The sequence below is a fragment of the Physella acuta genome, unplaced genomic scaffold (genome assembly GCF_028476545.2).
Source record: "Physella acuta isolate Inbredline_101_S28 unplaced genomic scaffold, ASM2847654v3 ptg000549l, whole genome shotgun sequence".
Taxonomy (NCBI): Eukaryota; Metazoa; Mollusca; class Gastropoda; family Physidae; genus Physella; species Physella acuta.
This window is the reverse complement of record NW_026732068.1, coordinates 133,291-371,813: the sequence shown is the minus strand read 5'-3', so window position 1 is coordinate 371,813 and position 238,523 is coordinate 133,291. Positions and strand designations below refer to the sequence as shown.

General features: G+C 37.7%; 5 protein-coding genes and 6 long non-coding RNA genes across 27 annotated transcripts; 3 read left to right on the top strand and 8 right to left on the bottom strand.

The window, feature by feature from the left end:
• Window positions 1–2,236: 2,236 nt before the first annotated feature.
• LOC131946268 (uncharacterized) lies at window positions 2,237–4,252 on the bottom strand. The gene is made up of 3 exons (XR_009387685.1): window positions 4,080–4,252; window positions 3,054–3,115; window positions 2,237–2,386 (listed from the first exon to the last, which is right to left on the bottom strand). It is a non-coding gene; the product is annotated as an uncharacterized LOC131946268 (long non-coding RNA).
• Window positions 4,253–5,731: 1,479 nt separating this feature from the next.
• LOC131946272 (uncharacterized) lies at window positions 5,732–7,758 on the bottom strand. Its single transcript, XR_009387689.1, has 3 exons — window positions 7,636–7,758; window positions 6,896–6,969; window positions 5,732–5,786 (listed from the first exon to the last, which is right to left on the bottom strand). It is a non-coding gene; the product is annotated as an uncharacterized LOC131946272 (long non-coding RNA).
• Window positions 7,759–15,057: 7,299 nt separating this feature from the next.
• On the bottom strand, window positions 15,058–16,549 carry LOC131946270 (uncharacterized). Its single transcript, XR_009387686.1, has 3 exons — window positions 16,413–16,549; window positions 15,819–15,882; window positions 15,058–15,204 (listed from the first exon to the last, which is right to left on the bottom strand). It is a non-coding gene; the product is annotated as an uncharacterized LOC131946270 (long non-coding RNA).
• Window positions 16,550–18,818: 2,269 nt separating this feature from the next.
• Window positions 18,819–22,510, bottom strand: LOC131946256 (uncharacterized). The gene is made up of 5 exons (XM_059306960.1): window positions 22,225–22,510; window positions 21,286–21,664; window positions 20,626–20,731; window positions 20,207–20,295; window positions 18,819–19,140 (listed from the first exon to the last, which is right to left on the bottom strand). The coding sequence occupies exons 2-5, from the start codon at window positions 21,656–21,658 to the stop codon at window positions 19,055–19,057; spliced, it is 654 nt and encodes a 217-aa protein (XP_059162943.1). The 5' UTR covers window positions 21,659–21,664; window positions 22,225–22,510; the 3' UTR covers window positions 18,819–19,054.
• A 1,125-nt stretch (window positions 22,511–23,635) lies between these two features.
• LOC131946260 (uncharacterized) lies at window positions 23,636–24,550 on the bottom strand. Its single transcript, XR_009387677.1, has 3 exons — window positions 24,390–24,550; window positions 24,087–24,156; window positions 23,636–23,802 (listed from the first exon to the last, which is right to left on the bottom strand). It is a non-coding gene; the product is annotated as an uncharacterized LOC131946260 (long non-coding RNA).
• A 1,111-nt stretch (window positions 24,551–25,661) lies between these two features.
• LOC131946262 (uncharacterized) lies at window positions 25,662–28,384 on the bottom strand. The gene is made up of 3 exons (XR_009387679.1): window positions 28,187–28,384; window positions 26,609–26,678; window positions 25,662–25,864 (listed from the first exon to the last, which is right to left on the bottom strand). It is a non-coding gene; the product is annotated as an uncharacterized LOC131946262 (long non-coding RNA).
• A 1,798-nt stretch (window positions 28,385–30,182) lies between these two features.
• On the top strand, window positions 30,183–35,540 carry LOC131946266 (uncharacterized). The gene is made up of 4 exons (XR_009387683.1): window positions 30,183–30,284; window positions 33,776–33,912; window positions 34,220–34,244; window positions 35,310–35,540. It is a non-coding gene; the product is annotated as an uncharacterized LOC131946266 (long non-coding RNA).
• Window positions 35,541–35,753: 213 nt separating this feature from the next.
• LOC131946250 (centriole and centriolar satellite protein OFD1) lies at window positions 35,754–48,275 on the bottom strand. The gene is made up of 29 exons (XM_059306953.1): window positions 48,023–48,275; window positions 46,516–46,716; window positions 45,321–45,389; window positions 44,962–44,992; window positions 44,746–44,853; window positions 44,446–44,588; window positions 44,154–44,243; window positions 43,840–43,923; window positions 43,558–43,664; window positions 42,770–42,889; window positions 42,378–42,451; window positions 41,974–42,065; window positions 41,709–41,786; window positions 41,313–41,380; window positions 40,887–40,930; window positions 40,614–40,765; window positions 40,248–40,359; window positions 39,941–39,986; window positions 39,392–39,662; window positions 39,118–39,217; window positions 38,599–38,703; window positions 37,984–38,101; window positions 37,376–37,488; window positions 37,044–37,217; window positions 36,587–36,732; window positions 36,339–36,431; window positions 36,175–36,213; window positions 35,950–36,008; window positions 35,754–35,859 (listed from the first exon to the last, which is right to left on the bottom strand). Exons 1-29 carry the CDS (start codon window positions 48,116–48,118, stop codon window positions 35,835–35,837), a joined length of 2,958 nt encoding a protein of 985 aa, XP_059162936.1. The 5' UTR covers window positions 48,119–48,275; the 3' UTR covers window positions 35,754–35,834.
• A 4,327-nt stretch (window positions 48,276–52,602) lies between these two features.
• On the top strand, window positions 52,603–61,383 carry LOC131946251 (cystine/glutamate transporter). Of its 2 annotated transcripts, none has more exons than XM_059306956.1 (12): window positions 52,603–52,620; window positions 54,355–55,067; window positions 55,972–56,262; window positions 56,749–56,874; window positions 57,000–57,099; window positions 57,541–57,585; window positions 57,880–58,003; window positions 58,330–58,433; window positions 59,347–59,443; window positions 59,601–59,750; window positions 60,535–60,709; window positions 60,951–61,383. In XM_059306956.1, the coding sequence occupies exons 2-12, from the start codon at window positions 54,866–54,868 to the stop codon at window positions 61,031–61,033; spliced, it is 1,497 nt and encodes a 498-aa protein (XP_059162939.1). In that variant the 5' UTR covers window positions 52,603–52,620; window positions 54,355–54,865; the 3' UTR covers window positions 61,034–61,383. The 2 variants fall into 2 exon arrangements, with proteins under 2 accessions (XP_059162939.1, XP_059162937.1); XM_059306954.1 differs by lacking the exon at window positions 52,603–52,620 and adding an exon at window positions 52,658–52,979.
• A 126-nt stretch (window positions 61,384–61,509) lies between these two features.
• Window positions 61,510–236,569, bottom strand: LOC131946249 (neurobeachin). 16 transcript variants are annotated; one of them, XM_059306935.1, is made up of 64 exons: window positions 236,227–236,569; window positions 220,487–220,591; window positions 193,144–193,270; window positions 191,023–191,052; window positions 179,878–179,978; window positions 179,337–179,432; window positions 178,803–178,924; window positions 178,208–178,334; window positions 177,239–177,358; window positions 175,914–176,060; window positions 175,416–175,472; window positions 174,045–174,110; window positions 172,213–172,353; window positions 171,233–171,378; window positions 170,987–171,095; window positions 170,393–170,545; window positions 169,756–169,924; window positions 169,349–169,491; window positions 168,998–169,095; window positions 168,736–168,828; window positions 168,460–168,568; window positions 168,045–168,126; window positions 167,677–167,800; window positions 166,730–166,922; window positions 165,641–166,101; window positions 165,138–165,398; window positions 164,572–164,725; window positions 163,793–163,973; window positions 163,321–163,472; window positions 162,678–162,785; window positions 162,004–162,154; window positions 160,534–161,385; window positions 158,734–158,850; window positions 157,862–158,157; window positions 157,089–157,290; window positions 156,894–156,934; window positions 156,460–156,526; window positions 156,014–156,247; window positions 154,720–154,846; window positions 153,982–154,090; window positions 152,076–152,245; window positions 151,760–151,881; window positions 151,133–151,276; window positions 150,464–150,600; window positions 85,112–85,229; window positions 83,284–83,386; window positions 82,563–82,678; window positions 80,749–80,861; window positions 80,346–80,486; window positions 79,329–79,448; window positions 78,760–78,912; window positions 73,118–73,190; window positions 72,578–72,672; window positions 72,234–72,323; window positions 71,403–71,432; window positions 70,370–70,411; window positions 68,260–68,437; window positions 67,980–68,066; window positions 67,514–67,669; window positions 67,070–67,243; window positions 65,619–65,723; window positions 65,231–65,427; window positions 64,684–64,835; window positions 61,510–64,466 (listed from the first exon to the last, which is right to left on the bottom strand). In XM_059306935.1, exons 1-64 carry the CDS (start codon window positions 236,383–236,385, stop codon window positions 64,373–64,375), a joined length of 9,240 nt encoding a protein of 3,079 aa, XP_059162918.1. In that variant the 5' UTR covers window positions 236,386–236,569; the 3' UTR covers window positions 61,510–64,372. The 16 variants fall into 16 exon arrangements, with proteins under 16 accessions (XP_059162918.1, XP_059162920.1, XP_059162919.1 ...); XM_059306937.1 differs by having other exon boundaries at window positions 67,076–67,243; XM_059306936.1 differs by having other exon boundaries at window positions 156,020–156,247.
• Window positions 114,334–118,808, top strand: LOC131946252 (protein mab-21-like 2). Its single transcript, XM_059306957.1, has 2 exons — window positions 114,334–115,542; window positions 117,004–118,808. Exons 1-2 carry the CDS (start codon window positions 115,298–115,300, stop codon window positions 117,920–117,922), a joined length of 1,164 nt encoding a protein of 387 aa, XP_059162940.1. The 5' UTR covers window positions 114,334–115,297; the 3' UTR covers window positions 117,923–118,808.
• Window positions 236,570–238,523: the final 1,954 nt, after the last annotated feature.

Below are 238,523 nucleotides of genomic sequence, written 5' to 3'. Positions count from 1 at the left end.
ATAGAGGCCCCCCCCATACATACACCATCTTCTCACCTATTGTGTGAGGTCCCCCCCCATACATACACCATCTTCTCACCTATTGTTGAGCCCCCCCCCCCCCCCATACATACACCATCTTCTCACCTATTGTGTGAGGCCCCCCCCCCATACATACACCATCTTCTCGCCTATTGTGTGAGGTCCCCCCCCCATACATACACCATCTTCTCACCTATTGATAGAGGCCCCCCATACTTACACCATCTTCTCACCTATTGATAGAGGCCCCCCCCTCCCATACATACACCATCTTCTCATCTATTGTGTGAGGTCCCCCCCCCATACATACACCATCTTCTCACCTATTGTGTGAGGTCCCCCCTCCATACATACACCATCTTCTCACCTATTGATAGAGATTCCCCCCCCCATACATACACTATCTTCTCACCTATTGATAGAGATCCCCCATACATACACCATCTTCTCACCTATTGTGTGAGCCCCCCCCCATACATACACCATCTTCTCACCTATTGTGTGAGCCCCCCCCCCCATACATACACCATCTTCTCACCTATTGATAGAGGCCCCTCCCCCATACATACACTATCTTCTCACCTATTGTGTGAGCCCCCCCCCCCATACATACACCATCTTCTCACCTATTGATAGAGGCCCCTCCCCCATACATACACCATCTTCTCACCTATTGTGTGAGCCCCCCCCCCCATACATACACTATCTTCTCACCTATTGATAGAGATCCCCCATACATACACCATCTTCTCACCTATTGATAGAGGCCCCCCCCCATACATACACCATCTTCTCACCTATTGTGTGAGGTCCCCCCCCCATACATACACCATCTTCTCACCTATTGTTGAGCCCCCCCCCATACATACACCATCTTCTCACCTATTGTGTGAGGCCCCCCCCCATACATACACCATCTTCTCGCCTATTGTGTGAGGTCCCCCCCCCATACATACACCATCTTCTCACCTATTGTTGAGCCCCCCCCCCCCATACATACACCATCTTCTCACCTATTGATAGAGGCCCCTCCCCCATACATACACCATCTTCTCGCCTATTGTGTGAGCCCCCCCCCCATACATACACCATCTTCTCATCTATTGTGTGAGGACCCCCCCCCCCATACATACACCATCTTCTCACCTATTGATAGAGGCCCCTCCCCCATACATACACCATCTTCTCGCCTATTGTGTGAGCCCCCCCCCCCCCCATACATACACCATCTTCTCATCTATTGTGTGAGGACCCCCCCCCATACATACACCATCTTCTCACCTATTGTGTGAGGTGTCCCCCCCCCATACATACACTATCTTCTCATCTATTGTGTGATGGCCCATGAAGAACATAATGGACATTTTGTAACATATGTTGCCCGTGTTAAAGATCGTCAGATAGCTAACTACTCGTGATGGCGATCTGGTTCTTATTGTCTCTCTTTTCTTATTAAAACTTTTTTTTTATGTTTTGATCTGTGGATTTTTTTTTTCAATTTCCTCTTTAAGCTAAGTTTTATTAAAAGCTGTAGCTCAACTCTGTCATGACATTCATGGGCGGAGAAGGAGGGGTGGATGTATACTTACAAATCAAAAAGTGCTTTTTTTAAAAATGAAAATTAACGGTTATTTTGTTCTTTTAAAGAATTATTTTAATATGAGTAGAGTTAGTGTTTGAACTTTTAATTTGTTCATTTGTTTTTGTTTTCACTTTAGTATGGACATGGCTAAAACAAACAAAAAATTGAAAATATAAAAGATTATGATATCCTGATTCTAACTTAGTTATAAATATCAGCTGTCGTACGCATACAGACAACTTTCATTTTTTTTTAATTTCTAAATATGGAAAAACAAATGTAAGACAAGTTCACGATCACAGGTAAATAACGGATCACTAATACAGGTAAATAACAGATTACATGCTAATTATGGTAAACTATCAATTAAATTTATTTTTACACTGCTTTCGTAATGTTGTTTACTAATTTTGCTGACTTTTAATTGGTATTTAAATAAAGTAAAATTGTTACGCTCTATTCTACCCCACAAAAATTTTCCCAAAGTATTTATAAACTACGTTTGTATTACAGTATCCTCAAATATAAAATATGTTCACTAATATTGATTAATGAGTGGCTATGTAAAGGGGATTCATAAAAGTTATAAACAGTCCAAAGTTAATATAAACAAACGTGTACAAAGTTAAATTAGTTTCCTTTATTTCGCAACGACACAATCATATACTAGCAAACGAGTGACACACTACCATGCGCATTGTATTTGTACAGATACATAACACAATTGTTGTCACACTTTGAGGACCTTTGATACAGTTTTCCTACATTATCTTTCACGTGACTCTGTGGATTAAGAAAAAAATAATGTATGATTTCAACTTATTACATATTTCAAATAGTTTAAACAGTACTCGACGCCATTTTAAACTATCTTAATAACGTGCTACTTAATATCTATAATAAAGTTGTGAAAAAGCTACTTAATTTATATAAATGTATACACTATCTTGAATACACTGTTGTACATTAAAAGCAACACATTCATAGACCATGCAGCCCAACAAAATGCTATTTCTATCACTTTGAAAATTTATTTCGCTTTTCGTTGTTTAAAAACATACACTGTAGTGTAGCTTAGTAAACTATTTTACGAAAATATTTTAGTCATGAGCTCTTTAATGAGTGAGGCAGGCGCTAAACATACCCAACCGTCTACAGTACTCTACAGCATACAGATGTGTAAAGGCGTTCTATTTTCATCATATAGGCCTACATAAATATATGCTCGAAACATGTTATTTATCTTTTGAATTGCTTTTAATATACAGTTTCACATTATCAATAGTTACTGTTGTATTTTATAGGATATATTCTGTTTTGTAAATAAGATGAACATTCATTCAACGTGAGTTTTAATGTTTCTTTAAAACTCAACCCAAATACCTTGAAACACAGGAACAAGAAAAAGTAACAACACAAACGCTACAAAAGTAAAGTTTGGACAACAAACCTGGTGAATATATTATGCGCATGGGCAAGGCGCCGTGATACACATACATCCGATTGGGTTGGCTGTGGGATAAGGATTAAAAATGTTTGGTTAGAGGGTATTGTCGTCTGTTGGTAAATGTACACGTGAAATGTATACGACGGACAAATAATACTAAATGTTCTCTGAGAAAGCAGTTTCAGTCATTGTTAAGCTTTTAATAATATAATCCAGGGACGGGGGTACGGAACGCACCGTAACACCCTACCTAGTGACGCCATTTGTCGTTGTTCTTCTTTAAAATGTATGCAACCAAGAGATATGTTAAAATCATATTTATGCAGCGAAACAAAAGAATATAAAGAGGTAAGCATATTATAACTGCAAGTTCTTTATATAAATGAGCATGGTAAGCTGAATTTATTAACCCGCTGTTACGGACATTTACATTTGTACACATATCTATTGATCGTGTCGCAATATCGTGTATAGTTATACTTTCTATTGAAATATCAAAATGTAACTATAACAATACTTAGTCTATGGCTACTACAAAGCCACAACTTCTTAATGTTAGAGTATTTAATCTTGGACCAGTAAAGCTGGTAGTCTCCAAACATACAAGAGTTACCCGTAGGGCTGGTCCGAGAATTTTTTAAAAACTCCCTCACGTATACATATAAAATGACAGGTCAAAATGAATTAAGTTAAAATATTACAGCGTCTGGTATAGAAGCAATATGATTAGATAAACTGAGCCCAAAACTTTAACTAGATCAAATAACATTTCCCTTTCGTGCCCAAGACACGTGTGGCAGATGAAGTAGAATTCAACTGCTTCAGAGATCTGAGCATAAGAAGGGATAGCGTGGTCAGCACTATGGATCCCAGTAAATATAGATCTAATCCTTAATAGAACTTTGAAGTAACTCATAATTGATTTTAAAAATTGCAAGTACTCTGGCATATAATAATTATTTTAATTTAATAGGAGGCTGTTGTTGTTGTTTTACTTATATTATCTTTTATTGTAAAAAACCAACTTACCACTAGCTGTAACAATAAAATAGCAAACGGTAACGACAACAACGACAGCGGCGATAATGGCTTTCATCTTCAGTGTGTAGATCGTAATGTTCTAGCAACGATTTTCTCAATGATTGAAAAACCTTATACGTGCAGCGTCTATTTTATATCGGAGTCTGAAACCACGCAGCTGTTTAAGACTGCTCTCTAGGCTGAAGGTTAAGTTTGTTCTTATCTGAAGATGTCAGTGGATTATCGTGATACAAAAATTGCTTTGTAGAACATATTACAATTTTCTTGAACACTGACTTTATACGTCAAGAAAATCTAATTTTTCAAGATGCAAATAGCCTATAGTGAGAATATGATGCTGACTTGTCCACGGCATTATACCATTGGTAGACTGTAGGTTCTTTGTTGTTAAATTGACGCCATGTGCTTAGATAGATAAAAATGCTGGCAGTACTACATATGTATGTGCGTGTATTTTCGCTTTAATCATTATTGGCGTTATGCACTTTTGCCGAGATTTTGAAATTAGTTAAATAAATAAATAATTAAACAATAATTCCCCTATCACTCATTTTATGAGTAATAATATTAAAATCTATTAATATTGCATTTATCAGAAAAAGAGAATTTAACGAAATAGACGCACTGAACTTGATATATAAAATAAAAATTTAACGTATGCGAACGAACTGTTTTTACATTAACTACATCGAAAAATCATAAATATTACAATTAAAAGAAAAACTTTTACACGTTCTATAATACATTTACATAAACTAGTCCAAAAACTAGTCCAAATTCTCATTATACAAAAGGTAACAGATGCAACAGACCCTTTTAAGAACCTCCTCTAAGTGTTGTTGTGGGTCTTGATTTTTTTTTTAAACATGCCGTTCTGTTATAGTCTGATTCAAGTGGTAGTGCCATACCAAAGCTTACTGGTATAGACGAATGTTTTAGGAAGCTTACTTTATTATCTTTTAGGCTTTTAATTGTAAGGGCAATAATTGCCATTATCGTTGTATTTTCTTAAACATGAATAGCTTCCCTTTCAGAACTGAACAACCTTCTTTACAAATTCCATATACAAAATAGATCACTAAATGCCATAATGTATTAAATATAGCGGCTAACGTGTAAAGTTATATTTGTTCTCAACATCAGATTATTGAATTTTTCTATATAAAAAAAAAAGCTGGAGAAAAATATTTATTCTGCTCATTCAAGGGACATAATGTACTTTTAAAAAAAAAACATTTTACCACGTGGAGTTGTCCCTAAATGACGCCACACTTTCAGATGACGAGTTACTGGCGATGACGTGGGGGGGGGGGGGGTCTGACTTCTGTGACAATTTGTGTCGCATTGGATTAAGGGGTTTCAGGAAGGGTGACCTCATATTTTTTACATACATTTTTAGAAAAGCATTTTTTTTTTTTTAAACTGAATTGAAGAAGTTTTTTTTAAAAATATACATCCAATCTGGGGTGCATTGCAACTGAGCAAAATAAAATTGTTTTATAATAAAATCAGCAAGTGTTCAGCATAATAAAAACGTATCAAATTGTAAATGACCATACAATTCTTGCCTTTATTTGATTAGTGTACAACTGCGGGAACAACATAATAGCGAATAATCAGCATTTCTCGACAGATTTCACACTCCTTAAAGGTTCTTGGTAGTCGGAGGCACATTACATTATTTTACGATGGTCTCTGTGAATGAGGAAACATCAACTATAATTACATATGTTTTAATATTTAAAAAAAAATTATAATTACACTTGTTAAATATTTGAAATAATAAGTCATATTAAGAATAAAGATTCCTCTTTAGACCTATCGATCCATTGGGCAGATGAAGTGGAGTTTATATGTTTCTTGACCTCTGCATACTATGGATGGTGTGGGCAACTCTTTGCCCAACATAAGTCAGGTACCCATCAAGCTGGGTGGGCAAATCCTAACAGAGATCCGAACTCGAGACCTTGCAGCTAATCGCTCTACCATTCGATTACGTGTTTTAAATGCATCTAGGGAAACATTTCTTTGAGTAAATCCAATACAACTAGAACATGACGGTGGCTGTCGCAAATTTCATACCACAAAGCTGATATTCGCTAACTGTAGTGGCGATACCCCATCTGAGACGTAGCCATCCATTCCGGCGTCCGGGGCGAATTATTAACTTTTCACACCCCGTGTATAAAGTTATTTACATTGACAAAACAGCACCCCCCACCCCTCTTTACCAGTCAATGTCCCTTAACGGTTTTTATGTTGGTATAAAACAATTGAGGTTGAAAACAGTTAAATAAGCCTGTGAAGTTAAGTAACAAAATACTTTCTTAACTTCCATTGTGTTTAGGTAATGCAGCTCTAAAGGTCCTACCCCGTTCGGCATCCTAGACTCGTCGCCCGGAGTGGTCGCCCAACCTGACCTCCCCTAGCTACGCCTCTGCACCCCATCTATAAATATTTTATTTAGCTTAAAGATGGGTACCTGACTCACGTTAGGCAAACAACAGCTGCCGAGGTCACTGAAACAGGTGAACTCTACTTCACCTGCCCGATATGTCTTGTGCACGAACGGGAAAAGAGGATGAGCTGATGGGGCCTTTAACAAATATTTAGTAACGGGAAATGTAAAACGATTCTCAGATAGCATAAGGCCGTGGTTTAAATGACGTTAGTGCATGGGCTAGGGATAAGGTCAGGATCAGGTTTATGAAAAAAAGTTAGAGTTACAATTGCAGTAACGAAACTAGCAACAGTATCCTGCCGAAGTTATCTTAAGTTTCCTCAAAAGTAAAATGAGCACCTACCCATGACCATCCGCAGGGGCAGGGGGCCCGTACACACTTACAGTTGGGGGGAATATTGTCGAAGAAGTCGACGCCTGTAATAAGGAAAAAATCTGTTACAAATTGTCTGACATGGGATGGCGTGATCAGATAGTAGAGCATACGACTGCTAACCCGAAGGTTCGAGTTCGTATCTCGTAGAACATCACTGAGTCCACCCAGCTCTGATGGGTACCTGGCTCACGTTAGCGGTTGGGCATAGTACTGCAGAGGCGTAGCGAGGGGGGGGGGGGGGGGGCGGGGGGAACATATGTCCCCGGGCGCTGACCTTAGGGGGGGGCGCCAAAATCGGTTGGAAAAACAAATTGAAGGTTTGAGGGGGGTGTGTAAATCAAAAGTTCGAGGGGGGTGGGAGTGCAAATCGAAACTTTGAGGGGGGTGCAAGTCGAAATTTAGGGAGGGGGGTGCAAATCGAAAGTTTGTCCCCGGGCGCCGGGAAGGGTCGCTACGCCTCTGTAGTACTGACCACACTATTAAACTGGTCCCGCATAAAGTATTCACTTCAGTATTTATTTTTTTTACGTTAATCTGTTTATTGTTGTAATGAAAAATATTGAAATATGTATTAAACTTGACGTCTTAAAATGTTGTTATCAATAATAAATTACGTATATTTATTTATCAATTAATTAACATTTTAATTATGATTTAATTAAGCTGAAAATAAAAATAAAAATTTCAAATTTTGTAAAATATCGTACCTTGTGTGGCTACTATGAAATAGCAAACAATGAGTGCAACCACGATCGCGGTTATTATGACTTTCATCTTCGATCCGTGTTTGGTAAATGAACATGTGAGCTGTTTTCTTGATGAGGCCACTAATTAACATGTGTGTGTCGCAACTCGCTGTTACTTTGTTGAATAAAGCAGGGAGGTAACCATGGACGTCTTAAGCACTTAATGGGAAATAACTCTATCATTAAAGATCACATTTTTGTAATGTTAAGATGTTAGTTATTTAATTATATAATTCTTTAAATTACCTAATGGACACAAACGAGTTGTTAAGAATCCTTTCATCATATTGTTGGTTTGGATACAAAACGTGTTTTATTTTTAGATTTTGCAATCAAAGCGGCCAGAAAAACAACAAAAAATGAAAACGTAAGCCAAAAATAATTAAGAAATTAATTAAAATTAGGCTCATTGAGTTAAAGTTGATATTCGACAAAACTTGGAAATAATACTAACCAAAGCACTCGTAGCCAAATTAGAACCACACCTACCAAAACTAATACATACAGACCAACAATGCAGCGTCACAGGCAGAAACATACAGAACCACAACCATCTAATTAGGGACATTATACAATACACACACGAGAAAAACACGCAAGCCTGCATTTTAACATTAGACCAAGAAAAAGCATTTGACAGAGTCTCACATAAATACCTACACAAAGCACTCAAGACATATAATTTAGGCAGTTATTTCAACACTTGGATCAAAATAATTTACACAAATGCAAAAAGCCACCTCCTTATAAACAGTAACATAACCAGACCGTTCAGTATAGACAAATCAGTTAGACAAGGATGCCCCCTATCACCCATATTATATATTTTAACCCTAGAACCTTTATTAGAAAACATCAGACGAGACGCAGACATTAAAGGAATAGACATACCGAACTTGACGAATAAAAAGATATTAGCATATGCCGACGACACCGCCTTTACTTTGCAGACGGAAAACTCAATAAAATTAGTGGTAGGAAAATTCATTGACTATGGACAGGCTAGTGGAACAAAAATTAACTTAGACAAGACAGAAATTATGGGACTAGGACGTTGGAAAAACAGACAAACATATCCACTAAACATGACAGCTAAAAACGAATTACACATATACGGCATAACACACCAGAACAATCCCTCGCTGGAAAATAACAAAAGATGGAAAGAAATTATAAACAAAATTAAGAAAACTATAGACTTCTACAAGTACAGCACAACAACAATTTTTACAAGAGCCGCAATCACAAACAGATACATTATACCCCAAATAACATACACCGCCACAGCCCAAACAGTCCCAAAACCAACAATCAAGGAAATAAACAAGCTCATTAGGAGATATATCTTCCAACACACTATAGGCAACATCAGTCACAACACACTAGTCCAAAGCAAAATACACGGGGGAATAAATCTACACGACATACAAACTAAAATAAATACATTTAGGCTAACACATGTAAACAGAATAATTAGCGAACCACACCACCACCCATTAGCACATTATTACATAGGGATTAATCTAAATAAACATATAAAAATTAACAACAACTCCCCACATTTCATAGGACAAAAATTAAACAACTTCTATACAGAATGTATACAAATCTTTAAAACTAACGAAAACCTTTTAAAAAAGAAATCTCAACAGATTTATAGGAAATTAGTACAGAAGCTTGCCACCCCTCTTTACAATAGAATATCCTGGTGCAGGACATTCGCTTTAACAGACACGACGGACACTTTTAAAAACCTTCATTTCAAAACAATAACACCTAAGGAAAGGGAAATAACATACAGACTGATTTACAACACAACACCACTGAGACACGGACACCAACACAAGACCAACACACCACTAGCGACACGCAAACAAAAATCCCTATGCTATCTATGCAAACAAGACACCCCAGAAACAGAAACACACATCTACCTAGACTGCCCAACCATCCAGACCATGAAGAAAACGTTAGAAACCAAAATAAGAAATAAGAACGAGACCTTCAATGTTGATATAGGAATAACGCTTAACAAAGTACCAAAACAACAAGACCGGACTATACTGGAAAAAAAAATAAGAACAGTAGCAATATACAGACAAATAATTTGGAACTGCAGAAATAGGGCAAAATACAACGAGACAGAGTTTAACAGACAGACTTTGGACTTGATTTTTAACAGACGACTTGACAGGGAAAACACACACACTATAAATATGATACCACAGCCGTTAGGTCACGCAACACCGCTCCCAGTACATGGCCCGCCACACCCAACCAACTTCCCCCCTCCCCTCACTCAAACCTACCCTTGAATAAATTATTGTTTACTTTACTTATAAATAATCTTTGCAACCCCTCTTTACCCCAACCACTTAGCAAGAGTAAAAATCTGTTACTTGAAATCTTTGAAACTATACTACCCTTTTACTTTGCCATACATGGAAATCCCCCCACTGGTAATGTTTCACTGTGAATGTTTAAGTAAAAAGTTACTAGTTTTACACTCTTATCGTGAGACTGGGAGATTTTATCTCCCCCTTGTACCCTTACCACGCAACATGACGCTATAAATGTAACACCACAGCGTTCATTTCACGCAACAACGCTCCCAGCGCCTGGCCTGCCACAGCCAACCAACCCCCTCCCCCCCCCCCCCCCCACCCCCAACCAAACTTCCCAGTGAACGATTTTTGTTTACTAAGCGTAGCAAAAACGATCACGCTATCTAGGTCGCCTTACCCAACCAACCCCCACCCACCACCCACCCCCCTCACTGACCCACCACCGCTCCCCTCTTATAAATTTGTCCTTTTATGTAATTCAAATACGTTCAAGATATTTGATTTAACGATCATCTCTGTACATTACCTACTCAAATTAATTAATAAGTTTGTTTTGAAGTTTAATTATTTTAAAATTTTGATTAAAAAAAAAAAATAAAATAAAATAAAATAAAAAAATTTAAAAAAAAAAAAAAAAATGAAGACTGTTTGCAGATAATAGGCACAAATGGAAAGTGTGAATGCAAATGACTACCTATTGTACATAATATATCATGTTTTTTTTTTTATACTTCAGACATAACTATGTGTACTTCTCCCCTCTTTTAGGAAGCCTAGACAAACCTTTGAAGCCAATGTTGTTAATATAAAGTTTACTACAACTCACCACTTTTATTTATCATAGACAAATATTGTCCCCTTTTCAACTTTATTATTTAGAAATAGCAACTACCTATTGTACATAACATATCATGTTTTCCTGTATACTTCATATATAACTATTTGTACCCCCCCCCCCTTTAGGAAGCCTAGACCAACCTTCGAAGCCAAATTTTGTTAATATAAAGTTTACCATAACTCAGCACTTTTATTTATTATAGCCAAATATTGCCCCAATTATAACTTTAATTTTCAGAAACAGCAAATTGCTTTTGGCCCATGAAATAACCCCCCCCCCCCCCTCCCTATAAAATACATATTTTATTCTGTAAATAACATGTAAAAAATTTTGAGAATGAAAGTTTCAGGAATAGTTTATATTGTAAATCTGCATCAGTCTTCTTATGTCGCATGATGAACGTAGTAAAAAATCAGCTACTGCCACCACTCATTGGCTGGGCTCGCTGAAAGTAAAATCTACAACACTGAGACGTAAAAAAGAAAAAAAAAAAAAAAAAAAAAAAAAAAAAAAAAAAAAAAAAAAAAAAATGTTTTTTAGTGCTGTCATTGTCGTCAACGTTAGTCTACGTTAAATCAAGTCTAGTACGTGAGTACGTGTCCTGTGAACTGTACCTTGTCGTGTTTTGCTTATATTCTACTGTTCCAAATAGTCCGTCTATAGATAGATGCCTTCCTTACCTTTGCTCTAGGACACTCTAGGTCCGTCCTGTTTCTTTGTTTAGGGATTGTGTTTAGAGTTATGACTATATCGAACACGTATACCATAATTAGCAACACCACAACGTAGAGAACAAATTACACTGCATTGGTACCTGGCCCGCCTAATCTAACCGACACACCCCTCATCACACCCTCCCCGCCCCCGCCCTAAACCTCATGATGCCAACATCATGTTGCCCCCATAACTGCATCCCCGTCGTCACCACGACCCTACCCCTGTGTTGAAATACTATGTTAAATACTAAAGATGATGTATTATCCAAATACATTTCTAACAACATTAATTTGACTCCCACCCCCACAACCCCCATGCCCCCACCTTGTTTCGCATCATTTATCATTTGTCATTTAGTTTCCTATTGTTGCTTATTTGTGTATTGTTTTATTTATACAGCTTTCAAACAAACATTGTAAAACCATCATTTGACACTATTTTACTATTATCATATATGTACAGTACTTTGGTCCACAACGTACACAATGACCCCAATGACCCCTCCTCCCTTTGTATTCATGTTATTATCCCTAAATTAATACTTACAGTTGTTTTGTTAACTTAATAACATGAACGGCCTTATTTGAACTCTTTTATGAGAACACTGTTAACCAATGTTTTACCTTTAAAACTCCACTGTATCCCCACACCCCGTGATAGCTACACGCCTACTCACCCCTAACCTGTCTGTACTAAACATCCAATAAACATAAACACCGACTTGAACATACCAACCTTTCACCCTCCCGCTAAATCGCTCACACAGCAACCTGTTCCTCAAACCCTCCCCCCACCCACACACACACTATAAATAGTAACACCTCAGTAGTTAGATCACACAGCACAGAATTTGACGCTTGGCTTGCCTTAAACACACACAGACACCCTCTCCACGCCTCGTCAGACACATCTACCCCACCACCCACCCCAACATCAAATTCGAATATCTATTCATTTACTTATTTGAAGTTCGAAATTTTGCTTCTTTCCCCTCATCTTTCACACAGCAACCTTTTGAAAACTCAACGCGACCAGTATATAAATATTTTTTCAACTGGTCAACTTAATTTGTTTCTCTACATAGAAAATGCTTCACTGTCCCATTGACTCTCCGCAACCACCCCCCCCCCCCCACCCCCAGTCTTCGAACCATTTCCTTTCCACTCCCCACCCGGACTCCTGAAACTTTCATTTGACCTTCACCCCTTTTACTGTTATCCCTTTCAATTTTGTATAATCACATACATGACATCATGTAAAATATTCATTATGTACATTTGCAAAACCTTTCGTTTTCATTTGGTGTTCGAAATTATGTAAAGAATTTGATGTTGATGTATTTGTTTTAAATTGCAAATAAAAGTAAAATAAATAAATAAATAAATCTATCAAACGAAAGAAAATATTGTGGAAAATTGTATACAGATATAGCCTACATAGACTAGATCTAGTCGCGTTATCCTAACAAAGGTTTTAGTTACTTTCTGCGCAGTGTCCGAGTTGATAGTTTTGCTTTTTCGATTTTCTATTGTTTTTCCTTTTCTGCTTGTATTTACTAATGTACAAACAATGCACATCAATTATGTATTGAATATTCTACTATGTAAATATGTCACTACATATATGTTTGATGTTAATTGTTTTAATTGCAAATAAAAGTATTTTAAAAATTTTTTAAAAATTTAGTTTCAATAAACCTTTGGATGATAAAGTTTATGCTAGCGGCTAGCCCAGGAGTCGGCAACCTTTCAAGACGGAAGAGCAAAAAGTTTCAATTTACAAAATTTCCCAGATTTTAAAGAGCCACTACAATTTATATTTCAATACTTTGTTATTTGATTAGAATTAGTTTAATAAATTTAATTTTTTATTTAAAAAAAAAATTGCCTTAAATATTATGCAATAATGTTTATTCATATGAATAAATACATAAAAACGTTTATAATTACAAGCTTTTATAAATGCACTAAAAAGAAGAAAATAATACCATTTTTATTAAATATAAAATAATTATTTAAAATATAATAAATCTGCGGTTATTTTATACTATATAAAAAATTACTTTCTTTAAATATATTAATGCACTACCATTTATATCACTATAATTAAAAGCGTGGGCCGCTTGTTTAAATACTTATTATTATAGCGGCCCACGCTTTTAAGCCTATTGACAAGCAAAATGTCTTCGTTTATGTCGCCATTACCTCGTGAAAACCAAATTGCTTTTGACATTTTAAAAAAAATTGTTTAATCACCGAAAATACTAAAACGTCAAATACATACACTATTTTTAAAAGTCAGAAAAGATCAAATAGTCAGGATTCTGTAAGCATATTAATTTTAATTACACCGTGCATTATTTCTTAAAATATTTAATGGGCTTCTCGAATAATTTCGAGGCTATTTTTGGTAGGGTCCAGTTATGGTGTTATTTAAATTCAAATTAAATTAACAGTCCAATAATGAAACGTGTTTGCAAAAAAAAAAAAACACCCCCCCCCCCACCCCTATCCTGCTAACCTTTCTGCCCTACTGTGTGAGTCACCATTTAAAAAAGTAATTGCTCAAGATAACATCTGGTGCACGTGATGGCAATAATCAGATAGTCAATAACGAGTCTCTAACTCAGGGGTTCCCAACCTTTTTATACTCTAGAGCACATTCTAAAATATCGGTAGGGTGGCGGGCACCACATATTTTAAATCGACAAACTCCTTCCATAACTTGTCATTTTCCCATAATTTATTTTCTTATTTTCTTATAGTCATAATGTATTAATAAGTAATAAAAAAAATGTTTCAAAATAATAAAAGTATTTGGCATTTTTTCAAATTGCATACACACAGAGAAATGTAGTTACAAAAAGTAAAGAAAGGTTTTCTGCGTGTACAAGGTGTGATGTGCAAATGGCACTAGCCGTTCCAGGCTAGCGTAAATAGTGCAGTCTGGCTCGCCGCTAGACCAGTTGGGACAATTATCGAACAAATTTAATAAACCTAGGCAGTCAAAAAACAAATTAAAACTGTAACAAATAATTGAAAATAAATCATATTTTAAAATAATATTTATGAAAAAAAATCTGTCTGTCGAATAGTGAGAAGCGAGCACATACGAATCGTTCAGCGGGCGCCATGGCGCCGCGGGCACAGGGTTGGGAACCCCTGCTCTAACTTAATGTACTGTACCAGTCCTCTCAAGTCGATGGTGAAAACTAGTGTACTACTAATGCGAACATGGAATATCAGAGACAACTAAAATAAAAACTGTACTACTAAAGCGAACATGGCGTATCAGAGACAACTAAAATAATCTGTATTACTAATTCGAACATGGCATATCATCAGTTTTCTTTTTCCTATTTCGTATTACATTTCAACATTTCGATTAATTATTGTATGTTCATTGGGTAGTTGTCACTGATAATAAAATGGGTAGAAAAAAAACATCTCGGTAAAAACGAAAAGAATTGCATACAAATTTAAATTAATAAGCTTTGTATTTTTATTTCAACTGGATACAACTATATCATGACATTAAAGTATCACTAGCATTATCATGCCATATGTCACAGATACAAGCCTCTTTTTGAAGATCTTTGAAAAAATTCATAATTGTATCCTCCACCGGGCTCTGTGGAATGAATTAATTAAATCAGCTTTAAATTATGGGTAAGTTTTGGAAAAACACATTAACAAACGGCCCAACTCTTATAAATAGGTTCAAGTTTTGTCAAAAGTTTTACGTTCCAAATGTCTTTAATAAGTTCCAGTCCATATTAGTCAGTAAAGTAAAAATCCCTTTCAAACCTGACGGTCTATAGGGCAAGTGAAGTAGAGTTCACTTGTTTCTGTTACCTCGGCATATGAAGAGATAGTGTGGTCATCACTATGCCCAGCCGCCTTTACTTTCCCTAACGTGAGTTAGGTACCCATCAGAGTTGGGTGGACTCAGGTCGGTCTACTGACTCGAACCCGGATTCGAACTCGGGACTTACGGGTTAGCAGTCCAACTCCCAGTCCATATTGGAACTTGCAAAATGTAACGATTCGTCACACATCATGAGTCCGCCCGAACTCCCAGTCCATATTGGAGCTCGCAAAATGTAACGATTCGTCACACATCATGAGTCCGCTCGAACGTAACAAATCGTCACAAACTTGTGAACATCCACGCTCCACTAGGCGTGTGATGTTAGTCGGGGATCTCTAAAATTTAGTCAAAGGATAACGAATCAATATGTTTACCTCTATGCGCATGGGCAAGGTGTCCGGTCACACATGCATCCATATACACCCCCGAGCGGGTTAGCTGTGGGTGGAGGAAAACTTTAGGTTAGAGGAGTCAAACTTGTATCAGAAAATTAACACTTGGAGCAAACTTTAGGTTAGAGGAGTCAAACTTGTATCAGAAAATTAACACTGGAGCAAATTTTAGGTTAGAGGAATCAGAAAATTAACATTTGTCTCTTTGAAGAAATAAACATTTCAATATGTACGCATTATGCTTCCTTTTGGGTCTCCAAAGATTTTAATCTTTGACCAAACTTACAAGAGATACTCGTGGATTGGTCTACCTTACATTTCAACTACTTCAACAATGAACTTTACGTCCATTCATATTTGTAATTATTGCCTTTATAATCTGTTTTACACAAAAATAAAAGTGCATTTCAATAGGTTTTTTTTCCTGTTACTCAAAGCTTCAAATAAGTAGAGGAAAACGCACTCTATTAAGAAAACTTTTAACAAAACTCTTCTTTCGTATTCAACGACGGATTAATATTTCAAAACTGAATGAAATTGTCATTTAAAATAGAATAAAAGTTTGTGTCATCTTACCGCTGGCCGCGGCGATGAAATAGCAAACAGTGACGACAGCAACGATAACGGAGATGATGACTTTCATCTTGTCGGTGTAAGATGTCTCGTATAATCAACACTCAAATGGTTGCTCTAGGAGGAAATCTTCACTTATGCGAGGCACGGTTTGAGATTTTTTTTTAAATAATTAGCAAACTACGCAGCTGTTGTTCGAAAGGTAGGTTAAATCACTTCTTATCCTAAGCCTTTCAGCGTATCGTGACAAGAAATTAAACTTTAGGACGAATTATAATTGTCTGCATAGAATACCTTACAAGAAAAAAGTTCCAGGTACTAACATCAGTCATGACGTAATACTGATTCTGTCTACAGTAATAGTAATTTAAAATGCCAAAGGTACGCAAATATAAAATTTCAATTAGTTAATTATTTATTGGTAATTTAATTTGTTCAAGAATCTTTAAGCATCTTATCACTGTAGCTGGCCACAAAGGTTTAAAGGTTTCGTAGTGAGGTTTTAGGGTTCTGATAGTGTGGTTTTATGGATGGTGTAGTGATGTTTTAGTGTTCTGATAGTGTGGTTTTATGGATGGTGTAGTGATGTTTTAGGGTTCTGATAGTGTGGTTTTATGGATGGTGTAGTGATGTTTTAGTGTTCTGATAGTGTGGTTTTATGGATGGTGTAGTGATGTTTTAGTGTTCTGATAGTATGATTTTATGGATGGTGTAGTGATGTTTTAGTGTTCTGATAGTGTGGTTTTATGGATGGTGTAGTGATGTTTTAGTGTTCTGATAGTGTGGTTTTATGGATGGTGTAGTGATGTTTTAGTGTTCTGATAGTGTGGTTTTATGGATGGTGTAGTGAGGTTTCAGGGATCCTGTGGTGAGGTTTTAGGGCTCGTGTTGTAAAGTTTCAGGAGCTGTGATGTAAGCTAAGGGTCCAGGGTTCGTATATGGATAGATGTGTCCCCACACACCACTGATGTATAGAGATGGATGTGTCCCCACACACCACTGATGTATAGGGATGGATGTGTCCCCACACACCACTGATGTATAGGGATGGATGTGTCCCCACACACCACTGATGTATAGGGATGGATGTGTCCCCACACACCACTGATGTATAGGGATGGATGTGTCCCCACACACCACTGATGTATAGGGATGGATGTGTCCCCACACACCACTGATGTATAGGGATGGATGTGTCCCCCACACACCACTGATGTATAGAGATGGATGTGTCCCCATACACCACTGATGTATAGGGATGGATGTGTCCCCCACACACCACTGATGTATAGAGATGGATGTGTCCCCACACACCACTGATGTATAGGGATGGATGTGTCCCCCACACACCACTGATGTATAGGGATGGATGTGTCCCCCACACACCACTGATGTATAGGGATGGATGTGTCCCAACACACCACTGATGTATAGGGATGGATGTGTCCCCACACACAACTGATGTATAGGGATGGATGTGTCCCCCACACACCACTGATGTATAGGGATGGATGTGTCCCCCACACACCACTGATGTATAGGGATGGATGTGTCCCCACACACAACTGATGTATAGGGATGGATGTGTCCCCACACACCACTGATGTATAGGGATGGATGTGTCCCCACACACCACTGATGTATAGGGATGGATGTGTCCCCCACACACCATTGATGTATAGGGATGGATGTGTCCCAACACACCACTGATGTATAGGGATGGATGTGTCCCAACACACCACTGATGTATAGGGATGGATGTGTCCCCACACACCACTGATGTATAGGGATGGATGTGTCCCCCACACACCACTGATGTATAGGGATGGATGTGTCCCAACACACCACTGATGTATAGGGATGGATGTGTCCCCCACACACCACTGATGTATAGGGATGGATGTGTCCCCACACACCACTGATGATCCCACACGTTACAGGTGGGAAATGTCAGAACGTGACTGGGAGCAAACGTTGCATGTACCTCCATACACGTCAACTCCCCCTATGCACGTCTTCTCCCAATGCACGTCTACCCCCTCAATACACGTTTACCCCCCCCCCCCCCCCATACATGTCTAGCCCCCCCCCCCCCCACACCCAAATCAGAATATACTTATAGAATATATAAGATATATTTAAAAAATGCTAGAGTCTAGTGCACCCCCGCCCCGGAGAAAAAAGTCTGACAGGTACTGTACCGATGTTTTGAAAGATTAGACGAACAACCTGTTCCATGAGGGCCATTAATCGAACCAACGGCTGGACGTAAGGTGTCATTGGCTATCTACGTTTGCATCATCAAAATACACACACACGCAAAACAAAGATACATATGAAACTGGTGAAAATCATAAAATGAGGGTAATTCATTTATAAATAATAAACATCTTACAGTTACCAGGCATATATTTTTAATAACTGAATTTATAAAACAATTTTTTTTTAAAATTAAAAATAATTTAATCAAAGATTGAATTATGTTTATGACATTATGAATTATAAATGTAAATAATCGGATTTTTTTTTAACAAAAAACAACAAAATTTGTAAGTTAAAAAAAAGTTGCGGTGGTTCTCATAGCTGATGATTGACGCCAAAATTTTAACCCGTACACCTGGGATGTCCGTCTGTATGTCTGGCACCTACATCCGAAGTCTCGGCGGTTGAGGTGCTGGCACGGGGGGCGGCACCTGTACTGGACCTGGCCTTCGTGTCACTTCCTCAAGAACTGGAATAAACAGGTATGATGTAGGTGGATGCATGTTTTAAGGTCTAGTTAAGTAGGTATAATAGTCGTCTCAGTTTTTAGTGGGGTAAGTAGTGGGGTAAGTAGTGGGGTAAGTAGTAAGGTAAGTAGTGGGGTATGTAGTGGGTAGTGGGGTAAGTGATGGGGTAAGTAGTGAGGTAAGTAGTGGGGTAAGTAGTGAGGTAAGTAGTGGGGTAAGTAATGGAGTAAGTAGTGGGGTAAGTAGTGAGGTTAGGGGTGAATTAAGTGAGGTAAGTGGTGAGGTAAGTAGTGGGGTAAGTAATGGAGTAACTAGTGGGGTTAGTAGTGAGGTAAGTAGTGGGGTAAGTATTGAGGTGAGTAGTAAGGTTAGTGGTGAGGTAAGTGGTGAGGTAAGTAATTGGGTAAGCAGCGGGGTAAATAGTGGGGTAAGTAGTGGAGTAAGTAGTGGGGTAAGTGGTGAGTTAAGTGAGGTATGTAGTGGGGTGAGGTAAGTATCGAGGTAAGTAGTAAGGTAAGTAGTGAGGTTAGTGGTGAGGTAAGTAGTTTGGTAAGTAGTGGGGTAAGTACTGAGGTAAGTACTGAGGTTAGTGGTGAGATACGAAGTGGGGTTAGTAGTGGGGTAAGTAGTAAGGTAAGTCGTGAGGTTTGTTGTAGGCTAAGTAGCGAGGTAAATGAGGTAAGTAGTGGGGTAAATAATGAGTCTAACAGCTATAGCGGCCCAGTCTATGGTCCATGTGATGTTGGTCAGCTATAGCGGCCCAGTCAATGACTCACGTGAAGTCACCATGTTTGAGCAAGATTTTGTGTGCATCCACCGCCAGCTACATGGTATCAGCGAGTCAAAGTCTTCCTACCCAAACATGCCGAGTTAGCAGTAACTCAGCCAACATAACTTTCAACGATTTAACTTCCGCGAATTATAACAAAATTCAACAAACCACAGTTGCACAAGAGTTAGCAACAATAATGAACATCCTATTTAAATGACGGGCATTTTCGAGTTTTGAACGTAAACAATGAAACAAATGACTGTGATTGGCTGTATACATGAACTAAGCTGACTCACCAATTCCCATCAGTAGAGGCAGGATGACCAAAAAGAAGAGTTCGTAGCATAATGTATTGTCGTTACTTACACCGTGGGTAGCACTGAAACTGTGAGGAGTATATAGCTTTTAATGTGTGGATGGATGGATAAGTAGGTGGATGGATGGGTGGGTGAATGGATTAAGGGGTGAACGGGTGAATGAATGGATGGATGGTGGATGAAGACGGTGGATGAAATTAAGGGAGGTTGGATGGATGCGTGGATGGGTGGATGGATAGATGGAAGGATGGGTTGATTGGAGGATAGAAGGATTGGTGGGTGGATATAAAGATAGATGGGTGGATGAATGGAAGGTAGGGTGGGTGGACGGACGTATAGGTACTGTGGAAGTTCTATGCGATAAGATAATACATTTCCATAATTTTAAAAAAACCTACATTGTGTCATTAGTTTTTTCCTGGCATTCATCTCCTAGCTGGAACCTTAACATGAGATGAAAGAAAGGAATGTCCACACGGCTACAGCTGGGTGTGGCACACACACCTGAAAACATCGATTGGTGGTTCCCTTAGGGCCATCCGTCTGTGACAATGTCCATGTCTAATGTCCATGTTCATCGTCCATGTTCAATGTCCATGTTCAATGTCCATGTTCATTGTCCATGTTCAATGTCCATGTTCAATGTCCATGTTCAATGTCCATGTCCAATGTCCATGCTCAATGTCCATATTCATTTTCCATGTTCAATGTCCATGTTCAATGTCCATGCTCAATGTCCATATTCATTGTCCATGTTCAATGTCCATATTCAATGTCTATGTCTAATGTCCATGCTCAATGTCCATTTCTAATGTCCATGCTCAATGTCTATGTCTAATGTCCATGCTCAATGTCCATGTTCAAGTGAATGTCCAATATTCAATACCTTATGCCTTATACATGTGAATATTGTGTAACCAAGGTCTACTCCGATTTTTATTTTAAATATCTTTATTTATCCAAGGTTATACATTCCTTACCACCATTCCCCATCTTTCCATCAGCGTTTTGTCCCTCCCCTATGCTGTGAGGCTTACAACTAAGTGACCTTTACTTACTGGTGAAGCCCATGTACAAAAAGAGCAGGAAAAGCCATTTCCGCAGTCCGCGTCTTGTCTGGCCATAGTTCGAACTCGGGTTCTCGGCGTGGGATTCATCACCAGGCGATGCTGTCTTCGTCATGGTCACGTGATTACCTTCACAGTTGACCTCCCTCTCCACGTCCCCTGCCCCCAGGGGAACCTCATCTGTGGCCTGTGCGAGACGCGCCTTTTCCTGCGGGGTCAGTGTCCATGCCTTGACCTCTGGCGTATTCCAAAACTCTACCTCACCACAGGGTGACGACTTCTTGCCATTTCGGACCAGCTCTCCCGGTAACAGTGACGTCATTTCTTCAGATAGATGACAAGACTTGGTCTCTGATCTGACCATTTCAACCTGAATATACATATATATATATATATATATATATATATATATATATATATATATATATATATATATATATATATATATATATATATATATACCAGTATGGGGGATTGTGTTTAATACATTACTACACGTTTCATCCATCACCTCTAGTCATTAGACACAGTAGATGGAGACGGTTGGGTGAGGTGCTAAGAATAAGAGCAGATGCATTGGCCAGGATTTCACTCAGATGGACACCACAGGGCCAGAGAAAATCAGGGGGGGGGGGGGCCAATAGATACATGGAGAAGATGAATGGAGAAAGTGTTGAAGGAGAGAGACCCAGCATTCCAACAGGCAGAGTTCATAGCTAGAGACAGGACTAGTCGCTAGATGGCGCTCACATGTTGATGCCTAGTACGTTGATGGCATTGAGAGATGATTTTTTAAATTTCTACAGGTACTATAAAGTACTTTGTGAAAAATATTGAATTATTTAAACTGAGAGAACAGCGAAAAATTATTCTATTATTAAAACTGTTATCTTAATAAAACTTGTTGTAGGCCTATCTCTTTGCACTTACGCAAATTACTGGTAGAAAATCCCCAGACTGTAGATTATCTGCTTTAATTAAAATGTCACTAATTTACATAAACCCCAAGCGATCGTAGAATACTAAATATTTCAACGTACTAAAAACATTTCTCAGACGAAATTATTGATTTCAATTTTTATAAATTAAATATTTTTGTTTCAATCTATCAAACCCTAAAACACTGATATCTTTGTTTACGTTTTAGCTTGACTTATGTGACGAAGTTGCACTGATTTAGACAGAGCGCGGTGCTGTTCAGTGACCGGGAAATCCCGTTAGTCCACGATCGTGCAGAAGAAAAGGTATTCGATTATCTTTGATCTTCTTAAATTTACGATTATCTTTCCTCGTGTCAAGTATTTGTCCCACTGTAATTGTGTTTCAAGTAATCGCGTTTCTTGGCTTAAAAGACTAAATCGATTTCCTATTAACCTTCGCCAGCTGATAATAGATATTTGTATACAGCTTTATAATTTTTCAATAACAAAACCATTTTTGAAGATGCTGCAATAGAGCATGTCGGAACTTAAGGAACTCAATGCATTTTTAATTGTATTATTGGAGGATATTTCCTCCAATTCAATTGAGTATAAAGTTTTTCTTCCATAGCCTTTTCAGTAGTAATCGGTATAGGAATGTTATCGTCTAGTTGGGTTTCTGTTCCCTGCTAACACACTCTGGGGTTCGAACTCGGGACTTTTGGGGTCAGAAACCATGAGCTACCCCACCCCACCACGCCGTTTCTTCACCGTAATCAACTTATATTGATTAAGTTGAAAACAATTTTGTTGAGATAATTTTCGTGTGTTTAATACTTTGGATGAATCATTCTAGCCAATGTGCTTGAAAATTACTTTTTATATAATTTAACAATTTTCGATATGCCGAAACGGAATCAATGGGGATTAATTAACACATAATGGTCATTGTCAAGATTAAACTGTCACACACATACTCTTAAAAATACACACACACACACTAACGTACCACTATTACACACACGCACAAAAGCAATCACAAATAGTCATTTCAGACTCACGCATGTAACACACAGGCTCTCTCTCACACATTTACACACATTCACACATACCACACACAATCCCCACCATAGACACACAGATTCACATACACATATGTGCACACAATCACACACACCGCACACAACCTCCCCGTAGACACACATACACAGATTCACACACAGACACGTGTACACACATTCACATACACCACATACCCTCCCATTTACACACATACACAGATTCACACACATACACACACAGAGACGTCGATGTATCATGTCAGGTTTGTCAGGAATTGCCTTAAGCACCAGCAGTCCCTTCAGCAAAAAAAAAAAAAAAAAAAAAAAAAAACTACAATAAAAGGTAAGACAACTTTCAAGACGTGTTGACCTTTGAACTTTATTTGGTCTCAGTACAACCTCTATAAATGTAAACAATGACACGATATGTATGACATAGCCATGTCGCTTGTTATAGAAAACATACAAAAAGTATGACAGGAACAACCACTGGTCAGTCGCCTTGACGACATGTCAACAAAACTCTTCTGTAGAGGAAAGAAATAAAACAAAAACTGTACAAGTGTGTTAGAATTAATTATAATTTATTTTTCTTCAGCTTTTAAATTAATAGTAGATCTAAAGTGCATGATTTTTTTTTATTTTACGAAAAATTATTTTTTAACTAAAGAAATTATATATTAAAAATAACGGAATGTTTACATTCAGAAAGTGGGGGGGGGGGGGGGGGGGGCGGCGGGAGAGTTACTTTTAAAAAAATAGTGGGTTATTTTATAACAGTCACTCAAATGAATTCGAATACTCCACTTACCACGATTAGCAAATGCATGGTGCCATAATACACTGACATATGACGTTACCCAACAGGCCTACTGGGTTGGCTGTATAACAGATAGAAAATGGTATAATTAAACGATATGTTGACAAGGTATACTAATCTAAATACTGTCGCTAACTAACCATATATCAGTTTTATATAAATGTATCATTTTTCTAGAGGACGGGACGAAAACAAACATAAAATCTTTGCGTGTTTGCAATATTGTCAAATATATCGATACAATCTTTACGTATGTTCCATGTTGTCAGTTAAAAATATGAATCAGGATCTTACCGTTGGCAGCAACGAAGAAATAGCAAGCAGCAGCGACAACAACGACAGTTCTGACGATTGCTTTCATTTTTTTTTCTTTGTGTGTAGTATCAGAAAATTGAATTTCTTCAATAAATAATAACGTTAAGAAGACTTCACGGACTTTTATACTAGGTTTTTCAAAGCAAAAATAGATACACCTGAGAAAATATGCACATGTTGATTAAAATCTCCTTAATTAATTTTTTTATGTGGGTCAATTATAATCTACACCGTTAATCGTGACATCACAGAATAATAAATGATAAGTATTTTTTCTAGTGACGACAGTGAATGTAATCAGCACTGGAAAGGTTCTTCATGAAAACAGTCTGTCCAAAATATAGTAGCCGGACTAAACAAAAGTTTTAAGACTACGGCTTTAGCTTATTCATCTTTTATATGTTAATCAATTCGACTATAGTTTAATATATGATAAAATGTAAAACAAAAAAAGTTGCTTTCTTTAAATAAACGAATACTTTTTTTTTAAATTAGTTTTTGACTATTTCAAATCATTTGCATTTGTCGAAACTTGACAAATTCATTGACAGTTGGGTAGGTGGTAGAATTGCAATTATACTGCGAGTTTCGCTGATCAGTTATAAGTGAATGAACCAGTGGCGTAGCTACCGTAAAGCTAGCGTAAGCAAGGCATAGGGGCCCAAGGCAAATAGGGGCCCTTTTTCGAAAGTTTGAGGGGGGGGAGGTGCAAATCGAAAGTTTGTCCCCGGTCGCCGGGAAGGGTCGCTACGCCTCTGAGGGGCCCACTAACACTTTTTGCATAGGGGCCCAAAAATCCTAGCTACGCCACTGGAATGAACTAAATAAATCGTGTATTTACTATCCAAAAGCATTAAATGAACTAAATAAATCGTGTATTTACTATCCAACAAAGGCAGTAACAAAAACACTTTTACAGCCGGTCGGTGGTCAGATGAAGTAGAGTTGATCTAATTTTGTATAAAAGCAGGTGCACCGCTGGGTAGGGTGGACCATCCAGGTAAACTAATCAAGGGACGTTGATTCAGGTAAGTTAACCAAGGGAGGTGTATCCAGGTAAGTTAACTAAAGAACTTCTATCCAGGTAAATTCTATTTTTATAAATAGACTAGACAACGTCAAACAAACATCAGGACTCACTTGACCAAGTGACATCCAACCAACTCAAACCTGGCGAATTAACACTCAATAGTGTTCTTATAAAAGTCAATGACAAGAACAAACTATTTATTGATACAAAACAAAACAAAATAGTTTTCAAAATGACCACATAGTCCGAACTTTATTTGATTTGAGTGCAATAACAACAATGTCAAAAAGTGACATTAATTGATTGAAGATTGTGTCCTACATTGTCACAATATAACTGACAGCGTCATGTAATGGGGACATCAACTCTTAGAAAATAAAGAACAGCTAATCGGGGCTCTTGATAATATCTTGTTTAATGTGTTCTGTAGAGAAAAGATATAAACATTATAGGAAAATTGCGTTACAGTTGATTAAAAAAATTATCTATCCTCTTGATTAGTAAAACAAAAATCCACAGATACGACTATGATAAGTTTGTTACCTATGGGTAGAAAGACAAGTTTAGGATAAGTTTGTTAACTTGTTGTGGAACTAAGATAAGTCTAGGATAAGTTTGTTAACGTGTTGTGGAACTAAGATAAGTCTAGGATAAGTTTGCTAACGTGTTGTGGAAATAAAATAAGTCTAGGATAAGTTTGTTAGCTATGGGTAAAAACTAAGATAAGTGTAGGATAAGTTTGTTAACTTCTGGTGGAACTTAGATATGCCTAAAGTTAAGTTATTTAACGTGTTGTGGAACTAAGATAAGTCTATGATAAGTTTGTTAACGTGTTGTGGAACTGAGATAAGTCTATGATAAGTTTGTTAACGTGTTGTGGAACTGAGATAAGTCTAGGATAAGTTTGTTAACTTCTGGTGGAACTAATATAACTCTAGGATAAGTTTGTTAACGTGTTGTGGAACTGAGATAAGTCTAGGAAAAGTTTGTTAACTTCTGGAGGAACTAATATAACTCTAGGATAAGTTTGTTAACGTGTTGTGGAACTAAGATAAGTCTAGTAAAAGTTTGTTAGCTATGGGTAAAAACTAAGATAAGTGTAGGATAAGTTTTATTAACGTGTTGTGGAACTAAGATAAGTCTATGATAAGTTCCCACCGTCACTTACCAGCCAGAGCTACACGGACAAGGGGCGACAAAACACTCACAGATGATGTTGTCAAGGAAGAGAGGGTTGGCTGTGGGTAGATCAAAAACATACATCACAACTGGTGGTGTGTAAACAATGTATACTCTACTGACTCTACTGTATACTCTACTGTATACTCTACTGTAAACTCTACTGTATACTCTACTGTAAACTCTACTGTATACTCTACTGTATACTCTACTGTATACTCTACTGTAAACTCTACTGTATACTCTACTGTAAACTCTACTGTATACTCTACTGTAAACTCTACTGTATACTCTACTGTAAACTCTACTGTATACTCTACTGTATACTCTACTGTAAACTCTACTGTATACTCTACTGTAAACTCTACTGTATACTCTACTGTATACTCTACTGTATACTCTACTGTAAACTCTACTGTATACTCTACTGTAAACTCTACTGTATACTCTACTGTAAACTCTACTGTATACTCTACTGTATACTCTACTGTATACTCTACTGTAAACTCTACTGTATACTCTACTGTAAACTCTACTGTAAACTCTACTGTATACTCTACTGTATACTCTACTGTATACTCTACTGTATACTCTACTGTATACTCTACTGTATACTCTACTGTAAACTCTACTGTATACTCTACTGTAAACTCTACTGTATACTCTACTGTAAACTCTACTGTATACTCTACTGTAAACTCTACTGTATACTCTACTGTAAACTCTATTGTATACTCTACTGTAGGCCTATACTCTACTGTATACTCTACTGTATACTCTACTGTATACTCTACTGTAGGCCTATACTCTACTGTATACTCTACTGTATACTCTTACTGTACTTACTGTCAACTTTTCACAAAGAGCAACATACAAAACATGAACAATAAAACACCTTGTGTTACAGATAGGGCAGGCGAAGTAGAGCTCACCTATCGTAGGCTGTAAGTATCATCATTTCAACTCTTGAGTTCCGATTATCTACGTATACATTCATTAGGAAAGTTCCCTTTTCGAACTTGACTGTCCATGGGGCAGGTGAAGTAGAGCTTACCTGTTTTTGTGACCTTGGCATACGAAGGGATGGTGGGGTCAGCTCTATGCCCAGCCTCCTTTACTTTCACCAAAGTGAGTTATGTACTCATTAGAGCTGGGTGGACTCAGGGGCGTTCTACTGAATTGAACCCGGATTCGAACTCGAGCTTTCGAGTTAGCATTCTAACGACATTTATTAGTCGTTTCCTAAAGTACACTAAAATTGTTGTCGTATTTAACCTGTACAGGAGTCACGTTATGTTCTTAGCTAAGCCCCACGTCCTGAACTAGATAACGAACTCAATGACCGATTTTATGAACTAATTTAACTTTAATTAAACTTTGAAATCTTGCACAAGAAACGCTAACAATATTAATATTATACAAGCAGTATAGATGTAGCCCACCTCTAGTTATGAAACTGACTTTTATTATTGAAAACAAAATATTGGTTTACTTTTTATTAAAATACTTTAAGTCTCGAATCGTTGTTTACTGCCCTGTAAAATAACAAAACAAAAAAAAATCTTACCATTTGCCGCTACAAAGAAATAACAAACAGTAGCAACTACCACGATGGCGCTTATAATAGCTCTCATCTTGGTTGATTGTTTTGTAGAAGAGACTAGATTAAAGTTATTTTAGCAGTGTCAATTTTATGTTGGTGAATTCCCCTTTTTATTGTGGTGTTTCTAATTAGTAATCAGAGTACCAGAAGGAACTTTCGCATCTGTTGAAAGAGATCTTATCAGATAAAGAACTGTTTCAGTCACTGTTTTTTATCCGCAGTTTCTATACGATAGGTTTATCTAATAGTGTACCTAGTTGTAGTGATCTTATCAAAAAAATTAAATCCTAACAAGTTCAAACACGCTAAAATACAAACAAGCTAAAACACAAATTGACACATTTTTTCATTAAGATTTTAAATTAAAAATTTACATTTTACATAGAGTGTTTCTATGAATCATCCACAATCCACAAATGATTGAAAATAAGCTCCTAATTTTACTCATGTCTATAACATCCATCAGATTAAAAACTACTGTTTATTAAAAAAAACAGTAGAAGATGTTAAATGGGAAGAAATAAATTATCTACACATATATGGCATTACGGTTAAGCATGTAGCTCTAAAACGAAAGAATATAAGCTTACAGCAACAAATGAAATTTAATTAGCCTAAAAAAGGGGTCTCCAAACTACGGCCCGCGGGCCCTCTCATCCGGCCGGTGGAGATCTTTTTGTCTACGAAAAAACAAATCGGAAATTTCCGTGTATCCTGCAAGATCAGCCGCCGCTTACTTAAACGTTATGTTTTTACATAAGAGGGGCGCAGTAGTGTGTTATGTTTTTCAACCGGTCACTACAGTTTCAGCAGCGGTTTTTCGACTCGGATTCAAAGGCAGAGGAAGTGAGACTGTTTCAAAACCCATTTGAAGCAGATGTGGCCAGTTGCCCAGATGAACTGGAGGTCATTGAATTGCAAGCAAATGACCTCCTTAGGGACAAGTTCCAAGAAAGAATCGTGGGGTTTTTTTTTACAAGTTTTTGCCTAAGGAAGACTTAGGCTTCTCGGCCCTCGAGCTGCTATTTGATAGTTAATGCGGCCCTCGGGCTGATTCGGGCTGAAAAGTTTGGAGACACTTTGCCTAAAGCTGTTTAAATTTTTTTAGTTTTCAATGTAAGGGCAGCTACTCATTTACTATTTTGTACGAAATAAACATTGGAATGATTATGTCCCCATTAAAGAAGAGAAACAGTTCAATTAAAATTTTATTAAAATAAACGGGCTAAGTTGGAGAAGTAGAGGCAGAGCTTCTTTCAGGCATCTCTTCAGCAGTGTTTCTTTCAGACTTCCCCCCCCCCTGGGGCACTTGATTTTTACGGGGCGGGACGGGGACGATGACCGCCGACTAAACTTTCCGGGGGGGGGGGGGGGGGGGGAAGAGAGGAGGATACTGGTCAAACTATAAATTTTCTAAATAAATTCCATTTCCTTCCCGGGGAGAGGAGGGGTGCGGTAGACCCCAAATGAGAATGAATATATATAGAATATATATATATATATAGGCCTATATATATATATATATATATATATATATATATATATATATATATACGCGGAAAATTCCGCCCCTCCACTCGAGAATATCAAGCGCTTCCCGGAGAAAAAAGTATGAAAGAAACACTGGGTAAAGGGGCGATGAATTTTAACCTCAGTTTAAAGAGTTTGCCTTTTGACTTTATTTGACGATGTGGGAAGGGAAATTGGAAAAAAATATGTATAATTTATTTAATCTTTATGGATGACTCCTTTTAAAATATAGCTTATGGTTAAGAACGAATAGTTTTAAAAAGCAAAAAAATTTTTGCTTTCTTTAGTAGGAATAAGTAGATCTATATTCTTTCACATTGAATTGAACTTTTTCAAATAAATAAAGAATTGGGTTTCCTTTGTACCATAATTTTTAGGTTCTAACCTTATTGATACTCTATTGCCAAGGGTCGTTACTTTATAACTTCCGTTGCATTCTCTCCCACTGAAGGTGCCCTCGCATACATTTTTTAGAAACAACATTCTAAAAATCTTTAAAAATGACCGCCTTCTGGAGACAAGTTGGACTAAAGTATGTTAAAACGGTATCAATATACCGTGGTTTATGATTTGTTTTCGTTGATAAACATACAAGATCTAGGTCTATTTCTTAGCATACACGTATTCGGCGGGTGTTGGGAGATTGCGAGACGCGAAAAGCGAAATGGCGATGCGGGAAAATGCGAGAAGATAATGCGAGACATACCTGCGGAATTAAGGGTAAATAGCGAGACACTTTTTGCGAAAAAAAAAGTTTTTTTCATGCTTTTTTCATCTTTATTTATTTAAATTATTTTTTTTTTGTTTTAAAATAAACAAGCATTTAGCCATACCCTTTAACACGAGTGTTGTATGTTGTTATTTTTTTTATCTAGATTTTATTATATAGATAGATAGATACTAAGAAGATAGATCTATATCTAGATCTATCTATTTAAAATCCTAACATCGTTGCTGTGCTACTGTCATCGCCCGCTCTCGTTAGCGAGAGGAAAATCCCGTCTCAGTCGGCATTAATTTTAAAAATCTAGCTCGCTCATGTTTATACAAACGTGAGCTGTGTCATTGTGAATTGGTTTAATCTTGTCAGCAGGAGAGATATTCTGCAACATGTATTTATGGATTTTTGTACTTGTAAAAAGTGTAAAAGTATAAACAATTCTAAAAAGTGCAATTTATATTTATATGATAAAAAAAGCTAGAAAAAAATCGTAGGCGGCGGCTATAATACAAAATTTCTATGTAACAATAGAAAATATGTTTGCGACGGCAGCGGATCCGGGCACGGTGATCTTCAAAGACGGTAAATCAGGCGGCCTCGGCGTTCCACACAAAAGAAAGAAGTTGATCTATCGTCGGCGGTATTTCCGTCTGTTTCGAACAAGGTGGTATTCTAAGTCAACACAAAAGATGGGGGGAGTTGACAAATCATCAATATGTCTAGCGACGGAAAAATCGGAAGTTTTAACAATGTAAAAGAAACGTCTTTGAAGTCTGGAGCAAATACCAAAGAAAATCGGGTGCGGTAAATTTTTCGCAGAAATCTTCGCATTTCAACACCAACCAGCATAAGTATCGGGTTGTGGTAAAATGCGAGACAAAAAGTCACGTGATCGAGCGTTTTCGCGCCCTTCTCGCATTTTCCCGCCTCGCCATTTCGCTTTTCGCGTCTCGCAGTTTCCCCACACCCGTATTCGGCTGATTCAAGCCTATCCTGCAACAGTTACGTTACGTTACACTACCTACACTACAGTCTACAGTCAGTACAGTAGTACAGTACAGACGACTCAAAGAAAACAACAGAAAATATATTTCATATTCTACATCTAAAAAGTATTATTGTGTAGCCTAACTAAATGTTAACAAATTTAATGCCGGGTCTAAATAGATGCAGCCTTTTTAAATTTTGGTGACCAACAGTCTAGGCCGTTCGGTTCAACGCTTCCGGGTTTGTCCTTTTCGTGGCATCTCACGGCTCATGCGCTTACTAAAAATGGCGACCAGTTTCGCTTTCACTAAACGGTAGAGGGATAAAACTAATAATTACGAGGCCATCGTTAATTTTAGACATCGGAACTATCCGTTTCTATTTCAGTCTGTTATTTAAGAATTCCCAGATCTACTTTTGACCTAATTTTTTTGTTTGTCTCGCAGGCGACGCGTTAGTGAAAATAGCTCTATGAATTCTTGTCTTTTATATCAAATAACTCTTACATATCGCTTCACGACGCAAACCAGCTTATGTCAAATGTAAACTTTAAAGTATTAATTTTACACATATTACAATTAACTGGTAATAATTTATTGTGTTAATGATATATGTGCGTGGGAAAACGATCACCCCCCCCCCCCCCCCCCAATAATGCCATTTTATTATAATCTTGTTTAGTGAAAACGAGGCGCGGGAAAATGTGTGCTGCGCAAGAATCCAATCATTTGGCTAGATTTATGACTGTTTTTTTATGTCACACCTAAAAATAGAATGTTTACCCTTTCTTCATTGATGATCGTTTTTATTATTTTTTAAATTGAAAGTATGTTAGATTGCAGGTTTTGTAACTTGGTATACTTACCATTTATCAATTTTAAAAGCATAGCATCCTGATTGTGAACAAATATAGTCATAAAACACAGAAACATTAAGTTATAATTGCGATGTGCCACACCCCCTCAAGAAAACACGTGTTTATTAAGCTGTTTATCTCACTTTACAACAGTAATTAAGATTCAATTTTCAAATTTTTATCACTTATTGGGTAAGATTAAGCACATGTTTACTAAAAATAAAAAAAAAGACAAGCAAATTTTGTTTTAATGAAGGTCACGGGTAAAGTTTTTTTTCCTTCTGTCAAGTTCAGTGGAGGGTGCCACAGACTGACCTGACTTTGGAATTTTTTTTCAGTAATAATGACTTTACACAGAAAGTTAAAATATGCTAAATTAGCTTAGTTTACTAGTGTTCTAGCTATTATTGATACATTTTAAATAAAAAAATCATTCTGTAATTCTAATCAAAAAGCCTACCAACAGTCTAGCCAAGAATTTACCATGACAACTCGTTGACAGGCTGTAGAACACAAGCAGGAGAATTTCTGATATCTAAATTTAGATACAGTTTCAACATCCCCCTCTCCATAGACTTGTCTTTTAATCTTAATGTTACTATAATGTACCAAGCTTTTCTAAATTCTTAATTTCACTCGTCAAGTAACCTGTGTTGTGCAGTGTTCTACAGCCTGTCAACGAGTTCACCTGCCTGAAAACATTGAGTAAGCCTATGTTATAGTTGTCAGTACTTTCTGCTGATACAAATAGGGTTATGGATAGGAAAAGTTGGTGTTAAATTAATAGTTACAAAGTGACAACTCTGAAGAAGCTTCCCCCTTAGTCTGGTTGGCTGGCAGAAGTCGCAAAACTCAATGACCTCAATAGATGCCCAATGAGATCAATTTTCCATTTTAATCTTATTCTTCTGACAAAACTATCTGTACCTTGTGTTCGAGCAGTTGCGCTTCTGGCAGGGTGCAGGGGATGAGGATTCATAGTATAGTGATAGTATATCATCTCGGAGTTCTAGTTAATAAGTTAGGTAAAAAATATGTTTTAAAAAATCTATTTTAATAGCCTGTTTAAATCTGCTTTTTAAGTATTTATCGAGTTGATCACTCTCTCGTCAAGACAATACTACACACTTAGGCCTAAACAATAAACATTTAGATGATGAGAAACCCAGATCATTGTAGTACATGCGCATCTTCTTCGGACTAGAATCGGCCTAATAGTTATGTAGTAATGCCTGCAAAAAAAAAATGGGGGAAAAAACATGTATTTTCATGTTATTACTGTCAACCCTAAATTTTATTTATTAGCCTAATTTATTGCTTGCAGTTGCAGCAATTTAAATTCAAAGCTAATACTAATATTGAGCATGACAAATGTCAGAAGCTAACTAGGAAAATGTTTGTTTTTTATGTAAATATAATGATACAAGTTTTGTAAAATGTGCTTGTCTTTGTTTTTCAGTTACATAAATTACTCTCAGATATGTGCAAAAGTTGTAAGGAGGGTCCTTAAAGAGCCTCACAAGACAAATGTGTTTGGAAGAGATGACAGTGTCATTAAAACAGCCAAATGGGAAAATGGAAAAATAGTTAAAACAGGTATTTTCTCCTTTCATGTTTACTTCTAAAGCTATTTAATGTCCTGAAAATACTGTATAGCTTTTAAAAAATGTATTCGGCAAAACAATGAATTAAAAACAGTGTGGTAAAACTAATTAGATTATCAGTGGATAGCAAGTTATTTATAATATAAATTGCATCATTGATGCTAGCATGACGAAAGATGGCTCCTAACCTAAAGAGCCAACTGTTTTAAATGACTACTGTCATTCAAGCAACCCTGATGCAAGAACACTGTCAATTTGATTAATTTAACCTTTTTATGTGTAAAATAATTCTTTTTCAGATGGCAAGCTAGTGTCTTAATAAGGGTATGCAATATATCATGCATGGTGTGATATATAAAATTCCCTGATAAATTTAAGTTATTATTGCTTGAAATATCCTGGTAGAATGCTATTTGCTATCAAAAAATAATTACCCATATTACTAACACTGTATGCTTTTCATATTGGTAGAGTTGATTTTTTTTTCTATAAAATTTAACATTTAAAATTTTAAGCATTTTGTAAAAATTTAAATGTGAATCTTGTGTTGTTGGAAGAAAGGCGTGTATCCAGTTTCTACTTCTTATGTGTAGCTTTAGAGTTTTTTAACTTTGTTTTGCCAGCATTTCCCATGGCTATTGTTGCTTGTCTCCAGCTTTATATGATGTATAACCTGGGTGGATGTTTTAAGTTTCTCTTGGTTGAATTAGGAAGGTCATACTGTTTTGGGGAAAATACAGATGAGTTGAATGGACATAAAAACTACCACTAAAGTATTTGCAACTAAGTTAATTAAACAACTTTGAAAGCTATTGTGTGTAATGTTCCATGCCCTTGTGAATTTGTTTAGCTAGCTACATACATCTGGTATAGGGTTCTTTTAGTTGATCATTTCTTGCTGTACTTCTGGCACATTACCCTGCTCAATTGTCTAAAAAAAATTTTTACAAACCTTTGCATTTATCTACATTTTACTTTTTTGTTTGCTACAATAGCAAAGAAAAGATATTGCATGCTGCACTGTGATTTTTTATTTTTTTTTGTTAATTAATCACTAGTTTTGTTTTATACAAAAATGTGAATTAAATAACCAACTGATTTTGCAAATTTTAGGATATTGTTATGTTGCTTAAATCCTAGAGATGTTGCCATGGTTCCCATTAAAATTCTAGATTATAAACATGATGCACTAACCCTTAAAAGTTAAATGTCACTTGTTTTTGTAACCATGGTTGTGTGTCATATCAATTTATAGGCTTTAATATAGTTTTTTTTAAGTCATTCTCATAGCAAATAGCTTTTGATAAAAGTATTAAAAGGCTATCATGCAATGTGAGTTTACTTGTTTAAATGTTTCAAAATTATCTTTTTTTTATTTTACAATTTCAGCACAAGGAAAAGAATAGACTTTTTAGGACAAATTTATATATGGATGTTGAATGGTCGCCACCTTGGATTGCTTGTCGTCATGAATGGGACTTTTTCTTATAGCTAGCTCTGTAAACAATTTTACTGCAAACTTCCTGTTTTCTATTATGTTATTCAATGGAAATTTGTCAGTGTTCTTATGAATGAATGTTTTATTCATATGAATAACAAAATAAAATTATTTAAACAAACCTTTAGGTGTTATTTCAGTCTTGTAATTTTAAGTACAAATTTAAAGAAAAACAAGTAAACATTACTTTTATGTACCATAGGTTTTAATATCTAAAATATAAATAGGACAACTTTAAATTAAATATTAATAAATAACAAGGTTATAATTATTCATATTAGTTGTAATTAGTATAAACATTTTAAAGTTGACAATAAAAAAGCTATTCGATCTCAGATTTTTACAAACATTTAATATATACAAAGATATTTGAAACAAATCTGTTAAAACTATTGTTTATGAGTCCGGGAAGCTTTTTACCATGAGAAGTCATCTTTGTCGCTGAAAGTCAAAATAAAAAGCATTTAGTACAGGCACAACTTCACACATAAAAGAGGTGTATTAGTTAGTCTAAATATAAATGAACAACACCTTTTATCAGGTACTGCCACTGAGAGCTCCTCAGAGTCTGAATGAGAAGGGGTTTCGTCCTGAAATGTATGATACAAATATGAATAAGGCCCAACTTTTCTTTTAATAGATTAAAGAACAAAATTATGATGGCTTAGATTCATTGGCTATACTTGCATTGCAAACAAGTAGCCTACAAATACTTTCCTAATTAGCTATATCTACTTGTCATTTTAAAAAACATACCTTTTTCTTCTCGTAAGACCAGAGGTCATCTTTAGCTTGCTGTGGTGAGAGAAAAGTATTGTAAGTGTTAAAAAAATGTGAGAATATTTTCAAGATTTCACAAAATTCACACAGAGAAAATTAACATTGTTACTTGTTAGAATTTTTGATTAATCAAACTGTACCTCTTTTTCTTCCTCTTTTTTCTGTTTAACCTTGGCCATAAACGCCTTCATGACTGGGTCAATGTTTTCATCCTCTTCTTCCTGTCCACTTGCCTGTTATAACAAAACAAATAAGTACAAGACATTATCTATAACAATCTTATATATTCTATGGAAAATTTTGTATTTTAAAGATTATTTGTGTTGGAAATTTGAGAGGGGAAATCAGACTTGAAAAATAGCTGTCATAGTGAAGTAAATATTCTTACATTTTTAGCTGCGTCTTCTCTTGATCTTTCCTCACTTTGGCTCTCTTCCCTCTCTAGTTCTTCTTGCCTCCTCTCTTCTTCCAATCTTTCTTCCTCTAGCCTTTCTTCTATTTCTCTTTGCCTTTTTTCAGTTTCTCTTTCAATTTCTACGACAGAAAACATGAAACCAGCTAAAGGATAATTAAATGTCCGAAATTATGTAAAATGCATGCAGCACAACTTGAATACTCTATTCTTCAGTAAAGGACGGCATCTGTAAAGCCATTCTTTCTTTATTACCCCGATTTTGATTGTTAATTTATATTATTGAATTTAATTATACATAATTTATTTTATATTTATATTTAATGTTTGCTTTAATATTTAATATTTCTTTATCTGGGTGTGTTCAGAGGACAAAAACCTACCTGTTCAGACATGTTTTAACTGGGAAAAACAATTTCTTCTGATGACTTACCAGCATCTTCATCTTGGAACTGTGACCTCCAGGCCGAGTCTAGAGAGACTGGATGAAATGGTAATGAAGCTGCAACATCATGATAGGCTGGAGCCTCCATCTGGTGTGGGGGGGATGTTGCCTGGGTAAAAAAATCTCCACCTCTTGTGTCTGGCTCAGTGTTTGATCTCTTTTCTGAAAAAAAAAATATGATTAATTAAGGTCAAAGCCCAAGAAAAATAAATAATAGTTGTAACTTAACAAAACTGGCCATTGCATTTGGAAAATAAAATAGGTAGTAGATTTATTATTTGAAATGTTAGGGCATTATTCCATTTGCTAGATATACTTACCTTCTTCACTGGAGAGTGAACCACCAATGACCATAATTGCTGGAGATCCTGGTCTCAGTTCAAGGTCTTCCACTGTAATAATCTTTGCATGAGCAGTTTTCTTCTGGCTTACTCTGGTGATATTTTACTTCATTTATAATACTGACTTCAACTTAAAGTTCATTTAGGATTTTATTTTAAAGTTTCAATAATATACAAATTATGCCATTGTTTTGTGTATGTTTTATATTTTAGTTTTTAAAATTAAAGTAAAAAATGTATTGCAGAAAATTCATAACAATCTACTCAAGCCAATCAGGTTTATTCAAAAAAAAAAAAAATCCAACAGTGTCACCTTCTGACACTATGACTCTAAATTATAGATACTATGAAGCCTGCAAGTTAAAAAATGCATCAACACTCAACTGCAATGTCTAACATAAGATTTTATGTCTGTCTTCTAGCCTATATGTCAAGCTTTAATAACAATATAAACATTTCACTAAATCACTCCTGAATGATGCCACACAACTGAGTTCACAAGCTTGCTAAACCAACCACAAACTGAATCTACACTAAAATCTTGAACAAGTATACTGTCATGGTTAAACATTGACAAATAAACTCACGACTGCAGTTCCTCTGTATCTCTGCCAGATATTTTCTCAGTCAATGGTAGATCCACATGTCTGGATGCTGTGCCATTTTTTGTCCTCTGTGACTGGGTACCCAGCTGGTTGAAGCTGTCTGTTTACATTGAAACATGGCCAATTTAAAACATGAGTTGTTTTATTATTATAGTGAATTAAATATTCATAAGCCTGGTCTTGCACTGCTCTTTTCAAATATTAAAAAAATTCAGATTTTAACATATTTTATGCAACTAAACAAAATTAGTTTCAGCACAGATTTTTTAAAAATAATAAAGCCGTCAATATAACTAACAATTATCTGCTAGTTCAATCAACAATAGTGATAAGTAATCTCACATGGCTATCAAAACCATTTTTAAAAATATGGAAAGAACAGAGCAAATAAACTTTAAACTTGTGGCAAAAGCACAAAATAAAATTAAGTCAACTGACATCAGATTTTATATGTAAAGTGCTTTATTTACCAAAAACAGGGCTTTTTTTAAATAACTAAATCAATGTTTTTTTAATGACTTTATATTCAAGGTTGTGGGTTTTTCAATAAACAAAATGTATATTTTTTTCAAAACTGGTAACTATTATTAAACCAACCGGTGAATTCCTGAGGTTTTCTTGGTTGTTTGTATGGGGTTGATGACATGGGGTTGTCAAATGGTATAGGACTTGGTCTAGGTGATGCCACATCCTGTAGCTGACCTATATGTTACAACACCAACCAAAAGACCAGATAGAAACAGTGAATTATCTACATCAGTTAAAACACTAATTTCTTCTAATCCAACTATGTCAACAGAACACTGATATTTGCTACAGATCTGCTTTCAAATTTCATTCAAGCAAGTGAAAATTTTATTTCAATTTATGATGTACTAAATTCTTCTTATAAAACACTTAATTGTGATTTTGCAGACGTGATTAACTCACAGCAATTGTGTAAAAAGTAGACTTTTAATACAAACAAGCTGCGTGAAAGAAATTAATAAAATAATATTTTCTGAAAATAATTATAAAAAGTAAGAAGTAAAACAAAGTTACCAAAATATTGTCTTACACAGAAAGTTAAGTGTAGGAATATTTTAATTCACTAGAGAATAAAATGACAAAACTAACCAGACTTTCTTGCTTTCGGTGAACCAATTGGTCCACTTAACGGCAGAGCATTGATGTTAGTTAATCGACAGTGAAAGTCATGATAAGCTCTCTCCAAATTCTGGTTTTGAATCAATTAAAAAATGCTTTTAATCTTTCAGTTTATTATAATATCTGTACTTAAAATGTAATTTTAATTGAGGTTAAAAACAATTTTAGCATTATAAAAAGAACAAAAAAAGAAAATGTTATTTAATCATATATATATATGATACACTAAATAAATAATTCTTACATGGGCCTCCTTGTCCAAATTTTTAAGCCTGTATTTAGCTTGCGCAATGATGTCAGCGGAATCAGTAGATGAGACGTCATCATCCTCATCATAGTAAACCCCATCTCTGGCTTGTGGGCGTGGCCTCACGTCAAAGTCAACATCGTGGTAGACATCCTTGGCGTCGGCTTCAAACCTCAGGGACATCCTGGGGCCTGGGTCATCTAGGTCAAACTGCACTGAATTTTTACTGGTGTCATTCTGTAACCTTCTTGAATCACTTTGAGCACCACTTCAAACAGAAAACATTGACAAACATTCAGATATATAATTATTCACCCTAAAAATGTAGGATTATTTTAGATTTTACTAAAAATGCATTAAAGTTATAAGGTGGAAAATAAGCTGAAAAGGAAAAGTACTAAAGAAGAACTAAATTGTCATTTATATAATGCAATGAAAATATAATAGACCTGTATGGCAAGTGATATACTATGTTGCTAAAAAGATCAAACTAATAACCCCCCCTCCCCATTATCCACCCTAAGTGTCTATCTAAGTAGTACTTACTTTTCTTGCTTCTCATTTGGCTTTCTATACACTTCATTGCTCAGAGCTTTAGGGATTAGAAGAAAATTGTGTTACAACAGTCACACATGTCAGTATCTAGAGATATGAAATAACGTTGCCATGGGCAAAGTTAAATGGGGATAATCTGATTGTCAAATACAATAAATAACAGTGACTGGGGTTTTTATTCTATCAAAATAGAAACATAATAGTTAAATTGATCATTTTAATTTATCATATACTAAAAAAAAGAAAAATGTACTAGTTTATCTTGGTAAAAAAAAATGTATAAGCAAGTGTATCAAACCTTTGGTGGTCATGTGTAAGTGCTGCCTCAAATCAACAATTTCCCTGTTCATTTCTTTCATCTGGAGAGTTTGTTCCTCAAACCTTTGTATCAGATCCTTGTTGCGATCAAGCTATCAACCAAAACATGTAACATATTTTTACAAATTCTGACATGATTAGTCAAGTTTATGTCAAAACTAAACCTTTGTATCAGATCCTGGTTGTGATAAAGATACCAAACAAAACATGACTTTGTAATACAGTTAACTCAACTATTACATTTTATTAATGGAAAATATTTGAAATAAATTTATAAAGATTAAAAAAATGTGAATGCAAGGGAGAGAAATATATATTTTAAAAAATAGACTTTTGACAAGGTTACCTCCTCCTTGAGTCGAGCCTCCAGCAACTGTTTCTGTTGGTTGAAAACTACTTGCTCTTGTCTCAGATTCTCTTTTGCCCTTTCAAGATCTCGCTGAAGCATTAATGACTCAGGTGAAGGCCTTCGTAACTCTCGCAGAAGTTCCTCTTGCCCTTAGAAAATTCACAAACATAAAATTAGAGGCTTTGAGTAAGCGAAGAATAAATTCATACTGAAAAATCAATGTACACTGTCAGAATTTTTAGTAAATACTAAAAAAACGATTTAACTTACGGCCTCTCTCCCTTTCATTCATTGATAAAACTTCAGCCAAGCGCCTGCAATGAAAAGAACATAATAATTTATTGATTTAAGAAGCTTCAAAGTAAGGTTATATTAATGTAGGTAAATTTTTTAAATAACTGATTTAATACATGACATTACTAACCAAGTATGTCAATAAAATCTTCACTTTTGTGAGTAAATTATTTTAATGTTGATTTTAATATGTATTCAGTAAAATGTGCATTAAAATTTCAGATCATGAAAAAATAAAATTAGCTGATGTTTAATGTTGAAGATTTGCATATGTGGACAAGTGTCATACAGGTTATCAAGGATTAAAAAAGTAGATCTAATGTCATTTTAATATCTTATAATTAAAGTTTTATTCTAATACACTAACTGACATTTTTCCATCAACAAAAAAAGTTTACTAACGTTCTTAGAGTCTCCAGCTCACTCCTATACAGCACAACTTGTTCTTTCAATGTGGGGTAATCACTCATCTGTTGTTTTTAAACATCACAAAATAATTAAGTAATTTATAACAATGAAGGTGAGCGTGTGATACTCTAAGAGTTTGAACCCTTGGTAGATGGTGCTCATCTAGCAGAGGAAACCCCAAAATGAAACAATTGCTACAGAAAGATGAGCAGGGTAATGTAAGGTCAATGAGCTTATGGCATATAGCATGTTGATAAATAATACTTAATTCTGTTGGATGAAATCTCATCTATCAATTTAATTAAGAATGAAGATGAAGAAGAAGAACAATAAAAACGTTTTATTTTCATACTTAACACTAGTCATTACATTAAAAAATATAAAACTCACATCTCTCAGCTTAGCATTCAAGTATTCATTGTTCTTGTTGGCATTTACTTCACTGTACTTGGCCTCAGATAATTTGGTCTGTCAATTTTAGGTTTTAGTTATGGTATTATATACAATATACACTTGAAACATAAATCATAAAACTGTGTTTACTAAAAACGTATTTATATGATTAAAAAAAAGGTGCATAATTAATTATTTGATTAAAGAAGTGTTTGATGACCTCTGTGTATCATAAGTTTTGAGATGCCAACTGCGCACTTACTTCCAGTTCGTTCACTCTATGGGTTTTGTCCCTGAGTTCATCTTTTACTTGCTGTAGCCTTGCCTTCTCTTCTGAAATTATTCTCTCTTGCTCTGTAACATTCAAATGATAAACTAGAGGCACAAGTTTATTAGTATACAGCAGGTATATGAATGTACGTACAAAAAATACTGTAGCTTGTTAATAGTATTAGTGAATCTCTATTTTGGAATAACATTTTGAATAATAAAATGGAAAAATAATAAATAAATAAAAATAATTCATAAAATATCTATACACCTCAATCGTCTTTAAAATTGCATGTCTTAAGGAAAACATAAATTTGAATAATAGTCATTTAATTGAGACTAAGAAATCAAACAGGCAAACTGTCTTACCATAGTTAGTGTAATCAATTCACTTACCTTTTAGAGTTGCCTCCCTTACTTCAACATTTTGCATTCTATCTATAAACCTTGCTTGCTGGTCAAGTTTAAACCTACATTAGGGTGTTAATTACTTCATTAGGTTTAAGCCTATTTTAAACATTATGTCAAGTGGAAGCTAATAACTAGGTTTCTTCTATTGTTTTAAATGCAGATTTTTAAACATAGAGCTTAACTAGACTTTGTTTAATTTTGTTAATAATTTATTTAAATATAGATAAGAAATTAATTTTAAAATACAAAAAAGAATTTTTACATGTGTATTCACAACAAAATTTATTTTGAATTTTTTTGGTGATTAATATTTTTAATGAATGAAAACTAAATATATGATGATATTTTTTTTTCTATAAATCTGAATAATTTCTTACTGTGCCATTTCATTCTGCAGTCGCTGTTCAAATGAAGATTCCTTCTGCTTAATCTCCAGCTCCCTGCGCCTGAGTTCTGTCTCTTTATCTTTCATTCTATCTTCAACAAGTTTCCTCTCTCTGTGTAAAACAAAATACCACAAATTTATTTAACATTAAAATATACACATAATTTTTTCAAAATATATTTTTAAAAATGTAGTTTGGCTACTTATTAATGTCATGGGATGGTGTGGTAGAGAATATGACTGTTAACCAGAAAGTCTTTAGTTCAAAACGTGTTCAAGTTCATAGAATATCCCTGAGTCAACCTAGATCAGAAGGGTATCTAACTCACATTAGGGAGAATAAAGGCATCTGTGCATAATATTAACCACTTAATCCCTTCATATGCCGAGGAGGTGACAGAAACATGGACCGTCAAGTTCAATAAGAGCTTAAATTAATGTCTGTCAGACATATTTGAGGCTGCTTTTTGCTATTATTCTTACTCTAATCTTAACTCTAACTTTACCTACCCTTACCTTGACTTTAACCCTATCCTGATCCAAACAACGATATAAACAGAAAAATATTCTATTTTAAATACATGTTATTTTATTCCAACAAATAGTTACAGCAATGATAGAAGCAATCAGCAATGTTGGTAAGGAAACCACATCTCTTGTAACCAATTGACCATGCCAATAGTCTGCCAAGTTAGTACAGCAAGGTGACTAACATAAATGTTGATAAGAAGTGTGGAGCCCAATAACTTTAAGCCATTACATAATGAAGTCTACACCCACCTCTTGTTAACCTCGGCTTCCCTCTTCACTTCAGCTTCTTTCTGTCTCACTGTTTCGATCTCTTCCAAAATTGTTTGACGCTGAGCGTACGTCTCCCTCTCTTGGATCTGTCAGTGAACGTATAACATTTGAATTATTTCATTCAATAGCAAATGTCATTAAAAATCCACACCTCATATCTTCTAATCTGAAAATATATACAGGTGCAATAAACTATGTGATTTGAAAAATTGATGATTATTTAAATGAATATTCAATGAAGTTGCTGTGGGATCTAAAGACCTCAGTTTGCTGTTGTAGCCGTTCCAAGGCATTTCTCTCCCTGATCACCAGAGCATCATACTTGTCCTTGTACACTCTCTCAAGCTGTGAAATTAATAAATGCATTGAAAACACCGTGTAAAATACACACCCACATTCAAAATGTAAATATTTTACTGAAGTCTATAATTCTTCACCTACTTATTAAATTATCTTATGATACAACAGATACTATAAGTAATTTTTTTTAAAGTAATGATTCGACTTAAGAGAAAATAACTTACGCTATAGATTGGTAACTTCAGTCAAATGAAATTTTGTAATAATTTTATTACCTCTCTTCTAGATTGTTCTAAAATTCGTCTACTATTTTCTTTCTCTTCCACTTTAATAGTAGCTATCTCAGCATCTCTCATTCGGGCAAGCTGCCATTTTAAGTTGAAAATTTCAATTCATATAAAATATAAATTTCTTATAATTAACCCAAATTTAACTACAAAAGCTTCATGAGGTTTAAATTGTGATTAGTGCGAAACATATTTTTATTTGAAAACTATTCATATCTAAATCAATTTCTAAACAATACAAATCACTAAAATAATGCCAATTAAAAAGCTAGAGGCTGACCTCCATTTTTAACTGTGTGTTATATCTATCCTCTAATTGTCGCTGAAAGCTCAAAATCCTTTCCTCTGCGCCAGCCCTTCCAGTGCGAATAAAATCTTCTCGCCTCGATTCATACAGTTCATCAACTCCTGACATTTTTTCATCTAATGAAGAACATTTCATTCAATATCACATTAGACAGATCATTCAATATAGTATTAGAATAACAATAACATACACCAATAAAGTAGAGATTATTATTATTCAATCACAATAAATGTTTTAATCAGCTGGAGTAAAGAGTTACTTTAAATAGGCTACCTAGTGGTGTTATAGGTCCAACTTTGATTAAATCAGTCTGGCATCCAACAGTGCTGATTGAGTTTGCATGGAGAGCAGAGACCTCTGATAAAAGCTGCCACAAAAACCCTTTCAAAGAAAAAAAAAATTATTTTTTTGATATTCTTGTGGATAGAAATTCTAAACAATTTCCTACTACTTTCCATTAGCATAACAAACGCTCTGTTTTAACACTACCTTTTTTAAGATCCTGCTGTGACTGAGAACTCTGAAAGTAAAGAGAGTTGGTCTGAACATACAAATGTGTAATAAACACAAAGAATTGAAAAATAAGTTAACGCATTTCACAACAAATATAAAAACTGTATTCTTTAGACAGCTAATTAGGATTGTTTGTCTTGAAAATATAAACAAAACGTATGGGAGAAAAATAAAACACAAAAAACAATTTATGCTTTTAACCCTTTTGAATATTTTTATACACAAGTAATTTCCATGTAATGTAATTTTAGAATTATAGCATTCTAAGTCACAAGCAACAAAGAGTAAATTGCTATTAAGTTCAAAATTAAAATAAATATTATTTTCACACTTACGAGTCTTTGATAAAGTCTTGAATGTGGGCTAATATTCAAAAGTTTCACTAAATCTGCTGTTTCAAATGTCTATTTGGAAAAAAAAATTAGTTAAATAAAACAAAAAGCTAGATATTTTTTAAAACTAACTAAAATTTTATGACTTGGTTTAATACACAAAGTAATGAAATAAGTTATCATAATGTTTAACAAAACATTAACAAAAGATATTTATAGTTTTGGTTTGCTATAAAGTCGTAAAATAATGTGACTGCTGATATTTGATTTGTTAGGTAATACAATCTCTTATAAGTGGGACTGAGTGGTCAAATGGTAGAGCGTTAGGCTGCTAACCTAAAGGTCTCGCATTCAGATCTTGTTTCGGACTTATGACTGTAGAACGTCCCTGAGTCCACCCAGTAAAGGCAGCTGAGCATGGTGCTGACCACAACATCCCTTCATATGTCGAGGTCAAGAAAAATATTAACTGTACTTCATCTGCCCAAAGAATCGATAGGTCTAAAGAGGAACTTTACTATCTCTTATTTGCAAGTGTGGTCCTTGTATTGATGTATAGAGAAATGGTTGTATCAAAAGTGGGATTTAAATTAAATTTTAAAGGGTGTTGATGTGGGAGAGTGGGAGACATGGGGGACGGCGTGAGGGGGAGCTCATGGTCGCCAACTCCAAAAGTCTAGAGTTTGTATCCCTGGGCAGATGAGGCTCATTAGGGGGGGGGGGGGGGGGGGGCTGCAAGCCATCTATGAGAGAAAACTCTAAAAGCAAACAACTGCTGCCTTGTAGTTAGTTATTGGGTAGACAAATGTAAAGGAGGAAATCCAGAAATGTAAGTAGGCAAGAATCAGAGTCAAAGGCACATAACATGTTGTAATATAATCCTTAATTGTGTTAGAGAAAATTCCCTTCAATCTTACATTAAACAAAGAAGAAGGGGTGGGAGACAAAATGTATTTTTAAAATGTACTAGATGACCCAGTTTCCAGTTTCAAATAGAGTTTATGCAGAGTATGTACTTTTATCAGTATATAAGCACCCCCCTCTTCAAGTTTCAAGTGCGCACCCCCTGGAGAAAAAAGTCTGAAAGAAACACTGCACTTCAACATGGCCACAACTATTTCACCATCTCAGTCCTCTAAAGTAATACCAAAAACATAAAGTAATTTAATGGTAACATTAGTAACAAATTATTTCATACCTTATCTTGACTAAGTCCAGATTCAGGTAGAAAAACACTGAGGGTGTAATCATACTGACAAGACCGTAGATGATTGGCTACAAGACTGTTGGATGCACGGTGTAACAGAGTCCCACCCTCTGGAACTTTCAAGTCTTTCAACGTCAGCGGTCCCTGAACTGTCTGCTGTAGCTCTGTTACTAAACTATTCCTTAACTGAGACTGAAGTAAATAAAATATAAGCTTGGTAATGTCTTGCAGCATAAACTGGTTATAATAACTGTTAACTGATTAACAAAAAACAAAAACTATCATAAAAAAAACCTTGTAAAACATACAGTGTATTGGTCAGCATCTAGTTTCTGTTTTTCACTTAAAGGAAGACAATATCCCCAGCTAACGAAACTCAACTACAAATATCTATTTGATTTTGACTATTTAATTGTATGTAAATTTATTTTCAGTTTTTTACAGGCTTTTATTTTCATGTAAACATTACATTGAGATAAAAATATGAATGCAACTTGTTCTTAAGAGGAAACCTAAAGAGATATTTTTTGTGTGGTAATGAGTGAGAAATGAAAAGAGTGGTTATTCGCCTGAGAAAGGGCTATTATTTTTTATATTTTAGCTGGCTATTTGTCATATTTTATTAACATTATGCCTGGATCTAAACTAATATTATTAAAAGTATTTCTGAGACTTGCTTGAATATTGATACCTCACAAACATGGTTGGAGGCGAGAATGGGTTGTAAAGGGGGCAACTTTGTAGTCCATCTCACTAAATTTTAAAACCGCAAAAATTTAGGGCCTGAAATAATTCAGTTAACAAAAACCGAATATCTCATGTCATGGGCCCCAAAGATTGTGAAAAAAAGAGGAACTGTACATCTCTTGCATGCAGGTAAATGGTATATGGCCTATAGAAGTGTCAAGTTTGTTATTACTTTCTTTTGGTCATAATTTTTATTCAGATTTATAATATTTATTACAAATAAATTCTTTTTTAAAACTACGACATTGTTTCATATGCATTTTAAAAATAATAATTAAAGAACCAATTTTTTTTTTATTTGCTTTTTTTTAAATTTAATTTACAGGATTTCTTTTTAAATGTCCTACATTTTTTATATATTATAAAATCAGTAGCTTTGTGCTTAGATGGTCATTTATGTGTCTTGCATTCAAACAATATTTAGAGCTAGATGAGCAGTGTTTTCATTTAAGGCAAAGACCCTAAAAAACTAAAACTAAGCAGTAAACCAGAGCTTGCACCTTTGAGCTTAGAAATTGTTACCACTTTGCGGCCAGACAACAGACTACTATTTTCAGTATTTTGGAATAGTGAATATTCACAGAATATGAATAGGACAATATCAGATAATATAGAAATGTAGCCTTAAACTCAACAAATTATTTTCAAGTTCTCTGGATTGGCTGATTAAATTCACAAGTAAAATGTATTTCTAGTCTAGTAAGTACAAGTAAATCTAGAATCTAGTAGAATCTAAAGTCTAGTCTCCAACCTTAATTGAGTCAACAAGCCCGCGACTTCGAAGGCTGTGATATAACCTATTCCTTAATTCTTCTGCAGAAAGATACTCTGGTACTCGATCGCCCATTTTCTATTAGACTCTACTTAGAACATTTACTTATTAACACTTTTTTGGTTATAAAACTGAGCAATTATTTAAGAACTGTTTAGGCAACATGATTTTCATAAATAATCTGCTGCTACAAAAATTCATGTCTAGTCAAGCGTCCATGACAATGGTTAGTTTAAAAACCTTCCATATGTAATTAAAAAAGTAAGATTTAAATTTCGAAGAGAGAAAACAAATATTTTAATTTTTAAAATTTAAAATAAATCATTTTAAATATTTATAGTAAGTTGTTAGGCCTATATGTGCACTAAAAATGGAAGAAAAGTAATATGACTAAAAACCATTGCGCGCCCAGCTACCGAACGTGACGTCGCAGCCATTGAACGTGATGGCGCAGCTATTGAACGTGATGACGCGTGTGGTGTGGTTGCATAAAATGCCTACTAATTCGGTCCAAATTTTAATTAATTCAACATTTTTTTTGTGACCAAACGAAAGGATATTTTTGAAAACTTTCTTCGGCAATATTGTTCTAAATTATGGCAGAAATCGATTGGTACATGTTTTAAGTCGCTAAGTGGTCTGGTTGCCGAGATATGGGCCAAAAACTGCATTTTTTTCGAGTTTTTTTGGCTTTTTCGGGAAATCCATGAAAGAAACCCGGAATTTTTATGGCCTATGTTCATCCTCGTAACTTGCTTAACATAATTGCTTTTGGAACTAGTCCTCGATATTGCTTCGTTGAGGAGGAGATACGACTTAAAGCTGCGGACACACATCCATCCATCCATTCATCCATCCATTCATTCCCAGAAAAGACGAGTTAATAAACGCAATTCTCCAGAATGGAAATTGCGCTAAAAAGTAGACAATAAATTATAGACTACTATTAAAATAACTATAAAGAAAAGCGTGGGTCACTTTAGTATCTATTGGATACCTTTACTAATATTTAGGAAGCGACCCACTCTTTTCTTTATAGTTATTTAAATAGTAGTCTATAATTTATTTTCTACTTTTTAGTGCATTATTACATAAAAGCTTGATATTAAAACGTTTTTTTTTTTGTGAAATTTTTTTTAATACTTTACATGTTTTATTTACACTAGAGTTGCGTGACCAAAAACCATTGCGCAGCTATTGAACGTGATGACACGCTATTGAACGTGATGACGCGTGCAAAGAAGTTGGATAAGACTGCCTACTAATTTTGTCAAAATTTTAATTAATTAAAAAAATAATTAGGCAACCAATTAAGTCAAATTTATTGAATGTCATGTTGCGTTGTCTTCATGTCTTGACCCACGTACCAACACTTGCAGCGATTTGTTGTGCACTAGGTTGTGCAATTGCAGTAAATGTAGTCTTGGCCGCCGGTCAGTGATTGTGAAGATGCAATGGTTCGTAGTGATTTTCCTCAGGCGACAATGAGGGCCGTTTTTTGTGAAGAATTGAAAACTCGCGTCTAGCTTATAGTTCCTAGCTTGTAGAAAGCGCCCTCGACGCTCATGCCAACTGCAATGACGCTTCGGGGATCACCGCGACCTCTATCAACATCTGGTATACGAATGCGACCAGTATCTTTCACTTCAGCTTGTTTAAATTTTGTTAGCATCTTAGCACTTTGAGTTTGCAAGGTATTATGAGCTGCTGACCTGTTGTCCGTGGCTTCTTGTTTATTGTGACATATTCTGCGAGCACTGTTCCCTCCATACCATTCGTCTGCTTCATTTGCTATTCCGCATATTGCATGGACATCGTTGCCACAGGATCCACAAGAATGGGCTGCACTACCATATTTTTCACAAACTACACAGAGTCTGTTGGCCTTATTATTGTCACGCAACTGGTCTGGATGTTGTGCCACAGCAGCAGATGTGTTAGCTGAGGATGTCGTTGCATTTAAGGCAACCTCCATTTCTTGTTCAATGTTTTAAAGATCTTCCTCAGTAGCTAACTTATCGGGAGCCTCTCTTTGTAGATTTGAAGTGCTAAGTCCCACTTTTGCTTTGCATCCAAACAAGGCTTCGTATGGTGATTGTTGGATTCATTGATTCTTCTTCTTCTTCTTCGTTCTTAATTATTAGTGTTGAAGGGGATCGAGATTTATCTGCCAGTGGGTTTGAACTCGAGACTTTGTTCGAATTTATCAACCATGAGCTTTTTGCCGACTCGACCACGCCTCCAACACAATTAAGCGTTACGTGTCAACTGGTTATGAGCCATTGTGGCCATTGACTCCGATTTCAGCCTGCTTTTCTTTTTGGATTTGCTTCCATAGCTTTTGTCCAACCAAGAACAAACTACAAGGCAGCAGTTGTTTTAATTTTGGAGTTGTCTCTCCTAGAAGAGTGGCTGTCCCCAGCTAACGAGCCTCATCTGCCCGATAGTTTGAACTCGAGACTTTTCGGTTTAGCAACCATGAGCTTTACCGACTCGACAACGCCGAACCCCTGGATTCCTTGATGAAAATTACGGTTTTTCATAAGACTCTCAGGCCAATGAGCTGATTCATCTGTCTGCATCCATGCATGTCATCATCATGCTTTGAACATCTTAGTTGGCACGTTCTACTGAACATTGGCTTTGGCTTTGGCTATGCCTTGCTTCTCTGTGACCTAGTTTAAGTTCAGGCCACATGTTCTTTAGTTCAGAAATAACTTGATTCACAAATTCTCTTCCATTAGGATTTGGATTATTTATTTTGGCAGCCATCTGGTATGTCTATCGCTTGGTCTGACGGCCCTTTTGGTCCATGTCGCATTGCATAAAGAATGTTATACAAACAGAATAATGAAAACGAGATCACAACTTAGTCTAGATAGAACATTGGCCAGGACATCCCGGCCAGTGCGTGCATTGGCCGGCCAATGTACAAAATACGATGTCAAGTTTAAGCGCTTCGGACTTTGGCCAGTACATCCCGGCCAGTGCACGCATTGGCTGGCCAATGTACGACACACGTTCTCAGTGCTAAGTTGTGGTCAACGAAAGCTTCTATACAATTTTATTTTCGGTCGGATTTTGGCCCCTTATAGGGGTTATATATTATAATAGTTTATTGCGAAAGGATTACATTGTTTAAAAAATATGTGCTCGATTAATATATGTTTAAATGATGATATGTGTTTAAATAATATGTGCACTATTCCTTTTATCTCTCTTATGTTGGTTGTCGCATGCCAAGAATCAAGATACTGTTATGTTGGCTCACATAAACGATTTTATATGGGCCTACAATGAAACGTGTAGTTTTTTTCTATATCTTCCGCTCCTTGCTGTGGCTCTGATGGGACTTTGGTCGAGACGACGGGCCCCATTGAGTCAGTCTAGCTCTGATGGGCCTTGGCTTGTGACGAACACATTCAGAGGGCTAATGACAATGCCCTTTAAGATTGACAAGAGGGATTTCCGACTAACAGAAAACAGAAAAAAAAAAGGTTACGATAAACTGACCCCAGACAAACTGACAAACCGAAAATTTGACACTCGACATTTGGCTCCCGACAATATGGATCATAAAAAAGTAACTCGTAAATAAGACAAGTGATACGAGAGCAACAGGAGCCCTGGTACGGCGGGACATGGTTTCTTTCAGACTTTTTTCTCCGGGGGAACATTTAAAACTTCCGGGGGGTATAGGTATAGAGTTTTTTCCCCCTATAAATCCTGAGGAAGGGAGCGATCACGGTGGACCTGGGGAGGAGTTAATTTATCTCCCCTTTATCCAATTTGCACTTCCTTCCCCTTAAAATATAATGCTACACTCCTTTTTTTTTTCCATTTTTACCCCCATTTATTCGCAATTTCGGCTGTCAAATGAGACGGTTTCGTTTAATGGAGCAGTTTCGCGATCATTGTACTGAAGGTTGTCTCTACTAATGCCAATTAGTTTAGAATGTATTCAGTGGTTGTTTTTTTTTTTCAGATTTTATTCTCGGGAAAGGGGGGGGGGGGGGGGGGGGGAGGGCACTTGATACTTTTGGGGAGCGGACTAAATTTTCCTGACTGGCGGACATTGGTAAAAGTACATATTTTCCATATAAATTCCATTTCTTGTGGGATGGGGGGAGGCTGGATGAAAATCTGATGAATATATTAGGCTAGTCAGTGGCGTAGCGAGGTCGGGTGTCACCCGGTGCTGCACTTAATGGTGTCACCCCCCAGAGGCGTTGCGACCCTTCGCGGGGACAAACTTTTGCTACCCCCCCTCAAGTTTTTGATTTGCACCCCCCGCTCAAGTTTTTTATTTGACCCCCCCCCCCTCAAACTTTTGATTTGCACCCCCCCCCCCTCAAGTTTTTCTCTATATATTTTGCTATTTTTTGCCTTGGTGACATCCCCCTAAATGGTGTCACCCGGTGCGGTCCGCACCCCCCCCCCCCTCGCTACGCCCCTGAGGCTAGTTAGTCTATTACCCAAGTTACCCTCCCTTGCATCACTCTGCGCATTAGCATTAGAGGTTTAAGCCAACCGGAAATAAGTTAGCAATTCCCAAATTCTTGGAAAACCATTTTCCTGTAAGACTTATTTATAGATCTAGATCTAGATCTAGATTAGATTGTTCCTTGTTGCTATTTGGCGCTGTACTGTTAGCGATTTTGTGTGTGCCGTAGATCACAACTTCAGTAGGCTACAGGGTAACACTAACAGGATCTAGAATCTAGAGCAGTTGCTAAGTTCTAAAGAAGGCTAAGACTAAAAACTATACAAACAACTGAAAAGAGTTTTAGAAAATCTATTTTTTTAAAGCGTTTGATTGAGCCGCCTCTCTGCATTTTCCTAGATTAGTATACTAATAGTAATAGTAATAGTCTACTAAGTAATAGATATAGTTAAATATAGTAGAGAATCTACATTCAGTTTATTTGCAAAGAAGGTAAGCCTAGCCTATCTAATCTACTAACTATAGAATAGAATATAGATTGGTAATCTATCGTTTTAGGTACGTAAAAGCGTCCGCGACTAGTCATGTGAAAAACAGGTGATTCCTTATATTTTAATAATTATTTCACATTTTCAGGAGGAATTATGTTTTGAAAAATACAAAAATATTTCCTTGTTTCATTTATGTACCTGTTTTTAAACAATTGAATTAAAACTTTTCAGTAATAAATGAAGACTAGCGATGTTTCCAACAGATGCAACCATGCTCATTTACTATAGCAGCCATCTTATTTATTTTTTTTATATTGTAAACTTATAGCCCAAGATTCAGGGGAAGCCACTCTAACTTACACTTACAGATGGCCGCTTTTTATATAGCAAATCCTGCTCGCAAACACTGCTGTTTAAAGTTAATTTCTCGCCTATATTGTTATATTTTGCCATTGATTTAGGTTTATTATTCATTTATCTATAATATTTGACACAAATATATCACAATATACTTCTATTAAAGCCTTGAAAATGAGGTAACTTTTTCGTACATTACTAGCCGCGGGCGATTTTACGTACCTAACGCGATAGATTACCTATAGATTGATAGATCTAGTTTGTAAAAAATATAAAAGAGCACAGAAATTAAGACCAAAAATGTACAAAACAGTATTAGACTGTAATTACCCGCTTAGAGGTCAAATTAGTTATTTAAGCCTACCACTGGTGAGGCTAACAGTTTTTCTTTCAGACGCTTTTCATGGGGGGATGGGGCAGACACTGGTAAAAGTATATAATATAGATTCTATATATATTATATAATATATATATAAATTCTATTTCGTTCGGGGGGAGGGGGGGGGGGGCTGTAGACCTGGAAGAAACTCTGGAGACTAATACTAATACTGTAATACAGGCTCTTAACTTTTATGAAGGTACCAAATGCCCACCAGTTTCAAATGCACATTCACTGAACCCTACTTTATAGTTCTATCGTCTACACCAGGGGTCTCCAAACTTTTCAGTCAGAGGGCCGCATTAACTATCAAATTTCAGTTCGGGGGCCAGTTTCTTCCAGCCATGTCTTTGATTTTTCTGGGCAAACTTCCTCAGCCAACACCAACAAATGATTTTTCCTTGGACAAAAAGATCTCCGCGGGCCGGATGAGAGGACTTCGTGGGCCGCATCCGGCCCGCGGACCGTAGTTTGGAGACCCCTGATCTACACTGATAAAATTCGAACCCCTGAGACTGACTCACAGAACAACTGGGGTTCAATTAAACACAGGTTAAGAACTACTGGGCTAATAAGTACCAAAGTGTATACATGTAGGCCTTTTTATGTTTTAATACATTTTTGATTTCTCTATTTTCAGATTTATTTTTAAAGGATATACGGGAAACACCTCAAGTTCCTGGTCAACATATTGGACAGTTTCCACCTATACATAACTCTACTTATTTTAAAATTTATAAAAATTCACCATGGCCCTCTGGAGCATCTGGCTTAACTGGTCAATTATCAACATGAACGGATGTGAAAATATTGTGAACGGACAAGATTTTAATAATATGTGCTTACCTAATTCATCCTTTAAATCGATAAGACACTGTTATAAAAACAAACTAAAACTAGACTCTAACCGGCCTCAGAAAGATATTTAGTGTTCTCAATGGAGTACAACACTTATGAATTTGCGTGTGAAATACAGTGAATTTATAATGACAAGTAAAAGCTAAATAAATATTTCATAATCAATTTCTTTATTAATTAATACAATTAACTGTAGAAAAGTGTAAAGAGTTATTTTAATTTTAGATGTGTGATTTAATTCGTTATTGTAAAACTGTGATTTCATTAAAAGTGAATTTGATCATCCAATAATCATGGCAATAATGGATGTTATAGCAGAGAAAAGTGATAAACTCATGCCTGAGATATCGGCAGACATCATTATTGAAAAGCCAAAGGTTTTTTTGAAGAAGCGGATCAGCCTTTTCCAGTGTGTTAGTATAATAGTTGGGATCATTGTTGGTTCTGGGATTTTTGTCTCCCCTGTTGGGATAACAGCTCAAGTGCAGTCAGTGGGTGAGAAATTGTTTACAAATGTTCATCGCTTACCTCCCTTTACTCCCCCCTTGTCACACAGTGTCACTTGTCAGGTTTTCATCCACCTGCTCTGTTACCATCACTCTTATGACCCCACCATCCCCATAAAATATGACTGGGCAGTAGGACTTACATCTGCCAAACTGAGAGACTCAGGTTTTGATTCCTGGATTTAGATCTAGAATGTCTTTGAGCTAACCCAGCTCTGATGGGCTCATGTTAGAGAAAGTAACATGAATTTGGGCATAGAACTGAACATTCTTTCATATGCAGCGCCATAGATACAGGTGAACTCTACTTCATCTGCTCTGTCACACTCAAATCTGAAAGGTTGACTTAACTTTTACAAATAAGCTGCATTAAGTAGTAATGAAAATCAGTTATTAAATAATGAAGAGGAGAACAATACAAAATATTTTTTTAAATTCTCAATACAAATAAAATAACAAACATCACAGACATAAAGTTAACAAACATTAGAAATAAAATGTTAACAGACATTATAGACATAAAAATTAACAAATAAAATGTTAACAGACATTATAGACATAAAAATTAACAAATATCATAAATGTTAACAAACATTACAAATATGTAAAAAAAAAAGGTTACAAATAAAATGTTAAAAAACATTACAAATAAAATGTTAACAAACATTACAAATAAAATGTTAACAAACATTACATATAAAATTGTTGACTAACATTACAGACATAAAGTTAACAAACATTAGAAATAAAATGTTAACAGACATTATAGACATAAAAAATTAACAAACATTATAAAATGTTAACAAACATTACAGATGAAATGTTAACAAACATTATTTTAAAAAAATTAACCAGTAATTAGACTAAAAAGTTCTTCTCAATTTCATGTTCAGGTATGTCACTGGTGATGTGGGGCGTGGTTGGATTATACTCAACACTGTGCGCCCTCTGCTATGCGGAGCTGGGTGCCAGCCTGCCAGAGTCTGGGGGAGAGTACGTTTACATCAGACACGCCTGGGGGGACTTTGCTGCTTTCCTGTGTCTGTGGATGAACATGGTTATCATCAGCCCTGCCTGTGTCGCAGCAGCCAGCCTCATTTTTGCCTCGTATATTCTCAAGATGGTATTCATTAACTGTGAGCCCCCTGAACAGCCTGTTAAATTAATTGCGTTCTTAATCATTGGTGAGTAGGCAAGAAGATGTTTGCATATTTTAAAGGGACAGTTTATTACTTAATTGTAGTTTTAACAACCTGGAATTTGGTGAAATTAGATCTTTTATTTGTTTAAAATAATAATTTCTGAAGGTATTTAATTTACAATATTGAGATTTTTAAATGTCGAAATTAAGTATGAGCTAATTTCTATTAGCTATCAAAAATCATAATTTTTAAAAATGGTTAGGTATATTTCTAACATAAAATATAGCCAGTATAGTTAGAAAAAAAAGTATTCACTTAAAATCAGAAAGTTGTTATATTTCATTATCAAATTAGCAATTTTTTTTTAAAAACAAATGTGCAGTGTGGCAAACTATAATTTTATTCAGTTTTAAATTTTCTTTTTGTTTTGAAATGTTTAAAAACAACACTGCATTTTTTTTTCTTTATAAAAGTTACATGATTAACCTTAAAAACACAGTTAACTACATTTGAATTCTCTGTCTCTAGCTTTAGTAATTGTTGTCAACTGGTACAATGTAAACTGGGCCACCAAACTGCAAGTGGTCATCACTTCCTGCAAACTGCTGGCCCTACTTACAATAGTAATCATTGGGTTTTATACCCTGGGTCAAGGTCAGTAGTATTTTAAATTTAAAACTTAAAACCTAACCTGAAATCAACTCAGTATTATTGTTGTAAACTGTTACCAGTAAAAGGTTAATGTTGTTGTATTTATGGTGAACTTTTATATTTTACAGGCAACACTGAAAACTTTAAAGATGCTTTTGAAGGTAGCGACTACAGTGCTGGTGCCATTTCCATTGCATTTTATTGTGGTTTTTGGGCTTACGGTGGATGGTAAGAGCTGTCTCTCTTTTATTTCATCTATTTTTGATCTTGGACTTGGAATTAGTTAAATTGTTTTGTTTTGAAGACTATAAAAAATATCAGCTCATTAGAACTGGATAATTACAAAAGGAATTATATGCTGATATGTTTATGTTTAATGTCACCCTTGTTATTATCTTGTTTACAAAACTAGCCCATCTCCTAGTCACATCAACACAAAGATAAAAACTATATTATTAGTTATATTCATAATATCTATTTGTTTCCTTTTTTAAAAATATCATAAATGCAATGTGCCATTTTATCATTTACTTTATTTTCCTATTGGTTAATCATTTAACTCAGCTACTATCTATTTTAGTAAACAACAAAGTAATAAAATGATCTTGCTGACATTATTACATTTAAAAAAAAAATGAAAATGTTAATTGATATTTTTTTATTATTCAGGAACTACTTAAACTTTTTAACGGAAGAAGTTATCAAACCTCATCGGTGAGTTATTTTTTCAAAATTGAATTCGTAGGTTAAAAATTCTACCTGATTACCATTAGGTAGCACAGTGGATGAAAATCTAAAAAAAAATTTATTTTTAATTGGAAGAAATTAGTCATCGTTACAATTAAATGATATAGCCGTACTGTATTCAAATTATATTTGAAGATTACATTTGTGACAGATATTTGTTACAATTTTTTAAAATGTATCCTAACACACACTGTTTTGCTTCTATTTATTTTAAAGATCTTTGAAACTAAAAATTCCATTCAAGAAATTTTTTATTTTCAGCAATCTTCCTTTGGGCGTTATAATATCTATACCTATTGTAACTGTGATTTACATAACTGTGAACGTGGCTTATTTTTCTGTCCTTACACCTATGGAGATGCTGCAGTCCTCTGCAGTTGCTGTGGTCAGTGTTTTTTTTTTTTCACTTTTACAATAATGACAATGTTGCTAGATTATGGTATTTTTTTTACTTATCTTGCTATAAGAATGTTGCCAAATTTTAATATTCTTACTTACTGATTGTAATGTTGCCAGATTTTAGTATTCTTTACTTACTAAATGATTGTAATGTTGCCAGATTTTGGTGTTGTTTACTTATCTAACTTTAAGAGCATTGTCAAATTTTATTATTATTTTTACTTAATTAACTATAGCAATGTTTCCAGATATTTGTGTTTTTTTTTACTTATTTAACTATATGTGATATAACCATCTTTGTGTAATTTTCAGACTTTCCTTGAGAGAACTGTACGTTCTTTATCCTATGTGATTCCTGTCATGATTTCTATTTCTGTTGTTGGCAGCATTAATGGCGCTGTACTTGGTATGTCAAGGTCAGTCACTAATTCAGCTGTTTTTTTACTTTCTCGTATATACGAAGTATAGAGAAAGTATTGTAATCGTGCAAAAAAATCTCTTGAAATTTTAACAATTTTCACCGTATTACACCTCAGTCCTTCATCACATCCGAAGTATAGAGGACTTATTTTAATGGGGCAAAAATTATCAATCCAGATTTCTCAAAATTAAGAGGTTTTATGCGTAATCCATTCTGAAAAACTGGGCTTTGCAATCCTGTCCGTATGTCTGTGTGTCTGTGTGTGTGTAAACACGATTACTTGAGTACCGTTACAGCTAGGTTGATGAAATTTCATATATAAGTATTTTATCAAAATCGTAGATCCGTATCAACTTTTGAGCGATAACCGGAAGTGGTACTTTTTCAACTTTGAATTTTTCAAAAGCCTATAACTTGAGTACTATTTCAGATAGATAAATGAAATTTCACATGTGAGTAAAAGATCTAATTTTCTATCTTCTGTTAAATTTTGAGTAATTTCCGTTGACCGGAAGTAGTAATTTACGCTACTTCTGATTTCTCAAAAAACTAATGTAAATTTTTAAAGTACTAATATTATTGCGCACTATTATGCACTTTTTTATTTGGCGTTCACTTGGTGTGCAATTCTTTTGTCTACGAGATTTTATTCTATTTTTAAAACTAAGTATTTAAAATGGATTAAAAATCATGTCTATAGCCAGAGTTCCCATCCCCTGTTGTTTTATATAAGAATATTCGAGAAAGTTTAGGGGAGATCACTCCCGGTTTATTTTTAAGTTGTTCCGTGTTAATTTATTTAATTAGGCATGTATCATATTTACAGAAATAAGCAATATACCTGTTAAATGTAATTTAAAAATATTTGTTTTTAAAAAAAATGCAATGTATCTACTTTTTTTTTTCAGATTGTTTTGTGTGGCTGCAAGAAATAATCACTTGCCCCTCATTTTTTCAATGGTCCACATACACACCTCTATACCTAGACCTTCCTTTTTGATTATGGTGAGTAAAAAAAAAATATTTTACACCAAGTAAAGACTCAGATAGTTAACTTTGCCGATGTCATTTTATTTGTTTAAATGGCTTCAAAGCATATAAGTTTTATTATTTTATTACTAAAAAAAAACACTTGTTTCTTATGTTTCTCTTTATTCTTCAGTTCATCTTTGTGGTTCTGATGCAGATGTTTGGGGATATTTTTTTACTAATTGAAATGATGGGATTCTGCCTATCAATTGTTCTTACCTTGGTATTCAGTGGGCAGGTCTTGATGCGTAGGACAAAACCTAATCTCTCAAGGCCTATTAAGGTAAATGTTAACTTAGTTTATTTGTTGAGTTGTGTGAATAATTCTATCTGTAACGTGGAAATAATTTGGGAGGGAAGGTTAATATTTCATCTAAATTTAGTTTAAAACTGCACATTTTAAAAATAAATTTTATGTAATTATTAAAATATATTAAACGAGCCGACCCGCGGCATATCATACGCCGCTATTTACTTGTTTTATTTTCTACTTTTCAGTAATTCATAATTTGTGAATTCGACAGTACCAATGCTGCCACTGAAAATATTTGCTTTAAAACACTATCAGTAGGTCGTTGAGGACGATACTACCCCCACCCTCCTTTCCCCCAACCCCTACCCTACACCTCCCCCCTCCGTGAAAGCAGCCTCCTCTTAGTTACCTCCCCTAAGTTTAAAATCGTTTCAAACTAAATTATCTGCCCCTGTTAGCCGTCACTAAACCCAGCTCTACCATTAATGTAAACATTTAGCATGAACCACAGCTCACCAGACCATGTAGGGGTGGGGTGATAGGGAGTGCGCTTACAGCTTGTTTTCTAGCGTCTCCCAGAAGAGAATTATATATATAGATATATATAGGCCTATAATTATAATATATTAAAATAATTTTTTTTTATTCAGTGGTACAGTAAAATGGTTCATGTATTGTATTTAATATTAATACACAAGCTTGGAATTGCTTAAATATGGTTTTATTCACTTAACTAATGATTGTGTTGATTCAGTTTTTAACAAAACACAATATTACATTATTTTAGTTTTATTTTACTTTTATTTGAACTCAGCTACCATGGATACTGCCAGTAGTGTTGTGTTTATCAAGCCTGGCTATTCTAATAACAACAGTATATCAAAAGCCAAGTGAGAGTTGTCTGGCCCTGATGGTGGTAGCGTGTGGGTTACCAGCCTATCTGCTGGGTTCCAAATGTAGGAAGCCACAGTACATTCAGCGTGTCATAGGTGATTTACTGTTAATCTTATGTTGTCTACACTTTATCTATCTAGTACTTCTGTTAGCTTAACGATACCACATCACAGCATCTGGTTATAAAGATAGTAATAGAAGTAGCAAATATTAGTTATTATATAGCTAGTTGACTAATCCAGTCAATAATACCAGACTAGATAACTAAACATACATTTAAAATTTGTAAAAATTTTACCACCATGTTTTTAATGATGTTTATCAAATTTCTGTCAGACCAAGCTACAAGAATTCTGCAAATTCTGATGCAAGTTTACCCACCTGACAAACAAGGCTCTAAAGAAACCACAAGAAATTAGTAGGTCTTTACACTGGTTTCTTCACACCGAAGTCACAGCAGAGTTAACTGCACTATACATTTAACCTAAAACAGTTTGTAGTCCAGACATGGAACAAGTCTTTGAAAAATGTGGTGAAGCCGACCAAAGTCCTACATGGGCTGTTCAGCCAAAAGGATGGGTGGATGGATTTTACTTTTGTCATATTAAAAATACTTATCGAAATATGTATAACATTCATATTATTTGGAAAGAAATATACTTCATTTTTATTAAGATACTTAACATAGCATTGTTTTTTTAGCATATACTAATTGCACAGTTTCTCTATGAAAGCTTTTATTGTGTTTGTATGCTTACATATTATTTAATAAACTCTCAAAATATAAATACTGAAGTCCCTCTGTTCTATTATTAAAAAGGTTCTGTTCAGCATTGGATATTTACACAAAAAATTTTGTAAAGAAAAGAAAACTCCGAACAAAGTGTGACTTGATGTCAAAGTTTTAATGGTAAAATAGTATCACATAATTGTGAATGAATAGAAATATTGGTTTTTCTATAATGTAAAAAGCTTTTCAAATTTTAATGAATAGGGAAAAATAATTTATAATTAATTAACAACAATAAATAAACTGTAAATATTACCTTCTAGATGGGAGAAGGGAGACTATCCCATTAACTGTTCAATAGTCTGTAAATAAATGGGGCGAGAGGAGTGGCTACACTATGAGGTTAATTCACCAACTGGAAATGTTAACATCACCAACCAATAAAACTGAGTCATTAAGAAAAATAAAACATTTATTTGAAAACAATAGGCAATTGCATATAGTTTATCAAAGTATTTAGACAGGAAACAATTCTAGTTGATCAAATTATTTAGACAAGAAACAGTTCGAATTCATGTTTCAGCTTAACCACTATCGAGTCATTCCTACAGAACAATTTTTTTAATGTAGTTTTAAAAATGGTGATAAATCCATTTGAATGAATTATCATTTAAAGATGTCACAAGCTTGTTAACAATATTTATCTTTAAAATTAAAATACAACTTCTAAACTTAAATGATCTAAAAAGGTATAAGAAAAAAAGGGAATGTACTTATACAAGATTGTCTTTTCATGTTGACCATTATAATTTCCAGCAAAATAATTTCTTGTGTGCATTTTAAACTTACATTTAAATAAATCCACAGAAATGATCCCCACTCTGTCATAAAATAGTAGCCTGCCTTTAAACATTTGCTGAAAGCTAAACTAAGACCCTGTGTAAATCTCCATTCTCATGTAGCAGCCCTACATTCATGATTTATTCACAGACACAGCATTGACAAATAAACAGACCAGCCCAAAGATAAACTGATTCACAACTTCAGCCATCTTAGTGTTGTAAGATAATTAATCACAATCTCCAAGCTTTTTCTTATCATGATGCAGGACCCATATAGGAGAGAATTTTTAACAAGAGCCATTTGACAAAAGGTTCAACTTATTACAGTACCACACACAAAATTTAACAATTTTATAAGGGCAGTTATCATGACTAGCAATTTTATCAGTTGTGGGCAGTCATAAACTACTAACAGAAATTTTAATAGTAACAGATCATTTTCTGCACATATTAAAAAAGAATATCACACAAATGTTGACAAAAAATTCCTTGTTATGCGGCTACTTCAGTTATAAAATTATTTCTTCAATATGGAATGACAGCATTAATTTGTGAAGCAGCACTGTCTGAATAAAATATGGAATGTAGTATTTCTATGAGAACACAGTACAACATTGATTACAAAAAAATTATCGTGCATAATATTGTTTGATATATTAATATTCTTCATGTACAAGAACAGTGACATAGGTAACCATGTGAACCACTCTTAAGCTGAATTCACTTGCTGACAGTCCAAAAAGCTGATGTGAGGGCTAACTATTCACACAAATAAAGCTGTCTTTAAATAAAATAAATAAGTGTTATGAAAGCACAGTCACGACATTCAGTTTAGGTTAAAAGATATGGGCAACACAACCATCAGACATTCCTTGATTTAATAAACAAGCTCTCTTATTTTGTTCAGCCTCTCTAAATACTTACACCTCTATTTAGTGCTAATATTTTAAATCAATCTTGATTAGACAAATAGCATTCAATCTCAAAACATTTAATACACAATCAATGTGACATTGAAAAAAAATAATTCATTTTTAAATCTGATTATACCCTAAAAGTCAATTAATAGCAATTTAAAAAATTGTTTTGTAACATCAATGTTAGGGGCCTATCAAACAGTTTTTGTAAACAGCAATTACATGTAAAAATAATATATTAAAAAAATCACAAAGATAACTAACAAAGATGTAAACAAGGCAATGTTTATAAAATATAAATGGTATGATAAATATTTGTCCACTCAGGTGAAATCATGGTGATCACAACATCCAACTCTTTGACGAGATTCATTGAAACTTTATTGTAAACAGTAAACACAATCGTATTATCAAAACAAGTTCAAAATAAAATTATTTAATAATTCCTTCTTTAAATCAAGCACAACAATGACACCAGGATAGCAATCAACTTACTCTTTTATCTCTAGTTGACCACGGTTCTATGATATTAACTAATATTTATTGATTATCACTTTTGACTATTTTTTTCATGAAATAGTAAAGATACATCTTGGGTAAAAAGGACGCAACATTTTTTCATAAGATGGAACAATACTGAAAGCTTTAGGCAGGGATTAGGTGGCATCAATCATATTCATTTGAAATTTCTTTTTACCATAGCATTTAAAAATCGTTCATATTTCATTCAGTCATTTATTTTTCTGGCGTTAATTTACTTCTAGCCACAAGCTACATGAATGTCACAAACCAACAAGAAACCCACAATCACTGTATTAGTTCTATGTACAAGTGAGTCAACAACAGAAAGGAGAAACCTCAACCAGTGAATAAGTATAGAATAATCAAACATCAGCTAAATATGACATGTGATTACAAAGTTGGATAAACCTACGGTGTAGAACAATGCACAGACAAACACAAAAAGGCATTTGGACAGGTCAATTCAGTTCTATACAGTTCTGTTATATGTAACTAGTTAAACTGTTTCAACTATCATTAGCAGACTTCTAATATGCCAGATAAATTTCTAGATTTAAAACCAAACAGTTGATATTAAAAAAAACCTGTTGATGTCAAAAACTATAATTTATCATAACTTTAGTACACTCCTAAAGTCTGTTTCTTATATCAGTTGGTCTTTGATATGGTGCGTGTGTCGCTAGTCCTCTATACACCCAACTAAGCAAACAAAGCACTCATCCTTGCAGACAGCCAGACTTGATTATTTTATGTATATCTTTCTTGAAACTCATGGTGCCACTTGTTGAAATCAATGTTAAACACCAGTAAACAACCAGTTGCTAAACCAGCAATCAAGAACCTGTGGGTGAATAGGTTAACATTGTGGTGTTTTTTGGGAGAATACATTTTACATAGTAACTTGGATTCAATTTGAACATGGATTAAATTTCATTAAAGTATTATCTGTAGGCCTAAATGATGTGATTATTGCCAATCCTCCCTCTCCTATACATAATTCTAACACAAAATGTTTTACTTTAAAAAGTAAGAAATGTATACAAAGTAACTTTTCTAACCTGTGATCATGGGTCAAGGCCAGAGAGCGTATGGCACTATCACATACAGGGTAGGCGTAGAGATGACTGAAGTCATGTGCCCGCCACACCTCCACCACACCGCCATTACCACCCAGGATCATGTATTGACCATCACGACTCAATATGACAGACTGATAAGGAAAATTTTAAAAATTAACAAAAGCCAAAAAAAATTTTTCTCTACCAGATGTACTTTCTTCTGTTCAGAGAATATATTCACCAAATAAAAGTGAATTTTAAACAAACAATAAGAAAGAGTTTTCTTAATTGCGTAAATGAATAAACAATTCTTTTGTTTTTATAAGTAAAAGTTATGTTACCCTGTGATACTTGGCAATCATTATGGCAGATGAAATAGAATTTATCTTTTTCTAACGGACCACATAATGCATTCAAGGTACCGGAACAGGCGAAAGAGGTGACAAAAAACTTTTATAACTACCTTAAATCCACTGACCAATAAGAGGTTACAATGAACTGACCAATATGAGATTACAATGAACTGACCAACGCTCGTAGCACTGACCTGTAACATGTCCTTATGCTCCATGAAGTGCAGCAACTTTCCGTTGATGCTAAACATGCAGATGCTGCCCCGGTCGTAGGTCAGCAGGATGTAGGCCTCTCGTGAGATGGTGATCAGACGAGGTGACACGCAGGTCGAGGGGGGCTCCAAGGAGTGCAAGAGGTCACCAGTTAGGGAATGTACCAAGCTTGGACCATCTAACACAGAAGACAGAGAATAATGTATTAAAGCATTTAGTCTGGAAGTGACATATATATATATATATATATATATATACACACATACTTACATACATATAGGATTTTTCCCCCACCTAGAGGATATGTTTACATAAACACACACCTAAACCTAATTGAGGTAACTCAATTAGGGAGAAATGTGTACTCACCTTTAGAGCCACTGACAACAAGACCTAGCTCAGCAATGGTGGCAACACAGGTGATTTCAGACTGATGGCCTGTGAGGACTGTCCTAGGTGTGGGCATGTCTACACCTGCACAGGGTAAAATAAAGAATATAGTATCTCACTGATACAAGACAAACACACACCAACAAATAAAATGAGATTATTTAAAAAATTGTAGTTCTCCTTGTCATAATGTAACCAGAATAGCTGGTCTACACACAGAATTAACCCTCAGTCTACCACATTAGCTGATCCACACACAGCATTAACCTATGTCGATCCCATTAGCTGATTCAAACAAAACATTAACCCTATACCAGCTGATTCACAACAGTGAATTAACCCCATATCTGCAATATCAGCTGATATCCACACACCATTAACCCTATATTAGCCAGATGTCCACAGAATGAAAACAAAACCAACAATACCCTTACTGTTGTCCCCCAATGAAATCAAAACCAACAATACCCTTACTGTTGTTGTCCCCAATGAAAACAAAACCAACAATACCCTTACTGTTGTTGTCCCCAGAACAACAACAAAACCATCAATACCCTTACTGTTGTTATCCCCAATGAAAACAAAACCAACAATACCCTTACTGTTGTCCCCAATGAAAACAAAACCAACAATACCCTTACTGTTGTCCCCAATGAAAACAAAACCAACAATACCCTTACTGTTATCCCCAATGAAAACAAAACCAACAATACCCTTACTGTTATCCCCAATGAAAACAAAACCAACAATACCCTTACTGTTATCCCCAATGAAAACAAAACCAACAATACCCTTACTGTTATCCCCAATGAAAACAAAACCAACAATACCCTTACTGTTATCCCCAATGAAAACAAAACCAACAATACCCTTACTGTTGTTATCCCCAATGAAAACCAAACCAACAATACCCTTACTGTTGTCCCCAATAAAAACAAAACCAACAATACCCTTACTGTTGTTATCCCCAATGAAAACAAAACCAACAATACCCTTACTGTTGTCCCCAATAAAAACAAAACCAACAATACCCTTACTGTTGTTATCCCCAATGAAAACCAAACCAACAATACCCTTACTGTTGTCCCCAATAAAAACAAAACCAACAATACCCTTACTGTTGTCCCCAATAAAAACAAAACCAACAATACCCTTACTGTTGTTGTCCCCAATGAAAACAAAACCAACAATACCCTTACTGTTGTCCCCAATAAAAACAAAACCAACAATACCCTTACTGTTGTCCCCAATAAAAACAAAACCAACAATACCCTTACTGTTGTTGTCCCCAATGAAAACAAAACCAACAATACCCTTACTGTTGTACCCAATGAAAACAAAACCAACAATACCCTTACTGTTGTACCCAATGAAAACAAAACCAACAATACCCTTACTGTTGTCCCCAATGAAAACAAAACCAACAATACCCTTACTGTTGTTGTCCCCCAGGACGGCCTGAGACTTGGCACTGAACATCCAAACCATGACCGTACAATCCTTTGATCCAGTTATTACATAACAGTCCTGACTAACGTTACACTCTGACCGAGCTACACAAGTCACAACATCAAAGTGGCCAAAAATTACTTGGACAATGCGAGCTGAAATGGACATTGGCAAACAAGTTTTAGATGAGATTTTTGTACTAAACAAATTAGAATTATTTAAGTCTATACATAAACAAACAAATAGTATGTATTTATTTAGTCAAATACATTAATAAATGAAATTACTCTGTCATAAAATTTAAAAAATTATTTTAGATAAAACTTCATCAAATAGAAAAAAATAATTTTATCATACAAATGAATACTAGTTAAAAATACTATTGTAATGTTAAAATTAAAATACCGAGTCTTCATTCAATATACCTGTGTCAAGATGGTAGATTCTAAAACTCTTGTCCCAAAACCCACAGGCAAACAGGAAACGGTTGTCCGCGGTTGTCACAAAACTGTGGTGGTTGACAGGCAATCTTTGATCAAAGTTGTCACCCAAAGTTCTTTTCTGGAGACCAGTGTTCATAACTGGTGGAAAACAGAGAGAGATTGTAGGTTTTTCATGTACAGATCACATTCAGTGGTCTGTCACGTGCATCGACTAACCAGTCCTGCTGTATGTGATCTGTCACAAGCATCAACTGTCACAAGCATCAACTGTCACAAGCATCAACTGTCACAAGCATCAACTGTCAAAAGCATCAACTGTCACAATCATCAACTAACCAGTCCTGCTGTATGTGATCTGTCACAAGCATCAACTGTCACAATCATCAACTGACCAGTCCTGCTGCATGTAAACTGTCACAAGCATCAACTGTCACAAGCATCAACTCACCTAACAACTGGTCCATTGCTAGAGGCAGGTTAGGAGGGGCTGCTGGATCTGCCTTGTCTGAAGAAAAACTTGCGGCATTTCCTTGAGCTGAAGTAGTTGTAGGGCACAGTTAACAGTTGAGAATTAGATGAGAAATATAAATCTAATGTGACAAACTCAAGAAAATCAAAATTTGTATGTGTTACTACCTTCTCATTGATAAAAGCATTTCTCAAACCACCATGTAAAAACAACACAGATATTTCCCTTGAATGAAGTATATTGTATGTTGATGTCTTACGTGTGTAGTTGTTGTTCCATCTATTAATAGCATAGTTGTGATTGCAGGAGATGCTTGTCACGGCAGGTACTGGCACGGCAGGGTGTGTGTTGGCAGCCACATGAGTGACAGGTGAGTTGGACAGGAACTTCATGATCATACACACGTCCTCTTGGTTCTTGGAGAACATCATTGGACTCTGAGACAAACACAAGCACAACTTATTCAACAGCAAAACACAACGTATTCGTGTAGAACAGACCCATATAAAAAACAATAAACAAAGGGATTAAATTAAAAAAAAAAACATGTTTGTGTTCACAATGTATTTGGTTATACAAACCATTCACAATCTACATTTAAAAAATTAGTTTTAGAACTCCAGCAACTGACCAAAGATACCATCAGTATGATGTTTAGTCTTTCAATAAAATTTGTTTTACATTTGAGGTATGATGCATCAAAATATAAAACCAACATGCATCAAACAATTGATCCAAGCATCAATCAAAATTAAAAATGTTCATGAAAATGAAGGTAGGAATTGAGGTGAAAACCCATAACAAATGCCAGTTACTCATACAAAATTAGATTTTCACATAAAGAAAATTGTCTGTGTATATGATGCTAAATTTAATTAAAAAAGAAAATTCTTATGCTTAAAATTCAATTCTGAAACAAACTAAATATGAGTAATGAATTGTTTCCTTAAAATGAAGGTAAGCTTTAAAGAATAAAGGGTGATATTTTCATGTTAAATAAAGAATGTGTACAATTGCCAAATGTGTTCCTGCCCCAAACACAAACACTTCAAATTAAAAAGTTAACAAGACCATCTGTATTGAACTAAATATAATGCTTGAGAAAATATATTTTCATGCAGTTCTAATTTCCTATGTTAGGTTATCTTTTGTTGTTTAAAATGTTTCATTCTAAAAAGAAAGATGTCAATACAACAAACCAAAAAGTAGTAATCTGAATGTAAGAGTTTTTGCTTGGCCTTAACTAATAAATCTGTCAGGTGGTTGGTTAGTTGACAAGTGTAAGAATTTTTACTTGGTTGGTTAGCTTACAACTTCAAAATCACTAGACAAAAATGTCACGCCTAGCTAAATTTTAATGTATAGTAAGTAATGTATGCAATTAAATGCCAGACCAACACATTAAAAAAATTTTTTGTTGTTAAGTATGATGTGTCTTAAACAATAACTGATCTATGATAATTTGCTAGAATATAGTTATGATATGGTATTATATTCACTCTCATAATACATTGATTTAGGCTTATAGATCCTTGAAACTCCACAGAGACTTGCAGAAATATGTATGTGCTTATGTTGGTGCTAGCTGGATTCTTTACACAAACAGAGTTGGGTTAGTACAGGAGAGAAACACATTAGTATTGAAAACTATTTTAGTAATGGTATAGGAACACACTAGTAGTAAAAACTATCTTTCATGATGAGTTTGTATCAGAGAATCTATGATTGTAAAGGAACTTTGACGGCCAAATTTTCATAACAGTAGATCTGTAGAAGGCCATTTGTTTACAATATGAAGCAACAGGTTTCCCTGGCTCTAGCTGTCAAAGATAAATAATACTTTGACATTATTTACTAAAAAAATGGTTTGTGTGTGTAATTATAATTACAAGCTAGCTTATAATAATATTGCTGCCTATCATTGAACAGGTTTAAGTTTTTTTAAGTTTGAAATAATTCAGCAGGCTTATCTACATATTAGATTTTATCTTTTGATAGCCTGGAACGTAAAATATCTTGATTGAATATAACAGTTAATAAAAATAGACAGATCACTGTGATGAGCATATGGCCTTCAATACGGCAGCAACAAACCTAGCTATATACAGGATTTACATAATTTAAAAGTATGCAAGTCTGGATGTAACTTAATTACAAATTAATTCTTTTTTCAGACTATATTTAAAAAAAGAAAATCTTGTAAATTTGGTTTGTTGGAGAGTTTAAACAAAAAATTAAAAATAAAAAAGTAAACCTATATTTTATTCCAATCCAAAAATCATAAGGGAAAAAAAATGAAAAGAGCAAGAAATAATAATGTTTAAAATAGAAGCTGCCAAGCAGATAAAGCTAGGGTATGATGAAATAACCTTGTTGATGATGCTTCTACGGTCCTGATTTTTTTCTATTAACTGCAACAAAATAAAAATACTCATCAAATAAACATTAAAGGACACAAGTTTTTCCATTTCACAGGAATGTTAAGTAATGGACTGGTAACAACTGACTTCTATCACTGAAATATTAAACTAGCTGCCAAATATTTCCTCCAAGAGAATGGTTAGTAGAGGCCTATAAATGCAGTCATTTGTATTACACTTAAAAACAATTCTATGAACTAAAATACAGGACCATATAATTTTCCTTTCAAAATTCATGTTTCACAGTTTTTATAAAAATTAATCAAAATGATTTTTATCATTACTTTTGGATTAATTTGACTAGACAACAGATGAATTTCTTGAATGAGAAAAATAAATTAGAAATAATTAGCATTTCTTTAATTCTTAAGATTAGAGAATGAATCATTAAAGCTTTAGACTTATAAACAGATCTACTCAAATTAATTCTTTGAAAAAATCTAAGATCGTCAAGTTGGATAGTTAGTGCATATGATGAATGAGGACATGACGGTTATTACAAGAAGACATTGATGAGATGATTAGAGAAGGTTTCCTCTGGAGCTCAGGACACTTACCAACCATTGATTCCACACACAGAATCACACTTTCATTGTTAAACATTTTTCTTATAACAAAATTGTTGTGTAGAAAAAATAAATCTAAGTTATGTATAACGAATTGTATAATTTTAATTTAAAAAAAAACTATTGTTACATTATAAGAATAAAAAAATTTTGTATAGAAAATGAAGCTAATTTATAAATTACAAATAAGAATTTCTAAAAAAAAATAGTTTAAATTTTTTTTTCTCTACTGCATAAAAGAAAATAATAAAGATTTAAAAATCCATAAAAAATTCCTATAGTTCAAGACTTGAGTATCTATCTTGGTTATAACAGCATAGTAGGTTAACAAGCAAGTTATCTTTGTATACCAGAAGAATAGTTCTACAAACACAAAAGAAAACTCATTTCTAAGATGAAAAAAAAAAAAGATTCACCAGGTTTACAGACTCAGGGGGATAGCACACCTGTAGTAGAAAGGTAGCAACTACATGGCATTGTGACTAGGTTATGGGGCTTTTGTACTGCTTCAATAGGTTAAAGGTCAATAGCCACAGCACATAACAATCATTCAATAATTATATAAGCTGTGTACATGTATGGGTGCACATGCATGTGTGTATTATATATGTTGTCTTGATCCTGTCAAACACAAGGCCTATACAATACTGGTCACTTAAATAAAAATATGAACATGAACCTGTGGCTAATTCTATTTTATGAAGATTAATTCTAATTCTATTATTTTCACAAATTCCACCAAGAATTCACTAACTACACTTATAAAACCTAAGATAGCATACAATAAAGCATATTAAGTGGTTATGTTAAGATGTAACAAGAATCTACATTAGGGCTACCTTCCATGCTGTAAGCCTCTAACCAAACCATCAGCTATTTTTGTTTAGGAACAACTACTTTGATGAGAAACTTTGTTCTTTTGCTTGAAACAAATACTTTGGTAAAAAAAAAATTTCTTTTGTTTTATTTACATCCACTGGAGTGATGTAAAAGAATTTCTCTCTTCAAAAGAAAATGTATTTCAGGTTGTTTTTTTTGCTAGACTTAAATGAAAAAAATAATTCACCCTTCCTTCTCTGAATTAGTATAAACAAAACAAAATAAACTAAATTCTAACCAAAACCATTTAGCTGCAGGAGAAACTAATGGATTATTTTTTTAATGAAGTAATGAATAATACTGTTGAAAAAAAAAGACAAATGAAACTGTAACATAGTGGACCATAAAATTTTGGCCTGTGTACTTACAAGGTGCATCACAGAGCTTCTAGGTGGGTGTGGCTCTGTCAACAGCTGGGTGGGTGTCTGACCAAAACTGCGGATCTGGTTCTCAATGGCCTGGTGAAGAGTGAGGCAAACAATGGAAATTAATTAGAGTTACATACAGGAATCTTTTTGTTAATCTACAAATAGACACACTGGTAGACTGATGGTGACACAGGGAGGAGGCTGAATGTATAGGACAGAAATGGGAAAAGCTGAAGAGTGATAGGAGACAGTGGAGAGCTTTAACAGAGACCTTATGTTCATTAGGTACCAAAAGTGAATAAAGATGTAGAATGCAACTAAAATGTAAGGAAGTGTGTACATACCTCTTTCATGACAGGGTCAGTCATAGTCTCTAGGTTGACACTGCCCTCATAGGTCAGGTAGTAGAAGACATTGGTGGCTCGCACTGCTTCAGGTCCTGTGGTGTCAGGTAGTTTTAGTGGTCATTTACAGTAGTGGTGAGACATACATAGACATACAGTGCAAACTAATTAAAGCATACATAGACATACAGCACAAACTAATTACAGAATACATAGACATACAGCACAAACTAATTACAGAATACATAGACATACAGCACAAACTAGTTACAGCATACATAGACATACAGTACAAACTAATTACAGCTGTGTTGTCACTTTGGTTAAAAAATGGAATGGTTAAACCATCACAAGACTATATCTCAAGCATGATTATACTAGATTCTACCGGAGAACCTCACCTACTTTAGAACATTAAACTTGTTTCTTAAAATAGTTATATAGTATTTAAAGGTATTCAAATTGAAATATGTAGTCAAATATGCATAATGTCAAGATTTATACTTGTAAAAGCAAGATGGTGTGTAAGAAGAAACCAACCTCTCTGTTTGTACCCAAATATCAGGTCGATCCAGTTGTGTATTTGGCAGGACACAAATTCAGACTCCAGAGCCTTGGTTGATAAAGAAATATACACATGTAAACACTACTACATGTAAAAAATAAACATTGAAACATAATAATGGTGAGAAAACTAATTTCAGCTACATCAGGATGGATAGTTTCTCTTTTGGTATTGTTCTACATTGTATTCTCTTGTAAGTATATATATATATATATATATATATATGTGACGAGCGAACATTTATCCTGCCGACAACGCCAATTGTAACGAGCCAACAGTTACCATGCTCGCAACGCCACATGTAATGAGACCTAATTGCCTGTAGTGCCACGTGTTAACGAGTTTAACCACTCATTCTAGACAACATTGACCACAGTATAGATACTCAAGATGCAGGTTCGCTATTGATCCTTTATTACATGAATCAAGAAATGCTTCATAATAACACAATAAATCAACAGGAATGCTTCTCAATAATAGTCTGAATCAACTGACCCCTAACAGTCCTTCACTAGGCTTTATATAACTGAATCCACATGTCTATAATCCTCCTTAGCACAATACGGCTAACCCGTTCTATAACCGACTTGACATAGTCACACAGACTGACTGATCTAAGCGAGCGATGAAGATGGAAGAGAGCTCGCTGAAACGGGAAGAGAGAGAACGAGTCCTGCCGTGCCCTCCTATTTATGCCTTGTATCCGTACTCGTCCCCGTACTTGTATTCCTCCGTAATCGATACTTGTACTCGATCTCCGACCACCAGTTGCGTAGTTCAAACGTACAGACCGTAAAATAACATCTGCGTCCTATCCATCAAAGCCGACAGGCCGTCTGAATACCGTTTCCCAAAATAGCACGCGCCGGCTTTGAGGTTGTTATCAGCCCGACCCAATAAGCCACCTGTTATCGGTTGCATCAGACCAACACTGTGTCTCGGCTTCTCGTTCGTTATCATTTGTAACTGGTAGTTAGGCCTACCCCAGTTACATCCACCCCTGCTTTTTTTGTGTGTTTTCAACCACAAACAACGCCTGGCAGGTGCACTCCTCCAAAGTCAATCGCACAGTCGTAAAAAAAAAATCTATTGTTCCACTCACTGTCCACGACGTTCCATTCGTATACGATTGACAGTTCTACCTATTTCACATATCAACTGTGTCTACATCATCTTTCTGAGACACAAAACAGTTCTAGAATTCACATCCACCCTTTCCATTTGGTGCCTTCACCAGTTCACTTCTATAGCTCTTTGAACAGTCTGTTTTCATACCAGCGCGACCATGAAAGAATTGATGGTTGCTGACAAAAAATTTCGTATTCCTTCTGTTCCTTAAACTTCTCCGCGGACCACTTATCTGATGGTCTACTGTCTCTCTGCTTCTGGAGGGACCGGGATCCTCATTGTTGCCGGTATCCTCCCCTTGCGTATCGCTGTTGTTCTGTTGATGGTGATATGGTTCCGGAATGGGTATGTGAATTTCCGTTATAACTTCCGGTTCCCTAATTGTCTTGGGTTTCTCTGTGTGTAACTGCTCTTTTTGCCTATTCCAATATTTCTTTAATTGAGCAATATTCGCCCACCGATCCGGTTTGGCGTGATCGATGGGTCTTATCTTAAAGGGGCCACCTGCTACTTTAGGCATCTCCACGACTTGCCATATCTCCTGTCCCCAGAGATCGTGGATTTTGTTTCTGCCTAACGGGTGGCTACGCAGTAATACCCTGTCATTCAGTTTGAGTGGCGGGTCCTTCGTCTGTATCGGCGGTTCCCTTCGCCGAGATTCATGTTCTAGTCTTTCCTGTACTACCCTGTACATTTCTCTAATTCTTCTCATATGTTCATTCACATATTCCAGTGCGGTGTATGAGCCAGTCATACTCTCCCTTTTTCCTAGGAACAAATCAAGAGGGAGTCGAGCCTCTCGTCCGAACAGCAACATGTATGGCGAAAAGCCGGTTGTGGCATGTGGTGTGCAGTTGTATAGATATACCAACTCTGGGAGAAAATCAGGCCAACGTTTTTTCTGTTCAGGTTCTAGCGTACGCAGCAAATCATGCATGCTGCGGTTGAACCGTTCGCACTGTCCGTTTCCTTTCGGATTAAATGTGGTTGTTCTAGATTTGTTGATCCCGTAGTGGTTGCACAGTTGGTTAATTACTTCTGACTCGAAAGCCCTTCCTTGGTCAGAGTGTAATTGTCTTGGTATGCCATATTTGATGAACCAATGTTGTAATAAGACCTTTGCCACTGTTTTGGCGGTCTGATCTCGTGTGGGCACCGCCACAGTCCATTTGGTGAATACATCAGTCATTACCAACACATGTTCCGTCCCATCCGATGATTGCTCCAACGACGTAAAGTCCATAGCCACAATCTCTAGTGGTTTTGTCGCTAGTAGGTGTCCTGATGGCTGTCTCATTTTGACAACTGGCATTTTCGCATGCTGACACCTCACACAAGCCTCACAATGGCGTTTGACCTCCATTTCCATATTGGGCCAGTAACACCTCCGTCGTAATATTTTGTGGGTTCTGTCCTGACCCTGGTGTCCTGCCCTGTCATGTGCCAACCTTAGCACTTCTCCTCGTAATTGTCCCGGCACCACCACCTGGTGTATTGTGCCATCAATTTGGTCATGAATTCTCCGCATGAGAACACCATCCTTTATACTGAGACGGTTCCACTGACTCAGTATTTTCTTTGTTTCTCGACCAAATTGTTCTCTTTCCCTTCTTCCTGGGAATTTTTGTTCCTGGACGTGTTTCAATAGCGGTTGTAAGCCACTATCCGTTCTCTGGGCATCTCTTATCTTTTGGTGATTAAGGTAATTAAAATCACTACTGTCCATATGTTCGGGTTCCGTGGATATGTGCTCCACCCCGGTCTGCCCGTTTTGCATCACTTGTACCCCATGAGGGATATCTGTTGACGCTCTGACCTCACATATTCCTGTCAGTGTTTCTTCCTCATCACCCGGTCTCTCGTAAGGATTCCTTGATAAGGCGTCCGCATTGCCATTGGACCGCCCCGGGCGATGTTTTCTCTCTAGGTCAACGAGTGCCAATTCTGCTGCCCATCGCTGTTCGATGGATCCCAGCCTTGCTGTAATTTGAAGTTCTTTTTCAATATCTGATAATTTTTCTTCAAGTCTTGTTTGAGACTCTTTCATTCCTTCTAGTTTGCCAACACTGTTCTGTTGTCTAATATTTTTATTTACTTCTTCCGATAACAGACACTTTAAAGATGAACATTTCTCCTGTGCTTTTGATTTGCATGAACTTTTCCTATCCAGTTTCCTGGTTAGACTTTGAATTCCTTTATTAAGTCTACCAATTTTCTTCTTATCATCATTTTTCTCTACCAACAAATTTTTCACTTGACACTTTTCAACATTCAAGTTCATTTCACAGTTCATTTTTTCCATTAGTTGTGTTTTGCCTTTCTTTTTCTCCTTACTGTGTTTCTTTGTCATTTTGTTTACTAAGTCATTACCTCGCCGCTCTGTAGCCTTGACCTGCCGTACAGAGGGCGATCGTTTCACCGGACAGTACCGTGCCATATGTCCGGGTTGTGAACAAGACAAACAAATTGGTCGACCGTCTGCCGTCCATTGGAGTGATGGCTTGGCAGGACACGGCCGTCCAACCCGTCCCTGTTTTGTACCGTTCTTTTCCTGATTCTCAGCTGTTGACCTGCTTTCCAACCACTTCAAGCGTTGGTCAACCTTCTCTAGGTGGGCCAACAGTTGAGCCATCATGGTCTCCATCGTGTCGGCCCCTGTGGGTGGGGATTGTCTCTGTTCAGGCACAGAGACTTTGTCCACCGAACAGTTCGATTGGTCCTCATCCTCGGACCTGCGGATCGCTGAGTTCCTGACCTGAAGGAAGGTCAACTGCTGGTCTCTGTGGACCTCCTCTTTCAACTCTCTCCTTAAGATCGGGGTTGCTAGCCCCTCGATGAAATGGTCCCTCAGTAGGCGTACATCAATGTCCGGTGATTTGCCCTTTACCAAATCAAAGGCCCTGTTCATCCTGTGTGAGTACTCCATCACACTCTCCGCCATTCTCTGCTTTAAGCCCACGAATCCCGATAGCAGTTGCACTCCCGACCGTCTCTCCCCAAAGGTCTCCATAATCAGATCCAGCACCTTATCTGGATCTGATTGGACGGTCCTATCGTGGCACTTAACCTCTGCCCTAACCGTTTCACCTATACTGCCCATCAGCAGTCTTAATCTTTCCTCTGGTGACATATGTCTCGAGGCCCAGGCCGCTTTGACCTCTTCACTGAACCTGTTGGTTAAAGTTGGGTCTCCGTCCCCGTAAAATTTGTTAATATGGGACTCTCTGGGTAGGACCACTATATGGGTCTGCTTCTCGTCCAGAGTAGACATTTTCTTCCTTAAGTACTAAAAAAAAGAGTTCTTTCTTACCGTGTGTGTATGAAAAATTTTTCCTCGTTCCTCAATTTTCACAGTTCCTGAATGTCCGAATTCACACACACACTAAACACAGTTATGCACAAGGTTGACTATAGGTGCCTTAAACGGCAAGTCTAGTTGAATTCATCCTGCTCGCAGCGCCAATTGTGACGAGCGAACATTTATCCTGCCGACAACGCCAATTGTAACGAGCCAACAGTTACCATGCTCGCAACGCCACATGTAATGAGACCTAATTGCCTGTAGTGCCACGTGTTAACGAGTTTAACCACTCATTCTAGACAACATTGACCACAGTATAGATACTCAAGATGCAGGTTCGCTATTGATCCTTTATTACATGAATCAAGAAATGCTTCATAATAACACAATAAATCAACAGGAATGCTTCTCAATAATAGTCTGAATCAACTGACCCCTAACAGTCCTTCACTAGGCTTTATATAACTGAATCCACATGTCTATAATCCTCCTTAGCACAATACGGCTAACCCGTTCTATAACCGACTTGACATAGTCACACAGACTGACTGATCTAAGCGAGCGATGAAGATGGAAGAGAGCTCGCTGAAACGGGAAGAGAGAGAACGAGTCCTGCCGTGCCCTCCTATTTATGCCTTGTATCCGTACTCGTCCCCGTACTTGTATTCCTCCGTAATCGATACTTGTACTCGATCTCCGACCACCAGTTGCGTAGTTCAAACGTACAGACCGTAAAATAACATCTGCGTCCTATCCATCAAAGCCGACAGGCCGTCTGAATACCGTTTCCCAAAATAGCACGCGCCGGCTTTGAGGTTGTTATCAGCCCGACCCAATAAGCCACCTGTTATCGGTTGCATCAGACCAACACTGTGTCTCGGCTTCTCGTTCGTTATCATTTGTAACTGGTAGTTAGGCCTACCCCAGTTACATATATATATATATATATATATATATATATATATATATATATATATATAAAAACTTTAACAATAACACTATCCATCATAACCCAAAGGTATAGCATAGGCCAACAGAACTATTCTTAATACAAAAAGATTAATTAATTTAATTTAATTAAATTTCATGTTAGCTATGAGAAATAGTTCACTTTAAAAGCCTATTTTAGCCAAGTTCAACCAAAGCAAAAACAAAAGTATTGGTGGTATTGTTGAAACTGTGACCAACCATTTTGTTGATCCGAACAAACTCCTCAGCTGTTTTAGCCCAGGGTGGAAGTTCCACATCCCCGACCACAGAGCCGTCCTCTTGCTTGCCCAGGCTGTACTTGTTGCTGTTAGAGAACATCTCAGGCAGGCAGAAAAACTCTGGGATCAGTTCCTGTGTGGACCACATATGGGTTAGTTACAATACAGATACAACTTTTAACAGACACAGAAACACTCTGGGATCAGTTCCTGTGTGGACCACATATGGGTTAGTTACAATACAGATAAAACTTTTAACAGACACAGAAACACTCTGGGATCAGTTCCTGTGTGGACCACATATGGGTTAGTTACAATACAGATACAACTTTTAACAGACATAGAAACACTCTGGGATCAGTTCCTGTGTGGACCAGTTATAGCTTAGTTACAATAAAATTAGATACAACTTTTATTGCACCAACAACCAAAGAAACTGAAATAATTTGTGTTGGGTTAAGATTAAGCTTGATTACCATCAATGTTAAGATGTCTAAATTAACTATGTAACTTTATTTCTTTCAACAGATAATATATGATAGCCCATACCTTAACATCTGATGTATCCCTCTGACAATTTTTCCAAGCTTGGCTGATAGAGTTAAAGATTCTGTTAGGATGATCAAATTTACCACCTTGCAGGTTCAAGAACATGGTGGTAAATGGTTCCTATAAAGTGAGGTACAGTCATATAAAAACATGAAATAATAAATTATCATTAATATTCATCTCCATAAAAATACATTAGGTTGATGCAGAAGTTATGATAAATTTAAATAAACCGGGAGTGATCTCCCCTAAACTTTCTCGAATATTTTTATATAAAATAACAAGGGATGGGAACTCAGGCTATAGACATGATTTTTAATCCATTTTAAATACTTAAAGTTTTAAAAATAGAATAAAATCTCGTAGACAAATTAATTGCACACCAAGTGAACGCGAAATAAAAAAGCGCATAATAGTGCGCAATATTATTAGTACTTTTAAAATTTACATTAGTTTTTTGAGAAATCGGAAGTAGCGTAAATTACTACTTCCGGTCAACGGAAATTACTCAAAATTTAACAGAAGGTAGAGAATTAGATCTTTTACTTACATGTGAAATTTCATTTATCTATCTGAAATAGTACTCAAGTTATAGGCTTTTGAAAAATTCAAAGTAGAAAAAGTACCACTTCCGGTTATCGGAAATTGCTCAAAAGTTGATACGGATCTACGATTTTGATAAAATACTTATATATGAAATTTCATCAACCTAGCAGTAACGGTACTCAAGTTATCGTGTTTACACACGGACACACAGACAGACACACACACAGACATACGGACAAGATTGCAAAATTATGTTTTTCCGTATCAGTGAGGTGTAAAACGTCGAGATTTGTAAAAATCTCGATTTTTTTTTTTTGCACGATTACAATACTTTCTCTATACTACGTATATACGAGAAAGTAAAAAAGGATAGCATTGTTTAAATGTAAGAATTTTTTTGCTCGGGTTATTCAGGACTATTTTCAATGCATTTATTGCCAATAAAGTAAAGAAGAAGTTAAGGATGTTTACCACACGGATGAGCCAGTTGAGTGTGAAGGCAGATGTTGAGTAGTGGGTACCATAGTGGAATGGAGGGATCTGGTCATGTTCCCAGGATGAGAACCTCTCTTCAAAGTAAGCTTTTCTTGTTTCATTCAAGGCTCCAATAGGCTGAGGAGGAATTTGAGAGTTATCTCATTTAATACTTCAGCCATACATACAATTCATTAAAAAAATTAAATTAAATATAATAATTTTTTTTGTTTTCATGGATCCATATTTTTTTAAAGAACAGCAATAAGAGTTAGTTAACAATTTATTCAAAATTATTTGAAATTGCAATTTGGTAAACTATTTATAAAAGTTTACATAATTTTCAACTGTTTAATTGAACTAAATAAACTAGCTTTAAATGTGTTGCTTCAACAGTTACCTTAGATAAATCTCTGTAAGAGTTGGCACTGCTCAAGTCTAGCTGCTCACTGTCATAGTTGACCAGCACCCAAGGAAACACTGGATATTGGTTCAGGTCATTGTATGTCCGGCCTAGAGATTTACATGCAAAAAAGATAAATATATATTGCTTAACAGTAATTATATATATAAAATATTTTATTAAATTAATAAAGAATAATAACTTGTAATCTTGAGGTTTTCCCCCAAAGTTTCTATTTATAAGCTCCTTTCAGCAGTTTTAATAACCCAGTTGTCTCCCATGTCTAACAAGTAAACACAAGTAGTCCCCCTTTCAACAGTAATATCTCTCAAACTGATGTCACTCTCAATTCAACCATCTTGAAATCTAGTAAAGCATAGACTGAACCCATCAGATGATATCTAAAACAATTTTTTTTTTTTTACAATCATGTTTAATCTGCCCTGCTCAGTTAAACCTGCCAGTGGTATTGTATCAGAGTGGTGAAGGTCCCAGCGGTATCAGGCAGTTAGATCTCTCATCCCATGTGTTGATTTACCAAACTGATCCAGCTCTGATACAGAGTCTTCCCCCTGTCAGCCACTATAAAGATTGTGTTACTTATTAAACTGAGGCAACAATGTCTGGCCTTTATCTGCCTTCAGAGTGTGAGCTGAAACTGCTCCCTTCACACAACCAGATATTTTATCATATTTTCTAGAACATTTTGACGTTATCAGTCTACAACTGACAAGGGTGGCTGTTAGGAAAGTCAGGATTCCAATTTTTTTGAATGAAATTTAAATGTCAGGAGTAAACTAAAGTGTCACTTCAATTTTCTTTCACTGACATCTCTGTGACATTTTATGACAAAATAAAATTTCTACATCATTGTAAACATTCCAATAGCAGAAAACATTTAATAGCCTGTTGTGAAACCATATCATATATTTTGTTGATAGTGGTTTAAATAATTTATTTCATATTCCACTCCAACTTTAACTTAAACATGTTAAAAATCAAAATATGGGAATGCCAATAGAAAATAAAATCCCAAATTATTATTAATAATATTAATTAAACATATTAAATATGTGTGAACTAAGGACAATGCTAGTATTTGGTAGCTTGAAATAAATGTAAACTGCTATTACAGTGCTCTTTTGTTTTACTCCATACAAAGAATACCTTGGGTGGGACTAGCCATGGAATTCAACATGGGAGGTAACTGCCTATATAATTTTATCTTTCATCTGATGGCTAAACAAGACTTACCCAGATCTGAATTGTAGTAGTGTGTGGCATTTCTAGGACCATTCAGGTTAACAAGTGATAAAAAAATAAAAATGTTCTCAAGATATTATATAAAAAATATTTTCCAGGAGAGATTTTTTTTTAAATAACAATATTAAGATTAGATTACTTTTAGTTATAACAAAGAAGAAAGAATTTATCATTGCAGTTTCTTGTTTTAGATGACTTAAAGCAGTGGAATATATAAATTTTAATATCATGGACTACCAATTTTATTACAGCATTAAAAAAAAAATGGACTACCAAAGTAGCATTGAAACTAGTTGATACAAGGTATGTAAAAAACAGAAAACACACATGCCTGTAACCATCCTCATCCCACCATGATACCCCCCCTCTTCTTCACACAAGCACACCTCACATCTCTTGCCATCTACTCCACACCTTCCTCCCACAATCTATTCCTCTACACCTAATCACCCAGCTTACCCCACAATCTCCACCTCCCACCCTATCCTCTTACCCCACCTACCACCAATTTTTCCTCTACTGGCACCACCCCTACTCCTATCACCCACCTGCAATAGTGTTGAGGTACATGATGTAATCAAAATTGGATATTTCCCTCTTCTGCCACTTCTGTGTCATGTTGGATAGTTTAAACAGTTGTTTGCCTGATGCCATTGATACACGCCTGACAATAGAATGTTGGACAGTTTAATCATTTGATACACGCCTGACAATAGAATGTTGGACCATTTAAACATTTGATACACGCCTGACAATAGAATGTTGGACCATTTAAACATTTGATACACGCCTGACAATAGAATGTTGGACCTTTTAAACATTTGATAGAATGTTGGATAGTTTAAACAGTTGTTTGCCTGACGCCATTGATACACGCCTGACAAAAGAATTTTGGGCAGTTTATAATATATTGATACATTCTTGTCAAAAATATACATTGTACCAAAGACAAAGAATTAATTTTTATTCATGCAAAAAACACATGTAAAAGTAACTTTCATAGTGAACTTATTAATTAATTAAAATGAATTTAATTAAACTGAAAGACAGAAGCTTCCCTCTCTAATTAATGTTAAACAAAATAAACTAAAAGTACCAAGTACCGTACATATAACTTTCATTTTTATTAAATTGTTCATATAAAATAAACACATAACTTGCAACATTCTTTTTCGCATAAAAAAAGGCACAAAAACCCCACCAACTTTAGTGTATTGTAGAAACTAATTATTCAATCTTTTTAAAACCAAGCACCAGTCAGAAACCTACCTGGCTTGCTGTAGACCATACTTGATTCCCACACCAACCCTGGGTAGGGCATTGATCACTTTCTTTACAGTCACGTGGTCAGGGAAGGCAAACATAACAGCCGCTGGGGTTAATACAAGACAATAACATTAGCATAGGGTTAAGCCTATTTACAACACTATATAAAGTACAAAATGTAAAAATAAAACAACATTACAAAATATATCTGTGTAAACAGATTAATAAAAGCATTAGAAAAGCAATTAAACCAGATTTTGTAATTAATTTTTGTTTCCCTCTTTATTAGCTAATGTCTCATCAGTGTTTCAAAAGAGGACCTGATAGTTATATATTTAAACTCTATAAAATGTAATTCAAAACGCCATGAATTCCCCTTACACATCTAACAAAAAAAAGTTGAGCCATCTGTAACCTTAACCTCCACCTTACAATATCTAATCGTAGATCTCGCCACTAAACATCAACTGGCCTTCCGTCTTAGATTGGAAACTATAAGTTGATACTTATTATACATTGGCATTATCTCCCCTTACACTAGACAGTTAAGACATTATTTAAACTTAGCATACACCCAACACAACCTAAAACACAACTCTTGAACTCAGTGCAACTTATTTGTTATACCAGCACCTCATTTGTTCAAATAGACTTTCATTTTTAGACGGCCTAAAGCAGGTAAATTAAAGCTAGCAAAAAGTACTGCTGCATCACACTCAAGGAGACAACCGCGTTTAATGATGTTCCGCATCAAAGTTATCTTCCCCTTCCATGTACATTTATCTCTCCCGGCACATCAATGCCCAAACCAGTTTCAGCTTCACGTAAAAACAACCGGATGTGACGAGATTTTTTTTTACGCGTTCAGGCATTTTTTTTAACCGCTCGAGTCGTTTATTTTTGTAATTAAAAAAAATAATTTTAAATGATCAATCTATGTCCACGGGAGAAGAGTGGGAGAGTAGTGCTGCGTACATTAATATAAAATAATTTGTAATCACTGAACAAGTGCAGAAGTCCTTTTTTAATACCCTTGGCACTATCCCTAACACTAGCACTAACATCAATATTGACTTTGATTCATGGCCCTAACCATAAACCTGACTAGCAACTAAGGCAGGAAAAAAAAGCTAAGTAGGAAACATTCCATTGTCATGAACTCTTAAGCAATAAGAAATATCAATTATACATATAGATTATACATGATTAAACAGTGACAGAAATGAAAACGATGCATGAAATAAAACGTTAGTTTTAACGTTTTAAAAAGGGGTGGAAAACACTATGCTTTAAAAATACAAATTAAAAAAAAAGGTGAAAAAATATGGCTAAGATATAGGCCTATATAAACACACGTGTGGTTACATCCGTCGTTTAATTCAACCGTATCTAAAGAGCAACATTTAAAAAGCCTCACTTTCTATCTGGAAACGTTTGATAAACGAAATAAATGTGCTGATGCTTAAGTTTCATGGCCAGAGAAGAGAGAAATTCACAGGAAGATGGTTGGCCCTCTTTGTGAAATCTGGATAAAACCTTAGAGGAGTGGGGTGGGGGAGGGGGGGGGGGCAATACCTCGCCTTATATAAGAAATAAAGTTTACTCCTCACTTAATAACCATTAAACGTGTAGAGAAAAGCTTCAACATCTAAACAATAACATCGATGTTGAGCAACATTAACATGTAGCTTTTATACCATGGGAAAATGGGGAATCTTGCAACCAACAAAGTACTTAGTACTAGTCCCAGTGTGCAACTTACCAAAAAAATGTAATTACAACCCACTACCAATAGCAAAGGGCTGGCATTAACAGACGAAGTGGCACTTACTTCTGTTGGCCATAAAGATCTCGATGGCCACATTCTGTAGAAGGTAGCGCCGGGAAAATATTGCTCGGATCTCAGAAAAGTTCCATTTTCCATGCAGAAAATCGATGTAGGCCAAAACCTGAAAACAATAGAGATGGAACAAAACTTAAGAACATTTATAATAGATCATAGGCATAAATAGAGGTCTACCTTACAGCAACCCCCCCCCCTACTCCGAAGACTACATATTCTACATCCGCATTAAATTTATCCCTGTGTCACCTCACACCGACAGCTCGTGAATTTCACCTCAATGATAGGAATAAATCTAATTTCTCTCTCGCACAATTAAAACAAAAAATTGATAAATGGATGACCACACAGCTTTGTCATATTACGGCCGTTAACCCGCTTAGCCGCTCGTGCGTCTGGCCGTGATCTATTCCCCGTGTCCAGCGCGCGACGTGGCACATATTTTACAGCGTGACAACACGATGGCTCTGCAGCCATTCATATCCGCATGCCCATCCATTGCGGCCAGTCGCTCAAGTTGACTCCATCAAAACGCTGCCCACACGGGCAACTTTTACTTACAACTACCTTACAAGCTTGGTGCCTAATGTAATGGCAATAGGGATATTACGATGGTACAAAAAATAATATAAATGAAAATGACGCAAAAAAACAACAAGAAAACAGAATCTTGAAAGGGAGGGGGGGATATGGTAGACCGAGTATATATTTTAATCAATTTAAATCTATTTCACTTTCATCAAATGTAGCCCTATGTCATTAAGGTCTATTACAAACCAGACTAAATTGTGTTTTCTCACCAATGGCATATTTTTATCTTAGCATGATTCATTCAAATGAGCAATGATTGATTTAAGTGTGACAGTTCAGTCTATCGATCACTGTAGATAATCGTGTTTAACGGATGATAAAATCGAAAAGGTATGTATAAATTCCGACCAGTTCTTACTGTTGTGTCAGCTTCTTTTGATTCGATTCCTTCACACAAGGAAATAACACCAGAATCATCTCACATCAAATATCACTATCTCTCCCAGCAAATATCACTTAGGCCATCTCTAACAGCAAATACAACCATCGCCATCCCGGCTATCAAATACCACCAAGCCATATCTCCCATCAAATACCACCAAGCCGTATCTCCCATCAAATACCACCAAGCCGTATCTCCCATCAAATACCACCAAGCCATATTTCCCATCAAATACCACCAAGCCATATCTCCCATCAAATACCACCAAGCCATATCTCCCATCAAATACCACCAAGCCATGTCTCCCATCAAATACCACCAACATCACCACACCCCCTCCCCTCCTATCAAAGACCACCAGCCCCACCCCTCCCCAGAACCCAGTAGCGCCGTCCCCATCCAGTAATCGAATCAAACGGCCATAACCCGATTGCCTTACGATCGCCTTCCGGGTAAATTTTTAATGGACGGGACGGCGGCGGGGACAAATCTCGTCTTTTCCCCATTAGTCCAGCCCCGGTCCATTTTGTTAATCAAATATTTACACACGGGTGTGGCTGGGTGCCCTCCCATTTCGGGCCGGTTCTCCAGGCCCCAGCCCAGCTGTCGGGGTGTGACTGCTGACATGGGATGACCTAAACATCCCCCACGGACTGGGGATCTGCCGTCAGCCCTATCATTTTTACAGTTATTTCATACGGTAATCCAATTACCCGGGCCCCGGTATTGTGGCGAGTTAGTTGCTTGAAAAAAAGAGGGGGCGGGAGTGTAGAACCATCGAGTAAATACCATACAAAGCAGGGGTTACTAACTTGTTTCAAGCTAATGAAATATATCACAGTCATAGACCCATGAGTTAAAATTAAAAAAGTTTAAACTGAGACAATAAAAAGGAACATTTTCTAAATAAAATTTGGGAGACCCTCTATGACCCCCAACATGAGAACCCCTGAGCCCTAGTTATGTAAATTTAGGCGAGGGTCCTAGTTATGGGTCACACCAGGAGACCCATAGGCATGTTACCCTGGGGGAGACCCCTGGTTATAGACCTCTTGGTGGGTGATTTGGTTGTAAAACTACTTTAAACAACTGTTTTGAGATAAAAACAAGTACAACTCCGTAGTCAATACACTGTTTAGTTGTTTTTTAATTACTATACTATTAAACAGATGTAGGGGGTGTGATAGTGAAGGAGGCATGTGTAATAAATTAACCAGAATCATAAAGTAAAGCCTAATTTAATGAGAAAAATTAATCAGAAAACTGATTCCGATAATTGATCAATTTTTCATATTAATTTTCCAGACAAACCAACGCACACCCTCCCCAAAAAAAAAAAAAAAGAATAGGATCGGTTCTGTTCTGCTAAAGTTTCTTTGAGGGCAAAAGTTCCCTGCAGGGCTAAACGCCGGCCAAATTGGTCCCAGCGCGGACCAGACTCACACCTGTCCTGGTCCCACACTGCTCGTCCTCAGTGACCAGTCGGGTGACTTTGATGGAATCATTTTATTCACACTAGCTTCAAACGACAAAATACATCGTTTCACTCAACTTTTTTTAAATGAACTAAAAACAGAGGCATCAAATAAGTAAAATTATTGAAGATGTGTTCAATTATATTTAATGAACTAGTATAAACAAAATTATAAAATTATATTTTATTGTCAGTGTTGTTAAATTCATCATTTAAAATCTCACAGTATACCCAAATATACATATGTCGGCATCGCACAAACATAAAGAAAACATACATGTATCCACGCATATAATGACAACGTCGGTAGCCTACATGCTTAAGCCCCCTATGTGCCACTAACAACTACACTCGTTAGTTAAGATTTATCCCTTAAAGCCGCCGACCATTATATCTGAATAAATTAGGATGACACAAAAAAAAAAAACTGCACAAAAGGGAGTTGGGTGTTGACACCCCAAGTGAAAAGATGAAGCAAATCACGGCAAATGATGGAACGAATTCGCTCTAGATAGCCAGAGATGGGAGATAACCTACAGAGACAATGACTTGTATGGCACTAATCTTCTTCTCCGTCCACCGATGAGACACTGCGAGCAGAGATACCGATCGAAAGCCCTCTAACACCGCCGCCATGCCAAATACCAAACCCCCCGGGCGACAACCCCCCCCCCCCCCTCCCACCGCCCTGATGGACAGGCGACAACCCCCCGCCCTGACGGGCAGGCGACAGGTCTAGAAATGATGACTACATTAGCTTCAGACGAAATGGGACACCTTCAAATTACTCCAGTAAAAATAGCAGTCATTCACAGTGGCAGGGAATTATTGTTAAAAAAGTGGGGACCGGTGAAAGGGTTGGTTTTAGATGGATGCTCTCTTAGATAATGTCCCCTTAGAGCAAACAACAATACGGTAATTACAGACCGATTACACAGTTTCAGGTGAAAATATAGCCACACAGAATGCGGCGCTCATCTTAACTCAAATCAGGAGCAAGCAATATTCTTCTATTTGTATTACTCAAGTAACCAGTCTATGTAATATGTGATATTGTCCTAATTCGTGAGCTTTAACAATTTTAAAATTAAATTCTAAAAAAAAAAATGTTTAAAAAAAAACGCAATAATGCCTAAGTATTAGAACTAAGGCTAGCAATGCCTTATAAAAATCGGGAATTCCCTGCTTATTATTCCTCACGCTCTTCTGGGCTGTCAACAGTTATAAAGTAACGCTTGTCTGCCCACCATGCCCCTTCCCCAGGTCTGTATATCCCAAATTCACCTGCAGATATGCCCCCCCCCCCTCCCCTCCCAGCCCAAACTCACATGCCCACTGGCGGGGGTGCTGGAGGGTTGTCTGTCACGTGGCAATTTATTCCTTTCTCTCATTCCTTCCACTCCACAATTTATTTCTCATTACTTCCACCACAATTTATTCCCCCCCCCCTCCACTAGACTAAGTTTGTCTTTCTCTCCAGTAATGACCATAGATGTCGGAGTCTTCCACCCTAGCTAGTAAGTTCCCGCCTGTACAGGCTGCCTACTCCTGTGGACATAGAGGGAGTGTCAACCAAGATTATGGTATCCATTCAAGATGCCCCCACTTTACCTAAAGATCCACTGGGCAGATGGGAGGCGTTCATGTTTCTTGACCTTAACATATGAAGGGATGGTGTGGTCACTTAGTAATATTGCCCAGCCGCCTTTACTTTCATCAGCGTGAGTTATGTAACCAAGGGAGAAATCAGAGACATTCTAAAGTCCTAAGACCGGACCGAGATCCGAACTCCAGACCTTCAGGCTAGTAACCAAACGCTCTACCATTCGAGCACTTCACACACAATATAACACTATTTTATTAAAAGAAAATACTGAAATTTTGTTATGAGTTCTAAAAGACGGGAGAGAATGTAAAACTGGCGTGGTTTTTACCAGAAGGCGATTGGCTAGACATGGCTGTCACGTGACCGAACCCAGCAGCGACTCTATAAATTGTTGCCGACGTCACGAGCGATTGGTTCTACTCTCCATCAAAGTGGCAAAACTTGGGCCAGATACATATCACGGAGAGGGGGAAGAAAACAGAAAGGGGGAAGTGATGCATAGGGGTGAGTGAGCAGAATAAATCGTGAAATAAATTAACATGAGAGTAGGTATCAGTTCGCCGCCATGGCGGAATATCGAATTAGTAGACAACCTCTCCCACCCCCGCATACGCCGCCACAGCCCAAATGAATCCATAGCATCAGGTCGTATAACTAGTAAAGCTCAAGCATGTTTAAAGGGAGATATCGCCGCTCTTAAAACTTAGATTTATTGTTTCAAGGAAATTGGTGTAATCAAACCATGCAACCAATCAAGTTAATAAACAACAGCTACTTCATTGTTTACTCATGTTTGTTGCTTCCATTAGCTCCCTATACGGCTGTAGACCAGAGTGTAAATGTAAAGACCTCCAGCTATCAGCCCATCTAATAGACCACTGCATAGAAAACCTGGCACGTAGGTAGCAGATAGTGGCTCACGGCTAACGACGTGTTGTACGGGACCGCACGGACTGTCTCAGCATTAAATGATTGGCTTGCACCCGTGGTTTAGCCCTCCTTATCACCGGCCCTGCTCAATGTTTTAACACACGGGGACAAAAGCTGATCCTACTATATTTTAAAATGGTGGTGTAAGCGATAAGAGGCCGATATTACGTGAATTAAGAAGCTATACATATCTCTTATCTTACAGGAACATTCTTCTTTTTTCTCTATCTCTGGGCTCAAGGTAACTGCGAGTTTACGTCATAAGATTTGTCCTTCGCAAGAGGTAACTGAGTGCCATGTCGTTACGTCGTTTGTTAAAGGTAATTTCCAGCTAGTGTCAAGCCTTCATGTTACTAACTAAAGGTAACTTTATGTACCGTTATGTCTTCAATCATTTCTTATAATACAATATATACCTATTATATAACAACATTACTGAGCTAACTCTATTATGTTTACTTCCCCTTATAAAAAGTGTGATGACTTATCAGAACCTCTCTTGATATTTTTTGGTACCAAGATGCGCCACAGTTCTCAGTTTCCAGAAAACTATAATCTCAGAAGGTCGTGTAGTGATACGACCATTGGCTTGCTGCAGGAATTAAACTTTCACCTACACCAGACCCGCATCCCCAGCCAAATCAAAGAGCCATTTATCATAATTAACTCGGGAGAAGCGAGCCAATAAAAGGCCCACGTAACTGTGTCTACTGCACAGAACGGCCATCGGTCTAAATTAACTTTACGGCCATGTTACGGCAGGCGGGGCAGGCATGGGTGGGGTGCCGGGGGTAGGGGTAGGGTTAACGGTCGGATGAAAGGAAACTTGCTTTTATTTGGCTCCATGTTAAATTGATTGGCTGTTCTGCTTTACGTACAAATTCGAAGAAATCGAATAGTTCTTCATATTAGGTCAAAACAAAACTACACACCTTGATTTTAAAACAACATTGTCTATATATGTTGGAACTAAAACATGATGTCCACAAAATGTGAGTACAATCGACTCCCTGTATAGCTAACTGTATCAGCATGCAATTCTTACTGTTCATGTACCCTCAGGACCGACTCACACTACTCCCAGAATGGTACCTTCAGGTGACGTGAGGGAACCAACAGGTGTTGCTTACCACCTGCACGAGACACAAGTGAGGATTTAAACCCATCACGTGCAGCGGGTAGTGAAATGCACGTGTTTAAATCCGCATTATTTGACGCTGTAAAAGTCGTGTGTTGGAGATGATAAACTTTGAGACCAGCAGCATAAGGTCTCACACTTCGTGACACGTATTCATGAGATCTACGGTACAACACACACGGCAAGACTGGCACAAAACGCTGTATTGTTGGTAGTTCAAATCAAGGGCACATGTCGTAAAAAGATAGTTCCAGAGCTATGTTAGGCGAAATATTGGTGGTTTTCATGTCAAGGAGTAGCGGTGTCACAATATATTGGTGATGTCGCGTTAAAACATCAGCGATGTCACGTTAAAAATCTGTGGTTTTATGTCAATACATTTGTCTTGTCTCGTCAAATAACGGTGGGTTTTTGTTTTGTTTGGTCAAATAGCGATAATGTCACGGCGTTGTCACGTCAAAACTTCGATGGTGCTACATCAAAAACATCCAGTGTGTTCCGTAAACACCAGTATTGCCCCACCGCTAGTTAAAACACCACCGACACCAGTATTGCCCCACCGCTACTGTAGCAGAACCACACCCAACACCGTAAGTCCCAGCACGAGTGAGGTGCACTGAGCGATTGATGCCCCCAATCCCCCCGTGACCTGCATGCAGCTTTAACTGCCCACCAAGACCGGCAGACACGGGGCGCGGCATGGCATCGCTGTCCAGCAAGAATTCAAATGTTGCCACAAGCTCGCGATGGCTCGCTTTGATGTCCAGCGATCTAATGATTATGTACCGGCCGAGAAAGATAGTGGTTTAAATGAAGAGCAGATGGCGGCTCCTGTTACTGGGAGGGACGGAGATGAAATCCACTCATTGACTCCAAAGAGATAAATACAGCTACCGTTACACTGACGTGGAGAATGCTAAAAGTGTATAAACGATCAGCCGTATACATAACTCACATAGCTGAGTTCGACCATAACGATACTTTACGTGTTAAACTTAAGTTTCAAATATTGTTAAAGGCGATACTAACTATATATTCAGGTAAATATTGCTTATAACGAAAATATTCAAATATTGTTTCACCAGTGTTGAAATTATTATAATCCAATTAAATCTCACAAGCTCCAGCCATAAATGAATTAAAATTGTATATTTTAACTGAATAAAACAAGCAAATTAATTAAATTTTAATTGTCAAGAAAATGAAAAAAGTAATATCTCAGCCCGGCATCTAATTGAAGCCTCGCCTTACGTCTCGTGTGTGAGACGGTAACTGAAGACGAGAGAGCCAGACGGCATGTTTACTGTCTCTCTCAGACGACCAGCGCCGTAGCCAGGTCTCATCAAGCAGACGGTACATCACTGATGTTGGGCTGTGGGGGGAGATGGGACTAGCGTTTGGTCACTGTAAAACTGGGGGTGTTAGCTCATGCTGTAACTGCTTGAGTATGCTGGTAACCATGCAAGAACTTTAGGGTATTCGGTAAATATGCAACCACCGGGGGTACTTAGCAACAACCGTTTGGGGCATTTGACGACTGTGCAACCCTGGGGTAGTCGGTCATGGTTCAACCACTTCGGGCATTTGGTAAAGACGATGACAACAGGCTTTAAACGTTTGATGTTAACCACCAAATACGTCATTTTTTACAGTTTCAGATGAAATTAAAACATTTCTTTAACCCAGAAAGTAGATCTAGTAGTAGTTCTGCTAAAAGAAACATGGACGAAAGTAATTCGCTAATAGAGATAACGTAAACATCAATTAATAATAATTCTTACAGCGTAGGAGGGGAGAGAATATCACCTATGTGCCACCTTAAATTCATTAACAGTTCTAAAACGCTTAAAGTAGTTGCAAATTATAAATAAAGTTTATTTATATGTGTGTTTTTTAATTTTTTTTATTTAAAGAAAAAACAAATGGTTGAAATGCATTGTGAAAACTAGAAATTTCCTCTAGTTGTCGCCCCTACGTTTCCCCTTCTTGTGTAGAAGGAAACGAGCCAGGGTCGAATGGCGGTCTGCTGGCATTAGTATCACGTCCTGTAATTGCTGGAATGAGAATAGACGTCCAAGACGTCTGAAAGCCGGCAGAGACCGTGTACAGGCTAATAGGTAATGAAAGTGTGGCCCGAGGTGGTTCGTGGTTTTCATTACATTTGTACATGGAGCCCGGGTCATGGGTGCAGGGCCGTTCAGTGCAGCAAACATTTCAATGGTCGGGATAAACTGGCTGAGTACGTTTTTACTGCTTCAATAATAGGGACAAAATTGTCGGGGGGTTGTGGTAGGGGAGGGGGATGAGTCAAGTGGTGGGGATTGTGATGTGACTGGGTGTAGATTTTAGTCTCGTATTAAGGCGTAGGGGGGGGGTGTGAGAGGAGCGTACTTGTATTGAATGTATTGAAGCTCTGTTTCCCCAGTTGTTGTAAGGGGTTTGTTGTAACTTGACATCTTTCCTTAGTCTAAAGATTTAATGAACGAACTCGTCGGTCAACAATTACATGGTCTTACAGTTCAACCCCGACTGGTTGTCCAAAGCTCGGCTCCTTACAGTCCAACCCCGACTGGTAGTCTATAGCTCGGCTCCTTACAGTCCAACCCCGACTGGTAGTCTATAGCTCGGCTCCTTACAGTCCAACCCCGACTGGTAGTCTATAGCTCGGCTCCTTACAGTCCAACCCCGACTGGTTGTCCAAAGCTCGGCTCCTTACAGTCCAACCCCGACTGGTTGTCCAAAGCTTGGTTCCTTACAGTCCAACCCCGACTGGTAGTCTATAGCTCGGCTCCTTACAGTCCAACCCCGACTGGTAGTCTATAGCTCGGCTCCTTACAGTCCAACCCCGACTGGTTGTCCAAAGCTCGGCTCCTTACAGTCCAACCCCGACTGGTTGTCCAAAGCTTGGTTCCTTACAGTCCAACCCCGACTGGTAGTCTATAGCTCGGCTCCTTACAGTCCAACCCCTACTGGTAGTCTATAGCTCGGCTCCTTACAGTCCAACCCCGACTGGTTGTCCAAAGCTCGGTTCCTTACAGTCCAACCCCGACTGGTAGTCTATAGCTCGGCTCTTTACAGTCCAACCCCGACTGGTAGTCTATAGCTCGGTTCCTTACAGTCCAACCCCGACTGGTAGTCTATAGCTCGGCTCCTTACAGTCCAACCCCGACTGGTTGTCTAAAGCTCGGCTCCTTACAGTCCAACCCCGACTGGTAGTCTATAGCTCGGTTCCTTACAGTCCAACACCGACTGGTTGTCTAAAGCTCGGCTCACTACAGTCCAACCCCGACTGGTTGCATACATACGAGAATCCCTGGAGAGATGATATCTTCTAATGAAATAACGACAAGTGGAAACTTTTATTTGCCATCTGTTTCTGGCCAGGGGCGTACACGCGTGATTTATGTGGATTTATGTCGGATCCTTAGGTCGACCCACCCCTCCACCCCAGCCCCGAAAAAATAGGCGAGTAGGGGTCGTGTCGCAGGACTGTTAAAACTGGCATTATGTGTGCGATCATTGGACCCCAGCAGATAGTGGGTGGCAGTTGTGTGATTTAATCCTTTCTGTTTTATCCACAAACCGGATGTGTTCATTATTTCTTAATTAACTATCTTAGACCGGCGTCGTTAGTGGTCCCGTACATCCGCTCGACAGTCTGGCTTTATTACGCTGTATGCCTTTTACACAGATTCGAAAGCGTCAAGATACAGTATCAAGGCTAGTTTTGAAAATCAGACAAAACAACTAAATAAAATCAGAGCTTCTAATACAACAAAACATTTCTCTTGATAACAACAGAATAGTTGGGGTTTTTTTCCAACTTCTTTGGAAAGTGATCAGAAAACAATTGAATAATATTTTACAGCTATTTGCATAATAAATTATGTTTAATGCTACTGTGTGTATTCAACATGGGAAACTTTAGCGTCAATTTTAAAACATTTCAAAAAGTTATTTAAACCCCCCACCCCCGCATGTAACCAAGTTTACCCCCCCCCCCACCCCCCCAGTATGTAACAAAGTTTCCCCCCTCCATAGCCGGCACCCAACACCGCAAGCTGACGACCCAGGCAACAAGTGAGTCTACAGAGTCTGGCACCAACGGCAGGCAAAATAAACACGGCGGCTGCTTGTCTTCGGCTCATCAGAAACACAACGCCCGCGTCTTGGTGGGTAGACTGGAGCCCGGGGCCATGGGATCGTCCAGGGGACGGAAGCGCGTGGCAGGGGATAATTGAAACGAAACGAACAAAATTACGAAACAAATCCACCCCCATCCGACCTGAGTGGCAGGCGAGGGTTTCAGTTTCCCCCTAAGTCTCGGGCTCCGACTAGCTTTTCTATTAGTGCCATTGCCCGTCTGCTACCAGACATACGCTGGCTTGTTGGGAAAACTCACGAGTCGGTCTAAGAGAAGGAGGGGGGAAAAAGTATTACATCTGTATTCGATTACGATTTACACCGTTTAGTTTCATTAGCAATGTCGATTCGCGTTGTTGATCAGTGATTTGAATTTAAACGTCAAAATCGTTTAATTATGTTGGGTATATAAAAAAATGTAAAGAAGAAAATGTCAAGAAAATGTTTTGGAAACGAAAAAAAAAACGCAAGTAAAAAAGCTAGAATAGGATACCATTAGGCAGGAGGTTTGGCATGTGGTTCACGCGGCAGCATGGCGGAAGGAAGCTTAGCCGGGGATGCTAACTCATTAAGTTGTTTTGGCTACGGGAGGGCGGAGGTCTAGGGGCGACAGTCAGGCGGATTTGTTGATTTAAGCACCGCTAACTTTTCATGCGTTTTTAACGCAATGTTTTGTTTACACATAACAAATATTTAGCGGGACAGTCGATTCAAAAGTTACTTGAAACGTTCATGTAAAAAGCATGCAACAGATGAACTTTTTTTTTTCGTGATATTTAAGTTTATTAAAAAAAAACTTGATTGCAATCGTATATATGGATAAAACTTCATATGTATTATTTTTTTAAATAATCTTGCTATTGGTATTCAGAGCTGTGGTTAACATATACGTGATTTTAAAGCAAAGCTGAACAGATTGCTCAAAACTTACAGCTTTGATCATTTAAATTGCTACTGTTAAAAAAACCCATCAGAACATAAAGACCATTGGGGTACCTTAAGAGAATAATGGCTTATTAGGCTCGCGTTTAGTACAAAAAAAAAAGCGAAATCATTATAAAGTAACTGATGCAGCTAACCAGAGAGGTACCACAAAAAGTACAAACTCGCATCAGCGTCTTGCATTGAAGTGTCCTCCCTTCTCCTTCTCCACCCCCCCCCCCCCCCCCCCCCCGCATCATCACGTAAAGTTACTCCGCACAACATCGGTGCTAACCGGTGCAGCCCTAGCATTAAACTATGCCAAACATGCAAGCTTTCAACCTTTACGGTCCAAACACATACCCGGCTAATGAAACCTCACCAATAAACGCCGCACAAGACCTCCATTTAGTCGACCATAGCCTCTTTTTTAATAGCCGACACCGGTCTGGGTTATGCCATCCTCCCAAGTGGCCGCCCCTGCCTCTCTCCTGTCACTTGCTTTAAACAGGACTCCCTTGTTTATTACAGGGTTCAAAACTCCACACTAAAAACTTCACGCCCGCCCTCAGCCGCCTTACACCGGGGAGACGTTTCCCCAGCCGTCCAGCCCGGGGGCGTCGTCCCTGGAGCCAGCACTATCACACGGCGGCTCGGCCTTTGATTTTTATTACAGAACTTGTGTTTTTAGCACGGGTCCTATCAGGGTCCCGTCACCACATCTCCTCTCAAATCTAGCCTTAACATATCCATCACGCCTAGGCTGGGAGGGAAACCCTAGCATCTCCCTATCACAATACGCGTTGAGATTCCACAACAATACCATGACTTTTACTTACGAGTAGAACTTATAGAAGACAAAACTATTGTATTTATCTTCGTTTGAGATGTATATGTTAATACTGCGCTTAATAAACTCATTATTGCTTATTCCCTAGATAATCAAAGTATAGAAAAAGGCGCAGTGTGTGAAGAGTGGCAACAATTTTATGATCATGTGAAATGCTCATTAGGTAAGGTATCCCGTTTTGCGAGCAATGATTCAATGTTTTTACTGCCTCACATTTCGCCCACCCATGGCGTTTCAACATCAAACCTCGCAGCGCCATCTTGTTGTAAGGGCTTATCATATAGCTGTGTGTCTTGTTGGCTGTATCAAACGTCATTACCCCCGTCTTCAATTACAGAGGCTGGTACTAACTTGATGTAGGGGTTGAGACTACAGTTAAAACCGTTTAGAAAAGGCCCACGTTTTCAGTGCTAGGGGGTCGTATCGACCTCATGTAGGAACTAAAACAACAAATGCTCTGGAGTCTCGCTGATAAAAACAATTTTCAGTCCCAATTTTTTTTTTTAACTGCGAACACGTAAATTTTTAAACTCAAATTTTGCGAATACGGAAAATGAAAAAATAACGGTTCTTGAATCCGGAAATCCGGGGTATCCCGGAAAAGTGGCACCCCTGCTGATGTAGGAACTAAAACAATAGATGTTTGGAGAAAGCCCATATTTATTTAGTTTCGGGTGCTGTATCACTTGATGTAGGAGCTGAAACAATAGAGGTTTAGAGAAAGCCCATAATTATCATGGGTCGAATCAACCTGACGTGGGAGCTTAAGGATAGACGTTTAGAGAAAGCCCATATTTATAGTATCGTGGGCTGTATCACCTGATGTAGAAGCTGATACAATAGACCTTACAAGATGTTAAAACAAAGTTTAGAAAACGCCCATATTTATAGTGAAGACAACAAGAGAACGTCTCGCCAAGCAGTGCTGGTGCCCCACAAATCACGTGTAGCCAAACACTGGAGGTCTGTGTGTGAGCGCTAAACACAACTCACGCTCATGCATGGGGAGGACTGTGCTGTCACACAGGCACAAGCCCATGAAATTAAGACCTCCATCATGGCGGCTTCAAGACATGAGCAGGGAAAAATTGGATCGAACTAGAGCACAGCATTTAAAACATTCCAAGAAATTTTTATTTTACTTTTTTTTAAAGGAAAGGTATAATGGCTAAGTGAATTCATGCAATTAAAAAAAGAAAAAAGAAAAACCCACGAATAACGATTTTGAAACAGAAACAAACGGAAGACAGCAAATAATTACGCGAAAATGGAGGAAACACAGGGGGGGGGGGGGGGGGTGGCTCGAAAGCTAGCGGGGCTGAGGAGAAACGTTGTAGTAAATGGAGTGTAATAAAACAAAAGTAAAAGCTGGCCGAGTTGCGCACGTGCAATAAGAATGAGCCGTAGAGCGTAGTGACACTGACAACTGTGACAATCCACAATGGTTTATGGCGCTCTGCTTCACGTGAGCGGTCAAATAGGTAGCTGGTTAACACACGGACATGTGGGGGGGGGGGGGGGGGTATTAACCCACGGACGTGTGTGGAGTAAGGGGGGCTTAACACATGGACATGTGAGGGGGGGTATTAACACACTGATTTGTGGGGAGTGCGGGGGGGGGGGATTACTTGTGAAGAGAGGGGGGGGTTATTATACGGACATGTGAGTAGGGGGTCAACACACAGACTTGTGAGTAGGGGGCATTAACACACAGATCTGTTGTGGATGGTTAACACACAGGCTTGCAAAAATGAGGGGGGGGGGAGGTTAACTTACATGTTTTGGGGGAGGGAGTTTTAACTCAAGCTTGTGGTTTGGGGAGATAATACGCTGTTAAAATTGTATTTGTGATGTCAATATGCACACGCAAACAAACAAAGCAAACAATCTCGCAACAGTTAATACCACAGACATTCATAGTTAATTAACGTCAATGGATTTGAAAAAAATTAATTCTTCTTCTCTGAAACAATACTTAAAATTCTACATCTCTAGCAGTTGATCGTTGCTGTGCGCGATGTACTATCAAAATATGATTCATTCTCCTTCCTTAAATGCTAATAATGGATAACTACAGCCAGGAATAACTATTGATTAGGTCACAGAAATACGGGTGTAGGGGTGGGGAGGGGAGGCTGGCAGCAGCCAGGATCGTGCCGCTTTGGAGGTAATAATGGGAATCCAAGGATCAAAAGCTTTGTTGAATATCATGAAAACACGGACAGGCGGCACGCAAACTCCCTGTACATCAACAGACAAGCAGTAATTACGATAAAAGTGGCGTGACATCAGACCAAAGCAGGCCGCCAGAATTTTGGGGGCCCAGTGATAGATCAGGGGGTGGAGGATCTGAGGGGAGAGCGTGGCTTATCTACAGCCGGGGATAAGATCAAGTCCAAGAGAAGGGAAAAAAGGGGGATAGAAAGTAGACTTTAAAAGTCTGAGCCAAAGAGATGGGGCTGGGGAGAAATAAGAACAGAGAAGGTAGACTAAAAGAGATAGATCGCAGACTTAAGTTTGAGTAAGTCATAGAAATAAAAAGGTATGAAGCGGATTTAAACGAAATAAAAACACTTCCTATTTCAGCAAGTTAGTAGAACGTAGACTTCTAGAACGTCAAAATAATGTACTCGGAGAAATGATCGGTAGATGCTAGAAGATAATCATCACTTAGATGGACCAACAGAATGATATTCAAAAATATATTTTGTCACTAGATATTGAACAAATTAAAAGGAATGACAGCCGTGAAGATTGAAGCAAGGCTTCAAGTCACTTTCGGTGCTAAGTACGTACGTCAAAACAAATACACACATCATACATAAATTAACAAACATCATTAACAAACAAACATCTTCAACACAGAACATCCGAAAATGTAAATTATACAAAAGAAAACGCACAATGAAGTCATAACATTTCTAGCCAGTAAACAGCTTATGAAGAGAACGTATCGGTAGAGAAGGAATGAGTAAAAAGATTAGCGCGAAGAAAGGGGAGATTATGCACAATGTAAAACGGTGCGCTGTGAAGAGCTCGACTCATCCTTGTGGATTACAAAACTCATCGGAAAGACATTTCGTGGAGCGACGGGAAGTCGCGGGCATGAAGTGCGCACTGCGCATGACAAGCAGGCGAGGGAATGAACGTTTCCGGTGGATGGTTCCAGGCCGTCAGGTCTGGTTAGTGTCGCAATGTCTCAGGGGAGTGAACAAAGATAGCCATCGACGTCTGCCTAGAAAGTGGCTCAGAAATAAAAGGGGAAAAGAGAAGAGGGCGGGAATATTTTGGTGACATTGGCCCTCAATAGGAACGCGAGCAATGCAGTGCCTTAATAAGGTGAACGAGAGCTGTTGGATTGGGGAAGGTGCGTCCGTTTGATGGGATCAAGCAAGGTGCAGACAAGTCTTTCATTTAGAAATCTGATCTTCAGTAGGGTCTACATCACAGCGGCTCTAGTGCAAGTCTTTCATTTAGAAATCTGATCTTCAGTAGGGTCTACATCACAGCGGTCAGTTTATGAAACACGACCGTGAAAGTGAACAACACGGACATACTTTGAAGGGACAGTATAGTTAGAGAATCTTCACTGAAATGAGTAATCACAGTTTTAGAAATAGGCAGGCCACTGTTAATTCCTATAATTGAAGGACAACTATTTTTTTTTAATTTTGTCTTTCAAACACAGCGGTTTTTTTTACAGGCATTCTCGTCCCCCCCCCCCCCCCCTCCACCTCTCCATTTGGTGAAAAATATCTGAAACAACCCCAGTTCTTAAAGGCTCGGGCATATTTTGCAAACACATTTCTCAACCAACCAAAAGAAGAAAAGTAATCCTGATTACCGATACCATTAGAAGCAAACTCCTGACTACCAAGACTAACTTTCCTCGGATAATGAACTGACACTGAATCTATCATGTAATTACCGAGTCCAGCATTTCTCAGGTACCAACCACGTGACACTAACACCAGTGGACCAGCAGGAACTAATGCCAGGGTTGTCTGCTAGCCTGTTCTCTATTCACACAACTCAGGAGATCCGACAACGGTGGTGACGTAAATCAATGGTTCTCATGTTATTTACAGTGACCACGGGAGAGTAACTATTCACTTTTCTGTAGTCGTTACACAACTACCCGACACTAGTGTATTAAATCTAATTTATAAAAACACCAACCCGTTATTTTTCTATCCAGACGGTAGCATTACGGTAATTAAAAAGTCCGGTCCTATTTTGTGGGTCATTAAATTAGTACCACAAACAATTCTAATTAATCAACAGTACTATTTTTTTTAAAACATTACAACTATAATATTGGTCACGAATACATTTTAAAGGCTTAAAACGATAACTTATTAAGTGTCCCATTTATTTTATAAGGTTAAAAATGCCCGTAAAGTTAGAATTTTAAAAAAAAAGGGTTTAGTCAAGCATTGACGTCCTATTCTGATATCATACGACGTTTTTGTGCCCATGACACGAACACAGTAGCATCAAACAGATCTACATACGCAAAAAAACATCAGTAGGGCCTATTATGTTCTTTCCTCAAATCCTGAAGAGCTATACGTTTTGTTTGATTCACTATGCTAAAGCTGCTCAAAACAAATCCTATTTAAGGGTGACACTAGAATTTACTAAAGCTAGAAGTAGCTAGAGTAGCTTAACATATCTTTATAGAGTAGCTAAACATGTCTTTATAATTTTGAAAGCATCTAAGTAGCTAGACAAAGCTATAGCAGTTAAAATCATCTTAAGTAGCTAGATATAGCAGATGAAATCACCTAGGAGTAGCTAGACATAGCTACAGCAGAGAAATAAATCTCAGCTGACAAAATGAGCGTGTCTTTACATCACCTCACCCTGTAACATTAGAGTAAACTGGTGCCGCCTTTGTAATGATAGACATCTCTTGGCTGGCACTCGCTGAGCACAGAAAAAATGTTAAGGAAAATGTCAAGGAAAAAACCGCATGAGTAAGAGGACACTTTCGATACCAGTACTAGTTTATATTATTCTTCCCAAAGCGGTCGTTCTTGAGTCGACACTCACATTTTACAAGGTTGGAAAAGTTAGCTTTACACAGTATCAACATAATGCCTCGAATATTCTCTTACAAAAATAACTCTAGTTTTGTTATCTGCTCCTAAATATCTTGTCTATAAAAATGTGTAAACATTCGTCATGAAGAATAGATTACCTGAGGTATTACCTAGCGAACTCATTGTGTTTTTAAAAATAATAACATCTGAATTAATTTTATTAAATAAATTAATATCTAACTAGAATGGGGTTGAACGTATTGTGTGAGGTCATCGGAAATTAATTTAGGTGGAAAGAAATCGCTGCATTAGAACAGGATCAAAATAGAGTTACAACAATAACCACTAACACACACATAACATACGGAAACGATGGTCATATAAAAACTTACAAGCATGAGAGAAATGTTGGGCGAGAAAAGCCACCAACAATTTCAGAAATTCGATGAGTTTTTGTTTACATGGAGTGTTGTCTTAGCCACGGAAAATAGCGCCCCGGTTTACTAAAACAATAAACTTTGAAAGTCAACCACAGCTCACACTTTCAGATTTAAACCATGTAGGGCCTATTTTCAAAAAAAGATGTTAGGGTAAAAGCCCGACCGACAAAAGACTGATTCGACAAAGTAGACTGTACACATAACGACAGCTTAAAAAAACACCCAAGAACATGAGGAAATCCTTTAAAAATGCAATATTTGTTAACAACAATTCGGGGTCTCTAATACATCTTCGAGAAAATAACGGTTTTTATGTATTTTTTTAAATTTTTATTCTTATACCTTTTAAAATTTATTAATGTGACAAACAGCACACACACACACAAGTTAGTCAATCGAAATGACTGCAGTTCATCTCTATCGAAATTATAAAAAAAATGAGCGCTGTTTAAAACAAACATCCGAACATTCACATATTTACGTCAATGCCTCTAATTGCAACACATGCACGTACATACTCAAGCGGCGTCTTACATTGGGAACACTGTTACATCATAGCTTAGAAAAGACTGTGATTATAACATAGTTACATCATAGCTTAGACGAGCATTGTGATTGTAGCATTGTTACATCATAGCTTAGACGAGACTGGTTGTAACATTGTTACATCATAGCTTAGACGAGCATTGTGATTGTAGCATTGTTACATCATAGCTTAGACGAGACTGGTTGTAACATTGTTACATCATAGCTTAGACGAGCATTGTGATTGTAGCATTGTTACATCATAGCTTAGACGAGACTGGTTGTAACATTGTTACATCATAGCTTAGACGAGCATTGTGATTGTAGCATTGTTACATCATAGCTTAGACGAGCATTGTGATTGTAACATTGTTACAGTGTTACATACTTGACAAGAAATGGAACAATGTCCTCAGACCATCCCTCCCCTCACCCCGCTGTGTGCAGCATCCTATGATTTGCTAATGTTAGATGGTTGCTGGTCATTTGTGGGTGCTGGCAAAAATTACATCTCTCTCGAGCAAAGATGCCATTAGAATAATGGGGCTCTATCAAATTAGCTGGCGCACTCAGGAACGGGATTACACCACGCTGGTCGATAGGGAAGCTGTGTATTGTTTTAACAACCATCATCACACAGCCTAGCCTGCCGGAGGAGGAACTCGTTTAGGACGAGAGAACAATAAGTCAACACTCGTCTTTTATATTCAACTGAAACAAGTGTTCGAAGACTTTTGATAATTGATTTGTTCAAGGCATATATCAACACATCCGTTGTTTCTATTGTAGATAGAAGAGCAAAAGTACTAAATCCTTTATTATTAAAAAATACAACAACTCACACACATAAAAAACACGAGGTTTAAAGGCACACATATCGATGGTGAGAAGCCACGCCAGTCCACTCCTCCACCCCACCCCCCCCCTTCACCCCCAAATCATCATTACACGGTGGGTCTCCCATTTCTCGATCAGGCTGATCGTTTCGATGTTATTTTCTTGGTGACCGGTCCAGGAACTTTGGATTGCTTGATTTTCTGTCTGGCTGCACCGGTGAAACATGAGACGTCCATCTGACAAGCCGCTCACGCGGGCCCCGGCCTGTGGTGTGCGGGTGCGTAGTGGGTAGTAGTGTGGGTAGTAGTGTGGGTCCGTAGTGGGTAGTAGTGTGGGTCCGTAGTGGGTAGTAGTGTGGGGCCGTAGTGGGTAGTAGTGTGGGTCCGTAGTGGGTAGTAGTGTGGGTCCGTAGTGGGTAGTAGTGTGGGTCCGTAGTGGGTAGTAGTGTGGGTCCGTAGTGGGTAGTAGTGTGGGTCCGTAGTGGGTAGTAGTGTGGGTCCGTAGTGGGTAGTAGTGTGGGGCCGTAGTGGGTAGTAGTGTGGGTCTGTAGTGGGTAGTAGTGTGGGTCTGTAGTGGGGAAGTAGTGTGGGTCCGTAGTGGGTAGTAGTGTGGGTCCGTAGTGGGTAGTAGTGTGGGTCCGTAGTGGGTAGTAGTGTGGGTCCGTAGTGGGTAGTAGTGTGGGTCCGTAGTGGGTAGTAGTGTGGGGCCGTAGTGGGTAGTAGTGTGGGTCTGTAGTGGGTAGTAGTGTGGGTCTGTAGTGGGTAGTAGTGTGGGTCTGTAGTGGGTAGTAGTGTGGGGCCGTAGTGGGTAGTAGTGTGGGTCCGTAGTGGGTAGTAGTGTGGGTCTGTAGTGGGTAGTAGTGTGGGTCCGTAGTGGGTAGTAGTGTGGGTAGTAGTGTGGGTAGTAGTGTGGGTCCGTAGTGTGGAGCCGTAGTGGGTAATAGTGTGGGTCCGTAGTGTGGAGCCGTAGTGGGTAATAGTGTGGGTCCGTAGTGTGGAGCCGTAGTGGGTAATAGTGTGGGTCCGTAGTGTGGAGCCGGAGTGGGATAGTAGTGTGGGTCCGTAGTGGGTAGTAGTGTGGGTAGTAGTGTGGGTCCGTAGTGTGGAGCCGGAGTGGGATAGTAGTGTGGGTCCGTAGTGTGGAGCCTTAGTGTGACAACAGTGGGGAGCCGTAGTGTGACTTTAGAGTAGGCTCGTCCTTTAGACATTCAGCAAGATTTTTAAAAATAAAACTCCAATAACATCAACTGACGCCAAGGTTAATGATTTATATAGCTCGTACCAGCAATAAACTCAGCCATATTATCTCCCATTTTATGTATTATGTCTTTCAATCCCAAGGTTTTACTGCCATCAGGAATAAAAACACAACTTGAACGGAAGACGAGTCTACAATGGGTGTTAAAATGAGATTTTTTTTTTAATTCACAACGAACGAAAGGGATGTATAGATAGGTATTTTTTTTTTGTGTGTTTAATGTGTGGGATTTCTGTCTTGACAATGCAACATAACGCAAACATAAGAAACTCCACCAGCTCCTTGATTAGCTGGTGGAAATCAGCCCCGGGGCGAGGTAATGTTGTCGATAGGAAGATAACACGCAAAGGGCCCGGGGGACATTCCCGTGGGACAGAACCAGTCTTTAGATTTTATTTCAAGTCGTCTCGCCCTCCACTCCGGCACGCCATGATGACCAGTAGCAGGGAGGCTGCCAGACCATTTGTCGTCTCTCTCTGTCAGCTTCAATTTACACGATGGCCTCTATCCACCCAACCCCACCCATCCTTCCCAGCAACCACTGGTCTCGACGTTTCAGGGGAGATTAGTGCTTATGGGGCTGATGCTGGAGGGTCTATTTCCTGTATAATAGTAGAGGAGGGTGGTGGTACGAACCATGTCGAAGCGTTTACGAATTTCGGATGGGGTTTAAAACATTTGTTTCGTTGTTACAATAACACACTACAGTAATACACATTACCATACACTAGGATTAATTTTTTTTAAAAACTTCATTTTGATAATCTTTGCTCCTGTAGACATTTGTACGCATTAAATTTACTGATCATAAATTCTTACACAGTTGTATTTTTTATTATTATAATAAGTGGACGCCATAGTTAATTGATTGTATTCTATGAATTAATTAGTCTATGGATCAAAATGACCCACGCCAGTGTGTCACTTTTATTGAGGCAGGTATGTCATAATGGTCAGTTTAAGAGGCAGAGCTCCAGTCATCCATGACGGTCACACGTTAGGCCTGAGTGATCCATCACTTACCTGGCCATTAGCCGGGACAGTTGAAATGTTTATGTCGCCGCTCTACCGTCACATAGCGCGCGCGGATTGCTCAGCTCCGTGGGCCCAACACCACGCGACGGTCGGGGTGAGATCATCTCATTAATTAAATAATTTACTTTATAATTAGAGCCCAACACTGGCGCGGCATCAATATCTCGTGTGGCGTGGCTGACAGATGATAGATAGATGTATATTGTATGACAGATGATAGATAGATGTATATTGTATGACAGATGATAGATAGATGTATGTTGTATCTGTCAGCTCAATCGCCCAAGATCATTTGAAATCTGTCGCAAGGAGTGAAATGATTAAAACATCATGACAAATATAACGCCCTTTACGACAAGGTCTCTATATTATATTACTGGGCCCAGTCTAATGCATTACCCCAGACTGAATATTTGAACTCCACATTTCTAATCCCCAGAACTTTCTAAAATACCAAACTACGCGTCGCTACAATGTACATTATGTACAATATCAAGATCAGACAGTACGTAGAACAGATGAAGCAGAGTCCATCTGCTTATGCCGACACTGTATACACTTGCTGTACAGTCTGAAAGTAAGCCAAATTACAGCTAAAATATGACACGCTAACCAGTAATAGGAACCATTTCTCCGTTCTGTCGGTCCCCCTATATTTAACAGCACGGGGGACAATGGCGAGAGGAAAAAATAACATCCCCGACTAGACTCGCGTCAAATGCTGACATGTCTTCTAAAGATATTCGCCGTCTCCGAAAAAAAAAACCCAGAACACCGGCAGGATGAAATGTCAATATTATTTCAACCTTCTACAAGCAGACGTCAACCAAACGTATTGTTACAACACTTCCAGGTCCTAACAGGACAAACACGGTCTAAAACAATTAAGTTAAAATCCTTTTATAAATGCCGCATTTCGGAGAGCGATTATGAGATTTGGCTTATCGCAGTAGTCCGTCCATTTGTAGTCTGGTGGTTATACGATAAAAAAATTTTACAAGAGGGGGGGGGGGGGAAGAGACAGACGCCAGGCATACCCCTGGCGGTGTATTGTAAGCTCGCGAGACAGATACGTGTCGGCTGGCGACAAATCACCGCGACATTTCGCGAACACGGGCATTAGCCGCCTGAGTGTGACGGTGCGGCGATTTCACGAGATGGCGCACATCCTGAAGGAAACGGACCAACCCGGGGGTCGACGTCGCGGGGGCGCCGCGGTCCGTTATACAAAGATCTCCAAATGGACGTCAAGAAACCTTGTCAGGGCCGAGAGCTGAACAGAAGAAAGTCCCGTGCGGGGATCGATGGTGAAGGGAACCCCCGCTGTGCTGCTGGATATAATAGAGTCATTATGAAGATGGGGACACAATGATAATAGGCCCTTGGTGACGTAGCTCCAACGGCGACCAAACAAGATCATAATCTGGCAAGGAGGTGGGTGTGCTGAACAGAGAGGGGGTGAGGGGGGAGAGTGATTGGGGTGTTTTTTTAAGAGGAGCTGGGCGCTGCATGCTAAGATGGGAGTTGCTCGGGCAGATGTTCTAAAAGTTAATATTCATTAGGCATGGAGATAATTGCCAAGATGAAAATGGCCTAGGGAGGAAAAAGAACTTCGAGTGCTAGTAGGTGGAAAAAAAATATCTGCAAATATTAAACTAGTTGTTTGTATATTCAGTCAACCCAAAGTCATCGCCACACCCACTTGCTATGCACAAAGACCAGCTCACAGTTATCGTTTAGGTTGTAAGAAGCCACCCTAGTTACAGTAGTTACGTGCCAATTGTTTCTTGTTTTATATACTGGTAATGCAAGTTGATATGAAAAAGGTGTGGACACTATTTTTAGTTAAGGAATCAGTTAAAACCGACAGTGAAATAAAGAAAGAAAAATCATACGAAAACAAAGCGATGTAATTCCTTAAGACGGATGACACCGACAGATCTACCTTCATAACCAGTTAACAGTTTCACCAGCTGTATGTTTTTGAAAGAGAAATATTACGAGGACACCGAGAGTGTCTAGATCGGCGAGCGACAAGGAGGAGGAGAAAAATCCTCGTCATGATGGAGCATGACACTGGTGGCGAAACACGGGCACCCGCGGCCAGACTTGAGCCAAATCAACAGCGATGCTTTGTTTGGTGGCGGGCAGATTATCGGTGACAATTTATGAAATAGATTCCGGGTGTTGACTTACCGGGGGCCGGCGCTAGTTATCATCTCTATCAGCAGGTGCCCGCTGCGCTCGTTTGTCTTGGTGGAGTTACCCCCCTCCCGCACTTTCAAGCTGACGGGGGTTGTGTCCCCCTTTTCTACCTGACACTGCGGTTATCTTCCCCTCTCGGTGCCAGCACCTCACCAGACGTTTCTGGGACGGACGGCAGTTTGTGCGTTGGTTCTGTCACTCCAAGATTCCATAATGTCCAGACAATGCCAACCCTGGAGATTTTTATCTCCAAGTCTGATTCTTCAAAAAGATTTGTATTTGATCACATCAACATCTTTAATAGGAATCTCAGCTCCAACTATAAAAAAAATAATAATTTTGGAACAATTTCTTAAAATAGTTTCCACCTTCTCCCCACCCTTTACCCCCACTGTCCAAAAAGCAACGAACACAGAAACACAGCCTCATTAGTTCCCGCCCTAGATAGACGCCCGTAAACTCATTTTCCCAGCCATTGCTCTTGGTGTCCTCAGATAAAGCCTGCTCATTTACCGCCCATCTCACTAGTTAGTTATCTCCCCCGCTTGGCTTCTCTTACATTTACTCCGGGCTCGCTACAAAAACAACTTTTAAATGTTAACGCAAGGAACAATTTTATCATCAGTTCAGTGATTTTAAACTTTCATCATTTATGTTTATATGATTAATTTGTTGATTAATTAAAAGAAAAGCTCTCATTACAGAAAACATTTAAATGGCTGGACCTCGGTCATTTTACCTATAGATCAAAATGTTAAAGACTTAATGGGGCCTATTTTTGTCAAAATAAAAGACTGTTCTACGATCCCCAGAAAATTTATTGCGATAAGGCTTGTAGGAAAAAAAGTTTTTTTTTTTTTTTTTTTTTTTTTTAAATTCCTATTCAATAGTCGGTTATTCATAATTCACCAACTACATCGTAAAACACATCAGTCATTGGCCTAAGCTTAGATTTCTTATCTAAATCTTTTGAAAAGAGTTTTGAAAGAAAATTTTAGGACATCAATAACAAATTTATTAGTTGATGAATTAACAGGATACGAAGTTATCAAATTATTATTTGTATTATAATTATGTCCCTCCACTCGACTAAACCCAGATGTGTTCCTCTGCCAACAATCACCCATGAAAACTAGCTGGTACAACCCGATCTCTTGAGCCCGTCTCCATACAATCACCTATTAAACCAAACTTCTACAACCCCCACCCAGATGAGCACCTCTACCTACAATCCCCCATTACTAGCTACCTACAATCCCCCATTACTAGCTACCTACAATCCCCCATCACTAGCTACCTATCTCCACTTACGGCGATCAGGTGGGAGGGCAGGCCAACAGCGGCGCTTAATTGGCAGGGCTGGGGCCCGGGTCCAACTTTAATAGCCGTTACGATGCCATTCTCTCTGTCGGCACTGGTCAGCGGTTAAGATAGGGCACGGCCCTGCTGTTGTGAATGCTTTCTTTCAAACCCATCCTGGCACGATTCGGGTAATTAACAACGATAGCCCGTACCGATAAGGGACGGAATTATAAGGGTTTAGAGTTTCAAGAGGTAGGTTCCTGCCCTCAGCTTGAGAGACAATAGCAGGTCAAATACAGGACACGATCACTTGGTATTGGCCAAACAGAGCTGCATCTGGGCATTAGCAATGATGGTTACATCAGCTGAAACTGATGTTCTTAAGACAACTAATGACTTTAGTTATTACAATATTTTTATTGTATAACAAAGTATGCAAAAGCCTAATTTTTTAGAAAAAAATTATTTAACAGGAACATTTTCAGCTCTTGAGTTGGTCATGAGGTTGTAAAACAGCACACTTTATTTCGACTCAACAACACCTAGGTCTAGATATATTTAAAAGCTATATGCAGCAAACTGCGTGACGAGCAATGAAATCAATGGTGACCGGAATGATGCACAACGGATAACTGCGCAAGGGAATTTTTGTTTTCTTAAATCGACACAAAGAGTGAATACATGAACAAGGTAGCATATGAAACATATTTCCTCGAAATAGGTCAAAAATTAAAGTGTAATAGTATAATTAGTTTGTATTTGCGCATTACTCTGCGCAGTCTTCCGTTGCGCAGTTTTCCAATTGCGCATTTTTCTGGGAACCGAAATCGATTCAGCGCCTAACGCCACATTCATATACTTATCTTCTCTATTTCTATTTTGCCGTTTGAGTTCAAATCCGGGCGTATTTTACTAAATGATGGTCCCCTTATTTACACTATACAGCATACAGACTCATTAAAAACACACACTATTTTAATGATTTTGTTAATTGTATAAGCCCTACTGCCATTCCAAGTCCCAGACTGCTACACAAACTAGTTTTGATCTAAAATATGAATCCTATTACTACACCGAGTCCCCATGTCTGGGAACCACTGGCCTAGCGGAACTCTTTAATCACCGTAAATAATGGCAACTACTTGAGAACCGTCACCGCCACAAGTACCCCCTGTCTAAGGGGAGAGAAGCCGGTGGAGTAACCTCATTTGGGTTCTCTTCTGGCCCGGCTTGTAGCGGCACTCGAGCAGCACCGGCCCCGTGCTCGGCTCGAGTGTGTGGTAAACTAGAGGAGGCGCTGACGAGGATGGAGTGGACTACACCCTGCTCGTTTGTGTTGATTACTGCCTGATGGGAGGGGGCTCGCTGACGCCACACATAATCAAGTGCTTCCCCCCCACAAGATTGATACACGGATATTGCTGATCTGACGCGGTGTTCACAATCAATTACAGAATGCTATTGTAGGCCTACAATTACAATTAATGAGGGAATCAAATAACATTTCTAGAAAATAAAGTGATGCAACAACTCACACATAAGGGGCGTCACACTCCAGGAAGAGGGGGTATAAGACGTTTGTGACGATGTGTGACGAGGAGATGGGGTTTTTACACGGTTATTTTGTTAATATTCCTAATCGTGCCAAACGTAATATTTCAGCGAGGAATTTCTACTTTAAAAAGAGAATTACAGTATAAGGAGCGGGTAAGACCAAAGTGTTACGTCATTTTAGGATGGGGGAGGGGTGCTGACATTTTGTGAACATGAGGAGGTGGAGGTTCTGTAAAAAATGAGTGACGACATTTATGGACGACGCCCACAACTATATAGCGCAAGTTTGCTTTCTATTCTCTGGGGGGGGGGGGGGGGGGGATGGAAGAGAGCTTCCCATGTTGGCATGGATTTCAACTATCTCTAAAACAATTTTAAAATAATCAAATTTAATTTTTTCCAATTGTTTTCTGATAAAACCTAGAGGAAAAAAATAGAATTATGTAAGACGCCATAACAAAACAATAATTAACACGCTACCAGGTCATCAAGAAACCACAAAAGACCCGATCGCGCTACTGTTCATTAATTAGTAATTAATTGAAGAAGAATGCTTGAAAAAAGAGGGGGGGGGGAGCGAATGCAAAGTCAAGAGATTCAGGATACCACACAAGTCCGGCCATCTGCGTCAAGACATTGCATTGACAAACGGAGTGTCCGAGTAAATGAACTCTGAGGTCGGGAGGATAGCGCTGCTGCCCACGACCTGCGCTCGTTAATATGCGTCTGTTAACGGCAGTGGAACACAATCCTCTGGCTGTCACCATGCGCGGCTCTTGGCAGTTGTCACCGCCTGATGACGTGCCACCATTAACCACTGTCCGGAGGTAGCTCTCGCCAGTCCGTCACACGTGCTGTACACGTCAGGGTAACGTCATGTCACTTTCTACCGGCCGGGAGGTGGGTCAGAGGGGTGGGCTAGAGGGGTGGGTCAGAGGTGTGGGTCAGAGGGGTGGGTTAGAGAGGAGGGTCAGAGAGGTGGGTCAGAGGGGCGGGCTAGAGGTGTAGGTCAGAGGGGCGGGCTAGAGGGGTCAGAGGTGTGGGTCAGAGGGGTGGGTTAGAGAGGAGGGTCAGAGAGGTGGGTCAGAGGGGTGGGTTAGAGAGGAGGGTCAGAGGTGTAGGTCAGAGGGGCGGGCTAGAGGGGTCAGAGGTGTGGGTCAGAGGGGTGGGCTAGAGGGGTGGGTCAGAGGTGTGGGTCAGAGGGGTGGGTTAGAGAGGAGGGTCAGAGAGGTGGGCTAGAGAGGTGGGTCAGAGAGGTGGGTCAGAGGGGTGGGTTAGAGAGGAGGGTCAGAGGTGTAGGTCAGAGGGGCGGGCTAGAGGGGTCAGAGGTGTGGGTCAGAGGGGTGGGTTAGAGAGGAGGGTCAGAGAGGTGGGTCAGAGGGGTGGGTTAGAGAGGAGGGTCAGAGAGGTGGGCTAGAGAGGTGGGTCAGAGGTGTGCGTCAGAGGGGTGGGCTAGAGAGGTGGGTCAGAGGGTGGGTCGGGGGGCAGTGTTTCTTTCAGACATTTTTTTCTCCCGGGGAAGGGGTGGACACTAATATTTCCGGAAAGGGGGGCGGGGGGGGGGGGGGGAAGGCGGGGCAGAAACCACTGGTTAAAGTAATTCTATGTATTTTCTTAATACATTATTTCTGGACAAAAAAAAAAACTCTTGTGGCGAAGGTTCAGAGAATTGAGTTTGATAGCTGTTTTATTGTTAGGGCGGCTGAGTGTAGGGAACGTTGGTCCAATGTGTGGTTCAGTGAGATGTGTCCCAAAGGGGAGGTTCGGGGGTGGATTAGGGCAGCTGTGCTAGACCTGGCAAGGGTGTTGGTTCAGAGAACTCGGGACTTTTCGGTTTAACAACCACGAGCTTTACTGGCCCAACCACGCTGACTTCACACACATAAACAATACCTCTCTGAGTGACCTTGTAAAGCAATGCCAGATTTTTCACCAATTAAAGGATTAAAATATCAGATTTTGTTGTATGTCTTTTACCAGTGTCCAATAATGCCACAGTAATGGAATCCTCTTGGTTGTAAGATTACTTGTATATACGCATATGATTTGCTAATATCTTATCTATCCCTAGCCTAAGTCCTACAATAGCCTAAACAGTCTAGCCCTATTTACGAAAGGGTCTTGTGTCGGACACAGTAATACCAATACTCACAGATGTGTATATATTGAGGTGTATTTAGTTTTTGATACAACTTCTGGGGGTGGGGATCCTTTTATCAAAATACAAGAAAAGCTCGGGAACAAATCATCAAACAGAATCGACATCTGTAAAATTATTAATTTTAAATTTTTCATATCGTATTTTGTTGGGCTTTTTGTATATAAAGTTCTTCCTTTAGTTTTGTCATTGTATATGCTGATATTAAAAGTTACGCTATATTAAAGTTTATTTTTAAAAAGCATAATAAAGTTAGAAAAACAGGTAACAGTATGTGATTATGGAATTACTCATTTGTTGCTCAAAACAGTATATCTACAACCGTAACGGAAAAGTTGTTGATATAAATATTTCGAAAGCTTGCTTTATAGACTTCCTTACAATGGTAGTATTTAACATTGGATGAAGCGCAGTAGTAGATCTAACTAGATCTAGTACACTTTACCTTTATAAAAAAAAACAACCGTGTCGTATCCTGCGGTTCAACCAAGGTACGCAATAACAAGCGCGACTATTTTTTTCTCAACCTCCCCTAGTGGCGCTACGGGTATTTTTTTTTTTTTTTCAGCACGACAAGAGTCTAGGTTTACTCAAATGTGAAAATGTTGACTTAAGAGATACGACTTATTATGTCTGCGGTATGCAGAGGTGGAGCCAAGCCAAGCATGTGGCAGTAATTTATATTCAATTTCCCTCCGGGCTAGCACGCATTGTCCGCGCTCATGCGCCGAGCCGCTCCACGGACGCTGATGATTGGCTGGCGAAATGTGACGTGGGAACGAAGGAAAGCCCCGCCCCTTAGCGCGCACCGCTGAGGTGAGTGACAGAGCTGTTGGCTTGCCGAGGGTGTGGAGAAGACACTTGGCGATTTGTGTTGAGGCCGTGGAGGCCCCGGTGCCAGCAGACGGATTATCATAATATCGAACTGTTTCCTGCAGGGGGATGGCCAGTCGCTGATCAACTGGACAAGGCACATCCGGCAGTCAGCGGTTGCAACTCGTGGATTTAACTACCGCACCGTTTACAGGATTAGACACTCACTAAATCACTACACATTTCATCTTCAACTGGATTAGACGTTCATACCTCACAACTACTACACATCTTCAACACACCGTGTGTTATAAGAGTATCAAACATTGCTTTAGTAGGGTACCTTCACAAGTAGTGTTGTGATTTCAAGAGGATTTGAACCACGGGTTTCGAGGCTACCGCCCGTGGGTTAGTGTACAACTGGTTGACAGCGAACCACCGGGACACCTAGACCGTGTATTAGACCTGGCTTAACCAGACTAGTTGGTCTTGTCATCAACTCGAGGTTGGCCGCTGGGAGGGGAAATCTCGAACAAGACCTCCCCAGGTCACACAGGTGGATTGGTTTTAAAGTCAGGGTCAAAGTTCATTCCAATTTCACTTTGCTAAGGAGAAATCTAAACCAACAGGAAATTCAGTAATATTTCATAATAATCGTCTTTTTGTTTTCAAAGTGCTAGCGCCATTGTATTCAACACATCCCACTCAAGTGCTTCCAGTCGTTGTTGCATCATTCCGTGTTTGGCTGACATCCACTGGTCGTATTCTAAACGTAAACACACCAGGCGCGAACAACGGATACTAGTGACCGCCGTCACCTGCGCTGTCACAACAAAACCTCACATCAACCTAACGAAAACAATGCCCCGCATTGAGTAACACACAGTTTCCATCAACCCGCTCCACAGCAATACCAACCCCAACACATTTAACGGTGCCAGGAGAGTTGACACGACGAGCGTGCATTGATGAAGTGTGAGTACAGCAGCCCCGATAAACTCGAGCCCAGCCCCTACCTCAACAACATGCTGCTGGAGGGGACGTCCCCCGACATGATGTCCGCCCAGTCCAAGCTCCTGTTCCAGATCAACAAGTACTACAACGAGCGGGTCCACTCGAGGAAGGCCAACATCAACAAGACGACCCGGGAGGTCTGTAAGGTGGTGCAGGATGTCCTCAAGGAGGTCGAGGTGCAGGAGCCGAGGTTCATCAGGTAACCCACACTCACCTATACTTCCATAGGCTTTGTTTTATTTACATAGTAGAGCGGTTATGTTAAGGACATAGTCAAATATGTTAGATGTAAGGTTTACAGAAACCAAAGTTATATGTAGCTGTAGTTACATTACAGAAACAGTCATATATAGCACTTGTCATGTTACTGACACACAGTCACATACAGTAATTAAAATTACAAATACATTCGCATATAATAGCTGTTAGATTACAGATACAGTCACATATAGCAGTTGTTATGTACCTGACACAGCCTCAGTCCCTGTTAGATCTTATCTTTTCCAATCTTACGGCCTAATTAGTAGCAGTTAAATTACCAACTTAGTTACCTAACGAAAATACAGGTAAGTAGCATACATACATATCAACGGCTAACAGTACATACATTGTCAGTTAAGTAACTAGTACACAACTTCATATAGAAGCAGTTTGGTCACTAATAAAGAATTATTTTACAAATTGAGAATCTGACATGCAATCACACATTAGAACTAAGGTTAGAGACACAAAGTAACAAATACTTGAGTAGCTGACATAAAATCATCACACAAACAGTAGGCAACAACATATATCTACCGCAAAAAAAGCTGACATATTTACAATTTCATTACTATTAAATCAATAAAATAACAGTTACAAATTATAAGGAAGATTTTACTAATAATGTATTCAATATCTTTATTCACTCTGGTACACTAAATACTGATAGCCAACAATTTTACTATGATCCCATTTTTTTAGGCACAAAAATAGAATATAATTTACTTTTAGTTTCAAGCTGCTACTAAAACCGCGATGTTTATGTAATAATAAACATCACATACATACTGAAATCAGCCTAAAGAGAATTTAATATAGCTGTTGTTGTCACATAATATGTAAAATAAAAGTGATAACTTCTTGAGCTTAACAAAAACATTATACAGCCGTTATTTGTTTGTATTTTTGTGTTTGGTTTGCTTGAACATCTTTTGGAGATAACTGTTTTCTTAAAATTAACAAGTCAAGTTAGTAAAACTTCATTATATTTCAATAAGGACCTAACCGTTCAAATGACGGGTCCCACTAACCCCCCTCCCTAACAAGTCCCAGTTACAACTTGGGACGTTGTAAGGGGCAGATGTTTTGAAGCAAGAAAAAAACCCACAACCTACCTACATACATACATCGTGACATTTTAATGACCACAAGGGAGGGACAGGTTAGACGCCTGTAGCGTGAAGGATTTTAATACAATCTAGCTTGCCGTTTTCAGGCGAAACAGTTAGCCCTACACGGGTCTTCGTTTTCATCTCTAATCCTGACATTAATTTCTCATTAACACGCGCGATTTCTATAATATTTTCAAAAAGACGCAGGCGTACTAAGCAGTACTTTTGATCTAATGATTAATTTACAGAGTATGCAACTATTGAAACTGTTAATTATGTCTCCACAGTTCACTGACAGAGGTCAACATGCGATATGAAGGGGTCGAGGTCATATCAGCCACAGAGTTCGAGGTCGTCCTCTACCTCAACCAGATGGGCGTCTTCAACTTTGTGGACGACGGAACGATCCCTGGGTGCGCCGTGCTCAAGTTGTCGGACGGGAGGAAGCGGTCCATGTCCCTGTGGGTGGAGTTCATCACGGCCTCGGGGTACCTCAGCGCCAGGAAGATCCGCTCTCGCTTCCAGACCCTGGTGGCGCAGGCCGTGGACAAGTGCAGCTACAGGGACGTGGTCAAGATGATCCCCGACACCACGGAGGTCAAGCTCAGGATTAAGGAGCGGTACGTCGTCCAGATCACGCCGGCGTTTCGCTGCGGCGGCATCTGGTGCCGGTCCGCCGCCCACTGGCCGGTTCCTCACGTGTCCTGGCCTAACCCGAACCTGGTGGCCGAGGTGAAGACGGAAGGGTTCGACCTCCTCTCTAAGGAGAGCATCTACATGAAAGACAAGCAATCCGCCGCGGAGGGAGACGCCTGGGTCATGTCGTTCCGCTACGCCGAGGACCGTCTTCTGTACGGCGGGTGCCGACGGCGCTGTTTGAGCATACTGAAAACCCTACGAGACCGTCACCTCGACATACCGGGCCAGCCCATCCTCAACTACCACATGAAGACCCTGCTGCTGTACGAGTGCGAGAAGCACCCGCGGGAGATCGAGTGGGATGACACGTGCATCGGGGACCGGATCAACGGCATCCTGCTCCAGCTCATCTCCTGCCTGCAGAACAGACGCTGCCCGCAGTACTTCCTGCCCACGGTGGACCTCTTTAAGGGAAAATCTCCCGCCGCCATGGACAACGTGGCCAAGCAGGTCTGGAGGCTGGTCCGCGAGCTGCTCACAAATCCTCGAAGTTTCGAGGCACTTTAACACAACCAATCAACCATTGCGCTTGGTCCAATAGAAAACTCGTCATTTCCAAAGAATTTTCATACTTAATATTGTAAAAATATTTTTTTGGGATCCTTTACTGTGGTTTGGACATCAACAACGGCCAACAACACAATCGAAGTCAATCATGACTTTGAGCGGGATGTATAGATGTGAGAGGAAAGTTTCTGTGGCGGTGTCTGTACCTGCAGCCATGGAGCTACTCTCCACATGTTTGTGTGTTGTGAACCTTTCATACCGGTAACACAGACATGCACACTAGCACGTGTTATCAACTGTAAGTTATCACTGTGGCTGTATACATTCGTGTCAGTTAAAATGGACAATGTTTACCGATCTACACAGTGATCTGATCGGATATTGGCAAGACTGTAAGCCTTCGCCTATTTATTGTCTACAATCACAGGTAAATATTGTGTCAGTCAAGTTGTATCATTCTAATTGACAAAAGTCACTTTTGTACATAAAATTAAAACAGTATAGATTAATTGTATGATCATACTTTTTCGAACAAAATCTCTTTTAAAATGTATGGGGTAATTATTATTAATGATTTTTTAGCTTTTGTATAATGGGCTTATTCAATATTGCTTTTGTTTCTCATTTTTTTTTAAAAAGTGTCCCAGTATGATAGACATAATGCTGAAATCGTGGTTTTTATATTTTGTATTTTCAATAACCTGGTGCGACACGCTAGATATATCGGTCCATTTCTTCGTTCTTCCAGTTGATGTTCCATTGGTTTACCCTGGTGTTGTAGATATGAGAACATTTCGTTCAGCGGTGCTAAAACATTGTCCTTAGCTTATTAGTTCAACATATTTGTCTTCTATGCTTGGTTATTTATTAAATTATTAATGCTATACTGAAGTGATTGGCTGATTTATTTGTTGTAAGAACATGTCTGTCTTTAAATTTTCAAAAATCAAATATTTATATGGGGGTCTTAATAGATCGGTGTGCCTTAAGAAATCTAACCATCTTAATTAAGACGTATTTGTGACGTTATAATAACCTTTAACCTAAGCCAGCGACACTATAGCGGCAATAAAGTGTGGATGTGGCGAACAAGTACATAAAAAACAAACCACAGGCTGTAGTTAATTTAGGATGTAATGTAAATTATATGAACCTAACGGAGATTCCGGCAAACACTGCGTCAAACGGCTTAAAAACAAAACCACTAATCGAAACCTTAATGATACTATAAATACAACTATAAATACAACTATAAATACAAGCAAACCATGTCCAAGAAATCAAAATAAACTAATTAATATCTATCAGAACTTAGCACGGAGTGACCCTTATCCCAAAGCAAAAATTGTGTTACAATACTGCATTATCATGGTTGTATACAGCAAAACGTGTGTACATTTACATTTGAAAACAAACTGTAGCACATTACACATGACATTTGTTTTCAGCCACCAGCCATCAAGGAAAACAAAACAGAATTGTTGTAAATAATTAGATGTTATTGCAGTCATTAATTAAAGGAGAAATCGGGATGTAAATTAATTATCATAAATACTTTCAAGTTAAAGGTGTATTTAAATCAGAATGACAATTAAATATTTTAAAGAAGAAATATCGGCAACCATAATAAAACAACGAATTAACACGGTAGAACATTGCAAAAAGAACAAAGCTTTTTAAAAAATATAACCATGCTAAATGAGGATTATTTAAGAAGGAAAGTATGAGTTTGGCCAGTACCATAGGCCAGTACAACAGATTTTTTTAAAAATATACACATACTAAATGAGACAGGCCATTACAACAAGGGGAGATATACATTGGACTCTGGCATTAACACACACAACACATTCCTGTAAATTACAGGACTCTACGACTAAATACTGATAGATATTACATAGGCATATGTTACTTTAGTGAAGCCTGATGTTAAGCATTTGAAGTTTGTATAGATTCTATATTTAGCCATAGGCCGAGTAAAATCAATAAATAAATATTCATACTTGTGAATATTTTAAAAAGATTAATTTTTAAATTTTCATTTGTTGAAAATAAACTAACTATTAATTGTACTTTAAACTCTAAAATGACTAACTGTATTACACTGAAAACATATATAAGCAAATTATAAGTCGATTATTTTAGAGCTTAATGAAACTACATGTGTTAGACGAACATAAATGTGTGATTGGAGGTAGTCTAAAATAAAATTTAAATTCTAATGAGATTACAGGTATTTAAAAGTTTAGTTTTTAACTAATTCAAAAGGTACGTTTCTAAGAAATACAAAAGTTTAGTTTTAAACAAATTTAAAAGTTTAGTTTGTAACATAACACAATAGATAAACAATGCTATGTATACCATCGGGCGGTACATTAAAGTCAAGGCCCCTATTTCGTGCGCCTGTGTGCCCTTACATCAAATGAGATTAGACGGCCATGTGTTGTGACTGCCCTCTGGCCATCATATCCTACCAGCAAGGCCATGTTTCCGTTGGATCAACTATCGATTCGGTAAACCTCGTATCGGTGTGGTCGATGTGTAGGTAACCTACAGGTGTATGTGTGTGTCACATCTCTTTGATCTATGATTGATTGATCCGTTCATCGTTACCACACCTTTACTAAGTCACGTTAAGAAATCAGTAAAACTTTAACAGAGTGAAGTAGAGAGTGGTCAATGTGAATCCCCGTATAATACAAGTAAAAATTTAACTTAGAGTGAAGTAGAGAGTGAAGTCAATGTGAATCCCCGTATAATACAAGTAAAACTTTAACTTAGAGTGAAGTAGAGAGTGATCAATGCGAATATATGTATAATACAAGTAAAACTTTAACTTAGAGTGAAGTATAGAGAGTGGTCAATGTGAATATCCGTATAATACAAGTAAAACTTATCTTAGAGTGAAGTAGAGTGTGGTCAATTTGACTCCCCGTACAATACAAGCGTTGTATAGGCGGTTTGACTGTGTGTGATGGGGGGGGGGGGGGTGATAGCTTTAGCATGATGGTATTTTTTTAATGCTTCTCATGTTCTGCGCGGTTCAAGTATTACACCGGCTGTTGTGTGTTTGCTACTTGCTAATATTTGAATACTATCAATACAACTGGTTAAAGATTAAAAAATAAACAACTGAAATTTCGATAGAAACATTTTTTTCACTAAGTATTCACAGATTTCATAATTTAAAAAAATAAGTGAGCTAAGATACTTGAGTTAAGATTTTTGAGCTAAGATTGAACTAATATTGTGGTAAAAGATAGTTGATAAAATTGCAATAGCCTCTCACTTTCTGATCAAATAAGAATATGTTTTTATAGTCAATTTATTTGTGCTGCGGTTTTCACAGGAGTCGGAGAAATTTTAAAAATAAAATTTAAAACAATTTTTAAAAATTCTAAGGGATCCGAATTGATTAAAATGGATTAGTTTATCTCATTATCGCCAATGTTTCACCCATTACTGATAATGAAATATGAAATCTAGCAACAACAATAAAAATGAGCATATTGTCCTTACTGACCCCCTTTTAATTTGTTATAATAAAGTGGTGGTAACGCCCCATCAACAATGGCGTAAACTACATTATTTTCTTAATGGGCGAGACTAGTTGTACGTCCTTGACCTTAAGTACATAGCAGGCCCTATAACAGTTTTAATTAAATAAACACATTGTTTTCGTCTTGGTTACAATTGGAAACAAAAATTCTTCAAAGCTCTTGACGAATGATGTTTTTTTAATACACAATTGGTAAAGGTTGCCGAATTGAATCATGATTGCTAACCCGATGGTTAACACTTTCTTGTCCATATATTTTCGATATATATCTAGATCTAGTAAATGAGTGGCAGTTAATGCTTGCGTTCTTAATGGATGTTTTTTTTTTTCAATTTATTTTCAAGATGTCTAAAAAATTGGATATTCATTATAAATAAAATATCGTGTAGAAATAGCAATTTTAAAGGAAAAAAAATAATTCAGAAATCGCGCGTACAAAAAATATAAGTACAACACCACAATATTTTTTTCCTCGTGTTAAAGGCCTACTAAAACTTTATTTTTTACGCATAAATAAAATATGATAAAGAAAAATAATTATTTACACGATAGTTTGTTTTTAGAAAAAAAAAAATCTGCAATCTATAGTTTGATGACCTATTTTTCAAAGCCTGTTTTCAAGAAACTGGCCGTGTGATTTATGTTACGTAACGGAGGTCGCCATTGATTTCTCTCACCCTGCTTTAGTTTTTTTTATTAACCACGACAACGCAGGTGACTTCGATTACTTTCAAAACTGGCTGTTATATACTTTACTGCTGTGGTTTACTAGCGTGCTGTCAAACAGGCTGTCGCATTACGGTAGCCGTATGGTGGCTGCACGGTTTCATTACGGAGGTTTTTGTTTCGCCGTGCTCTCTATGTATTGTATCAGTTGAAGGCACTTGCCGATTTGCCTACCGGGTAGGCCCTACCCTATTATTGAATAATATCACACATTATAATATATAGATCTATACCAAAAATGTTTTACCATAATTCTCAGACTAACACCAACAGAAGCCATACCATAATAATAGCAGTAAACATAAAATTAATAGACATCGAGATTACGCGAAAGTATTTATTCTGCTGTATTTAATTAAGACTTCCGTAACTTGGAACCTTAGAGCAATGTTTATATTTTGTAAAATATCAAATCGGCTTAACCCATTAAAAAGAACAGGGAGCCATTTAAAACAAGACCCCCAAACCAGTGGCCGAAGCATCAGCAGTAAGCTGTCATGGGCGCTCGAGTTTTCATGGCTAGGCTGCCACGAGTGTGGTCTGGGTGTGAGCGAGACCTGTCGCAGGCCCAGGGTAGGTGTCACCCGCCACACAAAGTCCGTGGGACGGGGCCAAAAAAGCTCGTCAAGTCCCGGGGATGGGGGGCAAAAAGCAAAGGCAAAAAAAAAAAAAAAAAAAAAAAAAAAAAACAATAAAATCCACATAACGTGGCTGAGGGGGTGGGGGGTGAAATAACGGTGAGGTGGTTTCAACAAAAGCCTAGAGTTGAGGGAATGACAACACGGAGAGGTAACTTTAAAAAGATAGGATATTTTTTCCCAGCATACCCCAGGAGCATGCAAATGAGCTGTTCGTTTATGCCCGCGCCCAGAGCAGCAGAGAAATAGAATACCGCCCACATGAGAGAGAGACTGCAAGTATCGATTTTAAAGCTTTGGACTGGTAGTACTGGTTGGTTCTGTTACACGGTGAATGAGAACAAATCAGGCAGCCTAAGACATTGTGCTAGTTCTTACAGTCATTCATGCTTGATTTTGCGGACACTTTCTAGTGTTGGGTTTCAGCATCGTCGCTACATATAATCATGGCGCAGTTAAGAACAGTTAATAACGGTGATCACCCCCCCCCCCTCCAGCCCGTGTTTCACCAGACTGACCGTTATCAGCCCCAGCATGCAATGTTGCGATAGTTAACCCCGCGGTGACCTACAGCAAGCCGTGAGCCACACACCCACATCAAAGGCCCGTGGGGCTGCTGCTATCTGAGCCGGGGACCACCACTGGTGTGCCATTTTACCGTCTTCATCTGGCCACAACAGCTGATCGCTTCTCACTAATTTTAGCAGAGTTTAGATACTGTATGAGGCACTTGCACTGCATACCCTATCGCTGTATGCCCTGGGTGGCATGTATGATTATAACAAATATTGCAAATGTATTTAAAAAATAAAATAAAACAGTACCCAAATACAAGTGCCTTGAATAACATTGTGTGACTCGTTAATTATCTAAATACCAGTAGAGCTTGTTATTATATATTACTATGCACCTTACAAAACTAATCCCCAATCCATATTTTTTGCCCTAACCCAAAGAAAAAAACCAAACACTAAAAATTAAAGTATGACTATGAACAATTTTCGTCATATAAAAATGTGGGTACGGCTAATTGACAAGAACACATATTGTTTGTGTCAGATATCAAACCTATACAGCACAACAGTTTTACATTGAAAAAGTGCATTAGACCAAAGGTTTCCAACACTAGGGGTGCGCCTCCCTGTGGAGACACAAATAGTGCTAGGACATGCGTGAATATTTTCGCAGTAACATATCAATATTTAAAAACAGGAACAGCTATAAGTTGGTAAATACTTATATAATGAAATCTAAACCAAGTGGTTGATAAAGGTACAAGAACTCGTCAATGTGAAGAAAGAACAGTGTAGCCAGATAGAAGCCAAGCCCAGCATTCTGGCTTAACTATTCCGTATTTACAATGTTTCCTCCATTAATTCGACCAGTCAGTTCCCTGCGTTGTTATTTAGTCCAATGAGGCTTAATGTTGAATCAATAACTATAAGCTTTTGAATAAAAAAAAATACATATTTTATGAGACGAGAAGGGGTGGGGGAAGGGCCAAGCTCTTTTTTTTTTCAAGGGAATAAGTTTGGATACTGTACTAGACTTTGTAGTTCTACGCACAGTGGATATTACAGTAACAGTACATAACTACATGCGTACAAGATAACTGCTAGCCACCGTGCCCTATCATGGGCAGTGCGTACATAATAGCAGTTATCCCACTACGCTACCACGGGCAGTTATCCACACTACGCTACCACGGGCAGTTATCCACACTGCGCTACCACGGGCAGTTATCCACACTACGCTACCACGGGCAGTTATCCACACTACGCTACCACGGACTTCTGGTTCTAGAACAAACACGACAAGCGGCAACGGAAGAACCCCCCAGGGTAATTAAGGGGGGCTTCTGTCAAACGCCACGCTCCCTGCGCGATCGATGAGACTAGGGGCCCTGATTTCTACAATCATACCATTATCAGGCCGTGGATCTTTGTAACAGCATCAACCCGAAGGCCCTGTGTCATTAGACGCTAGTTAAAAGTGAGAGCGAAATTTGTGTATGGGTTATACGGTGTCCTGGGCAGTCTGTACAGAGCAGCAACAGCTCGACCAACCACACCGTTCATTAAGTTAGCTCATTAAAGCCCGCACAAAGTCCCCGCCTCAGTCTTTATCTGCCCACACGCCCGTGAAGACAATCATTGGCCCGATTCTACTGTCACGTGACTAGGGTTGTGACGTAGTGAATCTCTGCCTGTGTGGGCAGCGCAACTTGGAAAAATAAACATGCTGGCATATTGTGCCACTAGACTAGACTTAGTGTAGAATGTCTTTGTTTTTGTGCGTGTTATTGCGGCTGGCTAAGCATGTAAAAGAGTCAACGTGTGTCTGTAGTTTGTTATTGTGGATATGCATTCCTGGACAACATCATCTTACCACACACACACACACACACACACACACACACACATCACCGTAGGTATCACCATTTAAGTTTTAAAATGATTCTGTCAACCTGCCTTTATCACCACCTGATTATAGAATCACCCACAGGCAATGCTCCCTCTAAACTGTGCGGCGCAGTGATTTTGTAAAAAAAAAAATATATATCCTTGTGTAAGACTTTTAGAACACCGCACACAGAAAATACATTGTGCACACTAGCCTTTCCCCCTTATAGGGAACATTACCTACAGGTATCACCACCCTAGTCTTACAGTCCTCCACAAGCCTGTATCATTACCATCTCCCCAGCACGCGACAGTTCCCATCTCCCTCATCCTGCGACTGTATCCCCCAGCCTGCCATCGCTAGGGGAGTCTCGAATGCTGGTCTCCCGGCTGGCGAGGTGACAACGTGGACCACCCTGGGACGGGCTGGAGAACGTCACATCCCTATCGGTCTTCATTAGCACAACTGACCAAAGACAGCCCAGAGACCCCCTTAGCCCCTTGCTTCCCCACCACGGCGGTTAATAATGGGGAAAATTATAGATTTTTTTAAACCCTCAAAAAAAAAAAAAAAAAAAAAAAAAGAAAAAGAACGCAATATCGTTTGTAACAAACGTTCTCTCTAAGGAGAAAAAGATAGGGTGCAAAGTGTATATTGTGTGAGGGGTGTTTTTAAAGTCTTGTACAAGGATATATGGATTTTACAAAATGATTACGCGGCAGGTTCAAAACTACTGCGAAGCCCAGCGATCCCGCAGCTCAGGAAGAACCGTGTTCATAACCCTGTTTCTAAACCTATACCCCATCACAACATTGTTTTTTAAGCCTTTGTTTCTAAGCTTACATCCCATAGCAATATCGTTTGTCTTTGTTTCTAAGCTTACATCCCATAGCAATATCGTTTGTAACCATCTGTTTCTAAACTTACTGCCTCAGTTAACAAACAACCTTACTACACCGTCACACATACAAACCCCCATGACACAACAGGTTTTAAACCCAACTCCTCTCCCTCCGTCCACATTACTAGCATACACAGACGACAAACCACGTAGCATCTTCACCTTGAGTGGCAGTGCTGGAAGCGTCCAGCGGCCAGGGGAAGGAAACAACAACATACCAGACATTACCACTAGACAGGCAGGAGAGGGAAGGTGGGGGCTTGAAGTATGTGTAGAAAGATTGGACCACAATAATACAATGGTTTAAAATAGATCTCCTACAGTGGAATCAAGCTAGACTAAAACTTAAAGAATTCTATCTTTTAAAATAAATGTTTTAAAAACATCTAGTAAAGAAACAAAAGCAATCCGATATTTTAAAATTAATTCACAGCGTTGTAAAATACATGTTCCAAGTGAGGTTTCGCTATATTAACATGAGGAAAAATATTCCAATAGGTTAGTTCTACTCCAACGAAGCAAACAACAGCTATTAAAATACAATTGAGTGTACTGAATGATAGAAGCCGTGCACCACACAAAGGTATTTTATGTGACACGATTGAAATCTATCGATCGCTTTGATAATGAATCATTAATACACAGTACATGTTTTTTGAAAACTAAGCAATGTAAGAGTTTTTTGTTGTTGTTTTGTACAATTATAAGTAGTTCAGTTTGATTTTTTTTTTTAGATTGTCCTTGTGAGGTAATTAAAAACAAATAATGCAACACTCAGTATGAAGTTTTAAAGGCTGTCGACCTACATAATTTTTTTTTTCAATTACTAAGGAATCAGCATAAAAAATGCATACAAATGTTTTAATAACAATCTTTTATGAAATAATGCACTAAAAAGGAGAGAGAAAAAATTATTTTCTTTAAATATATAATAAAACACTACTATTTAAATAACAATGAAGAAAAGAGTGGGTCACTATATTATTTATTTATGAAGGTCACTCAAAAATTTAAAATAACCTAAGTAAATTTCTTATATTATGTGAAATTTCTTTTACCTAACTGAAACAGTACTCAAGCTGATGTGTTCACACACAAATAAAGTACCACACCCGGTTAACGGAAATCGTTCAAAAGTTGATAGAATACTGCATATACAATTTAATATATATATATATATATATATATATATATATATATATATATATATATATATATATATATATATATATATATATATATATATATATATATATATATATATATATATATATATGAAATTTCGTCTACCTAACTTAAGCGGTGCTCTAGTTATTGGCCTTTGAGATACCGGTACAACTTACGGTTATTGGAAATACAGATCTAAATTTGATACAATACTTATATATGAAATTTCGTCAACATAACTGAATTAGTACTCAAATTATCGTGTTCAAAAACACAGACAAAATTGCAAAATTAAGTTTTTCTGTTAGGAAGGATGTAAAACGTCAAAGTTTGTCAAAATCTCTGTTAAAATTTGTTGCACGATTACGATGCATCCTTTTGTTTCGTAAATGATAAAGTAGGGAGGTGCAAAACGGCGAGAACTGTCAAAATATCTGTTAATTATTCAGCCAGCACGATTGCAATACTTCCTCTATCCTCTGTATACGAGAAAGTATAAAAAGAAGCTGTACGGTCAGCTAAACTACAGGAATCACACAAATAATTAATCACATTGTTTTGTCTTTTATTCAGTACAATATTTTTGCTCCCCACTTACAATAATTTAAATTGTAAAACAGGCGAGACATGAAAAAAAAATTCGCATGTTAATATATTAGGAGGCAACAACCTGCCTTGTGACTTCCACACCTGCGGACCGTGTTCTACCCCCAGCCAGTCGGGCACCCCCTCCCCTGTCGTTCACAAATAGGGATGAGCTATCGCCGATCCCCACCGTAACCCAGAGCAGCTTGTCTATCCCGTAACAAGACAGTAACTGATGGCGCTGTCTCGGAGCTGGCCAGTGAATGATGATGGCGTCGCTAGAACCGCTGGCCTTCGTCAAACCGGGACCTCATGTGGGATACACTATTTATCCTCTGCAGTGGAAGCAACGTTTTTTTTTAAAATATATAATAATTCAACCTTTGAACTTTAATGGTTTCAAAGATGCCACGCTATTTATCATTTAAAACATCTGCTTACCTGAACCATTGTGGTGGTGGTGGTGGTAGGGGGGGGGGGTGCTGATATGCAGAACAATAAATAAAACGGTCGCGTAACAACTTTGACTAGGTTGAAACAGCGTCGCTACATCAAGCTACAAAGCATGCCGAAAAAAATGTCTTTGTAAATCAAATATTTATTGGAATAAAAAAAAATGGAGAAAATACAGCAAATCAGTCGAATGGATAATTGGTTTGAATATTTATAGGAATAAAAAGAAAATTGAGTAAATACAGCAAATCAGTCGAATGGATGCTTGGTTTGTTATGGTAATGTGGGTAGGCGTGCATTCCTCCTGGTGACCATTAGCACAGGAAGTCGGGTGATGCGTCTGCGCAGACGCAACTTTCAGCTGACTTCCTCTTGTCAAAGCGATGTGCACGCATCACGTGGTAACAGCAAATAATTGACCACGGCTATCCTAACAGAAAGCGGGGATTTGTCTGAATTCTTGTTAAAGCCTTTATTTTTTAGTACGATTCTTTTTCTTAAATTCTACTTGTACTATTTTTGTAGACTAAGTTTTAAATATTAAAAAAACCACATTGACGTAATGCGTTCATTTTACAAAGCTTGCGATAAGATTTGTATTTTGTAGTTGTTGTTTTTTAAATATTATATGTAATCTAGTTCTTGATATATTTGGTTTTTTTTTATCTAATGTATCAAAAGACAAAAAGACACAACATTGTATTATTTAAAAAATTGAAAAATTGAAGACGAATGACAATATAAAACTGACTTCTGACCAATTTATATAGCCTACAGACAATACATATCCTCGAAATACACTTATTGTTCTGAAATTATTTTTTTTTAAATATAGTTTTTTTTTTTTTTTTTTTTTTAAAACCAGCTCTTTTAAATACCTGAAGTGTATCCCAGATGACGAATGGGAGGATAAAATTAGCATTGACGACCAAAAGACAGTTATGTATAATTGACACAAAAATATGCCGCCGTCCTGAGATTTATGATAAAACTATGGTAATGCTAACTATGGCTGCAACGTGTCTATTCGCTGCCGTCTGATGCCTTACTGGAATACAATGATAAGACTGTAGGGTCAAATTAATTGGGTGCCAATTAGTAGATACCTCCATGATGACTTAAGTCTTGGAACCAGTAGGAAATCTGCACGTTTGTCTTATAACCAGTAGGATATCTAAGTAGCTTAAATTCTTAAAACTAGTAGAATATCTAGATGACTTAAGTCAATATCCACGCGCTTGTCTTATAACCAGCAGGATATCTAAGTAACTTAAAGTCTTAAAACTAGTAGAATATCTAGATGACTTAAGTCAATATCTACACGCTAGTCTTATAACCAGTAAGATATCTAAGTAACTTAATGTCTTAAAACTAGTAGAATATCTAGATGACTTAAGTCAATATCTACACGCTAGTCTTATAACCAGTAAGATATCTAAGTAACTTAATGTCTTAAAACTAGTAGAATATCTAGATGACTTAAGTCAATATCTACACGCTAGTCTTATAACCAGTAAGATATCTAAGTAACTTAATGTCTTAAAACTAGTAGAATATCTAGATGACTTAAGTCAATATCTACACGCTAGTCTTATAACCAGTAGGATATCTAAGTAACTTAAAGTCTTAAAACTAGTAGAATATCTAGATAACTTAAGTCAATATCTACACGCTTGTCTTATAACCAGCAGGATATCTAAGTAACTTAATGTTTTAAAAGTAGTAAAATATCTAGATAACTTAAGTCAATATCCACACGCTTGTCTTATAACCAGCAGGATATCTAAGTAACTTAATGTCTTAAAACTAGTAAAATATCTAGATGACTTAAGTCAATATCTACACGGCTTGTCTTTGAGCCACTAGAATGTCTTCAAGACTAAGATACCAATCTGTCTGAGAACATACACTGTGTTTTTCTTGACCATTTGGACACCAGTGTGTCCTGGTCAGCACACCTTTACCATCGTTAACGTCCAAAAATAGCCATCTCGTACAGAAATAACGTCCCTGACAGACGTACTTAACATTAACCACTGAGGGCAGACTGGCTGAGGTTTTACCTGGTTACACTAATCCACGGGGCAGGTGAGAGGATTATTCAAATTTTACAATATCTGCCGGCCTATGAGGGCTTATAACAAAAAATAATGAACGAAAGTAGCGACAGTTTGTGCTCAATTTTTTTTTTCATTTTTTATATAGTTATTCTAGACAAAGAACTTTCTATCCCGTTTTTCCCGGCTCATACATTTAGTTATTTCGTCCCTATAACTGTCATCTCTCCAACTTCTCAAATAACCACTGAACACGGATAACCCTGCAACAACGACAGCTGTAAACCTCTCTCATGCCCTAATATCCCGCGTACATTCAGCTCTAGGTAAAATCTACTCTATGACACAACATCATGTTTTTGTGTGACTGTCGGTGTAAGAAAACATTTAAGGCTTAGATTAGCTTCCGCGTCCGTAGACAGAGCCGGCAAGGTATTACTCCAGTGAAGACCGTAAGACCCGCTCATCCGAGAGCGAAAACTGTCAAGCTGGTCTGGGTGAGCAGCGCGGGGCCGAGGTTGTGGGGACGGGGGTAGTGGGGTGGAAGGACGGCGCCAGCTTCACATTCACACGCGCCCCTGTTATGAAATACGAACTGAGGTTCGGCGCCCAGACTCGAGTCACTAATGTAAAGCAAATCCACTGGCTTTGACAGTCTGACACCTCCTCCCCCCCCTCAACCTCTTTTAAAAATAAAAAAGTTGGTGATGTGGAGTAGTTTCAAATTAGCTAACAAGAAAATTATTTACTTTTAAGCTGTTGTTCAATTTAAATGAAGGATAATGCGGTCTGATTGCAATTTAGCTTACATAGACTAAAATAAGAAACAGCGAATAAGTGACAGAGAATTATATAGGATGTAATCAAAACATAAAGGCAGTTAAAACAATCAATAATAGTTGATTTGAAAAAAAAAATTCTGATTTTACGGACTACATTGACTGGCCAGTACAAAGTTGCGAGCTAAAGGGAAAAAATTGGAATTGTGGTGTAAATCAGTTGCGTAGGTGACATTCATCAAAACAAATATTTTTATTTACAACGCTTAACTCTAAACACTCTAACACACTCATTAATGTATCATTTAACAGCGTTTGTAGCAGGTTTTTGTTTCACACTGAAGAACATTCCCATCAAATAATTAACTACGCTATCGCCTAACCACCTGCCCCTTGCGATAATGAAGCCGTACCGATGCCTAACCAGTCTCCGTCACTCCCCTGTCCGGCAGATAGTATCTCGCCTGTCGCGACACGGGTCGGTGGACTAATCTCTATTGTCCAGGTCCGGCCAGGTCAGAAATTCTTCCAGTCCTGGACCCCGTCATTAAACATTGGGGAGAGTGGACAGTGGGGAGACTGGACAGTGGTTTCCCGTCACTAAGTTGTGGTGAGAGTTGACCCCGTCACTAAGTAGTGGGGAGAGTTGACCCAGTCACTAAGTAGTGGGGAGAGTTGACCCAGTCACTAAGTAGTGGGGAGAGTTGACTCCAATACAAAGTAGTGGGGAGATTCGACCCCCCCCGTCACTAAGTAGTGGGGAGAGTTGACCCCGTCACTCAGTAGTGGGGAGAGTTGACCCCAATACAAAGTAGTGGGGAGATTCGACCACCCCCCCCCCCCCCGTCACTAAGTAGTGGGGAGAGTTGACCCCGTCACTCAGTAGTGGGGAGAGTTGACCCCAATACAAAGTAGTGGGGAGATTCGACCACCCCCCCCCCCGTCACTAAGTAGTGGTGAGAGTTGACCCCGTCACTCAATAGTGGGGAGAGTTGACCCCAATACAAAGTAGTGGGGAGATTCGACCCCCCCCCCCCCGTCACTAAGTAGTGGTGAGAGTTGACCCCGTCACTCAGTAGTGGGGAGAGTTGACCCCAATACAAAGTAGTGGGGAGATTCGACGACACCCCCCCCCCCCCGTCACTAAGTAGTGGTGAGAGTTGACCCCGTCACTCAGTAGTGGGGAGAGTTGACCCCAATACAAAGTAGTGGGGAGATTCGACCACCCCCCCCCCCCCCGTCACTAAGTAGTGGTGAGAGTTGCCCCCCCACCTCCCGTCACCAAGTAGTGGGGAGAGGACAGCGTCACTAAGTAGTGGGGAGATGCGACCTCCGTCATTATGTAGTGGGGGAGAAAGGACAGAGGTAACGAGTAGGGGAGGGGGGCATGCTCCACCGCCACCACCACAATGTCCGTATATCAAATAGGGATGTCAGGTTTTTTTCTATGCCCTTTTTCTCTAGGATAACGAGAGGGGCGAGGCCTTGAAATGTCAATCAATTCAGTAACTTAAGCGAAAACGAAAGTGAGGAGGAGGGAGGGGGGGGGGGGGGGTCTGGAACGAAAATGATCTACAAAGCAAGTAACGAAGATAGAGTAAATTGTGTTTACCTTTAAAAATCTCTTTGCATAATACTAATTAGTATTCAATTTCCCAATTTTCCCGCGTTTTTAGTATACATATTTCTTAATATTGCAAAATACTACTCGACCATGTTAAGATTGCCAGTAAATGGAGCAAATAGCTACATTAAGTATCAACAGTAGGGATGCGCGTAGCATAGAGAGAACAGACCTCTACCCTCCGTGCCAGAGCAACTAACCAACCCAGTAACATCATGATGAAAATCCTATTGTAGCTCACAGCGTGAGTGCTGTAAGTACTCACGATTCCAGGTACAAGACTCTCACAAGTTCATTACACCGTTGATTGCTCGTATTGCCCTGGTCTGCGTGCGAGGGGGTGTAGGGGTGAACAAATAGAAAGGGGAAAAAAAAAGAACCATCTGAATGATAAATGACGCCATTCATCAAGTCGAGGCCCGCAATAACTTTAATAATTTATACAGCGAATTATGGGCCAAGTGGAAAAATGGAAAGGGACAGCACACTGCTCATAAATAAAACGTAGATGCCCTAGGGGGCGTCCCAGCCAACTGGACGACTCACTCCATGTGGGGGTGGTTTGTGTACTGGGGAGGGGGGGAAATGTGGGTGGTGTTAGTTTTCTCTGGGTGGGGGTGATTTGGTGTACTGGGGGGAGGGCTATGTGGGTGGTGTTAGTTTACTCTGGGTGGGGGTGGTTTGGTGTACTGGGGGGAGGGCTATGTGGGTGGTGTTAGTTTACTCTGGGTGGGGGTGGTTTGTGTACTGGGGAGGTGGGGAGGGGCAATGTGGGTGGTGTTAGTTTACTCTGGGTGGGGGTGGTTTGTGTACTGGGGAGGTGGGGAGGGGCAATGTGGGTGGTGTTAGTTTACTTTGGGTGGGGTGGTTTGGTGTACTGGGGGGGGGGGGGGCAATGTGGGTGGTGTTAGTTTTCTCTGGGTGGGGGGTTGTTTGGTGTACTCCGGGGGTGTGGAACGTTGGTGGTGGTCAGGAGGTGAGGTGGTAATAGTGTACTCAGTGTGGGGGAGCAGTGTGTGTTCTCAGGGGTGGGGTAGTGTAATACTCACGGGTGAGTTATGTAGATGAAGTGTGCGGGTGTTGTTGCTGGTGTACTTAGGGATGGGGGAGGTATTAGTCTAAATTTTTAAAATGCTGTTTTAATACAGCAAACACTACAACAGTTATTCCGCCTGAGATTGATAATCAAAGACAGTAAAAGAAGAGATAATGACAAAATGGCAATGTGGTACAGTACAGATTGTAAGACAATGAAACAAAACAACGCTTATTATATACTCTAGAACAATACAATAGATGTATAAGGATAACTACCAGCCATTGTTTAACACGGGGATAGTGCTATTGATTACCACTAAACAACAACGTCTAGTGGTCGTTAAAACAGTGAAAGGTGTATAGAGCTCAAGGCCCGACGTGTAACAGATGTTTTCACCAGCTTAAGGCCCACAATGCAGAAACGGTCCAGGTTTTTCCATAAACTATTTATTTACAGATGAAACAGTGTATATAATCTTTCTTTTTTAATTTTTTTTCAAAGTAATTTATATGACTGCTTACAACGCTAAAATGAAATAATAATTACAATAATTATAGATTGGAATATTGTAAATGGACTTTTTTTTTCTTGAATAAAAATATACCAACAATTGTCATACTAAATGTGGGAATCCGTGTAACTTTAAACAAAAGGCAGACAAGTTTTAAAATCCAAGTCTCAGCAGACTAGTTTTAATAGCCACATGCCCTAGCTGGTAATCCAGCACACGACAGAGATACCATAACGTCAGCAGCAACAACTGATCCTCAGAGCGCCATAGAGAAGTCCTTACACACGTCAGGACGCCACAAGACGCCCAACTTATCTCGCCGGGTGCACGTTCTACGAGGGAGTCACCGAGGGCACCATCACACGCAAGTGCCGGTAAACAGGGCATAAATCAGCCAACACCACCATCGACGTGCCGATGCTGCCTTCAAACAGCCGGAACAAGTAAACACGGAAATATTACCGCGCGTTCTCTGCATTTACCGAGTGCCATCCTCACCCCTTCTCTGTATTCTATTGTCTTACTGACGCCGATACTAGACTGCTATAACAATAGTCACATCGATACAGTCCATAGCCAAGCACACAAAAGCAAACAATTCTTTCTGGCACATGTGTATTAGACGAGTATTTTTTTTTACTTAGGTTACGATGTCAGGATTTACGTGGCTGGGTTGTAACTAACTTTCTAACTCAATTTTAACCTGTCTTATGCGGCGATTTATTTCAAACTTTAAGATAGTTCGTTTCTGATGGCAACGCAAAAATATCTCATTTTCAATAAAATTAGATATTAGATCTTGTTTAAGTCATTAAAAGTTACTATATTTTTAAAGGGAAAAAAAAGGGGGGGGGGGGAGTGGGGTGCTTCACGAAAACTGTTTACAAATAATATTAATAAGGGGCAGATAATCCAAACGGAAAATATTTTTTATAAGGGAATTTTGGCGATAGTATGATCGCAAAATGTTTATTTAAGTTTTGGAACGATCAATGTTTTATTTTAAGTATTATAAAAAATGTAAAAGTGTTTTATTCTTACTGAAATCACGCACCTCCAGTTATAATTCAGCCTGAGAAATAATTACCAAAATTTTATTACGTTATTAATTTTTGTAAAAACGTAATTTGGGTTCAGTGAACTATCACCGCAGAAAGCTTTAGCTCGAATATACGAACCATCACCAAAGTATGGACAAGAACCATGTATTTACTGTAATATTGGTAACAAGAGGCAGATTAATTACAACACAACTGACTCTATTGGGCCAATCTGTATTAGCCGAGTGATTTTTAAAAAATTGTAACCCCCCAGGTAATATATAACCCTCTAAAAAATAACCATTAAAATAGTAATTACCCAGCTCTGTGTATAGCCCCATGCCTTAATGAAGGCGAAACCCCAATTCCCAAAGTTCGCAACCTGATTGTATCAAAGCTCGTCTACACGTCCACCCCCATCAACTAAATACATCATTACACAGGAACATGCGCCTCTTTGAAAAACTCCCCTCACCCCCAACACACACGAGAGGCGGGTGAGCCGCGCCAGGCTCAAGTCAGTGCAGACACCGTGTTCAGCTCGTAAACTTGTCCACGGTTAGTTAGCGCCCGTTGATGGAGCTATGACGGTTTGAAAAGGCACTTGATGCACAGCTCTTTTACCCAGCGGCTCTTTATTGGCTTAAAACAGTTGCCGTACCCCCGGCACCACCGGGGGGAAGACAACTTTAGGGCGGTATTGATACACAAAGTCCTCGATGAACCCCAGGTTAATGGTGTGCGCTGATGAAGACAATTAATGGAATGCGTCGCTTGTTGACGGATAGATGGGTGATGATACAAGTCTTTGTAATGGAATAGGCATAATTATCTTTTAACCTGGAATTGCGGCGTACCTGTTTACACTATATATATATATATATATATATATATATATATATATATATATATATATATATATATATATATATATATATATATATATAATTGTATAGATTTTTAAATATGTTTAGTCCTACGTTATTTCTTATGGAGAAACAAACACATACATATACACATTTATTATTACTATTTAAGTTAAGAATATGATAATCTGAAATCAATGTTTTATGAACAAGGAGGGAAGTTAATATAATGAACTCCCAGGGGAGGACCCCCCTCTTAACTTATAATACAATTATTAAAATAAACAGACGAGGCTATAGTGTCCCTAATGGGATTTCATAACCCAACAACAAAAGGGAAGAAAAAAATGCTCTCGTGTTTTTCTTCTACCCCAACATCTGTCAACCCGAGACAGCGATACCTCACAGTATTGGTTGAATCAAGGACTCGATACCACCTAGTATTAAGAAAACCAAGTTCAAATTCTAGTTGAAACGAGTATTCGATACCACCCAGTATTATATGGTATCCATTACCAAAAGACGATCGCACACATTAACCATTTGACAGGCTGAAGGGTGGGTGGGGCGGAAGGTGGTAGAAAGAAATTGCACCGATTAAAAACTACCCGAAATGTTGGGTTCCCCAAGGATGTAAAAAAATCAGCATCGGAGGCTTTCGATTAAATTAAGCCGAGCCCCAACAAAACCGGAGACCACGCCATCATTACACTGCCTAACCGAGAAAATGGGAGTCCTGCTAGAAGGAAGCGGATCGTTCGGTCGTTTCCGGGCCCGGGTGGTAACTGTAATCAAATAAAGATAATTGCCAGAGTAGCGCCGCTTGAAGGGTGGGCTTCATTGTACAAAAAGGTGCCCAGTTTCTCATTCCCACCTTATGTTTCTCCAAAATTCTTAACTCGCGAATCTTTTTTTTTTTTTTGTATGTGTTTCAAATAGTGCAAGGAGAATGAGGACATTCAATCTGAAAGTAATAAATAAATAAATAACCAAACTATATTCGATCCGAGATCAAACATGTCTGACTCGATGCGATGTATCACTCGACCACGCAACCATCTCTAGATAGCTGTAGGAAATGATAAAAATATTTCGATTTCAATTCTGAAAAAAAAACCACAATTTAAAATATTACTTAGAACTCTATCGCCCACCCATGGATATCCCTCATTATAAGAAAGCTATACAGTTAAACCTAGATAGATACATAATACCACGTTTAACCCTAACCCCCATGATAAAAAAAAATAGCGTACGTCTAGCCGTGAATACCCCCGGGTATCCCCCCTCCCCCTATCTATTATTTTTCTATTTTTAACTGGATAAAACATTGTTTTGACAGTTAATTTTACTATTAAAATTAACCAAATCATTAGTGTCATCCAGTGCGCCCCCCCCCCCTTTCCCCCATCTGCCACCGACTTGTGACGCTACAGAGATACATTATAACAAGTCAAACACCTCCCCACCCCCTGCCTATGATAACCCACGCCATAAGAACAGCGTACGTCTAGCCGTGGATACAGCCCCCACCCACCCATGGATAACCCACATCATTAACTATCCGCGGATAGCGGCCTGCAGCAAGGGCAGACAATTAATCTAGAGGGCGACACGAGACAAAACAATGGGGAGAAGCTAATCAACGCGCCCCGGGGTCGGCGCTAGGTAAACACGAGGTGGCCACAGCACGAGCAGAGTGTGGCGCCAGGGTGCTCATGACACAAGTCGTGACATGCTTTCCTTACGTCGTCCTTTTTGTGTGGAATAGGCCGTCGTTTTTTCTTAACGCCGTCTTTTTTATCTTAAAAGTTTAAACCAAAAAAACAAACCTAGTAATTAACTTAAAGTAAGTTCAAGATACACAACAGATGATTCATAAAGTAGATTAACTCTAATCTTAGGCACCCGCAGTAAAAGATAAGGATCAGTCGTTATTATTTAATTAAAAGTGATTTAGACGAGTTTCCTAGTATTCAGTTACATTGAGTGTATACTGCACATCTTATTGTGGCCAATGAAAGTCGTAGTAGTCTCTAGTATAAAACACCATGTCTGTGGGAGCCATAGACCTATGGTAGTGGGGAGGTTAAGACTAAATTACCTAATTTACCAAACAAAAAAAACGAGAAACTCGAATCTTAAATTTGAAGAATACTTGAATCAGATATCAGTAAAACATTGAACTTGATAGTATGTTTACAACAGTGAGAATTCCCCGCTCAGCCAATGGGATTCAAACAACTTTTAAAGCGGATGAGAAGAGAATAATATTAAAACAAAAGCTCTTGGCCAGCCGAAGAAATGGAGATAAAACCATCGAGTTAAAACAAGGGCTAGGGTCAGTAGAACAATGGGGGCCGGTGGTCACCCTTCTCGTGACGAGAAGCAGAGCTGTGCCAACAATTGTGTTGTTCTAAGACGTGGCAGGCAGACGACAAGACTGGGCCTTAGATATGTCACTGGCACTATCACAATAGACGGGATACAACGGGGAGGGAGGGGTGCAGGCAATCATATTATGGAATTCATTATCTCGCTAGTGGCAAGCATTTCGGCAAGGTGGAAACGGTTAATTAAATTTACCACTCAGTAATTAGCTAAATTGGCGTGCCCAAAAAAATGTTAAGAAAGCCGAAAAAAATTGATTGTTAATGATTTAAAAAAAAAACGTATAGCCATATTAATTAGTTGTAAGATGGCGAATATTAATGTGTACACAAACTAGTAAGGATTTCCAGTACAGTTTAATCGACCTTTATTCTGGTTTCTTAGTCGTATGGGCAATTGGAGTACAAAGAAATTTGGTTTGCCCGCCATTGAAAACATTCTGGTTGAACTGGTTTTCTTATGTCCCCATTACACCAATATGCCCCGAAATCTTGAGGTTTTAACTTAAGTTTCGGATTTCCTAACATGTTGCCCAACAGTAACAAATTTATAAATTTATTAGCTAGGCGTTACCGCCTCTGTGTGTCATTATTCTACTTGAGCTATTACGATTATGATAATTGTTCGTACTATTCTGACTTCCCCTCTTCACCCTATGCACACTAACGGCATGTGTTCTACACTTAAACCATTCTTTAGCAAGGAATGGTTTGAAAGATGACACTGACATACACGTCATGCCAAAGTGACGTCAAAACTCCACCATTATCGGAATGCACTTCCACCCCCATCTTCCATTGCGCACGCTTTTATCGGTTGGTGAGTCCCATTGTTTAATAGAACAAACATCCTACAATAATTCCAGCGAGATATAGATAGTGTACGTAAAACAACAATCTGCTCTAGTAATAATGTATCTGTACAATACAAATTAAGCTGGTTATTACCAACACAAGCAGCTAACTTAGAGCAACTCTATAATGTACGTAAAACAACCATCTGCTCTAGTAATATTGTGTCTGTACACCACAATCAAGCTGGTTATTACCAACACAAGCAGCTAACTTAGAGCAACTCTATAATGTACGTAAAACAACCATCTGCTCTAGTAATATTGTGTCTGTACAATACAATCAAGCTGGTTATTACCAGTGCGGGCAGCTAACTTAGAGCAACTCTATAATGTACATAAAACAACCATCTGCTCTAGTAATATTGTGTCTGTACAATACAATCAAGCTGGTTATTACCAGTGCGGGCAGCTAACTTAGAGCAACTCTATAATGTACATAAAACAACCATCTGCTCTAGTAATATTGTGTCTGTACAATACAATCAAGCTGGTTATTACCAACACAAGCAGCTAACCTAGAACAACTCCACAATGTACGTAAACAACCAACTGCTCTAGTAATATTGTGTATGTACACCACAATCAAGCTGGTTATTACCAACACTGGCAGCTTATTTAGAGCAACTCCACAATGTACGTAAAACAACCATCTGCTCTAGTAATATTGTGTCTGTACAACACAATCAAGCTGGTTATTACCAAAACAGGCAGCTAACCTAGAGCAACTCCACAGCAAGCTCATCAACGCCGCCACCAGTCCTGCGCCGAATGGGGTTGGAGCTGGAATTTTCGCTACGTCGCGACAGCGGAACGGTGCCGTGTCTGTGTGCAATTAGCAGCGGTCTGCGCGGGATGGGAGGAATGCGTGCTCTCTAAGCCATAAGATTTGCATTAATCTGGTGCTCACCGAGTCTATCTATCAAGACGTTCGTATCCGACATGCACTCAAAGAAAAAAAAAAACCTCACATTATCTTAGTGGTATTGTTCATATATCATAGGAGGTTGGACCATGCCGGTGGGCTACACGAGGGATTTAAAGAAAACGTTAAAAACTATCCAATGGAAGCTCGTAGTATGAGTGTTTGCCATTGCTCTAGATAGCTCCTACACTTCAACATGTAAACAAAAGTAGTCTGGATGTATGTAAGCTTTTAAAGAAGCTCGAAAGGCAACATAGAGAGAAAAAAGAGCTATAGAATTCATATTGGCATGTGTGTGTGTATTCAAGGGATACAGCATGTCTGACTACATAAGTTATGCTGTAATAAGTTGTAATATATGTCCGTATATCTAACACACGATCGTACATGCGTGCCATTATGTACTGTCTAGCATAGGAGGTCAATACGAGTGTCAACAAACCTCAGCTTCATCAAACTCACCGTTTCACCGTCCCCAACATCCAACCCCTCCCCCCCCCCCCACACACACACACAACTTATGTATTCCACACATGCACCAAACGGTCGCTTTGTCTGACTGCGACCGTTACAAATGAGCTGGGGGTCAGGGTCTGACGTGTTCATCTGGCCCCACCCCAACCGGTGACAGAACGCATACCTTTCACTGTCCCACCGACCACATCTCCAGATGTACAGGAAAACCTGCCAGGAATGAATGGACGCCTCCATACCAAGGCAACACAACTCGGGGAGATAACGTTAAGGAAAAAAAACCTAGCCTCCATTTATCAGTTCTTGTTGTGTTTTTTTCTTTGACAATTTTTTAATTCTAATTTTTCTTTCATAAGGATCATTTTTATATCTAGAAAAAAAAAACGCTGATTCAATTATTTTTATAAAAATCCAAATCAGGTTGTTAACAAAAACGCTCCTTTATTTAAAAAAAAGTTATTGAAGCCTCATACGTACTTTATGCATTTTCAAAAAGTAGTATACATAGTATGGTAATAATTAAAAGACGGGTATAAGAGAGACTAGTCTAACAGCACACGTGAGTTGGGTTTTTTTTTAAAAGAACGCCAATGTAACAAACTTCAGCCCACGAGTGTTTGATTTAATTTCTCTGTGTTGACATGCAGCATCCTGTTTGAATCAACGCAATTCCTTCTGATCTCACGGCTCCCAGCAACAGGTATATGGGGGGAGGGGCTGGGGTGCTGGATACATACCGGACCATAAAACCCAACGGTTAAACGGTGAGGCAATGCAAATGTTGCATGGTGCTCCATCATTCACTGACATGCAACATCTAGAGGGGAGCTCTAGAGCAACTAATTGCTTGCATTCGATGTCGTCTTCGCCTTGGCAAGGATTACGGCTACGTTGTGGGGAAACGGTCTAGATCTGTCTAATGGCAGGCGGGGTCTGAACAAGACTTTTTATTTAGATCCTCACTAAGTCAATAACATCAGAATTTAAAAAAAAAATGTCATCAACAAAATGATATGCACACACGATAACAGTGGCAGGAAGCAAGTGTTGTTGAGGCCCTAACAGTGACATTGCCACCAGTGTGACATGGCCGATGCATGGCCCTCAATGTGACACGAATTAAATAGTAGCAAGGCTCTCAAAGTGACAGGGACTAAACGGTAAGATAGCCCTAGTAGTTACATGGCCCAAACATAACATGGCCCTGGTAGTTACATGGCCCAAACATAACATGGCCATAGTAGTTACATGGCCCAAACATAAAATGGCCCTTGTTGTTTACATGGCTCAAACTTAACATGGCCATAATAGTGACATGGTCCGAGTAGTGACACGGCCCAAACATAACATGGTCATAGTAGTGACACGGCCCAAACATAACATGGCCCAAACAGTTACATGGCCCAAACATAACATGATCATAGTAGTGACACGGCCCAAACATAACATGGCCCTAGTAGTTACATGGCCCAAACATAACATGGTCATAGTAGTGACACGGCCCAAACATAACATGGCCCTAGTAGTTACATGGCCCAAACATAACATGGTCATAGTAGTGACACGGCCCAAACATAACATGGCCCTAGTAGTTACATGGCCCAAACATAACATGGCCCAAACAGTTACATGGCCCAAACGATAACATGGCCCAAACGATAACATGGCCCTAGTAGTTACATGGCCCAAACATAACATGGCCCTAATAGTTACATGGCCCAAACATAACATGGTCATAGTAGTAACATGGCCCAAACGATAACATGGCCCAAACATAACATGGCCCTAGTAGTTACATGGCCCAAACATAACGTGGCCCTAGTAGTTACATGGCCCAAACATAACATGGCCCTTGTAGTGACTCTAGTGACACGGCCTAAACAGTTGCGTGATCCTAGCAGTGACAGGAACTGAACAGCAGAATAACAATGTAGTGAATGGCCCTAACAGTAAAATGGCCATAAACGTGGTATAGACACTTAAAAACAACTGGTATTACCAAAATATGGTCAACTTACAATTATTGTTTAGATTAAGTAGTGATCTTTTAAAAACCGATTCTCATCCACCCAAGTGTCTAATTGTACTAGCCATAACTACGTATTGGACACGTTTCAAGGCAACACCACCAATCACTATATCATATCAAAGGGTACGTGCACTATTCCATCATAGACCTTGTTACCCACTAGTCCTAGTAGTTGCATGGCCAAAACATAACATAGCCATAGTAGTTGCATAGCCCAAACATAACATGGCCCTAGTAGTTGCATGGCCAAAACATAACATAGCCATAGTAGTTGCATAGCCCAAACATAACATGGCCCTTGTAGTGACACGGCCCAAACATAACATGGCCTAAGCAGTGAGTCTAGTGACACGGCCTAAACAGTTGCATGACCCTAGTAGTGATAGGAACTGAACAGCAGCATAGCACTGCAGTGAATGGCCTAAACAGTAAAATGGCAATAAACGTGATATAGTCACTAAAAAAACAACAACCGGTATTACTAAAATAGTGTCAAACCAATTCTCATCAAACCGTCTAATTATACTAGCTACGTATTGGACACGTTTCAAGGCAACACGCACCAATCACTATATCATATCAACGCTACAAGGGTACGTGCACTATTCCATCATAGACCTTGTTACCCACTAATGTCACCCTATCCCTCCATTTAAAATGACTTCCCGACAAAGAAACTAAAACATTGAAGTTCTAGGTGTATAAATGCCACCAAGACAGTTTTAAAAACGTATCCATAAATTTAGCAACTTCAACACTCACATCTTACACGCACAAAAAACCTACGCAACTTTTCTAACACCTTATTTGTTGTACAAAGAATCAAGAATAAAACAATACGAACGCCAGTGAACTGCTCCCCATAAGACTCAAGTCACTCGCGGCGTGCGAGCGAATAAAACCTCAAATAAACGTCTCAGACATTTGTCCACTGGATAGAACCAGAATATTGAATGTTTGTGATGATGGATGGGTGAAGGTCATCCAGTGTCCACAAGACAGAAGGCCACCCATGATCTGTCATAGACACTCGTTCCCCCCAGCGGCCCACCTTTTATACGGCCGGCCATTAAAATCTACAAAGCTGACAGCGCGTTATAATTTTGGGCGGTAAAAAAAGAAAATTTCTCACACCATAACCCCCTCATAATGTATGAAGTGTACATATAGGCCTATATACAAATAGGGCATTTACAAAAATTAAAGTCAAACTTGAAAGTTAAGCTTCCTAAAGTTTCACGATGGGCCACACTGGGGAAAACATTCCCTGAGAGGTCTTATAGGTCATTAGCCTACACCTCAAAATTTCAAAATTTGGTATTTATAAACATATTTTTATAACTGTAACATTTAAGCATACGCATACAGGGTATTTATATATTTATTAATATATGCATATATATATATATATATATATATATATATATATATATATATATATATATATATGAATACATAATGTTTCATTATAGTTATAAATACATGTATCTTTAGATGCTATATTTATAATAATTTATTTATAAAAAACACATCTTAAAATGTAGACTAATGACCTATGAGACACACACAAATTCAGTACGTATATAGGTTAAAGGAGAAAGTGTAAAGAAAAATACATCACGATGATTGTAGAGTAGTAAAGAGGCGTGAAGACAGAGGAAGGTGCGATAGCATTGACTTAACATGACACACGTTTGACACCGTGAAACTCACGGCTTATAGCCACAGGTGACTTTAACGAGCGCGGTGCCTGGTACAGTTCACTGAACTTGACATCGTTTCTACGCTCAGGACTTACGTACGACGGTACTACCAGTTCTACACAACTTGTACTCTACTTATGTTTACGAACACACACACACACACATATCATATATATATATATATATATATATATATATATATATATATATATATATATATATATATATATATATATATATATATATATATATAATTTGGTAGCAATTTTATTACAAAATGTTATTTCTTTAAGGCCGCACAACTTAATACAAGAGGAAGGTCGCGAGAGAATTTTTGTTAAACTAAAAAATTCATGAGAAGTTATTGGATCATTGGATTCGAGTACTAAGATTTTTAATTACACAACTGATTATCCAAAGAGGTCACCCGGTCGGGTACAACTGTGCAAAAAACCTAGCAGTCGTCCATGTTATCTACAACTGCTGAAATCTATTCTCTTGTGTAAAGAAACCTTCTCATACCAATGAAAAATTTAAAAAAAAAAACCAACTACAACCACTCGGCACACCTATGAAATTTTGAGCAGGTTTTATGTTTGTCCCCATGTAGCAGGTTACCGCGGCTGTGCGACATGCAAGTGACAGCCGCCCCCAAAAACTCGCCTGACATGTTCTCAATCCGATCTGCGCGCCACGACAGAAGGAGGGCAGCGTAAACAAGGGAGAGCATCGTAAAAATTATTTTACACGCTAAATAAAAATTAATTAGTGCTTAAAGCCTCGGTTTCACCTACGGCTATGCAAATTTCAAACATAAAGTCGAGTTTCGCAGACGTGTACACCAGTGGGGGATGAATGGTCGCAGAGCTAGAGAAATAAGAATAAATGTCACATCTGCCTGGGGACAACAACAATATCGGGAGTTGGGGGAAGGGGAGACAAGAGAATAGGGCGCAGTCACACGTCGTTGTTACATACATGACCGGTTTTAGTTTCTTCATCCACTCGAGATATCACAAGCCTGTGTCATGTCGAGTGGGGGATCTTGGAAACTTTCATCAACTTGCTTTGTTTTCAATACTTGAAACAAAATCCAAACAACGAATCCGATTCGTTCTCAAAATCTAAATCCGCTTTGCTGATGAAAACTCAATTTTGGGATACAGTAATAAGGTCCCTATACCTAAATCTGTATTTACCTAACTTTGTTACTCTCTAAATCCGCTTTTGACGACGAAAAACGAAAATTAAATTTAGCTCTGAGGTTTATCTGAATTCTAAATCCCCTGTGTTCCTGTTTTACAACGTCAAACAAATGTGAGTCCCAAAGAGTTCTCACCGAATTCAGCCGTACAAATGACGAGTGCTTGAAGCCAACAAGAAAACAGCCAAGATGGACGTTTGCCTGCAATGAGTGATGGGAGCCAACACTACAGACGAGATGACATCATTCACTTACACCTCGTCTCACACGGGAAGTTCAGGCCAGGGAAAATACGAGGGGTCACCGTCCCCAGCTAGTGTTGTTGTCTACCGGCACTAATCTGTAGCTGTCCACACAGGCCCATCTCACTACCAGAGTTTCTTCCAGGCATCTCTTCGGGGGGGGGGGGCGAAGCCCCCCCCCCCCGAAAATTTTTTACCGCCCCCCCCCCCGAACGAAATGAAATTTATATAATTTATATAGAAAATATATACTTTTAACAGTGTCCGCCCCCCCCCCGAAGATTTCAAGTGCCCCCCCCCCCGGAGAAAAAAGTCTGGAAGAAACACTGCTCACTACCAGTTATAGCTGGAGTCTAGAGTCCCCCAGCTAGATGTCTATCGAGGGTGGTGTTCTAATTCTCAGCTATAGCTGTTGACTAGAGCCCCCCCCCCCCCCAGCTAGATGTCTATCGAGGGTGGTGTTCTAATTCCCAGCTATAGCTGTTGTCTACACACACAAGGTTTACAGCCCACAGCTAACTGTTGTATCACGCCCGCTACAAGTGTCACAATGTGTATCACAAGCATATGCAGGGGATTAAAGTTTTCACTATGTCTTTATTCTAATTAAACAAACCTACGCTGAGACACAATTAAACAATTTAAACCAAGTTTTATTAACACCTCCATTAGAATACTAATTTACTCGATGGGTTTTTTAATATATTAAAAATTTCTTGAATAGTGTAAACTACGTGTTTGTTATAACAAGCAGGAAATAGAGCCTGTCAGATTAAGGTGAGTGACATTAGTATCATTTTACTGCTGGAAAAAATAACGAAAGAAGTTGTTGGCATTTAACATACGTCAGAGGGTTGGAGAAATGCATGTTGGAACGAATAACGGAAGGTGTGGAGGGGAGGGGAAGGTCGAGGGAATGAGAAGCGCCTAGCGATGTTTATTTGTTCTTTCTGTACACAGACTTTAAGTCATTTGATTTGTCTCATATGTATTTGTTTTTAATCTTCGCTTTACCAAACAGGTGAGGGATTCTTCCATGTACAAAGAAACAGTAGACTAGGAATACTAGGATCGTGTTTGAGCTGACTTATCAAAGAACAGATACTGTAACAGGCGCGTTACCCTTACCTTGTGCGAACAAAAATATGCACAATAAGCATTTCATTTAATTTGTTTTAAAATAATTAGGAGAAGTAATATCATTAATTGTCACATTCCCCCCCCCCCCCCCCCCAGTAAGATAATCCCCGGCAGCAATTATATATTACTCTAACTGTGACAAGCTGTCTGCCGACCAGACGTAAGCTGGACGGACACATTAATAGCGGTAGGAACATTAGCCTGCGTGCAGTAGTTCAGCCATGACGCGATGGGAGTTACGTGACTTCTAAACAAAAGATGCACCAGTCCAAGGGACATAATACTAGACCAGTTGTTGAGTTACGTGTAACAAAAGATGCACCAGTCCAAGGGACATAATACTAGACCAGTTGTTGAGTTACATGTAACAAAAGATGCACCAGTCCAAGGGACATAATACTAGACCAGTTGTTGAGTTACGTGTAACAAAAGTTGCACCAGTCCAAGGGACATAATACTAGACGAGTTGTTGAGTTACGTATAACAAAAGCTAAACCAGTCCAAGGGACATAATACTAGACGAGTTGTTGAGTTACGTATAACAAAAGCTGAACCAGTCCAAGGGACATAATACTAGACGAGTTGTTGAGTTACGTGTAACAAAAGCTGCACCAGTCCAAGGGACATAAAACTAGACGAGTTGTTGAGATACATGTAACAAAAGCTGCACCAGTCCAAGGGACATAATACTAGACGAGTTGTTGAGTTACGTGACTTCTAAACAAACGATGCACCAGTCCAAGGGACATAATACTAGACGAGTTGTTGAGATACATGTAACAAAAGCTGCACCAGTCCAAGGGACATAATACTAGACGAGTTGTTGAGTTACGTGACTTCTAAACAAAAGATGCACCAGTCCAAGGGACATAATACTAGACGAGTTGTTGAGATACATGTAACAAAAGCTGCACCAGTCCAAGGGACATAATACTAGACGAGTTGTTGAGTTACGTGACTTCTAAACAAAAGATGCACCAGTCCAAGGGACATAATACTAGACGAGTTGTTGAGTTACGTGACTTCTAAACAAGAGATGCACCAGTCCAAGGGACATAATACTAGACGAGTTGTTGAGTTACGTGACTTCTAAACAAGAGATGCACCAGTCCAAGGGACATAATACTAGACGAGTTGTTGAGTTACGTGACTTCTAAACAAGAGATGCACCAGTCCAAGGGACATAATACTAGACGAGTTGTTGAGTTACGTGTAACAAAAGATGCACCAGTCCAAGGGACATAATACTAGACGAGTTGTTGAGTTACATGTAACAAAAGCTGTAGCAGTCCAAGGGACATAATACTAGACGAGTTGTTGAGTTACATGTAACAAAAGCTGTAGCAGTCCAAGGGACATAATACTAGACGAGTTGTTGAGTTACGTGTAACAAAAGATGCACCAGTCCAAGGGACATAATACTAGACGAGTTGTTGAGTTACGTGTAACAAAAGATGCACCAGTCCATGGGCATACTACTAGACCAGTTGTTGAGTTACATGTAACAAAAGCTGCACCAGTCCAAGGGGCATAATACTAGACGAGTTGTTGAGCTACGTGTAACAAAAGATGCACCAGTCCAAGGGACATAATACTAGACCAGTTGTTGAGTTACATGTAACAAAAGATGCACCAGTCCAAGGGCTAGAATACTAGTCGAGCTACTTTGCCAACACTCATATAAAACAACCAAATGAGATCTTAAAAACCTGTAAAAAAAAACTTAACAAATAATCCAAGTTGCTTTGTCAACAATTAGAAAAGGGACCCAACAAAATAAAAGTCTATCGTAGAAACAGATCATGCAGATAAGATCATAGCCTTGCTATTTTATTAACACCTAGACAATAAGTCCAGTGGGAAAGTAATGGCTATATTGTTTATTAGAGGATGTCAATTAATGTACACGGGGAGGAGGGTAGAAGGAGGTACCCATTTTTTTAAATTTCGTTAATAATTTGTTCGTAACATATTATATAAAAAAAAAATGTCAGTTACAAGTAAGTAACAAAGTTAAATTTATAGAGCACATGCTAAGAACTAATTGAATAACGAAAAAGGTTAAGATTTTGACCATGTCATCAACGCCCTATCTGTTAATTAAACAAGCAACCAACTAAAGTTATCGGGAGGTGGTAGGTTTGTAGAACAGCGAGGAAGGAACACAAGCTGACCATTAAAATTTGGTCAACGTTTCTGGGGTTAATTAGGCAACCGACCAACCAAGGGAGGTGGTAGAATCTTGTTGTATAGCAAGAAAGGAAACAAAAGTTGACCATAAGATCAACGTTTCTGAGGTTACTTAAGCAAGCAACCAACGAAGGTGGTAGGAGCTTGTTGTATAGCAAGAAAGGAACACAAGTTGACCATTAAAATTTGGTCAACCGTTTCTGGGGTTAATTTAGCAACCAACCGACCAAGTGAGGTGGTAGAAGGTGTATAGCAAGAAAGAAACACAAGTTGACCATATAATCAACGCTCCCAATGTAAACATCTGCAGGGTGAGATGGATGACGGAGGTGTCTGGAGACACAAGACACAATTCATTATGTGAACATACACATTAAGTAGGCTTTACCGTGATGATAAAATTAATGATGGCAGGAGGGACGGGGGCAGGGACGGAGTCAGGACCGGGGATCCCACCTTGGAATGGAATGTCAAGTGTCATCATTTCATACTAGGCAGGTGACCTCATTAAGGTAGACAATGAAATTCTGACGTAAAGATTTTATTATATCGGTACAAGTACTAGGGTTACATCCCTTTGTTGACATTACTTCCCTTTTTAATGCTAAAATTAATTAGCAGTAAAAGTGTAATTGAGATTCAGCGAAAATAAAATCGGTACAATATTTTAGAACATTTTTTTTAAATAAAAAAGTCGCTTTAAAATAAATTAACAAACGTTCTTTAAAAATGCAAATTCAAATTTTTTTCTATATTAGAATAATGAGATGCAATGCAAAATGTATTTATAGTAATAGTCCATTAGAAATCATGTCTTCAGATATTTTAATAGGAAAGGAGGGGAGAAGCATACTTATTATAATTGCAACCTAATCTCCATTTTGGAAATAAATTACACGATTACATTTTTAAAAATTAGATTAACAAATGAGATATCCCTGGTAATAAATTTTCAAACAGTAAATGAAAGAAATTAGTAGCGCACAAGGAAAGAAAGGATATAAACTTGTTAGAGTTAAAAGGGAGAACTAATGTCTAAACTTACCTTAATGTCCATTTTCTTGTTCTGTGAATCTTCATCATCCATTTCAAAGTAAAGTTCGTTTTTGGTAATGGACATGGTGCCATTGACAGCCACCCCTGGTGCTATCAGTTTACATGGAGTGGACAGTGCCACTGGACCTGGCAATAAAGTTTGATAGATTAGACCTGTATCAAAGACATAATGAATACCTTAAATCAAGCTAGATTTAGAGGTTTTAGAAGATACTTTAACAAATACGCTCCAGGAAATCTGTTTTACATTTGCAGTTGGTTTTGTAGCAAAAATTTCTTTAATAACCCTAAGAACATGAGCTTATATAAATAATGATCAAGAGCTGATGTAGTTCAGATCAGGTTTGTAATCACTACCTGAGACCTGACCCAGCACAGATCAGGTAATGGGACGGCATGGTTGGGCAGTAGAACACAGAACTGCTAATCCTGTCTCAAGTTTGGATCTGGACTCTACTGGGTAACGTAATTGCATCAAAGAAAGTAAAGTTGCTGTGCTCTGAACTGACCACACTTTCCATTTATATGCAGAGGACACAGAAACATATGCACTCTACTTCACCTGCACTATATTGATGAACTGTCAGGTCTGAAGGGCTATCTTTTACAGTTCAGGTTAAGAATGAACCCAGTACAGCTTTGGGTTAAGCATGAGTACCTGAGAACTCCTGGTCGACATCTTTCTCCTCCATTACCAGCTCCTCATCTGTGAAGTCTGTGGTCTCTCTCTGTGTCTTCTTCAGGGTAGCCAGGTGGGCATGGAAGGCGTCTCTGGCTGCATTGATGGCATCCTCTGCTGCACCTACACAAGATGGATAGCACATTTTACTCAGTAGGCTCAATGTTAACTTAGCATAGAATTTATTTCCAGAAGCTACACAAGATATTGTGCTTAAATTACAAAGCACATTTAATTAATGAGCTCATCATCTTAGTATAGAATTTATTTTCTGCACTTGTACAATATGCAGTGTATAACCACTTAGCATGTTATAATGAATGGGCTCCATGTCAACTTATCAAGAATGTATTATCAGCACTTGTACAAGAGGTAGAGCTGTATCACATTACACATTCCATTTAATGAATGGGCACACAGTGTCAACTTTGTTTTATGTTTTTAAAAAATGTGCTTAATAAGAGTTGTGCCCCTAAGCAGCTATGCTTAAAAAAAAAAATCTTGAGTAAGGACCAAGCAGTTTTTTTAACAGAAACTTTTTACCCTTCTGGTCTAATGATTTGAAACTGTTGCATAAGATCTGACCAACATCAATACATGACTCACCATGCTCAATGGCTGCCTTCAGGGTGGCCTCAGGGTGAGAGGAGCCCAGAGGATTTTTCACCATCCTCCTCCTCCTACGTGAGTCATCCTCCCAGATGTCCAGCTTCCAGAACTCTGAGTTCCTGGTTTTAAAAAAAAATGTCCTCAAGTTATATTACTACATTTATTTTTTATCTACTAAGATCTCAACTAAACTACACCATTTAAAACACACATCTTCATGAACAAATTTTAAACTACAAATTTGGTTAAATGTATAACTAATAATTTTTTCTATAGGGCTAGTTAACACAAAACTTTAAGACATAAAACATACTGCTGCAGTGCATCAACTCCCCAGGCACCATGCTTGTTCTGTAGAATGTTAAGGATCTTGTCCCGCTGTTTCAAGGCGATGGAATGGTCACGTCTTTTAGCAGATTTGATGAGATGATCACACAGCTTTTCTTCTTCTCTTCTCTCCATCATGGCTTGAGCACATGTGGACTGTTAGATTAGAGAAAAACAACAACATACAATCTTTAGAAACAATGTATTACCATTTGATGTTTTTTTTTTCAAGTTGTCAAATGATTTCAACATTCTAACCACAAAGAGAAATATTCAAAATAAATACTGTAAGCTAACTCAAGATTTGTGTGGCTATTTTGGTAAAGTTGTCAATCTCCACATTAATTTACTCAATTTTTAAATGAGCTAATAGGAAAAGACATGAGGCAAACCAAACATGAATACATTTAAATAAACTATGCTTTGTTGAGTAAAATGCATTTGTATAGAATGCAAAAAAAAAGGTTTTTAGTTTCAAATACTGTTAAAGTTAAGTTTTTACCCCACACGAACAACTGGGTATAGGACATTACCGAAAGTCAATACCCCCCCCCCCATCTCTGCTATTACTCAGCATAAAATTAATGCCTAAACAATAACCCTACCCCTAGCATTAACCATAATCCTAAACCTAGCCCTCTGCTAGCTCTAGTACAAGCCCTATAGCCTTGAATGTTGTATAAAAAAGCCATTTAGGCTGACACAAGCTAATATGGCATTAGTTAAAAGCCATTATTAGGAGCATTCCACTGTTGTTTGTAGGCAGACATTTTTCCCTACACAAGATTTATTTTCTTATTCATGCTATGTGCTGTGTTTTATATGTTATACCTTAACTACAATAATAAAAGGGTTTTAAAAGGTGACAAGGAATTAGCTCAAATTATCTTTAAATTAAATGGAAAACTATTTCTTACACAATTTTAACTCATCAAGATGTAGTCACGCATGAAATGAATAATAAATGGGTATTGTCCTAATAAGCATTCAGGTAATGAATTTTCAAATGCAAATGTATGCAAATGAAGACAGATACATGGATATTACATTTAAAAAAACATTATTTTTCTTGTTTTTTTTGTGTACAAAAATGTTTTACAATATTTATAAATGATACATGAGGAACACATACTTGACACATGACAAACATGTACCTGAAACATGACAAACACATACTTGATACATGACAAACATGTACCTGAAACATGACAAACACATACTTGATACATGACAAACATGTACCTGAAACATGACAAACACATACTTGATACATGACAAACATGTACCTGAAACATGACAAACACATACTTGATACATGACAAACATGTACCTGAAACATGACAAACACATACTTGATACATGACAAACATGTACCTGAAACATGACAAACACATACTTGATACATGACAAACATGTACCTGAAACACATACTTGATACATGACAAACACATACTTGATACATAACAAACACATACTTGATACATAACAAACACATACTTGATACATAACAAACACATACTTGATACATAACAAACACATACTTGATACATGACAAACACATATATTTAATGAAAAACATGTAATTGATACATGACGAATTACATACTTGATACATGACAAATACATACTTGATACATGACAAATTACATACTTGATACATGACAAATACAAACTTGATACATGACAAATACATACTTGATACATGACAAACATACTTGATACATGACAACATTTACTTGATACATGACAAATAACATAACTGATACATGACAAACACATACCTGACAAAACACATGACACATGACAAACACATACTTAATTATAACACATATTTGCTACATGAGGAACACATCTGATACATGGTAAATCCTGTATACAGTAGGACAATATACCTCAAAGTCAGCATGTTTCTGTACATCTTCAGCTCTCATCCTGTTAAGAATAAATTCTGCCTCGTTGGCCACACGCACAATGTGATCTCTTGTTGCATGAGCCAGAAGCCTGGGAGATAAATAAATGTAAAAACTTGATCAACATTTAGATATTGTTTTTTTTTCACCTAATATTTCACTGTGGTATTAAGATTTTCCAGCAATCATGAGTTTCCCATACTATATCCATTCAGATTTAAATAATGTCTAAACTAACACAGTGGATGGATCACTTTCTCCATAACTATCTCTGCCTTGAAGCCATTTTTTACTAGAAAGTATTATTCTATATAACCCTACTAAATATTTTATTAAAAGAAACAGCTTTGATTACTGATCCTAGAATATTACCACCACTATAGTTTAACTACTAGTAAACAGTAAACTCACTAAACTAAGAATAAATATTTAGCAGTGTATCTCATATATTTTTTTACTTTATACTTCAGCTATTTTTGTTTATAAGTATCTCATATAACGGCAGTATCCTACTTTTTAAAAGTAAAAAAACATATATATTCTGTTTTGTAAATGAAATTGGAAACTAAACAACAATTTAAATTTATATTCAGAAATGGCAACTTATTCAAACTAATGAATACCAAACATAGTCACGGAACTTCAGGTCGCAGCAGGTTGATGTGGGTGTACTAGAGAAAAACATCTCCCATAAATCAAAGAGAAAACACATGCCCTTACCTTCCTTCATTCACCAACTCAATAAAAGCCAGTCCTGCATGTTTCTGTAGGGAGTTCTGCCACTCCTGGGAACACAGCAACATGACCAGCTCCACCACTGAGGTGCTCTGTTTCAGTGTCACCAGCCCTACAACACAATTCATGCTCAGATAATCTAACCCATTGTTTGTCTCATCAAATCAGAAACACTATTTAGTAAACTAATTCTATTTAGAACAACATTTAATGCTACACAATCAAATCTTTTTTTTGTCTGATTAACTAAAGGCTAAAATTATATAATTTTATCAGCACAGTAAAGTGTTACTTAAAGTAATGACAACATCAAAATGTTTTAAAATGCATGATAAAAAATATATTTAACAAACCAAAATACCAGGAAAGAAAATTTTGAAAAACAATCCAGGATTCTAAACAGTGCTATAACCAACCAACTACTGCATTTTAGTTCATGCTGATAAAGAACAAGATGGCATGGCCTAATGGTAGAGCACTAGACTGTTAACCAGAAAGTCTCAAGTTTGAATCCAAGTTCGTCAGTAGAACATCCCTGAGTCCACCCAGCTCTGATGGGTCACTAACTATCAATAGGGAAAGTAAAGGCGGCTAGGCATAGTGCTGACCACATTATCTATGCCAAGGTCACAGATCAGGTGAACTACTTCCCTTGCCCCATAGACCGTTTAGGTTCAAAAAGGAAACTTTACTTTTATGAAGAAAAAATATACAAATATTCATCAATGTGTTGTAAATGAAGTAATCTATAGGCCCTAACAATTAAGTGTTAAGGTTAAAGTGAAACAACAAGAGAAATAAGCTGGGAATAAAGGTAACACAAGTTTCTACATAAGCAACAAAAAGCTAATTCACACAAACACAATGGTTGATAAACTGTGTTATATGATTGCTGAACTGTCATGTGATTTTTGCTTACACTATACAGGGCATATTTCAAGGAATATCCCAGCTAATTTATTTTTTATTTTCTTCGTCATAATCTAGCCATGAAAATAAAATAAAATATTTAGCTTTAATATAGTCCAGATATCATCTAAATGTTGACATTTATGTGATACATGTGTTTGTTAAGGTAAACTTAAAAACTAAGAGTTTTCAGTTACTAGCAATAATGAGCATTTTTTTTCCACCAATTTAGAAAAAAAGAAAGCAGTGTTCACCATATTTATTTGTAATAGTGTGAACTATCCTACTGTTATTTTTATCTAAGATATACAGCAAAGAAAATTCTACAATCATGCATAAGAGAAAAGAAACAAAAAAGGACATGCATTACCCCCACCTCCAATCAGGAGCTCCTGTCCATGTGAACCTATCAGGGTCTTGGACAAGAAGGGGGCAAAATCTACAAACACCTCCCTCAACAGGGGAGCCACAGAGCCCAGGGCCCTCTCTAGTCTCTCAGTCAGGGTGCCAGTGTCCATCTGGTAGCTCAGGAGGTTGTGGATTGGTGGGTTGATGTTTAACTCAAGTGCGCTTGGCTTTTGGCCTCCATTGGCACCATCTTGATCTGGCAATAAATTGAAAAATACTTAAGTCACCAGTAGCCTGAGTTTTTTATTTTTTTTATTTAAAACATAAATCTACAATTAGTTATCATGGCTTTTTAAAAATTATAAATAAAGTTGACCAGTCTAATCCCCACTGTATATCAAATGAAACATTTTGTCGAATTTATTGTGAAAAGAATATACATACATTGAATAGCATTAAAGAACTTACCTGATGTTTTATGTGCTAAGGAGATGGAAGAAATAGGTTTGTTTTCTCTTGGTTCTTCCCCTTCAGCCTGGTGAGGTCAGACATTTAAGAAATGAGTCCAACCATTTTATTAGGAAAGATCATCCTACCGATATTCTAAAATAGTTTATTCAATTAATTCTTTAAGTAATCTGTACTCATTGTGTTTTGAAAGATGCAAAAGATCTGACATCAATTTGACTACTGCACTGACTTAGGATTGTGAAAATCACCCTTAGTACTAAGAGAAAGCACAATCTTTTAGCACGTGCTGTAAAGTTTAAGGATTTATCCTGGTTTGTCTCCCTCATTGAACCCAACAAACATTATTAAAAGCATTACTTTATAAAAAAATATAATTTATAAGCTGAATCCACTAATTAGTAAAATTATCTGATAACATTAACTAGACTCACTCTCTCTGGCCTTTGTTCTCCTCTAGCTCCTTTTGAAGTTTCTAAAAATAGACATACAATTTAAGCTTATTTTTAACTTCATAAAAATAATAGGATATTTCCCATAATAAATTTTCTCTTTAAAAAGAATTTCACACCGAGATATACATAACCAGAAGTTATGGCCTGAGTCAAACCAGTGGTGCTATCACCCACCTGAGTCTTCCTTTAAGTCCACATCCTCCATCTTAGTCTCATCTACAACAGGCAGTTTGTGGTCATCCACCTCATCCCCTGCAGCACCTTCAGCCTCCTCCTCTTTTTTCTCTGTTTCTGCTTCCTTCTCTATGTTTTTAGCCTCTGCATCTTCCTCTTTGGCTTCTTCCTTTTCTTCAGTTTCCTCTTTACTTGTTGTGGCCTACAGACAAAAATCACAAAAGACTAATATCAGACCATATCGTTAAATTTTATAATCAGGCTCTTTAAATCATTTTCCCCACATTTTCGAAAAAATTTAAAGACTTTAGAGATATATATCATCTGAGGACTAAATTTTTAATATCAGTTTTGCCCGAAGTTTTAAAACATTTAATCTTATAATAGATTTGGGTTTAGTTAACCATGCAGCACACTGGAGATATTCTATGAAAACAAATAATGAAAGTGTTTAAAGAAGTCAATAAAGAATGTGATAGACAAGTTAAGTACAATAACAATATTTTAATTAAATTAACCTTTGTTGCTAAATGAAATGTGATGGAACAGGGCAATAAACAATTGTTTATATTTATCATTCAATGTGTCAACCAACATGCATCTGTGGTCTTGAATTTTTTAATCCCATATTTAAATTACTTCTTCACAAGCTATTGAAAACATTATTTTACAATGGTATATTAAAAAAGTATATCTCTCCTGGCTGTTGATTGAAATCTATCAGGACTTATTTTTTTCTATAATTAAATAACAACAAAATGGTTTTCTACTACCTGGGTCTCCACCTCCTGAGCCTGCTGTGCTTCTTGCGCAGGCTGTTCAACTGCCTGTTCCTGCTGCTGTTCAGCTTCTGCGGGCTGTTCTACCTTTGGTTGCTGTTCAGCTTCGGCTGGTTGTTCTACCTTTGGTTGCTGTTCAGCTTCGGCTGGTTGTTCTACCTTTGGTTGCTGTTCATCCACCTCCAGCTGTACTTGCTGCGGTGACAGCTCGCCTTCGTCAGGCTGTTGCTGCTGTTGTGATGAGGTATCGGAATCCTCAGTACCTCTTTCCAATCCACCTTTGTCACTCTCTGTTTGACACAACAATATAAAAACATATAATGCAACATTTCTAACAAGGTATTAACTATGAAAAAAATGCATATATCACATTAAATGTATTAATTCTTAACAAAAACAAAATAATTATAAATTTAAAAGTGAGACGTATCTATATAAGAAAATACCTTTTTCTAATAACTCAAGAGAATTGTTGGATAAACAAGTGTATGACTGCAACTCAAATGGGACAGCGTGGCATAGCGGTGAAGCGCTAGACTGCTAACCCAATAGTTTCGAGTTCAAATCTGGGTTCAAGTTAGTGGAACGTCCCTGAGTCCACCCAACTCAGATGAGTACTTAACTTGCGTTAGGGCAAGAAAAGGCAGCAGGGCATAGTGCTGACCACACTATCTCTTCATATGCCGAGGTCAAAGAAGCAATTCACTTGCCCTACAGACCGTCAGGTTTGAAAGGGAACTTTACTTTTACTTTTATGGTACTTCTCAATATGACTGCAACTCAAGCCCTAAGAAAATTACCATTATTCTTGTCATAGTCTCTAAATGATCCCAGCAGAAAATAAAAAAACCCAACAAACAACTAACCAGCATCATCATCCTCTTCCTCCTCCTCTTCCTCCCCTTCTCCTGCCTGTCTCTCAGCCATGTCCTCACTGGAGCCATCTTCATCATCCAGCTTGTTAAAGCGAGTTGAGTCTGTATCTAATACAAACAAATGTTTACCTTTATTATTACATGCTTCAGACAAATTGCAGTGAAAAAAAATATTCAACATATACAGTTAACATTCAAGGCAACAATTTAAATCCAATTCATTCAACGAAGAAAAGCAAACTTTTTTTACACAATCATGAAAAATATAAAACATTGCCATATATCTCCATCTTCTAAAACAAAAGATTACAAGATTACTTTTAAGAATGAAAAACTTTAACCTAAATGATCTGAAAAACTGACATTCTGGCCTCTCTTTGACTCACACAGAAAGCATTAACAAAAAATTTGTAACTATAATTTTTATCAAATGTGTAATATAACCACATTGCTAACAAGTAATAGAAATGTTATTGAAGGAATGTTTTATTACTGAACAACCAGAAAAAGTTTGGTCTGCGATATGAATTTTTCTCTTATTTTAGGAGAATCTAAACATAAACCACATTAAGCTAAGAAAGATATGTATTTTAATTTAAAACATTATTTGAAAAAACAATTTCTTTTTAAATGGCGTTGTTATTTTTTATTAAAAAATCACTAAAATTAAGTTTAATATGCACACTATTAATTTTTAAATACATCTATCTAGGCACATCACAAATACACACAGCAATATATTTAGTAATGTTTATTATGTTTAGAAATTTCTAAGAGCCTTTTATATTTTTAGCTCACATTCAAAGACATTGGTGTCAAGTTACATGCACACTTTTCTATGATCCCCTATTTTGGGTCAGTGTATTATTGCGTACAAATGTCTAAATTTTACTGAGTAATAATTTCAAAAAATGCCAAAATCTACACAAAAATATTTTAAGTAAGGGTGACAGAGGGAGGATAGGTTTATTTCAGTGACTATGGGGTAAAATACTAGAAATGTGGTTACAGCCAGTTCTGGTTAAGCCAGTTTGAAGAAAATTAATTTTACTTATTAACCTTTTTTTTTTTAAATGGAATACTCAATAATGTATGAACATAATCTTAAAAGCCCACAACTAACCTAAGTGTCTAATTATAACTTTTACGAACACAAAATTTGTATTTCATCAAGCAACAGAAGAATTACTTCCCTGGAAAGTGAAATTTTAAAAGGACAACACCAATAAGGAGAAGAGCAATATGAAAGATGTTTGATACACAAAACACACTCCATTTTTCAGTTCAATTTTTTAGCTTTATAAAAAAAAATTAAAAGCAAGCAAAGCTGACACATCAAATTCTTGGCATTCCAATAGAGAACCAGCAGGTGGTGATAATGAAGGTTGAGGTGGTTGGTAAGGATGGGATAGTGGGGCATTTACTCCAATATACATTTTGGTATTATAAGCTTTTGGAATTCTTTACTCTTTGTTTAAATAGTAGAGGAACATTTTAGACAAACACTACTAAAGAATTACTTGTTTATTCTGGGAGGGGGGTACAAATTAAAACCATGATCATAGTCAATTATGAGAACAACTTTTAAAAATTATCTTTAATGTTTCAACTAAGGTCATCCATTTGTGCTTGGTATAAAAATTTTAAAACCATATTGTTAGCAATTTATTTTCTAGTGAGCTTCAAAGTGAAGTATTAAAATGTATTAAAATTGAATGAGGGATGAATAAGAAAAGCTGGGTCTACACAGTAAGCTGATGGTGAATACAACATCCAAGCTCCAAGGACTACCTTCAGCAATTTGCTCCAATGCCTCACTTGTGTTTGAAGGAGCTTCAGCAGCCTCTGAAGCTTCTTTTCCTAGAACTTCCTCCACTGGTTCCACAGGTTTCTCTATATCATCATTATTTTCTTCTTTTTCAACATCATTTTCTTTTTTCTCACCATCATTTTCTTCTTTAGTAACAGTACTTTCTTCTTTCTCACCAGTATTCTCTTCTTTATCGTTTTCTTTCTTTTCATCTTCTTTTGCCACTTCATCTTTTTTATCCTCATCTTGGGAATCCTTTCCTGTCTCTGGTGAGCTATTTTCCTTTTCGGAAACATCATTGTTCTTTTCTTCAACATTCTCATTGATGTCATCACTATTTGTGTTAGACTTCTCACTTTCAGTTGTGCCTGTCTCTTCTTTAGCCAACACATTGACCTCTGCTTCCACAACTATTTTGCTCTCATCTTCAACCTTTGGTGTTTCTTTGGCTGTTTCCTTTGTCTGGTCCTCAGTTTTGGTCTCTTCACCAGCTACATTTCCCTCTCCTACTGTGGTTATCTTTCCTGTTTCAGACTTCACCTGTTTGTCACCCACTGAACCTTCTGTTTTCACATTCCCCTGGGTAACAGGTACTGGAGATGCATCTTTATTATTAATTACAGCAGGAGTCGTCTCTTGCTTTTTAAGAGTTGTCTCTTCTTTTTTAACAGTCCCGCCATCTAATTTATTAACGGAGGTGTCAGGCTTGACCTCCCCTTGTGAGGACTCCTCGCTAGATTTGATGGAGAAGGAAGCGATGGATGAGGTGGAGCTGCCACTCTCTGGCAGAAGTGGCATGGCAGAGGATGTGATCTTCTGCCAAGAGAGACCGCCTAGTGAGAAGTTGTATCAAAACCATTAGTAGAAGACAATGCAGCAGTTTGCAAAAAAACCCAAGATTTTAAAAAAATAACGACACTCAGTCTGGTTATATGTTTTTGGTAAAACCAAAGTAATCACCATTTAAAATATTCACTGTAGGCAAATAATTAGGCTTTCAATATCTGTACTTTGAAAAACATTTTCATTACAGATTATAGATTTAAAATCTTCTTGCGGAACTTTTTAAACATTTAATAACTGTAAAATGTATTCTTTTAATTTTTATTTTTAATAAACCACAGATTAACTTTTATCAGAAAAAAACAAAAGATTTCATTATTTCTTATCTAAAATTATTTAATTTTTGTTTTGCTAAAATTAACCAAAATAAATACTTTAAACAACTAACTTCTAAAAGCAGCCATTTGATCTCAAAAGCCCACTGTAATAACACCAACTTTATACCAATATTATTACAGAGATTATATTTTGATAGTTGAAAAGATTGAACACAGAGCAATTACTAGAAGACAAAAAAAAGTTAAAAACATGAGCTGTGGATTTGTCTACAGCTGTTACATTATAAGCCGCCACCACCAGCGTCTTGTTAGTTAAGTAAAAAAACTCACCTGATCCCTCCCTGCTACCTGGTGCTGCGGCAGCTGTGGGCGTGGCAGCAGGTGAGGGTGGCTCAAGGATGTCCCTGTATTTGGACACCATAAGCACCGAGCAGAAGTAAACAATAGCCAATGCAAGAAACTGTGCTTGTTTCGTTTCTTCCTGTAAGCAAAAGTTGTATTGGTTTATAAGAGACTTATCAAAAGAATGACAGTAGCTTGTTATTGCATGGTACAGTAGTGACTACAACCAAGATATTGGAAAATATGTAATTTTGTAATAGCTGCCCAGTCTTTCTTCCTGACATTTTAAGTACATCATTTTTTTAAGGATAAATGTATCAATTACATACTTCATAAAACATTTTAATGTGGTTGTTTCTTCTTATTCTATGTAACCTGAATTCAGAATGGTTTTTACCTACACTTCGGCCTCTAAATAAACAGTGGTTTCATTATTTGAAGAATGAATTATACTCAGGATTCATACATATGAATGTCAAATCCACCCACATTTTAACTATGTACCAAAACATTAATTTAAATGAATTTTAATGGGAAAAGGAAATAGTTGGATCTTAATAGTTGATTTGCATTAGTCTGAATCCAATAAATGGTCACAATAGTTGATTTGCATTAGTCTGAATTAAAAATAAACATGTTCCCACTGTAACAAAGCAACTCACCACGTCTCTGTATACCACTGCTCTTAACCTATTGATGTCCATGTCTTGGAGAAGCCTTTCAGGGTCCTTGATGGGGGTAGTTTGGCCAGCTAGATTTTCTACAATGTTCTAGAGATTATACAAAAAATACTGAAATTAAAATCTAGACTAAGATATTCAAAAAGCATTACAAGATGAATGATTGAAAGTGTGTGACAATCCTTTTGGCTTAAAAAGTGCAGGTTTTCTTTTTATTATTTGCTGAAACACTAATTTATAAAAAATATTTAACATGGCTATACAATCCATTCATAGACTGTGGCTATCTATCTGCCAGACCAATGAATGAGTGTTTTAAAAAGGTGACTTTTGCTACACAATGTTTTTACAAAGCAAATGAGCAATTAAAATGTTTAAATATACAGGTATATCCCACCATGGGCCAGCTGAGATGAAGTCACTGTATAATGAACACAACAATGTTTAACTCAAAGGGTTATGAACATAAGCTTTGAAGAGAAATGTAAAACTGAAGAAAATTATTATTTGTCTTAATCTCATCAACTATAACAGCTACTCTACCAGCTCATGATTTTATAATCAATATAAATTTATACCTGGATCTATACCTTTGTGTTTATAAAAAAAACTGTTAGAGTAATACCTTGGCAGAGGGGTGTGATCCGCCTATAAGGCTGTGTATGGGATCAACCCCATTGATTGGCTTGTTGGTAGCAGGAGATGGTGGCTCAGAGCCTCCATGGCCTTGGTAACGATGGCGACACTCTAGACAATTTCTTACAGCTGAGGTACACACTGAGGGATGGACAAAAGTAATGGAATTTATAAAGGGATTGACAAACAGCAACAGTAGACTGACTATGGGATAGAAGAGTGATAACAAGACTAAACAAGGGTGATTGATATGTGATAGATAACATAAGAAATACCAATAGGGATTGACATGTGATTACATAAGACTGACCAATAGAGATTGACTTGTGATAACAAAATGATTGAAAAAAGATAACAGACTGACCAAAGAGGTGGTGGGTGCTAAAATTAGACTGACCAACTTGTGAGCAATAGTTGCATATATTTTAAAAAGAATAAAGATAATAGACATAAGAACTGACCCAGCCTGAGGCACTGTCTCAAGATGCCCCCAGAAGGCATGTTCTTCTCATTCTCCAGCTCTGAGAAGTTGGTGGAGCTGGCAAAGACAAGAATGTCAGTCATGTACATGATCCTCTGCAGGATCATCACAGCCTGTTCAATGCTCAGTCCCTGGTTTGGTTCCAGAATCTCTATCTCCCCCTGCAACATGCAAGTCAATAATAAGTGATATCATCAACAAACTAAATTGTTCCAAACCAAAAATGACTAAAACATGACTTATTTATTTATTTATAGCTACATACTTTTCCTTAATTTTAACTCAAATCAACATTTGAAAAAAAATCATATTCTAGGCAAGCAGGTGTATAACTATATATAATCAATTTAAATATTTACAGCTCTAGTTGTTCACGTGATTGCATTGAGCAGACTACATGGCAAAGTGCTAAATTCTAAGCTTAAAGCTATGAATTACTTTAAAAATTTAAACATTCTTCTACAATTTTTACTTACTCTTTCAAACAAAGCAATAGTGATTTCAGTATTTTGTCTAAAATATTCTTTGTAAAATAAAGACCTCTAAACATTTCTTTATTAAGTTTTTGAAATTCTGTCATTCAGCTTTTACTAATAATTTGTTTCAGAATTTGAGTAATATGGTATAAACATCATCTAAAATACTAAACTGCTTGAAACCATTTTAACAGCTGAATTTTAAAATAAATATTTTTTTAAGATCAGAAATTTTTTTGAAGTTGTTCTTTTTAAAATTCATGGGTAAAAAAAAAAAACTTACATTCTGTGAGGTGGCTGCAGCAAGTAGAGGCAAGAGACCACCACAGGATGTGATGAGGTTGTCTGCCAGCTGGGAGATCATGTGAGTCACATTGACAACATAGATATGGTTCTCATTGGCATTCACAAAATCTATGACGTTCTTGGTGCTGTGGCTGGACAAAACACAAACACATTACAATGGCTCACTTTATTCAGGGGAAATAATTCTATTAATTCTAGTTGAATATCTGAACCCTTTCTATGCTTGTAAAGAATATATATAATAATAATAAAAAATTTACACTTCTGCCTATTGTTTACATGAATCTTTATAATGAGTTAATTTTAAATTTATTTTTAAGAAAACAAAATATAAATAAGGTTACAGAGTAATTAATTGAAACTTTGCTTTTATATATTGTCGAGCATGATAAAATTAATGATGGAGACGTTTATTGAAGATATTTCTAAATGCATAAAACAAAGTCAATTGATCTTTGAGAGTATTCTCTGTATTAAATTAAGTTTAGATACTAAAAACATAAAACATTTTTAAAATGCTAGAATTACAGCTACATAACAAACCTCTTCCAGACTTGAATGTCAGTCTCCACTGCAAACAGTAAATCTGACAACAGTTTCTGGTGTAGGAAAGACCAACGGAATTCTGGTATACGGAAAGCTGGGGCACGAGGACCAGGGCTGAATATGTGTCCACCACCTCGGCTGGCGTTTGAAGGGTTGCGCTGGAGAGTTGGAACCCCAGGACCATTCTGTGCAGATTCCTGGCTGGTCTTAGCGCTGTTTCCTTTATCAGCTGACTTAAACAGACTGTGCTCCTCATATCTGTAATCATAATAGCATCATATTTTATAACTTGTGTTAAAACTAACAATTACAATAATTATTTAATTAGAATAAATAATCCTTCTACTTTGATATCACAGCTATGAGTGTATATTGTCCTATTTATGTATAGTTATTACAGTTACTTCTTTATTCATTTATAAAATATCTTCAGGATGATTTTAAATTTTAAAAAAATGAAAACAAAAAGAGCTTGCCCTTAAAACAAAAACTGTAATTACCCATTAGATTCTGCCTCTCCACCAGCTGCCGAATCTAGTTTTGATTCCTCTGAGTTTGATTCTTTCCCCTGTCCATTTACCTCCCCTTGAGGCTTATCTGTTGTGTCTTCTTTCTTCTTGTTCTCTGCGCTTGTATCCCCCTGTCCCTCAGCTGCTGTCTCCACTTCACTGACCGGCTTCTCCTTCGCCTCTTGGCTTTTCTTCTCTGATTTATCTCCACTGTGTTTCTCCTTCTCATCACTATTCCCGTTGGTGATGGCCTCGGCTTCAGCATCAGACACCTCTGAAATTTTGACGGAGGATTTGTGAGCAGGCCGGCTGCTCTGGTCATCAGAAAGGCCAGAGATGGTACTAATAGGCCTCTGCTGCAGCTCAGATGGGTCGGATATGTTGTCTGTTCTATGTTGTTCAAACTGCTGGTACATCTTGGACATGTGGATTTTAAAGTCCTCATAAGCTACCTGAGAACAGTAGTTAGGTTTTTGTTATACATGTAACAATCTAACACAAAATCTACACACAATAGTTAACAAAATAAGGTTTTAGAAAATTAACAACTTCAACCATCAGGCCATTTATAAAAAGACATTTTATGTAATAAAGTTTAACAAATTGTATTTTATAGTAATGATTTCAAGAGGAAAAACGAGTTAAATTTTTAAAAAATATATTTTAAAATTTCTGTTTGAACATTAAATCAATATATTATAACTACATTATTCAAAAGACATAACATTATTTAAAATTATGTTAAAGTGTATGTTTGTAGGGTTGTTAACTGTTTTTAGCAGCTATACCTATACATTTTGAAGGTATAAATATCTGTAAAAAGCAGTGTGAACATGTACTCTTTAACTAATTTGTGATATTAACACCTTTTAATTTATTAAAAGTATGAACCTTTTAATTTATAAGCAGTTTGAATATTGGTCAATTATTTAGAAGTAGTCTGAATATCTGTTCATTTATAAGCAATAGTTTAAACATCTGTTAATGTATTTAGTTAGAATATCTCTTAATGCATTAGCAGTATAACATATGTATGAACATGAATAATCTGAAAGTCTGTGTCAACCAGGCCATGCCCACCTTGGAATGTAGAATAGCCAGTGTGTCTATCCAGACTCTCCAGCCACCAAACTCAAACTTGATGGCGTGGTGCAGCAACATCTTGAAGAGGGCCATCACCATGTCAGTGATGCGCTGCTGCTCAGAGTTGCGGGGGTAAATGTAGGCCAGGGAGAAGAGCCAGTCCTGCCAGACAGACATCTGCAGCACAGTGCTGAGGGAGACCAAAACACTTTCAATCACGTTACATTAATCACAGGCACACAGTTTGACCAGTGGTTCTTTACCTTTTTGGAGGTACCAAACCCCACAAGCTTCATATACGCATTCATCAAACTCTTCTTGATAGTTCTATCATCCCTACCGAACTCTTCTTAATAGTTCTATCGTCCCCATCGAACTCTTCTTAATAGTTCTATTGTCCCCATCAAACTCTTCTTAATACTTCTATTGTCCCCATCGCTCTTCTTAATGGTTCTATCGTTCCCATCAAATTCTTCTTAATAGTTCTATCATCCCCATCAAACCCTTCTTAATAGTTCTATCGTCCCCATCAAATTCTTCTTAATAGTTCTATCGTCCCCATTGAACTCATCTTAATAGTTCTATCATCCCCATCGAACTCTTCTTAATAGTTCTATCGTCCCCATCAAACTCTTCTTAATAGTTCTATCATCTGTAGTCACAAAATCCGATCATGATTCATATGAGTCGGAGTATATTTGACCTCTACCCAAACCCTGAGACTGACTTAAATAACCTCTGGGATTCAATAGAACCAAGGATAAGAACCACTGAGTTAGAACATCCACAAAAAAACAAGATACTTCACATAAATTAATCAAACATAAATTAACATGGACTAAAATCAGTTTCACATAAAACTTTTAGATAGGATGTGTCAGCATAATGGTACAAAAAAAAACAAATGAAAATAGATAACAGACTAATCCTTGAGATAATCTCACCGTCTGTTGTCCTTGTTGTTGTTGCAGAGAATGGTCAGGTCAGACAGGAATGTTTTCTTCACCTCTAGAACCTCTGGGGTGGGCTTGGACTGACGGATCATGGTGGCCACCACTTTAAGGATGGCTGCGATTGAAAGTTATTTCTTTATAATATTCTGTATAAGAATGTCTTTAAGTCATAGAATAAATATTTTTAAAAAAATAGCTGCTCATTAAACCTTCTTAGTTCCAAATATTTATTCTTAAATTTTCACACAAATTCAACCCCACTGGAGCCTTCATCTTAACATTTTTTTTGGGTTTTTTTTTTAATTATTTAACAGTAATATATTTAATTTTAAAAACAACTATTCAATAAATTTAATGACCTGAGTTTTCAATACGGAATGTAGAGTCTGGCTCTTCCTGGCGTACTTTGATGTTTTCTTTGTTCATTCTTTCCGTCAAAATCTGTGTAGCATAATATTCAAATTGATTTTATATTATATTTGTGTTAAATCTATCTTTTTGTAAGTTTCTATGGCTTGAGAATGATATAAACACTGCCCAAAAAAAACATTACTTTGTAACCCAGAACCCCTATGTGTAGTGAAAAGTTTTTGATTATCTCAAATTTCTTTTCCACATCTCTCTGAAAGAGGGAAAATTTTGGAATTTTTGCACATCAAACTTTTCTCTTACTATCATTAGGTAGGTCCTCATACAAAAGCACCAAAACACTCACTCTGTCAACTGAAGTATAGAGAATATAAGAAATGGAACAAAAATTGTTTAGGCAATTACCTCAAAGAGCACATTGTAAGTGGACATGGAAATGTTTGGTGTGTGGAGCATCAGTCTCTCAGCCAGCAAGCTGAACAAGTTGTGTGGTGACATTGCATCTTGTTTCCTCCTACAATGGCAGAGGTGGTATTACAGTTACAGTCTTTACATATTGGATCATTCTCTATGCCTTTAATATTTATTTTTTTGTAGTTTTTTTTTTTTTACATTAATATTTTTTTAATATTCTGGTTCAAACTGTTATTAGAAATTAACTAGAAGATATTAACAGTTTACCTGTATGTACTTCTCATTAAGAAAAGTCCCAGCAGGCGAAGAGAAAATAACCTGATATCTTCATTTTGTGAGGCCAAGAGTTTAAATATTGTTCTGAAATAAATTTCAGGTTTTTAATTGGCGTTTAATGCATTTCACACTTAATATATGATGTAATACTATTTTTTAATTTATATTTAAATTACTAGACAAGATACCTATTCAAATTCAAGACTCTATAGTCTTTTTCTAGACAATACTTTGAACTTAATTACTACCTTACCTAACACCATTCTTTTGATCAAATGCTGGCACCATTGATGCTGGGTGCTCAGACATTAGCTGGACTAACAACTCTAGGACATCTATCAAGTTGTCATCCTGGGAAATAAAGTAATGAAGGATGTGCTTAACATGTAAACACAGAAGCCAAAGTTCCCACCCAACTATTGATTCAAAGTTTGTACCTAATTGATCTGGCAAACTAAACAGCTTGTAAAATAAATGGCATGATCTACTAAATAATTCTTTTATAGTGAAACAAAATGGCACAATGTACAAGAGGTTGTCAATAATGTATGTGTAAAAATTCCAAAGGAAGATGAATTTATTTATAGGTTAAAGTAAAGAATACCTCATGTAGTGTTGTGAGGTAGTTCAGCATTGACTGTAGCTCGTCCTCTAGAATCCCATGACCTTTGATGATCAGTTCTTTCACATACATCAACATGAAGGACCTGAGTTTGATTATCTCATCTCTGGTAGGTCTGGGGCCATCTATACATTTTAAAATAGAATAAGACAATTAGTCAAAATTTGTGAGGACATGCTTTCTTAGGTCTCTAGATCAAATCCAATGCAAAACAATGTTCCTGAATATAACCAATTCTTCAAGAAAATTTCCTTTAAATATTAGATCAGAAAAAAAGTTTTAACTGTATAGTACAAGATGAAATCAGTGAAAAAAGTTAAAGTAAGATAACCTTGGTGCATTATGACTGGAATTAGTTAGAAGAATACCAATAAAAAGAGAAAACGTACCCAAAGCTTTAGGCTGGACACCACTGCGGTCAAGTGGGTTGACCACCCAGTAGTAGTATTTCAGAGAGTGCATGGTCTGCAGGACAGCGCTGACCCGCCTGATGTTGTTGTAGATTTGTGCATTGCTGATAAACTCAGTGGCCAGATAACAGTAGAGTTTTGTTTGAACCTGAAAAATAAAACATCCAAGTTATTTATCAAACGAGAACAAGGAAATAGAACTCCCTAGAACATAGCTGGACAGTAGGATTGGTCTCACTGAATTTATTTTTCTCTACCATACCCACTAAGTCCAGCATTTAATATTTTACATCACTCATCAACTCTTTAATTGATCTTTTCAACATTTCATCATTACTGTTTCTCTCATCACATCAGGAAACTCCAGCAATAGTCTCACCATCATACAATACTCTTAGCATATATCTCTCCCCCACCCCCACCTCTAAAATTATTTCCCCCATATCACAGCAAGCATCCTAGCATAAATCTCTCCTCATTATAGACAGCACCTCTAGCATTATTTACCCCAGTCACCACCCCTTGCATTTATCACCACCTCCATAAACCACCTCTAGCATTATCCAGACCAACCACCCCACCCACCACCCCCTCTCTCACCACATCCAGCACCCACCTCCACTGATGTGTGGACCCACAGCTGGGGGTTGAAGAGAATGTAATCAAACAGATATTTGAGCAGGATTCCTCCAGTGGGCAGCTCCACCAAAAACTCTGTCAACTTGAGGAAAGCTTCCAGTACAGCAGGAGTTATGTGGTCTCTGGATGACTGAAAAGTTTCACAATTTGAAGTCATTAACAACAAAGTTAGTATACCAATACACAAATCAAAATAATTATGTTGATGCATTATTTATATCCTGTTAAACCTTAGAACTTCAATCTAAGCAAATAACTCCATCGCTGGGTGTTTTTTTTAGGATAAATAATTTTAATTTTGTGCCAATTTGTGAGATTTTAGCAGAGAGAAGGTAAAATATATCTTTTAAATTTATTGAATAGTCTTTCTTTGTGAAAATTAGCCTTTTACGGACAATCAAAATGAAATTAACAAGATTATACTTTTTGAAGGATATTCAGCCTTAAAATGTACATAAAACATACTGTATGGTTTCCTGCATGTTAAAGGGAACTCAAGGGGAAGCAACTTCTCAATACTAGAGGTACAACTGCATTACAATTCAACTGACAAAGTAATGTGTTAACATACCTTTTCCAGCAAATAACTGATGACCAAAAATCCTCTGTTCTGCACCATTTGCTGCTGTATCGCTGGTGAGCATTCTATCAAGTCTCCCAGCAAGCCTATCAAATTTGCACTGGGGGGGGGGAGGAAAAAATAAAAGTAAAACTTGACAATAGAAGAGGACACCCTGCTCTAAAAAGATGAACAACTTGATATATCTTGTACTAGAATGTTATCTGGAAATAGTGCTTGCAGGAAGAAGACACATACCAGGTAGAATAGTCCACCTCACTAGCCTTATCAGGGCCTCTGTCTACAGGCAGATCTAACTGACCAAAGAGAGGAAAGAGTATCTGCACCCCACCCAGAGAGTGGAGAGTGCTGTGAATGGAATGGGTGATGACAGCTTTCACTTCCTGCAGAGACAAAATAAATTGTACATCATCACTCTGTTGGGTTGTTATGTCATTAATTAAAATACATTGATTGGTACTCATTAAACTATCAATAGGGAAAACTGAAGCTATTTATTTGCTATTTTGCTAGCATCATCATGACTGCCCTTCTTCCGGCTAAGGTATGGGTCGCCAACTAAAACGCCCAAAGTCCTCAGTCCTGTACCATCTTCTCAATCTGACCCCAATTGAAGCCCATCTTTGTAGTTCCAGCTTAATGTTGTGTCGCAAGGTGTTTCTTGGTCTACCTCTTCTGTGCTTACCTCACTGGTTCCACCTCAATGCCTGACTGGCGACCATTGGTAGATAGTCTGTGCAGTATGTGCCTACCCCATCTGCTCTTCTTAACTTCTTCATCCGCAGAAAATTTTCCTATTATTTCCCATAGGTTTGCCTTGTTGATGGTGTGAGGCCATTTTTCTAGCATCACTACCCTCGCCTTGAGACTTACACTAATCCTTAACCCTGACCCAGCAAAAAATAAACTTGTCAAAATATACAAGGGAACTAATTATGTCAGCCAAGAGGGTCTAGCAATGTGAAAGTAGCTCCCCTTCCTGTTAGGTTGTCATGGTGACACCACCCTTAATATAAATACTACAGCTTGTTGTGTTTGACTTCTTGTATTTATCTAAATAAATACTCTTTGTAAACTATACCGAACTTTAGTAAGAAGCGTCTTATTTTACGTCATATTTATTCCTAGATAATTGATCTGAATAATGTAATATTTTTAATGGCAACCCCATAAACAGACAAGCTACTAAATCACTTGGCAAACACACTTAGGATTACCTGGCACATCATAGCATGTGGTGAATGAAGGAAGTAAGACTGGTTTCCCTTTGGTGAAGACTCAAGACACAGCTGACTATCACAGGCAATGGGGTTGTACATGAACACTATAGCACTGGTCAACTTCCCATCATACAAAACCTTAAAACACAAGTAAAAAAAACCATTTGGTTATGTTAACACTCTCAATAGTGAAAACTGCAGTGGTCTGAAATAATTATTAGAAATGCATAACATTTGTTACAGATGCGGATTATCATGTTTAAGTACAGTAGTAAATATAGACCTTTGTAAATACTTAAATGATTATTGTATCATGAATAAGAATGATTGTTTTGTTTTAATGTTTATACGGTATTTACTTCTTATATATACATTTTTTTAAACTAACATAAAACACAGTGCCATTTTACAACAGTTTTACAGACAAGTTTAATTCAAAATAAACTTATAAACATAGAAAAGGTACATCAAAACATAATAACAAAAGTTACCTCCCCTTATCTCATTTATGCTCCTTTATCTTGCCTAATAAGATGTCAGAATTTTGTATTATGCAAGTAAGCCATAGGCGTAGCGAGGGAGGGGGTACATATGTCCCCGGGCGCCGACCCTAGGGGGCGCCAAAATGGGTTGGAAAAAAATTTTATCTGCAGTTTTGCATTATAAATATAAATATATATATGGGGGGAGGCTGCAAATTGAAAGTTTGTCCCGCCTCTGAAGTAACATTTAGAAGTCTTCCATATAATGTACCAGTTATCATCAATACTTATGAACTTCTAGTTTTTTTAATATGCAAAGTAGAACACTCTGCCTCACTGTATTAGGGGTAGTAAATCAGAGTATGTCTAAAAAATAAAATATCATTCAGAAGTTCAATTTTTATCAAAATTAATATCAAAGGAAAAAAAGAAAGGAAAATGAAATTAAAACAAACAGAATATGACCTTGTAAAGAAAAACCTGTGTCAGAAAAAAAAAAGTAATTAATAGAAAAACAAAGCATGGCAAAAATCAGTATTTTTTTTCACATGCAAATGTCTTTCACATGCAAATAAGCAAATGTCAGTCATAATATAAGCATACTGTAGTGGGGTCAAATTCTACAGCATTTATTTTTCTCCAGCGTAATAACTGCATTTAATCCTCAGATTAATAATTAAAAGAAAAATCTTTTTTAAAATCCAATAACTCAAAGCCCTATTGAGTTCAGAGAGAAAATATTTCATATGGAATCAATAATGGACAGGCAGGGGGCATCATCCTCAGAATTTTCATGTCAATAATATTATAAAACCTCTATTCATTCAACATGGATCAAAACATAGAAATGCAAAGGCAACATAACTGGAATATTCATACCATCACAAAATTGTCTATGTATTCATTCAAGATAGATCGTACAAACATGCTGTAAGAGGGTTAGTGCCTGGCCTGCAACATTCTGTGCATTACAAAACTCAGCAACGCCATGTAGTGAGCTAGCAGACTCCAATGGAACAGATACACAAGAAACTTTCAGAGGAGGCCTACCATAGTCACATACACAGAGACCAAAAACATTGGCATCACTATGTTGAAAAAAAAACTCATCTAAATAGACAAGTAAATTTACTAATTTCAAACTTTAAAAACTTTCCATTTAAATTTTTTGTGAATAGAACTGAAGAAGGCTAGATTTTTTCCGTATTATTTTAAAATTTTGCTAAACAATTCATAACGACGTAATAATCATAATTTTAAAAAAATGTTTGGTTGAAGTAAAATGGGTGTACTCGTGTACGTGGTTTCTGGTAGCCAACATGGAACCAGTGTGTACAGATCTGTTACCTGGAACACATCCTGCAGCCATAAACCCATCTCCTGCAATTTTTTGAAGTCCCGCATTTTTATCCTCTACAAATGTTGCCAGTTGCAAGAGTGACAGAAGAGAGGGCAAAATAATATAAAAATCATACAAGAAAAATTAAACAAACTCAACTTAAAATTGATTTTTCTAGCACTGACGTATTTCATTAGACATATTTAATAACCATATTTCTCTAGCAATATTTCTATTATAATGCACTAACCCTCTAAACAAAAGGGACTTTCCATCCATTGTCTGGGCAATCATATCATGTAAACAAAAGATAGACCACAAATAGCATGCTCAATAAACCTTCATTGTTTATTAATGATTAATATCTACCAAGGCAACTAAGTCCCAAATGTGTAGTTAAAAGCCAGCATCCAGTTTTTTAAAATCCAGTTTGGATTATGCAAGTAATATAACTATTAACCATTTTAACATACTGACCCATTATAACAAGGGTTAATGTGAAACAAACCAGAGATTTAACCTTTTAAGAGTCACGGTCAATCTGAATCAAAAAGTTGATTTCAATGAAGTTTAAAAACTATAATTGTATAACCACATCATATAAGGTGAGTCATGAGAAAGTATACAGTTGGGTTTGAACACTATGAAAATGTATGAGACACTAATTCGCAACTGACAAATACTCTCAACTTAAGAACAGGTGCTTTCATTCTGAAGAATATTTTTCAATTCAATTATATCTCAATAAAAAAAATTACAATCCGACTGAAACAGCACGGATTAATCCCCCTTAACTAACATTAAGACACTACCATGATAGCACCAAGATTTTTCATAGATCAAATTTTAAATGTAGTATTTGAACTATCTTTTTTTGTATATTAATAAATTTAAATATGTACTATAATTTTTTTTTTATATTGACCATGACCACCACAGGGTTAAGGCTGATAACTGAAACCTAGCATGCACCTAGCAATTTCAGGTTAATTTTAACATCAGGAAGACAACTTGCAGTTCTAGAGAAATGGCACTTATATGTTAGTAGACATCAAAAGTAAAATAATACACAATATAAAAAATAAATTAATTCTACATACTAAGAAAATGAGTTGCCTTTACAAAATAATTAAAAATTGTGGTTTAAGCTTTTTAAAAACATTAAACTTCGAAACATTAAACCTTTTAACTAACTAAAACACAGAACCAACTAAAGCAGTATAAAACTTGAAAGTAGAATAAATGTCACAATAAAGTATCACTTCTAAAGAACTGCATGGCTGAGATTAGTTAAAATTTGTCTCCAATGTAGCTGAATATTGTGACAACAATCAATCCAAAAAAAAAAACATTGAAACATGTATGTGATTGATATATACCCTTTCATGAGCGTCTGAAACCATGTTTAAACTCTCATTGTCAAACCGGAACTGGCTCTGTGTAAAGAAGAGAAAGGTCACACCTGGTTAGGTTAAAGCAAACAATGTGGCAGGCAGGAACTCACCCAAAGGTCATTGCTGGACGTCTGCTAAAACTTCTTACAAAGAATATATGACTGAAATACTGGCATTAGCTGTATAGATAAATATTGTTTGCACTGTATACAACTTTGTCAAAATGTTTTTACTTTAATTGGTACTGAAGGTTTTTAAAATTGATAGCTCATGGGACATTTAAGAAAAAACAACGCTTATTATTATTGAATAGGACTGGTCAATAAAAAAACTTTACTCTGTTACTACAAGAATGGCATGTTAATACAGAAGATTAGCATTGAAAAGGAAAGTTATTAATTTAGCACATGAAAATGAATGTTTTAGTTAAGGCCACAGTTAATAGGAAAAGTTTTTAACAGGGCAATGCAGTGGGTGATTTACCTTGTATCCTGGGCCCAGGTGGTACATGGCTAAAATCTGCTGGGGCAGCAATGCATCACTGAATAAATAAAGGGTGGACATCTGACCACAGAACATCTCCTCTGGGTCCCCATCTACACTTGAACCAATGTAGCATTTGTCAAAGGGCTGGAGAGATGAGACGAATGTTAGGATTATTGAAAGTTGTAATTCTTGACATCCAAATCTTTGCACTAATCAATGTACTACTTTTTGAACTTAATAACCTTACTGATTTTAATAATTAGCAGTAAAAACAAATTTAAAAGCCTATGAAAAATTATTTTCCAATCAGTTGAGTTTTTTTTTTAAATTATGAGAACATGAGAGGACAACCTAATGATTGTTCACTTGCTCGTTACAAACATGTGCCTCACCCAACTGACAACATATAACATAACTCTAACCCTAGACAACACTACAATCAACAAGCTAAACATGATCAAGCGATAAGAAAAATTGAAAAAATATATTTTTTGTTCAAATTTCTATTTCTAAAATCCACCAGGGTGGATTATCTGGGAGACAGCATGGTGGGATGGTAGAGCTCACAACTGCTAACCAGTAAGTCTTTAGTGCAGATCCCTGAAGAGTACACTCAGCTCTGGTGGGCACCTGTCTCATGTTAGGGCAACCAAGGAGGCTGGGCTGACCACACTATCCCCTTGTATGCCCTGGTCGGTGAAACAGATGAACTCTACTTCATCTGCCCTATGTGTCTTGGGCACTGCCCTATGTGTCTTGGGCAGAAATGAGAAGATGCTGAGGATAATGAGGGTGTCTATTCGCCTGGGTCTATCTTACCACCTTACATCTGATGGGGCACTTGTATATAACCATCTTACATCTGATGTGCCACTACCATCTAACCATCTTACATCTGATGTGCCACTACCATCTAACCATCTTACATCTGATGTGCCACTACCATCTAAACATCTTACATCTGATGTGCCACTACCATCTAACCATCTTACATCTGATGTGCCACTACCATCTAAACATCTTACATCTGATGTGCCACTACCATCTAAACATCTTACATCTGATGTGCCACTACCATCTAACCATTTTACATCTGACATGGCACTACTATCTAACCATCTTACATCTGATGTGCCACTAACATCTAACCATCTTACATCTGATGTGTCACTACCATCTAACCATCTTACATCTGACATGGCACTACCATCTAACCATCTTACATCTGATGTGCCACTACTATCTAACCATCATACATCTGACATGGCACTACCATCTAACCATCTTACATCTGATGTGCCACTACCATCTAACCATCTTACATCTGATGTGGACACCAGCCATGACATGTCCGCTGATGAGTTGAGCTGACCATCAACATAGCACCTGACCTCTGACTTGCTCCATCTGTTGTACACATGGACCAGTGTTATCATGTACCACTGTCAACAAAACAAGATTACACATGTAGTCGGGTAGTGAGCACAGTTTAAACTGAAACAAAGTTTATATAACAACCCTAACACTAAAGTAGTACATCCTTTAGAACTGAATAGGGTGGATGAATTAGTTCCTCTGAGCTAAGCACATTAAGAGAATAGTGTAACAATAACCTAGCATCAATAACCCTAGCATCTATTACCACCTCCAGCATTACCCAGACCACCCCACCCACCAACCCTAGCATCTATCACCACCTCCATAAACCCCCTCTACCATTACCCAGACCACCCCACCCACCAACCCTAGCATCTATCACCACCTCCATAAACCCCCTCTACTATTACCCAGACCACCCCACCCACCAACCCTAGCATCTATCACCACCTCCATCAAACCCCCCCCCACCTAGCATTACCCAGACCACCCCACCCACCAACCCTAGCATCTATCACCACCCCCATAAACCCCCTCTACCATTACCCAGACCACCTCACCCACCAATTCTAGCATCTATCACCACCTCCATAAACCCCCTCTACCATTACCCAGACCACCCCACCCACCAACCCTAGCATCTATCACCACCTCCATAAACCCCCTCTACCATTACCCAGACCACCCCACCCACCAACCCTAGCATCTATCACCACCTCCATAAACCCCCTCTACCATCACCCAGACCACTCCACCCACCACACCTGGTGGGTCCAGGCCTTAGCCTATTCCTGATACTAACAGTAAAATAGCCAGAACAACCTCAATATGCAATGTATTACTTGTTAGTTTTTCCTTTTTCTTCACTTGCTAAACTTTCCTAACCATTCAAACTTATCTAAGCAAAGACTGACCTGTCGGGGCTGGAAGTCATATTTCACACAGTGCTGAAAGCCTTTGCCTTTGATTTTCATAGAAGTAATGACCAAAGATCCACCAACAAAATGGGCAGAATAGCCTATGCCTTTGCTTGTGCGGAAACTAAAAAACATAATTCATTTAATTAATCCATTTTAACAATCAATTACATATTTTATACATGTATTTTTTCCTAAACTGCTTTAATAGAGATTTAATTTACAGATTGCTAAAATTCTACACAAGCGTTTAAACATCAATCATTTAACCTTACCACAATAATACCACTCAATAGCTAAACAAAAAATGTTGATTCTATAAGACATTTATAAATACCCACATCAAATATTAATTAACACAACATTGTGACATATTTAAGAGGAATAACATGGGATGTGACTATTTAGTAATTACCCTAAACAGAAAGCTAAAAGGTCAATAAAAATATTCTTTAATAGAAAAGATTTTTTTTTACACTTTATCGGATACTTCTCAAACTTTAAACCAGTGAAATATTATACCATTCCTCCCGCTGGAGACATCATTAAAAAAAATGACCCAAGGGAGGCCATCCTGACAAAGAAAACTAACCAGTACAAATATGGCTTCTCCCTTTCCACATTGACTCCAGTTACTGGATCAAGACGGATCCAACAAGAAAAGGTCCATCCGTTTTGATAGGGCCAAGTTTTAATTGGTGGTAAGGCAATGTGCTGTTGAAGTCAAATAAAGAAAGGCTAGGTGATACATAAACAGGATTAACATTCATTTTTTTAACATCAATTTTTTTTTCAGTAACAGCATCAAAATATCCTTAGCAGTGATGAACACAATATTATAGTAAGATACTACAATATAGCTGGAGTTTCTCATAAATTGTTAATTTTTTTTTAAATTTATCATCAAATGCTAGGGGGGAAGGTGTGGCCTTGTGGTAGTACACTAGACTGCAAACCCAAATGCCTCGAGTTCAAATCCAAATTCATGAAGGCTTGCCCCATGGACCCCCAGGTTAAAAAGGGAAGTTTATCAAATGCTTGGTCAAGCAATAAATTTTTTTTAAATTAATACAATAACAGATCTTGGGGGAAAAAATCTTTTAGTGAAGAATACTAAGTCTCTCACCGATCCCTTTTTACCAGGAAAACTGAAGAACTCATCTGGTCCCTGGCGCTGAGGCATGTGCCGCAACACTGATATTAATTTGGTGGAATGTCGTTGCTGTAATAGAAAAAAAATATTTTTTTACACGGATATTAATTTGGTGGAATGTCGTTGCTAAAATAGACAAAAATATTTTTTTCAATGTGTAATAAACAAAAAACACAGCCAATTAAAACTTTAGAAGTAAATTTACTTTTCTAATTAAATTCAAGTATTTATTTTTAATACTAAATTATTAGTGTTTAAATGCTTTAATCTACTTAATAATAAATCATGCTTTTCAGCATTAAATATAGCAAGTTAAAAGGATAATTATTAATGTCGATCAATATTTTAAACCTCTATTATCAATCAAAGAGATAATTTAAAAGTCATACATCATAATAAATGTCAAGTTGAAAATGTGAAATTAACTTTTTAAGATGAATATTTTGTTTAAATCTTCAGAATCAACTTTATAAACTAAAGCCTTAAGAATCAACTTTATAAACTAAAGACTTACCCAAACATTGTTCCTAGCTTTCATCAATGAAAACACACACTTCAACTCCTTGACAGTGATGCTATAGCTAGCCAAGGCTCCTAACATATCAATGATTAAATCTAAAAGAAAGAGAATAATTTATTTTTTAAATTTTCATTTTCTCAATCATTTTAACAAAAGTACATTCACATTCTTGCAAATCTTTAGTAAGATTAAAATTAGTTTATTTCAAAAGATTGCATAAAGATTGAACAAGAAAAGTTTATAGAATATGTACATTACTGTTATTGATAAATTGGAAATGTATTGTTGTACTTATCCTTAATGCAAAAATAATAGTATTTTAAATCCAATGACATTTTTTAATGCAATTAAATTTAAAAGGTTTTTTTCAGAGTGCATCTAATTTATAAAGTCAAACAGTTAGCAATTGAAATTTTTTTTTATTTCTAAAAAGAAATTATTTATCAAAACTGTAATTTTTAAATAAATAAAAAGGAATAGACCCAGTTATGATTTCCGGTATATGCATTAAAATTACTTGGCCTACGTCATAATTATTAAGCGTATTACTGTTTTGCAAGTAGCATTAAAAAGCTTGTTCAATTAAATTTTTTAGGTGCTGTTTTATGTGACACACAACACAATAGGCAATTCTGTTACATACACCAGAGGGCAATATATAAATCTGGTACTTAATCATATAATTAACACTTAAGTCTATCAATAAAGTATTTGAGTAAGATTTTTGTATTACTGAATGTTTGTAACATTGAATTTGGTATGCATGTTTGTAATTTTATTGTTTTATCTTAAAATGAAACCAAATTTCAACAGCAGACAAGAGAATAAGTTTAAATAAATCATTTACACATACAATAAAACATATTACTTTAAATATCCAATTAATTAAGTACCTAAAATAATAAAACAGATATTAACATGCTAAAATATCCAAACAATGATGACAACATTCATGCTGTCACCCCTAAAAACAAAATGAGGTCAACCCATCACCACATTTCTATCAGTGTGCTTCTACCAGGTGAAAAGAATAAATAATATAAACAATAGTTGACTTTAAAAAAACAATATAATATTAAAAGCTTCAAGATTGAGAGACAGGTTTATGCATATGTGAAGAGGGATACCCTGGTGAAAATGTATTAGCAACAGAAAAGGAAATAATTAGCCTTTCAACCAAAAGCAAAAAAACCCTCGTTTTAAAATAGCTATACAGTGTGAATGTCTTAGGTGAATTGGCATGCATGGTCCCTGGTGTTGCTTTTTCAATTTAAATCTTAATAAAGGGTAGTGAAAATTGATACGCTGATATTGCATTTACAAATTTAGATGACAAAATCATCAAAGCAAATATATGGGCGACAAATTTAATAGCCTGCCCTATAGAAAATATATATGCAATAAAATAGATTGTCTGCTATTAAAAATATACAGAAGGCAGACATGTATATTCCACCACAATTATAAATATATGGACAAAAAAAGAATGTCTGCCCCTACAATAAATACTTGGGAACCCATATTGATTTTTCTGCCATATAATAAACATATAGAAGGCAAAATTTATACTCTGCAAAGATCTATACTCTGTCCATATAATAAATATATGGATGCCAAAATCTATACCCTGCCCCTGTAACATATATGGAGGCCAAAATCTATACTCTGCCCCTGTAACATATATGGAGGCTAAAATCTATACTCTGCCCCTGTAACATATATGGAGGTCAAAATCTAAACTCTGTCCCTGTAACATATATGGAGGCTAAAATCTATACTCTGCCCCTGTAACATATATGGAGGTCAAAATCTAAACTCTGTCCCTGTAACATATATGGAGGCTAAAATCTATACTCTGCCCCTGTAACATATATGGAGGTCAAAATCTAAACTCTGTCCCTGTAACATATATGGAGGCTAAAATCTATACTCTGCCCCTGTAACATATATGGAGGCTAAAATCTATACTCTGCCCCTGTAACATATATGGATGCCAAAATCTATACTCTGCCCCTGTAACATATATGGTGGCCAAAATCTATACTCTGCCCCTGTAACTTATATGGACGCCAAAATCTACACTCTGCCCCTGTAACATATATGGTGGTCAAAATCTATACTCTGCCCCTGTAACATATATGGAGACCAAAATCGATTGTTCGTTTTCTGCTCAGGGCGCCATAACGTAAAGCTATGCCGGTGTTCAGTGTTGGAGGTAGAAATTAAAATACGATACATTTGACTAGCGGACAATCTCGTGACTTGCATACACGGGGCAGGTTTTTGTGACAGTGTTGCTAAAGATAAACTCCCTGTAATTGGGTATTTTTTCAGAAAAAAAAGTAATTATCTCCAGTTTTACAACCATCGCTTGTTTGTGTGTAGTGGGTAGGGGGGGGGGGGGGCGATGACGAAAACAAATCCGATAAAATTTTAACTCAGCATTCAAGCAACATGCTGGCAAAAATTGGGGGAAAGAAACCACAACCGGAAATTTCGCTACACCCAAAAGAAATAAAAAGAATAATTAAAAACAAACAAACGCAAATGTGGTCTGTCACACACCCTCACTACATTAAAGACGACGGCTATTACAATTTAACACGAAAACAACAATACTTAATCTTTCGACTCAGAACAGGCCACAACAGACTAAATCAACACATGCACAAAAAACTGAAGGTTGGGTGTAGCGAAATGTGCCCTTGTGGCAAGGCCCCGGAAAACACAGAGCACGTACTCCAGGAATGTTCTCTGTATAGCCAGGCAAGAGGCAGACACTGGCCCCAGCCCACCCCACTCAGGGAAAAATTATATGGGACACCTGACAAACTGGAAACCACAGTCCGGTTTGTCCACGAAGTTGGACTTGTTGTCTGAATCCTCCACCATATTCAAAAATTAAGAACGAAGAAGAAGAAGAAGAAGAAGCAACATGCTCAAAAAAAATTCTGAATTTAAAAAATAAAATAAAAGGAGTACATGCTACAGAAAAACAACTTCAACTTTCTCGTCTTAGACACGTGACCCATTACATCACATACCGCTTGCTCGTTCAAGGAAAGGTCGTGCGAGGGGAGGGTGAGGGGTGTCGTTAGCGATTGGTATTGATGAGTGGGTTTTCGATCGATTAAATTAGTCTCAAAGCGGCTTCGGGTGATAATTGGTATGGGGGCCAAATGTCTCCTAGCTTTTGAAAATAGGTTGCTTTGCAAAGGTAGACTAATGCTACAAAATATTCGTTTTTATGTTAACTTTTGAATAGACAGCTTATCGGAGAGTCGATGGGGTAGATAAATAACAAGGGAGGTTCGGCGAAAGGACGTAACACGTCTCTGTCGTGGACTATCTTGATAAAAAAAAAATAAACTGCTTTATCCCATTAACATGGCAGTCTTCTATATGACATGCGGAACAAACTACAACAGACAACACAACAACGATCAGTATCTTCTTTAATAGACGGACATGCACGTTAAAACACTGCAGAATCCACTAGTACAAAACGATAATCTTATAACTTTCTTATGGTCGATCTCATAAATTTTCTTTAAAATATAACTTAATCCCTTGACGCGTATCTTAATGCAATAATTGAGTGACTGGTGAAATGGTACCTAGTCACCAACTCGTGTTAATGTACGCTAGTTCATGTTGATAAACAAATAAACAAAAACACTCTTCATCCTCCCCTAGTAAAAGAAAAAAAAAACGAAATGTACCCGACATTTCCGATGAATCAAGACACGAAATTAAAATATCGACTTTCGGCCCCCTTTTGTAAACACGAGTTTGTTTATGCCCAGCGCATCCATCGTGTTTTTATTTAAGTCTGTGGGGATTCCCGCAAAGCAATGACGGAATCGATACCAGTTGAAATATGAATCGCTGACAATTGTGAGACAGGTAGACAATGTGGGCAAGCAGTCGGCAGGTGCGTGCAGATTCCAGTTGTGACATGCTTCATGCAGACAAGTGCTCACGTTGTCAGGTGCTGTCAGTGGTCTCGGCGTAAACATGACGACGACAAGGCGTAACAGTAGTGTTTTTAGTATCGGACATGACTGTCAGGGTCTAGGGCTAGGGTGATATTTTGGAACAGTTTTAGATACCAAAGATTACAGAAATACAGAAAAATGGATACGGCCATCCCTGATGGTGAAATGATAATAAATCCCCTGATAAATGATAGGCATCAACACTTTATGCATGCAGCTTTAAACTCAACTGACTTTATGGTATAGTCAATATTTTATTTTCAAAGGTGAACAACAGCTATGCATCGTTGCTGTGGTGTAAGTAATATAAAAAAACAAATAAACAAAGGTGAAAATAGATAAAATAATGAAGCGCACCACTCCGCTGGATAATAAACGAGAACTGAGGTGTCTGTGTAGGACGAGCTCTGTCATGTCTGTAATCAAGGCCAAGTTTACGTACGGTACATCACATCACATGCACGCGTGAACATGCGCGTAGGTGCTGACATGCACACCAGTGTTGACATGCTTTAAGACGACGACACATAGATAACATAGATAACAAGTCGATGGTGGCTCGAGACTGATGCTCCTCACACCCACACTGTCAGATAATAAGATTCTAATACACAGAAAAACGCACTGTCCATTCTTATACCGATCTCACGCAAACAGGTGCGGGGCTATTTGTATTGATTTTATGTGAACCTTCTATTGAAATATTAATAGATTAATATATGTTAATAACAATCAATAATTAATTAACGATGCATTTTTTTCATTCATAATCATAAATGTTAGGACCATTCCAGTTACACACCGAACAAAACACAATATTGAAAATACGCGTGCCCACCAAGTAAGAATGAAAACCAAAGATGTGTGCAGCAGTGTAAGAGACGTCAATGTTAACTCGTGTATCTAGACAGACAGCAAACAGCGATGCAAACAACAGACCCAACATTATAACAAACTGTCCAGGCAAACAAAACTAATGTCCCGACCGCCAATACAACAACAAACGTCATAATAACAACTGTTTAGGCAATCATAACAACAAACACCATCAGTAACAAATGTCACAATATTCACACTCACAGCAACGCCAACAATAAAACAGCAACGGCCACAACAAAAAGTAACGCAAACAACAGACAATAAATAGCAACGCCAACAATAGACAATAAATAGCAACGCCGACAAAAAATAGCCACGCCAACAACAAACAGCAATGCCAACAACAAATAGCACTGCCAACCACAAATAGCACTGCCAACAACACATAGCACTGCCAACAACAGACATTCCTGACAGTCAATGCTACAACAACCACCAATGACAGAACAATGCTCACTAATCACTGATCCTTCATCCGGGGTGAGGCAGGGGAGAGAATGACAAGATAAGAAACAAATATAAAACAACCACAAATGTGGATCGCAGCTCATCTCAATAATAACAACCGATTACGTCGGCCTCGCCAAATCTAATACAAACACCGCAACATCGTCTACATTAATTACATAAACTAATAATAGCGCAATCAATTTTGTTTTACCGGGCCAGACATGGCCGCCATTTGTGTGCCGAGAAATCAATGAGTTGACAAGAAACCGCGAAGGGCCACTGAAGCTTTTCTAACTACTTTCTAGGATTGTCTGCCCCTGATAATAAAAAAATCTTACGGGAGAAACATCCGTGTTGGGATCCAGATTTTGGTGAACACAAATCATTTATCTTGTTAGTGTAAAGGGTACAAACTATAGGAACATGACTGTAATAAGTTTCACACTGTTGAGGGATGGGGATGTGTGCTCGATGAAAATATGAAAAAGTATGAGAGAGAGAGATGAGCAGGGCCATTAGGCGACCACCTGTTGGACTAAGATAAGGAAGGAAAATGGCAGAGCATTAAGATAATGGAGGTACCACAAGCAATCGCACTGTGGGGTGGACGTATAATGGGAGATGTGGATGGGATGCTAACATTGTGCAAGCAGATGGTGATCTGAAATCATGGGTGGAGATGGGATAGTGAAATCATGGGTATAAATGGGATAGTGAAATCATGAGTATAAATGGGATAGGGAAATCATGAGTATAAATGGGATCGTGAAATCATGGGTATAGATGGGATAGCGAAATCATGGGTATAAATGGGATAGTGAAATCATGGGTATAAATGGGATAGTGAAATCATGGGTATAAATGGGATAGTGAAATCATGGGTATAAATGGGATAGTGAAATCATGAGTATAAATGGGATAGTGAAATCATGAGTATAAATGGGATAGGGAAATCATGAGTATAAATGGGATAGTGAAATCATGAGTATAAATGGGATAGGGAAATCATGAGTATAAATGGGATAGTGAAATCATGGGTATAAATGGGATAGTGAAATCATGAGTATAAATGGGATAGTGAAATCATGGGTATAAATGGGATAGTGAAATCATGAGTATAAATGGGATAGTGAAATCATGAGTATAAATGGGATAGGGAAATCATGAGTATAAATGGGATAGTGAAATCATGGGTATAAATGGGATAGTGAAATCATGAGTATAAATGGGATCGTGAAATCATGGATATAAATGGGATAGTGAAATCATGGGTATAAATGGGATCGTGAAATCATGGGTATAGATGGGATAGGGAAATCATGGGTATAAATGGGATAGTGAAATCATGAGTATAAATGGGATCGTGAAATCATGGATATAAATGGGATAGTGAAATCATGGGTATAAATGGGATCGTGAAATCATGGGTATAGATGGGATAGGGAAATCATGGGTGGAGATGGGATAGTAAAATCATGAGTGTTGATGTGATATTGAAGTAGATTGAATAGTAAAATCATGAGTGGAGATGGGAGAGTGAAGTAGATGGGAAAGTGAATTCATGGGTGTAGATGGGATAGTGAAATCATGTGTGTAGGGGGGATAGTAAAATTTTGGATGTAGACAAAAAATTTGAAAAATGTTATGGCCAGCGTTTAATAAAATACATCTATTTCTCGCTGAATTTTTCGTTTAGAAAGTTGTTTATAATACTTTAGTAACTTGCTACTTGAATGATTTACCGTTAGCTTTACTGGCGACATAAGTTATCCCATGTCATCTGATGACACGGCCATTATCTGAACAATAAAACCTTCAATTATACACTTGGCCTTCACATTCCGTAACCATAGCAGGAAAAACGAAACTAGAACCTGGCACGCCACAAAGCTGAGAGACGTGACGGTACTGGTACTAAAGGACACGAGTGGCCAAAGTCTGGTAAAGTGACGGTACTGGTACTAAAGGACACGAGTGGCCAAAGTCTGGTAAAGTGACGGTACTGGTACTAAAGGACACGAGTGGCCAAAGTCTGGTAAAGTGACGGTACTGGTACTAAACGAGACGAGTGGCCAAAATTGGTAAAGTGACGGTACTGGTACTAAAGGACACGAGTGGCCAAAGTCTGGTAAAGTGACGGTACTAGTACTAAAGGACACGAGTGGCCAAAGTCTGGTAAAGTGACGGTACTGGTACTAAACGACACGAGTGGCCAAAGTCTGGTAAAGCGCTTCACGGGGCTGGATAATTAGGACAAGTGATCAGGTGGAAACAACACAATTTGAAAGCAACAAAGTATGGAGAAAAAACAACAGACTTTAATTAATTTAATTAATTAAAATAATGTTCTGCCACGGCACTATTTTTGTTCCCAATCAAAGAAGATCTAGGCCAAAACAACAGTTGTTTTGTTAATTCTCTTTTATTTAATGTGTCCAAGAATTAATTGTATAGAGAATTACCCGCCCTTCATTTCTAGACAAACGATAATGGAGTCTGGAATGCCGCAGCTTTGGTTATCTTGAAGAGAAAAACGCTTGCAGCGCATAAAGCAATAAGGAGCAAGTACATTAAAATATTAGGTCCGCCTGATCTGGTTTTAAAAAATCGTGACGAATGAAACAGCTGGAATATACAGTTCCACTGAGGTAAGTATCCAGAGAACGTCTAACAATCAATAGACTATATCGGACAGCGTTAGAGAGACACGAGCATTTAAGGTCTCACTATAAATACATCAGGCACCGTAGCTCGAGGACATATTTATTTGATCGCACCCACGATCCGCCCTGTATGAGGACAATCAACACACGATAAAACCCCGTGTATGGCGTGTAGAAGATGGCCTGTGTCGTGGTTACACCGTGGGCCCCTAATCTTTTAATTATATACCGCGCTGTGCATAAACGCTCATTCATATGTTGAATTCGGGGAACTTCATAGATTCTATCATGTTCGCTCCGTGACTTTAGTAGAGCTAATTGACTGTTCTGATGAGTACATTCGAGTTCAACCATAACCAATAAGTACTCTGCTACTCAATGAACTAGTACACCAAGTTCTAATGGGTACATGTCTAAATCTTTGTCGTCGTACAACATTTATAAACCCAACCCGCTCTAAAACAAAATGCTTCTAGCCTTTATTCAAACATAAACTATGATATATGTACCACTAATCTAAATGACCCATCGTAGCCATTGCCACAAAACACGAGCCCGTGCGACAAGTCGCAGTTACCAGCAGTAAGGGGGGGGGGGGGGGAGATTGCATTAAGACGGGGAATCTGGTGTTGACTGGCAGCACCACCTGAAGGAATGTCTCCCACACGCGAATCAATACGATGGCGAGCGGGTAACGTGAGACACGACAGTTCCAGGTGTGCTATTGACTTATGAGATGGCCCGGAACTTATTGGCTGCTGAGTTCTTCTTGTGTAGATTTCTATTTACAAGACATGGGGGCATCCTTATCTAGAGTGATTGCTATGTATTTTCCCACGTTTTCTTTAACTTGCTTTCTCTGTTTGTTTATTTGTTTGTCTTTCCAATCAAATCTTGCGATCGAAATTTCTGGCACTTCCCAGTTAGCTAGCGCGCTGAAATTTTCAGGGAAGCTTTCTTTTGGATGACCATAGAATATGCAATTGTTATTATTACTAAATTGATCAATGGAAACATTTTATTGAGCATTTTAGACCGCTATATAATCTATATATATAATTCTCCTCTGCGAGCCATTAGAAAAAAAACCAGCGACGCGTACCTCGCGCGCAGTGAAGCGAACGATCCCACGTTGCCACAGGCTTAGGGGCAGATAATTTACTTTGAACCGAGTTTAAAGTTACAGGAGGTAGGCCAGTTTGGGGGAGACGATATGGTCGAGTGGTTGGGCACACGATTGCTATCCCACTCGACACGGGTTCAAATCTATGTGTTCTAGTCAGTAACGTATTCACACAACGTGTTTTTTACGAGTTGTCTTTTTACGAGTTGTCTTCGTTTACCCAACAAAAAAGTGAAAAGATAAAATCGATAGCAAGATTTTAATGCAAACAAACAGACAAAGACTAAAAAGTAGAAAATAATAATCATTAAAAAAGTTTTTAAAAACCCACGTTTTCTGATTGAACTAAAAAGTAGAAAATAAATGCTATACATCACAATAATGCAAGCGATCACTCTACTATAAGCGATCAAAAACGTGGGGCGCCGTGATTTTCTTAAAGTTTCTAATACTGTTGACTCTCTACAAGCTCCCTAATAAAAGTCAATAGTATTATCTAATCAATAGTAATATAACTTTTACTTCGGCGCCCCACGTTTTTGATCGCTTATAGTAGAGTGATCGCTTGCATTATTGTGATGTATAGCATTTATTTTCTACTTTTTAGTTCAATCAGAAAACGTGGGTTTTTTAAAACTTTTTTAATGATTATTATTTACTAATAAAAATATTGACTAGATATAGATCTTCATTAACGTATTTATCAAAGGCTGCGAGGTAAAATGATAACTGTGTAGATTTGTATTTACAAGACATGGAGTATTCTGAACTCGTGTTGTTGTTATGTATTTTTACTAACAAATATATTTACTAGATGTAGATATCCTTTATTAACATTGATCTCAAAGGCTCCGAGGTAAAATGATAACTGTGATAAGTAGACGATGGTATTTTAGCGGCTCTCGAGTAGATCAACCCACCCAAAAAAAAAACCCCATTAATGGTGTATTCTGTGCATACGCACCCAGTGTTTCTTCCAGACTTTTTTCTCCGGGGGGGGCACTTGAAATTTTCGGGGGGGGGGGGGGCCGGTAGACTTTCTTCGGGGGGGCGGACACTGTTAAAAGCATATATTTTCTATATAAATTATATAATTTTCATTTCGTTCGGGGGGGGGGGGGGGCGGTAAAAAATTTTCGGGGGGGGGGGGGGGCTTAGCCCCTCCGAAGAGATGCCTGGAAGAAACTCTGTACGCACCAGACACCACATCGCATCTACGCCGGCTACAACAACGCCAGCATCCACGTGGAACTATAGATCATCGATTTCTTGTGGGACGTCAAACACTTAAAGTTATCTACCCGTCGACCTCGACTTAACTCAAGCGGTTCAGAGCACACAGAAAACGTTTCTTTCTTGCAGCAGTAGACTATCCCGAGGCCGGTAGAGAAACAGAAACTTCTTTGATAAAGTTCTGTGATATTTTTATCGCAAAGAAAAATATCACTAGCGAGAACAGAAAAAGCTATCTTGCAAGAGAATCATGTCTTGAAGCCGTCAGACGAGTTTTTGATAAAGCATTCTAGACTAGCGAGAGCATAAGAAAACTAAATTAATTTTTGTGGTAGTAGAAACATATAATTATATATAAACATGTATATCTGTTAAACATGTACTTTGGGTTATATTTGCAGACATAACATTGCTTTGATTATACTAGTAAAGCTTGTACATGAGTGAGTGCTTGAGGTTATACTTGTACAGATGACAGTGATTTAAATTTTGTCACATACATGGCATTACATAAGATATGATCTTGCAAGAATACAACTATTGGAGTTATGCTAGAATGATTCTAAGTGAAACTGACTGTTCGACAAATGCCACTTTAATGTTAGACTATGGTGTTGACGCGTGACACTGCCCTAACTCTACTACACCTACAGTGCCAGGCGACCTCTACCAGCGGTGATGAAAAATGACCACTAAGCCAAAACAAAAGGGTGATTGTAAAAATTGTAACGAAAATATTTGTTTTGGAATCCGACTGTTTGGAAAAGCATGAAACAAGTATGAAACCAATTACCATGTACGGCTCCTTGCATTTCCCTGCCCACTGGAAGGCAAATTTATAATGTAGACAAGAGAGAAACAGAGTTATCTAACATGAGTAAGGACAGAGTTATCTAACATAGTTATTTAACATTCGTATTGGCTGATCTGCTCACAGAGAATACTAATGAAGAGAAATAAGCTGTCGGCAATTGGTGAGGGGGGGGGGGGAGAGTACTTCAATAAGAATAAGCATTAAATAAAGAAAAACAACCACACTAAAATATACAAAACATACAATTTAAAGCTAATTAATGGTATTACTCAATAAGTACAATGGTTTGAATGATCTTTTGTACGTATAAGCTATTGTTTTCTTCTAAAAGCACCAAAAAGAGATACACTGCCAGTAAAATTGTAATTAAAATTAATTAAACTAAACAGCTGCGTATTTAAAGGTGGTGTTTCTAAGTGGGGGAAAACAAGATTATATAAAGCTTGTAACATGAAACACGTGGTTATGGAGATAAAATGTACTAACATGTTAGGCTATGATTTACTAAAGTGCTACAAAGAACGCCGGCAGCACGTATTGAAGATTTTGTTTCATATTATCTCTAGCATAAGCCAGGCACTAACCCTCTGGTCTTCACCCTGACTCTAATCATGACCCCAACTCTAATCATGACCCTGACTCTAATCATGACCCTGACTCTAATCATGACCCGAACTCTAATCATGACCCTGACTCTAGTCATGACCCTGACTCTAGTCATGACCCTGACTCTAATCATGACTCTAACTCTAATCATGACCCGAACTCGAATCCTGCCGTCAACTCGAATCCTGACCCGAACTCTAATCATGACCCTGACTCTAATCATGACCCCAACTCTAGTCATGACCCTGACTCTAATCATGACCCTGACTCTAATCATGACCCTGACTCTAATCATGACTCTGACTCTAATCATGACCCTGACTCTAGTCATGACCCTGACTCTAGTCATGACCCTGACTCTAATCATGACCCTGACTCTAATCATGACTCTAACTCTAATCATGACCCGAACTCGAATCCTGCCATCAACTCGAATCCTGACCCCAACTCTAATCCTGACCCCAACTCTAATCCTGACCCCAACTCTAATCCTGACCCCAACTCTAATCCTGACCCCAACTCTAATCCTGACCCCAACTCTAATCCTGACCCCAACTCTAATCCGGATCCCGTCTAATCCTGACCCCTTCTAATCCTGACCCCAAGTCTAATCCTGATCCCAACTCTAATCCTGACCCCCAATTCTAATCATGACCCCTAGTCTAACCTTAACCTCAACTCTAGTCCTAACCCGAATGTAATCCTAACCGTTATTAAATACTACCCCTAATCTAACCATATTGCATATATCAAAATCGGAGTTATAAAACTCGACAACTAAAACTACAGTCCTGCCGGCGATTTTATAAGAACCTATTTAATGTCTACAGATAGCCATAGGATGACACTGCTTTACTCCTCCGTACCATCCTCATTCTAATAACCAGAAGTATTTCAGCCGTGAAGTAGTTCTGGCTCCAAGAAAAAAAGCTTTGCCCCAAAGGTCGCAGCTATAACCAATTCACGCTGAGCCAATATCAGACAATGAATGCTAGCCGAAAACTGGCACGATCATATTGGCACCAATAACATATGGCGCGATCACCGGGTTTATCATTTCGATCGTCCCGAATGGTAGAACGGCATCACTTTTTGATACGTAATATGAGCATTTAAATACTGATGGCCGTCATTTTAAATTTTTTTTAGCTGTAAAATCTTTCTTTTTTTTATATAAACAAGGCAGGATGGTTGAATTAGTTCAGCCAAAAAAAAAATAGGTTATTCTATTTTTTTTATGATAACAACAGATAATAATTTTTAAAATTATGTTATTAATTATGTCTTTTTTTCCCCAAGTTTTTTTTTTAGACTGTAATGCAACCCAGAGTCATCCAACAGCTATCTGATTATACTGTAGTAATCAAAATAAAAATCAACAGTAGCAGCAACTGTCATAAAATACAAAACAGGAATGGATGACAAATGCCGAGTATGTCAATCAATGTGTTAGTTGTGACAGAAACACGACTCTAACGGGTCAGCGTGACCTACCTGCTGTGACCTCATCGGCATCCTTGAGGAGTTCAAGGGACAGTGTGATCAGCCCCACTTCCGTGCAGGCGTGGAGGTTACGTCTGCTCTTTTTAAGCATGGCGGTGAATACGCTCCAAATTTCAGCCTGTAAACAAAAATAATTTTTTTTTAAAATTAAAAACGATAATTTACTTATTTAAACTGATTATGTAAAAAAAAATCACCAATCAGGTACTGTGATTATTCATCTTTAATAGGGCTGGTAAGTAGGTCACCAACCAGTTCTATGGCTCATGCAGTTTTTATTGAGCCGTAGAACTGGTCAGTGACCTACTTACCAGCCCTATTATATGCATTATTTTGTATGTAAGGCGGTAGCAGGAAGTACAGAAATCTAAATGATATATGCACAATTTGTTCTAGTTAGCCAGACCATAATCTACCACTCCTACTGTAAGCTCTCGCGTGTTGAGACACAGCTGTCCTATTCATTATATGTCTATCTGTTCACTGCTCGCTCAAGCGATCGGGCCGATATGTAGAAATCAGAGGTTTGTCGCGTTTTTTTTCTTTCTGTCCTCGTGTATTTGATTCCCAACAAATATATTCATAAAGCTACGCCGCGAGATTTCTGAGTTCCAGCAATCAGATTTATTAAGATCAGACGCCGGATTTAAAATCGTTTCCAACAAACATTTTTCCAATGATATATCTTGCGGTCGGCAGATTTGATAATTTCTTACGACGTAAAGTGTGGGAAACTATATATACAACTTTTTGCTTGATTGTTCTTACATTTTAAAATCTCATAAAATATAACATTCTGTGCAGTTCATTACACTTTTTTTCCAAAAATCTTTCATCAAATGGCTTTTTAACAACAAAAAAAAAAAGAAAAAAGCTGCTGAACACAGTACTAGAGTAGAAGTGTCTAAACTATCCAAGATATATTTTTCTTTTTTTTTTTTGCCACTTAAGCATCTGATTTTTTTTTTACATTTATTGACAGAAAAAGTAGACGGAGTTATATGTCTTTTAATTAACCCCAAAGTGGCCGAGTTAAGCAAGAGTGTATGAAGTGATCCATGATTGCCTTGCGTGCAGCCAAATGTGGTTTGCGTGCTATCCCCGACTTGAGGGTTACACCAGTGGACACAGATAAGTGCTATGGAGACCGGTGGACTGACGGATGACACCCACTGATTGCTGGTAGACGTCGTGTAACAGACATGCACAGTTTCTCTATTCATTTGTACCAGTAGACGGGAACAAATCAAAACAAGATCAAAATAAAGCACTTGCTAACTCAGACTTAGTGGGATAGGGGTCAAGTAAAATAGCAAATCTTTTGTATCTATACCATCTCCTGACCAATTTAATGTTGGTATAATTGCTATTCTTTTTAAAACGAACACCATAAAATACTTGTTTTTTTTTTCTTAAACTATAACAGTCAATGAGTTATTAACGAAAGCATAGAGAATAAAATCATGTCAAAATAGCTTGTGTTTGTTTGGCTCTATGGTATGTGACAGGCATCCAGGGGAAATACATTAATAAACAATAGCTCAAGATGAATTTCAAATTGCGACTAAATCTAGCAATATATTGCTTGTACAAGAGAAAAATGTGTTTATGATCTTTGGGGAGAAAGCCATTACACGCAAAAGAAAATTATTTGGGCATGTATCAAAATCTAGGGTTTAACACACGTATAAGGTTTTCGCTTATTTGCGTTTATTTCCAATATCAATCGAGACACAGAAGAATAACTATTGTCAAGACAGAACAGTGTGGCCTGGCATGACCCAAGCCAACAACTCCACGCCAGCACCGATTTTCCTTGCATTTAACCATCGAGCTGCTATCAAAACACTCCACTAAAACACAGGTTCCCAAACTTTTTCTAGTGGCAACCCCTTTTCATAAAAGCTAAGTGACCCGCGATCCCAAACAGTTAAAAACGAATTTTTACAATGAAAAATAAATTAATGGACCCAATGAGTGGGGTCGCGAGGCCCATAGATTGGGAACCCGTACAATAGAGCTTGAGCTACGCCCATGTCTAGGTGATGGTATGTGGGCAATAACATTATTTTTTTACTATAGCGACTTCCAGATCCAGTGTGTCTATTTCATAGTAGAATTAGAAGATCAAGTTAATCTTGATCCAGATCCATGAACAAGGTGTCTTATATTGGATTTAGCAGAGCAAATGTCACCTTTAATCAAGAACTGTTTTTGAACATTGTGTTTATAAGCAAAGTATTGAACATTAGTATCTTATTGAACATAATCACCTTATAAACAATCGTATAGATTATTATTTTCTCAAGAATTTACGGACAACTGTGAAACCCAAAGCAGAATATTGTAAACTTAACTAATAGAAACATTTTGTAAATGCCAGTGAGCGAGACCAACAAAAAGCATGGGAAAACATGATTCATCGCTCACACAATCCTTCCGTTGGCCAGGTGTTCTTTTTCTATACAGAGTTCATACTAAATACAATATAAATATATATAATATACCCAAAGTACAGTCCGTTACATGTTTTAATGCCTGTTTCTACCCCACCCACTGCTCTGCGAGAATCCAATGTAACTTTACCAGCGCGAGTGATCTGCTGATGACCAATTGTTTGCCCCCCTTAATAGAGCCACCATAGATCGACACGGCAAATGCCAATGACTTCCTTAAACGCCGTCAGTGTAAATGACGGGGATGAACCATTTCCACCGCGGCACACCCGCGGCTGTTCAACAAGAGATTGAACATGGGATCAACTGTTACATGGGCATTGATTGAAATGTCGGCCCCGGCTTTCTTTGTGGGAAACTGTTTTTTAAAGGACATGGCAGATTGTTTGCTTTTAAATTTAAGATGAAAGGACAAGTTTAACACGTTTTAAACAGATTGTACCGGTTTTTCTTTTTCTTGTTTTTTTTTTTTTTTGAGCAAATAACACGATTGTTTTAAAACGCAGAGAAAAATGTGTAGCATTTTTAAATATATTGCGTCTATCTTTTAATGAATGTTTGTTGTTTTGAAAAAAATAAAACAAAAATGCGAAAATAAATTTGTTTTAACTCTTCTACACTCGCGCATCGAATTGTGAACAGATTGTTCTCTATCGAAGGTTGCATTAATTTTTTTTTCGCTATTCCAATGCGAATCTAAAAAGTTGAGCACAAGGTTCATGATTCTGAGAATTTTGATCATCGTATAAGTAGATCTAGCCTAGGTGAAAAGCAGTTGTTTTTTCTTATCGTTCAGAATATCATTTTCTTTTCTTTAAGTGTGGTGATTGGAAAACATAACTGTACGAAAATATATAATGGGCCTGCTTGGTCGGAACATTATAATTAATTTTATTAAACCGGTTTTTAATTTTAAGCATTTTCACGTTAATCTACGTATATCAGATTCATGGAGAGAAAGGAAGCATTTCCATGACTGTATGCATGTCTCAGCTTCATGAAAAACTTGATGTAATTAAATGAAATATATTTGATCGTGTTAAAGCTGAAAATTTCCTCCACTGACTAATACCAGAAACGACCTTCTGGGAAGAAATAAACCTGAAATTGAACGGCCTGTGTGGAGAAGGAAATAATTGGGCAGCCGACAGCACCATGTGAAGAATACACAGGCTCCGGGGCATGACAGGATTCTTTAATCCGCCTACATAATCTCTAGCACGGATCTAGGGGAGGCAATGAAGATCAGATTGTCGCCCATCAACCAACAGGAAGACCCTCTCATTTTATTTAAGCTACAAGAAGACAATTCAACAAGCCAACGACTACACTGACTGACATCCCCTTGCCAAAGTATACAATATTGCTAAATATTTAAGATATTAGAGCATTTTAAACGGCCAAATGAACTATATTTATAAACGCTTTTCAATCATGTTATTGTATTCAAGCCAGTTAGTTTTACAGGAAAACAACTATCAAAATAGGCCGTATTTTTCAATCAACATTCTTGGTGATTACTCTCTTAAAGATGCTTACTTATTTTAATACACGTGAAGGCGATTTAAAAGGTGACTACGTTGCAAATTATTTAATTAGTTAAGAGAGAACAATACATTCTTGATACGTTAAAATAGCAAACCAAAATTTGAAATATCTCTAAAAAAAAATTCTTTTTAAGAAAAAAAAATATAAGTGTGTTAAATTATTTCTACAAAAACCATGAACATCAAATTTCAAATAGATCCCGAGGCAAGAAATGTCATTTTCTTTTCTTTTTTTTTTTAACCAAGGAAAAAAAACCTCCCCCTTAAGCTAACATGAAACCCCCATTTTATCTTTGAAATAATTCTACACTGAACGTAAGGGTTAATCCGATCTGAATTTCCTGTGTTGGGGCCACGGGGGCTGCTGTGATGGCCAGATACCCAGCAGGCACCAGACACGTTAATAAACGGTCACCTTACCGGACTTTTATTACCTAAGACTTTAGACTTTATGTTACTCATTAAGCAGCCCGAACCCCACTCCTCCCCCAGCTGTGGACGAGTTTCTTTTTTTTTCTTAAACCTGTGATACAAATACGATCAAGCGTCTTATGATCAATACCAAGTCTCCGGCTGTCTCCTGGCGGAACCTTTCCACGTGCGTTCACAGACAGCGGTCCATCGAAATCTCACTCGGACGTTAAAGGAGTAATGGAAGATCCGGAGGGTGGGGGCCGGGCGCTCCAATGTAGACTCAACAAAAATAATTACCACAGAGAAGTCTTTTGAAGCTTTGTTTAGGTCCCATATAGGACTCAACAAAAATAACTACCACAGAAGGCTTTTGAATCTTTGTTTAGGTCCCATATAGGACTCAACAAAAATAATTACCACAGAGAAGGCTTTTGAAGCTTTGTTTAGGTCCCATATAGGACTCAACAAAAATAACTACCACAGAGAAGGCTTTTGAAGCTTTGTTTAGGTCCCATATAGGACTCAACAAAAATAATTACCACAGAGAAGGCTTTTGAATCTTTGTTTAGGTCCAATATAGGACTCAACAAAAATAGTTACCACAGAGAAGGCTTTTGAAGCTTTGTTTAGGTCCCATATAGGACTCAACAAAAATAACTACCACAGAGAAGTCTTTTGAAGCTTTGTTTAGGTCCCATATAGGACTCAACAAAAATAATTACCACAGAGAAGTCTTTTGAAGCTTTGTTTAGGTCCCATATAGGACTCAACAAAAATAATTACCACAGAGAAGTCTTTTGAAGCTTAATTTGGGTCCAAAATAGAAGTTAACTGGACTCACAAAAATAATTACCAGATAAATATTTTAAAGCTTCATCAGGGATCTTATAGAACTTAACGGGAACAAAAATAATTACCACAGATACATCAGTAGTATATTAGGTCCCTTTTGGTTAGTATGGGTGAGCAGGAGCAGGAGCAGGAGCAGGAGCAATGGTTATATAGGAAAATACTCCCTGCCTGGGTGAGCCGCAGGAACAATGACATATAGCAAAATACTCACCCACCAGGCGCAGCCTGCCGCAGCCGCAGGAACAACGAGATATAGTAAAATACTCCCTGGGGGAGCAGGAGGTACACCGACATATAGTAAAATACTCACCCAACTGGGTGAAGGTGGGTGAGCCTGGGTGACCCGCAGGAACAATGAGATATAGTAAAATACTTACCCACCTGGGTGAGCAGGTGGGTGAGGGTGGGTGAGCCGCAGGTACAATGAGATATAGTAAAATACTCACCCACCCTAGGGTGGGTGAGCAGGAGCGGGAGTAGGTCAGTAGGTCACCACCGGTGACCTTGTGACGTAATTAGTAACATTATGACGTAATCATTGACCTAGTTACGTAATTTTAATGAGTTTTTTAATTAGTTTTAATGAGTTTTTTAAATTTTAATTAATTTTTGACCTAGTTACGTAATTTTAATGTTTTTTGATTAATTTGATTTTAATTACTTTGTTTGTGTTTTGTTTGTTTATTTTTTAATAAGTTTAATTAATTCGATTTTTATTTATTTTGTATTTGTTTGATTTTAATTATTTTAATTTTGTTTGTTTACTTGTTGTTTAATTTAATTACTTTGTTTATATTGTGTAATTTTTATTGACGAGTTACGTAATTTGATTATTTGTTTACTTTTAATTATTTTTATTGAGTAGTTACGTAATTGGATTTTAATTTTTTAAATTTTTAAATTTTAAATTTTATTTTATTAACTAGTTACGTAATTTGATTATTTGTTTGAAATTCATTTTATTTCTTTGATTTTAATTACTTTGTTTAATTAATTTATTTGATATATTTCTTTTCTTTGTTGTTTAATGTTGTTTATTTGTTTGAATGTATGTATGTTTTTAAATTCTCCCCTACAACGAGCGTGTACTAGAACAGTCTTTGTATACCAACCTTTAACCAGACATGTAACATCTGTTACATATCGATCCACCCGCGAAGTTTTCTCACCGCTGCCCGTTTTAATGGGAATGTATTGATCGCAGCCGCTGGCCCATCACACCTAATTAAATTTTTGTTATGCTTCACCGAGTTTCCCCCGAGCGGTTGACAGGTTATGGTAATTAACGACGTACATTAAGTGCCTCTCCGTGAAGTACGTAGGTCATTATGCAACAGCTGTTGTGCGACAGCTGGTGGTGTAATTAGGTTGACCAACCGGACATTACCTTGTTGGTTTTCTAGTACGCGTATGCTACACGTATACACACACACACACAATCACACTAAATTAGAACAAAAGTCTTCTTATATTTTATTTGTTTATTAACGTTTTTCCAATTCATCAAAGGCTTTTAAAATTTCATCCTGTAAACTCAACAGGCGCTCAAAGCAGACGCGACTCATACTAACACCAGAATTTGTAGGAAAATTAAGATCGGTCCCATCTATAAGCTCTCTAAGATTTAAAGTGTTTTTGTTCATGAATTGGCTAACAATCGCCAATTTAAATCCGGTGTGATTCATCGTTCGTATTTCCGTCACTTTATTGTTACTCCTGGCCACAAGTATCCAATCTTCATTAGACATCTTGAAATAATCTTTTATAATTAGTTCCAATAATTTGAAGTGTTAAACGTGTTATAATACGATCGTTAATATATTGACGACTCGCTGACGCCGAAAAGGGTTGTAATATAACTTTTAAATTTGCACCTCGAGCTTTCTTCAAAACAAAATAGGCTGCATATAGCCCACAACTGTTGGTTAGAATATCTTGTAACACTCTTGAATTGTAAACGAGTGGTCTGTTTGAATTATTTTTTATAAAAGACAAAATGGCCCGCTCCCGAGGTGGTAAGCCAAAACTATCGAAATAAGTAAATTGCGATAGTCCGTTGAAAAATAGACCAACCCAATGACTCCCTGCCTCCGAGGACGAATCTAGATTGATAATGAATGCCGCTTGCTTCGTTCTATCGAGACGCGCGGGTAACTGATCGCACGCTAAAACGGCAAAGAGAGTTGTGCGTTGCACAAATAAGTCCGCGGCCAGTATACTTTGTAGTTCTCTTGTGTTCATTTTCTTTTATAGGCCAAGTTAGGCGGTGTAATCTGTAAGCACTTGCCTCGTTTTCGAAATTTCTAACACCGAATCAAGTTCAGCATACACAATAACTTGAATCGGGTCAGCTGTAACTTGTGAAAATTTAAGTTCAATAGAAACAGGTCCGGATTTAGCCAATTCAAATTGTTCACCATCCAAAAGACTAGGGCTTAAATCAAAAGCAAACAGGGTATACCCGTTCTTAAAGTTTTTATAATCTATCCCATTACCAGCATCTTTTCCAACCATACCAAGAGCGAGGTTACTATTGAAAAACGCTCTAATGGCTTGTTTCTTATCAAAGTCCATGACCAGTGGTTTTCCCGATAACGAGCGACCATCAACGCTTACATTTAAATACGTCAAGTGAAAATGTTGAAAATTGAAGGGGTTTTTCGTGTAACTTCCATTAAAGGCGGTAGAGGCGACTAGACCGATCACTAAACGGGTTGGTGTTTGACTCATATACAAATTGTCTTGGTTGTGACTTAACATACCTTTCGGTATAGCAAAGGTTTTTATTACAACGCGTTTAAAAGGGTATTTTGCATTTGTTGTCGTTAAAGCCTTTTCGTGTGCGATAGAAATGGCGGGGTTAAGTCTGGCTTTTCTAACCACCAATGTTGCGTACGTTATAACCGCTTTATATCCCTTGTTTGGTTCTGCTGTCAAGAGAGTGAAACTGTCTTTTGCGGGTGTAAGTTTAATTTTAATGTCAACACCATTCAGCATATACCGATCTTGAGCGAAAATGTCAGAGTGTATACGTCCCATCATATCGATCTCATGACTTTCAGCAGCGGTGGTGCGGCGAATCCTATACCCTTCATTATTGTCATCTTTGAATTCCTCGAAATAACAGGCTAAGTCCCTCGCATAAAGAGCGGCCGATAGAGACCCATTCTTGGCCTCTTCCCCGTGATTTAACGTAGCTTCCAGATAGGCGCGATACGGATAGGTGTTCTCACTAGCAGTAATTAGCGTATCGTTTAGAGAAATATCCACTTGTGAAAATAAACTGTGCAAAAAATAATTGACGGGTGCGACATCAACATCCGCTGGTATTGAATCACCATTCGCTAAGGTTACTTTAGCGCGCACGTGTAAATAAGTATTAAACAAATCGAGATAGTCTTCACTGTTGCCAGAAATGGCAAATTCTATAGGTGCACCTTGTGCCAAGGACGCCAGGGGATGTATTTCAACAAATTGACCCTCCTCGACGGCAGTTTGTGTCGAGGGTGTACTAAATAAATCCAATCCAGAATGTAAGCACTCACAGGAACTCGGGTGAATAAGAGCCATGGTTAAGCAAATATATCTGAATACTTGGGATGCTTCTTCTTAACACACGTCTTCGAATGTTTGTGGTTTGGTCTGCGTGTTAGTTTTATCTGTTGTTCGAAGGGTTCACCAGGTGGTCTCGAGAACCCCCGCTTTCTTCTCAACCCGCTTCCTGATTGGTTTTGTCCTAGGTGATCAACGGCGCCTTGCAATAAACGATGTCCGGCTTCCTTGGCGTGTTCTTTAAACGATTCTCCAACGTCTCTTCCCGCTAATGCGTCGTTTGCAACTTGCAACCCGGTACTAACACCTTCTCTGAGTAAAGCCTTACCTCCCGTCTTTATCCAAGGGAGGACCATTCGACCTAGACCACTAAAGAAACTACCAATACCGTGTCCTCTCTGATTTCGTCCACCGATAAAAACGGGTAAACCATCACCGTACTGGTTACAGTAAAAATCCTCGTACAATTTAGGGTTTCGATGTAAAAGTGTGTGTTTCACCATGGTGTGAGTTATTCGAGATCGAAATGTTTACGTGTTCTAAAATGGAGTGTCAACACCGACGTTCCACTTGTGAATGAGAGCGTTTGTCCCAAGTCATCGCATAAAAGTATTTCCACAGTGTCGAATGAAAAGCGGTTCAGGGGGATGTAGTGTGGTTTGTCGTAAATACGAAAAACGGAACTTGGGTTCTTCTCAACGATCGGTACGGTTCGAAGCAAAGGGACCATGACATCACCAACAGGTCTCGTTTTTACGAGGTCACAATAGACGAATACCGTTTTTACTTCGTCTTCAGGGAGATGTTTCTCCCTAACTCTACCAGGAATATGTAAATAGCCTGTCAACCTGTCACGGATGGTACTTTCTATTCCAGCCGCAATTACTTTTACGACAACTTTCTTAAATCCCTTGTTACAGTTTGAAATTATAACTTCCACTTTTTGTTCATCAATATCTCTTTTTATTAGTTTTTTAATAGCGTTAACAAGCGGGTCTATGTAATTATTTTTGGTCTGTCGTACTCCATATATGAAAAGGTTAACGTCTTCACCTTCTGTACTGGAATGATACTGGAGCCAAATTTGATGTTCTCTAAGCATACAAAACGCGTTCGGCATTTGAATCTCGACCAGACCAACTTCGTAGTGTAAACTCACATCGATAGTCTGTGGTAATTTAACGAAAAAATGCCCAGCCTCGTTGTCTGGAAAAACATTCGGTGATGTATTGCTTGGCAGGGTCACATAAAAACTCATTGTAAAATTTTGGTCCTTGCAATGGTTGGGTTAGGTAAAATATATCCGAGACAGCTGGATAACAACACGACCCAGAGTTTTCCCTCTTTGTCGTCGACCGTTCCACGCGTCAGATTAAATAGTGAAAAAGCAATGACGACAAATATAACCAACATTTGAGAGATGAAAACGATTTCCGGTCGTGTCCTTAGTCTACCGAACCAACTCGAAATGGTCGAACCGATAGAAGACGTGGTGGATCTGGGTCTCACCTCGATCCCACCGAACGGTCTGAGCGTTTCTTCCAACACGGGGTCATCCAGACTTAGGCTTTTTACCGTTTCCTCCATCCTTAGTCTTTATATTTCGAAATGTCTCTAGCTGAAATCCAACTGTTGAATGAAGGGTTATAACCGAACCACTTGACTAAATACTCTTTACCACCGACACCCTTTCTTTCTTGTATAATTTGTTCGACGCGGTACACTTTTTTGTCCCCCACTTTCTGAAGCTCCTCTTTGTAAAACGAACCTTTCACTTCTTCACCTGAATCATCTTTCAAGACGTATGTTACAGGCGTTGTCGCGTTCACGCGGCTCACCGTAAACAGTTCTTCCGTCCACGACGGGGTATAACCCTTTTTAAACGTGTTTCGACTTTGGCCGATCCGTACACGATCACCTTCGTTAAATACTTTTCGATAAGTAATGTCCCCATGTTCGTATAAAGTATTCCAGACCCTTTCTTGATTAGACAAATTAACATTCACAGGGGCCATACGAATACTCCTATGGTACGAGTGGTTATAGTTGGTGATCAAGTCGTCTACGACATCAATGTAACGAAGACGATTTGTTTTTGTAAAGTACCGCCACATTTTTTCTTTTAATGTTCGATTGAATCTCTCAACTATAGCCGCCTTAATATCTTCATTCTCAGTGGTAAAGAAATGAACGCCCTCATCTTTAAGAAATTTTAAAAATGTCTTGTTGACAAATTCACTACCTTTGTCTGTTTGAAAATTTATAGGTTTTCTAGTAGTAAATATTTTACGTACGGCCTCCGCTAGAGCCTTACCCGTTTTTTTCTTTATCGGAATCGCCCAGGCGAATTTGCTAAACACATCGATGCAGGTCACTAGGTAAGAAGCACCACCATTGTACTTTCGTAACATGCGCATATCTATAAGATCCGCTTGAAACTGGTGATTTATCCCACCGGTGATGGTGGGGCGCCTCTGAAAGCGTCGCCGAAGAGGTTTATGTAACGTGTAGGTATCCTGATGACTTAACCATTCTTTAATTTTCTTAGTTCCAATTTCAGGGTGCTTAAACACGCCGCCGTAGGCACCTGGTATACTAGGATCATAGTAATGTCTTTTTAGTGTTTGGTTTTTTCCCACGCGTCCCATTTGGTAGTGCTTGTTTTAGTTTTCTTACTTCTGGTACGTTTCGATGGTGGTGTTTTTTCTACGTGTGTCTTCGTTTTCTTCGAGGGGTGAATATCAGAGTCAGGCGAGCCGGATTTCGTTTTAGTTTCAGATTCTGTTATGTCTATCGTTTCTTTTTTAGGTTCGGTTATGTTTTCTTGTGGTTTTTCAACCTCGGTCGTTGGGGTATTCACGGTGGATGGTTTCACATCGACTAATCCTAGGGACTTGTTTCTATAATCGCTAAGTCGCGTCGTGTAGAGCTGTAGTGTCTTTTGATATTGTCTCACTTTGTCGTGTGGTGACAAATCTTCCCTATTTAAGATATGTTCCATTTGCATATCCAAAAGGCGTAGACTATCGTTGAGTGTATCGGGTGGTACATATGCTTTTTGTTGCATAGACTCTAATATTCGAGGATCCATTAAAAGCATTTTCCTGGCCATCTTTAAAATCCCAAGACACCTTTAAGCACACCGAGAACTGGTCCGAGTAAAGCACCTAGGAAACCACCGGTCTGCAAAATTTGCTTTCGTCTTTTGACGGTCAATGACTTTTTGGTAAGTTGTCTCAAGTTCACTTTGTGACGACGCAAACGTCTCTTCTGACCGGGCGTGAGGGGAACGTTGCCTTTTAATACATTGTGACAGCACTCGCATAACGTTTTTACGAGTTGTGGGGTAGCATTTTCGACAACGGCTTTCACGGCGGGTGGTTTGGCCCGAGCCAAAAACCTTAACATCTCACCTTGTTGTTTTACCGACTCAGACATGGTTGCTTTTATTTCGGGACGTAAACGACCTGCTGCTCGTAAGAAAAGATACTACTGCGTAATCTCAGATTATCCGGTGTTTCCTGTCGAAGGTCGATCAACAAATAACCATGAGGGGCCGATGTTGCGTCCTTAAAACTTTCCTGGACATACGAAACGCGACCGGGATACATTTGTTTTGCCAAATTTGTAATTTGTGAACCGTCTCTAGGGTTCTTGAACAACACTATGTAATGCGAATTGAGACTGATGGTTCTTTGTTCTTTATTTTTCCCGAATAGGTTTTGGACAATATACATGACACTAATATTACGATGGTGACTCCCTTTCGTAAACAATTTTGTAATTCGCTCATCTGTTTCCGCCATCAAATCATCGATGACGACTAAACGTCGACGTTTTCCATCCCCCATTGATCCATTTTCTAAGTCAGGAAGACCTTCCACAAACTGAACGTTCTTTATGGTATCAAACAAAGGTTGCCACTCCCCGTAACAGTAATAAATTTCCTCGGGTGCCGGATCCATCATCTCTGACACCTGGGATAAAAAGGTTTTGACAAATACTGTTTTACCACTCCCAGTTGGCCCAGCGATCAGAGCGGTAAACGGATGTTTCCATCTCGGATCCATCGTTTTAAATGGTTGATTTTGCTTCCAGTCAAAAATCTTATATAGGATACCGAGTTACATAATTTACAGGTACAAGTAACAAAACAATAACACATACTTGTCTTTTAATATAAAAGTAAGAAAGTGAGTTTCTGTGATTGTGTGTGTGTATATACGTGTAGCATACGCGTACTAGAAAACCAACAAGGTAATGTCCGGTTGGTCAACCTAATTACACCACCAGCTGTCGCACAACAGCTGTTGCATAATGACCTACGTACTTCACGGAGAGGCACTTAATGTACGTCGTTAATTACCATAACCTGTCAACCGCTCGGGGGAAACTCGGTGAAGCATAACAAAAATTTAATTAGGTGTGATGGGCCAGCGGCTGCGATCAATACATTCCCATTAAAACGGGCAGCGGTGAGAAAACTTCGCGGGTGGATCGATATGTAACAGATGTTACATGTCTGGTTAAAGGTTGGTATACAAAGACTGTTCTAGTACACGCTCGTTGTAGGGGAGAATTTAAAAACATACATACATTCAAACAAATAAACAACATTAAACAACAAAGAAAAGAAATATATCAAATAAATTAATTAAACAAAGTAATTAAAATCAAAGAAATAAAATGAATTTCAAACAAATAATCAAATTACGTAACTAGTTAATAAAATAAAATTTAAAATTTAAAAATTTAAAAAATTAAAATCCAATTACGTAACTACTCAATAAAAATAATTAAAAGTAAACAAATAATCAAATTACGTAACTCGTCAATAAAAATTACACAATATAAACAAAGTAATTAAATTAAACAACAAGTAAACAAACAAAATTAAAATAATTAAAATCAAACAAATACAAAATAAATAAAAATCGAATTAATTAAACTTATTAAAAAATAAACAAACAAAACACAAACAAAGTAATTAAAATCAAATTAATCAAAAAACATTAAAATTACGTAACTAGGTCAAAAATTAATTAAAATTTAAAAAACTCATTAAAACTAATTAAAAAACTCATTAAAATTACGTAACTAGGTCAATGATTACGTCATAATGTTACTAATTACGTCACAAGGTCACCGGTGGTGACCTACTGACCTACTCCCGCTCCTGCTCACCCACCCTAGGGTGGGTGAGTATTTTACTATATCTCATTGTACCTGCGGCTCACCCACCCTCACCCACCTGCTCACCCAGGTGGGTAAGTATTTTACTATATCTCATTGTTCCTGCGGGTCACCCAGGCTCACCCACCTTCACCCAGTTGGGTGAGTATTTTACTATATGTCGGTGTACCTCCTGCTCCCCAGGGAGTATTTTACTATATCTCGTTGTTCCTGCGGCTGCGGCAGGCTGCGCCTGGTGGGTGAGTATTTTGCTATATGTCATTGTTCCTGCGGCTCACCCAGGCAGGGAGTATTTTCCTATATAACCATTGCTCCTGCTCCTGCTCCTGCTCCTGCTCCTGCTCACCCATACTAACCAAAAGGGACCTAATATACTACTTACATCTCCTTAAGTTTCATTTAGGTCCCAGATGGAGCTAAAATGGACTAACTAGCAAAAAACTAAGTTTTTTAAAGGTTAATCACGCGGTCTCTGCCGATAGTACCAATGATGTCCGGCCATGCATATAGGCAACTAGTAGACCATGCTGTCCGGACGTTAGGTTCAAATAGGCAATGCTACACACAAGTACCAATCAGGATTGATTTTTTTTTCTCACGGATGTTAAAGATTGAAGAGGTGGAGTGAGGGTGTGAATAATGAGAGATTCAATGAGTGAGTGAATCGGAGTGAGCGAGTGTATGAGAGAGCGAGTGAATAAAATTGGAATTCTTAAGGTCATATAGAGTCCAACACTAGCGTTGCTTGTGATGTAGGGGAAGGTTAAAAAAAATTTCAGTAAAAGTTAAAAAAAAAATGTTCAAAGTCTGAGAAAACGGGACTTGGTGAGAATGCGAAAGGACGAGTCAACAGCAAGGAAATTGGCAAAAAATGTTGGAGTGGAAGTTAAATGAGGTAGAAGACCCGTGTGTATTTAGGTCTGTCTCCTGCGTCCGACAAAAACTGGCCCACGTTTATACGGGGTTGAACAGATTTTACTATTCGTTTTAGAATTGTTAAATGTTATAAGCACAAGTAAACAAAAGACATTTCAACGGGTTAAATATTATAGGCGTAAACAAAAGACATTTAAAGTGGCTAAATTATTATAAGCATGCATAAAAAGCCTGTATCCTACTCCTAATGTTGTGTTGTTTTTTTTTTATTTAGTACGCCTGTCTCTATAGAACCTGAACATGGTACCAGATATAAAATACAAAATAGTTAAGTCTAGGACCAAAGTTAAGCTGTTTGGAATTCGATGTACAATGCTCTGAGCAAGCAATAGACCTAACATTTCTCTTTTCCTTCTAAATTTGTATCGTACCAATAAGAGATTAATCGTAGTGTGAACTTTAGATGTTTTTTTTATTTGATGGATTTGTATGCTAATGGGGTGGGGGTACCAGAGTTTCAAAATGTAGCCGTTCAAAAAAAAAAAATCACCCATTAAATAAGAGCTTTAAAAAATTAAACAAAGAATTAAACTGTGTAAATAAACAGAAGAAGAAAAAAAAATCGTTTCGGCTAACGTGCTAAAAATAACCAGCGCTTAAAAAGTAAAGCCAGATTTGAAGGAATTTTCAAGCTGAATTCTGTCTGGGGCTGCCCTGTGTGAACTTTGGATTTCCATCAGTTTAGCGAGACAACTAATCCTCTGGAACTGGTCGGAGGTTAAAAAAATTCGACATGGCGGCGGTCCCCGCGTTATGAATGTGAGTGATGAAAGAGCCGCGGTAGTTGGGGGAGACAGTGATTTATTCAACTGTCTCCGGGTGGAGACAACACAGGTCGCCGCTGACGCGCCCTAGACCTGGGCCCATACTTCACCCGTGGGGAGACTCGGCCAACATGGTATACATCTCAGACAATTCCGCTCCACCAGACATGCACACATTTACCGCACGAGATATTTAAAATGAGCCGTCAATTAACGAACAAACAAAAATAGCGTGATACAGATTTATTTTAATTGTTTTAATTATTAATAAGAGTAATCATCTCTTAGTAAATAAAAACTACCTTCCAAAATAAAACACCGCAAGTGATTGATGAGGTTCTACTGACTATTTCCTGTGAGCTATTTTCACCCGTCTCACGTCTCAATGGATTTGTCTACTTCGTCTGCACAGACTAATTGCTGACCAAAGCAGGATATTAGAACTACTTAGATCTAAGCCCTATATAACCAGTATAAATTGTAACAAAAATAGTTTGCGCATCTGATTAGTATGATTATTTCCCTTTAAAATAAAATGTGGAATGTATTTTATTACGTGTCAATTAAAATGCGCCTCCATAAATCTATCTATAATATTTAGCCTGACAATTTACGTTTGAAAAATTAAACCACATTAAATTAACCGCAGGTTTAAATCGCCATGAACAATATTACAACTCTGCTTCAAGTTGTTTCAACGAGTCAAATAATAACTAATTAATACCGTTTTGACAAGGCCGTGAGAGACAAGCAATGGTTTTCTGACACGGCTAGTGCAATCATGTTAGGAAGACCCAGCGGCTGCCAATACCGGGACATCTTATTACCGGAGTCACTAGTGCCCCTCCATCCACACAAGTGAGGTCCTTTCAGTACAAGATGTCTCCTTCCCTTCAGTGAGCGCTACGTCCCTCAAACGTAATGAACAAGTCAACTCAGTACACATCACAGTGTAGAACTATGATGAATCCTTCCATTCCGCATTACCAAGACTTTAATTCGCTAAAGGTCAATTCATCCGATGTCTGTACATAGTAGGTCTTTAAATAAATCCGGGTTCTCTACGTAAGATCTTCCCACTATATCCCTTCATTAGGTCGTCCCGAGGTATGTCATTCCATCAAGTCTTTCCATTTATTAGCTCTATATCCATGATAGGTCCCTCCACATGTCCCTGCGTACGTACTAAAGGCGAAGGTTTTTAAAACTATTGCATGCTAGGAAAAAGACGTAAAGAAAGGAGGCCGGGTGGTGCGGCCGACCCTAGGGGCGCTAAATTGGTTAGAAAAAAAATATTAAAAGCTCACTCTGAGCTGCATTACTGAATTATCCAGAGTCGAATTTTTTTAAACTGCTTTTTCACCAACATGTATATCTATATATTAACGGGGGGGGGGCAAAATAGATAGTTCGCCCCGGGCGCCGGAATGAATGGCTACGCCTCTGTGAAACGGCGCGTCCCCATCCTATCTATTTTCGCCCTGATGCCAATTAAAGCCCAACGTTCTGCAAGCCAATGTCTAGCCATCATTAAACATTCATACAACTGCGACGGCTGTCAATCAAATAGATCGTTTTTATCATACAAAATAATCGAAGCAAATGTTTTCATTCCCAATATGTAAGGAACTTTATTTTTTTCTGATTTATTTTTCTTCAAAGGCTATGCTTTAACTACATCAGCTATTAGCCATACCTCCATATTCGCGTAACTTGTGCAGGCGATAATTAATTTTAATACTAAGCCTAACCTAACACTTATATTTGACACATAACTAAAAACAACACTAAAACTCAACCTTAACCGTATTCACGAGCTGGTATGTTAATTTTAATATTAAACCTAACCCAACCCATCATTCTAACACTTATATCTGACACATAACAAAGTATAACACTAACGCTAAACTCAACCCAAACCTTGATAACGAACCGGTATGTTAATTTTAACATTAAACCTAAACCAACCCATCATTCCAACACATATATTTGACACATAACTAAATATAAAACTAACGCTAAACTCAACCCAAACCCTGATAACGAGCCGGTATGTGTGATACAGGTATAACGTAGGAGCTGGTACGGCTAATCGATAAGAACCTTCAACAGTGAAGCCCACGTATAACAAGTGTAGCGTCGATCCCCCACCCTCCTGCTACCCGTAGGGTGTCGGGAGCATTGTTCACAGCCACAACCAACCCTATCAAGATGATGAATACTTTATTGGCATTGTTTAAAGACTGGTACTATATTTTTTTTTACTCAACTCAGCCGGGTCGATGGAGAAATCGATAAATGGTTTAAGCATTGATGAACTAAAACACCGCTCAGGGAGAAATCACTTTTGCTGCTATTATCTGTAAATCTTCAAATCTTCTAAAACTAGCATTAAATGTGTGGTTTATAAATATGTAAAATTTTGTACAAACTCGTTATTCACTGGCAGAGAAGAATAAGCTTTGAACGGGAGCAGTATAACATATGTATCACAGTGATCATTGCGTGAGAGAAAAAAGCCTTTATAATAAGTAGGCCTATAGTATCAATTAACTACAGTGGTGATGGTAGGGAGATGGCAGAAAGATATCCCTGAGAATGGCAGAAAGCTGACAAATATACATCACTGAAGATGATAAGAAGATGACAAATAGACATCACTGAAGATGGTAGGAAAATGGCAAATAGGCCATCATACTGAAGATGGTAGGAAAATGGCAAATAGGCCATCATACTGAAAGATGGAAGGAAAATGGCAACAACAAAAAAATCCCAGTGGATGGTAGGGCATTGGCAAAAAGACAACCCTGTGGATGGAAGTAAGATGACAAAATACATTCCTGTAGTAATAACCACACACAGTAGCCACCAAAAGCAGGGGCGTGGTCGAGAGGTAGTAAGGAGTGTCGATAACAACCCGGTCCTCAAAAATACAATATCGGGAGCCATCATGTCGGAATTGACAAAAGTCGCTAGATCTGACTACATTGCGTATAGAAATGCTACCACTGAATCTCCACTTTTAACTTACGAGTCTTGCGAGTGTGATTTATATGTTGTCAACATGTGGCATCTATGTGGCAAAACAATGTTTAAAATGTGTAAACAACTGAAAAAGACACCAGTCATCTCTCCTTCTAAGACAATATAAAACGTTAACTTCAGACGTCAATAGCAATCGATTTTTAAGACCAATCAGACCCAGAGACTGGAAAGTGTAGTGAACACAAGACCGATTTGATCACCAAGGCAATTTATATTCATCTAAAATTTATTTTTTCCCATCGAGTCACGGCATAAAAGTAACGCTCTGAAATAAATCCCGACACACTCATTCTTTTGTTTTTACTGAAAGATGATCCGTTTTGTGTTGATTAACGAAACACAGCGGCGCAAAAACCACTATCGCTTTTTATAGTTTCCGTAAATCAAAAGAGAAAGAGAGACGTTGTTTATTTTAGGCGGTCACATGACGGATCATGTGATGGTGTCACATGACAGGTCACGTGCAATTTTTATTTATTTTCGTTCTACTCATCGCATTGCAATTGCTTTAGTAGGAACACGGTGATGGCGTTTTCAGTGCACAATGACAGATTAAGGACGTAAGCATTCAGTTATAATTCTAATGTACAGTTTGAATAATTCCTGTATGCAGAAATGTGACTTCTAATACGAAACAAACGATAATTTTGTATGTGTAAAAAAGCGAAAGTAAATGCTTACATGTGATAGATCTATATATTTTAACGTTTTTAACTCACGCCAAAATAATTGTGAATGTACGGCTAAATATTTGAAAAACCCTTTAAAAACCCTAATAAATTCAAAAATGTATTTCTTAGAGATCCTATTAAAACTGCGGGTCAGTTTTAAAAAGGGTAATTCCTTACTCAGGAATAGAAAAACTTCCTCATTAGTAGCTTGGAGGAGGAAGAGAAAATAAGAGTGTATGTGGGAGAAGACGTAGCCGTGCGATTAATTTTCTCATTAGAATACAAGAGACAGTCTACTTGTAGCCGTGCGATAAACTTTTCATTAGAACACAGAAGACAGTCTACTTGTAGTTGTAAACTTTCACATTACAACCCAGAAGACAGTCTACTTGTAGTTGTAAACTTTCTCATTAGAACTCAAGAGATAGTCTACTTGTAGCCGTGCTATAAACTTTCTCATTAGAATACAAGAGACCTTATCATTTTTGTTAGCGCTCCTGTACTAACATTTCACTCACATATCAACCATGTGAATCAAAACATTTTCGGTCTGCTTAACTAGTACAATCGGAAAAATTGGAAAAAAAAATACAACATTTCAACCAAAATAATAACAGCACCCTCCTAATCACGTGTGAAATTAGTTATAGGTGACAAATTTTCGTAAATGCAACAAGCACTTCTTGTTAGGGCGCGCGCTGGCACGTGAAATTCCCAAGCCTGTTAACCTTCTCAGACGTCTATGGTCGTCTGCGGGATTTCATTGGAGACAATCCAAAGAGGCAACCGGGTGAGAATACGGACTAATGAGAGTCTATTTTTAAATTGGATTTAGAAGTTAAGATGAAAACCGTGACTAGTCGGGTCCATGCGGATGCGATCAATAGCCTAACAAACCGGACGATAGGACTCGTTTAGAATGACCAGATAGGTTTCAATATGGGAGCTAAATCTAGTCAACTCGGCAGCTCAACACAGATGATACTTCTAATTATGGGTGACCCAATATGTTTCAATATGGATGCTAAATCTGGTCAACACAGATGATACTTCTAATTTTGGATGGCCCAATATGTTTCAATATGGGAGCTAAATCTGGTCAACATAGATGATACTTCTAATTTTGGATGGCCCAATATGTTTCAATATGGATGCTAAATCTGGTCAACATAGATGATACTTCTAATTTTGGATGGCCTAATATGTTTCAATATGGGTGCTAAATCTGGTCAACATAGATAATACTTCTAATTTTGGGTGACCCAATATGTTTCAATATGGATGCTAAATCTGGTAAAACTCAGTAGTTCCTAACAGATGGATAGAACTGTTTTGGATGACCTAATATCTTTCAACATGGGTGCTAAATCTGGTAAAACTCAGTAGGTCCTAACAGATGGGTAGAGTTTTAGATGACCAGATAGCTTTCAATATGGGAGCTAAATCTGGTCAACTCGGCAGCTCAATACAGATGAGAATTCCAATTTTGGATGACCTAATAGCTTTCAATATGGGAGCTAAATATGATCAACTCCGCGAGTCATAACAGACGATAGAACTCGTTTTGGGATGACAAGGTGGGTTTCAACATGGAGGATAATTGGTCAATTAAGCGGGTCATACAGGGCTTTTCTCAGTATTAAAATGAAACTAAAACTCCGGAGTGAAAATTCTGTGTTGATTATAAAAGCGAAGTTATAATTATTTTATTTTTTGTCGCGGGTTTTAATTTCAAAGTTCAATCAGAATTTCCAACACAACACGCGCTGGCGATGGGCAATTAACTTTTGGTTTCGAGCACTCTTCAGTCTATCTTCACGCAGACGTTTTTTTTTTTTTCTACGGTACCCCCTAGATCAAATTAACATTAGACACTTCATGTTTGCGGCACAGTTTCTAATGAGAGGAACAGCTTCCACAGACGGTTTCTTGTAGAATCATTACTACCACACTGTCTTAGAGGGTTGAAACTATTCAATCAACAAATATGACATTTTGGGGTAGAGTGTAAAAAAAATAAGCAAATGCGCAAAACTACTCTTTAAATTATTTTCTTTAACTTTTTAAAGGAATCTATCTATCTTCTATAAATTCTTTATATATAATTCCCTTCTTGGAGACCCTAGAAAACAAGCTGTCAGCGCGCTCTCTACCACCCCACCCCTACATGGTCTGGTGAGCTGTGGTTCACGCTAAATGTTTATACTCGTAGAGCCGGGTTTAGTGACGGTTATTAGGGGCAGATAATTTAGTTTGAAACTATTTTAAACTTAGGGAAGGTAACTAAGAGGAGGCTGCTTTCACGTGGGAAAGGGGGGGGTTGTATGGTAGGGGTTGGGGGAAAGGAGGGTGGGGTAGTATCGTTCTTAATTACCTACTGATAGTGTTTTAAAGCAAATATTTTCAGTGGCAACATTGGTACAGTCGAATTCACAAATTATGCATTACTGAAAAATAGAAATTAAAACAACTAAATAGCGGCGTATGATATGCCGCGGGTCGGCCCGTTATTTTAATTTTCATTATGAATATTCAATTACAAATATTTTTAGAAATTTTTAGGGATGACTTGATGGGCAGGGATGACATTGGGCAGGGATGACTTGATGGGCAGGGATGACTTGATGGGCAATGATGACTTGATGGGCAGGGATGACTTGATGGGCAGGGATGACTTGATGGGCAGGGATGACTTGATGGGCAGGGATGACTTGATGTGAAGGGATGACTTGATGTGAAGGGATGACTTGATGGGCAGGGATGACATTGGGCAGGGATGACTTGATGGGCAGGGATGACTTGATGGGTAGGGATGACTTGATGGGTAGGGATGACATTGGGCAGGGATGACTTGACGGGCAAGGATGACTTGATGGGCAGGGATGACTTGACGGGCAGGGATGACATTGGGCAGGGATGACTTGATGGGTAGGGATGACTTGATGGGCAGGGATGACTTGACGGGCAGGGATGACATTGGGCAGGGATGACTTGATGGGTAGGGATGACTTGATGGGCAGGGATGACTTGATGGGTAGGGATGACTTGATGGGCAGGGATGACATTGGGCAGGGATGACTTGATGGGCAGGGATGACTTGATGGGCAGGGATGACTTGATGGGCAGGGATGACTTGACGGGCAAGGATGACTTGATGGGCAGGGATGACTTGTATGGGCAAGGATGACTTGATGGGCAGGGATGACTTGTACGGGCAAGGATGACTTGATGGGCAGGGATGACTTGTATGGGCAAGGATGACTTGATGGGCAGGGATGACTTGTATGGGCAAGGATGACTTGATGGGCAGGGATGACTTGTACGGGCAAGGATGACTTGATGGGCAGGGATGACTTGATGGGCAGGGATGACTTGATGGGCAATGATGACTTGATGGACGGTCACTGATGACGTTATGGAGAGCGACCTATCAAACACGATATAATGCGCAGTTCGACCAAAAACCAGTCGAATCTGTTAAATCAAAGACAACGGCGGGGCGGGGGGGCTGGGTCGGGGTCGTGATTGAATGAAGATCAAATCACGAGCTGCTACTGAAATAAATCGATGGACAAACGACTGCACTGGAATCAATAATTTGTGAGTTCGAATTCACTGCCTGCATAGCTTGAGTGATAGCTCACCGTTCCCGAACGCCGAAACATTAGCAGCGTTTGAAAAAAAAAATAGGTCAAATTACGTTAACATAAAGCGCTGCACTAAGTCAACAAACTACAAATTAATGATCTCGCTAATTGATGCCCTGAAAATGACAACACAATGAATGTACGTATTGGGAGGGTTTACTATGAACGGCTTTCAAAGGAGCGGAGTAGTGACCCAAACACGGGATGTTTGCTTCAGTTTAAAACCAGCAGCGATAGACGCAGGCTTAACTTATTTTTTAAGATTAAATCATGGAAATTTAGTGTATTGGCATTTTATTGTACGGTTGTATAAAATAATACTGCCCCATTCGGGTCACAAATGCCAGAATGGGAATGACGACAACACCCCCCCCCCCCCCCAAAAAAAAGTATTAGTGCTTGACAGAATCCCTTGAGAACACTTGAATTAGGAACGAAGAAGAAGAAGATAAGAAATTAGTTGATTCAGTGTACTGTAAACTTGACAGCCAGATGTCAGATCTGTATACTGCAACTAATGGTAGATATTTTAGATGAAGAATGTCAGTACGCCTGTATTACTTCCGTGTGGAAATAATCCATTGGATACACTTTCCAAGGCGTGCAGTCCATTTTGAGATTTTGTAATGCATCATCAGCTCCTAGATGTTTACACGAAGAAAAATAAAAAGCTGACAGGCCGAGTCAGTGACCTACGAGATAAATAATATCTATACACATCTAGACCTAATCAGCCACGGCTATTACAAATTCGTTGAATAAATACACTCACTTGACCACGTGGTCTCCGGGATCTTTTAAAAAGCCGGCTTCCGCTCAGACGATGAATCAATCCGATACATGACCCAGTGCGATGTTTGAGTGTGTGTGTGTGGGGGGGGGGGGGGGGGGGGTTATGACTAGTGATTTGATCTCAGCCCCGACGGTGCCACAAACCAATTACAAACAGACCACAGGGAACAGAGCCACTCATATCACAGTTAGCCAGATGACATTTTTTTTTAAAGCAAGTCTTCAACTGTCAGTAAAAACCCATAAAGATGGGGAGGAAGATGATTTTTTTATGCTAGTGTTAGTCTACTGGTTCGGTTTTACCAAAGGCTGCTAGGTCTAGATACTAAATTATGCATTGTGTCGTAGTTTGTAATTTTTAAATACGAGCATAAATGTAAGTAATAAATTAGGAACTTTGAACAAAGAAATCAAACTTAACTGGCAGACATTGTATACATTTAAAGTCGGTTTTTTAGTCTCCTAATTATCCTACAAATAAACTTTCTGGCGTAGCTTTTGAGCATTATTACCCGATTAATTTTTTTGTTAAAGAATGTAAAGGCTATATAACAAGCATTTATTTGTAGAAATCACTGCTTAAAAAGTAGTAAGAAAATACGATAAAAAATTTTCTTTAATTTCATCACATTATCGTAAGCAAATAAAATGAAAGTAAAATGTCTTTGAATTTGACCAAGAACCCTTCTTTTTTTTTATAAAGAATTCTTTGACGCAAGAGTGTTGGAGTTTTCCCCAACAAGTTTTTCGATAAAAAACATAAAAGAGCAAACTTGTTTTTTTTTTCTTTTACCCTAAAGGCAATCTCGTAACCACTTTACCCCCATCCCTTCAAGCAATCTCCCCCACCCCACCATGTCCAGAGCTTGTTTCCTTTTTCCCCTATCCCCCTATACTTTTAAACAAGCTTACTCTAGATAGGAATTAATTCCGTGTATCGATCCCCAGCAGTGTTTGCGTGTAAATACACTCCAGACTGCGCAGATACGCACATGATAAGTGGCAAAATAGCCAACCCGTCCACGCAATATTTTCTCAAACCACAGGAGAATAGATCCGATTTTTGCACCGACACGGACGTCACGTGGTATCTGCACGATGCAGGTTGAGCAAACACCGGGACCTGGAGAGACCGCAGCCTACAGCCGTCTTGGACAACGGCGCACCTACATGCCAACCAGCAGCTATTTAAACAACAAGCAGAGAAAGTCCAATCCCTTCTTTATAAATAGTACTCCTACTAACGCAGCAATACAGCTTCGTAATTGGGAGTTTGACCGGTAGGGCTATCGCGGTTATGACGAGGTTATGGCCAGGGTAAGTAACTGTGTTCAGAATGTCAAAGCTAAAGCAAAACAAGGTTTAGATATGCTCAGTAAGAAATCATATTTCCACATCTAAATACGTCGTCTAGATATTATTTTGTTAACCTCTTCTTTTTCTTAATGAAAATCCTACCTTATTCACAATTCCGACTCTAATTTTAACCACCATGCTGACCAGTCTTAACTCTTAACAATGAAAGCGCCAGACTTAGTTCGGTACGGCCGGCATTCCAATTTTGTATGTGTGTAAAATTACATGAATGTGTGATTGTGTGTTGCGGTGTACTAGAATCCAATGTATCACAAAAAAAGTGTGTTCGATTTCCCGGACAGCAATAAAATATGGTAAACGTGAGGCAAATCGATGAAAACGTTACGGACCGCGGGTGTCAGTGGCCAAGTGATAAATGTAATTTTGGTCTGACTAAAAAGGTAGCCGGGTGTGAAACGTAAGATTTCCGTCTGGCGACAACAGGGTTCTGACCATGCTCTACCCTCACGAAGAACAGAGAGGACAGCTTGATTTCTTTTAATTATACACCAAACGGTGAGCTAGAGACGACATTGTGCGTTCATTCAGAGGTTAGACACAATTTGTAAAAAAAGAAATAATTTTAAATATATTTAAAGTTGTCACAGAAAAACTCTAAAAGGGCAGTGTAGTGTTATCAAAACATAGGTGACTAAAAAACTTGATAGAGGTGGGTTTTTTTCATGAATTTTCTACAAATAAGGCGTAGAATCTACTTGCTATTTTTTATAATTTCGTCAATTAATCTTTTTTTAAAGCAAAAATCAAATGGTTTTTTTTTTTCTCGTCGCCACGTGATAATTGAATTACAATTAAAACAATGTAGCCTCAACTGGGTCGTACTGACATTCAGTAGTATTGTAAAATCACTTGAACAAAAAAAAAGGGAGGTATTTTCAAAAAGGTGCAGTCATCTGTACATAATTGCCAGTCAGTTTCCGTTACAAATGTGACACCTCAGTGTAATATGTAGGGTTGGTTTATGTAACTAGCAATGTAGCGTCAAAGTCGAAAAAAAAATCACTTCTCCGCCTTTTGGCATGATGGTAGATTAATCTTAACATTGGTCGTGTCTTAAGTCTCCACAAAGACAAAGGGAGATCTACAGACAACATTACTTGTACTGCGTCAAAATGTGTGCGACAACCCCACTCGCACATCATCCCCGGTTCATTACGTATTTTCATTTACATTAACTCATCTCTTTTTCTCCTTCCACGTACATACTAAATCTAGGAGAAATCACAGTTCACATTTGCCTGTTTTCTATTTACATAGATGTATCGACCAAAGTGTCTGAATGCGCGTGTGCGTGTCTGAGCGTATTCTTTATTTCTGGGTTATTTTTGTTGTTTTCTTCCAGACGCTGTTACAATTCCTGGACGCCAGTCTCCATCGATGCAAGCCAACACACTGCGGTAGACAGCGGTTAATTACCGTATGACAAGTTCCCGCACGCTAAAACATGATAAGATTTAGCCACGATCTCGCTACTAACTTAGTTTGACTACAGCCTCGATTCCAGCACTTTTAAGAAAAGCTATACATTACCCAGACTGGGGGGAGTGGGTATATTCTCGAGGGGGTGGGGGTTACCCTTGAAGGGAGGGGGGAACCAAACGGCTGTTAGACGACCAGAACTGAAACACTTGAATGGTTTGAAAAATTGTTCAATTTTGTCATGTTTAAAAGTGCTTCTCGGGTTATTTGTTTTTACTGGAAATGACAGGGTAAAAAAATGGAAATGGCTTTTATAAACGAGTTAAGGAATATTTATTTTAGTGGCAGATTTTTTCCCCCCAAGGCTAACTTTGTGGCTACATGTCTATATATAGCAAACAAATTCATGAAGTGCTTGTCGCGGTGAGTGATTACTCCAAACAACAACAGGCAAGAACCTAGTTAATCTTCGGGGATATCCGCAATGTACGCCTAAGTTTCATTATTAACAACGGCAAGAGTAATCAATATGTCCATGCTAAAAAATATTTTGCATTAACAGCTATAAAAATTTAAAAAATTTTTTTTTAGCTTTAATGCGAATGTAATAATACTTGAGTATAAAAAAATAGTTAAATAAATGCGAATGTTAAGGTACTAGTCACTGACCTGTAGAGTGTGTGGACACGAGGCCAAAAGTTTGAGCATGTGGAGTATGTTCTGTGGGTCCTGAATGATGAAGTTGCTCTCAATATCAAACTCCCCTCCGACCAGCTGAGGATAATACAAGTTCAATAGTTAAGGAAATTTAAACACACGTAATTTCATTATTTTAGAATAAGAAGACAAAGTATAACCACCTCTGAATAGTATAAGATATTTTTTTTAAATAGACAGTACGCATGCGTTATGCAGAAGTAAGAAAATAACATAACGTACAAATTTAGATGCTTTTTTAAGAGGGCTACCACTTCAACCATTTTTACTGGTCCTTTTGCGGAATAGTACTAACATTGCATTGTGAAAATTAGTCTTGCCATAGAGCACGCCATATTTCTGCTGTTATGTCTGTATTTCTGTCGCTACAATTTTAATCATCAAACTATGGTCTTTTATTCTTTGACAAGTTAGTATGGAATGGGTGGGGGGGCTGCATCTAGGATCACATTGAAATGATTTGTTTGGTGTGGATGGCATTGTAAATTGATTAACTTTCAGGAAATAATGACAAGCGGACTATCACTTATCGATTTATTTTTTTTAAATGTGCAGCGCTTGTCGCTTCTTTAATACAGTCACGGTTAGCCTACACCTTACGACTTGCTCAGAATGCTAAGATCCCTATAAATAGAATCGTTTTACGTTGAGTAGAAGAGAAAATAGAAGCAGAGAGTATTGCGGCATTAGGGAAGCAGGGCCGAGCTCTTGTCGTAACTTTGTCACGAATCTAAGGACTATTTGGCTCAAGAGCTCTCTCAGACAAAGAGGGGCTAGAGGTAGCAAAGGGCCCTACAGATATGGATTTCCAGTTGTCGGTCATTACGTTCTATAGATCGTTGCCTGACAAGTGTACCAGTGTGATGAATTTCAATGAAGAGAGTGCAAATTAAAATACATAGTTTATTGAGATTTCGACTGGGTTTTTTTTTAAAGAAAAAGGTTAAGTAAGTATAAAATATTAAATTATTAAAAGTTTATTTTTAAGATGATACTCCTTTCTGTTATATCTCATACATGCTGCTATGTAAAACAAGAATACAAAAAGGCGTAGGCTTAATATTACATCAATTCATGCAATCCCTATTTTAACCAAAGAACTTCATTGTTATAAAGTATCAAATATTGCGATCCATGAAACATTTGAAGTATTTCGTGCCTCCACTTCATACTAGTTGTTCTATTGATCGACATTTCTAATTTAAAATTTCTAATTAGTTGGCGCCAATTAAAATAAGATACATCTTCACGGCGCCGGGCGCCGTCTTCATTTCCGGTTGAAATATCGCATCAGTCTAGGAGACCGATCATTGATCGCCGGGCAGACAAGTCAAGCCGCTAGATCTGACCGACAAGGGTGACAACAACAGCCTGAAACAATCGTTATCTTTAAGGCCTGCCTACCACCTTACCGCCCCTAGTCTTCTCTAGCAATTCGCCCCTCTATATACACGCACGCCCTCCAACATCTAAACCGATCGAACTAAAGCATACAATTCTATTATAATAAAAGATCATCAATTAGTAGGTGCTGGTAATGATTGCTAAAGTACCGCAGAAATCAATGCTACTGTAAAGTTCATCATCACCGCCGCCCCATTCACTTCTGGCACGAGTTCTATAAAGGTCGACAAGGCCCCTCGTGAATCCCGGCATAAAACTGGGAACAATAAGTGGTGAGATGGACCAAAAGATTAGCCTAATGTATCTCATTGGGCGGACGGTCAGCGCATTAGTGATCGCTAGATTAACGTCAGCATCGGCGGTCGGCGCCTGGGCTTCGGCGGACAGCGACGCGGCGGCTGAACCAAATTAAATGTTATTCACTGCCGGACTCTTGACGTGAGGACTGAAATCACCGCGTCAATGATGTTAAAATTACAGCAATCTTAAACTTATCGGATCTCAAAGCTTGTGATAGATATCCTAATCAGAGTTAAGAAATTACCAGATACAAACAGTAGCGTAGCGAGGGGGGGGGGGGGGGGGGGGGGGCGGGCGGAACATATGTCCAAATGGGTTGGAAAAATAAATTCGAATCGAAAGTTAGAGGGGGGGGGTGCAAATCGAAAAGTTTGTTTCCGGGCGCCGGGAAGGGTCGCTACGCCTCTGGATACAAATAAAAAGTCTCTGGTTTGCACCTCGGTCGAGATTTGAGTCTACAGAGCGTCCCTGAGTTCATCCAGCTCTAATGGGTGTCTGACTCAAATTAGGGAAAGTAAAAACGTCAACACCATCCTTTCATGTGTCGAGGGGGATTAACATATGAACTATACTTCATCAGTGCCCAGTGTTAAGATCTCAAGAAATGAAAGGGGAACTTTATTTTACTTGCTCAACAAATAAACAACTAATTGTGTTTGCTTTTGTTAAATTTTTTCTTTTAATTTTTTTAAAGATTCAAGACCAGTTAAATAACATCTGTGTATACCTCCAAGGCAGGAAAAAAAATTTTATTATATTTTTTATGTATAACCTCTACGTGGGGAGAGCAGGTGGGATTTAAAACATGACTAAACATTACTAATCGAACTCAGTTTTAATTAACAAGAAGTCACTTCCAATGTGATGATATTGACAGGAAATGATTGTAAACGCAGGCTCGCGCAAACACTATATATAATTATTATTATCAATTCTTCTAACGGGAGAAAGTATATAAATTGTATTCACTTGTGCTCCAATGTTATCAGTGACGTCAAAATAGAACGATGGCTGACATTGGAACTAGAAATAAATTATTTAGTCAAGCAGGTATTTAAAACCTGAAAACCAATAATTAGCAATCAAACGAGCTGATGAAATCCGAGCAAATGAGAGAAAAAAAAAACTTAGAAAGCACCACTCCCCCCCCCCCCCCTAATTAGAGCCAGTCGAGCAATGTCTGTAAGAGGAACACGTAATAAGGAAATGACTTGGAAAGCCCATTTCGTGGACGGATTGTTGACACAAGATATTCTATCGGTTCAGATTGATTTTTTTGGGACAGTCAGATCTTTGTGGCTTGTGTTGGGTTCATCACAAGGGCATCCAGGCCTGTAATGTAGGACATTAAGGAGGACATTATTACAAGCAGGGGGTCATTTTAGGTCATTCAAAGTAAGATATCACTAGCAGGTAGCTAATTTCAAGTCATTCAGAGTTTAATATTACAAGCAGTATTCAACAACAGGTTCTTTAAAGTAGGACATTATAAACAGTATCTCGAGACATAAGCTCAATTCAACCTGGGCATCTCCATGTAGTATTGATAAAACTAAAACATAGTGAAGCTATTTCAATAGACAAATACTCAGTTCCCGCTGGCGCGACATCAGCAACGCACACCTATGGGAAACGACAGGACAACTTTCCGCTGAAGAAGAAATCAGGAAGAGAGGATGGGGTTGGATAGAGCACACACTGTGCAGACCACAAACCTTCTTCTTCCTCGTTCTTAATTTTTAGTGTTGGGAGGGATCGAGCCTTATCTGCCAGAGGGTTTGAACGCGAGACTTTTTTCGAATTTATCAACCATGAGCTTTGCCGACTCGACCATGCTTAGACCACCAACCAATACCACCTAGCAGTCATTGTGGTGGAACCCGCAAAGACAGCGCAAAAGATGAAACGCCTAGCGACTCGACCTTGAAGCTAAAACTTTGGGTCAAATTGAGAAGATGGAACAGGACAGAGGACTATAGATATCTTTGTGTGATGATGATGATTTCAATACATACATCCTGTAGCATGATAGCCGTTGTTACAAAAGATCATTCATTAACCTTGTTAAAAATATCTTTTAATTGTGAGCATGCCAAAAGAAAATCCATCATATCTAATAACCGATTTCTGCAATCGTTAGGTATAATCGACCTTTATGCTTCAATTGACTGTATTGTTTGAAGTTGCAGCCAATCAACCAAGATATTCATCAAATCGATAATCGATCACTGCCCGGCTTGCGTTACTGAACAGTGGTGTGGGAGTGGGTTCCATATACAAAATGCAAAACGCAGGTTTAAAAAAAAATATTAATTAAAAAATACTGCCTTTTAATTAGTTTTCCCCCCAACGTTAGTCAGGTACCCATCAAACCTGGGTTAGCTCGGTGATTTCCTACCTTGAGCTCGGAAAACGAACTCGAAACGTTCAGGGTTAGCATTCACGCCCTACCACATCGTTACCGTGTAAGATCCCTTGCGATTCTATAGTTATCTTCAGGACAAATAAAAGCGCCACTAATCTCACATTGTGTTCAGTTTGGCTGAGGCAGATTAAGTGACAATGTCAGGAAAAAAAAGACCGATACAAATATCAAATACCCAGTGAAGCGTGCTAAAGAATATACTGAAAGACATCATCCCACCCAACATGCAACCAGATTAATTAAGAAAGAAAAAACACGATACAATAAATCCATACTAAATCCCACATGAGACGTTTTTACAACACGATGTAAATAAACCCTTATATAAAAGTAGGTTGCTATTTCAAGCATCGCCAGCTACAGTGCACGGGACTCGGTGCCCGAACACTGACAGCTGTCCTATGCTGAAGGGGTGGGGGGGGGGGGGTGGACGAGTCCAATGCAGCAATCCTAATGTTCACGTTGAAGGTTATCTGACCGAAATTCGAATACAACACTGGCTAAAAATGCTTGGGTCATAATAACCTTTAAATGTACTTCGCCGCGTCTTTTCAAACAGAAGCACAGCAACAAAAAATTTGTCCGTGTGTTTTTTTTTTCAGCTGTATTCGACATCAATGATACATCAACATTATTCCCACTGTATTCAACATCGACACTATACAAAAGGGCATATAGCATTTGACGCGAATAGCACCCGACATCATAGTACACACCTTGCATTCGACACACTTGACAACCGGCATGAATGCTATACAAATATTACATACGCTGCATTTGACACATATTCTGCATTCGACACACCGCATCCGACATCAACGCCCAACATATACTACGCACACTGCATTCAACGACACATATACTGCATTCAGCATTATTGCCATGTATAAAGATATATACTGCACGTGACATAAAGCTATACACAGCCTGCAACAGTCAATAAATGGTCGTGTTTAGACTCGCGGCCACCAGCAGCTGAAGAAATCGACTAATTGTTCAATAATTATCGATTAAAACTCACGAGTCAGTGTAAGCATTTCAGGGCTTATTCCTGGGTCAGCAAACTCAATAAATTCAAATAGGTGTCGATTGTATCCGGGTAGCTAGGTTGCTTGTAGGGCACCTTCTCTCACTCCGTCCATCTCTTCACCTCAGTGTTTCATTGGGTGGTCGTATGACCTCGAATACTTCGATCACACCCGTGCTTACGTGTTTGATGTAAATCTAAACAAAAACATTTTATGATTCCCATTATTAGAGCCGGGTCAATACGGCCTCAGGCTCGATATATTCAAATGGGTGTTTGTGGAATCAGCATGTTCAGGTCGATAGTGAATCTGTAGCTCCATGAAGTGATATATAGTGTTACGTTTCGTCGACGTCATTCCGAATCGAAAACGAATATGGAACTAATTGTGTAGGATAAAAACCATTTATTTTCATTATGTGTGTGTGGGAGCATATGCGTGCGCGTGCTTAAATTAAAATATTTTCTGCAGTATTTTTTTTTTATAGATAGCATAAGAAGCTAATTTTATCTAGTAATAAATTTACAACCAATTACAATTCAAAGAAAATTGAACTGTCAAGAACTCAATCATTTCAGACTAAGCTCCTTACAGGGACGCTCATAGAGGCCAAAAGAAACCCCACGGCGTTGTGATGCGGCGTTGTGATGCGTGCTTGTATTTCGGGACCAGATAACTTGCTAAGAACTACTTCACTACCCGGAGAAGGGAAATTCGTCCGGGTGGAAGTAACATCAACGAAAAGGTTTCATGGGCATGTGAGGGGTACATAATTCTCTTTCTCACTCCCCACCCTCTAGTCCGTGCTAGCTCAACAACTTCAATTTGAATTGACAAGAGTAAAATAAAAACAATGCACGGAATTCTAGAAGACACATTTTCACAGATAGCTAAATCACAAAATTAGCTCACTCTGAGCTACAAAAAAAAAATTCTTATAATTTACAATTAACGTGCAATGTTTCTAGTTATATAGTTAAGACTATGTTTTTACTCAGCCAATCTATCTAAAATACAAAATGTCAAAATGTTATATTGATTATTTTAAACAACGAGAATAAATGTAAACAAATACTGTCTGTGGTTACAGAAATAAACATTCTAAACTACTGCGTTAATGTCATCACGCTGATGAATTGTAGTGGTGTAATTTGATATATGTCACACAAATACTAAAAGCAACATAATACTAAAATCAACATAATACTAAAAGCAACATATTAGGGGCACTGTAACCTTACTGTAAAATATAGACACTGTGATAGTGCTCAATACGTATAGATCGTAGCAAAACGCAGAGCAATTTAATTTTTATTTATTTCGCTGTTCGAAATCATTTAAGGATTTATCTATAATTAATCAAATTCAATATAGTGGCGAGGGGGTTGCAGTTCTAACAGGGTAGTATTTTTCAAATATAAATATAAATAGGTGGGGGAAAAACAAATCTAGGTAACTCCCTTCCCTGAAGAAAGGAGATAAAAAACATTAGTTAAATAATGTTTCTGTGTACTTTTAATGTGTAATAGCTAAATTTTCTAGAATAACTAGCCTGGTCCTAATCCATAAATTTTCCCCCATCCTACCACTCACAGTGATACCGTCACCCAAAAAAAATACGATAGTTGGCCCTATCGGCGATGGCAAAAGGACGTGTTTCTGATGGGATCAAGTAATGACAGTACGTGCAAACAATACTCATACAGATAACAAAAGTTTGTGGCAAGCTGAAAGAGTGATACAGTACAAGAAATTATCCTTATCGCATGGCGAACCATTGGAGCTCAGGTTACATGCCAACAAGCCCACGCCTACTCTCCAACCCTTTCTTGTCAACATCACAAGCAGACTCAACCATCGGTGTAGTGTTAGGGGAAGAACAATGCTAAAGAAATCGATGGCCCCAACCCCCACCTAGAGGCGTCACTGGAACTAGCTAAAGCACGGCATTAACGGCGTGACGTCCTGGTATGCCGACCAAACAGAGTGTCGACACATGCCATTACACACCGTTCATTAGCATGAAATAGGTCAGGAAACTAAACGACTCCTGACTATGATGAGACCTTTGTGCTTTGTTCTGATTTAAATAAATGAAACATACAGTAAATCAACCAGTGATTAGCTTGTCAGTTGACCATCAAGATATAGGAAGATAGTTGCAAGATGCCAGAGAAGATATTCAAGTTGTGAATCTGAACTCGATGGTATTAGTCATGACACAACATGGGAGTGTGGACACAGTGCCCCGAGTACAGCGAGTTGTCATTTACAAGGTCGATTATATCCTAGCAGAGCTATAACGCCTAATGACTCCAACAATTCATTGTGAGGACATAATCAACAAGTCATTCTAAATACAAGGTCGATTATATCCTAGTGGAGCTACAACACATAAAGACTAAAACAAGTCATTTTAAGGACATAGTCAACAAGTCATTTTAAGTACAAGGTCGATTATATTATGGTGGAGCTACAACACATAAAATAACCCGTCAATATCGCCAACTTGGCAATTAGTTTTGTCATATGGTCAAATTTGAGAGCAACGTCGCTCATGCAATACACACGCCGCTGTATGTGGAACAATGTTTAGTTAAGACAAACAAGAGTTTAAGTGTTTTAATTGGAAAAAACTTCAACGTTTATCTTAGCAGGCATCGGGATCTTGCTCTCGTGTATGTAATGTCATTCTTCTTGAATGAATCAGACTAGTCTACAGTTTTAAGCGCTTTACAATGTATGAATCACAATTCTGACATACTCCGGTGATGGCTGTTTAGGAATCTAAAACAAGTTAAAATAGTATGTGTAAAGGTTCAATGATAGTAATACAGTGGTTCTTAAACTTTCTGGGTGTACCGAACCCCACCACTTTCATATGCGCATTCACCGAACTCATATTTAATAATTAGATCGTTTGCATTGACAACATTCGATCGTTAATCATATGAAAAGGATGTGTGCCTTGACCTCCGCCGAAACCCTGAGAATTATTCGCCAAACTCCTGGGGTTCAATGGAACCCAAGTAAGAACCACTGTAATAATATGAGCATTACCAAGATTTGGAAGAAGAGCTGAGGTCAGCTATGCCTTTGAACATGCAGTAGTTAATTGGTGGACCTCGGCCCACTTTCTCCCAGCTCTAAACGGAACTACATAATCACCGACCGCCATTCCAAGGATCCCCTCTATAGAGAACGAATAAACATTGCTGGGCGCAGCGATTGTAGGAAAACATGAACTCGGGTGTCCGTTTCATGATGTTAATGATGATAACATACCGGGCATATTATTGATGTCTATAATAGACAGTTTTCGCTGATACTTTCGACATAAGTTTTCATTATTTTAATCGGGGATGGTATTGTTTGTGGTGGGGGGGGGGGGGGGGGGGCAAGCATTCTTGTAACATTATAACAGTGAATATGGCAGTGAAAATAACAAATATCCCGAATTGACCTTTGAGAAGAACAGCGAAATTAACCACGTTGATGGCTAGCTAATTCAAATATCTCACAAAGAGGTAATCACTGAAGTTACCCTTCCTTTGTCCCCACAAACACCACACATTTCATACACCCCCCCCCCCCCCACACACACACACACAGATCCATTAGTTAGCACACGACGCAAGCATAACGAACAACCCAGACTGCTCGCCTGTGTGTGGCGGTGACAGCGGCAGTGATGATGACATATGATAGACGTTATCGACGGGACACACGACACAGCTGAGCTCGGCATTAGCGTGTCACTCGGTCCCTGGCATCACGCTCCGTGCGTCAACACTGCCACGACACCGGAGAGGACGCCTCCCTGCCCGGGATTACCATTTACCTCCGTTTGACATTAATAACCGCATTACTCCGAGGAGATCAGTGTGCGGTGCTGTACTGACATTGTGTATATTTTTTTAAGTCAAAACAATGTTGGGTTACCCGTCTTATAAAAAATGTATCAAACCGTATTCCTGTCAGCTGGACGGTATTATGTTAGCATTGATTGCTTTCATTATAAAACTAGCCCAACAGTAGGTAAAAAGCGGCAAACAAAAACAGGCATCTGTTTCATCAAATATCTAAATCTCTTGCAAAAAAAAAAAAGTAAAATTGCTGCAAGTACTGTAAATCAACTAGCGGTTAGCTTGTCAGTCGACCATCAAGATATAGAAAGATGCCAGAGCTTATATTCAGGTTGTAAATCTCAACTTGATGGCGTTAGTCATGACATAACAAGTTAATGTGGATACAATGCCCTGAGTACAGCGAATCATCATTTTTACAAGAATTTATTTCTCAGAAAAGAATGAATATCATTAACGTAATTTCTTTAAAAATAATTAAACCCGTGACGTTAATTTCAGTGCGTCACGTACATTTTATTGCAACAGAAATTCAGTTATGAAGGTTCTCTTTCCTTTTACAGGATCTGTCTAATACCGTGTAAAATACGTGATTTGTGTTGGCCTTACAGGGTTGGGTTAGCCGTACCATATAATTTTTATTATTCGAATGTAAAAATGCAAGTACGAGCATTATATATAGTATGCTGACAACGTTATTGGGTTAGCCGTACCATATAATTCTTATTATTCGGATGTAAAAATGGAAGATCCTATCATTATATATAGTATGCGGACAACGTTATTGGGTTAGCCGTACCATATAATTCTTATTATTCGGATGTAAAAATGGAAGTACTAGCATTATATATAGTATGCGGACAACGTTATTGGGTTAGCCGTGCCTTTACAAATGATTCCCCACAACCCAAGAATAAAAAAAAACAGCTAAATTATCAACAGCAACATGTATTTTCAATCAAGACTAATGCTCCTTTACAATCACCTTTCTCTTTTTCTTGAGATAATTCAGCGTGTATGAAAATATTCGAGTGTGCGTGTGTATGTACATTTAGAGACCTCATTTGTTTTAACTTTCCTGATTACCAGAAAGAATGAAGGAGAGAGACAAAAAAAAATAGCAGGTAAAGAGCCAGCAAAAAAAAATCAATAAACCTTTGTGATGTAACATAACCTCTTCATCAACTTCAAAAGGAACATTGTAAAATCACAAGGGAAATTGAAAAGAACCCCTTTTTATCAACCTGAATATAATGAGAGAATAATGGCCTACTCATTGATTGCAACAGAGCAGACATTGTCTAAAATAAATTTATAAAACACGGCAGACTATAAATAAAAAGTTGGCTGCAAATAATTAATGACTGATCACTATTTATACCGGTGTTTTCGCACGCATATTTTATGTTACCATAGCCAAAGGTAGTAACTTTGACAGATTTAAAATATAGGCAGATTAATGTTAATTCTAAACGAGATTAAATCCTGCGAGAAAGACGATGGAGGGGGGGGGGGTTGTATTGGAAATAATATTATAAACAAAATGTAAAACAAGAAAAAAATAACCTAATGCAAGAAAATTATGACAATTTACCAGCAATAATTTATTTATGGGAAAAAGAGTGACGATTTGCACGTAAAATAGCTTCGACAGAAAAAGAATTTTAAAAGCTGCAGACATTAGAAACTACTTGCTTTAAACCCCCACAGATCTATAATAGACTGGCATATATGTCTACAACAATCTAATCCTTCATGAGGTCAGCTTCCAGACGTAGATGAACAATTTTTGTTTTTTGCCCCACGGCTAGTTTTACACAGCAAGCTTTTCTTTAAAGTTCCCTCAGAGCAGAAACTCGCAGGAGGCCAGATGTAAGAAATTATCAGACGATGTTTTAAAAATATAAAATGTAAAAGCGATATAAAGCTAAGGAAGAGGGTTTATTGAAAATATACGTTGTGTAAAATAATGTGTTCCAAATTTGCAATCATACATATATTTCTGGAAAACAAATAGGTATTGCTAAATAAGTAGATTTTCATAAATTGTGGCAGCCGGGGAAAAAAACTATCTTGGGGAATTAATGACGTTATTTCGCAACCTTTGACCTATATTACACACGTGAGATGTAAACAGTTGATATTTCAAACTAAAAGCGACTCCGCTCTTACTAATGGTCTAGTCAGCATTCCAGCCTAGCGATTCAGCTGTTTTTTATTTGTTACCTAGGAACTGTGTGGTTGCTGGTGATGATATACAGTGATCAATAGTTGAGATCGAACTACAGATTCTTCGGTGCCGTTTGCATCCAGTGATTTATCTTTAAATAAAGTTATTCCAGAGGGATTGAATTTTTTTTTTATGTGACTGAAAAAAATCAATTAAAAAAACTGCATGTTGCTAAAGGGGTACAATAAAAATGTCGGTCGATAATTATCTTAATTTTCACAAGGTGCATTACTTTAATACAGTCAACAAAAATAAAACGCATTCTTTTCTATTTCAGCTGGATATTTTAAAATGGTAACGTAGTGATACATCGCTGTTTGATATTAAGCTAGTTCGCGATCCAGGGATTAGAATTAAAATCTGGAAAAAAAAGTTATTAGTTTTTCTTGATGACGAAGATTAAAAAAAACGGGGTTTTTTTTGTTTGTATTTTTGGCATACTGAACGTTTTTTTTTTAAGTACTACTGAGCGAGATGGGCTCTAAGAGACTGTTTTCTCTTAAACTAAAGATAACTAAAGAAATGACATCATCGGAAATGTACTTCTCTCTCAACAAAATTAATGACCATCCCATAGTGTTTCATCGTGTAGAATCATAGCAGTCCCACCCTGGTTTATTGTGAAAGCTAGGGGGAGAAATATCACTTCATCGGGCTGTGTAGTAGACTGCCGCGAGAAACCCAAAAAAAAAAGTCTATAAAAACAAACTAAAAAAATCAATCCTACTAGCGACAGTGTCTGTATTGCTGGAAGAAACCAAACCTCATGAACAACTCATGAGGCTTTCGTGGACTATGCAGCTACTGGGATCCAGATAATCAAAAATGGCTTTCGGCAGATTTATGCATCGCTGACCATAATGTGACGGATTCCGGGGCAATTTTTTTTTCCTTTTCGTAACAAATCGTGCTGTATTTCGACACCAGATGAAAGAAGACGTCTTCTAGCCTAGACAAAGTTTCTGGCAGACATAAATACGAAGGCAAAGAAAATATAGATAGTAATAAACGAGACAAGCCCGGCTTAAGAAGAGAGAACCAAAGGGTAGGATACTTTCCCAGATAAGTGAAGCGAAGGGTGTAATTTGAAAAAAAAAAGCTCTTAATTTTAAAAGTCGCCTTGTCTTTTTTAAGCAAGTTAATCGATAGACTATAAAGGAATGTGGTTTTTTTTTTTTCTCTATAAACCCAATAAACTTTGTAGCGGTTATACGGAAAGGAAAGCATCGTATTTGCCAAGATCATAGTCAGGGGGATGCGGACCGCACCAGGTGACACCATTTAGGGGGGGGGGGGGGTGACACCAAGGCAAAAAATAGCAAAATATATAGAGAAAAATTTGAGGGGGGTGCAAATCGAAAATTTGAAAGCTTGTCCCCGGGAAGGGTCGCTACGCCTCTGGGGGGTGACACCATTGAGTGGCGCACCGGGTGACACCCGACCTCGCTACGCCACTGGCAAATATCTAGGCCTATCATTCTACACCAGTGCTTTGAGATCGCTCATATATCAAGCAACGTTTGCCCATTTTATCCTTCCCCATCCCCCCAATTCAAACCCATTTCAAATAACGTATCTATAACTCCTATATGAACAATTCTTTTCGTATATTGTCCCCCACGCAAAATGTACATATTACGTCACATTTCTGAAACACCCCCCCCCCCTCCGCATGCAGTATATCGTCACTAAACTCCTCGACCTAGATGTATGACGACCTAGATTACATGTGTGACGACCTAGATGTGTGACGTACTTTTCTATCAAGCGTGAAAAAGACAATTAACTTCGAATCAGCATAAACCAGAACCCTTATCTAATAATCGTTATCTGTTTCGGGCTTTGCAGAAAAGTACAATTACACAAGTGGTCATTCTCTGCTGATTATGGGACTCTATATACACACATAGACATCCCATCCCAAGAAAATAGAGGGAATGTGTGCCTCCATATACAGTTTATTATACTGCAGATTCTACAATGTAAAAAAAAAAAATCAAAATTATTTGATTTTATGTTGCAGGGCCCTAAATATTTAACAGAAAACATTTATAACAATTTATGTCTACTCAGACAGGCCTGCTGACCTCTGCCCTATAACACCAGGCAAACATTATATAGAGAAGTTAAAATGTAAATTTGTCATCATTGATCTTTTTCCCCCTCCCAGTGGAAAATGGATCAGGTCAACGCCTGGGGAGGAGTGGAGGTCTTGTCTATATATGACATCAAGCAATTGCTGCTTTTTACCCCAACCTGATGGTTACTAAGGTTTGACCTAAAAATCTGGGGAGGGAGGGTTCTTTAAAAGTACGAGATATATTATGTGCTTTATTTTAACCCATCACCACCCTCCAACACGTAAAAAGAACATTCACCCCCCCCCCCCTACCCACCTGTGTGCATCTTTATTAAATAATGAATCTTGCTTGATATTGATACATTTGTGTGGACACTTTAATGCCAAAAAGATTGTATTTGCTGCATGAGCAGATGTCCACACAAAGTATCAGACCATAGAGAATTAAGATGAAATACAAGGTGACTAAGAATTATTGTGTGTGATTGTATAAAAATTGTCAATAACTTTAGTTTAATTATTTAAATTAGGGCCTAATGATATTATTTTCTAGCTTTTAAATAATTATTTTAATACATTTTTTTTAAAACTAAGTTAACAAACAAACTTAAAGCTAAACCTGATGTTAAACAAATCTAGAGTTTATACAATAACACAGTCAGTGTAAAAAAAAAGAAAGTTATTTCATTAAGATAACTATTAACCTGTTCTATGTGAATGCAGTAGTTTTTATTTTAGGCAAGATGTTTAAAAACAAGTTACAATGATATAAGATAGTGTGTAGCCTTGGTAATGATGAGAGAAGGGGAGGTAAACCAGCAGGATTTAACTGTTTCAATAAATTTTTATAACTAGTGTTGATATTAGTTTTATTTTAATAACGTTAAAATCTTGTATTTATTTGTAATTAAAGTTAGATGAACTTTATTTTATTTAATCTTGTATGATAGATAATTTATATTAAACAGTTTTTAAGTAGGGCCTCTATAGGTTTAAACATTTATAAATGAATCTTTACCTTCCAAAATAATTTTTTTAAAATTTTTTACATTTTCAATGTTAATCAATAACTTGTAGAGTTAACAGCAAGTTAATAGAAAAAAAACATTTTTAAATAGTTAAATTGAATCAGGCATATTGAATTACACAGTTTCAATCTAAAGTAGGTCGTATGCATTGGGTGTCACAACACCTGACTACCCATTTTTAACAGTAGCATATTTAAGTACATAAGACAACCTTTATATTGATATTTGTCTTTTAAAAGTCAGCAGTCTTTTAAGTCATTGCATTACTGAGGTTTGAAAATATCATTTGTACAACTCGTTTTTAAATGTTCAAATACCAGGATAAAACATATGAAAAAAAAATGGACAAGAACCAACATACTCATTTTTCTTTAGGGCCAAAATATTTGCATTTTCAGGTGCTAACTAATAAATAAATAAATAATGAATAATCATATATGTGTACTTGTTTTAAATTATAACTCTTTTATTAAATGAAAATACATCCTCTAAAGGCTAACTACTTAATCCTAAAGAAAACATTGGTTTCCCATTATAACTTAAAATTAACTGAAGGGCAGGAGAAAATACTACTATGCATTTTGAAATAATGACATACAATGTGATATAAAATTATCAGATATTGGATAATAGGCCTTAGTGCATTGTGTTAGTGTTAGGCTACTAAATAGAGAATTTAACAATTAAAATGATTAGTATAATATATAAACTGAGATAAAGCTAGGAATTATTCTAAATTACAATAAACAGTAACATTTTGTAGACCTTCATTATAAAAGTTGCTGATGTAAGAAATATAGGCTATTGATTAGTTGAAAAAAAAAGTGGACTAATTTCTGAGTAGGCCTACTTAGGCAATGCAGTTATATTATCTCTAGGCATCTAAATAAAAACAGTAGGATTAGGTCCAAAAAAAGATAGGGCCTACAAATATTTATTTAGTAGGCCTATTACAACTTGTCACACACTTGGTCACTCATGTCTGGACTCACTGCACTACTGATAAATGCAGTAATATGTGGAGTTAGTATTTTATTAACAAATTTTTAGTATTTTATTTTGGATGAAAGTGTGCATTTTTTACTAAACTACTTACATTTTAGGTCTACTACAAAAGTGACTACGTTTTTTAAAAGGGGGCGGAGGGTGGGGGTGAGTGAGCAAATTCATGTTTTGCTGAATGACAACATGAAATTGGATTTGTGTGAATGAATACAATCTTGATGCAGGCATATAGATCGAGAGTCTAACTATAAATGGAATAAGAAAATATAAAACAATGCAATCAGCTAATCCAATTTAAAATAATTTAATACAGACTATCAACATACCAAGTGCAACACAGTGTCAACAACATCCTTATTCGACGCCTGCTGCAACTCAACCAAACCGATAAGCAATCCAAATTTTAATTCGTCATTGCCTGTTAATTTTAATATTCCTTCAACAGTTTTTACATCCGCTTTTGTCTCCTCTTCTGCTTGAGACATTGTGAAATAAAAACACTTTCACTAAATGCAAATAATAAAATAAATAACTTCAGTCATTAGCAACAGTCGGTTTAGCAAGCATTCATTGGCTTTGCTATACGCCGACAAAATGTAACTGCGAGATTACTTCCGTGTTTTTGGGGCACATCGTACGTGTAACTTGTGATTGGATGATTTATTTTTGTAGTTTGAAAATGTTATGAATTTGTACGCTATAAAAAGCGTAATTTTGATTTAGGTTAAATATTTAACCATCACTGAACGCATATTAAAAAGCTAGAATATTATATTTAATTAAAATTTAATATTGAATGTTAAAACTATAGAAAAGGTTCATCTAGTTATCCACAGCTTAATTAAAGTTAAATAGCAAATTTCGCACATATTATACAACATCCATGTTACTTGTCAATGTTACACACTATTTAAATTTATAACAATTCGATTAATATATAATAGTTTCAATATGTATTGTAGTGATTTCTCTTAGGCATATGAAAGACTTTTCGTGTAACGTGCATTTATAGTGAAGAGTTTCAGATTTGTGTTTGTTGCCTTGGTAACATAACTCAATTGTTTTATTTTTTTCCGCGAACTAATATTAAGGCCATTTAAGGCCTATATCAACATTTCTATATGATTCTTTTATTTATCTGCATTCCTAAATAATAAAAAATATTTCTCTAGGATTTTTCTTAGCTATATTATCGAGACACATATGCATATAAATTTTTAATGAAATGGCTTTATATTTAGTTGTTAAAATGTGTTCTTTCTTGTGCGGCGTCAAAACGGCCAATGATAAAACGACCCCCGGTACACCATAACTACATGTAGTCTTCTCGATTAAAATTTATCCTGAAAATCCACGCAACAAAAATAGTTTTGATAATTTCAAAACAAATGTACACAAATGCAAACATGTCCTATTTTTACTCGATCGTTTTGCAATGCTACACTATCATCGTGTAGCCTACATTGGCTGATAATGCCCTTTTAATATTGTTATAAATTACTTGATTAAATAACTGGAAAATGTTAACAGGATTGTCAAATTTGAAGTATTAAAAACCGCTTAGCATATCCGTCGTCAAATGCTGCGTTGTTAATAAAACTCGTTGTGAATAACTATATTAATGCCTTTGTCGCAAGTTTCTAAAGATATTATTTCAAAAACAATGTAAGGTTATGACTTATATTTTAAAAGCACTTAGACTACATTCAGTGTTTCTTCCAGACTTTTTTCTCCGGGGGGGGGGGGGGGCACTTGAAATAAATTTTCGGGGGGGGGGGGGGGGGGCGGTAAACTTTCTTCGGGGAGGGGGGGGGGGGGCGGACACTGTTAAAAGTATATATTTTATAAATTATATAAATTTCATTTCGTTCGGGGGGGGGGCGGTAAAAAAATTTCGGGGGGGGGGGGGGGAATCGAAGAGAATCCTGGAAGAAACTCTGGCTACATTCTAATTCATTTCTTGTATTATTGTTTTATTGCCACTTTTTTAAAACAATAAAGCAGGCCGTAGGGCCTAAATCATTTGAGTCTGACAAATCATCAATTGTCGACCATGAACAATAATTTGCTTTGAAAATATAAAGTGAGCTTGATCTGGTGGTGGCTAACTTTTTTTGATCGAGCGAGTGAGTGTTTTTTTCTTCTTCTAAAATCATATTTGCCTTTATGCAGGCCTAAGTTTTTTTTAACCGAATAATGTTTTTAGAAAGACGAATCTTAAGAACTTAGCAAAATTTTAATTCTCATAGTAAGGGTATTTTTGCTGAGGTTGGAACCATTCAAGAGAACTATATTATGTAGCTGAAAGAGTAAAAACTTTGTTTTATATTTACTTCGATTATCGTCGATTTCAGATTGCAACGGTTAATTTGTTGGCATAGGACGGCGTGGCCGAGTAGTAGTGCGCTTAACTGCGATCCCGAAGGTGTAGAGTACAGATCTCGGTTCGGATTTATTATTTTATGACGTCACTGTGCCCACTCAGCTCTGGTGGATACTTGATTTACTTGCTGATCATACTATCTCTTCAATTTACTCTTCATATGTCGAATTAACGAAGCCATGAACTCTGTTTATTTCTCAAATGGAATGGATCGCTGTCTAAAGAGAAACTTTACATAAT

Excerpts from the sequence above, each read along its gene's own strand:
- LOC131946256 (XM_059306960.1), bottom strand. The coding sequence starts at position 21,658 with ATGGTCAGATCAGAGACCAAGTCTTGTCATCTATCTGAAGAAATGACG. Across the intron at positions 20,296-20,625 it reads GAAAAAACTAATGACACAAT|TTTCAGTGCTACCCACGGTG; the intron begins GTAGGTTTTTTT and ends TACTCCTCACAG. Across the intron at positions 19,141-20,206 it reads GCCTCTACTGATGGGAATTG|TTCTTGAGGAAGTGACACGA; the intron begins GTGAGTCAGCTT and ends TGTTTATTCCAG.
- LOC131946250 (XM_059306953.1), bottom strand. The coding sequence starts at position 48,118 with ATGGGCGATCGAGTACCAGAGTATCTTTCTGCAGAAGAATTAAGGAAT. Across the intron at positions 43,665-43,839 it reads GGCTACAACAGCAAACTGAG|ATCCAAGAGAGGGAGACGTA; the intron begins GTCTTTAGATCC and ends GTTCACTGACAG. Across the intron at positions 41,381-41,708 it reads TGAATGCTAAGCTGAGAGAT|ATGAGTGATTACCCCACATT; the intron begins GTGAGTTTTATA and ends TAAAAACAACAG.
- LOC131946251 (XM_059306956.1), top strand. The coding sequence starts at position 54,866 with ATGGCAATAATGGATGTTATAGCAGAGAAAAGTGATAAACTCATGCCT. Across the intron at positions 55,068-55,971 it reads AGCTCAAGTGCAGTCAGTGG|GTATGTCACTGGTGATGTGG; the intron begins GTGAGAAATTGT and ends TTTCATGTTCAG. Across the intron at positions 56,875-56,999 it reads GTTTTATACCCTGGGTCAAG|GCAACACTGAAAACTTTAAA; the intron begins GTCAGTAGTATT and ends TATATTTTACAG.
- LOC131946252 (XM_059306957.1), top strand. The coding sequence starts at position 115,298 with ATGAAGTGTGAGTACAGCAGCCCCGATAAACTCGAGCCCAGCCCCTAC. Across the intron at positions 115,543-117,003 it reads CAGGAGCCGAGGTTCATCAG|TTCACTGACAGAGGTCAACA; the intron begins GTAACCCACACT and ends ATGTCTCCACAG.
- LOC131946249 (XM_059306935.1), bottom strand. The coding sequence starts at position 236,385 with ATGTCTCAAGCAGAAGAGGAGACAAAAGCGGATGTAAAAACTGTTGAA. Across the intron at positions 165,399-165,640 it reads GGAGAGGCAGAATCTAATGG|ATATGAGGAGCACAGTCTGT; the intron begins GTAATTACAGTT and ends TTATGATTACAG. Across the intron at positions 80,487-80,748 it reads CTTACAGAGATTTATCTAAG|CCTATTGGAGCCTTGAATGA; the intron begins GTAACTGTTGAA and ends ATTCCTCCTCAG.